General features: G+C 40.4%; 7 protein-coding genes and 2 long non-coding RNA genes across 20 annotated transcripts in view; 5 read left to right on the top strand and 4 right to left on the bottom strand.

Annotated features, from left to right (window-relative positions):
• Window positions 1-10,880: 10,880 nt before the first annotated feature.
• si:ch211-195b21.5 (transcriptional regulator ATRX homolog) lies at window positions 10,881-30,794 on the bottom strand. Of its 4 annotated transcripts, XM_037123372.1 has the most exons (10): window positions 30,738-30,794; window positions 30,585-30,653; window positions 30,301-30,393; window positions 18,506-18,651; window positions 17,813-18,401; window positions 15,848-16,502; window positions 13,975-14,042; window positions 13,772-13,868; window positions 13,546-13,664; window positions 10,881-11,942 (listed from the first exon to the last, which is right to left on the bottom strand). In XM_037123372.1, the coding sequence occupies exons 5-10, from the start codon at window positions 18,326-18,328 to the stop codon at window positions 11,415-11,417; spliced, it is 1,983 nt and encodes a 660-aa protein (XP_036979267.1). In that variant the 5' UTR covers window positions 18,329-18,401; window positions 18,506-18,651; window positions 30,301-30,393; window positions 30,585-30,653; window positions 30,738-30,794; the 3' UTR covers window positions 10,881-11,414. The 4 variants fall into 4 exon arrangements, with proteins under 4 accessions (XP_036979267.1, XP_036979266.1, XP_036979264.1 ...); XM_037123371.1 differs by lacking the exons at window positions 30,301-30,393; window positions 30,585-30,653; window positions 30,738-30,794 and adding exons at window positions 21,372-21,471; window positions 27,568-27,705 and having other exon boundaries at window positions 18,506-20,776; XM_037123369.1 differs by lacking the exons at window positions 30,301-30,393; window positions 30,585-30,653; window positions 30,738-30,794 and adding an exon at window positions 27,568-28,872.
• Window positions 30,795-32,273: 1,479 nt separating this feature from the next.
• Window positions 32,274-33,519, top strand: LOC119033372. The gene is made up of 2 exons (XR_005079232.1): window positions 32,274-32,331; window positions 32,506-33,519. It is a non-coding gene; the product is annotated as an uncharacterized LOC119033372 (long non-coding RNA).
• A 7,365-nt stretch (window positions 33,520-40,884) lies between these two features.
• Window positions 40,885-58,941, bottom strand: fam98a (family with sequence similarity 98 member A). 2 transcript variants are annotated; one of them, XM_037124167.1, is made up of 8 exons: window positions 58,768-58,941; window positions 57,955-58,103; window positions 56,024-56,158; window positions 50,343-50,524; window positions 49,879-49,959; window positions 47,594-47,710; window positions 45,395-45,562; window positions 40,885-42,097 (listed from the first exon to the last, which is right to left on the bottom strand). In XM_037124167.1, exons 1-8 carry the CDS (start codon window positions 58,803-58,805, stop codon window positions 41,435-41,437), a joined length of 1,533 nt encoding a protein of 510 aa, XP_036980062.1. In that variant the 5' UTR covers window positions 58,806-58,941; the 3' UTR covers window positions 40,885-41,434. The 2 variants fall into 2 exon arrangements, with proteins under 2 accessions (XP_036980062.1, XP_036980063.1); XM_037124168.1 differs by lacking the exons at window positions 56,024-56,158; window positions 57,955-58,103; window positions 58,768-58,941 and adding exons at window positions 51,345-51,467; window positions 51,707-51,858.
• LOC119033728 lies at window positions 52,036-55,699 on the top strand. The gene is made up of 2 exons (XR_005079360.1): window positions 52,036-54,212; window positions 55,495-55,699. It is a non-coding gene; the product is annotated as an uncharacterized LOC119033728 (long non-coding RNA).
• Window positions 56,130-100,564, top strand: edaradd (EDAR-associated death domain). 6 transcript variants are annotated; one of them, XM_037124169.1, is made up of 9 exons: window positions 56,130-56,195; window positions 60,219-60,379; window positions 67,491-67,598; window positions 87,017-87,075; window positions 87,442-87,484; window positions 89,338-89,411; window positions 96,816-96,864; window positions 97,961-98,116; window positions 99,134-100,564. In XM_037124169.1, the coding sequence occupies exons 1-9, from the start codon at window positions 56,182-56,184 to the stop codon at window positions 99,520-99,522; spliced, it is 1,053 nt and encodes a 350-aa protein (XP_036980064.1). In that variant the 5' UTR covers window positions 56,130-56,181; the 3' UTR covers window positions 99,523-100,564. The 6 variants fall into 6 exon arrangements, with proteins under 6 accessions (XP_036980064.1, XP_036980065.1, XP_036980066.1 ...); XM_037124170.1 differs by having other exon boundaries at window positions 56,132-56,195; window positions 89,341-89,411; XM_037124171.1 differs by lacking the exon at window positions 97,961-98,116 and having other exon boundaries at window positions 56,167-56,195.
• Window positions 100,565-101,179: 615 nt separating this feature from the next.
• si:ch211-125o16.4 (neuroblast differentiation-associated protein AHNAK) lies at window positions 101,180-107,255 on the bottom strand. The gene is made up of 5 exons (XM_037122761.1): window positions 107,140-107,255; window positions 105,690-105,767; window positions 105,400-105,520; window positions 105,100-105,272; window positions 101,180-104,601 (listed from the first exon to the last, which is right to left on the bottom strand). Exons 2-5 carry the CDS (start codon window positions 105,693-105,695, stop codon window positions 101,569-101,571), a joined length of 3,333 nt encoding a protein of 1,110 aa, XP_036978656.1. The 5' UTR covers window positions 105,696-105,767; window positions 107,140-107,255; the 3' UTR covers window positions 101,180-101,568.
• Window positions 107,256-119,122: 11,867 nt separating this feature from the next.
• Window positions 119,123-155,033, bottom strand: exo1 (exonuclease 1). 2 transcript variants are annotated; one of them, XM_037124809.1, is made up of 15 exons: window positions 154,878-155,033; window positions 152,444-152,640; window positions 152,038-152,157; window positions 145,651-145,774; window positions 139,563-139,700; window positions 139,092-139,304; window positions 137,043-137,230; window positions 136,392-136,494; window positions 136,095-136,308; window positions 127,684-127,870; window positions 125,531-126,077; window positions 125,300-125,389; window positions 122,412-122,608; window positions 121,825-121,864; window positions 119,123-119,349 (listed from the first exon to the last, which is right to left on the bottom strand). In XM_037124809.1, the coding sequence occupies exons 2-15, from the start codon at window positions 152,602-152,604 to the stop codon at window positions 119,323-119,325; spliced, it is 2,349 nt and encodes a 782-aa protein (XP_036980704.1). In that variant the 5' UTR covers window positions 152,605-152,640; window positions 154,878-155,033; the 3' UTR covers window positions 119,123-119,322. The 2 variants fall into 2 exon arrangements, with proteins under 2 accessions (XP_036980704.1, XP_036980705.1); XM_037124810.1 differs by lacking the exon at window positions 121,825-121,864.
• Window positions 155,034-156,033: 1,000 nt separating this feature from the next.
• yipf4 (Yip1 domain family, member 4) lies at window positions 156,034-168,362 on the top strand. 2 transcript variants are annotated; one of them, XM_037124353.1, is made up of 7 exons: window positions 156,034-156,339; window positions 160,400-160,553; window positions 163,206-163,377; window positions 165,578-165,655; window positions 165,776-165,889; window positions 165,991-166,015; window positions 167,504-168,362. In XM_037124353.1, exons 1-7 carry the CDS (start codon window positions 156,282-156,284, stop codon window positions 167,557-167,559), a joined length of 657 nt encoding a protein of 218 aa, XP_036980248.1. In that variant the 5' UTR covers window positions 156,034-156,281; the 3' UTR covers window positions 167,560-168,362. The 2 variants fall into 2 exon arrangements, with proteins under 2 accessions (XP_036980248.1, XP_036980247.1); XM_037124352.1 differs by lacking the exon at window positions 165,991-166,015 and having other exon boundaries at window positions 156,042-156,339.
• Window positions 168,363-180,395: 12,033 nt separating this feature from the next.
• Window positions 180,396-230,000, top strand: part of pdzd8 (PDZ domain containing 8) — an 86,929-nt gene continuing 37,324 nt past the window's right edge. Inside the window, exons 1-3 of the mRNA XM_037123634.1 lie at window positions 180,396-181,489; window positions 211,307-211,432; window positions 223,640-223,742. Of these exons, the coding sequence (XP_036979529.1) occupies window positions 180,606-181,489; window positions 211,307-211,432; window positions 223,640-223,742 (1,113 nt within the window). The 5' untranslated portion in view covers window positions 180,396-180,605. The remainder of the gene's footprint in view (window positions 181,490-211,306; window positions 211,433-223,639; window positions 223,743-230,000) is intronic.

The following is a 230,000-nucleotide window of genomic DNA, read 5'->3' on the forward strand; positions in this document are numbered from 1 at the left end:
TTCAGCTCTCAGTACTTTTGTAGCTGAATCCAGCTGAATCTCTTTAGTTGCTCTTGTCCTGTCTGTTCTTTCAGACATCTGCTGTGTTTTCATCATGCTTATTTTAGCTGTTTCAGGAGTTGTGTTTAGCTGAAGAAGTCACAGTAAATCAAACATGTTTGCACTGAATTAGCAGATCCACTTTGTTAGCAGTGATTCAACGTTAGTACTGCAGGGGTCAAGACAGGTGCGTCACTAGTTTATGACACACCTTCAAGCAGGTCACCCCATTGTGATGGAAATGCAAATCCCTGTTGCCGGGGCTGCTGTGAAAAGTCAACCTAAGAAGAGCAGGCCGGCAGAGATAATGGAAAAATGGCATAAGTGTACACTTGTGCCTTGTGGTCAATGGGATTAATATACCCAACTGTTGTCAACAGTGTTTTTTTCCTCATTGGTTGTGAGCTGTTCCTCAACAGCGCCCCACATGAATAGTTTAGCTGTTAAACCTAAAAACTGTTGTAGCTGTAAAACTGTTTATCAAATTGGTATCATTGTATATCTTTACATTACTTTACACTGCATCGCTTGTGTGTACAGTCATTGTTAAATGTGTGGATTTAGCACCACCTACTGGCAAGAAGAAATATGCCTTTTGTGACAATCACTCTTTGATTTAAATGAAACTAGTGCATTGCCCATAGGAAGCATGTATTCCTATTGAGAAGTGGGAGGTTAAGTAGCTTTTTCATGGATGGCCAAATGAGTTTGTTTTTAAAGGTGGGACATCAGGGATATAATTGGCTGTTTTGATTACTTTTGATTTTACCATTATATTTCACTTTAATAAGTACAACGAGTACAACGTACTCGTGACTTCTCCCTGTTTGAGTAAACATGCATCACATAGGGGAACTATAACCCCCCCCCCCCCCTTTTTTTTTTCTTTTTTTTTTTTTTAAAGGCAATTACGGGAAATCGCATTCACTGAGGGAAATAAACACGCGCGCCGCCGTCAAACCACTATACTAATCAAATCACGCAGGTGGCTCGCGGTATCACCTATTTCTCTCTTCACAGCGGACACACAGACACCTCTGGGTTGCAGAAGAAGGCCAGATCAACTCATGACCGCAGTGTCTGTTCACCGTGTCTGTACGGTGATGATTTATAACACAAATGATATTCTACAAAAGAATATGGTCTTTCTTGGTAAAAACCCTCTATAATGAAGTAAAATGAAATAAAATGCTTGAATTATGGAAAATAACTGAGTCTATCTTAGCTTTTGAGCGGATAAAGAGGAGGACATTTTTCATACATTTTGGTATTGTCCATTTGTTGCATCTTTTGGGCAGCAAGTGTCATTCCTACACATTTAAAGTGGCCTATTACATAATCTTACAGACACGAACATACATTAATCATGTTTTTGGTGCATAGACACTGTGGTCACAAACTGACCTGCCACCTTCTGTGTCCATAAGGTGTCTGTTCTTATGCTGAGATGCTATGCTGTCAGTCAAGCGGTAGTTAGTCTGGTGTAGTGGACTGGTTATCACACAACAGCCTGCTTTTTCCCTCACTGAGTCTAAGTTCGAGTCCCATGTTTTATTTTATTTTTTCTGTTTGGTTTAAAATGGTTCCATAGTTCTTCTATGTGAAGAATGTTTACTGAAATAGACAGCAAAGACGAGTACGTGCATTTCATAAAGGTTATGCTTATTTGTGTTATAAATCATCACCATACAGACACGGTGAACAGACACTGTGGACACAAGTTGATCTGGCCTTCTTCTGCAACCTAGAGGTGTCTGTGTGTCCGCTGTGAAGAGAGAAATAGGTGATACCGCAATACACCTGCGTATGTTGCTTAGCATAGTGGTTTGACGGCTGCGCTGGTGCTTTTTTTCCCTCAGTGAATGTGAGTTCAAGTCCTGTAACTGTTTTTACTTATTTATCTATTTTTACAAGGGTTATAGTTCCCCTGTGTGATTCAAGTCACGAGTACGTGTTTTTAATAAAGGTTTATTAGAGATAGAAACATTCACAGGAAGAGCAACTCTCCATTTTCCTGTTTACAACGTCCTCCGTAACAACCAGCAACTTTGATACAGTGACTGAGGGTCAGACACGTTTAATCAAACAGCAGCCTGAACACGTATCAGGTGTGTTTTGACCGGAGAAAACCTGAACAAAGAGGCAGATCTGAGGACAGCTACGTCTTCTCTTCCCGTTGTCAACATCTGTTGTAGCTGCGGTGACCACAGACGCATTCGGCTGACGGTCGCCAGTTAACATGGACCCGTGTTAATCCGAAACACCGGCGCGTCCGTCAATTAAGGAGGTGGGGCGTGGGGGTGGGCTAGCAGCTAGCTACACACGAACATCCACAGATTCCGATTCCACTTTGTTGTCCTCATGTGTCTGGTTCTCCTCGGACCCGAACGGACTCGGTCCGGTTCTGGTGCGCACGTGGCTATGGTGGCTACTGTTGACACAGTAGGCGTGTTCAAGTTGAACTCCAGCTGACTGCCTGCAGGGGCGGGGATACAAATGCTGCTAGGAAGTCGGACACTCTCTGCGTGATGGCAACAGAAAGGGCTAATAAGAGAGGATAGTACAGATAATACTTAAGTTGAACCTGTGTTGTCTGCATGCAAAACACAGCAGTTAACCACTTCTCTATCATCACCACAAGTAGGGTGACAGAACTGAGCAATTTATTGACGACATCATCATCACATAATTGTGACACTGTACATATTATCTATTTATTCTTACTTTTTAAATATACATACATTGCACTAATGCCTTGTACTTTTTTTCCTTGTTCTTCTTACTCTATGTTGTGTGAATAACCGGATGCTGCTAAAATTTCGTTGGACACTGTGCAATGACAATAAAAGGATTCTGATTCTGATTCTGATCTCTCAGGGTTGTTACGTTACATGAAGGATTTTATAGGTTCATTCATGTTGACTGTCCCATAGGTGCAGCCACACGGCTGCTACTTATCTGAAAGTTTGTGATATTAGAGTAGAAAAGAGGTGCTTGGGGATATGGAAATCGAGACGCACGTCAGCGTAGATAAGAGCCAACTAGGGGAAAGTCCTGACATTTATTGATGACTGCCAGTCTGGATTTATGAGTGGTAGAGGTATAAGTAATAATGTTCGTTTAATTCTTGATTTAATTGACTACCATGAGTTTATTGATGACAACAGCCTTATACTATTCATAGATTACTATAAAGCCTTTGATACCATAAAACATTCTTTCTTGTTTAATACCTTGGACTTTTTTGGTTTTGGCTCTGATTTTAAATCTGCAGTTCAGACATTATATAAAAGGTGCAGCAGTTCAGAGAAGTTGTTAAATGGAACCACCCATAGTTTCAATATATAGAGAGGGATTAAACAAGGAGAGCCTATTGCACCCTTTTTATTTCTATTAATCATGCAAACTATGGTACTTCACATTAATAAAAAATATTTTAGAGGCATTCAACTGGCAGAAAGTCAATTGACATGTTGCCAATTAGCAGATGACACTACTATTTTTTTAAAGAGTGAAAAGGAGGTAAAAAAAGACAATTGACTGTCTCGACGCATTCTCTCTGGTGTCAGGTTTGAAGGTTAATATTAAAAAACGTGAGTTTTTTGCTTTAAAAGACAGACCGAATAAGAAATATGAGGTATTTGTGTTAAAATGTGTGTTATATCATATCTGGGCATTAAGATATGCAAGAATCAAGACAAAAGGGTTGACTTGAATTTTAATCCACTGATTGAAAACATTTTGAAAAAGTATGATATGTGGCTATTAAGAGATTTGTGCATCAGTGGACGGATCTTGTTATTTCAAAGTGAAAATTTATCTTGGTTGGTCTATACAGCTATGGTATTGGATGTTCCACCAAAAAAAGTTAAACAGATTGACATGAAAATCTTCAACTTTATATGGAAAAATAAGCCCCATCAAAACAAACAGTGCTGTGCAAAACATACTGTCGAGGGGGTTTAAATGCACTGGACTTTATTTCATCTAACACAATTTTTGTTTTTTTTGTTGAACTTCCTGTCAATGTGGCAAGTTTTCAGAAACAAGCCTTACTTTCTTGGATGTTAGTCTACAAACATGATTTTTGACTACACAAGTGTCTGATCTGGAATAATCAAAATATTCGATATGAGAACAAATCTTTGTTTTACAAGAGATGGTTTGACCAAAATATATTGTTTGTGACGCAGTTATTGAATGAAAATGGACATTTGTACAACTACACTGAGTTCTTAAAAAAATGCAGTACCTATTATACCTAAAGAATTTGCCATTATATTTGACGCTATACCTGCGGAACTGTTGATGTTATTGCGAGGAGATAGTAGACCACAGCTAAATGTACACTTAGAGGCAGATTTAATGTTAGATGGTATACATTTAACAGACAAAAAATGCACCAATAGACATATAAGGACATTTTGTCAAGAAATTACAACCCCATCAGCTAAACTACTCGGGAACTCAAAATTTATAAGGTATAAACTGGAACTCAGTGTGGACTTCAAGTAGCCGATACTGTGTCACAAACAAGATCAGGGAAGTTTCTTTTAAGACTGTACATTCAATTTATCCTGTCAATCAGGTCATCTCCAGATATAAAGATGTTAATGTCAACTGTACTTTCTGTGAACGGGAGGAGGAAAATATTTGTCATCTTTTTTTTGAGTGTTGTTATACTTATTTGTTTTGGAAGGAACTGGAAAACATGTTTGTATCTTTGACAGGCATTAAGCTTAAACTTAAAAAAAAAGACATAATAAAAACTTAAAGGAAAGGAAGCGTTTTTGTTGAATCTTTTTATTTTACAAGGAAAATATTACATTCATAAATGCAAATGGTCATCCAAAAAAACACATTATTATGAATTTAAAATAGAAACCAGATATTACATGCATCTACTAAAAACATGAAAGACAGAAAAGCAATAAGAACCTTGGAATATTATGAATTATTAAAAACAACTATATGATTTGCTATTACCCCTATCTATGTTTATTTTATTTTTTTGTTTGTTGTGTTGGCTGTTTATTGTGTGTTTATTGCATATATGTATATAGGTTTATGTGTAAAAATGAAAAAAAAGAAGAAAAAAAAGAAAAAAGTGCCATAGAGAGAAAGAGTTGTGACACACTTTGATGTCGCTGCGGGGACAGTCACATGGTCCATGTAAGCCGCAATAGTTCCAAAACACAGGCTGGCTGTCATGTTCTTCTCTGGGACAGACAGCAGCGATTGCGTTATTGAAGGGTTAATATTTTTTAAAAAACACACACCCAAGTATTTTTTCAGCTGTTATTCCATTATTACATTTTTATTAATGTCAGTTTTGCATTTTGAGGCAGGGTGACAACAAAAAGCTGTGTATTACTTAGATAAGTTTTACATGTTTGGAGGGAAAAGCTTAGTGTTCATGTTTAACTTTTCTTTTCCATATCATTCATCTGATGATAGATGATGAATTTCATTTTAGCACATCTGGGCTGTATTATTGATTCCACTGATTTGGCTTATAAATTCCGATTTAGCCATTAGCTTACCTTTGTGGAAGCGCTAAAAGGTCTGCCATGGTCCGTTCAGCATTAGCATCTAGCAGCTAGTTCACTTCTTCTGATGAAAGTGGCCCCACAGGCCCACAACATGAAACATGATCATGTTAAGACTAAGAATATTACTAGAATATTTCAGATTAAGCCATACACATATTATCAAAACTATTACAGAGTAAAAACTAATGTATGCTTGTATGCTTGGGTCCATAGGTAAGTGCAGAGCTATTAAGATTTTTGTCTATGGCTCTGGGTTAGTGTACAGAGTAAGAGTAACGTTAGCTGTAACTCAACCCAAGTAACTTAAGCAATTAACTATTATAACAAAACACTTGATTCTTGTTACAGTTATTGAGACACCAATGTAAGGATGGCTGATACAAATGAAGGTTTTCAAATAAAGTATTTTTTATTAAGCAGTGACAGACAACAAGAATGTGTGCTTGTGTGTGTGAACAAGAAAAACAAAAAACAGGGGCAAGTGATCCATGACACCGCAACCATGAAGAACCAAACAAACAAACAAAAAAAAAACAACTCAGGAGAAGGACCAAATTAGCAGTAGCCTACATGGAAGAGATTAACCATGTTAAACTGAACATGGAACAGTTCAAAAAATTAAGTGCAGCCAACAACATGTCACATAATGTAAAGTTAGTATGTCCCAAAATTCAATGAAATATTAAATTAAATATTTATCATACACATAACCGATTAATGATGGCTGACACGGTCAGGTTCAGCAGATAAAAGCCAAAATAAATCAAACCCCTTGATAATGCATGTAAATCCTGCTTGTTAGTTAACCACGTTTGTATAAAAGTTGCTAGTGATTAATTACCGGACTCTTACATTACCTTCACAGCCGGCGAAGTCACGCTAGATAACTAGCTAGCAGGCAATGCTTGAAAATTGGTTGTAACAGCCAAGTTAAAATAAAGATAATTACACTGTGCATATACAAATGAAGACCAGTATAAGCATCACAAAGGGCCTCTGATACAATATAGACAGTTGACAGTGCAAAAGTGGTGGATATTTTAGAAACTTCAATGCGCAGCAATGTAAGTGAATGAGGTCCAGCGCCCAAATGACAGTGTTTAGAACTAATCCGAGCTCCATAACCTGGAAGTAGGTGGTAAAAAGCACTGCCATTTTTTTTTTTTTTTACAAAGGAGGTCTATGGGAGTGTCCCCACTCTGTTTACTCTATCACTCTGGGCTGACAGTGCTAGCGGAATGGGTACAGCATTTATTAAATAATTTACTAACAGTATCTTTGTAGTCCAAACTATTCCGACATTGCACACCCTTGAACCACGCTGCAGCCATGTAGAAAATCTCAGGCACACATACACAGACAGACAGAGATTCTTTGCTTTTATAGCGAGATGTTCATGGTGTGCTCTAGTCTTGATATACTTTGAATGAACATGTAGTTAGTGACTGTTGTGAGCCACACAGTGGCCAAAAGAAGTCACATTGACCCCTTTTGTGCAACGCCCAAAACACATGACATTTTGGAGGCGTTTGTTCAAACCTGGATTAGAGCATTTTGTTATGTTTGCCATTCAGTTTTACAAGACCTAATTACACTTATTTTAATGTGACTGGCTTTTTGAAATGAATATTACTGTCTCTTATTGAATTATTATATGTATTGTGTCACTGAGAGGGTACACATACCCGGTAAATTCTGATTCTCCACTGAGCCTGGTAAGAGCTGTTGGGATCGAGCAGTATTTTTCTCCCAATGTGAAAATGAAATAACTTCTACATACTATAGAATAGAATTCTGTCTAATACTGAGAAGGTAAAGACAGCCCTGAGACAAGGTCTGTCTGCTGTTTATCTCTGGAAAGCTGCCGACCACACCCTACACCTTAACCTCTCTTTATCCTTATTGTGTGTGTTTATCTGCTGGTCTATTGTGATGGTGATGTGGGCGTAGGTGTGGTTCCTCTTTAGAATTACAGTCCTTTTCATTAGGTCAACATAGGGAGCTAATCCACCTCCAAACCAGCAGGCATTACACTCATTTTAGAGCTCACAGCTGAACAGAATGGGCCGTCCTTTTTTTCAGTACACAACTACACACAAACACACATACGAATCAGGCAGACTGTGCTACATTCATTACACTCAGAGGTCTGCTTTAAAGAAACTAGTGGTTAGCTTGCATTAGTCATGAAGGAACAGTCATGCCCTTACTTAGAACTGTAATTGCAGGTAAATTCTCATTTTAAAATTCAGAGCATCCCAACTGTGTAGACGTATAAAACATGAATAACATTAATTTATCTCTTCCTGCAATTCAAATCCTCCATTTTAGGAGAGTGGCCACTGTACTTTAACTCTAGCTCCTAACAGCACTAAACTTAGCCTGATAATATGTTAGTGAAATACTTTATTACACATTTGTTACCTGCATATTAAACTAATCATCACAAAATACATACATGTTTACAGCAAATCTGAGGGAGCCAAATTAGAGCAAAGATGTAGGAGACCAAGGTTTGACGAGCTCACAACACCCAGAAGATGTTACCTGTGAAGGACGGCACATCTCCAGGTAGACGCACACACCTTGTACAGCAGCATATACAGTTTCAGTAACATATGGTGTGTAAGTGTCTGCGCTTCATTCAGTCACTGTGGCCTGTAACACCTATATGATTAGTCATATGGTGATGCCCTACACTTAAGGTTTCCTTATGTATCATTCTTCATCAGCAGTAATTCAGTCAGCAGCACTTTACTCACATTAAGAGCATGTACCTTGAAATTAATGTTTTAATCTAAATCCTGTGATTACAGTGAAAGTGGAATAGTTAATAATGCCAGCAGTGGGTTTCCTAATGTTAGCAGAACCTATATTGACATATTTTCTAAAGATTTTAAGGTTTTACAGTATGTTCACTATGTGATGCCTAGAACAAATACTAATAATTCAACTAAACAAAATGTATTTTTTAAAAAGGTGAAGAAGTTTTTTTCTGTTTGGGCAAACAGTGAATTTATAGCTGACCTATGGACACAGAGTTGTTCATAACAGCTCAGCTCTGCATGTGAGGTCTGCATATGACACAATGCCAGCGTACTACATCAGAAACTGCGCCTACGTTAACATGTTAATTGGGACCAATGTGATGTCTTCTCCCAAATGAGTAACAATCAAGAGCTCTTTTTATAAATAAACTCAAAATCTGTGTCGCTTCAATATGTGGAAGTCATTTTACTAGTTATAAATATGATTACAGAAATGGTTTTACAACACAACATGAATTGTGGTCTTCTTTTATTTCTGTTCATGATTTCCGATTTATTTCGGTTTTTGAATTAGACTATGTTATAATGCATCAACCTGATAATTAGGGACAGACTATTAAGTCTCACCTGTCTAAATGTAAGGCTCCCAGTCACAGTCACCTGGAGGTCAAACACAACACCTCTCATTCACAAGTGATCGTTAGCTTTCTGTGTTGGCTCTTTGATACTGACTGCCTGTTCACTGACGTCTTTGTTCTACGGCTCCTCCAAAGTTTGATTCTAAATTAAAGTAATTTCTTGTATATGAACCACAACAGTAGTGCACCCTAAACATTAGGGCAGAGGGTTAGTGACACACAGACTACTTCTGTTCTCCCTTCAGTCCATGAGAAGTGACCACTGAAGAATGGAAAAATGATCCATCTGAGAAAAAAACGGTATTATGGTGGTTGCCGGATGTGTAAGATGTGCAAGTTAAATTGCCCATAATTAAGCAAAATCAACCCTCCTTCATAGACAGTTATGGCTACTGATGAAAACTGATAAAACAAGACAAAACTGATCGATCATGCAGGAAGAAACACTTAGTATGATACTGTTTTCAGTGTGGTGTGTCAAACAAATGAGTGACAATCACAATGTCAAATTAGATTATTTCATAAGTATGTTGCATTATGCTATCTCAATAAATTAATTTCACTTTTACAACTCTTTGTTTCCATCAGTTATGTATTTGGTTAGCTTACTATTAGCCTGTTATTCTGGTTGCTCTTTTTACTGAAAAGGTGCCCGAAAAATAATGTAATAGTGACTGGAAGAAGTTGACGCCCGGTGCGGTCAGATGGACAGTGGGAGATGTAAGACGAGGATTGAAGATGAAGATATGCGTCTCAGTTGAATCTGGTGTCGTATACAATTCAAGGTATGACCATTACGCATTACATTCAATCATTTCTGTATTTATCATCTTAAATCATGCGTGTGGACTCCATGGAATTGTTTATGACGTGTGGTTTTTCGTTTTAAGGATGGCTGAAACCTACTCTGAATCTCATTGTGGCTGCTGATAAAAGCACACCAGTGAAAAGTGAAAATGTCAAATGCATGATGGAGGAAAGTTCATCCTGTACTGATGTATATGAAAAATTACATGTTCCTAACTGAATAAGTGGAGCTACTTTCTTAAAGTTGCTTCTTCGACGGTTCTGTTGGGATCGAGACAAGCGCCTCATTAAAGACACACCGTTGTGCTGGTATTCCAGTTGCACTGGTAATGCAAATGCCTGCCAAGGCGAGTCAAACCAAGTAGAGCCAGACTGGCAGATGTAAATAAAAAAAAAACTCTAGCAGTAATGTTAGCAACTCTTAACATGGGCAGGGCCAAAGTGTTTGGAACCTAGCTACAAAAGAAAAGCCACTCACCTTGGCAAAACCCAAACAACAGTCATTGTTGAGCTCCTTGGTGCTGAGGCTGTTGACCCAACCGGCAACAAAAAGGTTTTCCCAATCCTTTTGTATGCTTTCATTTGATGTCTGGAGGACAAGCTTGTTGCTTACATCTTCTGCCTTGAAAGCACAAGTCTTTCACTTCAGCAGCTCCTGTGAGGTACATAAAATTAGCCATTCTCACTGCAAAAGTTGTGACCCTTATCCAGGCAGCAGTTACAATTACAAATGTATATTATGTTTTGTAGAGCTCAGGAAAAAGCTCAACATTACTTTTAACAGCAGTTCACTTTGTAGCACACTAGATTTAAAGATTCTGCCCACCAGTCAAATTCTGACCATTTGTAATTGATTATGATAAATTATCATATAACTCTGCGTGGATTTGACTGATCACATGATCACTCAATTACAATAACATTTTCCTTTTCAAAAACACTTTTCATTATACTATAAATACACTTCTGGATTTTATTTTTATCTAGAGGGTCACAGGAGGTATTTCAGATTTTAAAAAATGCAGACAACTGAAAAGAAAAATTAACACATTCCATTTCTAACACTACAATGGTGATGGTGGTTGGAATATATGTACATGGTTGCAATGGAACTAAGACTAATGTGTAGAAAAAAAATAACTGGGCTTTTTATTTTTTCAAACATTTAATTAAAAGATGAATTTAGAAATTAAGGTTATACTTAAGACATGTCATACATCCACATATTATTTGTCATGTAAACATATCTTGGAAGCAAATTAACAAAAGCAATTTTCAATCTGCTTATAGTGGAGATCAGGCTGGGGTGTGTTTGACTTTGGTTGGCAAAAACACTGGGAGGAGTTTTATCGAGAGTGGAAACTTTCACCTCTACCTTTTCTATAAATCCTCTCTTTTGACAATGGTTGACAGCAACACGTGGGCTTCTTCTGATTACACCAACAAAAACCGTTAAGAAGCAAGACAAGAGAAAACAGCATGGTTCTCTGGTGTGTAAAGATAACACTCCAAGCTTACACTGTTGAAACCCGAGCAGCAGCAAGCTGCAAACATCATGTCATGGATACTCCAGTTTGGATATGGCCCTTAAAAACAGCACAGCACTATAATTAGGACTTATCCCTCTTCTTCTTTTTCTCCTTCTTCTTCTTTTTTTTAGCTGATTTTGATTTAGGTGTTTTTCCTTTGTTATCGTCACTACTATCACTGCTTTCATTTTTTCCCTTGCCTTTTTCTCTACTGCCCTTGGAAGATTTCCCCTTGGTGTCTTTATCTTCTACTTTGACTTTGCTATGGCTTCTATTGGCCTCCAGCTCCTTGTGCAGCTCCTCCTTGACCCTTACATCCGGATGGGGGGGCAGTCCACGGGACACAGTTATGAGCATCCTCTCCTTTTTCATCTCTTCTTTTAAGGTTATGTTTTCCTGCCCAGCTCTGTGACTTATGTGGTCGATGGTGCATTTGCTTTTGTGATCTCGCTCATCTCTCAAGTCTAGCTGGTAGTCTCTGTGCTTCCTGTGGTAACTGTAGTCCCTAGGATCTCTTCTGTCTGAAGGATGTGGGTGCTGGTTACTGCTGCTGCTAAAAGAGTGCAAGTGTAGCTTGCCATCTCCGGTGTGCTGGTCCATCTGCACTTCCTGTTAAAAACAAACAAACAAACAAACAATTTGTGTGAGGATAACGACACCAAAGAATCTATGTCCAACTTCACCAAACTTCATAACATGACAGTTGAGGGACCATCTGTAAAGTTACTTAGCTGTTAACATGGCATATAATGGATGTAGTCACACAGTTGTTTAGAGTACTGCAAAACACCAAACTGTTTTTATACAGACAAAAGAATTACCTAATGTTTTACATTTGCCAAATTTAGAAGAGGGGATAAATAATCATATTTAGTCATAGACAGTGCTTCAGTTTGATTTTCCCTCACTCACTAACTCACAAAATTCTGATTTTTAAGGGAGTCTATTATTACGTTGTGCTGGCAGTCGGCATTTTCTAATGATGGCTTTGAAAAGCTCTGTTATTTATTTATTTATCTATCTATCTATATAATTTCTCAGTGTCTGTTAAGTTGCCTTTTCTTTTTTTGGATCCTCCATTATGTGTGGCAAATTAGACATGATTAGCTCCACATTAGCAGGACAGTGGGAATTTTATTGGGTCTTTACTTTTCCAGCAGTTGTGAAATGACACACAGGAGATTTACTTTGGTCTTTAGAAGCTGTAGCCTGTGTTCCCTGCACTGTACATTTACTGTTGTTACAAATACTGCAAAAGTGTAGTAAAGACTAGGCTTAAGTTTTATCGGTGCAACGAATGTACAATACATTCTAAAGACTGGTCTAAGTCTGATTTAGCAGTTTAGGCCAGGCATAGTGAAGGCCAGTTGGACTACAAACTGTCCTTGTTAAGGGCTATGATAAGGATGAGGCTAAAATCTAAAGTTTTCTGTTTAAAATTATTCATCTTGAGAGTAGAAGAGAAGATGTGGGGCTTGATAAAAATCTAATAATTTATTACTGGTGTAAGATTTCAGTGCACAGGAGGGGGGTCTAAGGACAGCATGTTGTCACTGCACCTACTGTAAAGCCCACTGAGGCGATGTGATTGTGGCCTATATAAAAAAACGGATTTGATTTGAAATTGAAAGGCAGTGCCTATTAAACTACGTAACTCTGAGAAAAGAAAAAGATAAAAATCTTACATGTAAGAAGCAATAAAACCCTCTCTTGCTCTGTTCAGTACACTCCAGGTCTCACTACAGTCTTACTTGGTCCACTGTGAGCAGAGGCTCACGGTAGCTAATATTAGCTAATATAAGCCAACTTTAAAAGATATTTCTGTCTAACCAACTTTACGGAGTCAGTTTACAAACTTTAAGAGTTACACTACATTTTTGCTATAGTGGGCAATTTGTCAAAAGTTACATAGGCTCTCTTTAAATCAGGATTACACAGTGAACGTTTTGGCCTTACAACTAACAGTGTTACCAGCACTCACATGATTCTCTGGTGAGTATGTGAGGGAGCAGTAAGGTGTATGTGGGATGGGGTCAAACTAGTGTGTGTGTTCATGTTCAATAAAGTAACATGTTACCTTGTGCAACAGTGTAGCTCACTGATTATGTATTAAACTCTGATAAACACAATGCATTCAATGTTGGTTTCTTCTGTTGAAAGTAAAAAAATCAGCAGTCTTACCCACACAGAGGTATATTGGAAGTATACTTACACTGCTGGAGCCACTGTGATAGTGAATGGCAGCATGATTTTCAGCACTATTCAAGTCTCCAATGAATTCCTCACACTTCTGGCAGTAAAAACCAATTACTGGTGTCATAAAAGAAAATCCTGCAAAATGACAAGAATAGCAGTGAACGATATGCAGTTTTTTAGCATGTAGATGGCAGTAAAGAAGCAAGGAAGCACAGAGCTGTTAATAAAAAAAACTTTGTTACCATCGTGTTTCAACAATCCCTCTAGTTCTTTCATCAGGGATTCCATTTTAGTCATTCTAGCCTGTTTCTCTCTCTTTTTTTCCTCATTGTCACCTGCCTGGGACACACAAACCAAGATAAAAAAAAATCATTTAAAAAAATATTGAATATGAACTACAACCACTCATGTTGGATAGTCAATGATACAGCTTGGGAATATTTACCTTGTGTTTATCAGAAGATGTCTGAGATGTGCAACTACCATCTCTTCTTGCCCGCTTCTCCTTGGTTGCTTAAGAAGACAGAACAACAACATAACCCTGTTTTCTACATCAAAAGCACTGAGCGATAGAGACAGAAAATAAATCAGCAGGCCAGGTGGCAGCAGTTCCTGTGGACTGCTGGTAGCATCTCCCACTTTATAAAGAAACGACCATGGCGAGGACTTTCTCCTTTCGAACTGACATGAAGGTTAATTGATAATATTGTTACTTTAAAGTGCAGACCTGATGAAGCATTAATTGAGGTTTTTTACAAGGCGGCATTATGATGTTCTTATTTTGGCTTAGTTCTGATGCATTTCTTGCAGTTCAATCACAGGGAAATCTCTTTGTTCTTGTTGGTTCGCGGTTATTTTTATTTGCGCTACTTACGCGAGTAGACACAACTAAAAATGTAAACTTGTGCGAAATAATGCGACACAAATGTTTTCTTTACGCACAGCTTTACACACAAGGATTGTCTCACAAATATTCAAGGTGGAACACTCAGTAGTCTAAAAAATGTCATCTCCTTATGCCAATGGGGGGCGCTACGACTGCAACTTTCTATCTGTGTTTTGGGTTGCCTGAGAGGGGCAGGCTCTTAAAACCTGATTTAGCTCATGTCTGGCTGGCAGGAGCTGCTTGTCATCAATTCATAGTAACCTGGCTATGATGTAGCCAGGTAGCAAGGACATAATCCTTGAAGGGAGCCATTATGATTGGTGAGACAAGCGGCCAATCAGACTTAACGGCAGGTTTGTGCAGCGATAAGGGAGTGTAACTCCATGGTTTGTGTGACATATTGGGAACCCCTGCTGATCAGTTTGCTGAGAGGCAAAGCTGCTATGCTGTTATGCTACCAGCATACTTGCAGATCATTACTGTGTGTTTTAAACTGGGGCACAAAACCAAACTGAGTGATCAAAAGTGAAACGTCGCACTGCACCTATGTAGCATTTACCCATGCTAAATAACATGCCTGGCTACTGACCCGTTCTGCTCTGCTGTCATGTCTCTGCAACAGTAGGTTAAGCATGCCAGTCCTATATTAATCATTGGCATCCACAGATTTTTTAAACTGGTGTATAATGCCAAACCAAGTGATTACACATTATGTTACAATCCACTGTGTTTTCAGTCATTCATGCTACTAGGTTGAGTGACAGCTTATGTGACTGGCCACTGCAACATGACGTCGGGCTGCATTTTCCAAAAGTTGAGGAGGCTTCAACTTTGTTCCCACAGCTGGCTGTATTTTTTCCTGGAACCCCCAGAGCCCAGCACAGTGCACAGTGCCAAAACCGTCTACCCTCATTAAATAGAAAGGGAAAACCTGCACTTTCGACCCACCGCCTGATTTAAACTCCCTCCAGCCTTATGTTGAGTCTTTTATTTTTATCATTTTGTAAATGGAAAATTTAATTGATAAGCGATAGGCTGGGATGTTTACCAAATGTGAAGTTTGGTGCAGATTTGACCATGAACATGTATCTGGGCTAGAGCAACGAACTCAACAAAAACTCAAGCTTAACTTTTCTTGAATGTTCTTAAAGCTCTAGGAGCAGTTTGTTCTAATCATTATTTCCAAAAATGAGCACCAAATTCAAAATGGCTGACTTACTGTTGGGTTTAGGACATGGTGCCAGTAGGTTTTTTTTTTCTCCTAAAGACCTAGGTGTGATATACATGCGTACTAAATTTTACAAGTATAGGTAAAACTTCCCACAGAGGCTGCTTCAGAGGGTGACCACCAGCCCTAAAAATAACACAAACCCTATCTAATTAAACAAGTGGACTATCATGTCTAATCTTTCATTCATGACAAGATTCTCACCTTTGATCAGCGACTGTAGAGACTCCAGAGATTGCCGAACCTTTGGGTCACTCAGTGCTGGCAATGCTAAGCTTGCTGCTGTTGAGTCTGAACTGAGAAGTGCTGCAGAGAGCTGCTTTGCCTCCTGCTCCTGCATCTTCACCATTATCTCGCTGATGTCTGCTGTACCCAGACTCTTTAATATGTTCTTGATCTTCTCACACTCACTACTGTCCAGATTGGCAGAGGTTAAGCTTAAGGAATTTATTTGAAGGGGCTGCTTCAGATCAATCAAATCCTTGCAGCTACTGTTTATGAACTTGTTCTGGTGATGCTGTTGACTGCCAAGAACAAGACTTTCCATTTCCCTTGGTTTCTCACGTTCTCCAATCTGAGAGAATGCTGCAAAAAGTGTAGCAGATGAATTATCGGTTTGTTTTTTACCAATGTCTTCACTACCATACAGGAACGACTCTTCATCTTCAAGCTCATCAGCTTTCTGGACTGTGGGGTCCTCTCGACTTCGTGCCTGGAGCCAAGAGAAGTCACTGCCTACGCGGTCGTGAGGGAGGAGCATATTGTCATTTTCCAACGATGTTGAACTGTCCAGACTGTAATGCTGCTGATGTCTGGGCTCATCAGGCACACACTCAACTTTTTTTTTTTCATCTGAGGCCTGTACAGAAGAGATCACAAAAATGACATACAATTAAAAGGTCCCATATTGTAGAATGTGAGATTTCCATGTTTTGTTTTGTTTTTTTAAAGTTTTCTTTAGCAAGTATAAGTGCTTTTTAAACACTGTAAAAGTATCAACATGCTTGATTATACAGTCACTGCCCTCAGTCATTCATTGTATTTCAAAGTGTGGAACTTTTACCAATGTAAGAATTATTCAACCACTGGTTGTCACCAGGTTTATTACATTTAGTGTCCATTCTTCACCAAAAGACAGAAGATCCTTTGCTGAGTGTTGTTGAGGACAGGACACGATTGGCTACCTGGGCAAGTTATACAGGCTCAAAGTGAACAAAATAGCCTGTTAATGTACAAACATTTGTGTTGCACATTAATGTGCAATCACAGTTGTTTTCAAAATATAGGGTTCTTTATGCCTCCATGCATACACACATATATAGCCATATTCGTTATGTGACAATAAATAAATAAATGCACAAGTATTGCTTCCATAGATATATAATTATCTATTTAGCATCTAAAATGGCTGCATGCAAGAAGTTTGACTCAACACAGACTAACTTGTGGTGATGAGCCAGCAGTGATCTGCAGAGCAGGTGATAGCTAACTGTTCAATAATAAATCCCAGATATAAAAAGTTACAATTTTGGTGGGCGTTTTAAAATAGAGAGGTGTTTATAAGATGATTAGTGTCTACAAGCACTTACCTAATACAACACCACTGGCATGATTTTTGTATGATGAAATGAATATATTAGAAAAGCAAATATGTAAGTCAGTGATACTCAGTGAACTGAAATGTGTTAGAAGGATCATTATAAAATCTGGTTTCAGTTCACTACCTCGCCATCTACCTTGCCAGTGTCTGTCTCCGAAATGTTATGTATGGGTCAGAGTTTCTACTGCGCCATCTGGTTCAGCTTTACTCACCAGTTTAAAAAAAATATACCAGGGTTCTCTCCAGACTGTAGAATAACAGTGCTGCACCGCTATACTGCTAGCTCAGCTGCACTATACTCATTTTCAAATAAAGGGTGTTTATTTCTGTTTTCATTTGATGAATAAGATGTCTCTGTAAGTGGTATATTTAGAGAAGACTGAAGGCTGAAGCTGCAGGAAATGGCCTCCATTAGCACTTAAAACAGTCAACATGCTAGAGCTTCCTCCTCGGACCAATCCCCCCCCCGGCGTTTGGATTGAGTACGTTTTATGAAAGAACCCTTCTTATGATCTTGGTAAATTAAAAACATGACTAACCACAATTCTCGTTGGGAATGATGTGCCTACCTGAATAGTGAGGATGGCATCTTTGAGGGTGGGCAACCGCTCTTCCAGTTCTTTGCTGTTCATGACCAGCTTCAGGCCTTCTAACAGACTATGCCCCGTCAGATGATTACTGCTGCCGTAGCTGTAGCTGGGGCTCCTCTTTCTTTTTTTGTCTTTGCCATGGCTCTTTTCTCCACTACTACTTCGTGTCCTAGACCTCCTGACTTGACTCTTGCTCCGTAAGTGACTCTTCCTGCTTCGGCTCCGGCTCCGACCCAAACTGCTGGTCCTGCTTTTGCTTCTTGCTCGACTCTTACAGCGAGCATGACTTTTGGCCCTTCCTCTGCTTCGGCTCCGCACTCTGCTTTTGCTTCGTGCACGGCTCTTGGCTCGGGATCTACCCCGACTTTTGCTGCGACTTTGGCTTCGACTACGGCTTTTGCTCCTGGTGACACGCTTTCGGAACTCAGGGTCCAATCTGACAGCTTCTTTCAGGAAACTGGCTGACTGAAATGCGTCAGCCAAGTTGTATGCCATGTTCCCTTTGAGATAGTCTGGGAGAGGTTTGTTTGCTGCAATGCATCTCAAGAATTCCTCACCAGCTTGGTCACTGAAAATCAACAATTTATGTGTTTCAAACAGCAATCACAAAAAATACAAAAGTGTAACTGTTCCAGCTTGGACTTAGACTAAACAAGACAGACACACGTATACCTGCTGTCTGGAAGATGATGTTTCACAGGAATAGGATTCCACTGTGGGACCTGAGTTTGCCGTGGTTCTGCAGGAGGGCTGATCTGCTGCCTGCCTTCCAAAGCAATCACTGTACTATGGTCTGTGGAGAAGCTGCTACAGTGGGGCTGAGAGTATTCAAAATTCATGTTATAGTGTTGTACAAGACAGAGCGGCCATGGCATATTTAAAATGATATTTTATATTTTTCCTAAATGTAATGCACTCAGAGGTCTTGCTTTTTAAATATTTGACTATAAAGTATACTCAATATAGAATTGACATTTGATCTGTGGTTATAACACAGACAATGTACAGTATGTGGGGCTGGGAAACAACAATACATATGTCACAATATATACAAAACACAAAGACAGGTTTTTCTATCTTATTTGAAAATATAAAGCTGAATATAGTCTATAGTACTGGAAAAAAGTAAGACATGTTAAAGCTGCTGTAAGTGTTCTAATCATTGTAGCTAACTTCCTGTCTGTTTTGCAGTGAGCAATCCCCTCCCTCCTCTCTAAGTCACCATGTAAACAGAGACATAGTAGTAAACAGAAGGATCCTGCCCATTCACGAGCAGACAGCACTGCCTCTCTACTAAGTTCTGTGTCCTGATGGGATAAAGTGGGCAGGGACACCAGAACATGTCTTTTCTCTTTTACTGAATGTGTTGGGGGAGGAGAGACATGGTTTGCTGATCAAACAGTCTATAGCTCCTCTCACACTGCCTTTTCAAGGCGGGAATCTTGCGCCAGTATTCTGCCTCTCTACCGGTTTGACAGTTATCTCTGTGTGAATGGAGAAGCCAGAGGCGCGGATGGTGTTCTGATGGTGATCACAGTCTGACAGCTAAACAGATCCTTCACTCATCAAATAAAATATTAGCCACTTCATGGCAGTGATTATGTGGTGCGATTTAGAGCACAAACATTAATTCATAATGTCTCCATCATCTTCAACTGTTGTGCTGTTGTAGTTACTGTTATGCCAAATTTGAAAAGGAAAAGTCACTGAGACTGTAAGCCTTCCCTACCGAGCCCTCAGTGAACTTCCCACCTAAACACATCATCATTCTCTGGAGTGATAGCCAGGCAGGGTCCTCTATTTACTGATGGTGATTATGTAATTATGTCATTTAGAGCAAAAAATGTTGAAATAATTAAACAAAATACTGAAGTAATGGTGAAAATTTTGAGTTTTTGATATTCATTTTGGGTCAATTATATATCATTAATAACACATTCAAAAAATAGTCTTTATAATAATGGATAACGTAACCAATCATTAGGTGTAGCCCTAGCTTACTTTATGCCTACAGCCATGTCATTGCTGATTATACTGAACAATGTGCTTTCAAGTTTTATTGTTAATGTTTTGATAAGTCTATACAATTAGCTTGGAGTGTGAAGTATTTTGGATGAGCAGCTCTCAGGAAAGCTGCAAGCAGCAACACACGAGGCCACAGAGGAAAGCAGTGGTACAATGAGCAGCATGCCAGTGCTGAGACCAGGGACAACAGTCAACGGATCGGCTTAAAAAATGACAGTAAACAGGTTTTCTTTTATATTTCTGATATATCAAGTAGTTACATTGATTAATGCTCTTTGTGGGAGGAAACAAAAGGAAAAGCAAGACTATATCATAGGTTACTTACTACACGTTAAACAAAACAAATGAGCCAGTGTATCACATGTGTAACATGACATGCTCGAGTGGAACATTTTACAGTACAGTTTTTTAGTCATGCTGCAAAAATGCTGTACTCGACTACTGATTATTTTTGATGTTGATTAATCTGCCAATTATTTTTAATAATTCATCAACTAGAATCAGTGTATCCTAAGATGAAGACCACAAATGTCTTGTTTTGTCGACAACCAGAAAATATTCAGTTTACTGTGAGAGAGTAAAGAAACCAGAAGATATTTAAGGAGCCATAATCAGGGAATTGACTCTTGAAGTTACTCAAACTGATTAATTGATGTCATCATATACTTAAAAAATAGTTGGCAGTTAATAGTTGACAACTGTTGCTGCTCTATATCAAACTTATTGGTTCACTCACTGTAAACTTGATATTTTTACTAAACATCCATGTCTGAAGTTGAAATAACCAAATAGCTCTGAAAATCAGGAGGCAACTTTCTTCTGCGGAATTTCTTCCAGCTACAGAGGATTGCTGCGAAACACCTTTCTGTGTGGTCGAATAGACGAATCTGCAAATCCTTCATTCCATTTTGTGTTTTACTGCAAAACATGAGAAGCAATCAAGAATACATTGCCTGTTTAACACCCAGACCAGAAATTGGAAAAACAAACAAAAAGACATGGCTGTATCGTAATTTTTTCTAAAAATGTCACTTAAAGTAGAAGCAGTAACTTAACTTTACAATAGTAGTGGTGAAATAGTATAAACCTCTGATAAAATTATTTTAAGTTGCATACAAATTTAAATCTATGCAACATGTGACATGGAAAAAGCATAGCACACAATCAACATAGCACATTTTCTTTAAAAAGAGCATAAATAAGATTACTGTCAATAAAGTGGGTAGTCTGTAGACAGTAACTGCATGGTAGCCAGGATGCATCTATGAAGTCATAGGCATGTTAAATGGTAAAACAGGACCAAAATTCAATTATTGCTGTAAACATTCAAGCAGGGGCTGTGGGTAATGTAGGCTTTCCCAATGTACTGCTTCAGTCTATTAATAATATGTAAATAATAATGTGCTGATAATCTATATCAGTTGGCCTGGTCATAAAAATTAACATTCTGACAATTGGAATGCAGTTGAGTGATATAATGCTTCTTAAATGAGGAAAATCTTTAGTACATTACCTGTTGCAATCTCCAAGCAAGGAAACAATGTGGTCCACTGTGCTCAAATTACGCACGAGGCCCATAAAACAGCCTGGTGACTCCCAAGTTCCATCAGAATCTAAATATATTGATATTATGACAGTTTAGTTATGTATATAATAACAGAGTCCTCCATGGTTGTTAAAACGAGTATGACCGTTAGTCAAATATTAGTTTCTTCCATCCTCAGCTTCACCTGCCGCCAATGCATTCTTGCTTTGTAGCCAGTTTAACATGTCTTATATATTTTAAGTTACTTACATCCCACCACTGACAGCAACCTTCATCACAGTCAGTAACTCAGGTAATTATTAATCCTCCATCACTGTTACACAGGGTCCTTTTCACAACTGTCCAAACGCTGTTTCTGAGGAAGCACTTTTCATTAAGCAGTTCTAGCTTATTACAATTATTAGAACCTTTAATGGTCATGGTCACATTGATAAAAAAAAATGTGTAGGCAATTCATCAAAAGGGCCTTGGTAGAAACCAGTTTGTAGAAAAATTTGAGTTCTAATGTGCAAATTTTTGCGCTGATGCATTGTATTTATCATTCTTCTTCTTCTCATCATTATCATCCTCATTTGAGCTGGAGCAAATCGCTTTAAGACCGCTACTATGTAGAATGTGCACCACAGTGTGGCCTAGAAGAAGAAGACAGTTCTGCAGAAGAAGAAGCAGAAGCAGCAGCAGCAGCAGCAGCAGCAGAAGAAGAATACGAATGATGGCGCAACACATTGAGGAAAGCGATACCGAAGACGTCCAAAGTGTGGAAACATTTTGAAAATAAAACTGCAAATTATGTGATGTGCAAACTGTGTCAAACACAGCTGTCATTTCATGGCAGCACTACAGCTAGGCATAAGCATCTGAAACGTTAGCACCCTGGAGCTATGGCATGTATGCCAGACGAGTAAGTTCACGAGTTGAACTGATAAAAGTCAGTCATCTGTTTTGTAGTGGTTTGGAGCATATCATCGCTGTCGGGCGGAAACCTCCTATCTTATGTATGAGATTAAATTTACATGTGACTCTATAGGAGAGCTTAGATCGGTCCCAAAAAAATCAAGCCTGACTCCACCGAGCACATTCAGTCCTAGCCCGCCGCCCTGCCAGACACATTAGCTGTAATTATGAGCTGACCACTTTAACTAGTAATCTAACGCATCAATGTTTCCAAACCAGTAATCATATTAAAGTTACTTATTCAAGTCACTGTGTGTTACTATTATTTTTGTCATTTTCCTTATTTAAAAGAAAGATTTTTGCTTTCTTCTTGTGTCTCGGGGAGTGATGTCACATGTGCGACAAGTCACGTGCAACACCACGCAGTGACACAAACAACAATGGAGGGAGAAGAGAGATTCGCGTTTTCTAGCTGGAAACACAGTCATTATTTTGAGTTATTAAAAAAATAAATAAATAATAAAAAAAACAGGCTGGGGCAGAGAATCTAAGCTCAGGGTGTCACGATTTCGATTTTAATCTGAAATTGACGAAAAGTAAGTCACAATCTCGAACTTCGAATTAAAAAATGGGATTGTCGATGCTGCCACACCGCATGTCACGTCCAGTCGGCTTGCCGAGCGGGAAAAAAAAAAACACACGTGTTGAAGTGCTGCGAGTCAACCTCCTTTAACTTAGCTACTAGCTAAGCCAGTAGCTATTAGCTACAGCCAGCCAAACGACAGCATGGTGTTACACCATTCCTGTTCAGCTCCTGGACCGTGGTCAGGAAGCACAGGGGAGATGATTTCCTCCAGGGCCGAAGTTTATGTTTACCTTCGGGCTGAACCACTTTCACGTGTTAAGCTGGTTGGGAAATAATACCAGAGAGCTTTGCTGTGTCTAGAGGAGCTGTCGCCTTTATTCACAGCCAAACTGCAGACTATATTGCACACTCGCTACTACTGCTACTCCTTTAGCTTCTCCCTCAGCTTCTCTTTCCTCTCCCATTCATTCACTGTCCGCACACAGGCTTCCTCACTCTCACTCGCCCACTCACACCTTACGCACACACACCTCACGCACCGCCCTGTTCCTGAAAGGTGCTACACCACTCTCACAACAATGGCAACTTCAGATGCAGGAAACTCATAGACAGAACTTGAACCCCCTCCTCTTTCACTGACGTTATTGTTACATTATGTTGTTAATAAAAAATTAATAATGTAATGTGGTACATTGCGAACAAGGGTCAGATATTATATTGCATAAAAGTCTAGTCTGAAAATGGCATAGCAGCCTGTGCTTTAAAAAAAAAATGTAAAAATGGAGAATTTAATCAAACCATGATCTTGGAATTAAAGATGTAATTGAATCGAGGATTTGGAGAATTGTGACACCCCTAGTAGTAGCCTACAAACCTACAAGCAAATCAAACTGAAACAGATTTGCAATTTTTAGACATATTCATCCATTAGTGTGATTTAGCCAGTAAAATCGATTATGAAAAAGTAAGTCAAATTTGCAAATAAATAAGTCAAATAAGAGATTTTTGTCTGACAGAAACAATGTCAGTAATAATTCTTGTGTAGGATATTAAATCAATACAAAACAATAATAATAGAAATTGGATAAAACACTGAATAGTAAACCTCCACATAATGTAATGACTTTAATGAATTATAATAATAACTCATTTGTAAGACTAGTGCATTGCCCATAGGAAGCATGTATTCCTATAGAAAAGTGGGAGGTTAAGTAGCTTTTTCATGGATGGCCAAATGAGTTTGTGTTTGAAGGTGGGACATCAGGGATATGATTGGCTGTTTTTGACAACTTTTGATTTTACCATTATATTTCATCTTAAAAACTATTTACCTTGCCTTGTTTAGTGTCATTATTTTTAGCACAACCTCACATGTGTGACTGTACAGTTATTTTTTTCATTTTGACATACTAACTATATTAACACTATGTACTTAAAATCACAAAATAATAAGTTAGATTTCTTACTGTGAAAACCACAAATATGTTTAATGAACCAAATGTATTAGTTATAATGCAAATATAAATTGTTGTTTGCTAAATTTGTGCTAAAAAGTTTTTGAAATTTACAAAGTTATATGAAACTTTCTGCCTGTTCCACATTCAGCAGTCTCCTCATTGTTTTGACACAAAAAAACCGACTACACTACACTGAACACTATATAACACACTAAATATACACTCCAAACTAGGGCTGAACGATATGAACAAAATTTCATATCTGGATATTCATGCCAGATATCTCGATATCTGACTCTCACGCGGCAGAGTACGAAACAGAGCGGCCTCCAGAGCCCAAGTTATGTTTGGAACTTGGTGATGCTTCAGGTGAAAATGTTCATTTGGCTAACATTAGTTAATGTGGCAAAGTGCCTAGCCTTGTGTTAGCTAGCTTACGGAGTCCAAAATGAGCACCATTCACTGACCAGATGTTTCCTGTATTTGTCAACCTGCCTATAGATAATGTTATCTTCTGGTTGAAATCAACCTGTGATTGTCTTTGAATTGACTCTAATACTAAATAAGTATAAATGAATGAATAGTTTATTCGTGTGTCTGTACATGGCCCATCCTACATGGGATCATCATCAGACAGACACCACTTCATTCAGTAACAATATTCCAGAGTGTGTAATAGGCCTGCATGAAATGAGGAAAAACTGCTATGTGCGATAACACTTATTGCATGACAGTTTTGTGTTGTGATTGCAGCTTGTCGTTTTAACTTGCATTTCGGTGTTTACTCTCACCTTATGACTTATGACTTGATTCTCCTGGATGTGTGGATGGTAGTCGTTACTCTGATCCTTGTTTTTTTTTACTTAATGTATAACCTCACGTAACGGTCAGCATTCTTGGCCAGGTCACCACTGATAAAGAGATTTCAATCTCAGTTGTTTTCATCTGGTTGATTAAAGGTTAAATAACGATAATAAAAAACATTTTGTTTAGTTATCCTTGTCGGTCTGTCTGTCTGTATCAATTTTCAATTACATTTTTTTTATCTCTCTCTCTCAAAAGCAGCTGGAGACTTTTATCTTCATGGCTGCTCAACCAGTTGTTTTGAAGATCTATGTTGTTTATATTGTTGCTTTTTCAATATTAATATCTTGAATGTTCATATCTAGATATATATACGATAACAATATATCGTTCAGCCCTACTCCAAACAAGCTATATGTCACAAATCTCTCAACTCTTAAAACTCATCTCCATTGCTGTCTGTATCACCACCGGTGTCCCTCCCACAACTTCCCGTCTGATCCTGATCTGCAGAGATATTTGAGGCACACACATACACACACAGATACACAGACACACAGCGATTCCTTGCTTTTATAGAGAGATATGTGATCAATTAAAAACTTAATAATTAGTAATAATTAGTTCAATTGATGTTAAAAATCCAGTTGTGTTTCAAAATATTATGTTTTCAAATGCACGTTTCATGGGTTTTTAATTTGCTCTGAGAATATGAGGTAAAAACCAAAATCAAAAAAGATGCTGCCAAAATAATCGTGACTAAGTGACTAATTGATAAAATAATCAACAGAATAGTCAACTGCCAAAATAATTGTTAGTTGCAGCCCTATTTTAGAGTAAGCTACTCACAAGAAATGCACTGTTGATTTTAGTGTATGCTGCTATTCTTCATCAGCAATGCATCTGCAGAGCAAAACAGTGGCCATTTGGATGAACTGAACTCAACACATGTCAGAACAGTTTTATTTAGCATGTGGGAGTAATGAAGTGGCTGTTTGATGAGCTGCAGGCGACACATTGCACACCTCCAGCTTCTCATAAAAGGTACCAAACACCTATTTCCTCTGAACTTATAAAAGTCTCACTCTCTCTAAAAACATTCAATCCAAAATACTGACAAATAGTCACTCTTGCATTTTGCTTTTCCAACAAAGCCTCCGCCATCTGCTTGTCGACTCTCTTTACTCTGCTTTGATCAGTCAAATGTGCAGAAGATACAAATAGGTGGTAACTGTGGACTGAACAGCAAAAGTATTGATTTAAAAAGAAAATATGTTGCCAGTTATCACCGTTTGTGCTAGTTTACTGTTTAAACTGCAGCTGTATTTTGCAAATGTGTTTTTAGGATTTCTTGTCCCGGTGTTGAATAAAGGAGGAAACGTCTTGATTCTTACTGTTGTACTGAACTCTGATGGAGAAACTAGGTGACAAAACCCTTCACAATTTACCCAAGCATTATTTTTTGCATTATGGTCAGTAAAGAAAATCTGATATCTACACATATCAAACAACATGTTAACCGATTCCAATATATCTGTGATACTGGGCCAAAGTTGGCCGATAAAATTGTCTAACCGATAAATGCCGGGGCCATACCTCATACAAAGTATAGAAATCTCTACTAATACCTTGAAATTGGGTCACAAAGCAGAAACCTCACCATGACTCTTGGGTCTCCTGTGTTTATTTTTATGTTTGACTGATTGTTCACACAGTTGAAATGTCATAGCCTCCATGTTCTAAGGCTTCAATGTGATCAGAATTAGGCTGGTAAAATGAATCAAGGAAATAATCAATAAGTTAATTCCTTAAATGCTCAATTAATGAATTAACTAAATGTTCAATTAATTCATCACTGATTTAACGGACTGACTGACTGACTGACTGAATTCATTTGCAATTGCATATTACCTTCATAAGTCGGTGTTTTTATTAAGGCTTAGGGCTGATACACTGCATTACCGCAATATCTGGTATATACGGGCACCATAAAGTTTTACCGAGGTTTTCGGAGTGGAGATGGGCTTGACCGCAGTCTCATCAATCCATGTTTGCTTGCATTTGTAGAATGGAGGAGATACATTGAGGTAGCGCATCACATTCAAAACAAGCTGTAACACATTTAAACATGACAGGAGCTAGCTACATTCAAACCAGCACCGCTAATCGACGTTTAGGAAACCGTGAATAAAAGAAAGATATAAAGTGATAGAACTTTGTTCTAGTTCGGCAGCAGGCTCGCTTTGACAAAACAAAAAAAAAAACAAAAAAAAAAACAAAAACAAAAACAAAACAAACAAAACAAAACAACCCGCGTGCCCTTTCTGTTTACAATGTGTTATGGCAAACCACGACACACCGATCATGCAGGGATGCTAACTCATACAGCTAAGCTTGCTCTAGTAGCTTGTTGGGTACGTACCCTGACGAAATGCCCTCTAGATGGCTTGTTCAGTAGAAAATGGCTTTCCGATGCTACGGTCGAGAATGGTACAGGGGATAACAGTCCAGGAGGAGGAACACTACAGGCTCCTCCGAATCTGAAAGGAGGGCGATGGGGTGGTGGTGATCCGAACGGTGTCGGTCGGTGTGCAGGGTTGCCTGGCCGGTACATGTTCATGTTCAAGACGACTGATGATATCGCCGTAAACTAGAGAGAAACTAGATCGAAGGAGATGATAGCTCTCCAGCAAATGTGCTGTTTTTTCCACCACACACTTAATCTTCTTTTGGTTCCACTGTGATGTCGGATACAGGGTGCTACGTTACGAATGTGACAGGAAACTAAGATCCTCTTCTTCTTCTGCTTCTTGGCAAACAAGGAATTGGTGCATTACCGCCACCAGCTGGTACAGATACTGAATGGAAAAGTGTAGTATTTACAGTGTTCCCAAAACAACAACAACAACAACAACAACAACAACAACAACAACAACAACAACAACAACAACAGACAACCAAAGAAAACACATCAAAACTGCATCCTGTCAATCAAATAGTCCCAGTCTCAACTTCCAGGTGTCATCCTGCCTGCTCCTGACCAGACTGGACAGGCTGTTGAAGTGGGGCCAGTACTCTTGATTTGAGTTGTAGTTTTTCCTAATCTTGTAAAAAGCCCACCTTTGTCGCAGCACTTTTTTTTTTTTTTATAACATAATAGTTTCCTCAGTAAATATGAGGAGGACTGTTAATGCAGTGATCGTATCTGTTTCATTGACACGTGGTTTAAACAGGATTGCAGCATGGGGACTGATAGAAATACGATAATCAGTGTAGACAGAGAAAAGATTAAGTCAGAGAAATCCACTGGGAGTGGCCTCTGTATGCTGTTTGACAAAAAGCAGGCAACACATTTCATTAGACTTGGTAGATTTGAGAATTAAACTGATACGCAGCAACAATGCCTTCTGTCTGATGGGAACACGCGCTTCCGAGTTTACCCTGAAGATAATGGCCGCCTCACTGTTTGTCAAAAAGGTCAGCGTTTCCCTGGCTGTCAGGCTGGGTCACGTGGCGGTCCTGATGAAAGGAAATGCCCTCTACCCCCTCTCACGCGTTACTGTGAAAACCTACTCCAGCCCTGAGAATTCCAGGATATGTAACCAGGAGAATCTCTTTCTGGGCGCTATACCTAAATACGTGATTCTGGGCATGTTTCACCACGACGCCTTTACAGGCAGGAGGGACCTGTCACCCTTTAATTTCAAACACAACGACGTGGAGTACCTGGCACTCTGTCAGGACGGTCGACAGGTTCCCGCTAAAGCCTTTCAGCCTCTTTGATTTCCTGCTGGGGTGTTCCTCATTCTGTTGCTATAGCAACCATAGCACTGTTTGTTGTGGTTTACAATAATCTGATGGTGGTTTTTCTCTGTTATTTCAAAGTGTAAATATTTTACATTTTGTATTCATGACTGATTTTCATCTGAATAAACAAAGTGACTTTACATTGCACTTATCCATATCTTTGATGAGACTGAGAAATTCAGTTAAGTTATGACATATAATAATGATACATTTACTTAAAAAAGAGGAACAAACAAAAGGCTCCGTGCACACAGCGGGGGACACCGAGAGACCCAATCCCAGCGATGAAGCCTTGGGTGAAGTGACAGCAGAGGACAAGGTGCTCCTGCACTGAACACCTGAAGACCCCACCAGCAACGGCAGAGCAGCGACTATCCAACACCACTGGGAGCCGGGGAGAGTCCGTCGGTTTGAAAGTTAGCGCTGCTAGGCTAACAGCTGATAAGCGGAGAAAGGAAAGTCAACTGTTGCCACGGATTGAGAAGCGGTGGTATTCCCGCCAGTGTCCTCTCGCATCCGGGTTGCCATGAAAACTCATGACTCAAACTCATGTTATGTTGTCTAGTTTTGTAAGTGATCCCTCCCAACCATAAAACTATGAAAATCGAAATGGATGTATGTTACCAGGTAGCCTACCCACTGGCAGAATTTAGGCTTGACTTCTGTGATGGTCCAAATCTACATAAACACTTCAAAATCATGGTTGGTGTAACATTAGACTCAAACAAAATGTCTTAAGATTGACTCACCAATAACAGGCGGTAGGCCAATAGGGGTGGTGAAAAAAATTGAGAATAGATTAATTGCGATTATAATATTGACGATTATGAATCGATTATTACATTTCCAAAAATCAATTGAAAAAAATATTTATTTATTTATATTTTTATTGTAACACAAACCAGAGTCGTCCTCTTACTGGCTTCTGCTACATGGTTCACAGTCTTGAGCCAAGACATGTTAAACCATCCCGGAGCTTTTCCAAATCTTTACAAGGAGACAAAGCTTTCCGTGCAAGAGTCCCTCAACACTTCTCACAGGGCAGCAATAACCTGCGATGCCTGGACATCCAGAGCTACAGTCTCATGCATGACCGTTACAGCTCATTATGTCAGCAGTTAATGGAAGCTAATGTCCTTCGAACCTCAGATGCGAGCTATGGATGATAGCCACACAAGTGCAAATATGTGTGAGTTTTTCAAAGCAATGGCAGATGAGTGGGGAATAGAGAAACACGACCTGGCTCTCGTCACCGACAATGCTTATTAACCACCCCTATTGTGCATGTGCTGTGACTGTACAACATGTTCATACATGCATCAACATTTAAATGTTAATAAAAGCTGACCTGAGAAAAGACTGTTCTTTAAAATAAGGGTTGTGATCTTTTGACTGAACACTCTTGAAGGAGTCACTGGATGCAGAGGATTCCCCACTTGTCCTACGAGAAAAGAGAAACAGCAGGAGGGAAAGTCAGTTTTTAGCCATCCAGCCACAGCAATCACTGGATTCACAGAAACTACAAAGTAGACACCAGAAAAAAGTTCAGCTTTTCACTTTAACATGAATAATAAGATGTGTTTCAACAAGTATTTGTAAGAATGTAAAATGAGGTTAATAGATTCGACTCACAGACTATATTCATCATCATCAGATGCAGTGTACTCCTCCTCCTTCTCCTCTGAAGACATTAAGTCTGACCTTCAGCAAGTTATCAGCAGTGTTAATGGGGACATATTATGCAAAACTCACTTTTTCGTTGCTTCACTATGTATATGTGCATACCTGGAGTGCCTCCCGACCCCTTAAGAGTGATTTACCACCACTAAGTCAATGTTTTGTAAACTGGCTGAGTCAGGAAATGTGTCTCTAAACGAGCCATTTGGATTTCGTAGCAGTGCGGGTGATTTGAATACTCCCACCCTCAGGCTGGATATCTCCTCCCATATTACTCCGGCTACCTGAAGGAGGATCCGCCATTTTCTCGCTTCACTTGTATGCGACAGCATGACCGCAACCGTGTACAACCCGAAAGCCAAGCACTCCTGCTCTGTCGTTGGATGCACGGATACTCATATTTCCCTACATCGCCTCCATACCAAAGAGGATATCAGAGCGAAGTGACGAAATTTTATTTTTCAGGCAAACGTCCCAGCTTCACTGAGCAAAAGCTTGTCTGTGCCAATCACTTCACACCGGACTGTTTCAGCAACCAGGGTCAGTATCAGACTGGACTGGCAACGAGATTGTTCCTCAAAGATGGATCAATACCCACTGTCCGTGTCAACGCCACAGAAGAAGAAACTGTAAGTATTTTTGAAAACAGTGTTGTTTGTGTTACTTTGGCTGTTTAGCACATGAGCTAACGCTAACCGGTGATGTAAATATGAGGCTGAGCTAACGTTACAACATTGGGCTTACTGGTCAATGGTCAGCACTCTTTTAAAACATGACAGTGAATTGAGAAAATGAATTAGGATATCGAGATTTGATCGCTTCTAATCGGCCGGTGAACCACTAAGAAGCTGTCCGCGGACGACGAGCTAGCTAGCGCTGCTCGGCCGTGAACAGCGCTAGCTAGCCATCGTCATGTTCACGGCCGAACAGCGCTAGCTAGCTCGTCGTCCGCGGACAACTTCTCAGTTGTTGCACCTACTGTTCCGACGTGAACACGCATGGGAAACCGTCTCCTCCACATGCTCACTGCCGATCAGACGGTGTGAAATTGTCTCAGTTGTTCGCGGACGGAGAGCTAATGTTCCGCCGTGAACACGCAGAGAGGATGGTACGAAATGCTCTGTTATTCACGACCAGTGAGCTACGTTACGTCAATTAGCATATTGTGCTAAAGGACAGTGTGTTAGATGCCCAGGAGCACCTTGGCAGTTGAACGACTTATTTTGTGTTCATTTACACGTAACTACGTGTGTAATGTTAGCTGCTGGTACGAGAGACCCGATCTGACAGTACCAAAACTTAATCTGCAGTCAAGCAATCATTACTTTGTTTTGGAGCCTGAGACAGGGGTTACCTGTCTGCTGTGCTACGATTAGCGTTAGTTATATGCAGGCATGGACACAATATGTATTACTCACTTACTAAATCTAATGTGAAATGAGGAATTTGCATGGGTTTGCGCGGATTATGATTTGCCTTATCAAATGGATTGTTTTAATCATCACTTCTGTCTACATAGCTTTGTTTTATGTAACATGAGAAACAGACACATAACATATTCCTTCCTTTTGTGTTTAGCCAAGCACATCTGTACAGCAGTCTGTAGTGCATCATGTTGCCTGCCAGACAGACCAACCAGTGAAATGCACGGTTGGCACACAGCTTTCCATGAGAACTCTCCGGCCTCACTTCAGAAGCACAGGTTTGTTGAACGAAAGCATATGATGTAATGTTAGTCACTATGTTACTCTAATATGTAATTTTGTTTTACTCTGTTATGAATATGGATTGGTGAACATAAAACATCACTATCTGTTTAGTTGATTATAGTTTAGTGTGTATACTATGATTTTTAAAGTACTGTTTTTCCACCCAGGACTCTACCTGGCTGCCCTGCATTACAATGAAAATACTGACTGACCACAGGCAACATCTACAGGTGGAGAGCTGCTATACAGTCAACTTCCCCAAATCTAAGCATGGAGAATGAACCGCAAAGCCTGTGAAAGCAGAGCCAACATTCCATAAGTTTTACAATCTTTTATTTGAAACCCACAAATAAAAAAAATAAAGATGGACACACAGGCAATAACACAAAAGGTTGAAAATAAACACAAATAAAATCTGAACGATTTTTTTGATGGTTTTCAAATTAATAAATAAGGAGGATGTATAAATTAGGAGAAATACGAAGAGACATTTGACAACACTGCAGCACAAGGCTTTTTGGTTCTAGTGTATTTTTCTTGTAAACATTATTTTTTGTTTACTGCACTGCAGACTACGTTGATGCACTGTTGGACCTGATCTTCAAGAAGGTTTTCCAGGACCCTGGCCCATATGTGAACGAGGTGCTGAAACTTACAATCCCTGAAGTCCTCTCGGCTCAGTATGAAAGACCCAACAAGCTGGACGTTATAGCCAGTTACATGCCAAGGTTCAATCAAGGACAGGTCTGAACCTAACATACTGTCCTTCTGTGTCAGGGAACTCTGCATGAATCCTCAGCACCACACAGGCAGGCAGCACAGCTCTCACTCTCCGCCCCAGAAAGCACCAGCACCAGCTTACAAAGCTTCTGTAGGCTAGGTATCTATACTGGCTGGACACAATTCAGTAGAAAGTCAGCATTGACTGTTCACATCCATGGCAACTGGCAAGTTTAACTGTTCCACTTTAGATATTTATTTTGTATGTCTACAATTGTTTCTTGCAATAAAACATCTCTCCCAACTGTTCTGTGTGTTTTCATTGTTTGATATGTAGTTTTCATGTTACCAAGTAAAAGATAGTAACGATAAACTATAAGCAATGTAAGACAGAGAAAGCAGTTATGTACTTTATAACACTTTTGCAATAAATTAATATTTATGGGCCTAAAAAGCTTAGAGAGCTGACGGGAGGCAACTGTGGCTTATTGAAAACTACAGTTGTTGGACATTGCTAGCTAATTACAGGTCGTCCCTGCAGATAAGCAGGTTCTCAATTGACTTACCTGGCCACATAAAGGTAAATAATAATACGGGGTTATGCTTTTCTCTTGTAACGGCAATTGCCAAATTGCATCCGTGTTACTGCAACTGAAGAGTAAACGCCAGTCGAGGTTTGTCCGGCGACCATTTCCCCGGTAACTCAGCCGTTGCCATGGTCACACAATGCTGCCCTCACGTCTTCTGCAGGTAGGGAGAGGTGGGTGGCGCAAATACATCTTTGGACGGTGCACGTAGTAGCTCAGTAGCATTTAAAGGGAGAGGCACTGAAACCAGCCAGCTGGAGCAGGGCTGTGAAACTGGTGTTTCAACAACCTTGCTGTGCTCAATCCTTAAGCTTTTTCGACCAAAGCATGTTACTAACATTCCATTTAGACATCAGGGAACCATGTCAGGAAGCAGAAATGAGCATAATATGTCACCTTTAATAGGAAAAGCATGTAAATATATTGGATAGTTGCTTGTAATTACTGTCAATTCTTGTTTAAATGAAGTAAACCCCAGACATTAATGGGAAAAGCATCCAAATATATTGAGTAGTTGCTTTAAATTACTGTCAGATAATGTTTACATACAGTAAACCATATGAAGTAATAGGAAAAGCCATTAAATATATTGGATAGTTGCTTGTAATTACTGTCAAATAATGTTTACATACAGTAAACCATATGAACTAATGGGAAAAGCCTTTCACTATATTGATAGTTGTGTTAAATTACTGCTAAATGATGTTTATAAAAAGTAAATTACTGTTTTCATTATTAATCAATAAGAAAAGCCTGCAAATATATTGGACTGTTGCTTAAAATTACTGACGAGTAAAGTTTTTATAAAGTAAACTATACAACTTAATACGAAATGCCTGTAAATGTATTGGATATTTGCTTGCTATTACAGTCAAATAATGTTTATATAAAGTTAACCCAATACATTAATAAGAAAAGCCTGTAAATACATTTGATCGTTACTTGTAATTACAGTCAGGTAATGTTTATATAATGTAAACCTTATTCCCAAAATACCAAGTTTCCTGTCTCTGGGTCCTTCCAGCTTGCCAGAAATTAATAAAATGCAAACAATGATGGTTAATGACAATAGGCCACGCCCACTTTCACCTATCACCATGGCACTCCTGAGATTAGTTAATACTTGCCCCTAGAGCATGCATACCAAATTTGGTGAAATTTTGTCCAATGGTCTGCATGTGTAGCATTTATAGTGCCCCCTATAGGTTGAGCTTAACATGCTTTGGTAGGCAGATTCACAGTCCTGTTTTGAACCTACCCACCAAGTTTTGTGATGGGCAAAGGATATGGGAGTTATGGCCAATCATTTCTAAGCCCCGCCCATTGCGAAAATACATTGGTCCGTGGCTGCCATGTTTTTTGACCAATCTGGCTCTTTTATAGAAATTTGTCTTTTCATACCCCTGAAGCCGTATACCAAATTTGGTGTTGATAGAGTCAATCTTTCAAAAGTTCCATTCATTTTACTGTTTTTCACATTATGATAATTGGCAAAAAATCTAAGTAGGTGGAGCTTTATGGTCCAAGAGGCTTTTTGTAGAGCACATGGAGCTAGAATTGTGTGTCAAATTTCAAGTCAATCAGACTTATGGTGTGAGGGCAGGGCCTTCCCAAAAACGCATTTTCAAGCCTTAGTTACAGTTCCACCATGTGGCTGACTGGGCTCATATTTTAATAAAAGTTGATGCATATCATTTGCAAGCAAAGGGCCAAGTTTTAAGTTTCTGGCCCATTCCAGCTCACAGGAATTTGAGCTCAAGCGGCAGACAACAAATGAAAATAATAAACTGGCACAATTTTAGAAGTATATTATTGCGAATGTGTTTGCAGGCTTTTTCGAGACCTAAAGGGCCTTGAAGGGGGGAATTATGAGGTTTTTGGACGGCAACACATTCTGGCCTTTAATTCAGCTCAGTTTAAATTGAACCTGTTTGAACCTGTTTGTCTGTCCGTGTGTGAGTTAGGGATTGCATATAAGGGGCTCACAGCTCCAAGTGACCTTGGAGTCAGCATTCAGCTGTGTGTGGGTGAAAGGTTAGCAGGAGACAAGGCCACTATAGGGACTAAAAACGGAGCCTGACTACTATCTAAACGTGTGCATCTCCAGAAAAGGATAGAGAGATCATTTTGAAAATTTTGGAGTAAAAGACTCAAGGAGTGACAGAAACAGATTTAGTCATTTATGGGAGATGAGCAGGGAGATAGACCACCTCCTTTTCTAGTCGACTGGATAGATGGACCCTCAACCCACCACAGTGACCAATTAGAAGTAGGCAGGTACAGCCCCAGGGGCTTTAAGAATGATCCCATGAGTAGAGACTTGGGGGTGGCATTTTGGTAGATCTCCTAAGATCGAGGGTTCGATAGGACTTCTGATAGAGCAGAGGGCGGCCGCACACTGTCTGGATGCTGGCTTGAAGAACTGTTTCAATAAAGATTGCTCTATCATTCCACCCAGCCTTGCCTCCACAGAATTCTTTTATCATCAAACGCACCGACACCTTTGAGGAAGAGAGCCCAGAAACTACACTCTTCTGAGACCATGACTTTGTAGAACATCGACTCGATGTCTGCCATCATGGCTGTGGGCTTGTCACGAAATCTTACCTATTTTGCTTGAGTTTGCTGGTTTCACTCCTGGAGGCCTTTGGTTTTCAGCTGAAATGTTTGTGGTAAAACTTCTTCCACGGATCTCTCTCTTCGCAGGAAGTCTGTTGTTATTATGTCCTCACCTCTGTTGGTTGGTGCATTATGGTTAAAATCTTGTGGAGCCACACTGTGCAGCATTTGTGGTTGTGTGTGAAAGTTCACACAACCTGGTTGAAGAGGCAAGCTGATTCTGTCTTGCTTCACCTTCCCACTGCGTAGCTTTTGTGCTCGTCTGCATCTACTCGAACCATCTTCTGAGTTTTCATATTCTTTGAGCACCTTTATTTTTGTTCTACTTTAAACTAATGCAGTCTCCAGCATAAGTTCTTCCCTTGCAACTTTAAGCCAGCACGTTCAAACAGGGTTCAAACAACTGCATGTTCAGCTTCTTGTTTAACGAGTGCTGATGAGACTCGTGTTGTGGATGACATGCAACTAACTTGAGATCCACATGGGCGGGCACGCCCAGCATCATTGACATCAACCTGAAAAACACTGTCACTTGGTTTAACAGTATGTTGGGGGTCAACGTCTTCATCCTTCTCCCTTTGCAGTACAGATTGTACATCTGCAATCCATTTCTTAGTTTCTGTCATAAGATTTGTGATGGATGCCATTTTGGATTCAGACCATTTTTCCTGATCATATATTTCTTCATCTTCAGCCAAAAGATTTGCAACGTCACTGTTGAGGCGTTTAAACTTCTGTAGATTAGGTGCCAAATCATTTCCCATCACTTCTTTCACTCTTTTTAAATTTTGAGCCTCATTCCTCATTGTCTCAACATCCCTTATTTTACTTGTCAGAGCTCCTAAGTTGTGTTTCCTCAGTGCTATGTGCCTTTGTAATTTCTCCTGTTGTGTTTTCTCTGTCGGCTTGTGTGACCTTCCCTGTTCCACTGTATCCTCGAAACATCTTGGGTCCTGTTCATTAGCCATCTTATATTGCAGAATAAAGTGGTATGCAAAAGTTTAAAAGTACCTTACTTCAAAGTCACTTTTCTTCATAAAAACGAGTGCAATACAACTTTGACTCAAGGCTTGCGATACAGTTTACATGGAGAAATCCGCAACTTGCATTTTATCTTTGCAATCGTGCTTTAATTTCTGCTCGAGCTCCGTAATTATCCACTTTACATGTGCTCATCTTAATGCACTTGGATATTATGAGGATCTGACAGTACCTTGTCCTGGGGAATATTTCAAACAATAGTTAGTTTCTGCATCAGCATCCTAGGGTGAGCTCTTTCCTTCTTTCCCTCCATGCAGCAGGCCCAGCTCCCACATGCACACGGAGCTGCTGCAGCTCCGCTGCTCCGCTCTTTAAGCTAGTCTTTTGACTAAATGTAGTGGCACTCCGTTAGCTCTTCTATCTTTACTGTACCACTTCCAGAGTCAGTCAAAAAAACTCTTTTTCCACACGACATGACAACTTTGTCTTTTAAGATGTTTATAAAAAAGAAAATATAAAGGAAATTACAAGGTCTGATGCACAGTCAAAAGACTGTGTTGCTTCCACCATGTTCTGACTCTAAAAATTAAAACTAAACTAAACTCTGTTACCACTATATGATGACATCACATCATAGAATTTAGAGCATAGAAACGTTTTTAACCTTTTCCACATTACTAATTATGTATTTTAAACTGACATACTCTAAGCATTGCATGAATTATAATGAAATTGTCATCATTCAGTTTTAACAGTTTTTAACTTAAATTATTATTGCTTAACTGGCCCTTATTGGCCCTTACAGTTTTCATAATCAGAACTCTTCACAGAGGCAACCATCCTCCGTTGCCTGTTGGACCGAGGTGGCCTCCATGTCTTCCATTGATTCCTGATAATGTACACCTCACCTGGCATTATCCCTGACATAAATTGGCTCAAGCGTTTTTTTTCTGCATTATAATCTCTAAAAAGAAAGACAACAAACAACATATACGTCAATACCGATAGGTCTGTGATAGGTCAATATTGGCCAACTGTCAGGCTCTAATTTATTTCCACGGTACAAGGTAAATTACTGTCATTTTTTAAACAAGGGTTTGAAAAAATCCAAAGAGTCCTTGCTGAGTCCTGCTTCATCTTGTGTTGAGGATGAGCTCAGGAGTCTCACAGCCTGAGGAGTGAAGCTGCTCTGTAGTCTGCTAATATGGTGGACACTTCCCAATCTTTTTCTAGATGGCAGCAGGGTGAACAGCCTGGGGCTGGATGTGAGTTGTCTTTCAGTATCTTTGGGTTCTGTGGAGACATCTCACTGCCAAGGCCGAGAGCACAAATAATTTGATGAAGCACCTGACCATGCACGGAATCAGTTTAAGAGCAGAAAGTTGCTTGTATTTGACTGCAAGAAGAGCAGACTGCAGCCATCCTCCCCTCAGCATTTAAGTCCGCCTGTGGACGTTACAGAGCCCGCATGGGCTGATTCAAAAACTCCACCAAGGACTCCAGTGCGTAATGCTAACTTAAGATACTAGTGCATTGCCCGTAGGAAGCATGTATTCCTATGGAAAAGTGGAAGGTTAAGTAGTTTTGTTATGGATGGCCAAATGAGGCTGTGTTTGAAGTGGGACGTCAGGGATATAATTGGCTGTTTTTGACTACTTTTGATTTTACCATTATATTTCACCTTAAAAACTATTTACCTTGCCTTGCTTAGTGTCATTATTTTCAGCATTTTCATTTTGACATACTATGTTAACACTATGGACCTAAAATCACAAAGTAACATAAAATCAGAGTAGGAAAAATTTTGATTTCTTTACTGTAAAAACCACAAATATGTTTAACAAACCAACTGTATTAGTTATAATGCAAATGTAAATTGTTTGCTAAATTTGTGCATAAATGTTTGAAATTTACAAAGTTATATGTAACTATTTACATTTAAATGCAGGCAATACCTCAGGCTCAGGGCTCCTCAGCTCATTCCTGCCTGTTCCACATTCAGCAGTCTCCTCCTTGTTTTGGCTCACAACACAAAAAAACGACTGCACTACACACTAAACACTATGTAACAAGTTATATGCTATATGTCACAAATCTCTCAACTCTCAAAACTCGCTATCTCTGTCGCTGTATGCATCACCGCCGGTGTCCCTCCCACAACTTCCTCTGTTCCTCAGCAACCAAACTTGCTGCTTGTGGACACTTTCGTGACAAAAGCCCGTTTTTACTGTTTCTTTCTGCACCAGACACAAAGCAAACGTGACGGCAATGTTCGCGAAAAAGCATGGAGGACATTATTTACTGTAAGTCCAGTTTTGGACGTGCTGGCGCGTGCGTCAGCTCAGGAGGTGGGGCATGGGGTGGGCTAGCAGCTAGCTACACACGAACATCCTCAGATTCCAATTCCACTTCCTTGCGTATCCGGATCTCCTCAGACCTGAACGGACTCGGTCCGGACTTGTTCAGTCTCATTAATCAACCACAGTCAGTTTAGATGCACAGGACGGGACCAAACCACTGGCAAAATCCCGGTCTAGCTTGCGCCACTGCAGGTATAAATCCGCTTGTTTCTTAAAAGGTGTTGTAGGAATGGGCTCTGCAGTGACTGGCTCTGGTGCGCAAATGACCATGGTGGCTATGGTTAACAATGCTAGCGGAATTCGTTCATTTCTGAAATCATTTATTAATGGTATCACTGCACTCCAAACAAATATGATGTTGCACACCCTTGAACCACGCAGCAGCCATGTTGAAAATCTCAGGTCAGTCAGATCCTGATCTGCAGGGATATTTGGGGCACACAGACAGACACACAGACAGACACACAGACAGACAGACAGACAGACAGACAGACAGACAGAGATTCCTTGCTTTTATAGAGAGATTAGTGTGTAACATTATTTTATGGCTATGTAGATAGCGAAATCAAAAGCTAACCAGAGATTGGTCGGCTGGTTGAACAGCTCACCTAACATTCACTGTTACGTTTATCTTCTCCTCACAGTAGACACCACCAGCCAGGAGTCGGCTTGTTTGTGTCCTGAGAAGGCAGACATGTTGATTTTTCTCAAGAAAAACTGCAACGTGAAAAGGTCCACAGTATGTAGCAGTGAGCATTAGACACTGACGTGTCACTTGTTTGCAAGTGTTCTTTTTCACTGGAAATTATTCAGTTTATTTTTTCTGTAACAAAACTGCTTAGAGTGGAAAAGTACCAAAGCTGAAAAGTAAGATCATGATTTGTACTGTATGTGTTATGTAATTTTCTGTTTGTTATAACTGATATTATAAAAATGGTATCGAAAAAAGTATTGTTCAGGAACCGGTATCGAAATGAAGGTATCGGTACTGGTACCAGTATCGAATTATTTAAACTGATACCCAGCCCTACTCATGTCTAACTGCAGCAGATTGTGGCATTACTTCAGGAGTGTGTAGTGTGTAGCCTGAGTTTGACCCCGTGCCTTTTAATATTTGTAAGATGGGAAGATACTGCCCCTTACCCATTCCTCCCCAATTCCCCCATCTATAATACTATTTGTTAATCATTATCAGTTGTGTTATTTTTTGTTTCTTGTGCCTTCTGTACAGTCCAAATGAGCTCCACCCAATTTCTGCACTGAATGAAAAGATCATAAATGTCATTTCATTTTTTATTGCTTTCAAATATTCATGCAAACTTTCCAGCATTCATATTTGTATGCACACAGTCTTCCATGAACAGTGCAACATGACATCTCTTAAATAAGTAACAAAGGAGATTCCAGTCAAATCTACTGAACCAAAATGTAGACTGGAAAGGTGAAGCCGTTTTCAAGTAAAGGTCAAATTCAATGAAACTATTAAAGATTTCATCAATCGACAAAAAAATCAAGTGTCAAAATGTGGACAAAACAGCAGAGTCCAACTTATCGACTAACCATTCTTAACAAAACTGTTGGGTTGATCATTTGAGGAGGCAGAGAAAACATTAACATGAGTATGAGAAAGCAAAGGACTACAAGGCCAGTCCTCTGTGGTAAAGCAATAATTCCAAAACAGCCTGCAGTGAGTATATCTACTATCTGTATTTTTGTATTGTAAGTCCTTATTTTACATTTTAGTCAACTGCTCACCATGCCAAAGAACTCAATGTTAAAGCATGTACCGTCTCTGAGTGGACTCTGCTGCGATGCCCCACAATCTGTCTTCAGCTAGTGTAGTGTCTGCCTTGATTAAAGCCAGCTTGGCTGTAGTGTTGCCCGCCATGTTGGAAGAACTGTTCAAACTGTCCGCCTTGGTTAAAAGTATGCCCCCCTCTCCCTCCCCAGCCTCCTCCTTGTCCTCCTCCTCCTCGACCACCTCTTCCCCTGCCACCCCGACCTCCTCGACCCCCTCCCCTCTCCTGATGCCAGCTCCCATCTTGGTGGTAACTGTCATGGTGACCTCCTCCTCCTCCATAGAAGCCAGGTTCCTGGAAAGCTCCTTCATTGTTCCCAGCTCCTCCGTACCCACCTCTCCCTCCTCCCCCCTGATGACCCCCTGCATCTGGAAAGTGGCTCTGATTGTAACCCCCTCTCCCTCCTCCACCACCTTCTCCCCAGCCTCCCTGCAGCTTGCCTCCTCTGGCACCTCCTCCTCTGCCTCCCCTGTCGCTGCGTCCTCCTCCAGATCCACCTCCTCTCTCATACCCTCCACGTCCACCTTGGGAGTAGTGATCGTAGCCCCCCCTACTGCCTCCATGCCCACTTCCACCGTAGTGTCCTCCGCTTTGGGGAGCGTCCTGACGCTTCTGCCAGGAGGGCATCTCTGGAGGAGGCGGCTCGATCTCACACGGTCGACCTCCTCTGTCTGGCACTCGGCCCATTAGAACCTTAGAAAAAGGACACATGTTAAAACAAGTTGCTGCAAAAGGAAGCCTGCTTGCCAAATTTGACCCACTATTTTGAAGGACTGCTCAGTTCGTAAGACTTTCAGTTCTTTGACAGTACATTTTGAACCTACTGTACTTTTTTCTAAAAATAAATATTTATTCGATTCATCCACATTTTTAACGGATAATTAAAGCTTTCACTGTAACACATTCACTTCAATTTTTTTGAATTATAGAAAAAAAATGTAAAAAATAACAACGCACAAAAATATTGTACATTAATCATGCTCTATGATGCCAGTTGACCAGCGGCTTTGTAAACATGATGGAGGAAGATGACTGAAGCTCCACTCCAGCCAGAGTTAAAACTGTTAACATTCTTTCTCAAACCAAGAATGGGATGTGTTTTCAATGTTTTAATTGACATTGTACCCATGACATAGCCTCTGCGTAGGCGCTTGCCCTATGCCATAGCCAGACGTGCTACTCCCCAGAAATGTAACTGCACATAGCAGCAACGTGGATCCTGTAGTTTCCGTAGTAAACAAACTACTATCATTGAGTGTTGCAGTCCCCCCTGACTGGCTGGCTACTGCACCTCTTGGATTATACTCCTCCTCTTGAGCCTCTCCTCATTGCCAGAGAGTTTCTGGGTGAGAGAGCGTGGACAGGCTGGATATCTGACAGGCAGCCCTGCCCTTCAAGGAGCAGCTTAGTAGCATCACTGGCTTGTTTAAACCAAGTTGTTTTCAGACCCCTCTAACGACTCTTTTTCAATAAAGCGACTCGTGACAAATCTAGCGACTTTTTCTGTTGTTACTGGAGACTTTTGAATTCTCTGATGTGAAAGCATCGTTCTTGCTCTTATCAACGAGCAGCAGATGCTGCCGTGGCCCCTCTCCCGTCCCAAAGCACTCACAGGCAACCCTGTCTTTGTGCAACAGTCCTTCCCAGCTACAGTCAGAGCAGGAGATGTTAACTTCCAGACTGCGAAACCACTGCTGGCTTATCTAAAATAAATAAAATAAATCACTGCACTAACAAGTTTAATTGTAGTTCTAAACATAATAAGGGTGTTTTTTTTTACTAATTTTTGTCCATCATCGATGTGTGATCATCGTAACATCATGATGTCCCCTCAGAACTGCTGTAGGGCAAGAGCTGCTGTTTGTGACATGTGGGGAGAGGAAATATAAAGGCGTTTGTTGCTAACATTATGTCACCATGTCCCGTTTATTATTTTCTTATTGAACCGGCTCTGTTAGGAGAACCCAAGACACTTGGTTAAGTTTTTTGGCTGCAGTGTTTCTTTTCAGTGGGCCGCTGTTTCTCCCAGTTGTGTTGTTGTTACACACAGCTTTCTAAGCTTAGCTTCCTTGGCTAGTCAGCCAACTTTGATTTAGGCATATGAGGCTCAACAAAGCTAAGTTACGGACATACAGTACAGAGAAGGGGACGCTTTTAAACCTGGCACAGGTATGTATATCTGTGGCAAGAGGAGACAGTTTCCTCTGCAGGGTGAGACAGCTGGAGATTCATGTCAGAGTGGGAAACAGCAACGGCTACAGTGGCGAGCTAATAAGCATCTGCGGCGTCAGGACAACACTGAGGGGACACACTGCCTCAAATTTATCCTCCTTGTTTTACTGTAGACATTGTCATGTGCCAGTTTGGCAGGCATTGCCCAACCCTTGCATGTAAATGTCACTTTTATAGCAACCATTTTTTATTCAGTAAAAACTAAGTCTCATAATTATTGTCTCAGAAGACATCACTCCCTTTTTGCTTTCATGTTGCCTTGTTATGGAGGCATGGCAAAGCTGCCAGCTGACGACTGAGTGACATCACACAGGCGACACTGGATATCCAATAAGCAGTGAGGACCAGAAATGTTACTCTAGCCAACTGTGCCGTAAGAGCTGCAAAGCATGCTCATGGTCAGAAAGTACCGGACTCTTTCATGACCCTACGAACACCAGACGAATGTGGCAGGGTATTCAAGTCATCACAGACTATAAAGCTACTCCTCCCGACGACATACCAGGACGGATGCCCAAGGAATGTGCTGACAAGCTGGCAGGGGTTCTCACAGACACCTTCAACACCTGTTGAAGCTATGTTTCACAACTGCTACATTTATACCAGTGCCTAAAAAACCCACAATCTCCTCCCTCACTGATATCCACACGGTAGCACTCACCCCCAACATGATGAAGTGCTTCGAGAGGCTGGTAAGGACCACACTGTCTCTCGACTCCACCCCCACCCAACATTTGACCTGTACCAGTTTGCTTACTGGCCTAAACGCTCCACAGAGGACGCCATCTCCTATGCACTCCACCCAAGCTTAGAACATCTGGAAGGGAGTGCTAATGCTGTTTTTGGACTTCAGCTTGGCATTCAATACCATCATCCCGCAGCATCTGGTGAGCAAACTGGCCCCCCTTGGCTTCAGCACTCCCCTGTGTAACTGGCTGCCTGACTTCCTCACCAACAGACACCAGTCTGTGTGGGTAGGCAACAACGCCAACAGTGTCTTCTCCCTGAGCACCGGCTCCCCTCAAGACTGCATCCTGAGTACACTGCTGTTCACCCTGATGACCCATGACTGCTGTGCCAGGTCCACTACTAACCACATTGTGAAGTTTGCAGATGACACAACAGTAGTGGGCCTCATCCTTGAGGACAGCGGCATGGCCTACAGAGAGGAGGTGAAACATCTGGTGGATTGGTGCAAAACCAACAACGTGGCCCTGAACATCAATAAAACCAAGGAGATCATTGTCATCTTCAGGAGGAGGAGCTAGCCCTGGTCCCATCACACCAGAGCTCTTGTTAAGAGAGGTTAAAAAAGGTTGCAATGCTAATACCATCATCAACTTTATTGTTTTTTGTAAATATAAACTTATTCTGAATTTGATGCCAGCAACACTTGTAAAATTAGTAGGTACAAGAGCAATAAAAAGACTAGGAAAGCCAGGATGGGACAAGGTTCACCACTCAGTGTGTTATTTTCAAGTGCTGCTAGAAAGACTAACACTAACTAATGTTTTTAGACAGAAGTAAAAATATTCACTTGCTCCAGACATTCTATGATCAAGTTTTTGTGTCACTGTACCTAAAAGTGCTAAGTAATGGAAATGCATATTTTGAAAAAATCACTTCAGCCTGCAAGTTATAGCACACCATGCACTTTGGTACATCCCTTATAAACAGAGAAACAGGATATAAAAAAGTGAATAGATAAATGAAAAGACAAACAGAATAAATGTTGTGTCTACACTGTGTTGAACCCACCTTATTGATGGCACAAGCAGTCTTCTCCCTTATCTTGCCACTGCTTGTACGTAAGATCTTGGAGAAGTCTTGTCGAGCAGCAAGAAGGTGGGCAACAGAGATTTTACTTTTGGTGATGAGGGCAGAACGTAGTGGCTGGTAAACTTTAGCCAACTTTTCAAAATGAGTCTGTATTAAGATAAACAAGAGGAAGTCTTATTCATTTTTGGAAAGCCATTAAGTTCAGCAGTCATTCATTTTACATACAGTCAAGGTTAAAAAGTTTGCATTCACTGGAGAAGAACATGTATATCATGGCAGTTTTAGCTTCTATTGATTTCTCCAACACTCATTTTTCTGTGATGAATGAAAAGAACACAAACTACTTTGTCACAGAAAACATTTGTGAAGTTTGGTTCAATAATGAATTTATTCCAGGTATTCTGAAAATGTGACCAAATCTGCTGGATCAGAAATACACATACAGCAACTTGAAGGAACAGTTTTGGTGATTATAGAAAGTTTTTGATTCAAATGGTCTTTGTAGCATGGCTACATCTTCTGACTGATAACAGCTGGTGACTTTTCTGGGCCCATTTTAATAGGGTGTGTTTGATACACCCACTAGACTCAGCCACAAGCACTAAAATGGGAAAGTCTAAGGAGCTCAGCGTTGATCTGAAAGAGCACATTACTGATTTGAACAAGTCAGGAAAGTAACCTGGAGCTATTTCAAAGCAGTTCCAAGATCAGCTGTACACACCACTGTTTATAGGTATAAGTGCATGGCACAGTTGTGTCACTGCCATGATCAATGCATGCTCTCACTGGGGTTCAAGTCAGGACTTGAAACCTCAATTCTAGCCTGATTTAGCAAGTCCTTTACCACTTCTGATGTGTGTTTGGGATCATTGTCCTGTCCACCCAACTGCATACAAGCCATTCATGTGTGGAAGGTATTTCATGGAGAAGAGAATTACTGCGTGGAAAAAAAATACCTCTGATGTAACGTTAGTCTCTTAGTCTACATTGAAAAAGGTGACATTAATTAAAGTCTGTCGCACATGTATGGCTGCTATATTTAGTTTACTTAAGATTAAAAGGGAAGAGGGAGATTAAGAGAATTTAGTTATTTTTAGCAAACGATGTATGACTCATTGTATCCTTCGTGTTAAATGGTGACAGTCCACGAGTGGTCGGTGGAGACTGCCCAGCCATCGGCAACTGATCAAGGACAGCTGACTGACAGAAAATGGTCCCCTCCCATCTAGGGAATTAAGGATCCATTCATAATGAAAATAATCATTAGTTTAAGCTTTCCATAGCAAGCAGTGACAGGAGGATCTGTTATCATGTATCAACCACCATTTTGTGTCTATCATTATCAATGATGCATTAGACGGTGTACTTGTCTGTGCCACAATACTAATGCTGTGCCCTTTGTTGTGTTAAACTGTGTAAAAATTTAAATGAGCATAGTAAACAGTAATTACATGTAACATGACAAATTTAGAAGCAACATTAGCCCTTTTTTTGATAGAAAAGGTGGCATATTTGCTGCAAGGTAAAGGCAGCAATGTGCCGCTTTGTCTGTCTAAAAGGGTGGTGTAATATTCCTCCTTTTCCAAAAGCCGCCACTGGGGTAGGTGTAAACATGTAACTACCAAAAAGCTACAAGAGACTGAGGAGACGCTGCATCTCCCAGATCTCAGTGGCTGTCCATTTGCTCATCTTGATGTCCGCAGATGAAGTGATAGACTGACTGCTGTGATCAGCTGTTTCCTGGTTTTAAAACTCCCCGGCTGTGGGTCGCACAACAGTGCAGGTCATTGACACCTCCGCCCATCTCATGCAATTGCTGGCGCATTGATGGCTCGGATTTAGATAGCAATGGAGGCGGAAATAAGTGTACCCTCCGAGGCGTCAAATCGGCAGACCAAAACAGAACCCCAATTTACCACCTTCTGTCTAAATCCACGGACCTAGCAGCAAAAAGGACAGCCAATTAGCGGCTTATTGCTCAGTATAAAAACGGCTATTGAATCCAGCTAACTTCCCTGATGGGGTATGGTTCCCCCACACCAAAATATCCCCAACACAGCTTTCTCTTTGCTGTCAAACAAAGAGAAGCCCAGATTCAAATATTGATTAAAATGTGTTTTTTGTATCGGTGCATTGAGCCACTTTCAGATTTTTGAAGAATCCCAAGTTTTCACATACCTTTGCTCTGTCAGACCAACCGAAAGACTGCACTGTGACATCGAGACGCTTCAACAGCATTTTTCTTCTTACTTCATATTCATTTGTAAGCGCTTGGTTTATTGCCTCAATTTTTTCCTGGAAAATAAGGAGATGATAAATAATGGAGGAGAAAAAAAGAAGAATTAGAGCATTCATTTTTTTGTCTTGATACTGTCCTTCACACTTCACAGCATACGTATGTTTTAAGACTCTGGGCATCTCTAGGTTCAGAGAAGATGTAACCCTAAGGTTATATATACAAGAGATCTGAGGTGAGGCCTTCAGTTTTACAGGTTGGACACATTGGATGTGTGTGCAGAACTGCTGTGTGGTGTAACCTCTCGCTTTCAATTTCAGAGTCCATGTTAAAATATTAGAGAGGCCCCACTGGATGCAGGAGTCATGTATCTCACATGCGGGTCATCAAGTGAGGCTGCAGCAATACTTCGTCAAGAGATTCATAATCCTGCCTATATTTACCACAATACACACAGCAAAAATCAAACTGAAAACGACCTGTAGACAGTCATATCGATGAAGAGAATACACACAACAGGGGAAGGGCAGTTTCAATTCACATAACTGTCATGATTTTTCACAATTCCTGACTTGATTTTACATAATGCTATGTTACTAGCCACCACCAGGTTTTGTGATGATAGGACAAAGGGTGTGGGAGTTATGGCCAATCATTTCTAAGCCCCGCCCATTGCAAAAATACATGGGTCACTGGCGGCCATGTTTTTTGACCAATCTGGCTCATTTATAGTAGAACATGGTGTTTTCATGACCTAAAGCTGTATAGCATGTTTGGTGTTGATAGAGTCAATCTTTCAAAAGTTCTATTCATTTTACTGTTTTTCACGTTATGCAAATTAGCAAAAAATCTGTAACAGCGGCTTTCTTGGTGCAAGAGCCTTTTCTGTAGAGGACTATCAGGAGGAAGCGTACGAAAAATTTCAAGTCAATAGCACTTATGGCTTGGCAGGGAGAGCCTTTCGAAGTTCACACCCTATGTTATAGCGCCCCCATGTGATGGATTGGAATCAAATTTTTGGAGCAGCATTTAGACATCATTTATTCTCAACATACCAAGTTTCGTGCCTCTGGGTCCGTCCAGCTCGCCATAAATTAATAAAATGCAAACAATGATGGTTAATGATGAATAGGCCACACCCACTTTCACCTATCAACATGGCACTCAAGATATAAATTAATACTCGCCCCGAGAGCATGCATACCAAATTTGGTGAAATTCCGTCTGATAGTCTTTGAGATACGCATGTGTAGCATTTATGGCACCCCCTATGGGTTGAGCTCAACATGCTTTGGTAGGCAGATTCCCAGTATAATTGTGAACCTACCCACCAAGTTTTGTGTTGATAGGGCAAAGGGTGTCGGAATTATGGCCAATCATTTCTAAGCCCCACCCATTGCAAAAATACATTGGTCTGTGGCGGCCATGTTTTTTGACCCATCTGGTTCATTTAGAGTAGAAATTTGTCGTTTCATCCCCCAAAGCCATATACCAAATGTGGTGTTTGATAGAGTCAATCTTTCAAAAGTTCTATTCATTCGTTTTTCACATCATGCTAATTAGCAAAAAATCTAAGTAGGCAGAGCTTCATGGTATTAAAGTATTCTGATTCTGACAATGTAAAAATAAAACTTGTACCCCTTCAAAATAAACCTTTGGAGTAGATCCATATAAAATACTTAACTAGGGGTTATGGCTTGTTCTGGTCTAAAGTGTCCCCATTTAATAGAAATGTGGTCAGTCAGCACTTAGGGAAGTTCATTATCATAATCATTTTCCCATCTGTCCTACTTCAGATATTTTTATCTTGATTCACATTGTTTAGTCCAGCAGGCAGCCGCCCAGAGAAAAGGCGCAGCACCCAGCATCTTCTTTTCTTGTCGGAAAGGCACCATTGCTCTTTTTCTTGTTTTTTTTGTCCTCGGAGATATTAACTGCATTAATGTCTCCTATGGATCATGACAATCATCCACATCCTCCTTACTATAAATTGAGCAAACCGCAAAGGGGTAGTGTCAACCACACAGCAGCAGTTGTCAAGACCAAATCTGGGAAAAATAGATTTGGTGTTTTGCCCAGGGACCTTTTCACGTGCCGCTGGAGCTGGCAGCCAAACCACTGACCCTCAGATTATTGGACAACCTGCTCTAACCCCTTAGCCACAGCCACCCACTTATGTAATCCTCCCTAATTATTTAGTATTTCCAGATTGTTTCTGAGTATTTACCAAGTGCACAGGTCCAAGGGCTTTCTTCATCAAAGGTTCTCCAATGTGATTTGGTGAGACTCTACTCATGGCTTCTTTCAGCTAAGAAAAATGGACAACATGCAGATATGTGTAGTATCAGTATATGAATGGACAATTGAAAACATTGATCATACAGCAGATACAATATATTACACAACATTGACAAAAGCAGAAATGTGTACAACCAGATTTCTTATCATACCATGACTGTGGCTGACACAACAGTATGTTTAGTCAACACCTGTTTAACTAATCCACATATTTAATGGTAGGGGAGACATAACAGTCTGATGCACTGTGGTCTATATGGTATGTTTCAACAACTGTTCTCAGGAATTGAACGAGAATGGCAAGCTTGAACATGTTTACCCCAGCTAAATTTAGGCCAATTTGATTTATCCTGTGAGTGCACACCATCTCTCTGTATCAACAGACCAACTGACCTTCTTTTCAATTCCACTGAAGAACTGGAACATGGTGATGTTTGCTGGAGGCTTGGACATGCCCAGTGCCATGCAGATCCCCTTTAGTTCTTGGAACACAGGGCTGCCTGACTCCAAGGCATTCTTCTCGGGCTTATTCACCAGGATCATCCTCGATGCCTCCAGTTCAGACACCAGAAAGGCTGAGATAAAAAAGGATTTAGTTGATTTCCAAATGCTGTTAGAGGATGCTTAGGTTTCAATGTTCTCTGAAAAAATGAAATATGAACAATTTATAGAAACTGAAATCAACATCTGGCTGAAAAGTTTGTCTCGTGACAAATAACTAATGAGAGAGGCAACTGGAATTTATTCAAGGGATTCAGGAAGAAGAAGAATTCAGCTGTGTTAACTCAAATTTACAGCAAATGGATGTCAAAGACCATTGACATATGTATGTGTGTGTATGCGTGTATGTATGTTTGTATGTATGTACGGTGGTTTATAAAAGTATTCACCCCCCTTGAACTTTTCCTCATCTTGTTATGTTACAACCACAAACGTAAATGTATTTTAATGGGATTTTATATGATAAACCAACACAAAGTGGTGCGTAATTGTGAAGTGGAAGGAAAATGATACATGATTTTCAAACATTTTTTAAAATAAAAGTGTGGTGTGCAAAAGTCTTCACCTCCTTTACTCTGATACGTTTAAGTAAAATCCAGTGCAACCAATTGCCTTCAGAAATCACCTAATTAGTAAATGGGGTCCACCTCTGTGTAATCTAATCTCAGTATAAATATAGCTGTTCCGTAAAGCCTCAGAGGTTTGTTAGAGAATATTAGTGAACAAGCAGCATCATGAAGCCCACGGAACACACCAGACAGGTCAGGGATAAAGTTGTGGAGAAGTTAAAAGCATGGTCAGGATATGATAAAATATCCCAAGCTTTGAACATCTCACAGAGCACTTTCAATCCATCACCTGGAAATAGAAAGTATGGCACAACTGCAAACCTACCAAGACATGGCCGTCCACCTGAACTGACAGGCTGGGCAAGGAGAGCATTGATCAGAGAAGCAGCCAAGAGGCCCATGGTAACTCTGGAGGAGCTGCCGAGATCCACAGCTCAGGTGGGAGAATCTGTCCATAAGACAACTATTAGTCAGGCACTCCAAAAACCAGGCCTTTATGGAAGAGTGGCAAGAAGAGAGCCTTTGTTGAAACAAAACCATGCAATTTGCCACAAGCCATGTGGGGGTCACAACAAATATGTGGAAGAAGGTGCTCTGGTCAGATGAGACCAAAATTGAAGTTTTTGGCCTAAACACTGTGTGGCAGAAAACTAACACTGCACATCACCCTCAACACACCATCCTCACCGTGAAACATGGTGGTGGCAGCATCATGCAGTGGGGAAGCTTTTTTTCAGCAGGGATTGGGAAGCTGGTCTGAGTTGATGGGAAGATGGATGGAGCCAAATTCAGGACACTCTTGGAAGAAAACCTGTTAGAGTCTGCAAAAAACTGGGGTGGAGTTTCACCTTCCAGCAGGACAATGACCATTAACATACAGCCAGAGCTACAATGGAATGTTTAGATCAAAGCATATTCATGTGTTAGAATGGCCTAGTCAAAGTCCAGACCTGCACTGAATTGAGAATCTCTGGCAAGACTTGAAAATTGCACAGACACTCTCCATCCAATCAGACTCAGCTTGAGCTATTTTGCAAAGAGGAATGGGCAAATATTTCTGTCCCTGTATGTGCATCGCTGGTAGAGGTTTACCCCGAAAGACTTGCAGCTATCTTTGCAGCAAAAGGTGGTTCTACAAAGTATTGACTCAGGGGGGTGAATACTTTCCCATACATAAATACAATGGTAAAGTTCAAGGGGGGTGAATACTTTTGCCAGCCACTGTATGTATGTATGTATGTATGTATGTATGTATGTATGTATGTATGTATGTATGTATGTATTTGTGTGTTTGTGTGTTTGTGCTTTGTTTTCTGCCCTCTTGTTTTAACTTCTCTTAGTTTGGCTTGAATGTTGAACATTTTCCTCTTTTATTATCCTCATGAGTGTCCTACTTTTGCTCTGCCTTTGTAAACTCTGCTTTCTACTCTGTGGCAGCACTCTGTGGCAACAGGTAAAACACAGGTGTAACTGCATACACCAATGATCACCATTTTATTCAAGCAATAATTATATAATACGAATCTAAAATAATTTTAAATTCTGGCAAAAATGCTGCCAGATCTGCTGTTATTTAACATCATGGGCGAGGGAACTAAAACAAGGCATTATAAAAAAACATAAATTTGTAAAAAAGTGGGAGACAGACAACATCAGTCTTCGCACCGATAGTGCTCAGCCCAAAATATATTGACCATGACCATTGACTCCATTTGTAAAAGCAGTAAAAGTGGAACATTTCTAAGGTGGTCAATCATTTTTAAAAAAAAATTTCACAGCACAGTTCTGTCACCATAATATGAATGTGCTAAAAGAAGGTCCGCTTTTTAAATCATACGTACATTTTTAAGGATGTTTTGAAGATCTGAACATGAAATGACATGAAATTTAGATTTCTGTTATGAGCCACGACAACCTTAAATAATCATAACCATATTTGCTTCCAGAGACGACAGACTCTCTGCAGCAGCAGAGAGGGTTTTCTGCAGACTGTGGAAATCTTAAATTTCCTCAGATGTCTGAGGTGATACAGGTGCTGTCTAGCCTTCTTCACTCGTGAGGTGATGTGGGTTGTCCATGTTAGGTCTGCAGAGGAATCTAATGAGGTGTCACAATAGATTGTACAAACTGAATTTTGTATGAATCCTTGCTGCAGATAACAGGATATAACCTCTCGCATTTTTGATGCACCCCCCAGCAGCTTTGTGGAGGCTTTTTTCACTATGCCGATCTAAAGTCAGGGGAAGTTTGCAGTCCACAATACATTTCTGGAGCTTCCAGTGTTGCAGAGTTCTACTTAACAACTGAAAAAAGTGACTGAAAAAAATACATGAATGGCTTCGTACAACTCTTCTTGCATATTCCAAGTCTCCGGAAACCCAGAAATCCCAAAGATCTCCAAAAATGTTTTGGGAAGATCATCAGATTTTCTATCGGCATCAGGGTAGAGAATGACTGAATCTTCACTTTTAGGTGCTTGTAGCCATCATTAATGTCATTACTTGCCCCTGTGTTTAACAAGTCATGATATCAGCCGCAAGAAAAGCCTACTGTACTACTCCTAACCAACACTGCTGAATTAAAGTATGCTAAAAGCCCTAGGAATGAAGTCAGTCAAGTCATACCAGCTTCAATGCTAAATCCTGTGTTGGATAAATATTCACAAAGCTGACATAACAAACCCAATCCAACCTAACAGCCTATATTGGTATTAAAACATAAACATAAACAATGCAATTCCTAAAAAGATGTTCTTTTGCCACTTTCCCTTGGATTACAATGTCAGTGTTATCCCAAGTGAAACACATGCAGGTGGTGTTTCATCACTATAGGCTGCCCCCAGACCCACCTAGCTGACTACTCCATGTCCTTGTGGAAAGCTCTGCTGCACCCATCATTATCCTGCTATAGGTGGGAAAAAACACTTTGGTTTGTTTGTATTTCTTTAACCCAATCACAGTTGTCAAGGGTGGGGTAAAGCACAGGATGTGATGATAGTGTCGGGGTGGCGGGGTCCTTGTCTTGGTGGAACACTTGCATAAGGGGAGGTGAGTCTCTTGCATTAAAATGGCCAAATCCCCACAAAAGAAACAATTACAAGTCCAGCAGTCATATCCGTCTTTTCCTGTATGAACACACTTAAATGCAGGTAGCAGAAGGGGAGATGAAGGCTTACAATCACAGTCTTCATCTGGTAAGTCTGACGAGCTTGATAAAGACAACATTGGTGACGTTAGATTTTAAGGTAAAGTAGCAAAGCCACCTCAACCTCCAAGCCTAGACAAAACAATTAAAGTCCGTGTAAAGCAGAAATGAATGTGTTATAAGTTTGTCACACCACAGAAACACGTGTCATTGAAAGATTTAAAAAAATCTAAGTATATAAAATTAGGTTTAGATCTCAAAATCGTGGAAAAACAAGCACTTCTCTCTCTGTGAAACGTTGGGTGTGTGTCAGTTAGAGGCGCTGGAACCACGCCCACGCGCAGGAGGGGAGCCGTCTCCATGTACTTACTTTCCATACTTCTTTCATACAGTTACTTTTCTGATTGTTACTTTATTACCACAAGCTCCCCAATGACTCCGTCTGCCCAATTTTTATCAGTGTGAGGGATAATACCAGCTGTGGAGTAGCTTTAGGCCCTCTCCGTCGAGGGCCGGTGGCGGGCACATAATGCCGGCTGTGGTGATAGTGGCACCCGCTGTCTGCGGGACAGGAGGATGCAAGCTGGGGATGGAGAGGGTCGGTTCGGCCCCACTGACCAGCATCAACAGACTCTTCAGAAATCTAGACTTTACCTGGTGATAGTTGCTGTAACTATCGGGGGTAAAGCGACACTGCAGAGACGGGTGTTGGTGGCGATTTTGATCTACAGTAGCTCCTCTTGACAAAACTGACAAATTGTTGTCTGTACAAAACTTAAATAAGCTAACGGCGCCATTACTCTGCACACTGTGGCATCCAGGAAAGATGCACGAGTGACGTGGAGGAGACATGACTGGTTAGCTGACTGATTGACTGGTTAGCTATCGTAAGAGGTGGTATCCAAGACTTGAGAGCGAGCAGAAAACCACCAACGCTAATGTGCACTGAACATATTTATACTGCTTCCGCAGCAGGGTGGGGTTTATGCTAATAATGGCGTTATGTAATGCGGCCATGATTTCTGACCCGCCCATTAAATCCTGAACACAGAAATTTTGAAACACAGTTTGTGAGTCTAGCTCCACAATTAAATTCTAAATGGTTGAAAGGCTTTTTACATGTTTTAAAGAAATACATTTATGACCTATTTCATGTGATTAGAAGAAAATGGCTGAATTTGCTTTACACGGACTTTAATCAAAAAAGCTGTAAGATCTCAAAAGTTCCTGCATGATTAAACCATTTGTCAAGGTTTTTAAGGGCATGTACAGTATGTTGAAGATCTACATCTCTCCCTCTCTCTCCTGCTACTCTCATTTTTTCTTGTCAGATAATTCCAACATAGTTTGATCCAACTTGAGCAGAACTTGACCCCAGAATAACTGAAAACACTTTTGTGGGTGTGCAGAGCCTTGAAGTTGAGCCTTGAACTAACTGCACAGGCTTGAAATGCTGCCATCTAGCAGTGGCTGCATGCAATGTCAACACTCTGTGGCACAAAGTATTCTACAATAAAGTTTGACATGCAACACTAACACACGTGGATGTGGTACAACATTGAACATAAAGTGCAACAGCTTTTAACAGTTCAGCTCACAGGTAAATATGGCAAGGCTTTTCTTCCATCTGGAGGGGCCCTGCTGTGGCACTGTGCTACGAGGCAGTCCCGTCATTCTGACGTCTCTCCATGAATACATATCACTGGGTTCTGTGTGCATGTGTGTGTATTTGGGCCATCCTGTGTGTGTGAATAAAACTTAACAATGGGGTGAAAATTTCTAATTTACCAAAGAGGAGAAACAAAGCAATTCTGCTCCTTAGAATATTAAGAGTTAAGTTGAAGTTGGCTGTCATCTTACTAAGGAGCAGCAGACAGTCTGTCCTGTTGAGGAGCCTCTGGGTGATGTCTCCGCTGGTGAGGACAGAGTAAGGACAGGCGAGCTCTGACAGCAGACCGCTCATCTCCAGCTGAAAGCTCTCTGCCTCATTTGGACCTGGGAGAGGTAGAAGAACAAACATGCCAACCACGAGGTAGCGTGACAAACAATTCCAATCTCGGCACAGTGATGTTGTTAGGTAGACGCCTTGTGTCTCCGACGTTCAGGGGAAACACCACATTATTTTTCTGATAAGACTACAACATAAAATCTGTGTTGAAATTATAATACACAAACAAACAAAAAAAACGTATCATGAACGAAGAGCAAAAAATTTGCTGGTCACCATTTCCCCCATCTGCACACTGAGTACATCCTCAATCGACACACAGATTTTATCTCAACAGTAAAAGCTATAAACTTGGTGATGGTAAATTAACAAACTAAACCAGTATCATGAATGGCCAACTCTAATTGATTCTATTTTCACGCTACTCATGACGGCGATGATGGATGAAGCTTTGCACTTCAGGATGATGTGATAGGGCTGTGCCTGACCAAAGATTTTGTCAGTCAAATTGGATTCAGCCATTTAACAATTAGATTAACAATTAGATTCAACTCTGTCTAAACTTCTTTATCAGCCTACATGAGTACGTTTTACCTGCAGCCTCAGACTTCTTTGCCTCTGTTATGTGAAAAACACCTACACAGTCTGACTCTACACAGTCAGGGAAAGTTAAAGCACTCTTAGTTCAGTTATAAAATCAAAGCGGACCACAAACAGCTCTCCTGCTGGGCTGCTGACAGGACTGTCAGATCAGGGCTGGCTCTGCACATTTTTGGGCCCTAGGCCAGATTGGAATTTGGTGCCCCCAAACTGCAGCTTCTCTCAGTTAACCACCAGGACATGTTGTAGTGCTGGGCGGTTCTACTGGTTGAGAGAGGAATTACTAGCCCCTTTTAGTTAGAAAAGGCGGCGCATTTGCTGCAAGGTATCTAAAAAGCTAACATTCAGTCAGAATCAGGTAATGCATCTAGAATTTCAAGCCGTTTCAGACACGTTATCCAAATCCAAGCACACTTGTGTTGAGAAGTGGAGAAAGAAGAGGCTGTAAAAACTGCAGTGTTGTTGAACAAGTGTCTAAACGAACTTATGAACATTCAGTGATAACCACATTCTCAATGAAGCTTTCAAAATAGAACTCCCCCAGTATATAGTTATATAAAAAACTTTATTATGAAGCAGAAAAAACAGGAAACATTGGGTTTTCACCAGTCAGTAACTTAATTTCTGAAACAGGTAAGAGTGACCATGAGTTACCAGCTATGAAGCGAGGCTGTAGTATAGGTGCTGGTTATATCTAACAAGGGGTCAGCTCACTTCAGTTTTAATGTGAACGTTTTACCAAACCCAGGGGATCAATGTAGATTGAGAAGTCGTTTGAATGAGCACTTCGCAGGAAAACTACAGTGACTAAAAGCAGTGACCACTTTGAATGACCACTGCACTGGTATTACATTAAGTGTGAATTTGATACTACAGTTTGTCAGAAAACAATCAATTTATTGAGAACCCACAAAAATAACTCACTTCATGGAAAAAATAATCAACATCACTGTCTGTAGATGTCAAAAAAACCCATCACTGTTGAATTTGCAAATTTGTATGTCCAAAAACAGATTTGATTTCCTCTTAAATCATCAGCTAAATGCTACATAATCTAAATGTGCTACCCACCAACCCAAACAACATGTGTATTTCTTTTATGTCTTTGCCATAGCCATCAACCTTTAGCTAGTAAGAAAAATAAATTATCAAAATAGAATCATTTAATATGATCACATTCAACTACATTATCTTGGTTCTGTAGCAGGAGCCACGTTGTTGGTAGTTATAAAATATGTCTTACAGTTTGTAGCCTGGACATTCTCCTCCAGCTTGCAGTAGAGCCTGAGCTCTGACACGATCCAGGCACAGAGCTTCGTGTATTCAGGTGAAGCTGCTCCTCTGCTCACAGCACAGTCCAAAGCTCCTTCCTCCAAAAGAGGGCCTTGGTACCTATAGTGACACACATAGCTCGTATTAAAAGCTGCATATGATCATATTCAGTCTGAGCCGCAACTCGTCTATGCCCAGTACAGCATGACACTGCTTTTATGCCGTACAGTTGGGTTTCAATGAGCAGAGCCAGGTTTGAGACTCAAGACTTGTTGCCATGTACCGATGATGTTCGCAAGTGAAACCGAACCACAGTCTAAAAATGGGCTCATTTTAGAAGGTGGTCATCAGAAACGTACGATCCAAACATAAACCAGCTCGGGACCTCCAAGTGATACTTGTGAGAATCTACTAGATATTTCGGCTTGTAATATATGTACGAATTAATACTGAAAAGATATAAACCGTGTATTTTTAGGACGACAATTAATAGCTGGACAGAAATGTGTTGATATGAATGATGACGGGGCAGCTTCTCCAGCTGGTGGCACGTTATAAATCAGTTGGTGGGTCTATTAATATCCTCTTTGCAAATACTTAGCTATAAAAATGCTCATAAAGAGCTATGGTTAAATCTATCACCATCAGACTAACGTTAGCTGCAACAGCAAGTGAGCCGCTTTGCTAAAACCAGCTAACGTTAGTGTAAGGGGCTGGTTGACAGAGGACAGGCAGGCAGGACTGCTTCATAAGCTTCAAACAGCGACATGTTTTATTAACTTACCCTAAATCCTCAAGAGAGACAACAATGTCATTCTCCATCCCCAATGCTAACGTTACACCGTTATCCTAAAATCACGTACTAACTACAAAGTAAGCTTTTCACATCAGCCAGCTCAGCTGATACACGTTTTACTTTGTCTACTTCTTTGGCTGTATTGGCGGTTGGAGAACCAGTCTATGGATACTTCACCGCCACCTACTGGAGTACAATGTGAAGTGTCTGCAGACGATCCCTGCTGAAAAACACTGCATGTGCATCTAGACACTGGTCTGAAATGATCTTAGCTTGTGTGTTGATGGTTTTAAGGTGCCAGAACACTGAAAATAGACAGTTGGCAGTGTCCGCCACATTACATTGGAACAATTTCATTCCAAGTCAAGCTATCTCAGTGATCAATAAAACTGTCAATCAGACAGATAAGCAGGCACAAATGTTACATTCAATTGTTTATTAAATAATAAGCTGTGCTCTCACTATTTTGCATATTGTATTATTCAGCTGTCAGTGCACACTTAATTCTAACATCCATAGATGATCATGCACCTTACTACCATAGCAATATCTGCCTGACTTGAACAAATGTACAGTGTACTACACTGTAGCATATTAACATAATTAAACAGTGTATACTAAGCAAATTGTGTAATATAGTTATAGTTTTTGTTAAGGTTCTCTAGTCTGTATTCTAGTTTAAGCATGAATGTTTATGTTATATTTGAGTCAGTCTATTGAGTTATTGTATATAATTCAGCCTTTAATTGTATTTGTTTCTTTTACCCCATCATTGTTTTTGTATTTTGATTTCTGTCAAGTGGCTGTAACACTTTAATTTCCCTTTTGGATCAATAAAGTACTCTATCCATCTACCAGTATCCCATATAACTGGCAGTTTTGAAAGTGGTATTAGTAGCTATATCTACATACATTTTAAGATAATAATTTTGATTAACCACCATACTTTGGTTTTGTAGAAATTGCATTTTTGCTTTACCATCTGCTGGTTAAAAATTACAAAAGTAATAATTCAGAGTAATGTAAACCTTTCAAATTTTTCTCTGTTCCCTCATTTCCCCACCCCTTACCTCCTATATGTAATGTTACTGTATTTGTTTATTATTGAAGTTTGTCTTCTGTACCCCCTATTCCCACCCACTCACCCCCCATGCTTAATTGAACTAATTTTCTGCCAACATACAGTGAAAATATTGTAGCTAGCTAGTGGTTAGCTGATGACAAGGTGCTAGGTGGTGTTTGCAGACTGCATTTGACATGTGATGGTTAGCTTGGTTGGCGATGGTTGTGTTAGCTTATTCTGGAATCACCTGAATGTGTGTTAAATTTGTGTTCAAGGTCTTGGACGTTGAGAGCAGCTTTTTCTTGAGGTTGCACAGCAAGCACCTGAACACGTCATTTTTCTCTGTTGTTTCATTCAAACTCATGTATTTCTGAAGGTACGGCCCAGCGACTCCCTTGGGAACAATTTGTCTCCGTCCTCCTCACCCTCTGCCAGCTTTCCATCAAGTAAAAACTCACTCAAGCTCACTCGTCTGTTGCTGTGTCTCAATTCAGGGTCTGCATCCTTCAAAGGACCCGGCTTTTGAGGACTTCGAAGGTGAGTCCCTTGGAGGGACCTTGTTAACCGCGTCAACCATTGTTAAAAGGGACGGTCTAGACTTTGAAGCATTTCCTGGTTGCGTCACCAGATGTTTTACCCTTATGTCTTTCTTTCCTCTTTGTGTTCAGGTGCTTTATGTCTTTCTTCTTTCTTCTTCTGCTGAGCAGTATGACCAAAATGGTCATACCGCCCAGCACTAGTTACGATTTCACAGTATAAAAGGCGGCACATTTGCTGCAAGGTAAAGGCTGCACTCTGCCGCCCTGTCTATCTAAAAGGGAGGTTTAATATTCCTTCTTTCCCTAAAAGCCGTCACTGGCATAAACATGTGATGTGACGTGAAGCACGAAGTTGGGCGTGAACAGTGACGTACAACATATGCATGGGAAGAAATGTGGCAACACTTGACAGATTTACTTAATTACAGACCTGTGGCCCACATTCTCGCCTCCTCAGTCAAACACATGCCGATGTTATATCCCCGCTATTAAAGGAATAGCGAGCAACAGACATCTAACAGGAAGCAGGTCGAATTTGTCTTCAAAATAAGAGCTTTACATTGCACCCTATTTGAGTTTAGAACAGGGTTCCTAGCGGGCAACAGAGACCGAGGAAAGCTAGCATCTCCCAGATATCAGCGGCTTTCCAGTTGCTCATCTTGACATCCACAGATGGAGTTATTAACTGACTATTAACTTGATGTCTATCCTAGCCATCTTCACTGTAACATAACACCAGAGCGCTACTGTTTACTCTCACCAAGCTTCGCAGTTGCACCATGCCTGTTTAGAAGCGCAACACTGAAAAGGGTCTGGTCTGAAACATTGTTGCGCGGTGCAGTGTAGGGTAGCGTTCTGAACATTGTGTAATCAAATACACCGGTATGGGGGTATATTAAAAATTCATATCATAACGAAAATATACACTGGTATTTGGTGTGAACTGGTATACTGCCCAGCACTACTAGTAACCCCTGCTACTTGTGGTGACGTTACTGGCAAACGTTGGTAGAATGATGCCTTACACTTAGACTCACCTCACTGTCATTCTTGCTGATTCCCCTAGCTTCCAAAATGTTTGTACACATGGCGCAAGGTTTCTGTTACATTACACAGATTTTAGTATTTAAGTGTGTATTCATTTATTGATAAATCCCAATTTATGCTTAGATAATGGCACACTTCAGGTCCTCTTTTGTGTGTATGCCATGTTTATAAATGAATTGATTTATCTATGGGATTTTGAGCATAACATGTATAATAGACCTCATATATGGGGTGGAATTAATACAAAGATTCAGTCTGTGAAACATGGTACTAACAAAGAGACTAACAAGGAGACAGTAAGGTCAATGTCTACCTGGAGAGATCTGACATGATCTAGGAAGGGTTGCCAGATTTTATTTAAATTTTATTTTGAGAACAAAGGGAATATCTATTTTTTTCCAATCTCATAAAATGAAGAGCATTCTTTAACTATTGAAATCAAGTTGGGGGGGCTCTTCCACTGCAACAGAATGGCATGTCTTGCTAGTAACGTGAGAAAGGCAACAAGCTCAGCAAAACAGGACCACAGTGAAATGCCAATGGGTAGGACACCAAGCAGGGCAAGTAATGGTGAGGGTTGGATATTGGCAGATGTGATGGCTGAGAGTGAGTCAAAAATGCATGTCCAGAAAGGAGCAAGGCTGAGGCAAGACCAGAACATGTGACTGAGATTGGCTGGTCCTTGGTGACATTTGTCACAGTTTGGATTCATGTCAGGATAGATACAAGCCAGCTTACTTTTAGACCAGTGAACTCTGTGAATCAATTTGCATTGTAAAACTCCATGGCGAGCACAGACAGATGGTAAGTGAAAGCTTGAGTTAACTGGTTGAAGGAAGCAAATATGCCAGTAATGTAAAGGTGTTTTATTGACACAATCCCCTGGTCTTTCCAGATCAAAAATAGCCTTGTTAACAACTGACAGAGTGAACAAATGGTCAGAATGTACTGGGGACAAGACAGGTATTAACTGTAACCTAAAGTGCCATCTGAACTGATTCCAGATCATAAGGCAGTTTTTCACTACAACACTGCTAGAGTGTGCAGTCAGTGATGGAGTGGTGAAGGGGGAGGCACAACAGAGACATCAGAGACGAGGGACTACATGAGGTTTCCTCAGTCTGAAGCCATGGTGGAGATAGGCTACTTGGTGTTGCACCAGTGCAATACTGTTCTAATGTTTTCAGACCAATAGTACAGCAAAAAGCTGGGTAGCGCTAAGCCACCCAACTCCTTAGGTTTTTGTGTTATCTTAGGGGTGCTTTTGTTACAAATAAATTATGAGGTTGAGCTATCAAGTGAATGGAAAAATGGTTTAGCGAGGAAGATAGGGATACATTGGAAAAGATATAAAAACTTGGCCCGTACATTCATTTTAATACAATTTATCCAACCAGTGAGAGACAAAGGTAAGAGAGACCACTGGTGGATGTCTTGGGACAGCCTGGCTAAAAGAGAGGAACAGTTAGATTTAAAAAGTTCTGAAAAGTTCTTAGTTCCACAATAACCCAAATATTTAAAGTGCTCCAGAGATGTTCTGAATGGCAACTTTGAGAGGGGACAGGCTGGCATAAGTTCGCTGTCATGGAGATTTAATTTCTAACCTGAGATTTGCCCAAATTCTTTCAACACGTTGTGTACTAGGGGGATAGATTTGTCTGGTGGGAAAGAATGACCAAGAGGTCATCGGCGTATAGGGATAGTATTTATGTTCTCTGCCACCTCTTGAGATGCCCAGCATCTGACTGGACCTGAGGACTACTGCTAGAAGTTCAATGGCAGTGGCAAACAGCAATGGAGAGAGTGGGCAGCCCTGTCAGGTACTACATTCAAGGGAGAAATAGAATAGTCAATAATTGTCGAGACACAAGCAATAGGTGATGTATATAAAAGCTTAATCCATGATGCAAATGTACTGCCCAAGCCAAAAGGTATCAATTTGGCGAGCTCAGCTTTTCTTGTTTTCCTCTGCCATACTCTCATTTCTAAAATCTACTTTTTTTTAAACAAAGTTGTTTAAGGCATTTTCAGTTAAAGGTTTTGTCATTTTCAGACAAAGGGGCAGACATATTATGTATTATAGTATATGCCTTGGAGATCAGACCCCTGTTCCATGGATTCAGATTGAATAAAGCATACACAGAATCTTTTTTTGGCAGCTTGGGGTAAGTAGGGAAATGTTTGGGGGTGAAACTGCGTGTTTAGAGATATCTGAAGAGGTGAGACCTTGGGATACTATGGTCTTTTTCTAGGGCTTCATAGGACAGGAAGGAGCTCTCATCAAACAAACCATCAAAGAAAACTAGTCCATGCCGATGCCAACCAGCAAAATTCTGGTCTGTCTGTGAGGGTGCGAAGAGATGGTTGAAAGAAAGAGGGGAGAGGCTGTTCATCTGATCAAGGTTTAAATGCTTATGAAATTGTACCCAAATTCTAATGGAATTAGACACCACAGGATTAGAAAAAGTCCTACCATTTGTCTGTGTTGCCAATGGAGCTGTTAGCAGCGAGATAGGGGATATCCATGCATGTGATGAAGGCTCCACCATCGCCCAGGCAAGCCCATTTTTGTCAGAGAAAGACGTCACCCAATATGCCAGTTTGGAAATATTTGATAATGGAGGAAGATGGGGAGACCCAATCCTCCTTCCGTCTTTCCGGACAGTTCTTCTTTATACGAGGCGTAGCGTGATTCCATATAAAAGATGAGACATACTTATCCAGTTTAATAAAGAAATGTTTTGGGAGCCAGATAGGGATTGCTACGAACAAATACAGGAATCTAGGCAATACTGTCATCTTGAGGCCATTGATGCAGTCCGCAAGCGAGACGGGGAAGCACAACCACCTCTCTAAATCTTTTTTGGTTTACTCTAATAAATTAACAAAGTTGGTCTTTTTGAGTGATTTAAATGAACTGCTTACATGTACTCATAAGTACTTAAAGGACTGATGTTCAGTTTTAAAGGGAAAAGTGTCATAGTCTAGTGTTTTGCTTATACTGGATCTTATACTTATTGGAAAAAATAGACTTTTTGATCAGTTTAATTTATAGCTAGAGAAACTCCCAAATTCCTGTAGTAACTGCAGGAGGTGAGGTATAGATTGGTCTGGGTTGGCGACAAAAAGGAGCAAGTCCTCTGCATAAAGCGCAGTCTTACAGGTTGTGTTTTCCTCTAGTGCTGCCCTTGATCCTCCCATCCTCCCTGATTGCAATGACCAGAGGTTGTATGGCTAAGTGACAGACAGCGGCCCTGACGCGTGCCTTTCTATGTATATATGTTTAGCCATTTGTTTTTCCAGCTGACATAGTGCTACTATATAAAATTTTGATCCAGTTTCTGAATGTTTCCCCGAATCCGTACTTCTTCATGACTGCATGTAAATACTCCCACTCTATCCAATCAAAAGCCTTTTCAGCATCGAGTGACAAAATTACCTCAGGATGCTGTGTGGAATGGGTGGAATACATTACATTAAAGAACTGCCTTAAGTTGAAAAAGGGCTGTCGGCCTTAAATAAATCAGGTCTGATCCTAATGTATGAGTGTTAGTATCACATTGTTCAATCAGTTAGCCAAGGTATTGGTCATGATTTTGTAATCACAACAGAGGAGACTGATGGGTCTGTAAGATGAGCACTCAAGTGGATTCTTATCCTTTTTTAATTGATATAGTTGCTTGGGTGAGAGTTGGTCATAAACAGCCAGACTCCAGAGTTTCGTCATACATTGATTTAAGTAAGGGGACTAAGCTTGAGGAGAATGTCTTAAAGTACTCAATTGGAAACCCATCAGGTCCTGGAGTCCCCCCGCTCAGCGTGGAGTTATTTACGGCTTGGATCTCATTGGTGGCGAGAGGTTGATCAAGGGAGGACTGGATGTCTGCATTGAGAGTGGGAGCATCTAGAGAGTCCAGATAGGATTGTATTTTAGCTGTATTTGTGTCCGCATCTGACAAATAAAAGTTTGAGTAATACTTTTTAAATTGGCTTTTCATAAGGTTTGGATCAGGTGTGGTTACGCCTGGACCAGTGTTAATCGCTGTAATTTGAGAATTGCTGGTTGACTGTCAGAGCTGAAGAGCAAGCATTTGACCTGCTTTCTCACCGTGCTCACAGAATTTGTGTTTAGTTTTAAGCAAATTGCTTACTACCTTTTAAGTAGAGAGATTATTATATTCCATTTGTAACAAGATGCACTCTTCGTGTAGTTCTGATGTGAAGTGTGTTGAGCATTTTTTATCGATGTCTGTGTTTATTGTGTTCTTTATTCTTATGTGGCGTCTATGAAATTATCTGACCTCTGATGTAGGCTTTATGTGATTCCCACAAGGTGCGACAACATATGTTTGGATAGTCACTAATTTCGAAAAGGAGGTCTATTTGTCCAGCAATAAACTTTTTAAGTTCGGAACATAGCAACAAATAGAGGTCAAGCTGCCATGTTCGCTGTGGTCAGATGTTATCTGGGAAGTGAATGGCTAATTGTACAGGGGAATGACCTGACACTACAATACTGTGGTATTGTGAGTTGGTAACATATGGGAGGAGGTTATTATTGATCAGAAAGTAATCTATCCTTGAGTAACTTTTGTGGACAGGTGAAAAAAAAGAGAATTGTTTCACATCAGGATTCAGTTTCCTCTATGGGTCTGCAAGATTGTAGGAGTGCATGAAAGAGTCAAGGACACCACCAGATTTGCACAGCTGGCTCCCCGGTTTGGGACTAGATCTGCCTAATTGCGGATGAATTTCAAGTCTCCAGCTATAATAAGCTGGTGGGTGTTGACATCAGTTAAGGACAAAATTATTTTAGTGAAAAACTGAGGATCATCCCAATTTCAGTTGTAGATATTGACGAGAATAATGAGACAGTTATATACGTAGCTTGCCAATTAATATGATAAATTTGGGGCACCATTTAGCTCAGTGGGTAGAGCAGGCATCCCATGTGCAGAGGCATTGTCCTCATGGCAGCGAGCCCAGGTTCAACTCTGGGGCCCTTTGCTGCGTGTCACTCCCCCTCTCTCTCGTCCTGTTTCCTGTCACCTCTTCAGCTTAACTGTCAAATAAAGCCATAAAAAGTATTATGAAAATATAAAAAACATGATAAATCTACCACTGGAGTCTTGCATTGTTTTAGTATGGGTGAAATAGACTCCCTTCCTAAAGAGAATCGCAACACCTCTTGAGTTGTGGTTAAAGCTGGAATGAGAGACCTGGCCCATCCAACTGTTTCTCAGCCTTGTGTGGGCTAAATGATCTCAAATGACAACATCTTGTGATGTTTAACTGTATTGCCCATGCCACAGAGCCAGGAGCCCTATGTATCGGTCTCTGTGATGTCATGTCACATTGGATTTGTAAAGATATATCATTTCCTCAAGCCCTTGGAAAAAATGGTTGGATCTAATAATACAAACATACAGCACAAACAAACACAAGAAAACTTATGAAGAGTTGAGAGCAGGTTGGCAAAATACTCTTGGTACTCTTCCTTAAAGGATATCAGCCCACCCACGTAGGTTGCTCCATCACCAATTGAGCATACCATCGAACAAGAACACTTGGTGTTAACTAAGCCCTACGAGAACTATGCATGAATAGAACAGATAAAGAGATAATGATCCTCTAAGATTAGGATTACTGACTTAGTTACGTTAAGTAGCTGCCATACATAAAATAATAATAAGAATAAAAAAAGTTTCATTTGAAATTGAAGATTATCCATCCACTCAATGTGAAGTCTGTGTAATGGTTCGTGAATTAACCTCAGAGGAAAGGTGAGAAAAAAATAGATAAAAGCTACCTGCACATTCTTGATTATTAATAATGGCCACTGTGCTCCAATTACAAATGAACCCCATGTAAATATTGACTTTGTTATTGCACCCTTTCAAAACTGCCATGAACGTTTACCGTTCAGATGAAAAGTAGTATAGATAGACTGTACATGACATTTTGAGGCATAACAGGTTGTATGTGAGTGTTGGGTTTACAGTCCTTCAGTTACCTATATCCTAGGTTTGCAAGCGACCGATAATGTATTGCTTATGTGACAGGTCGCCATCTGGGTGCTGCTGACCAGGCCCTCTTTATTTTTGATCATCTGGAAGGAGAAGCAAAGGAAGAGATCAAGTTTCGCTCTGCTGCGGAGCGAGGAGACGCCAGTAAGGTTTTCGCTATTTTAGAGGAGCTTCATGGCTGTGCCCAGCCTTATGTAACTTTGCAGCAGGCGTTCTTTTCTCGGCACCAACTTGAGGGGGAGACACTGCACAAGTTTTCTTTAGCCCATATGGCTTTAATAGCACAGGTCAAATAGTGCGCTCCTGATGGGGTACCAAATGCAGATGTTCTCCTTCAGGACCAATTCATTGAGCATGTGCTTGATTGTTCTCTTCATCGAGAGCCCAAACAATTTGTTCGTCGTCAACCAACTGTCACCCTGTTGGAGCTACATAGTGAGGCAATTCGCTGGGAGAAGGAGGGTCTTCCAGGAGGCGCTAGGGGGTGTAGTACCTCTTTGCCTGCAGCTTAGGGCCTGCAGTACAGAGTACAGGGCCACGCCCAGCCTGCCCCTAACATCACCCCTCCTGGCCCAGGATTCAGTGAACTGATGGATCTTTTGAAGCGCCAGCAGGAGCAGCTTGACCAGTTGACCCAGACTGATGCCTCCCTGCAGGCCCCTCGTCCCTAAGGTCAAATTTCTCGTAATGGCCTTTTGATCTGTAGAAAGTGTGAGCAGCCTGGCCATTTTGCTCGAGAGTGTGATGGCGCATGGGCTCCCCATAGACGCTGTGTTAATTCGGTGGCTGGCTTGAGCTCTAACGCCGCAGGGTTAACTCCTTCTCCTCACCCGTCGGAAAACTGAAAGCCACTGAGCTGCCTAAGCCACAGTTCAGTTGGGGAGTCCATAGGCTCCCAGGAAGGTGCAGCAGCTGACTTAATTGCCCCTTGTTCAAACATTGATGCATCCATTGGAGGGGTCTCTGTGTCTGTGTCTTCCTGGAGCAGTTTGCACCTTGGGGTCATGATCGCCTTCAATCTTGGCTACAGCTGCGAGCGGCTAACGGCCTAGCGATTCCATAGATCGGCTTTTTGGAACTTGATGTGGGGTTCTTATTGGCTCTAGTGACAACCTTCAATCAGCAGCAGTGAGCGAGCGACAAGTGTTCCGCTGCGCACAGACAGTAGATGTCTTTGATCGGGTTGTGATCTTGTAACACTATTAGCGGTAAAAAGCTACCGAGACAATTTCAAAGAAATCATTTAAAACCACAGGGAATTAACGTGAAATTAGATTTATTAAATTTTTTACTTGTTATCTTTTGTCAAGGCATTATTTTTCACTGGCCCCACTGGGCCAGTGCTTGGAGCGTTCTGGTGGCCCTGACAGTTTTAAAAGTACATTCGGGCCACCGGGCCATTTATATTGTCGACCTCTGGACTGTATGGTTTCAAAACTGATGTTATTGGGAAGTTAGTTTTTAGATGTATAAGAATGCTTGTTTTCATAGCTTTTGATTTGGTTGTGGAATTGCTTGTGTTTTCCTAGTCTTATGAAGATTCGCTCTCATGAAGGCCAAGCATCTAGGGGTTAGCATCCTACTTAATATCAACTTGCTAATATAGAGCTCTGATTTGGGGAACAAGAGGTTTGCCCACTGAGAAGACAGACCTATGTAGGACCAGTAGGAAACAGTAAGGATAATTTGTTAGCCCAGGGGTAAGACATCCCAAAACTTGGATGTATATTTCTCATTCTGTAACAATCTGATTTATTCTCATTATGTAATGATCGGATTTATTCTCGTTACACAACCTTGTATGTGAATTGTTGGTTAAAGTAAGAGAGTATGATGGAACTTTTTATTTTTGTTTTAGAGAGAGCTTTCAAGAGGAAAATGGGAAGTTGTTTCAGTAGAAGGTCTGAGAGAGATTTACTGGTCCTGCAAAGTACATGCATGATAATTATGGTGACGCTAATTGGGTTAAGTAAAATTCTAAGACTGGAAAATATGAGAGAGAAAGTAAGTGCTCTCCCAGATAAGATAAAAAATAAGCATTTCTCCTCCCTCAAAAATTAGATGGATAAAAGTAGCTGCTGTTATGCAGAATCTTAAATAGTTTCTCTTACAGATCAAAATTAAAAAGCTAAAAAAGAAGAAGAAGAAGAAGAAGAAGAAGAAGAAGAAGAAGAAGAAGAAGAAGAAGAAGAAGAAGAAGAAGAAGAAGAAGAAGAAGAAGAAGAAGAAGAAAACACAACGCAGACTAAGATTATGCCAGACAGTCAAACGGACATGTCCTATAGAAACACTAAACCAAATAAATACTATCGAAATAAAAAAGCCTTTATCCTGTAAGAGAGATAAAATAATCCAGTGTTGATAACACTGGTGATGACTGGAAGTCCATCTGATTACATGCAACATTTGTTTGTGAACAGTCTTCAACCAAAAATCTGGACAAAGTTACAATTGACAGTCGGGTGGTCAAGAAAACCAGTGACTGAATTGGTAGAAATAGCACAACACCATTGTAATTGGGATAACACAGAACAAATAATATGCAGAATGCATGAAAGGCTAATGGTTTCTCAAGTGTCTCACACCACACACGGAACAAACAGAGGAGAACGCAGTAGCAAAGGAAGCTCCCAAAAAGAGAAAGGGTGCCAAAGATGCTGGCCCTCGTACCATGAGCAAAGCCACAGGCCACCTTTCTCTAACCATGAGAATTGCTTCTTATGTGATGAGTCAGGTCATTGGGTAAGAAACTGCCCAAACAAAGTAGCTCTACGTACCCTGCCAAGGCACCTCCATTAAGTAACCAAAATAGAAGACCCATCAACGCAACAGTATAACCAGTAGCACTGTCAGGACAGTGACAACATTGAAACACGAGAAATTGTAACTCAAGCTCCACTAAATTAGCAAAAACTAAAAAATAACCTAATTAAATGATATATGTGAATTAACATAATTCTTGATAGACATAGATTCTCTTTTTCTCCAGTAAAACCATCATCACGTTTTAAAGTTTCTAAAGAAAACAGAGCTGTGGGGGTTGGAAGTATTCCTATTTGTCTACCTGTATTTAAGACTACTCTAGTATCCATGGATCCTTTCACCAAAAGCATGTCCAGATTCACTACTTTCCACTCCTTTCTTCTATCAGATACCACACCCGAGAATCTGTTAGGACGAGATTTGTTACGAACTAAATGGCACCATCTATTACAAACCTGATGGCATCTTTTTTAGAGACTAATGAACATAAAACAACTGTGTTAGCTGCTCTGATAAATCAAAATCAACCAATAGGTGAAGAGAAAGGGAAAGTCAATGATAGAGTTGTGTCTTGTGTGCCCCAGTCAATATTACTCTAATGACATTGGTTTGATTAAAACCAATGAGCCAGCATACATTTTGCTAAAACAGAATGCCCCCTGTCAAGGAACTCGCTGGATCCCCTCTCTCAAGAAAAGAGTGAAGGCATTTGTCCCATAATTCTATCTCTGTTAAACCAAGGGATAATAGTGTCATGGAACAGTGTCAGGTTGGGGGTTTAAAGGGGAAAACTATGGAAAGGGGAGGTGGACCCAAACACAGTTACACAGGAGGCAAGATAAGGGGAACAAAAGGTGAGCTTTTATTAAACAAAAGCTGAATGCAAAAAAACCCCAAAACAGACATAATGGGACAAAAGGCAAAGTAGCAAAACAAAACCAGCAAGACAAAGTAGCAACAAAAGAAAACAGCAAGACAGTACAAATCAAAAATCAAAGTTCAACTCAAACATGGAAAACTCAAAACCAAAACATACCAAACAGGGGACAGGTAGTCAAACAGGAGCATGGACATACAAAGACAAACCAAGACAGAATACAAACAGAAAACAGTGACCGGACAGGGAGTGAAGGGAACACAGAGACTAAATACACAGACACTGATTACCAAACGAGGAACAGGTGAGGAGAGAGAGGAGGGAGGAAGCCAGGTGTGATAACGAAGGGGAGGAGCACAGAGGAGCAGACCAGGAGGGAACAAGACTGACAGACAGAGGGAGACAGAGGGCTGACCACAGGAAAGACTTAAAGGACAAGAGACACAAGAGGGCATGGAAAAACAAAACATCACACAAGACATGGAAAAACAAAACATAGGACACAACAAGACATAATACAAAGACATGAGAAAATAAGACAAAAAAAACATAATCAGAGCATAACACCAGGACATGAATCTGGAGTCATGACAAACAGTCCATGTAGTACTCCTATACTTTAACTATACTAGATCTGCAAGCTATTAATGAAGTGGTACTCCCCTGTTTCCTTTAGTTCCAAATCCTACAACTGTATTATCTTCAATATCAGCCAGTTTGACTCATTATACTATCTCAACCTTTGCAGTGCATTTTTCTCTGTTCCTCTGCATAAAGATAGCCAGTATCTGTTTGCATTTGGCCTCTCCCTCTACTGCTGTTAGACTGACACAGTTTTCTTTCTCAAAGCTTTAGTGGTGAAGGGCCACAAAAGCCTCACTAAAGAAGGCTCAGTTGTGTCAGAAATACTTGGGATGAACATGAATTGGTTCTACAAGAGTCCTTCCTCAGTCCAGGATAAAAGCTATAGTGGAAATGCCAAAACCCACAAATGTGTCACAGACGAAGACATCTTTAGGAATGACAGGTCACTGTGGACAATGGATAATTGACTATGCCTCACTTGCTACAACACTTCAAATTTCATGTTCTTCTAAGCCTTAGTCCTGACCTTTCAGAAACTTTTTTCCAACTCTGACCTAGTTTTCTACACTGATGGTTTTGCTTGGAGTGCCATGTGCAGGGTATGCAATTTGTGATAATTTTTCAATAATTTATAGCACCACCCTGCCACCCTCAAGTTCTGCCCAAGTAGCTGAAGTCCACTTAAGAGACCATGTCATCTTGCAAAAGGTAAAATTGTCGCCATTTATACAGATTCCAAACATGCTTTTGGATGTTTACTTGATTTCCTTCATCTATTTGCTGTTGTTAATTCAATCATTGGGCCAAGTGTCAAGTTTCTGGCCCATTCCAGCTCACGGGAATTTGAGCTCAAGCGGTGGACAACAAATAGTAATAATAATAATAATCCGGCACAATTTTAGAAGGGTTCTACCCCTTCGGGGTTAGAACCCTAATAATTATAAACAGGCACAAACTCAATAGGGTTCTACCTCTTTGGGGTTAAAACACTAATAATAAACCGGCACAATTTCAGAGTGGTTCTACCCCTTCGGTGTTAGAACCCTAAAGATAAGGGAACATTTTCCATTCGCTGATAGGGTCACACTTCATTTCAGTGCTCCAGCCGTGATCAAGTCAGAAACATTCAGACTACTCACGTTGCTGTTCTGTCCCTTCAAAATAAAAGCACTCAACCGGAAATAGGTTACATTAACTCATCTGTTTTTTTCTGCCATTTTTTCGCAAGGTGAAGTGAAAGATTTAAAACTTTTTCTTTGCTGACAGGATTAATTCTTTCACATTCAAATTTTGAGCTCATGGTGTACTTGACAATTAAAATACATGTTAGTGAACTTTAATTTGCCAAGAGGCAAGGCATATTAACATGCTAGTTAAACAGGATCATTATTGTGCAGCTATGCTTTGGAAGGGTCATAAAAAAGGTTCTATGCAATGTACAGTTTCATCACAACTCAATGCCACAGATGACACTTTCTAAGGGAGTCTACAGTTGACATGACCGCAGCAGAAATGTCCAGTAGAGCCATTGCCATGATTTTATTCATTTATTTAATTTACTACTATAAACCGCTTCCAACGTGGTTTCCAGGAGTTTGGCGCTACATCCCCACAGACTACATTTAACCGTGCCAGCCCAGGACATGTTTGTCCAATGACGGCCTGTTCAGCCAATATCCAGCAGCTTCACACAGGCCACAATCAGCAACCTGATCAGTTATGTGAAGGAGATATGTGGAATGGTATTTGGCAAATTCTCAGAGAGACTTTGGAGATGATTTATGGTTGTGAGATGAACATTAAACTCAGGGACATCCCTGCAGTCAGGCTGTGGACATCACACTCCAACAAAACGTGTGACTTCTGTGGCATTGAGCTGTTTGACAAAAATTGCAAATTTCAGAATGAATTTTTTTGACATCAGCATCTAGTAGAGACACGGACATAACATACGCAGCACGTGATGGCTGCATCTCAGAACTGCTGCAGCTGCACACTCACACTGTTTTTCCACACAGACAGCCGTGCTGATGCCAATCATATCTTTCAATATGGAGTTTGCCTTGTATAATTATCAGTAAAGATGATGCCATGATTGCCTGTCACCTGCAGCAGTTGAGCTGTGCGGCCATTCATGCCCTACACACGCAGCTCGGAGTATCAGCGAGACCCACCTGTTGTCTAATCTTCATCACCCGTCGGTTGGACGGATTATCTTGAGAGAATTAATCACTTTTTAGATCAATTTTTACCTCCAAAGGCGAGAGAAATAAAGCCTTAAAAGAGTTAAGAAATAAACTCTAAATTTTTTCATTCTTTTACTTATATTTTGATATTTTCCTCACGCTTGATGTTACATAACCCACTTAAACTTATAACTTAATATAGCGTTTATCATAAGTAGTCACCTGTTAACGACTTCCGAAAGGACGTTATATAATTTACGAGGGGACCATGAAGGCAACATCAATCTGGTACATCTCCACGAACTGAGAGTTTCATTTGTGTGAGCCGCCGACCAAGCCGACAGCAGCCTCTACTCTGCCTTTAGCGTGAGGATTACTGCCTGTTTCTTAATCTGTTAACGTTAAAGGAAATTTATATCCCACCTTGATACATCTTCCTGGATGGGAGACGTCACAGTTTCCAAAATGAGCAGTTTGAGGGCGTGTAAGGAGCCATTCGGTAAGTGAAATAACTAAGTGTCTTCATAGACGCTGTGTGGATATCAGAGATACTGTGTTCAACTCTTCATTTGCTCCTGTATCACTAAAGCTACATTTATTTCGTCATGCCTTATTTTCTTTTGTTTTAACAACCAAAAATGTTATGTTATTGTTAGTACTATTCATATAAATATTATTATTATTATTTTTTATATATCGGAAGCTATTAAGTACATTCAGGAAATTCAACCTGGCTTGAAAGTCATTCACACGATGTTAGTTTGGGGAAACCAACACACATTTCCTGGTTAGCTGTTAGAAACCACAGCCAAGACAGTTTCCACAATTCAGAAATTCTCTTGTTCTACTGATGAAAAACCTGTTTTGCACCGTGATAATTGGTTCTTGTTGCTTATAAATGACTACGGTATATTTCCTTATCAGAATGTGGTTTCTCGTTTTGTATCTACGTGAATGCAGCGTGACACTTACAACTGGCCACCCGCATTTTTGGTCCCAGTTTATGTGTTGTAAATAATGTCTTTATTAATGGTCAATTAATTATTTACTGTTGCTTTATACAGACACTTCAAGCCATTAATAATGTCACCTAACTGTGAGGCTGCTGAGTAACCACCTACACTTTGACATTTAACCAACTAACTAGAGGTGCTCTCACACTTCGCTCCATGTCCAGTCCTCCTCAGTGCCCCGCTGGTCTGCACTCACACTCAGTACGTTTCCTTACACACTCAAGTTGAACTAAGGTTTTAGCTTGATTAGATCATTTAATTGGACTTCTGCCACTGAAGAAGTAAAACCCTAGAGAACTGAGACGTCATCAGCTTCAGCTGTTGGCCAACAATGATCTGTGTTCATAATCAGCCAGTAACACTCTAGACGTCCTTCCTGTATATAGTTGTGTTTGCTAATTGTACTGTATATGTATAAATTATAAAAGGTATACTATTCTTGAAGTGATATTATTTACATGTGTTCCGAAAGATTAAATATTTTCCAGACTTTATTCAAACAAGTTAGAGATAATGCAAAACCAGGAGTAAATACAGAACAACAGCTAAATCTGTCAGGCAGAGTTCAGCACTTGATGTGATTGTTCCAGATGTAGTCCTTATATTCTGGCCTGTAAAGCAACAGATGTGCGACATGATTAGTTATTTTTATGGATCAGAACTCGACTGTCCTCAGCATACTGTGAATCCCGACACCTTCAATTTATTTCATTTTATCAATTCATGCTTTCGACTTGGAGTACCAGCCCTTTATTGTCCCTTACATTTTTCTACTTGATGTGTTTATTATTATGCACCAAAACACAAATTCAAATGGTGAAAGACTACTTGGCTAAAAATGTGAATCTGATGAGGGCACTTGTGTGTCAACATACTGGTCAACATACTGTACAAACACAAGCAGTTTAGTTGTAGGTGGTGTTTATCAGTAAAAAAACAGCAGGAATATTCTACTGTAGATGCTGATCTGCTCATGTACAGTCCTTTGAGCTTGAAGATCTTTTACTCGATTTATGAACATCGCCTCCTTGACCTGTCGCCCTTGCACATCCACCGCTTCTGCCTCCACTTTCTTGGGTACTGAGAAATGCTGTGAATAAGTGGTTTTGTTTGAGCTAATCGATTTCAGGCCCATTTCTAATCGAGCTTTCCTCTGTTAACGTTTAGGGAAAATTGTTTTTGGTCAAATACTTGCTTGTCAAATGGACCATTTTCTGTCATATGTGAGACTCATATGTGAGATTTCATATGGTATCCCTAAAGGCAGCATTATTGGCCCTATCACCAGGTCAAGTACCATTATTATATTGATGATATACAGCTGGACCTTTTTCTTGTCAAATGATCCCAATGCATTGCACACATTTATCGCCTCTCTCACTGACAGTAATGTATGGATGGGTAAACTTTTTAACACTAAATGAGGGAAAAAAATATGATATTCTGCCCACACAGATTAAAACTTACTTCAAGAACTTTAAATATAAATTTGAATCCCCATTTTAACAAGATTAATAAAACCTTCCTTTCACCTTGTGAATATTCAAATGGCTGAGTCTTAGCTAAATCAAGGTAAATAAATTGTAATTCCTAACGGCTACTTAAATGCATTCATTTTGCTTTGTGAAGCACTTTTGCATGCAGTTTAAAAGTAGGAATATGTAGGAAAAGCTGATGTGTTATTAAAGAGGTAGTTACGCATTGATGCACCAACATATACACACAGAGATATATACAGAGACACACATAGCCCACTATCAGCAATGTTATACAAGTAGCAGTGAGATTGTACACCATGAGTGTAAAAAGCTACTGTCGGTTGTCTGGGTCAGGTATTGTTGGCGTGGCATTCATCTCCATACATGAGTGGAAACAAACTCATGATTAAGCACACAACTGCTTATACACTGTGCTGAATCCTTTCATAGTAGACATGGGTGGTAAAAATAGAGAAAAGCTGGGTTCACCTGCTTGGAATTATGGCTCTAAGCAATGCATTATAATGTGGTTATTTCATCTCTTGAACTTTATCCAGAGCGTGCAGTTACATGTCCATGCATTCCCGGAGAAGAAGAAACAACACTCTACTGGTTCGGGGTTCAACTTGCATTGGATGATTTGGTGGCTGGCTGTACATAGTTAATGCTCTATGTTTAAAGGGGAATACCACCTATATATTTGTTTACATCATATTTCCTGGTAATTTGTTTGAGCATGTTAACTAGAAATGTTGCAACACTGTGTAATATTGTAATGTCAGTAGAAACTTGGACAGTTTTTATTCATTCTATGACTTTGACCAGATTACCATTTTTCTACTGCAGTCAGGTTTGTGCCTTCGGTGTTATATGATAAGACAGTGAATTATGGGGACAGTTTATGAAACTGAATTTGAAACCAGGAATTAAAGTGGCAACTATTTTGACAAGAAACATTTCATGCAAAAATTCAGAATGTTTGAGTTTCTCAAATGACAAAATAAGCTGCTATACCTTGTCTCCCGTCACTTAATAAAGGAAAGTTTAGACTGATTAATTGATAATGAAATTACGTGTTAGTTGGAGCCCCATATTGGAGACCAGTAATTACAGTCACTGTTTTGTCCTGATTCATTTGAGGAAATGTGGGTTACTTGAGTCAGACATTCTGTTGTCAAGATAGTAAAAGCACCTCATGATTTCTATCTAATGAAAGAATTCACTAAGCTCTGATGTACTGTAGCATAGCCTTTATGAAGTGAGGTAGAAAGTAAAGATGTGGAGGTCACAATGGTTGGTCACACTGAAGAGAAAAGTTCATGTCTCGTTGCACAGTCCTGCTCTGTGCAGTTGTTGTTGCAAGAGATTCAAAATGTTGGCATTAGATGTAATTTGGTGTTTTTCAGAATTTTTGATTAGGGTTTTGAAGTTAGGACCCCTACCCATTTTCCAATAAAGGTATAACCAGAGGTACAAGAAAAGAAAATGACAGCTGATTCTGAGCTCTACAAATTTCACCTTCCACTGGGCACATTTCTGTTACCTCATGTGTACAAAACTATTTTGTTCCATCCTCCCAGTGATGGGCGGTATACCGGTTCACACCGAATACCGGTGTATATTTTCGTTAGATTATTAATTTCTAATATACCCCCATACCGGTGTATTTGATTACACAGCGTTCTGAACGCTACGTTGTGCCGTGCAACACTGTTTCAGACCAGACCCTTTTCAGTGTTGCGCTTCTAAACAGACATGGTGCAACTGCAAGGTGTGTGTAGATGGCTAGGATAGACATTGCAGTTAATGACTTCATCTGCGGATGTCAAGATGAGCAACTGGAAAGCCGCTGAGATCCGGGAGGTGCTAGCTCTCCTCGGTCTCTGTAGCTGTCTGCTTGTTAGCTGCTAACGCTCGCTACTTTCAAATTAAAAGCCCCCCGCTAGGAACCCAGTTCTAAACTCCAGTGGGGTGCAATGTAAACCTCTTATTTTGAAGACAAATTTGCTTCCTGTTAGCTGTCTGTTGCTTGAGGCAGCTAACGCGAGGCGCTCCACTGCACGCTTCCTTTAATAGCGGGGGTTTAACATTGGAGTGTGTTTGACTGAGGAGGCGAGAATATGGGCCAGGGGTCTATAATTAAGTAAATCTGTCAAGTGTCGCCACATTTCTTCTGATACATATATTGTACGTCACTGTTCATGCCCAACTTTGTGCTTCACATCACATCACATGTTTATGCCTAACCCGGTGGCGGCTTTTTGGGAAAGAAGGAATATTAAACTTCCCTTTTAGATAGACAGGGCGGCAGAATGCAGCCTTTACCTTGCAGCAAATGTGCCGCCTTTTATACCATGAAACCATTAGAATTTTGAAAAATACCATGATATACATTTTTGGTCAAACCACCCAGCACTACTCCATGCAGCTTCTCATCCCACTGGAAGTGTTTCAGTTGGGAAGCATCGTGCCTGGTTGATGATGTTGACTTGTGCAGACTGTGTTAATTTAATAATTTCTCTTTGATTTTTGTGCCTAATGTTGTTGAGTTGGCTATGTAGTGAAATCAGTCTATTATGGTTTGTTTTAAGAGTGTTTATTGTTAACATTACTGCATTTGTGGTGCTTTAGAGCCTGAATTGGCACAATGTGTTTTTAATTTTGAATCGGGATGCACTGGGCCGTTCTGCTGGCTGATTGACATGGCTGCTGTCCTCTGTCAGAAATAGACTCGGTGTGTTTCTTGGATCGCTTTAATACCCTGTTAGTGAATGCCCCAATTTTAAGGTTCTTTTTCCAAAATGACATACTGAAATTAAAAGCATGACAGCTCCCACATAGTTTGAGACTCAGTGATGTGCCATTGGAAAGGTAACACCCTCAAGTTTTTTTTTAGAAGTGCAAGTGTGATTCTATGACGTACCGACACAGAGTTACAGAGGTTGGAACACATGTTTTGGTTTCCGTCCAATTCAAATGTCAATAAACTGACTAAGATATAAGGGTTCAGGTATGTCTATGGCTACAGCAGACACAATTAGGCCATAGCCACAGGTCTCAACTTGCTACACTCTAAACCTGAAGTAAAAGACTGAAAAATTGATTTTTCACATTTTTTTTTCTAAAGGCATGTCTGTGCGTTTTGCTTGGGACTTTTGGTTTCCAAGAGCGCCTACTGAGATTCAAAGGCTCATAACTTGAGAACCCCTTTTACCTAGAAACATAATCTTGGTTTCAAATGAAAGTTAAGACCCTGGGGTTTCTTGCTTGTTTCTTGATTTGATGCTGCTCATTCTGGGATAGAATGACAGAGGCATAACCGTTGAAAACAACATTTTTACCATTCCGCCTACAGGATTTTAATTAGAAAAAAGCCAAAGTGAACTTGGAAAATGTTTTATATAAATATTAGAAAAATTGTAGAAAAACTTGGCAATACAAACAGAACATTCTTGCTTCTTGCGGTAGAGGGCTCTTTCTAATGTTGTGTCATGGTGAGTTTAGAAGGCTATTACATGGTCTGGAAATAACTTTTTTCCTTTGTGTTTGGGCTTAAAATAATCACGACAGTCTCAGCTTCCCAACAGTGTGTGGCATGAGTATATACTGTTAAGAACTGATGCTTAAAATTATTACCAAAGTTTTTACAAAGTTTTGGAGCACCCCCTCTTGGTGAAGGGTGTTCCTATGTTGGAATGGTGATCCTTAACAGGTTAATACCAACCATTAACAAATTAAGACAAGAGAAAATAAATACATCTAAGATTATTTTTATGATATGTTAGTAACGATAGTGGATACAGTTTCACTGAATGGACCAGAATGGTGTGGTGTGAGACATGTTGTCATGTGCATGGTTACAGACTTATATAGTATTCTTTATTTTAAAATTGTTAAACTATCAGTAATTCCCCTTTTTATTGAGAGTATCAATAATGTTATTCTTTTTTTAGCAACGTTACTAGAATACAGTTACCTTTGTATGTATTCTGATTATGTAATCCCATTCCATGTATTCCTTTACTTTCCAAGCCTGCTTATTTCACTCTCAAATACCTAATACCTAGTTGCTTTATATAGAAACAGAGAGACTGAGAGCATAACGGAAGCAAAGGGCAAAATGTCGAAATTTCCTAGTAGTCTTGCGTGGGTTGGTCTACAAAGGCTGTGGTAATGGGGATTCACCATTAATTTCCCCTTTACTGGAGTACATCGACTGTCAGCTCCTGTGGTTTTTTTAAGAGTGAACAAGTGATGAGATTTAATTCCATAATGAAAAATCCACCGTCACTACAAGGTGGGTGAAGTACACATACTAAATGCAGAGATGAAAAGCTGTGAGCAGCCAGGAAATGCAGCACCACACAGTGGAAATAACCACTTTGACCTTAACATTACACCTACACACCTTTCAGTTGAGGGAGGTGTGCCGATCAAATAGATTAATTTGAGTATATGAAAAATTAATTGAATAGATAAACAAGTTAACTTGATATGAATTTACATTGCCATTTCCAACAATCAGCATATCATTATCATCATTATGTATTTAAAATAAATGATAACATGCTGTAATATTATCATGGTATATTAAAACAGGTCAGGAGGCTTTCTATCGCCAACTGATAAAAGTTGGTCAGCAGTTGGTGTGTGAGGTGAGCGTGCTTTAGCAGCCTGAGAAAGTAAAGTCTCTGTTGGGCCTTCCCCACCTGATGAGAGATGTGTGTGGTCCAGGTGAGGTCAGCCAAGACGTGAACCCCAAGGAACTTGAAGCTTTCTATCCGCTCTACCTCCTCCCCTGTGCATTTGGATTTCTGGAAATCCTCAATCAGTTCCTTGGTTTTCGAGGTGTTTAAGTTCAGTACAAACACCATTCTGTCAGATGCTGAATCTCCTCCCTGTAGGTGACTCACTGTTGTTTGTTATGTTCATATGTATATAGAAGCTCTATTCTGTTTCTTAGTGCTGGGCCGTATACCGGTTCACACCAAATACCGGTGTGTATTTTCATTATGATATGAATTTCTAATATACCTCCATACTGGTGTATTTGATTACACAATATTCGGAACGCTACACTGCGCCACGCAACACTGTTTCAGACCGGACCCTTTTCAGTGTTGTGCTTCTAAACAGGCATGGTGCAACTGTGAGGTGTGGTGAGAGTAAACAGTAGTGCTCTGGTGTTATGTTACGGTGAAGATGGCTAGGATAGACATCAAGTTAATGACTTCATCCGTGGATGTCAAGATGAGCAACTGGAGATCTGGGAGGTGCTAGCTCTCCTCAGTCTCTGTAGCTGTCTGCTTGTTAGCTGCTAATGCTTGCTACTTTCAAATTAAAAGCCCCCCGCTAGGAACCTCGTTCTAAACTCCAATGGGAAGACAAATTCGACCTGCTTCCTAGCGGGGGTTCAGCATCGGCCTGTGTTTGACTGAGGAGGCGAGAATATGGGCCACGGGTCTATAATTAAGTAAATTTGTCAAGTGTTGCCACATTTGCATATGTTGTACGTCACTGTTCACGCCCAACTTCGTGCTTCATATCACATGTTCATGCCTACCCCAGTGGCGCCTATTTGGGAAAGAAGGAATATTAAACTTCCCTTTTAGATAGACAGGGCGGCAGAGTGCAGCCTTTACCTTGCAGCAAATGTGCTGCCTATTATACCGTGACACCCTTAGAATTTTGAAAAATATTGTTACATACATTTTTGGTCATACCGCCCAGCACTACTATTTTTTACCTTTTAATTATACTGTTTATTTCATTAATACTGTTACTGTTTAGACACTACTGTTCTTTGGCTGCTGTGGCAAACAAATTTCCCTGACAATAAAGGAATACTTATTCCAATTCAGTCCGACTATGGTGGTGTCATTAGCATGATAATCCTTCCAAGTCTTCCCCAATGTCCAAATTATATCTTACAGCTTCAGGAGGCAGTGCGTCCATACATGGTTATCTGTTTAATAACATAGCAAGGGGGGTGATGCAGAGTCTCTCTCCTCTAGCCAGAAGACTAAGAGGTAAAAATAGGTCAGAGACACTTCTACTCATAGAGATATATCCAAGGCCTCCTTATAAGGTTTACGCAAACAGTTAGCTTAACCTTGGCTCGATTCATCGGACATCTATTCTGTAGACATATCTACAGTAGCTTTGAGTATTTAGGTTGCAGAGACGATGAGAAGATTTCGTGTAGAGCAATCAACACTAACTTTATCCAGACTTTAATGACATGTATGACCTCCTATTTTTTGGAGACATAATGTCCTGGGAGAATGATATTTCTTCCCCAACAATGTTGTAGTGTATGATATTTAGAAAACAACCTGTCATGTCATCAGTCAGATGATGTTTGTCCACACTGCTAATGGCTGAGAGTTAGATAGCGTTTCAGCTGCCTTCATTTATTGTGTAAAGCATGTTGTGCTACTTGTTATTTGTATGAAAAGTTATATATAAAGTAAAGTAAGATTGATTGATATGAGGTTGACTTCCTGTGTCCAGTGGGTGGCGCTATGGATATGACACAGTGCTGATGTGTAGACGTATTCAGGGCGAAACCCTCAACATGTGTGACCAATTTGCTTTATGGCGAAATCAACCACACTGCCACGGCCACCAGGTATAATGGAGGCAAAAGATTTTGATAAACTTTCATCTTCATGATCTGAGGATGAAACTGACTGAATATGAAGTCTGTGGTGTTAAATCTGTAGGAGGAGTTTGTTAAAGTAACCTAATAATAACATTGCATTGATTGCAATGTTGAACTTCTTTCCCTTTCTTATTTCTGGGATAGCACTTTGGTATGGATAGTGCTTTGTCTGACTTTTCTGTTATTATTCTGTATATTTTGAAGAGATGTTTCTTGCAGAATGGATGTTAATTAACTCAGAGCTTGACTGAGGGAGATCTAGGTTGTATCTATGTGGTTTGACTTGATGATTTGAGTTGTATATATTCCAGGAATTGTTTGCTATTGTTGTCATACTCATGACCTGGATGGGGAAGTGAAACCAGCATGTTATCCTGAAAGATGTGCAGTGTGTGATTTCTTTCTCTGACCATGTGCGGAAATGAACTGGTTTCTTGTTGCTTAGAATATCAGGGTTGCTCCAGATGGGAGTTAATTGAGATGGTGCCAAAGTGGATTTTGTGAATCTCCACCCAGCTGTCAGAGTCGATATTGTTATTGTTGTGAAAGGATGGAGTTTAATTGATCGGCTGAGAAATGGTAAATCTGAGATTGGAATATTGTTTCAAACTGTATGTTCTACATAGGGGTGGGACGGTTCACAAAATCCACAGTTCAATTCATATTACAGTTTTGTGGTCATGGTTTTTGGTTCGGTATATGCTGATCGTTAGGAAAATCAATTAAGTCCTCTATTGTCAGGTTAAAACTTAAATAAACAAAACTCACCTCAAGCTGCAGGCTCGTTGTGGGGAAGCCCTGTCAATTGATTACTGAGTGCAGTAGAGTTCCGCAGCTCAGTGAATGTTATTACTGCGGGACTCTACTGCACTCGGTAATCGACTCACAGGGCAACAAGGAGGCTTCTCAGGTGGTGAGTTTTGTTTATCTTTTCTGACAAAGCCGGCAACGATATCAAATGTTTGATGCCTCAAAATATGTGCTGGAACCCTGTTTCTAATGATGCTAAATTTGGTGCTGTTCTGAGCATTATTTGTGACTTTTTGATGCCGATTTATACTTGGACCCATTTACTGCAATGTATTGTTGTTGTGCGGTTGTTTCTGAGGATGCTAAAACTACGTAAGCTAGCAGTCCGCAAACTTTATCTCTCGAGGGGGGGTCGTACTTGGTGTCAAGGTGTATTAGAACATGGATTAAACTTACACTGGAATATCCCTTTAAGTAGTGGTTTTAAGTTGAGACCAAACAACTCTGACAGTCTGGGGAAGATATGACCAGTGCGTGAAAGGATAGGTGGTGTGCAGGGTGCCAAATCCCAGCTATTACTTTGCAGGGGAAGGATGTAGGATTCATGACACATTAAGGAGTGATTAGAGACATTATGTTTCTGTGTATTTAATTGTTTCTTGTAGTGATGAGAAGAAGAGCAATATGCAATTCACAAAAAGACACATTTTATTGTGTGTTCAGTATACTGGGGCTATGGGCGAAGGGGGTTGCTGCTGGGATGACTGGGCATTCACCCACAGCCTGGGAGTCGGGTTGCTTGTGGCCAGAGATGATTTGAAGGCCTCTCCAACCTCTACTCCATTTTGCTGCAGATGATCCTCCATGTTCCTACTGTAGCTATTGCTCCATTCCTGATCTTCCTCCTCAGCTCCCTCTGCACAGCCTTCAGCTCCGCCTTATTTTCTGATTTAAAGGCCCTGTTTTGTCCTTGATGAGAGCCTTTGTATTAGGATTATTCCAGAGTTTGTTGTCGGGAAAATACTGTACACTTCTGGTCGGTAGACTTTTCTCTCTGATAGATAGCGTGTGAGACTGTTACTGTCCTCTGCATGAAGATCACAAAGTTTTTTCCACACATAACAGTCTTTCAGTGCCTCTTCAGTCTTGTTCTTTACACTGTGTGGGTGATAGCTGGTTGCGTATGTACCAGGTCGGGATTTACCCTGATCCCGACCCGATACTTAGCCTTAACTTATATTTATGGCTCTTTCTTATTCTGCATATACTATTGCAACATTGGCCTGTCACTTTCCTTTTTTTCGCAGGTGAGTTTGTGACGATGTACTGTGACAGCAGACCCTTGTGTAGAGCCAGCTGAAGTTTGTGCAACACGTTTGGCACCTCCATATAATCCATTGCTTTTTTCATATTCCTTACATTGTCACAAAAAATGATGTAGATGCATTGCTTGTCTATTTAATGTGTGTTCAGCATCTCCTCAATTGCCTGTTTTACATGCTTTGCTGTATGAGACCCATGAAACTAGTGCGCATACCAGCGCGTTGTGAATCGAATGTGGAGTCAATGTAATGTAATGCTGAGATGGTAGGTCATACTGGGGATTATTCCAGATAACACAGAAAACCCTGATCCTCTACCACGGAGACGAGCTGGTTATCCAGAGCGATTCATTCAGTTACCTTCTCTGTAATATTTTTGGCCATGTTGCTGTCTTGAGGATATTTCTCTTTCCTTTTGAGTGTTTGTTGCTTCGGTGCCTTTGCCGGTATTGCTTAAGTGAACTTTTTGTATTCTTTGAGTGTTTGCTTTTTTTATTCGCCGTATCAAATTTGTCTGCATTCTGCCACAAATTGTGCCCTGATGTTAAAAAAAAAGAAAAAAAAAGAAAAAAATCAGGCTTGGGTCCACGTTCAAAATTGCTAGTCCCGATCAGTGAAGCAATGCCCATATTGACCTTGATCCAAATCCTTCAGATCGGCTCCCGACATCCCTAGGACCAGGGCTTTGTACCCACGCAGATTAAGCAGGTTGTTTATTTATGTATGTATATAAATAACTATCTATGTTCTGTGTTTGTGCAGCATGATGGAGTTTAAGAGCTTTAAAGCATACACCAACAGCAGGAAACAGTAACTGTCGCACCTGGTAGTCTTTTTTGGCTGAGGTAATAAAGGATAAATTCATTATTGGTGTGAGTCGAATAGAATTTGTTGGCAATAAAAAATACCAAATTGCTGGTCTTATTCCTGTAAGGCACTCAGGGGAGTTAGGGTGGCCCTAGCAGGCCCTTAGGCCAGGGTTTTTAGAGTGGGTTTGATTCACATGAGTGGTACTCCGCACTACAGAACATTACTGAATCCAGGCATGAACAAAATTCTGAGAAGTCTGAAAAAGAGCAGTATTAACGTATGCAACGGGTCACATTATATGAAAATTCGGTTGACGTGAGGTTACAGTCTGTCTATGACCAACATACATGACTGCTGTGTCATCCTATCACTTAAACTTCATACTAGTTTTCCATGTAAATTACAGTCTCATCGTTATTGAATGTAACCCAAGAAAGGCCAAAGAAAATATGTTTTTGTACCTTTTGGATACAGTGGATTTACAGTGTAAGAGAATGATTAACTTTTGCTGTGAGGAAAGGAGGAAATGAAATGTTCTCAGTTTGCATAATCTGGTTAAAAATCATATACATTTTAAGCACTTGAAAATCCAATCATCCCTAATTTTTGCTTTGGTTAACATGCAAGAAAATGTTCCACCTTAAAAAAAAAAAAGCCACATAACCCTGTCTTGGTATTCAGCTCAAAAGCTACCTTCCTGCCCAGCTCATTTGTGAATGTGCCTGTCAGATTTCTCTTATCATTACTGGAGGCATTTAAAATGGGAGTTCATGTTGGTGCTCAACAGTATTTTCATTTTTTCTGAGATGCTTTAATTCATTTTTTCAAGCTGACATGGAGAATAAGCATACCTAAATTCATAATTCTGTTTTTGACTGATAATGCTGAATTATAAGGAAACATTCCTCCTGCCTTTCAAAATATTTGTTCACCTCATTGAAACGATCCTGATGTGTCAGGAAGTTTTACTGTCTTCATTAACTACATACTACAAAAAATGTGTTTTTTCTCTGCAAGTCTGCAGTTCATACTGTTGAAATGTAGGAAAGCATGAAATTAATAGGTGACAAAATTTATAACGATGTTAAAGCCTCTTCCTTTACCTTTTTAACAGAAAGAACCTGCTCTGAACCTGTGGAGGACACAGACACCACCAGCTTTGTGGCAGAATTTGTGAGCATCTTTTCATTATTCTTTCTTCCATTTGTGTGTTTGTTTATCCATCTCTTTGCCTTGACTTTACCTCTACTCAGTGTGTTTGTGATGATTGCTTATTTTTTCTTAGAAAGTAGTTTTGCAGTAATCTGCTAAGGATTTTTACACACTGTGCAGAACCTGTCCTTCAATGAGCCTGTGGGCCCACTGAAGGAGAGGTTGTAGCAGGCTGTAGCAGGCTTTTCCCAGTCATTTTGTTCTCCATTTACAGACTACATTTTGAATGTTGACTCTTACGAGCATGAAGAGGGTTAACAGAGCATACTGATCTTTCTTCTCAGGTACTTTTTAATATTATCTTGTCTTACCTTGTCTCTTCCACAGTCCTTGGAGGCCAATTATCCAGTGCAAGTGACAGATCCCCATGGTAAATATGGGACACAAAACAACATTGTTCATTTTACAAGGCATGCAGATGTATGACACATTCAAGGGAATGCCTACAAAAATCTGTATCTATCTGTCTGTCTGTCAGAGGTGGGGGACTTGAGTCACATGAGTTAGACCCAAGCACCAATTTTGAGGACTTTATTGAGACCTGCTTGACTAGCTAGAAAGACTCAATTGGATTTTGATTTGGTATTCAAAGAAACAAAGAACTTGACTTCATTATTAAGTTTTTGCTTTTGCTTGGTATTGGCAAGTTAAATATTGTTTTAGAAACATGACTGGGTGATTTCTAGTGCAATGCACACAAACCTGGTAACCTACTAGGACAAAGCAGACCAGCAGAGATAAAGGTATTAGGCAGCTATCATGGAGGTGTGAAGTCCAAAAAAATACAACTTGGATTCAAGGGTTAAGTTGTCCATAACAGTATTAAAAAGAGAATAGCAGAATACATCATTATGTATGGTCAAAAGTTAGTGACACAACAGTAACATTCATCCTTCATCCATCACTTTAAAATATACGAATACAGACGTGAATGCTAACTTATTGGCTGATCAAATATCAGCTAAGTCTTAGAAACATCTTAGTCATATATTAGACCTAGCTTCACCAAGCTTTTTATTGAAAAGACACATCATTAATGTAAAAGACAATAAGGCCATATAACTATGTGGCATGTTACTGGCTAAAACATGGTTAATGGTTAAAGGTGTAAGGTTAGTCTTCTCTTGACATGTATGTGTACCTGTTGCTCTGCTTTTTATACAACATCAATTTGAATTGTGTGACTAGCATGCTGCAGCGTAATAGTATTCAATGAAGTTTTCCAAGTTGGTGATGTAATCTTTTCTGCTAAACAAATCAAAGTGTTTGGCAGCAACAGTTTCTGTGATGTGGGTTACTACTGTATGTATCTGTGATTTGGACATATAATTCAGTTTGTTTGTTTATAGAAGTAGACTTGACTTGATTTGCTTGATTCTCAGCACTTTCTTTCTTTCTTTCTTTCTTTCTTTCTTTCTTTCTTTCTTTCTTTCTTTCTTTCTTTCTTTCTTTCTTTCTTTCTTTCTCCATTTCCTAAAACTCTGAACACAATTGTAAAAATGCACATTCATCTTCACAAACTTCAGACTCCCAGTCAAACTCTCTCCTCAAAATTGTGTTTAGATCAATTTAGATTACCGCCATAAAAACCTGTTACTACAATTAATGATTAAAGGTACCAGAACAACCTCTTTTTTCATATTGTGATGACACAACATGAACACACAACATGTATACATTTTAAAAATGTTTATTTCTTCAATGTGCTGTAGTAAAAAAAAAATGAATTGAGCGAAAACATGAATGGACTACAAAAATATGCAAATGATGAAAAAAATTGAAACCCAATTTCAATGTATTTATCAATATAAATCAATGAAAAAAAAACTATTTATAAAGAAAGAAATCCTATTTGTTCTTCATCAGCATTCTGTCTCTGCTCTGGGTCACACCTGAAATTCTCATTTACATCAAAGTAATGTTATCCCTAGCTAGCCAGTGGGGAAATACCCCTGAAGTGTGAATACATTTGACTCATAGTGTTTCCACATGGGGAATTGTTTGTCAATTAAATTGCAGCTGTAATGACTTGAGTTAATGATATTGAATGCCTGTGCTCTCTAACTGAGCAACTGGCTTTGCAGTTGAGGTTCATTGTGACCTGGCCACTATTTGAGAATTTAATTTTGTGAACTGAATTTGTAAATGCATACTGAAAACTGTGTTAGTACAGTTGTCAGTTATAAATGTATTCATACACTGATGGTAGTAATGTGTCTCCAGCAGATGCTGTGACACTCCATCTGAGCTCCATGCCATCCAGGTATCGACGCCCCTCCTCTGACAGAATAAGGCAGGTCAGTATCATCGCCTTTGTACACACAACCTGTGTTTGAAACATTATTCTCTTTGAAGCTTCTAAAGATACCAAAGTGTAATAGTGCAAAATGCAAAGTGTAATAGACTAGAATAGATCACAACTGAGAATGATGTCATTTTCATTTGCAAATAACATTTAGTTCACTGTTGTTCACACTCCCTCACTCACCCATGCCCTATGATCTTTCCTTAGACAATTGAGGTAGATCAGTTCTGCAGAACATTTAACCACAAACTGTTTCACCTGTGAGATCACAATGTAGAATTACAAGTACCATAAATAATTACATGAAAATGAATCGTGGTATGATGCATGGCAGAGCATACAACTGAAACCCTGCAAATACGGTGTCTCCCAGCCTCTGGTCTAATAAATAATTGAAATTATGAGTCCAAATTTGTTGCAAGGATTTGACAATCTACAAATAATACATTTGTGTTACTTTACACAAACTGTTAAAGCAGAGATACACACTTTGTACTTTATAATTCTTGCTGTGAACATACAGGATGTGGTTTAGTCCCACTGAACTAGAAGATGCGATGCCACAGATAACACTACAAGAGTGTTATGGCTGCAAGCACAACAACTACTGCTGCTTTCCCGTTTGTCATAAGCTTTGTCGATAGGAACCAAACACAAGGTACAAACAAGAGAATCGCCAAATGCAATGTTTGGGAAATGAATATAATAGATGCAGGACTGACCACATCAGTGTTATCAGTTACATTATGGGGCACCTGAATAGGTCAGTCATTTGGTAATGATAATGATTTTATAATCTAATCCAAACACAGAGGCAAATGATGAGTGAATAATACAAATGCATTCTTCAAGTTGAAATGGTTCATATGCCTTTGAGCAGACACAGTACACAGTATAAATACAGACAAAATGTAGACCCACTCTCTCTTCTTTCTCCCTTCTGAGCCATTTACACACCAGCCTTTTGATGACTGATGCATCATGTAAACAACAAGATTTATTTTTAGGTCATAAAATGGCATTTTTCTGCAAAGGCACCTGGTTATTTCCTTATAAATGTGTCAAGTGTCCATTCTCAGTGATAAAGCCTATATGATGTGGAACCATTGTGTTATTAACAGGGACAGTCACAGATCATATACAGGCTAGTTTTTATATTAAATAATTTAAGAAAAATAAAGAGATAATTAATTGTGTTCAAACTCCTGTGGATTGTACCAACAGAGCTTTGGACGGCTTGAGGTAAAAAAAAAAAAATGCCCAAAACCAACACAACAACTTTAAACCTACTTTGGGCTGGACTGAGATAAGCATTTTAGGGTAATTTAACATAAATTCCCAGGACTAAGAACAGGTTAAGGACATGAGATACTTTTATTCAGCACCTTTCCACAAGCTCTACAGATATATTATATTAAACAATTATTTATCTATATTATTTTTTTCAATGATTTGTCTCCATAAAAATGTTATCAATATTACCCTTTAGAACATCTTATAGTACAGTGTGAAGAAAAAGCCGAGAGTTTGTTTCTGACTGGTGGGTACAGGTGGAAAGCGGGCGTGATGTCCAGACCGATCACTGCATGAAAAGTGGGATTTTTGGCAGCAAGCGGCACTGTAGATTGTCATGGAAGTCCAGGTTTACGACTGCATAGAATAAAGGTTTCACAGATCAGAAACAGTGTTATAATGAATGTTTAGCCTCTGCAGGATAATCTAATCCAGATTTGAGAAGTCTAGGCACAGTGGTTTTTGATCAGGACCAGGTCTAATGTGGTTTATATGCTGAGAAAACAGTGAAATCTGCCTTTATTGCATTTTTACAAATAGAATAAAGGTTTCACACATCAGAAACTGTGTTATAATGAATGTTTAGCCTCTGTAGGATAATCTAATCCAGATTTGAGAAGTCTGGACATAGTGATTTTTTGATCAGGACCTGGTTTTATGTGGTCTATATGCTGAGAAAACAGTGAAATCTGCCTTCATTACATTTTCACAAATAGAATGAAGGTTTCACAGATCAGGAAATGTGTAATAATGAATGTTTAGCCTCTTTAGGATAATTTAGGCCAGATTTGAGAAGTCTGGGTACAGTGGTTTTTGACCTGAACCAGGTCGAATGTGGTCTATATGATGAGAAAACAGTGAAATCTGACTCTGTTGCATTTTCATGAGTAGAATAAAGGTTTCACAAATCAGAAACTGTATCTGAATGAATCTTCAGGGCCTGTAGATTAATCTAGTCCAGATTTGAGAAGTCTAGGTACAGTGGTTTTTGGTCTGGACCTGGTCTAATGAGGTCTGTAGGTATCAAACAAAAATGGTGAAATCTCCCCTTTTGCATTTTCACAAATAAAATAAACGTTTCACAAATACAATGGCGGGTGTCAGGCAAAGTTAATGCTGTACCTAAAATGTCTAAAATGTTTTTACATCAAGAAGTGTCACGAAAAACAGACAGTGTGCAAACAGTTGTACTGTTAGTTAATTTCCTCTTAACTTTCCCCTTAAGTGCCGAATCGGAAGCTGGCGAAGGCTAGCTTCAGCATCGTCTTCAGAGAGCTGTAGGATATTTGGATTCTCGTGAGCTTCCCATTTGTTGTGTGGACAGATCTCCTTTGCTTTGTACATAGTTGTGTGTTTGCGTTTGTGCAAATATAGCAAAGTGCAAATTTTCCTTTCCTCAATAAATTCATTCATGTCCTTGATGAGGTAGATATAGAAGGGGAGAAAAGGTTGACAGGAGAAAAATGCAAACAGATGAGTGTTTTGTTTTAGGCGGCTGCCTATATGAAAGAAAAACACCCAACCCTGAAAACATTCTATGAAAAGGTTTCTCAGCTGTTTTTGTAGTATCGGGTGCCCTTAATAACAAACTAAATTGTTACCAAAGTTTGACCACTAGAAAGGTGTAATTTTCAAGATGGCATTCAATATGGGCAGGAAGCCCATATTGAATGGAATACATGATTTTGTGAGATCACTGTAAGGTTGTTTCTTTGTTTGGGGTGAACCAGAGATGTAAAAATGTAGCCATGACATGTAACTCCTACTAGAGACCATTTCCAATTAAGATGATTCCTCACTAAAGTATGGTCGAAATTGGAAATTGGCATTATCTCTGTTTTATCCCATTTAACCTTGAAGCCTGATAACTTACTACATTTTTCAAATAGACATTACATACATGGCATAGAATTTCAGGGGTCATGGAGATATCACAAAATGTCATCAGCATACAGCGCTATGCGATGTTCCTCCCTTCCAGTCGTAATACCTTTAATATGATCATGAGATCAGATCATTGCAGCTCATGGCTCAATAGCAATGGCAAACAATGCAGGGGACATCGGACACCCATGTCTGGTGCCCCTTGAGAGCAGAAATGGTTAAGAATAGTTGGTGTATGTCTTTACAAGAGCCATAGGAGCACTAAAAATAGTTAATGTCCAGTGCCGAAACTTAGGACCAAAATTAAACCTTCTAAGGACAAACATAAGATATTTCCATTCAACTCTGTCAAATGCTTTTTCATCATTGACAGAGAGAATAACATTATGATAATTTAATTCACTTGTATGGTAAAGAATATCAAAATACCTGCGTAAATTGTGAGTAGAGGTTCAACCATTAACAAACCCAGTTTGATCTAGATGAATAATACTAGGTTAAACACTTTCAAGCCGTAGTGCTAGAACCTTGGCAATGATTTTGTAATCTACATTAATAACTGAAATTGACCTATAAGGGGCAGAATGGAGCGGATCTTTATCTTTCTTTAAGAGAAGTGTTATAGATGCCAAACATATAGACTGAGGGAGACAGCCTTTCCTTAAACAGACATTTTTGATGATTGATTGATGATGATGATTTGCCTTTTTAAGTACTGCCATAGCAGATAGGAGAAATATTAGCCAAAAAGGATTCATGCTCATCTGGCTCAGATTGTGATGTAGAGGTATACAATTCAGTATAATATGATTTGAAGGCACCATTAATTTGAAGATGGTCCACTGTAATGGACCCATCTTGTTTTCTAATTTTAACAGTTGTTCTGTGTTCTGATTCCTTTTTTATCTGTCTAACTAGTAATTTGCCTGCAAATTCCCCTTGTTCTAATTGTTTCTAAATTGTTTTAATTTGTTCAATGTCAAATCACTAGCATATGTGTTAATGGAGTTATATTTCAATTTAAGATCATCTATCTGCATTAGTAAATTAGGGTCCTCGGTTAAGTAGTGTTGCCTTTCCAAATTAACTATATCTTGTTCAATGCATTTCATCTCATTTGTTGTTTTCTTTTTTAATGATGAGGAAAAGGCAATTACACATCCTCTAACAAAAACCTGCAGTGTGTCCCATATTATTAATGGGCATGTTGCACCGTTTTGGTGCACTACAGAAAAAGTTTATAAATGAGCCTTCATATAAGATATAAGAGTAACAATATGAAATCCCCAGGGTTTCTATTTCGAAACTCAATGCAGAATGATCTGAAAGAATCCTTGCGTGGTAAAAGCAGTTTGTAACTTTTGAGATAAAATGAACCGGAATAAAGAAAAAAATGATAAAATAATTATTTTTCACATAAATATGCTTGTAACCAATTGCTTTAACAAATGATTGTACTTATAATCACTTATCTATCATGCAAATATGCTAATTAGAACATTATGTGGCTAAAACATGTATCAGGCACTAGTGTTCCTGGTCTAGGAGGGATAAAAAGGAGTAATGGTCATTTCAAGGACCTGACAGCCGCCATTTTGAAAATGGGGCCTTTCTTGGAGTCAAACTTTGGTAAACTTTTAGTATGTTTTTAAGTACATCTGATACTACTGTAAACCACTGGGAAACCTTTTGTTAGATTTTTTTCAGGCTCAAACCATGTTTGCAGCTGACTATTTTCCAATTAGCTTCATGGATGAGAATGTATTAAATGCTTAGCTGAAATAACAGCATTCTAATGTAGCTGTTCTTATTCTCCAGGTGTGTGAAGACTGAGTGGATATGGCATCCTCTGTGGATCTGTTGGTTCTGAAAGCATACTGGTGAGGGACCAGGCTGGCAGGGATGATGTATTTGATGTGCTGGGGAAACAGTTGCTCAAAGCACTTCATCAAGATGGGGGTGGGAGCCACAGGGCAGTAGGAGGGTGTAGCCAGGATTTGAGAAATCAGAGGACATGTCCTAGTAGGTGGCAGTTCTGCTCCTCAAATTGAGCAGAGGAGCAAAACTGCTGCACCTGTTCTTTTTGGAGCTGGGAACAATAATGGAACCGTGAGCACTAAATGTGTTCAGCTCATCCATTAGTGTGGCTTCACACATGATTGGGTGCTCCAGGCTGGTTGGCTGGTTGGTTGGTTGGTTGGTTGGTTGGTTGGTTTGACAGCAGGATAACACAAAAACTTTGGGCTGAATGAGAGTCATGCTATGCAGGGTCGAGGTGAAGTCTGAACAAGTGAGTCTTAAGTGAATGATGGCGAGTGACTCTGTTGTCCTGACATTGGTCAGGACTTAGTTCCACCACTGAGGCACTAGAGCAGAGAAGAGACATGACTTCGCTGAACGACCTTTGTTTGCTCTCAGTGATGGCAGTAACAGCCAGCCAGCTGATGTAGTGGAGCGAAGTGCTCGCACTGGGGTGTGTGGTCTGACCACTGTTTGGAGGTAGATGGGTGCAGTTCTGTTGATGGCACTGAATGCCAATACATTTGTCTTGAATTGGATACAGGCTACAACAGGAAGCAAATGGAGGTCACAGAGGATGAGGATCACATGGGAGAATTTGGGTAGATTGAAAACAAGGCACATTGCAGTGTTCTGGACACACTGCAAGAGCGAGTTGCAGTCGTCCAGGTGGGAGATGACCAGCACTTGGACCAGGAGTTGCGATGCATTCGTGACGAATGACTGGATCCTGCAGATGTTGTTGAGGGGAAATCTGCAGGATCAGGCCACAGCAGGGATGTTGGGGATGCAGGATGGTCTGTTGTCAAGGATTAAGCCCAGGTTCCTCGCAGTTGATGAAGGTGATACTGTGACATCCTTGACAGTGACTGACAGGTCCATACAAGGGCAGTCTTTCCCTGGGATGGAGAGAAGTTCAGTTTTATAAAGGTTGAGCTTGAGGTGATGCTCAGTTGTCCAAGCAGAGATGTCTGCCAGACATTCCGAGATGCGCATTGCAACATGGGTGTCAGATGATGGGGGAAAAGAGAGAAACATTTGGGTGTCATCTGCATAACAGTGGTTAGAGAATCCATGTGCTGTGATTGCAGAGCCTAGTTATCTAGTGTATAGTGAAATCCATACTGCAAGGACCTTGATGAAATAAATCAGGCATATTTAGGTGGCTGGCATCTATGAGTGGGTACAATTTTATGTTGATTTTAAATCTGGTGAGCTAAAAATATGGTTAAGCAGTTGTGGGTGGGTTTTAGAAGTCAGAGTGATACTGGACTAATGAGGTTCATATTGAATTAGGCTTGATTTTATTAAAGGGGACTGGCTTTTATTTTGATCTCAAATACACACTTGGAATGTTTTATGACTGCAACTTTCATGGTTGTAATGCTGTTGTACTGATAGAAATGCCCACAGGCACGCAGGCAGGTTAATAAAAAAAATACCAGATATACTAGAGAAAGAAATGATTGATACTTATTTACAGGGATCTGCAACTTAATGTGGGCCAGGGGCATAAAGAAGGGGCTAATGGCCCCTTTCCTACTTCCTACTACTTCCACTAGTTCTGGCAATCTTGCTCAGACAACACAAGTTTTTTAATTCGGCTGTCATTTTGATCTCAACTACCTGTAAATTTTCATGACTACATCTTGTGTGGTTTTGTTGAAAAAAGAAAATTTCTTCGGACAGACATCGAGAAAGACACCACCTTGCAATTACTCAGAACCACTGATGTGTTTTATTTTTCCACTACAATAGGACCACATTTTGCCATGACGACACATGTACACACACACACTCAAAAGGTGAAAACATTACCAGCCGACACTGTCGTGACCAACAAAAAGGTTGCAGGTATTTTAGTGTTAGATGACACATATATGATATCGGGAACAAGCAAGTCAGCTGTGAAGTGTTGTCGAGCCTGAAAAATCCCAACAACTGGATGGCAGTATGATATTTCAGACTGCCCTAGCCTGCCCTAGAATTGCTATACATTTGGTGATGCCTGAACTTTAGCTCTAACACTGGCACAAGGATGTTATTGTGTTTTTAGTAACACACAGTTGGCTCAAGGTACCACTGTGCTTAAGTACAGCCTCAAAGAAACACAAGCCTGATTAGGCATTTTAACACAATTTTCCTGTACTATGGATGTGATGTTACTAACAGTAATCATCTGTATTTTTCTGTGTTGTAGCCAGTTGAAGATGTTGAAGAATGCACCTGCCCAGCATCTATTTCACAAGGTGTGTATATTCTTACTGCAGGAAATCATCATCATTCTGCATGAAATTTGCTTTCTTTGCTTTTTACTGTAAGTTAATATAACTTGTCATTCTTCTTCAACCACATGAGACAGTATGTTTTTTTTCTTGAATATGCATCATAAGCATATACAGGTCATGACATAATACACTGTGGAAGTCACATGTGACCCAAGGAGATGCAAGCAACCTGGTGAGGGGCCTGGCACCTAGCAGTCATGCAAAGGCTTTACATGCTGCGTGTCATCTCAGGATAGATGTTTTGGCCCCCACCCCAGCGAGACTTGGAGCATAGTGCCCAAGTGAACACAGCCAGGCAACAGTTAGCTGACTAACATCTAGGCACTTTGCCTTAACCAGCACCCTTTGTCAGACAGCCAACATTCATGGTCCCTTCAGAGCCGTACAACCCTCCTTCTAGCAGGGTCCCCTCCAACAGACCCCACCACAGCCTGCCTTTCCAACACAAAGGGATTGAGAAGGGGCTCATTCCAACCAACCCCTCGAACCACCCAAGGGTCTCATATTTTTGGTTATCATTGAGCCTGACTACCAAAGTCTGGACACCTGCTGTTTCATAGCAAAATCTCAACCGCTGGGAAGCTTGATTTCCAACCCTTTGATGTTGTCTGAGTATATACTTCAGGTGTGGCCTGACAAAGTTAGACAAACAAATTAGAAAGACAGTGGTCAATGACCCTCTGAAGTCTCAGGTGGGACATTTTGGTGATTCTAAAGAAAGGCATCATCAAATTTATAGAAAGTTTGGTAAATCTTCAAGGTTCTATTCAACATATTTTCATTTTCCAATGAAGGACAACTGCTTGTCTGATCCTTGATATGGGAGAGACACTGGTTTACTGGCATTGATTTGACCGACCATTATTTCCATGTGCCACTGAAACCCCATTACAGCCATTTGTTCCACTTTGCCTTCGAGGGACCAGCATACCAGTTTCTATACTTCCTAGTCAGCACATCATTTTCATTAATGTTGCCTTTGATTTAGTATTGATGAGGGCCTCTCCCTGCCTCTAGAGGATGGTCTACATTCTGAGCCCTCTCCCTTGTTTTTCAGAAAGGCACAAGGCTAACACACAGACAAATCCCTCAGTTGCTGAGCAGACTAATAGCAGCAACAGCAGTCATCCCTCTGGGGCTCCTGTCATTGCACCCCATGGAGGTCTGTGTCAACAGTTTGGGCCTCGATCCCGAGAGGCACCTAAACAGGATGGTGAGGGTCTTGGACCAGTTCCTTAGTTCTTTAGAACACTGGAGAAACAAGTCTTATCTCTATGTGTCCCGGCATTGCCTTTGGCTCTCTTACCTCCACCCAAGCAATAATGGTGACAGATTGCTCCCACTCAAGGGTGGTTACCTGTGTGGAACCATGGGGCAGTCAGCGGAATGTGCATTATTTAGCAGGGGCTCACCATGGGTGCAGTACACTTGTCCCTCAAATATTCTCTTCCTTTTTTGTTTAGACAACAGTTTGGTTTGGTTATATACTGTGTAATGTCTCTGGCAGTCATACAGAATTCATTGAACCTTAGTCAGTGTCACAAGCATTAATGGGGGCATTAATGCATGATGAAACTATAAGCTGTGCATCAACTGCAACATGGTGTTTTTTTATGATACAACACTCTTCAAATTTTAAGAGGAATATTCATTCGATCAATGACAGTAGAGACAGGCATGATATTGATGAGTTTGCTGTGATGATGTTCCTGAAACATCATAAGGTTGTGCCAGGGAAATCATTGCAACTGACCAATCACGTATTTGTAATGTCACAGCTTTGCAACTTGGGCAAAAGATCTGAAAAAAATAAGCTTGTGGGAGAAGTCATATTTTTAACAATTACTAACGTGAACATGCACAGTATTTTTGAACCCAGTCATCTTTTCTATCCTATCATGATATAATCACCTGTTTCCAGTAAACCTTTTTACCTGTGGAATGTTCCAAAGTGTATTGAAGTATTTCACAATGTTCCCAGTCTTTTGTTGCCCCATCCTAACATGTTTTAAACGTGTTGCTTACATCCAATTCAGAACACGCATATATTTCTAAAAACTAATTAAGGTGATGAGATAAAACATTCAAAATATTGTATTTGCACTGTTCTCAATCTGTATTCTTTATGTTTTACAAAGCATCCCAACTCTTTTGAAATAAGAGTTGTACATAATATACACGTTACACATCTTGAGCTTACCCCATCTTCCTTTTTTATCTCTGATCTCAGACTTCCCCAAGGAGCTGCAGTTAATAAAGAGCCCCTGTCAAAAGTGTTGCTGCCCAGCACCTCCTCCCAAGATCAGTGATCTCATGAATGACAAAGATCTCCTGGACTTACTGCGGCTCAAACTGGATCCAAACCACTGCACCATCAAAAATTGGAAGAACTTTGCAAGTCGATGGGGAATGAGCTACGATGAACTGACTTTGCTGGAGCACCGGACACAGGGCTCCTTGTCCCACAGCCCCACTCAGGAGTTCCTGCTGCGCTACAACCAGAAGACAGTCACTGAGCTCACCGAACTTTGCCGCATTTACCAGCGCATTGATGTACTTCGACTGCTGCAGAGCTGGATAGAAAAGGACTGGCCATCACGCTGGCAACAGACTCTTTGACAAGTTTGACTCTCCCTTTATTTATCCCATCTCTCTTATTTCTTCAGTCAGGATTGTTCTTGTTAGGGTTTCTTCTTCATAACCTTGTGTACATTTTACCATAGTTGTTTTTTTTGTGCAGATCACTTGCTAAAGTTATTTATGATACAATGACCAACAAGTGAATAATGAAAAACTTCAATTAGTGAAGGTCAGCATCACTCTGTGCCTCAGGGGAGGATATTACAGACCATAAAGCACAAACATGACTCACTACTGGTGAACGTTGGATTGTAATGTCACCTTGACTGACAGCCATTATGATGACAACATTTGTGGTTTTGAGTGAAATGTCTCAACAACGGATTGCTGAGATGGATTGTCGAGAAATATCTTATCTGGTTGAAAATGTAAAGTATTCAATACTTTGGTTATACTTCATGTTTGGGGCTCATTACCAAATATTAACACACTAGCAAATGCTGATTTAAGGTGTTGAATAATATAAACAGTATAAGTGCTAAACATCAGCATTTTAGGATTGTCATCATGGGCATATTTTCAGTTAGCATTGAGTACAGCATCACAGACCTGCTCACATGGCGGTGGACTTGGGTTGATGTCTGGATAACAGCACAAATAATGTCATAATATTCTATATATTACTTTTTTTTTTTTTACTCACAAATAACACTTACTTTATACTCATACATGCCATGTTAGCAGGATGTGTGTCACAACCTTTAAGTCAATCACACAGGCTGTCTCTCATTGACTGTTACTATTTTGGTCTGGAATTGAGCTTTTGGTAAATATCATAGCAAGTGATGAAAAAAACGTATCAAAGTAACACAATTATTCCATAGATATCTCTTAATTTGGTCTGGAAATATAAACAAAAACTAATATTCTACAAATCATCTAATGTCTTAAATATTCAAACATTAATTCTCACATAGATGTTTTTGCCTATCATTTTGTATTGCTTTAGAAGAAACAACTGGAATTTATGTTTTTACTGCACTTGATTTCTAAGTATGAAATAAACGCATGTAAACTTGTGTAAAGCTATCGTTATTTTAAAAGGAGAAATAAGGATCAGTATCAACCTCGAAGGCACCCATCTGTGAAATACATACACGGTTACAGCAGGATTCTGATATTGTGATTTGTATTCATCTTCTTAATTGGTCAGACTTTGTATTCTCGCTCTTTAATTTACAAATTGTTTTCAGGAGGGTTCCTGGAAAGAACCAATTCATTTGGTACCAAGACAGAGACAGTGTTCAGTTGGCGAATCTACAGCTGATTAATTTCAGTTAATTGCTATTGCATGCTACCAAGCCTTTTATTCAGCACACAGTGGGATACTTTCATTTAAAAGATAAGCAAATTGTTAAGGCAGGAGCATAATTCAACTTTTATAAAGGATAGTTTCCATAACATATTACTAGTTATTCTGGTTTTATTTGAAGGACATTTTCTTTCCAGGGAGCTTCTTATCAACTTATTAGATACTTATGGATCTGTAAAATAAAGCTTATTAAAGCCTAATTTATTTTTTTTATAGATCCATCACTTTGGATACAAACACACCTTGGACACACCTAATGATCAGTTTTCCTCTTTAGCTTTTTTCTTTTTATATTAGTAAAGAATTACAAGCATATTGATTATATTGAGTTATTTATTGAACAAAAAATAACAAATACATTCTCATATTTAATGATGTTCATGGTAAAGTAATGCTCTTCTCAACAACCTAAACAGTTCAATGTGCCCATGTGCTGTACTGAGACAGTTATTTGGTAAGTAGCATAAATTCAAATCAACAATGTTTAGATAAAAAAGCTTATATAAATAACAGGGATATACAAATTATAAAAACAATCTCTTCATTAGACTACAGCAAATTATTACAAAAGAAGGGTATCGTAGCTGGCATTTTCTGCCGAAAACTGGCAAGTGTTAATTAAACAGTTAACTTCTCCCAAGGCATTGAATTTGTTTAGTTACATGTAATTACAATGTTTCTGGACTGAGCTTTTCAGGTTGGCCTAGCAGGTATCAGTCAGTATCTGAATCCTTGATACTGAGGCCTAGCATATTGGACAGGCCCAGTGACAATTTGTCATTTTCATCTGATGATGAAATTCCATGGGCTACCAGACCCAGTCCAGACTCTGGCTTTTCTGGGGCATCAAGCTTCAAATCAATATCAGTCTTCGCTTCAGTTGGTGAGACGTTAGCTGATGTTGCTTTATCTTTAGCCATTTTTAATCTCTCCATTATGTTAATATTTTCTCCCATTTTTGATGTTGCATTCACTATTGGTAGGCGGATCCCTTTGCTGACAATATAATCCTTTTCTTCTGTATCAAGTTTTGATAAGCCCAAAGTATCAGAAATTCCCCCAATGCCATCAAAACTGTTGCGGGGCAGTCTGTGGAATTTGAATACAGGAACCTCTACCTCTGTGTTGGACACATCTGTTTCAGAGTCAACACCACTTCCCTCTTCATCAGTACCTGAACCAGACTTTAATCCCAATTTGAACGGCCATCTCAGCTTACTTTTCTGAGAACCTTTAACTTCAGCATCAGCGTCAGCTGTGATATCCAGTTCAGGTGTGCTGAGGCTCGTCTTTACTTCAGGGGCAGAGGCACTTACATGAGGTGAACTGAATTCTCCATCAGTGGAAGCTTTAATCAAATCAGGTGAGACCTCAAGATTTTTACTGATGTCAACCTTGGGGGCTTTTGTATTAGACCCCAAAAAGTCAAACTTTGGAAGCTTGAAATGTGGCATTTTGGACTTCTCAAGATCAACATCTACATTTGGAGCTTTTACATCTATGTCAGGGCCTTTGACATCTCCCTGTGCCTTTGGTACACCCAAGTCTGCTGCAGGAACAGAGATATTGCCATCTTCTACAGGGGTGCTTATGTTGACCTTTGGTACCTCTATTCCAGACTCAACTGAAAGATGACCACTGGGACTTTCTCCAAGGCCAGCTCGGATATCTGCCTCTGGAGCTTGAAGATCTACATCAGTGTTTTTGAGATCTATGCTTGGTAAATTAATGTCAGGAGCTGGTGCATCCCAACTTTCTATCTGGGGTGCAGGCAAGGAGAGATCTGTTGCTTTTAGGTCTACATTGGGATTGACATCAATGTTCAATTTTGGTTGTTTAATTTGAGGTAAATTAAGCTTGCCATCAAATGAGCCAAGGTCCAGATCTGGACCACTATGATCTACATCAGCATTAGGTATGCTGACACTGAGCCCCTGTGAGTCTGGAGCCTCAATCACACCCCCTGAAAGATTAACATCTGGTGCACTCAAATTCACATCAGGTCCCTTGAGGTCTACATCTGGTACCTTAACATTAGCATCAATTTCATCCTTTTGACCCCTCAGTGTGCCATGTTTGGGTATCTTAAAGTTGAACCATTTGAATTTTCCAGGGACATCTGTACTATTGGTCTCTATTAAAGGGCCATTCGGTAAATTAAGATTTGCATCCTTTGCACTTATCTCAATGTCAGTTTTTGGAGCAGAGGGGCTCAAGTCAAGTGCTGAAACATCAGTATCGAGATCAACACCTGGACTTTCAGCCTTGGGACCTGATGCTGACCACTTTGGCTTTTTAAGGGTGGGCCATTTGAACTTCTCAGATGGAGGCCCACTGTCTACATTTGTTAATCTAACCTCAGGTTTGGTTAAATTCAGGTCAACATCTGGGCCATCAAGTGAAGCTTCAGGAGAGAGACTGAGGTCAGGAAGTTTTGTTTCAGCATCAAGATCAACTTCTGGTGATTTCACCTTCGCTCCAGTAAGCTGGAATTTGGGCTTTTTGAATGTTGGCATCCTGAATTTACCAGAAGGGGCCTCGATGTCAGCATCTGTGCTAATCTCACCATCAATTTTCGGAACAGAAACGTCAACATCTGGTGTGCTCAAATCTGCATTTAGTTTTGCATCAGTTTTGGGGCCATGGATTTTGTTTTTCTTCCACTTCAGATGAGGCCAGTGTTTATCTGATGAAGCGTCAATGTCACAGTCCGGGGCCTGAACATCTACGTCAGGGCAATTGAGGTCAGCCTTTGGAAGACTTAACTCTGTATCATGTACTTTAATGTCACCATCAATCTCCTGATTTGGGAGATTTAAGTCTGACTTTGGACCTTTGGGCTTCTTCCATTTCAGGTGAGGCCACTGGATATTACCAGATGGAGCCACCACTTCGGTATCTGTTTTTATCATGTCTAGATTGGGGCCTTTAATGTCAGGATTTGGCAAATGTATCTCCGCATCAGGGGCATTTATTCCACCCTCCACTTTTGGAACAGTGAGATCAACATCTGGTTTGTTCAGGTTTGAATCCAAGTCCAGATCAGCCTTTGGGCCAGTAGGTTTGGGTTTCTTCCATTTGAAATGAGGCCAGTTTATTTTACTAGGGGTCTCACTGTTAAGATTTGGGGTTTGAATATGTAGATCAGGGCCGTTGATGTCAGTTTTGGGAACATTACAGTCAACATCCAGTGTACTGAAATCCCCACTAATCCTTGGTGAGGACAGGCTGGTCTCAAGTGCAGGTAAGTCAGCATCTGGTCTTTTAACTTTGGGACCTTTCCATTTTAGATGGGGCCACTGGATTTTGCCTGAAGGTGCCCTGATATCAGCGTTCATGGCTTTCAAATTTACATCAGGATCATTCAGATCGAAATCTGGAGGTTTAAGATCTGGTGCTGACTGATTGAAATTTGGCATTTGAAACACTGGGGGCTTGTATTTCAAGCCGCCTGTTTTCATTTCAGGTTTCTTGATATCAAGTGAAGAACTGGGAGTGATGACCTGTGGAGTTGCAACACTGACTTCAGGTGCTTTGACGTTGCCACCTAGATCTCCTTTAATATTTGGTCCAGTCAGTCCTGGGGGCATATTCAGACTAAGACTGGGAAGGTCTCCATTGAGGGTAGGACCACTTATTTCACCCCCCAATCCCTGCACTGTATTGAGTTCTCTACTCTGGTCAAGAGAGACAACTGGTGCTTCAGTTGATGCGTCCAGTGACAGATCTTTCTTTAGGTTGAGAATCTGTTGGGAGTGAAGTGATACACAAAGTAGTAGTAAGGTTAGAATTGATTCAAGTAAATCTTGGGCATTAATCAGTTTTATGAAGTTCATACTGTGCACTTGTTTTTTACGCTGTATCAGAGAGTTCCCAGAACAACTTATAGTAAGATTTCCGACAATTAAATATATTAGAAAAAAAAGGTTCAAAGAAAGGATTTGTTTTAAGGACTTTTTAAGTGGCCTTGAAGAAACCAACAATGTATGAGTGTTATATGGCATTATGTCAGTTGACCCAAAGTATAAAAAAACTGGAAACTAGTTTTGAATGAAGAAATTTCCTATGTGAAAGCTATTCCCAGCTGTTGTTTTCAATGCTACCAGCACCACAAGCTCAGTCCCCTTCAACTCTGTTGCAGTGGAGTGGAGGCAGGAATTTGGTTAAAGAAAACTACAGCTACCTGTTAAGATGGATGGGCTTGAGTTTTTTTATTTGGCTGAACCAACCCTAGTGATGTTTACCTCTACAGGGTCTTTGAGACCAAATCCCAAGGAGCCAAGGTCAGCACTGGTCAGCTCCTTCTTTGTCAGAACCTTCATGTTGTTATCATATGGCTCCAAGACCTTCAGGATGTTCATCACTTCATGTTTATTGAGATGGTCTAGGTGTATAGTGGCTGCAACAATCTCATCCCCTGGAACAAGTGGGGGAAAAAAAATCAAAACCAGCAGATTTCTCACTTTTGCTCAGATCATTCACCTATAGATACTGCTTAGAATTTCAAAGAATGCTGCAGGAATAACACAGGTTTCGCTGTTCACCTGCTTGCAGGCCAGTCTCTGCAGCAATTGTGTCATCTGTGATTCCTGTAATGATGACTCCTTTCTCAGTGTCATCTAGGACCAGGCTTTCTGAAAAACTTCTACTCTTGCTGTCACCGCTCTGTGTTTAAAAATGATTTACAATGCAAAAAATTAGACAGGTGTGAACCATTTTCACATTTGCACCAGGCCTTTTGTTACACTCCATCTTTTCAAATTGAAGCTTACAGATACAGATATGTTCATGATTGCTATCACATATATTTAGTATTTTCATTGTTGATACTTACCATCATTTACATCCACATATTATGGGATTTATCCAAAAAACAAGAAACCATGTAAACACCAACCCACAGCAAAGTTTTCTGTAAAATAGAGAAAAGCAAGTTTTGCTGTTATGATTACATGTCTTAACTCAGTGACATAACTATACTGTCTACCTTTTGGGAAATGAAGATGCAGAAAAACAAAGCAGAACTTTAACAAATCATCATTGCTTTAGCCTTTGAAACATGTTAGAAACCAAAAGTGATATCTGTATATACAGACTCAGATGATTGTAAGTTGCTCATCAAATGCATTCTCCTGTCTTATTTCATCCACATCCAAAATACTGCCAGCAACATGGTTTTCATATTAAATGCATCTTACAGAACGTCTATGCCAACTGATATTTGACCATGGATGATCAAATTGAACATAGAAGCTGACCTTAAAATGTAAAAGAAGATTTCAGATGTACTTATCAGTAGTCATATTGTGAGTACACCTCTAATAGAAGATCTTAGCAGCTCTCTTAATTTTCTGTCTCTGACTGACAGGGAACCGCCACCCACACACATTATAATAACCTCACACATGAAGAATTCAAAGCCTCTGCCACGTTTGTTTGAGGAATGTATCCAAACCTGTTGGTTTGGATGCATCATGACTGACATGCCACACCACTCAGCACATGAACACTTGCAAAGCACTTCCTACAACCACACCCTAACTGCAAATGGAAATGCTGATGTAATTTACTTGCAGCCTTGTCGCATAAGTAGAGACAGAGCAGGCTTTAAGTCTAAAGATGCTGGGCTGCAAAATTGGTCCTCAAGAATATGCAATCAACAATGTTTTCCTCCACTTAGATCTAAACTGTACATCAATAGATGAGAGAGAGAGAGCGAGAGAGAGAGAGAGAGAGAGAGAGAGAGAGAGAGAGAGAGAGAGTGTAAGTGCAAAATACACACCCATCACCACTTTATAGGCAACTTTGATTTCCAAAGAAATAATACATGGAAATAATGACAACTGCATGGTGGCTCCAGGTTCTATGCATAACTCCCAGAACTAGAAATTATTATATAAATATTCCCAATAATAAAAAAGAAGGGCGATTCTGACTGAATTCTGAACAGATTTGGAGGATGATAAAAGGCGATATGTGAGTCCATGTACAGAATATGGATCCACCTCAATTATTTTAAGCCCTGTGTGTATCTGTGCACTAGTCCTCATTTTCAGGTCATAAAATGATTTTCACTTATCAGCTTTATAGCCATATTTTTAAAAAGCACCTGTCTACTTATAAAACATATAATCCAATATTCATACTGTATCTCAGTTATTTAACTATTTTAACTTCAGTTAACTCTACAGTTTTTAAAGATACATTTTTAAATCAATAAAATTTTTCCTCCAAATGATCTCAACATCAAGAGAGACCACAGACTACATATTTGATGGACTCACGTTATGTTGTTTCCAGAAACGCCACCTTAGGATGCAAGATGTCTCCTCAGTGTTTCACTGCTGCTCTGTCAGGCAGGATGGGATGGATCTGCCAGTTAAATACCAATAAGCTTTAACTGAGCCAGGAGAACAGGTTAGTCTGCATCAGTACCGCCTCTCATAGTGCCCCCTTTTCCCCATACAACACACACACACACACACACACACACACACACACACACACACACACACACACACACACACACACACACACACACACACCTTGACTTCAAACTATGTTGCAAAGAGTGACTCACAGGCCTTTTGGCAACCGAAACTTAGACGAGACGAGAGAGAAGATACCACTCCTTAACAGGACTAACAAGGTTTACAAAGCAACAAACACATAGCAACACTGTTTCAACCCACATTTCACCATTCTGACAAATGACATTTGATGCGGAGCACATGTTTTTTACAATCTGTTTTGCCAGGCCATGACAATCAAATTTTGTGACTGTGAATTATTTTGTCAATAAGCTGAGTAGTTAAAGGATTGTAACACTGTTCTGAATGTTGTTGTTGTTGTTGTTGTTTTAAACCAGTTTAGTTAAGTTAGTTTTTCTTTACATCCCTGAAAACACGAACATTTTTCCAGAGTGGTAATAAATATTTTCATTATTTCAGAACAGATTGATTTCTACTCAGGTACATTATGAAAACCAAGTGGTTGTGTAGACTTGTGAAACAAATATATCAGCACTTATTACCGCAAAACTAAATGTCACAACAAAACAAGAAGACATTATAATCATGTTTCATCAATCAGAATTTCACACCATAATGAAATTAATATTATCAGGGTTCGGTGGGTTGCTTTAGTAATGTGTTCAGTTAAGATATAGTAACTCATTACCTGTTACATAATGTAGTCAGTAGCTAATCACGGTATTATAATAGTGAAGTAATGTCAGTCAATTCCTTTCCATTACTTTTGGAGTACTTTAGTACTATATGCTCAAATACAGACAAGAGAAATGACTTGCACTGTATTGTGATATTTGCATGTTCTCTGCTTTAAATACAAAATAATGGTGAAAGTCTCACCCAGTGAAAGTATTTTATCTCCAGAGGCCATGATAATGAATTGGCAGTTGAAAAATTAGCTCTGGTTTCACTCGAGAACAGACAGGTGTTGTGAGAATTGAAGTGAGGTGATGTAATATGCGCATGTGTACTTGTTCTTATGTAAAAATGTATTGTAATCAGTGTTGCCAAATTTTACATTTACTTTGGACTGAGATTTAGTATTGGTGAAGTTGTGCATTTCATGAGTAGGCATTCTGCGACATTACCCACTTCAGGGGTCAAGGTCATAATAATTGTGTCAGTTTAGTAATCATGGCTGAATGTGTTTCATTGATCAGCATATCTGCAAACTTCCCAACATCATGGCCTAAATCAGGAGACAAAAGCTACTCTGTCAGAAGATTGGGTCTTGGGTGCAGCTGGGTGTACCAACAGAACAATGATCCCAAACACACATCAGAGGTGGTAAAGGAATGAGGAATTGAGGTTTTGGAATGGCCTTCACAAAGTCTTGACTTGAACCCCATCGAGAACACGTGGACTGTGCTAAAAAAACAAGTCTGTACCAGGAAGCCAACAAATTAGTTGAACTTCATCAATTTTGTCAAGAGGAGCTGTTAAAGATTCAGCCAGAGGATGACCAGAAGCTTGTGGATGGTTATCAAAAGCACCTAATGAGGTGAAAATGGCCAAGAGATATTTAACCAAATATTACTATTGCTACGAAACAAATGATACTGAACTCCCTAGACTAACTAATGATTGAGCAGGTAGCCTTTAATTAGTCTTTTGAGTAATTACTTCACTTCACACTATAGATACACAAAAATGGTAACAAATGATTCAGTAGGGGTGGCCAGGGTAAGATAAGCCCCTTTTTCTATATGAGTATTCTACTGCAAAACGGAAGTGTATTTGTTTTAAATAATAGTTACTCTATCTATCTATCTATCTATCTATCTATCTATCTATCTATCTATCTATCTATCTATATATATATATATATATATATATATATAGCCCTGTGATAGACTGGCGACCTGTCCAGGGTGTCCCCTGCCTTCGCCCTAAGTCAGCTGGGATAGGCTCCAGCCCCCCCGCGACCCTGCAGAGGATTAAGCGGCGTACATATAATGTCCAGATAATGGATGGATGGATGGATGGAGATATATATATATATATATATATATATATATATATATATATATATATATATATATATATATATATATATATATATATATATATATATATATATATATATATATATATATATATATAGAGAGAGAGAGAGAGAGAGAGAGAGAGAGAGAGATAGTGAGTGGATGTTCCAAAAGTGGTATTTAGTGTTCAATGTTCAAGTTTAAACACCTTTTTGTCAGTCTCACACAATAGAACTACGCATCCTTTGCATCATAACAGAAAATGGTAAGTAAATAGTTGTGTGCCTGTCTGCTCAGCAGTGTTTTAGCCACAATGTGTAGAAAAAGAGGAGTTTGCAGTTCCAGGATTTAACCTGTTTCAACACGTTCGAGCGCACAACCAGCTGAGCTGACGGTGTGCTCAGTGGAGGGGCTTGTTGTTGGAATGCACAACCACACTGGAGCCAGCAGAGAAGGGGTATGTGTAACCTCCTGGCACTCATCAGCAGTGAAATGAACTTTGCAATTTTTCCAACCATTGCTGCCATTTTCATCACTCTTTTAAAGAAATCTTTAAAATGACTCTTCCATGTTGTTCTGAAATTGTTTTGTATTTTAACTATTAAAATAATTTAGCTTCTGTGACCTTGTTAATTTGAACATTGCCATATGTTAATTACCACTGCTCTGACATCTTTCTTTTCCCTGCAGTACATTTAATCATTTTTTTGTTTATTTAATTTAATGCAAATTTATTATTTTCTGCCCACCTAACAACATGTTTGAAGTCGTTTCATCCAATATCTAAGCTAAAGATTCAGTTGAACACTGTATAGAATAATAGTCATAGCGTCAGCTCATAGCATAGCCGTCAGATGCTGAATCTCCTCCCTGTATGCTGACGCACTGATGTTTGTTATCAGTCCTGCTATGGTTGTGTCATCAGCAAATTTAGCGATGTTGTTTGTGGGGTGTATGGGGAAGCAGTCGTAGGTGAAGAGGGAGTAGAGGAGGGGCAGAGAACACACCCCTGTGGTGTGCCAGTGTTCAGGATGAGAGTGAATGATGTGCAGCCTCCCATCCTGATGTTTTGTGGTCTGAGAAAGTCCAGTATCCATGTGCACAGTGAACTGCCAATGCCCAGGTTGCTCAGTTTGTGGATTAGTTTGTGGGGGATGACCATGTTAAATGCTGAACTGAAGTCCACAAACAGCACTCTTACATACATGTTGGGCTGATCCAGGTGTTTAAGGCAGTGTGGAGTGTTGTTATGACAGCATCCTCTGCACTCTGGTGTTTGCCTGTTGAGAGTGGATGAGTCTCTCATTTGGTGATTATAGGGTTATGAGCAACTGGGCGATAGTCATTAAGGCAGTTCACTGTATCTGTCTTTGGGACTGGGATGATGGTTGGCAGGTGGGGACTGCAGATTGTTGTAGCGAGAGGTTGAAGGTGGTGAAAACCTCTGCTAGCTGGTCTGCGCAGGCCTTGAGAATCCTGCCTACTCCGTCTGGACCAGCTGCTTTCCTCGCACTGGTGGATCTGACCTGCTGTTGGTCCAGCTGAATGGCGTTGACCATCCCTGGTCAAGCCGGATGTGTGTCAGCAGCAATCTGGCAGTCAACGCAGGAAAATAAGTGTTTGAGGGAGTCTGGCAGTGTGTGGTTTGTGGGGTTAGTTGCTGTGTAGCTGTTGTTATATCCAGTCAGAGTCTTTATCCCCTGCCATATGCTGCTGTTGAAATGCTCCTCTATGAGCAGTGAAGTTTATGTATGAAAGGACAGCTGATGTGTGTCCCTCCAGGTCTGTCACCTCAGCAAACACATGCCAGTCTGTGTCCTCGAACCAGTCCTGCAGGGCTGAGGTAGCTTTCTCAGTCCATACTTTGACTGTCTTTACAGTTGGTCTTTGAGAGTTTTGTATGCTGGGATCAGAGACAGAGACAGATGGTCCCAGATGTGTCAGACGGCTGACTTTATATGCTTTGGAAATGTTGCAGTAGACCTGATCCAGAGTGTTAATTTCTCTTATTGGGAGGTTTACATATTTGTGGAATTTCAGCAGGGCAGATTTCAAGTTGGCATGAGTCCTCTGCCACTACCATAATGCTGTCTGGGTGGGGCGACTGGTGATGCTAATAGGTAGGTGTTGCTTCTCCAAGGCTAAACTTGCATTAGCTTGAAAGTGGCCGAACTCCCTGGGCAAGTAGAAAGCACTGCACCAGTGACTATGGTGATTGTACAACAGGACATTAACGTAGATACAAACAAAAACAAAGTATTCTTCAAAACTCAAAGAAAACCGGACTGCTGCATCTTGGACAACTGAGGTGCACAAAATTTGGCAGGCAGTTAGAATACCTCCAGTCTTAAAAAAACAGTCCCCTCAAACAAATATGTTCCTCCCCAGACAACTTAACAACCATTTACACCTGGGCTCAGATAGCATCAGCAACCCACATGAAGGCTGGGTGGATCAACGACTCACAAGTGGCCCTAACAACTCTGAAACTCAGAGTTCACACTTGTAGATAGGCAACTCGCACTCAGAGTTTAAAAGCCATGCCAACACCTCTCCAGTTAACCATATGGCTTATCTGGTTATTATTTTCTTCAGAGAGTTATCGTAGTGGAGTTATCAGAGGAAGAGGAACCACTGCTGGGTTTTTGTAACAATATGGGACAAAAGCCAGAGCTGCAGCCTGGGGGCAAGGGGGTGCAATAAAAGGTGGAAATATAATGATTCTTAGTGACTACTGTTCATTTTGTGAATTTTGTCAGTTGTTCAGGAATACTGTTTAACCAAGTATGGTGGCCTTAAAATGCACTCAACTTTACTTCTGTGTTGCTGAAGTGCTTTTGGATTGGTAAGACACTCATCAAAGTTTCTCAAAGAAATGTACATCTGGAAAGAATTAGCTTATCTAGCATCAAATGTGACAAAAGACTGCTTTCTAAAAGAATCAAACTTTCTAAAACAGGACTGTGACTTTCAGCATGATTGTTTACATTAGTGACAGTCTTGAGTTTTGTGAAATAATTACCGTCAACTCACCAAAAAGTTACAGCACATTCAGAGTGAGGAGTTGGTGTTGGTTTTGTCAGTACATGTCTGTTAGCTTTCTCGAGTCAGAGATAGAGAAAGAGAAACATGAGTGCTCGATTCATGTTTCATTCACTGTCTCCACTTCAGGTCTAAACTTGTGCCTTTAATGAATACCCGTGGAACAGTGCCGAGCAGGCTGGGCTCTGTAAAACAAAGATCCACACACAAAGACAGACACACACACCTTCTCTGCTGTTGCAACAACACAAATGTTATGTTTGCATCAGTAAACTTAACTACTATGCTGTAGGCTTTGCAGCAGAGGATTTTGTTGAGCAGCCAGTCAACAGCATTCCCTTCATAGCTGGCCTTCTTCTATATTCTTTGTAAAATTCTTAAAATTCTTCATTTACAGCCTTTTGTTAGCAACTTGCAGTGGGGGATGGTGTTTTATCTCTTTCTGTGATTGTTTAGACATTGTCATTATGGTTACGGTGAAGCAGTGTTATCTGCTAAGTGTAGTAAGGAAAGGTATGACGAGCATGCAGAGGAAAGTGAGCTTATTATAATCATATACATTGTTTCAAGTGAGCATCGAAATAAGCTTGATTATTTAATCCTGAGTGTGCTGTGGGTTACATACCTGGTGTTTGGTTCATTAGAGGTTTGCTCTGAACCAAGTGAGCAAAGAGAGTCATCGCATTCATCACCTCAATAAACTGTCCTGTCATGCACATAGAACATCTGGGATATTATTCAGTGTGTCAACTTTACTCTACTTAAGTAAATGCTGAGGAAGTAAAAGTCCCATTTCTCATTTTTCCGCAAAGCAATAACAAGTGAACATGTTGTCCTCAAATTTAATTTGTTGTAAATAAATATTCTGCTGGGAAGCCTTGGGTCCCGGATGTTTCCCTTGCTAATTCCAGAGTACAGGGCATTACAGTAATCTAGTCTTGAAGAGATAAAAGCATGGACAACCTTCTCCAGGTCGGTGGAAGAGAGGAAAGAATGGATTCTTGTTAGCTGTCTCAGCTGCCCAAAACAGGATTGCACTACCTTGGTTACCTGTGAATCAAAAGATAGTTCTGAGTAAAACAAGACACCAGGTTGCAAGCTTCTTTCTGGAAACCAAGGGAAGAGGGGAGACTGTCGGGAATGCAGGTGCAGGAGCTAGACTGAGGAAAAGGATAACCTCTGTTTTTGAATCATTTAGCTGGAGAAAGTTGTTGGACATCCATGTTTTTATATCTGCCAGGCATGAGAGAATGTGGGAAACCAGGTTTCAATGGTACACAACTGGGTGTCATCTGCATATAAATGAAAATTAATGTTGTGCCTTTGAATGATTCTCCCCAGGGGTATCATGTAAATGGAAAAAAGGAGGGGCCCCAGAAAAGGGAGAAGGACTTCAACCACTCGAGCACCACACCACTGATGCCAATAAAGTGTTAGACGGCTAATTGGGCTATCATGGTCCACCATATCAAAGGCTGAGCTGAGATCAAGTACAATTAAAATTGAACAGAGCCCCGAGTCAGCCGCCAGCAACAAGTCATTTGTGACCTTGATAAGAGAAGTCTCAATACTGTGCCAGGAGCAAAAGCCTGATTGGAACTTCTCAAACAAGTCATTGTTGTCTAAAAAGGCAATCAGCTGAGTAGAGACGACCTTTTCTAAAAAGCAACCTGGAGATCGATCTAAAATAATTCAAAACTGAGGCATCTAAAGTGGGGGTTTTTAAAAGTGCCAGAGGACAGAGAGAGGTTAAGAATGGCTAAAACATCAGGACCAACCGTCTGATACACAGTTTTTAAAAACCAAGTGGGCAAGCAATCTGAGAGGCAGGTGGAAGATTTTGATGCTGCAACTATGTGCTACAGGGAGGACAGGGAAATTTAGTTAAAATCAGTTAAGGGAAATTGGAGGTGTGAGTCTGTGTCAGCTTCTCTAAGAACTGTGCCAAACTGCTGTCGGATCTGCACGATCTTATTTACAAAAATTAAGAAGAATTTCTTCACGTTTCTCTGGAGAGGGGTCAGGAGACCTTTAAGGGTCTTTTCGTATCTTACAGGAGCAATAGAGACTAATATAGTAGTGCAGAGGTTATTGAAATCACTAACCAATTCCATACTGACCAGTTTTGATGATTGCCTAGACATGACATCATTTGTGCCAGTGTGAGCAGGGGTGAAAGACAGGGTTGTTTCCAGTGGAGGGGATGCTGAGCCTGAAAGTGAGGAGACACTGGACCAGTCGACCTGCTCTACCCGCTGAGCTACAGCTGCCCCAACACACACATAAACCGGTTGACATTATTTTGGGGTGGAGTGATTTTTGCCACTCAACCTGTTGGTCTCCTTTTTCCTCTGCTTCTCCCTTGTCCACTGAACCGCTTTCCAACTTTTCAGCTCTTTCTGCCATCCCTCCTGTTTACTTTAGTTGTCAAGAAAGTCTTTAACAGAGACACACCACTTCTCTGCCACCACATTGTCCCTATGATTGTGCTATTTATCTCCTCCTAGTGACTTCACCACAGGGGCATCCTTACCCTCTCTTACCCTCGCTCCAGAAAGGGAGGCTATGGCAATTTCATCCAGAGCTGAGACCCTGAGTCTGTGTGAATCATAATCCAACTAACATCAATTTAGCCATGTAGCAAATCAATAACCTGACCTGAGATCACAATAACACCCAAACAGTGAACAAACACATAGCCCCCATGTGCCTGTATGCACTCCCGACAATGTCTGGGCAAGCTCCTCATGAGTCGTAGATGCTGCTCCTGGGGTATCTCCTCACTGACCAGGGTCAAGGCATCAGTGAGCCGCCGGACAGTCCATGGTGGTACTTGATGGTGCCAGATGCACAATACATGATGTCTTATAGGTGCCCAATCAGATTTAGGTCACAGAAACGAGAGGGCCAGTCACTGGCTGTCTTCCATGGACGTAGGAGTGGGTACAGATGCTAGTGACATATCATAACCAATATCGCAAAAATGACTGACTTTGTGTTTTCTTGCTGATGTGTGCTGGCTCATGAAAGTGGGCTGGCGGTAGTAATTAGCTACATCTTGGTTGAATTTATTTGCACCAAAGCTTGTCCAAGCAGGAAATAACCGGCATGGAGAAGGAGTTGCAAACAGTTCACATGTGTTTGCCGCACATTTACCAGTCTGACAACTCTTAAACTGGTAAGTTGTGTGGAGGAGGACAACATGTACATGCGAACACAAAATTCAAACCAAGTGCGTTAAGGGACCAGTTAACAGACCCAAACAAGTACTGTTTCCTGTTTCCAAGCTTTTTTGGATATATATATATATATATATATATATATATATATATATATATATATATATATATATATATATATGCAGTTGTTCCCATACATTTTTTTTTAAAAACTGCTTGTGGTCAGCTGTAGTAATGATAATTAAACATACTCCACCTGTAACCTTAACCAAGACCATCTCTGGTTCAAGACAGACTGTGTGAACAATCTGACCCCCACATAGGAAGTTCGACACAACACATTTGAATATTTGGGAAAGTTGTTGATGGGAGTAGAACCAATACACTTGGACATTTTAGCAGATTTAGAATACAAATGTTGCACATGCAAAATAGGATGAAATGAAAGGAAGAATGTGTTTCATACAGCTAAAGAAGAAGCCTGCATTAGTATTAGAGCATACTACTACCAGCCAGTGCACCTTACAGATTTGTATGATAGTGCTCAAACGGTAGGTAGGTGTGCAGAGCAGCAAGAGTAAAATATTCCATGAATGTACTTTACATGGTATCAGTCCTCCATGTATCAATAAACTAAATGTTTCATCACTATGAGTTTGTACGACAAGTTAATTATTGGTTTGGAAGACTAGAGAGAGTAGAGTCCCTTAACACCACCGAAAAGTTATATTTACTAATCTTCTCATGTACAATGTTATCACTTTTTAATGCATGAGATCCTGTTCGAACACCTTCAGAGAGCCAATTCCTTTGCAAGCACACAAAAAATAAACTTCTCAGATTCCAACAGCTCTGTGTTTCTTGAACTGAGTCATGTACTTTTTAGCAAACACTTCAACCTATACAATGATCATGTGACTAAAAAGTCTCCCTTGGATGAAAGTATGTGTAGCTTGTTGTTTATAAATGGTGTGCTCCTTGGTGTATGGTGGATTGTTTGCTGGGATGTTACTTTAACAACAAAGTGTTAGACAAGTTTTGATACAGTCTCTGAGCATTGTAATGAATTCAGGAGGGAATGTTGTGAGACTGCATTCTTACTGCACTGTTGTGCCGAATAGAAACAGCAGACTTCAGGACTGTTGGATACACGTAACCTCTATAGTGCAGTGACTAGTTTTGTGTGATGAAGAAACTGTCTACTCTACTAATGTAATTGTACATTTGTCATTCCATGTACTGGTCATTGCACAACCTGGGAAAAATTCCGGTTGGCTGCTGTGTCTGTGGGCCAGTTGATTGCATTTCTCAGATTGTTTCTGCCAGTCCTCTTGAGATTAAGTATGGCTCTGTATATCTTATAGTGAGAGAGTGTACCAGTTTTATTATATTATTCTTTACACATCTATGGAGAGAGGGGGATCTTATTTGTATCAGCAGAATGTGCTATTCAGTTGTATCCGGAAAAAAAATAGGTGATTGTGGAATGGTGTGTTGGTTGGCCTGGATAGTGGTCAAGGGCTGAATTGTTGTTCCATAACATCCCATAAGTAACTGGATAATCGAAAATCTATCTTCATCACATCAGCACAAGCATGAGGCAGGGAATGACAAGAGAAGTAATCCTGGAACATGAAATAATTACTAATAATGTAATTGGTCTACATATCCTGTGTAATAATATCTATTTACAGTAAAACATAATTGTAGAACTCTGACTGGAATACTTGTGCACTGAATCATGAATGCTCCCATTTGAATTTTATACCTGCAGTACACCTGTGACTGCAGCATTTCATTGACTATTAGTATTTAGGTAAGATTTTTCTTTATCTGTTCTAATATGGATTGTATAACCCGTGGAAAGGGATAAGCGGTTACGGATAATGACATGTCATGTCATGTCATGTCATGTCATTATCCATAACCGCTTATCCCTTTCCACGGGGTCACGGGGTGTTGCTGCTGGAGCCAATTCCAGCCTTGTCTCAGGGCGAGGGCAGGGTACTCCCTGGGTAAGTCGCCAGCTCATCGCAGGGCCCTCACTAGTGAGCAATGTGGGGTTCAGTATCTCGCTCAAGGACACATGCAGCTCAGCCCTGCCCGGAGCTGGGATTTGAACCAGCAACCTTCCGATCAGTAGTCGACCTGCTCTACCCGCTGAGCTACAGCCACCCCTTGTATAACTCAGTCGTCATGGAGATTGTTTTCTGTCCTCATGATTAACATTGCTCATACTTGTGGCATCCTGCTTTGATATACAAATGTTTTTCACGTTGTTGAGAACACATTTTTCAAGCAGCAAACAAAATCATGAACGAAAATGTCACAGTAGATATAGGGAATTAAAAACAAATCATCCCAAATATGCCTCATCAACTGTGCTCAAGGACCATGTTGTACAATGAGTCCTTCCCAGGAAACATGAGTCAAGGTTAACAAAGTCAGTAAGGCCACAGATCCTTGTGCAATAAATCAAGCTGGTTGAAGAGTGACTGAAGTATGCCTGGTATCTGGACTAGCTCAGTTATTCTGCCCTACAGCAATACTGTGGAATGACTCATATTTTTCACTTTGTACTCATCCATCTTCTTCGACAACACTTCTACACTACGGCCATCATCACTAACATTAGAGATGGAGCTCATATAGAGAGAAGTTTCTCCTTACTGAAGGCCTACTACTCAGCTATCACTCCTCTCGTGTACAGGGCCACAATGTTTTTATAAAAGGAGTTACTGACAGTCATCAGCAGACACTGTGGCACATTTGGCAAACACAGGATGATTTTAAATGCTTAAGTAGCAAGAGTAAAGAAGAGTCACAATGTCAAACCTACTCAGTAATGTCAGTGACACAGCATTATCTATTGCAGTCCTATCTAAGGCCCTAATTACTGGAGCAGTGAACGTTTCAATCACACAAGAACCTTATGTAGTGATTGTCTCAGGAATTAGTCAAACTCTCAGGTGTTGAGTTGCTTGTGAAAAACGTTATAATTTGATTACAAAACACACAAAAATATACCACAATCCATAATTGGGAATTGATAGACTTTTAGGAGGCAACCATGTCGTCCATTAATTCCTGATAATGCACAGCTCGTCAGACATCAACCTTACTGAATCCTAGTGTAAACAGTTTGAGTTGATGCTTGCTTACAATGCTACAAAATACCACTCAGTTAGGTAGAGGAAGACATACTGTACATAACCAACTGTAAGTGGGATTACAAAAAATAGACCTGGCACCGTATCCTGTCAACATGACACGACTAAAGAAATAACTAATTCTGTTCTGTAAACTAAATCACTTGGACACTAACCAGTGTTGAATGTTACTCAACACTGTTCTAAAAACGTAGGAAGACACGTTGCCACATTCCTCAGCTTGCATGGGGGCAGGGCATATTAGCAATTAACAATGCATTGTGCATTTTTGATACATTCTTTGACTGATTTTAAAGTTTCATGCTACTTTACTTCATACAACTTGTGGACAGTAAATTAACTCAACACCAAACACAAGATATGCTGGGATCAGAAGGCAATGTTTTATTTAAAACTATACATTAAGAAATACAAATTGATGAGAAATCATAAACATACATGTTTAAAAGTCTCACTCCCACAATTCAAAGCATTCATCAGAAGCTGGTGGTTGAGTTTGTGTCGGTTTGAGACGAGCTAGCCGGCAGGTATTCTCAGACTGGAGACATGGGCACTTGGTCCTCACAGGGAGTAATCTTCCTTGCATCTCTTAAAAAAACAAAAAAAAAAAACACAAGATGGTTGGTTTTAGAGCAATTCCATTAGAAACTACTCCAACTCTTTGGTTAGCTATCACAGTGCCAGTTTGCTTCCATCATTTTTCGATGCAAGTTGGAGTGTGACTACTTTCACAGTGTTTTTTTAAACAATGAGAACGACCTGGTTTCTACTTAAGTTTACCACTAAAATGTACTCTGATGAATAAGTTGAGCAAGGCACAGAAATTTGGCTCCTGTCTACTGAGCCATGAAAATAAATTCCTTGCTATTAAATCATGTAAAAGAATTCATACTCTGTGACCAGCTGGGTGGTAAAACCTGGTGTTCACCCAACTGTGTGTAATTACATTTTATAAATCCCAAATAAACTTGGAAATGGTCAATGGACATTGCCTTACAAATGTTAATGCCTAGAAATAAGCCCTCTGATGGACGGTTCCCTTTCTAACAATTCACTCAGTACAAAAGCTACTGGACGGGATATCACACCCTCATGTGGTCTGACTGAAGACACCTCTATTCATACCTTTAAGGCAGATAACCTGTGGTGACATACACTACCGTTAAAAAATTTGGGGGTCGCTTAGAAATGTCCTTATTTAAAAAAAAAAGAAAACTACTGTTTTTTTCAATGAAGATAACATTAAATTAATCAGAAATACAGTCTAGATGCTGATAATGTGGCGAATGACTATTCTAGCTGTAAATGGCTGATTTTGAATGGAATAACTACACTACTGAACTACATTCAGAATGCTGCTGCTCGAGTCCTAACAAGAACCAAAAAAAAAGAATAGATCACATCACTCCAGTTCTTAGATCTTTACACTAGCTTCCTGTCATCAAAGAATAGACTGCAAAATCCTGCTGTTGGTTTACAAAGTCCTAAATGGTTTGGGGCCAAAATGCATTTCTGATCTGCTGCCATGTGATGAACCATCCAGACCTCTGAGATCGTCAGGTACCGGTCTGCTTTCAGCCCCCAGAGTCAGAACTAAACATGCAGCAGCAGCAGCATTCAGTTACTATGCACCACATATCTGGAACAAACTTAGGTCTGTTCCAACTCTCACCTCTTTTAAATCAAGACAAAAACATTTATTTTTGCCAATGCTTTTAACTGAAGCAATTCAAGTCTTTGAACTGCATTGTGACTTTTATTCTACAGTGTTGTTTCTTTTACAGCTGTTCTATTTTTCTGTTTCTAATTTTAGTTTTAAAGTTTATTTCTTAATGTTTACTTATTTTTAAATGCAATTTTTAATGTCTCTGAAATGAAATTTTTATGTCTTTTAATGTAATTTGTATGTGCCTGTAAAGCACTTTGAGTTGCCTTGTGTCTGAATTGTGCTATCCAAATAAACTTGCCTTGCCGAGGTGTACAGAGGCCCATTTCCACCAACCATCACTCCTGTGTTCTAATGGTACAATGTCTTAGCTAATCTTGTTAAAAAGCTAATTGATGATTACAAAACCCTTGTGCAATGATGTTAGCACAGCTGAAAACTGTTGTGCTGATTGGAGAAGCTATAAAACTGGCCTTCCTTCGAGCTAGTTGAGTATATGGAGCATCAGGATTTGTGAGTTTGATTATACTCAAAATGGCCAGAAAAAGAGGACTTTCTTCTGAAACTCGACAGTCTATTCTTGTTCTGAGAAATTAAGGCTAATTCATGTGAGAAATTGCCAAGACACTGAAGATTTCCAACAACAACAGTGTGTACTACTCCCTTCAGAGAATAGCACAAATGGGCCCTAACTAGACTAGAAAGAGAAGTGGGAGGCCCCGGAGCAAGACTAAGCAAGAGGACATTAGAGTATCTAGTTTGAGAAATAGACACCTCACAAATCCTCAACTGGCAGCTTCATTTAATGGTACCCACAAAATGCCAGACTCAACGTCCACAATGAAGAGGCGACTCTGGGATGCTGGCCTTCTATGCAGAGTAGTAAAGGAAAAGCCATATCTGAGACTGGCCAATAAAAGGAAAAGATTACGATGGGCAAAAGAATACAGACATTGGACAGAGGAAGACCGGAAAAAAGTGTTATGGACAGACAAAAATTTTGAGGTGTCTGGATCACACAGAAGAACATTTGTGAGAAGCAGAAGAAGTGAAAAGATGCTGGAGGAGTGCCTGACGCCATATGTCAAGCATGGTGGAGGTAATGTGATGGTCTGAGGCTGCTCTGATGCTGGTAAAGTGGGAGATTTGTAAAAGGTAAAAGGGATTTAGAATAATGAAGGCTATCTGAGGCTATCTGTCAGCCTGCTGGTGTGGGGAAGAAGCATTCAGCTGGTATTCTGTCTGTAATGGAGTGGCCAGCGCAGTCACCAGATCTCAACCCTACTGAGCTGTTGTGGGAGCAGCTTGACTGTATGGTACATAAGAAGTGCTCATCAAGCCAATCCAACCTGTGAGAGGTGCTTTAGGAAGCGTGGGTTGAAATTTCTTCAAATTACCTCAAAAAACTGACAGCTAGAATGCCAAAGGTCTGCAAGGCTGTAAATGGAGAATTCTTTCATGAAAGCAAAGTTTGAAGGACAAAATTATTTCAAATAAAAATCATTATTTCTAACCTCATCAATGTCTTGACTATATTTTCTATTCATTTCGCAACTCATTTGATGAATGAAAGAAAAATACTCATTAGTATCAATTAATGAATCATCCAACATTAATAAGGTAATTATTTACCCCTTTTAGACCATTAACAAAGGAAATCAAAAATGGTTTTCAAAAACAGATTTCTAAGATGCCTTTAGTCGCGAGTAAGCAAGCCTGACTCAAATACATAAAATTCCAGAAACCCTTGTTAGGGTGAAACAAAACTCCTTGCCAGTACACACGGTATAACATGCAATAGGAATTCATGCTCATGAGAGGTTTGCAGCTCAATAGGCTGTCACAAGCCTCATTGTCTGTCTAATGATGAGGAAACTCTGTAGACAAAAAAATCTGTAATACCACCATGAATGGTCTCCTCAAGCCTGATAAAAAATATTAATGAACTACATATATTTATTTAAAGTGAAACTTTAAATATTACTTTTTGAAGCTGAAGTTCTTCCAGAGGCTGCTGATGGTGGCCTGGACACCAGGCTTATTCTCGTTATTGGGGGAGGAGGTTTTCCTCCCACAACCCACAAGCCTTTTCCTCAGTCCGCTGGCCCTGGCAGGGCCCAACGTTTGCACCTTTGCTGACTGATGCTGACTGCTGCATTTAAGCTTCGACAGACCTGAGACCTGTAGAGAGAAAGACGACGTATATGAGACGAAATTAAAATACCAAGGAAAATCGACACAATTCTAAATTGAATACAAAAACAAATACAAAAGACAGATTTAATACCAATCCATATCCCTGTGTACATAACTAGAATGAGAATGGCAAGCATAAATACTGAAAGTACAGGGAAACGGCTCTGATCAAAGTATAAATATATACAGATTAATTTGCTATTAAAGCTGTAGTCTGTAACAATTTTTTTGGTTATATTTTCTAAAATTGTTATTATGATCTGACAGTAGAATAAGATACAGGTCAGATGTGTAATAATCCACTGTCTGTGGCTCCACTCAGTGGCTGGAATTGGATTTGCAAGAATCTACCACTCCCAATAGAATACAACCAATCAGAGCCAAGGAGAGTGTCTGAGAAGTGTCAATCACTCTTGTGAATACACTGCTGGGGCAGTGCCCCTCCCCCGCGCAGGCAAAGTGCCTGCACTCACCTGGTCAGATACTTTCAAGCCCAAACTGTAAACAATGGTGGAGAACTGAGGAAGACTGATGAAGAAAAGTAGTGTAAAAAGAAAGAACTGGACCAAGCCAGAGAAAAAACAAGGATAACTAGAACTGCAAGCAGTTATGAACGGGGGCCAAGCCCCCCTGCACGATGCAGACCCCATACACCGCAGAGCCCACGGAAGTTGGGCCCAAAAGATGATGGGCTCGGGGCAAAAGTGAGGACACAGGCCAACGTCTGAGCCGTGGGAATTGCACTGGAAGTGCAAAAGGCTGAATGTGTGCCAATTTGGATTTGTTGTACTAAGCCACGCCCACATTGACCAGTCATGACCTTCAAGATATGGCATCAGGATTGGCCCTACATCATACCTACCAAATATCGTAAAAATCGACGTAGCCATTCAAGAGATATAAAGTTCCCATGTTTTTAGCACCCCCTAGTGGCCAAAATTCGCCAAATTCGGCTCATCCCTTCCCAGTGTCATGGCAACAGAGGATCTCAAATTTGGTGTTAATAGCATTTAGTGTGACTGAGATATCAAACAGTTTACATTTTTATAGCTGGCTACAGAAACATTTTTTTGACCAAGCAAAATTCTTTTGATAAATAACTAAAGATCAGGTCCAGCTGAAGGGTGTACCTGTCAAGTTTCACACAGATCGGACAAAATCCCAAGGAGAGGTCCGAAAAAGTAGGTTTTCCGAAAAAAACTTTCCAGGCGGAAGTGGGCATTGCCAGTTGCAAAGTGATTCAGCTCCATTCAGCGAATGTGGGGATACAAGGTTTGTGAATGTGCAACATACGGTGTGGGAGTTATAGGCAAAAATGTGTTGGCCTAGGTTATAGTGCCCCTGCAGGCGGATATATGTAGTTTTTTGTCTCCGAGTTCCCTTTGTTCCCTCGGTCCCTCGGGCTTGGCCACCTAAAACTCCTTACAATTACAATAGGGTTCCTTGCACCACTGGTCATAGGAAACGCGAATGCTTGCATACGTGTTCTCTCGGCCCCTCGGGCTTGGCCCCCTAAATATCGGAGCATCATTTCAGAGGTGGAGGGAGCTACGGGATTTGTAAGGACTCAAGAGCAACGCAGAGTTAATGGCTTTTCTGCTGGACAAGTAAGGACCTCTGCTATATGTATGTTTCATTCTATGTTGAGCGACGGTTACAGTAATACATTAGCGAATATGGCTGTACAATATTGCAGCCGAGTTATGTAGCTTTTTGCTGAATCTAGCTTGTTAGCTTGTATGCTAACTCCAGTGTTTAGCTTTGTGTTTATGGTACTTGTTTTCCTGCAAGCATTTTCACACACACACACGCACACTTTTATGCTTCATCTACATACTGTAGTGGTCGTGTTGCTACTTTAAACATCTGAGCTGTTGCACCATTTACTACAATCTGATACTGTTGATACGGTCTATTACTTGGTTCGCAATTTATTGCCATTTTATGATATTTACTATTTGACTTTTACCTTGTTCTCATTTTAATTGTCACTCATCTTGTTGTACTTGTGCACTGACAAAGATGTTGTAGCCAATAGTGCTATCACTGAATGTGACTTACACCCCCCACATACATTTCAATGTACTCATCTCTGTCTGATTGGATCACCTCGATACTGGATTCCTAGTGGAGCCCTATACAGTTAACAGTTACAGTTAACTTAAATCACTCCACAGCTGGAAGAATTTAGAGGAAAAACCAGAAGACATTCACTCACAAAGCTATGAATTTGTGTTTTTGTGCTCATTTTGAAGTGTAATTTATTAGTCGCTGAATTTTACATGAAAACTTTCGTTGTAAGACATAAAGTTGATTATATCACAAAATTAAGGATTCATTAGTTTTAACATACATTGATTGATGCCTGTTTTATGACCTAATGTACCAGTGAGGTATTTTTAATTCATGCAAATAAATGTCTAAGTGAACATAATCTAGGCAACGATTCAATGCTCCATGAAAATGTGCTAACATAATTGCACAATGATTATGAAAACAGCTCAGTACTATACAAATGTAATCACTAGGAGATAACATGATTATCACCAATGCATACGTCACAGAATAAGAGTATTTGCGCTGCATCTTCAAGATGGCTCTGCCACAGTGTAAATAAAATTAATTAATTCACTAATTCAGCCCAGATGGCTGTATAGAAGAATGGCACAAACCCACCTTTGATCTTAGCATGCCAGGATTCTTAGCTGCATCTGCTGAATGCGAGGGACTCTGCTCTGGCTCAGAATCTTTGCTTGAATTCATATCCTGAGAAAGCACAGGAAAGACAAGTGTAAGAACACAAAGCAGTGCTACAAAAACAGCTTTCTGCACACTCACTCAATGAGGTATGAAACTGTGATGATGAGGGATATGTTAAGGCTTGTAAGGAGATTTGTATGAACGTACAGATCTAGCATCCTCCTGGTAGGATGGGGGGGGGCTGAAGGTGGAGTCTCCCTCGTTGTAGCAGGAAGCAAGGCTAGGCTGGGACTGGGAGAAGAAGGCACTGTCCTGAGATGGAGGGGAATCTGGGAGGTTGTCCTTGTCCTCTAGGTTTCTGTCAGTGGAGGATGGACATGGGGCTGACGCTTCCCCAGGGGATATGTGGGTTTTTGTCGAAAAGGAAGAAATGTCCTTCTTGTATTGAAACTGCTGCAGGGCAACCAGGCCTGTAGCAGAGCCAGGCTTGCTTGATTGCTCGTCCGAGGTGGTGCTCCCTGACCAGTGAAACAGCCTTGGGCCCTGACTGGCTGATCCAGGAGACATGGTGCTTGGTGATGGATGTGGGCTGGGGGTATCCACAGATGAAACATCAGGACCATCACTGTCAATAGTCTGAGTGTTGAGAGAGTTGATCTGAGTGGGACTTAAATGGCAAGGCTCACACTGCTGAGGTAAATCCTCCCACGCAGACTCCTTAGTGCTTAATCTGACTCCTGATCTACTGAAAAATCTGTGTGGGTATAAACACAACTACATCAGTGCCATCAATTCCTTTTGCATTAAAACATACTTCAGTGTGTTAAAAATAAGTAACAATTTCAGTCAGAAGGGATAATGCTCATTTTTAATTATTTCCTTCAATGGAAGATTGTCAGATATTTTGCAGCCAACATCACATGGCAGTGTTAAAGTGGGTAAAAAACCTAGCCTATGGAAGCATGCTGCTGCCACTAAAGGAAAACAAAACAGAGCAATTTTCTGTGACCTCCACATGCAAAACCACTCCCTTTTTGGTGGTGGCCTTGCTTTTGCCTCTGTATTGCACCTGCTGTCACTTTCATTAGCACCAAAGCAGGTGAAACTGATCACTTGTGCTTAAAAGAAATTGCTCTTTTAAATGCCTGATTCAGATCTGTATTCTTAATCAAATTTGTGAATCTCGACATTTATTTGTCTTTCTGAACTGCATTTTCAAATGGATTTTTAAAATTCCATCATTTACACAATAATTAATGTATTTTTAAATGATATACGTATTGACTTAAATGTTTTTTGTAAATTCCTTTTTAATTTGAACATTTTATTGATAGACTAGTATTTCATCCTAGATTCTATCTATAATTACTCTTTTTTAATACTGATTCAAACAATAATAATAATGAATCACTTTGTAATTTAGTCCATGTATTAATGTCTATTTTATTGTACAATGAATAAATTAATTAGTAAACTAATGTATTAATACTTACATTTATTGCACAATTGGTTAAATTTTTTTTTTTTTACTATTTCTGTGAAACTTGTGGTCCTCTATACATTATAACTTGATGTTTTTTTCATCCCTTGTGTGGCAGCAATACACTTGCGTATAAACAGATTATCATGAGAAACAGTTATTATGAAAGTTATACTTTCTATACCATGTATCATTGATTTGAAAAGTTTTAATATGATTTTTTTAATTCATTAACGTGATCCCATATGACATTTTGACTGGACTCTTCATATGTCTCTAAATTAAAACATTGTTTGTAAATAAGATTAAATGTTTGCCTGACAGACGGGTGACATGTGAGCAGTCTAAAATGAGGGAGGGGGCTGGGGTTTTTTATAAGACACTGTGCACAGTGGAGAACTGTGATCTGGCCGGCCGGCCAAGACTGGTATGTGGTGGTGTTGGAGTGCCTTCATGTAGGGGAGCTACCACTGAGCTGTCGGAGGGCAGTCCTTACTCTGGTACCTAGGAAGGGGGATCTCAGCAACTTGAAGAACTGGCGGCCGGTGCCACTGCTCTGTGCTGACATTAAAATCTTTTCCAAGAGTCTAGCAAACCGGCTGAAAGGACAGTTGGAGAAAATAATACACCACGCTCAGACTTACTGTGTACCGGGGAGGTCAATACACGACAACCTGCATCTCTTTCGTGACATGATGGACTTGGCAAAACGTTGTTCTGTAATGTGCTGTACAACATGTGTTTGTTCAATGTCATCGTTTGCCATCTTACCAATCAAGATATCTCAGTGATTATCATTGAGATGTAATGTTCTTAGACTGATTGGCCAATAATAGGCCTAATAGGGAAATGATCATTTGATGAGTGATTGTGATGTCACCTGCTACATGTGGCCTGGCCATCTTCCTCAGCCTCCTGGTTCCTCCTCTGTAGCAAAGTAGGGAGGCAGCTACGTGGCCAGGGCTGCCTGGTAAATGTTGGCTTGTGTGGCTGCTGAGCTGACCTGGATCGCTTCTGACTTGAGGCAGAGTACTGCTGCAGCATATCCTGGTCTGATATACTGGAATCTATGGGGGACAAAAGACAGATTTCACAATAGGTTGCTTTTAGTTTTGTTTCATTATTTCCATTCAGATCCTGCCAAATAAGTTTCTTTGTTGCCAAAGTGATTCAGTGTCCTCAAAAGAACCAGTGATTCCCCCTTTCAGATTGTACACAAAGAATCCACCTCAATTCAATTTTCAATTTATTTAGGATGACCCCTTGAGATGCAGCATCTTGTTTTCGAGGGGGTCCCAACACAAATACAAAGATAACACAAAACATGCATTACAATTACATTACAATAATACACAACAGCCCCACCCACCCCATCACACACATACCCATTTAAACACATACATACATACATACATACATGCATATATACATATATGCATACATACATATATGTACACATATACATGTAACCACATTACAATAGAGTGCAACATCAGGCAACAGAATACCACAGTAAGTTATGAAAAGAATAGTAAAACAAAGAAAAACAAAAACAATATCAAAAACAAACAGCTTGTTCTTAAATGGGAAAATAAATTTGATCTGAAGATGAAAAAGGAGGTAATGGACTTTAAAGTGGAAGGAAGCTTATTACAATCAGATGGGGCTTTGAATTTGAATGACTTGCAACCTATTTCTTTATGAATTTTAGGGACTATGAAAAATGGATTAGTCTTATGTCTAAAAGGGTATGGAGATGTATACTGGACCAGGAGCTGTTTTAAGTATGGTGGAACAGTTAAGTGGATACATTTAAAAAGAAACAAGACCCAGTGAAACTGACGCCTGGGTTTTGGATGAAGCTAATTGAGGGCCTCGTACATACGGCAGTGGTGAGTTCTGAATGGACATCTCAAAGCAAATCTGCATAAGGAGTTATGTAAAATATTAAGAGGTTTGAGGATGGAGTCAGTGGTGTTTTGATAAACAACATCAGCATAATCGAGTATGGTAAGTAGAGTTGTGAAATGATTCTTTTCCTGAGTTGAAATGAAAAACAGTTGATTGAATGGTAGAGAGAACCCAGACAGCCATAAATTCTTTTACAAATAAAAACAATATGTGGTTTAAAAGTAAGCTCAGGGTCCATCCAAAGACCAAGGTATTTAAATACATTTACTCTCTCTAGTGGAGTTCCATCACTAAAATTAATAAACAACTCAGGTAAGTGTGATAAGCCATATTTTGTGCCAAACACCATGCAACATGATTTTTTCATATTAAGAACAAGTCTATTGTTTTTAAACCAGTGCAGGACAATATTAAAATCTAGTTGCAAATTGTACTGAATTTGTCATATGTCAGGATTGGAATAGTAAATAACAGTGCCGTCAGCATGAAGATGAACATGACAGATAGTGCACAATTGGGGTAAATCATAAAAATGGAAAAGAGAAGTGGACCTAATATCGAACCTTGTGGACCACCCGTATCAAATAACATTTGACTGGATTGACAACCATTAACATAAACAAACACACATAAACATATTGATGCCTATTGTGGGGATAAGAATTGAACCAAAGGACTGCATTCTGATTCAGTCCAGGCACATAATGCCGGTGGCCGTGATGGTGGCACCCGCCGTCTGTGGGACGGGAGGGTTGGTTCGGCCCCACTGACCACCGTCATCGGACTCTTCAGAAATCCAGACTTTACCTCCGATAGTTACAGTAGCTATCACCAGGTAGAGTGGACACTGCAGAGACGGTTATTGGTGGTGATTCTGAACGCTCCACAGTAGCTCCACTTGACAAAATTGATTCACCGTTTCCTTATTTTGTAGTCCGTACGAAACTTAAATAAAAATACTCTGCACACTGTGGCATCCAGGAAAGATGCACAAGCAATTTGGAGGAGACATGACTGGTCAGCTGACTGGCTAGCTAGATGCAAGCTATCATAAGAGATGCTATGCGAGACTGGAGAGCGAGCAGAAAACCAGTGATGCTAATGTGCGTTGAACGTATTTATACCGCTTCGGCAGCAGGATGGGGTTTATGCTAATGATGGCCACGTTACGTAATGCTGCCCTGATTACTGACCCGCCCATTAAATCCTGAACAGAGAAATTTTAAAACACAGTTTGTGAGCCTAGCTCCACAATTTTTTTTTTTTTTTTTACATGTTTTAAAGAAATAGATTTATGACCTATTTAATGTGTTTAGAAGAAAATGGCTGAATTTGCTTTACACTTTAATACTTTTGCATCTTTTACACCTTCTGGATGTAGTCTGATGAGGTGCATCTGCCATTCATTTTCAGACACATTTGTGATGACAATTGTGATGCACAAGAAATGACAAATTAACAAAGAAACAAACAAAGAAACAAAGAAACAAAAAATATGCAAAGTAAAACGTGTTTCATGGCAATGAGAAAGGAGTCAATAATGTATTTCTAGTGTGTTTACTTGTATTTTTAAAAAACTGCATATAAAAGAGGACATTTTACATAAAAAATACTGAGTTGGGTCAGCTCATAATGCACTAAATTTGTTACATGCCTGTATCAGTACAAAGTAGAACTGCAGTTCAGTTTGTATCATGTCTTGCTCATTTTAACATTTTCCCTGCCTCAAGCTAATAAACTTTAGGTAGTCTCCTCAGAAATAATGTTTTAAGGGTTTCATTGCAAATAACCATACATTAGCATAAAAAAGGTTATGATGATGATGATGATGATGATGATGATGATGATGATGATGATGATGATGATGATGATGATAATAATAATAATAATAATAATAATAATAATAATAATAATAAAGCATTTTATTTGAAGGCACCTTACACAGCACTCAAGGACAACGCACATAACAACAACAACAGCAGTACATAAAAGAAAAATGAATAAATAAATAAAATATCAGTAAACATTTTAGTGCAGTTTAGGAAAGATAAGTAAATAAATAAATAGGAAGATGCAAATTACGTAGTGCAATAATAGAATAGGTGAGAGTTGATTGTATGATTAGTCAGATGTCGAGTAAGCCACTCAGAATAGGTGTATTTTCAGGTGGGATTTAAAGGTGGCGACAGTGTCAGAAGTGTGAATGTCAGGTCGGAGAGAGTTCCAAAGGCCGGGGGCAATTCGGCTGAAAGCTCTTGACCCCATGGTGGTTAGGTTGGCAGATGGGGCACAAAGCTGGATGGTAGAAGAGATCTGAGAGTGCAGGAGGGTGTGTGGATATGGATGAGTTCAGCAAGGTATGAAGGTGCCAGGTTGTGGAAAATCTTGAGGAGTAGAATCTTGAACGCGGGATTTGATGGGGAGCAAATGGAGTTGCTGCAGGGCCGGAGTGATGTGTTCAGTAGAGGGAGTTCTGGTGAGGATACAAGCAGCCGCTTTCTGGACCAGTTGGAGTTTATAGAGTGATTTCCACGGAAGACCATGGAGGAAGGAATTACAGTAGTCCAGACGGGATGTAATCAGGGTGCTTACAAGAATGGCCGTGCAGGTTGGTGTAAGTGAGGGACGAAGGTGGTTGATGTTGCGGAGATGGAAGTATGCAGATCGGGTGACATTATTGACGTGGGCTTCGTAGGTTAAGGTGCCATCCAGGATGACACCCATGCTCCTTACCTAGGGTGAAGGTAGAACAGTGGAATTGTCGATGGACAAGGACAAGGGGTTGTGTTTTGCTAAGGTGGATCTGGTACCCATGAGGAGGACCTACTTCCTTTTCCTCTACTTTCTCTCACACACACCTATGTTCTCCTCTCACACACACATATTCTTCTTTTACATATTTTCTTCATATATATATATATATATATATATATATATATATATATATATATATATATATATATATATATATATATATATATATATATATATATATATACACACTATATTACCAAAAGTATTCGCTCACCCATTCAAATGATCAGAATCAGGTGTTCTAATCACTTGGCCTGGCCCCAGGTGTATAAATTCAAGCACTCAGGCATGCAGACTGTGAAACAAGACATTTGTGAAAGAATGGGCCGCTCTCAGGAGCTCAGTGAATTCCAGCGTGGAACTGTCATAGGATGCCACTTGTGCAACAAATCCAGTCGTGAAATTTCCTCGCTCCTAAATATTCCACAGTCAACTGTCAGCTCTATTATAACAAAATGGAAGCGTTTGGGAACAACAGCAACTCAGCCACGAAGTGGTAGGCCACGTAAAGTGACGGAGAGGGGTCAGCGGATGCTGAAGCGCATAGTGCAAAGAGGTCGCCGACTTTCTGCACAGTCAATTGCTAGAGAGCTACAAACTTCATGTGACCTTCAGATTAGCCCAAGTACAGTACGCAGAGAGCTTCATGGAATGGGTTTCCATGGCCGAGCAGCTGCAGCCAAGCCACACATCACCAAGTGCAATGCAAGGCGTCGGATGCAATGGTGTAAAGCACGCCGTCACTGGCCTCTAGAGCAGTGGAGACGCGTTCTCTGGAGTGATGAATCACGCTTTTCCATCTGGCAATCTGATGGACGAGTCTGGGTTTGGAGGTTGCCAGGAGAACGGTACATTTCAGATTGCATTGTGCCAACTGTGAAATTTGGTGGAGGAATTATGGTATGGGGTTGTTTTTCAGGAGCTGGGCTTGGCCCCTTAGTTCCAGTGAAAGGAACATTGAATGCTTCAGGATACCAAAACATTTTGGACAATTCCATGCTCCCAACCTTGTGGCAACAGTTTGGAGCGGGCCCCTTCCTCTTCCAACATGACTGTGCACCAGTGCACAAAGCAAGGTCCATAAAGACGTGGATGACAGAGTCTGGTGTGGATGAACTTGACTGGCCTGCACAGAGTCCTGACCTGAACCCGATAGAACACCTTTGGGATGAATTAGAGCGGAGACTGAGAGCCAGGCCTTCTCGACCAACATCAGTGTGTGACCTCACCAATGCGCTTTTGGAAGAATGGTCAAAAATTCCTATAAACACTCTCCTCAACCTTGTGGACAGTCTTCCCAGAAGAGTTGAAGCTGTAATAGCTGCAAAAGGTGGACCGACATCATATTGAATTCTATGAGTTAGGAATGGGATGGCACTTCAGTTCATAGAATGAGTAAAGGCAGGTGAGCGAATACTTTTGGTAATATAGTGTATATATATATATATATATATATATATATATAAATATATATATATATATATATATATATATATATATATATATATATATATATATATATATATATATATATATATATATATATATATATATATATATATATATAAAGACAAAGTGTGTGTGAAAGGAGAATGTATGTGCATGACAGTGAAAATATATATGTGAAAGGAGAATGTACAGTGGGGCAAATAAGTATTTAGTCAACCACCAATTGTGCAAGTTCTCCTACTTGAAAAGATTAGAGAGGCCTGTAATTGTCAACATGGGTAAACCTCAACCATGAGAGACAGAATGTGGAAAAAAAAAACAGAAAATCACATTGTTTGATTTTTAAAGAATTTATTTCCAAATTAGAGTGGAAAATAAGTATTTGGTCAGCTACAAAGAAGCAAGATTTCTGGCTGTCAAAGAGGTCTAACTTCTTCTAATGAGGTCTAACGAGGCTCCACTCGTTACCTGTATTAATGGCACCTGTTTTAACTCATTATCGGTATAAAAGACACCTGTCCACAACCTCAGTCAGTCACACTCCAAACTCCACTATGGCCAAGACCAAAGAGCTGTCGAAGGACACCAGAGACAAAATTGTAGACCTGCACCAGGCTGGGAAGACTGAATCTGCAATAGGTAAAATGCTTGGTGTAAAGAAATCAACTGTGGGAGCAATTATTAGAAAATGGAAGACATACAAGACCACCGATAATCTCCCTCGATCTGGGGCTCCATGCAAGATCTCACCCCGTGGCGTCAAAATGATAGCAAGAACGGTGAGCAAAAATCCCAGAACCACACGGGGGGACCTAGTGAATGACCTACAGAGAGCTGGGACCACAGTAACAAAGGCTACTATCAGTAACACAATGCGCCGCCAGGGACTCAAATCCTGCACTGCCAGACGTGTCCCCCTGCTGAAGCCAGTACACGTCCAGGCCCGTCTGCGGTTCGCTAGAGAGCATTTGGATGATCCAGAAGAGGACTGGGAGAATGTGTTATGGTCAGATGAAACCAAAATAGAACTTTCTGGTAGAAACACAGGTTCTCGTGTTTGGAGGAGAAAGAATACTGAATTGCATCCGAAGTACACCATACCCACTGTGAAGCATGGGGGTGGAAACATCATGCTTTGGGGCTGTTTTTCTGCAAAGGGACCAGGACGACTGATCTGTGTAAAGGAAAGAATGAATGGGGCCATGTATCGAGAGATTTTGAGTGAAAATCTCCTTCCATCAGCAAGGGCATTGAAGATGAGACGTGGCTGAGTCTTTCAGCATGACAATGATCCCAAACACACAGCCAGGGCAACAAAGGAGTGGCTTCGTCAGAAGCATTTCAAGGTCCCGGAGTGGCCTAGCCAGTCTCCAGATCTCAACCCCATAGAAAATCTGTGGAGGGAGTTGAAAGTCCGTGTTGCCCAACGACAGCCCCAAAACATCACTGCTCTAGAGGAGATCTGCATGGAGGAATGGGCCAAAATACCAGCAACAGTGTGTGAAAAGCTTGTGAAGAGTTACAGAAAACATTTGGCCTCCGTTATTGCCAACAAAGGGTACATAACAAAGTATTGAGATGAACTTTTGGTATTGACCAAATACTTATTTTCCACCATGATTTGCAAATAAATTCTTTAAAAATCAAACAATGTGATTTTCTGTTTTTTTTTTCCACATTCTGTCTCTCATGGTTGAGGTTTACCCATGTTGACAATTACAGGCCTCTCTAATCTTTTCAAGTGGGAGAAACTGCACAATTAGTGGTTGACTAAATACTTATTTGCCCCACTGTATATGTGTATGAGAGAAAATGTATGTATGTTAGAGGAGAATGTGTGTGTGTGAGCAGGCCAGGATGAATTATGTCTTGTACAACCCTCTCATACATTCCTGTAGGAAGGCCTTATTCGGCTTGGGTGGTCGATAGTGTGGGTAGAGTATGGCTTGGTTAGAATAGTAGGGGCTTTGGTCAGTAGAAATTGTACAGGAATGTTTACAGGTTCTGTGTAATAAAACTATTTCATTGGCTAGCACCTCCCTTTCCATTATCCAGGTCTGTTACTGCCCTGCATGAAATAAAATGTATGCCAATTTTCTTTACTGCATGTTGATTAATAATCAATTCATTATTATTTTCATTATTATTTTCATTATTATTATTATTATTATTATTATTATTATTATTATTATTATTATTATTATTATTATTATTATTATTATCGTTATCGTTATTGTCATTATTATTATTATTATTATTATTATTATTATTATTTTCCATTGATCAAATTATTTATTAAATTAAACGATTAAGTATATCTTTAGAAAGCATTAAAAAGCATGTCATGAATGCAACATTTTTTAATTGGTTTACCTGTACAGTTGGAAAATCAATATCATTAGATTCCCAGTGAGGCATTTTCATCCCACTCATGATCTCATACCTGCCCTACAGAGATGTCTTAAATGTGAATGGGTAGAGCATAGCTCTGTTTGATGTGTTCTCTATGCTTGACTCAAACTGTAATTTCACACAGTAGCTCTCATAATGTCTGTTTTTTCAGCGGTTATAAGCTGTAGCCTAGTTGTGTATGGTGTGCAAACAACAGCCAGTGGTGGAGCTGATGTAATGGACTGTTAGCCCTAAAAACTGACAGTATAGAGCGGCCCCAGAGGATGAGTGACCCTCAAAGGAACAGCCGAAGACCAAGGGACAGGCCGAAGTGGTCTGTGTGTTTTATTGCAACACTATAGCTTTTAAACTACCGAAAACCAGAGTTACTGTGTGTGATTCTAAACACCAAACAATAAGTGAAGCTGTACTGCAGAAAGCTGACAACTGAGGTAATGAGTTGTTTTGCTATGAAAAGACTCACTGTCTCATCTCATCACATTGGTGTAAATAGGTATGCTTTAAATTGTTGCAGACCACATTCAAGTGGAAACAAGTCTTAACATGTCCTGTCATGAATTTCTGGCCTAAATTTGCCACAGGCTAACTTGCCATGATTATCGCATACCATCACTCAATCAGATTCTGGGGATGAAATGGTATAATTGGTGCATTTGTTTTAAAAAGGCACGCAAAAGTCTAAAAGGATGCATAATAACAGCTTACCTTCTCGTGGTCTCTTCACCTGCAGTTCTCGGCAAGGCAGTCTCAGACTGTCCAGGTTGATGACTCTCTCCTTCCCCCTGGTGGCGAGAGGCCTGTCTAGGAGGACAGCATTCTGGGACGGGGCACCATTTGCTTGCTTGAAGTCTTTACTCCAGATACTGGGCCCAGTGGGAGCTGGTGAGTCATTCCAGCTATGACTGCGGGGTTTAGAAGGCTGAAAAGACAAAGCTGTTCTGAATTAAATGCGATACCTTATTCTGATCATCAGGAATCCATTCAATGATTGCAATCTAATACCTGAAGAATGGGTTTGTCCGGGCAAAAGTCATCGATCTTCTTCATGGTGTTGATGTCAAGGTTTCCCATGGCCATTTGCAAGCCTGTGTCATCTCCAAGACGACTGGATTCAACGTAATGAAGGATTAATGGTCCCAAATTGAAATGGAGATTTCTGTGTCCTTTTTGATTATACAACAGGTCTACATGCTATGTGATCACTGCTAAACTATGAAAATGCTCAATTCACAGAGAAATGCTCAGGTTGCTTTCAGAAACCCTATTCAAACAAGCAGTCAAAATCTCTGTATGGTTGTGATGTCATCTCTATATATCATCATCATCATCATCAAGTCATGGCTGTGCTGGCAGAGAGGAATCAAAAATACAGTGATCAGTGCCTGCTATGGTCTGTGAGAGTCGACTTTTTTTTGGGTACTGGACCGTAAAAAAGATGGGCACTAAAAAAAGGACACACAGGCTAAAGAGTGTACTTGAACATTGCTGCAGCAATGGCCAGTGTGAGAAAATTATTCTTATATCTGGCATTAAATACTATGCAAGTGATGGAGAAGAACATACAATTTCCCAACAGTAACATACAATAACAGTGACTACTTCCATTATTTTCAAAAGTTAACATGTCAGATGTGATTCACAATGGGAGGATACAGTCCAGCATAGCTGAGACTGGCTGGGTCAATGTCCTCTGGGTATGGGTTGAGGGGCACAGTCTTCCTCTTGACAGGATCAAACACCAGCTGGTATAGAAAGGTGTTATTGGCTTTGATGAATCCCTCGATGTACTCTTCTGGAACAACTAGGTTCATCTTTAGGTATTGGCTCATCTTTCTGATCACCTGACAGGGCAACAAGAGCTTTGTGAACAAAAGTATACACTAGAGGTGTGAAAATGTCTTGATTATAAGATGCATCGCAATGCGGACTAGGGATTCTGCATTGATACAAAGACAGAGCATAATCAAGATTCTGCAGTATATGCTGATTGTTGATCAGGCCACAGCTGAACAATAGAATTACGCTGTGATGTTGCTCCCATGCTTTGAACTGTGGGTGGACATCTGTTAACAGCTGATTCGTAATCGAATCTTGAGGCCAGTGAAGATTCACACCTCTGACATACAAAAATGAAGGGAACACTTTAATCACACTTCAGATCTTGATAGATGAATTATTCAAGTTGAAAATCTTTATTGATGAGCACTGTATGACTTGTTGAGAACAAAATGATGTGACAATGGTCAGTGTTAACCAAAAAAATCAACTCACTGAGGGCTGGATTCAAAATCAAAAATCTGTGCAAAACATTTAAAACACAGGCTGTGTGAATTTTATCACAGCAACTCATGATGTGAGTCGGTGTGTATGGCCCCTGTATGCACTCCCAACAACATCTGGGCACGCTCCTGATGAGCCGATGGACTGTGTCCTGGGGGATTTCCTCTCAGACCTGGACCAGGGTACCAGTGGGCTCATGTACAATCTGTGTCCGTGCATAACTTCCCATAGTTGCACAGTTGGATTTCTGATGTTAGTCAATGTCATGTTATCAATTGAATTCATAATTGCAAAATGTCTCTTCATAAACTCAGCCTACCAAACATCAATTAAACTAAAAATTAACTCCACCAATTTCACACATTAAAGCATGTTTACAGGTCTTGGGAAGCACTACTACTGCCCTTGCATTAACCATAATGGAATTTAGCCTGTAGCACTTTTTAGATAGAAAAGGTGGCACATTTGCCCCAAGGTAAGGGCGGCAATGTGTGGAGGCAAAACGGAGGAGTAATATTCCTCCTTTTCCAAAAGCCACCAGTGAGGTAGGCGTAAACATGTGACGTGCGTGAAGCACGGAGTTGGGCAGTGAACAATGACAACGGATTTGTATTCAAGATAAGAGCTTTACATTGCCCCCCATTGGCGTTTAGAACTGGGTTCTTAGCATGGGGGCTTTTAATTTGAAAGTAGCGACCATTCATAGCTTGCCTCTACAACAACAAGCAGAAGTGAAGACAGCTACAGAGACAGAGGAGGACACTAGCATCTCCCGGATCTCAGCGGCTGTCCAGTTGCTCATCTAGATGTCCGCGGATGAATTGATGAAGTGACTGCTGTGATTAGCTGTTTCCTGGTTATAAAACTCCCCGGCTGTGGGTCGCACAACAGTGCAGGTCTTCGAAATCTCCACCCATCTCACGCAGTGGCCAGCACATTGACGCCTTGTTTTTAGATAGCAATGGTGGCGCAAATAAGTGTACCCTCCGAGGCGGCAATTGGCGGCCCTAAACAGACCCCCAATTTGCCACACTGTCTAAAACCATGGACCAAGCCGCAAAAAAGACAGCCAAATTGGCAGCTTACTGCCCAGTATAAAAACAGCTACTGAGTGCCATCACAGGAGGCAACTGCAGCTTCCTCTGCAGTAGTAGCAGAACTTCTCTAAACACACTATAAAGTGTATAATTGATGGAGTTGCCATTTAAATATGTGCCCTCTCCTCCCACTTCAATGATAGCCTGTCAGAGCTTCCTGCAATTGGTCCTAAAGTCCAAACAATCAAAGAAAATGTTTTTACACTAGAGTACATCCAACCATGGTAGGTGGGTAGGTGCGAAAGGGAACTAAGTTGCCATGTTCTTTCTTTAAAGGGAGTCATCTTTGGAATCCCAACATCACTTTCTCATCATCTGGACTCACCTTCAGTATATCAGGGTCTTTGGCCAGCCGTAAGACCTTGCAGGCCTTGCTCAGGCCAATACCATGCAAGGAGGGCAGATAATCACAGCCAGACAGGATGCACATGTAGCGAAACTTCTCCTCTGTTAAAACATTACCCAGGGAACGACAGCGGCCCAGGTTACTTTGGTCTATCTCCAAGCCATTTCCTTGCTTGTCCATTTTGAGGATAACCTGCAAAATTGTGAAATACAATTGATTATCAAATTGGTCGTAATGTCTGAACAGAGGTTCTTGTGGCTTTCTCTTAAATGCTATGGTTTGCTCTAAATATGATGAACACTGAAGGATGCGATCATGTTGGACATTGTTGTTCTTAGCATTGTACACACAGTCAGCAACAGGGCCTTTTCCAAGAATGCAAAATGTTATCTGGTTTGAATGCTAATGCCTTAAAACTTGATCCATCCCCCTAGGTCTAGTGTGTGATACCTTTTTGCAGCCAAATGCCAGCAGGTCAGAGTCTTCTGTGATGACAGCGTGGGCCAAACCAGATTTAGTGAGGTAAGCTAACTGGGCATCAGCTTCATACGGAGCCACAATGCAATCCACCCCTCTTGCTCTCGCAGCCTGGTTTTAAAAAAGACAGGACATAAAAATGCAGCATAATTTTCTTAACATACAGTATTGCTACATATAGCCACAGAGAATAAAGCAAACATGAGAGCAACATATGCACTGACTGCAGCAAAAAGAAAAATGTAGTGACTCAACTGACAAAATGCATGTCAACTTGAGGTTTTCTAATCCAGTGTTTCCCCTATACGCATCTAGCAGTGGCACACTTTGCTGCTAAAATATGGTCGATGAAAATCTACTAATTTATTTAGTAAAAGGCAGATAAGAGAGGAGAGGGTTGTGTTTTTATCTGTAATGGTAGGCCTTATTTTGTACTACATATGCTTCATATCTAGGTCAATTAACAGACCCGCAATAATAGTCAGGCATGAAAACAGGTCAGGGGTGAAAAAGGTGAGAGGGACACAACCCCTCTTGGGGTCCCAGGGAAGAAAATGTTGAATGCTTCATATTTCAAAGCATCAATCTGATGCATTTTGAAAGAAAAATCAAGCAGAATTACAAGAGAATATAAATGTATAATAAAGTATCTATCTATACATGGTCACATTATTAAGGGTGTCACGATTTCGATTTTAAACTGAAATTGACCGAAATTAAGTCACATTCTCAAACTACTAATTTAAAAAATGGGATCATCGATGCTGCCACACCCCCATGTCACGTCCGGTTAGCTTGCCAAGCAGAAAAAAAAACACACACGGTAAGTGTTAAAGTGCTGCGAGTCAACCTCCTCCAACTTAGCTACTAGCTAAGCCAGTAGCTATTAGCCACAGCCAGCCAAACGATAGCATGGTGTTACAGTATTCCTGTTCGTCTCCCGGACCGTGGTCGAGAAGCACAGGGGAGATGATTTCCTCCAGGGCGAAGTTTGTGTTTACCGTTGGGGTGAACCCCCTTTCACATGTTAAGCTGGTCAGGAAATAATACCAGGGAGCTTTACTTTATCTGGAGGAGCTGTCGCCTTTATTCTCAGCTGAACTGCAGTCTATATTGTACACTTTATTGCCCTTGCTACTACTGCTACTCCTTTCGCTTCTTTGTTCTCTCCCATTCATTCACTGTACGCACGCACGCACGCTCCCTCACTCTTGCTCGCTACGCAACTCTTACAACAATGGCAACTGGAGAACCATAGCCAGAGCATGAACCCCCTCCGCTTACACTGAAGTCGCAGGTGTGGAAGTAGTGTGGATTTCCAGTCAGTTATGTTCACAATGTTCGCGTTGTCGACAAAAAAGCCACAGTTTGCAAGCTCTGCAGAAACTAGATGGCAGGTTATTTTGTTTAAGTTTCTAACTAACCGAAGAGATAAGATACTGTTACATTACACGGTTCTCCCCAGACAACGGAACGGTAGCGCAGCGCCGCTATACTGTTAGCTCAGCGCCACTATACTAATTTTCAATGTTAGCTGCTTTGTAGGGGGTGAGGGTGACAAGCGAACGTCCGTCCGTCCATCCGCCAAACCCCAGTCGGACGATTGCGACCGTCTCTGAAAAAGTTGCTGTCTCTCTGCTTGGTCCGACGATAGTGGGTGAGGGTGACGAGCGAGCGTCCGCCAGTCCGCCCGACAATAGCGACCGTCTCTGTCCGCCCCGTCCAATGATTGCGACCGTCTCTGAAAAAGTTGCTGTCTCTCTGCTTGGAGGAAAGGTGCTGGCTACGTTGTGTGTTAATGCTATGACCTTCACCTTCTTCTTGTGCACTTCTGTTTGACAGTGTGCCTGCAGTCCATGGCTGCCTTTGTTTGCATAGTTAACAGCCGTTTTTATAATAGGCAGCAAGCCACCAATTTGGCTGTCCTTTTTCTGTGGATTATCTCTGTTATACCTCCATGTCCCATCCATAGCCCCCCCAAAATATTTTCTCATCGGATCTACACGTTTTCGACAAAAGGTGAGTGATTTTCATGCCTAACAGTATCTGTCTTATAACTGTTGGGCCTCACCCCACATATCACAAACAAAGGAGAGGCCTGTAAGGAATATCAAAAGCCTAACTACCAGGGCCTTTTCAGGAGAATTTTTAGAGCAAAGGAACTGAGTAGTCTTGCCACCGTGTGTGACCACAGTACGTCATAGGGTGGTGCTCCCTGATTAATGAATAGCAGCAACCTACATTTAATTAACTAATAATAACAATTTCACTTCTCCTTGAACCGGCACCTTATCGTGGTGGAGGAGTTTGAGCACCTGAATGATCCTAGGAGCTATGTTGTCCGGGGCTTAATGCCCCTGGTAGGGTCTCCCAAGGCAAACAGGTCCTAGGTGAAAGGTCAGACTAAGATCGGTTCAAAAGCCCCCAATGATAGTGATTAAAACGAGGACGCGTACGTCGCCCGGATCGGCGTCACCGGGGCCCCACCCTGGAGCCAGGCCTGGGGTTGGGGCTCGCAGGCGAGCCCCTGGTGGCCGGGTCTTAGCCCACCGGACCCGGCCGGCCCAGCCTGAAGGAGCGACGTGGGCCCGCCCTCCTGTGGGCTCACCACTCGCAGGAGGGTTCAGAAGGGGCAGGTGCCGTGTGATTTGGGTGGCGGTCGAGTGCGGGGGCCCCGGCGACCCAATCCCCGGATGGTGACTCTAGCCATGGGGACATGGAATGTCACCTCACTGGGGGGGGAAAGAGCCTGAGCTGGTGCGAGAGGTTGAGCGGTACCGACTAGAGATAGTCGGGCTCTCCTCTACGCACAGTCTGGGCTCTGGAACTGAACTCCTTGAGAGAGGCTGGACTCTCTTCTACTCTGGAGTTGCCCACGGTGAGAGGCGGCGAGCTGGTGTGGGCTTGCTTATAGCTCCTCGGCTCAGCCACCATGTGTTGGAGTTTACCCCAGTGAACGAGAGGGTCGTTTCCCTGTGCCTTCGGGTCGGGGATAGGTCTCTCACTGTTGTTTCGGCTTATGGGCCGAACAGCAGTGCAGAGTACCCGGCCTTCTTGGAGTCCCTGGGAGGGGTACTGGAGAGTGCACCAACCGGGGACTCCATCGTTCTTCTGGGGGACTTCAACGCTCACGTGGGCAGCGACAGTGTTACCTGGAGGGGTGTGATTGGGAGGAACGGCCTCCCCGATCTGAACCAGAGTGGTGTTTTGTTATTGGACTTCTGTGCTAGTCACGGTTTGTCCATAACGAACACCATGTTCAAGCATAAGGATGTCCATATGTGCACATGGCACCAGGACACCCCAGGCCGGAGGTCAATGATCGACTTTGTGGTCATGTCATCTGGCCTCCGGCCGTATGTCTTGGACACTCGGGTGAAGAGAGGGGCTGAGCTGTCAACTGATCACCACCTGGTGGTGAGTCGGATCCGTTGGCAGGGGAGGAAGCTGGACAGACCTGGCAGACCCAAACGTATTGTGAGGGTCTGCTGGGAACGTCTGGCAGAACCCTCTTTCAAAGAGGTCTTTAACTCCCACCTCCGGGAGAGCTTGGACCTGATCCCGAGGGAGGCTGGGGACATTGAGTCCGAATGGACCATGTTCTCCACTTCTATTGTTGATGCGGCTGTCCGGAGCTGTGGCCGTAGGGTCTCCGGTGCCTGTCGTGGCGGCAATCCCCGAACCCGATGGTGGACTCCGGAAGTAAGGGATGCTGTCAAGCTGAAGAAGGAGTCCTACCGGGCCTGGTTGGCCCGGGGGACTCCTGAAGCAGCTGACGAGTACCAGCGGGCCAGGCGAGCGGCAGCACGGGCAGTCGCGGAAGCAAAAACTCGGGTCTGGGAAAAGTTTGGAGAGGCCATGGAGGAGGACTATCGGTCAGCCTCGAGGAAATTCTGGCAAACCATCCGGCGCCTCAGGAGGGGGAAGCAGTTCTCCACCAACACTCTTTACGGTGGGGCTGGGGATCTGTTGACCTCGACTGGGGATATTGTCGGGCGGTGGAAGGAATACTTCGAGGATCTCCTCAATCCCACTGACATGTCTTCCATAGAGGAAGCAGGGGCTGAGGACTCAGAGGTTGACTCATTCATCACCCAAGCTGAAGTCACTAAGGTAGTTGGGAAGCTCCTCAGTGGCAAAGCACCAGGGGTGGATGAGATCCGCCCTGAGTACCTCAAGTCTCTGGATGTTGTAGGGCTGTCTTGGTTGACACGTCTCTGCAACATTGCATGGCAGTCGGGGACAGTGCCTCTGGACTGGCAGACCGGGGTGGTGGTCCCCCTATTTAAAAAGGGGGACCGGAGGGTGTGTTCCAACTATCGGGGGATCACACTCCTCAGCCTCCCTGGGAAAGTCTATTCCAGGGTACTGGAGAGGAGAATTTGGCCGATAGTCGAACCTCGGATCCAGGAGGAACAATGCGGTTTTCGTCCGGGCAGCGGAACACTGGACCAGCTCCATACCCTCCGCAGGGTGCTCGAGGGTTCATGGGAGTTTGCCCAACCAGTCCACATGTGTTTTGTGGACTTGGAGAAGGCATTCGACCGTGTCCCTCGTGGCATTCTGTGGGAGGTGCTCCGAGAGTACGGGGTCGGGGGCCCTCTGTTAAGGGCCGTACGGTCCCTGTACGAGCGGAGCAGGAGCTTGGTTCGCATTGCCGGCAGTAAGTCAGACCTGTTCCCGGTGCATGTTGGACTCCGGTAGGGCTGCCCTTTGTCACCGGTTCTGTTCATTATTTTCATGGACAGAATTTCTAGGCGCAGCCACGGGCCGGAGGGGATCTGGTTCGGGAGCCACAGGATTTCATCTCTGCTTTTTGCGGATGATGTGGTCTTGTTGGCTCCTTCGGGCCGGGACCTCCAGCATGTCCTGGGGCGGTTTGCAGCCGAGTGTGAAGCGGCTGGGATGAGAATCAGCACCTCCAAATCCGAGGCCATGGTTCTCGACCGGAAAAAGGTGGCTTGTCCTCTCCGGGTTGGGGGAGAGCTACTGCCTCAGGTGGAGGAGTTTAAGTATCTTGGGGTCTTGTTCACGAGTGAGGGAAGGATGAAGCGTGAGATTGACAGGCGGATCGGTGCGGCGGCCGCAGTAATGCGGTCGTTATACCGGTCTGTCGTGGTGAAGAGAGAGCTGAGTCGAAAGGCGAAGCTCTCGATTTACCAGTCAATCTACGTTCCTACCCTCACCTATGGTCATGAACTTTGGGTCATGACCGAAAGAATAAGATCCCGGATACAAGCGGCTGAAATGAGTTTCCTCCGCAGGGTGGCAGGGCGCTCCCTTAGAGATAGGGTGAGGAGCTCTGTCACCCGGGAGGAGCTCGGAGTAGAGCCGTTGCTCCTCCACATCGAGAGGAGCCAGTTGAGGTGGCTCAGGCATCTGTTTCGGATGCCCCCGGGACGCCTCCCTCGGGAGGTGTTCCTGGCATGTCCCGCTGGGAGGAGACCCCAGGGAAGACCCAGGACACGCTGGAGCGACTATGTCGCCCAGCTGGCCTGGGAACGCCTTGGGATCCTCCCAGAAGAGCTGGAGGAAGTGTCCGGGGTGAGGGAAGTCTGGGTGTCCCTTCTCAGACAGCTGCCCCCGCGACCCGGTACCGGATAAAGCGGAAGACGATGGATGGATGGATGGATAACAATTTCATTAATATTCAATAATTAATTAATATTCACATCGATTTTCAACCTAACTAATTAACCAACATAACATTAACTAACTAACTAACATTAGTACTCTCTGTTTCCATGCTTTACTGAAGTATGGAAACAGAGAGTACTCTGACTTATACCTTTCAAAAATAAAGTTGTACGTTTTCTCACTACTGATGCTTTATATCCAGACCAATTCACAAAAATGAATAAAGTATTATAAGCACATAAATACGGAACTAACGCTTACCTGATTATGTCAGCCTGACAATTAATACAAAAGCTTTGGGTAGATGTCACCACTGAAGTAAAGATAAGGACCTCCGCTGCTTCAACTCAACCGCAGGGGAAACAATGTAATCAATCACCACATTGTGAACTTTGGGAAGTAGCCCCAGATATGAAGACTTTACCTTAATAAGATTGTGTGCCATGGCTGGGGTGATGTTAACACAGCGGGTAAAACAGTCTCTGGCCTCAGACACTTTGCCTTCACGTAGTAGCTGTCGGCCTTTCTGAAGGTTGGCTTCTCTGCGTCTGAGAGGTGCATAAATGAAAAAGAATGAAACACTTACAATTTTAACCATCACAAGAAATTTGTATCTAATTGAGAATTTAAACTGAAGGCTACATTTCTGGACAATGGTTTAAAACATTAATAGTCCAATGTCTTTTAAGTATGCAACAGTACACAGAAGTCTGGGTTTGGTTTGTACCTCGGTAAAGGGATCATGTTTCGGTACAATTTTTGAAGAAACAGGAAAGTGACAAAAAAATAACTACTGCATTTGGCTAGGTTTCTTTTAATTATTTTTCAACTGACATACGTGCAATTACAGTTTGTTCCACCTAGTAAAGATAAAGAAATGTTCAAAACTGCATTTAAAATGATGATAAGAACAGCATGGCTTGGCCAGACAGGATTTCTTTAGATACTTACAGCTGCTAAACCACACTGATAAAATAATTACTAAAGATGATTTGGAATAATCAGGATCTGGGATTGGTATACTAAGAGTTTTTATTTCAGCATATAGAGCTGAGTCATACCAAAACTATTTCAAAGCTGTATAAGGGTCTTCAAGAATTCAACAGGGTGAGCACATCCAACATTAGAGAAAAATGGGAAAGCAAGGGAAACTTTGTATTATCAAAGGAGGAATGTGAAAAACAGTGGAAATCAACCAACTCTCTGTCTAGCCTTGGAAGAGTTTAACTGGAAAAATATGATCAGATACTTTATAACACCGGTTCAACAATCCAGGATGAGGCAGAAAGCATGCTGGAGAGGCTGCGGGGCTCAGAAAGTGAATCATCGATTTTAAATCGAAATCGTAACACCTAATATTAAATATGGATGTCCCGATCAGGTTTTTTTTTTACCTCCATACGGAGTCCCGATCCAAAACTTAGCCTTGATATTTTCCTAGATAATAAAGCTGCATTAAGAAAAAAGTACTGGCATCGAAGCTGTTCCTTAATAGATTTGTATTTTTCATTTTGTTGAAACAAAGTACCACATATACTTTCATATGGCTCTTTCTTATTGTGCATTTGCTTTTGCAACATTGGCTTACCACCTTCCTTGTGTTAGAAAATCTGTGACGCTGCACTGTGACAGCAGACCAGCTGAAATGTGTGTCAGCCCATGTTTGGTACCTCCTAATTATCCATTGCTTTTTTCATATTCTTTACATTGTCACGTAAAATGACGTGGACACATTGCTTTAAGCAATATTACCCGAGAAGGTGTGCTTTAACGTCATTTATACCATGGTGTGGGGGAATACTCGATTCTGATTGGCTGCAGGGTGTCCATTAACCCCTGATATATGGACACCTACTAAGTAGTTCCAGTCAAATTGACTGTTCACTGCTGTAAATCAATGCGCTAACTGGCGTATCAAATCTGAATATTTTATTTCCAATTATCCTCTGAACACCACAGGGTGGCGACTGTAACACGCAAGCTGCAGAAAGCACACTTCCCCTCTAAACGTACTGAAATGCGAATAAGCTCACATCCCGTTTGCTGTTCAGCTCTCTACTTAAGGCTGCGGCCACAGTAATGTTACACACGGTCAATCATTTGTTTGTGAAAATCATGATATTGATTTGGGGACAATGACATGACTGGTTAGCTAGCTGGTCTTGTTAGGTAGCATGCTGTCAAATTATATTTACTGTTTGTCAACCGTACGCAATGTTATTGACTTTGAATCTTGCTAGCATAGCGTTAGCTTTCTGGCTCATTGCTCAGCAGACTAGAATAGCTCCCGTTGCCAAGTTGTATCTATGGTCCGTCCTATTTATGGAGGAGTGAACACCACTTCCGTGGCATAAGAACCTTATGGGAGGGAAATGATTGTTCCAGGTTTTAGTCAAACCCTCAGCATTACCAGGGAAACTTAGTTATGGCTCGTGAAAAACGCATGGAAATATAAATTAATGGTCTTAATTTATTTTCTTTGGCAATTGACCATGGTATAAGCGGGATAATGCCCTTCGAGGTGTCCATAAACAGGAGTTAATGGACGATGCAGAGGCCTAAGAACCGTCCGTCAGGCATTACTTACACTACCCTTACTTGAGCACGACAGTGATGCCGCCACAAATTGACCACACACATACGCACGTTCTTTCATGGGCAGTAATTTTGATAGCTCCTCTTTTGCAGTCATATCTGTAAACACCATCCAAATTAAAATGCACATCTGGGCTGTATCGCTAGTGTCTGTAAACTTGTCTAACTGCAGTGAGAAACACTCACAGTCTGTGATGTCTCTCCGAAGCTGCTGTGCCAAATCCTCGGCCATTACTTCACAGCGCTGTGTAACTGTACCATGACCATCCAACATCGCCTCGAGCCAGGGGAGAACACAGCAGCAGAGGAGAGCGACAAAGGAGCCAGCTGGTGAATAACCCTGAGGCTGTGTTGCAGGGAGGACCGACGGAGCAATGATGGACAACCCACTGTGTAGTGAGTACGTTGGTTTGAAAGTTAGCGTTGCTAGTCTAACAGCTGATCGGTGGGGCTAACAGATAATCAGCGGAGAGTCAGTGTTGTACATTTTAACAGTTCAAGAGTGCCTCAGCGTTCCCCTTCTTCGGAATGGCGATGGTAGTTTCACAAATGCACATTTTTGTATATCTCTTCTTTTGTTGATACCAATTGAAGCCCCATGTATCCCTGACTGCAGTCAGGCAGACCTCAATGTGAGCGAAGTTAAACGTTTAACACCGCCCACTCTCTTTTTATAATATTGTTCATTTAATTTTAGGTGTATCGTTAGGTTATATGAATTAGCTGCACATGAGCTAATGTTATATTAAAACTAATGTAATACCAATATCAGAGTGCATTCTGTGGTATATGCACTGTACTGAGTACAAGAAAAAAAAATTAATGCATAGTCCAGTCCTTCCAGAAAAAAAAGAGTTTTTTTGTGACTGTTGCTGGCAAAAATCCTTGATTATGCGGCACGTTTTCTTAAAAGAAATGCGATGGAATATGCAGGATATTTATGCAATGAAATTGCAGGGGCTTGCAAAAATTGTGGGAACTTGCAAAAACTGAGGTTTGATGAAAAAGTCGAAAAAAAAAAAAAGAGATTCCCCCAACACCTGTTCTCACTAGGCTACTACCTTAATGTAAAGAGTCATTTCTTATTACTTCTTATGATAATCAAGCATACTACATCACAGAGAGTGCTGGGAATATTTAAGTTCTCATCTTGTTTTATTTCAGACCTTAATAAACATATGGCTTACAAAACATTGATGAGTCAAACAAGGTCTGTAGCTTTACAAAAGGAATATGCTACAACTTCTTTAAAAATGAATAAATAAAATATTAAAAAAAATAAAATGTGTGCTTTCTGTTTCACAGAGGTAGCTATACAAAACAGACATCTTCTGTTAAAATAAGTGCTTCCAATGCACAAAATGCAATCTCTTACTACATACTACTAATATACTTACAACTGTAAGGTTTTTGAAACTGACTGACTGATTTGTGGGCTTCATCATGGCTTCATCACAGGGTTTGCTGCTTTTTGATGATGTTCACGTTGCGTAATTACGTCACCTCATAATGTTCCCCATGGGGGAAAATGGCTGCTTTTGTGTGAAGTAATATTTCGTGTGGAAATCGGCAATTTATGCTTCGAAAGTGCGGCGTATTTGAAAAAATGCAGCCCCCACATAAATATGGCCACATTGAATTATGTGATCGCATTATCGTGTTTTTCTGGAGGGACTGCCAGTAAAAAAATTACACATATGAAGTGGCTGTGATTTAACTGCAGTTATGACTGCATGTTGGATTTATTCTGGATTTCAACTTGGGTCTTGTAAACGGAATCAGCACGCAGTCCTCAGTGACATTCATAGAGCAATGAGCTGGATCAACAGTCACCAGCATTTACTCCATGGGCAGGAGCCTGCGGTTCTCCAAATGGACCCTGCCAATCAGATGAAGGCACTTGTGGACGTCATAGAAGGACAAGTGGATAATGAAAAGGATGAATTTCTCATAACCTTTCAGCACCAGGATTATGGAAACTTTCTTCAAACTAAGTGTAGATGAAGAAAACTTGAACATCAATGCCATGTTCCTCTAAGAGTGATATAATATGATCCGTACCTCAGACTCTTCTTCTCCTTCCTCTTCTCCTTCTTCTTGGTATTATTAGTATCATCATTATTATTAATATCGTTTTAGTATTTCATTAACATTTTTACTGTTTGCCTGCTTGTTTTATGTTAATGTTTGTTTGTTGTTTGTTGTTAAATAAGTTGCTGGTCAGCAAAAATTTTAAAAAAGTTATCCCTTTAATTTTGATAACATTAAGAAAGTATCTCAGGTTACGTTTGATTATGATAAATACACATTAAAATATATTACTTTTTTCATCATTTAATGAATAATTATGGTACATTATGGTTTCCTGTCCCTCTTCGGGCACCGTACAAAATGAGTTGGGCAGTTAAACATTTAACTCCGCCCACAATGAGGTCTGCAGGTCTGCAGTCATTGAAGCCGCTAGCCACAACACTTAGCTCACATGTGCTTTGCAGTAGCTAGTGCATTTGCTCATGCATGGTGACCCCTGACACGTGACCCTACAAGAAGAGATCTCACTGGCCGTCCTGTACGTCAGTCAGGCGGCATAGACTCGATCTGTTTTAGAGTGTCCTCTGGTGGACGCCAACACTCATAACATGGTTGGAGGGTGTTTCGTCTGTTTTTATATTATTTTTCAAATATTCATTTACCAGCCATTATAAATGCAGATACCAATAGTTTCAGTAGGGCTCTAATTTGGACTCACTAATGGATTTGTTTTTATGCATAAATGTTTAAAAGTTTGCCGGTCTATAATAGAGTTGGTTATTGTTCAGATAATTTGAATGTGTTATTTAGCATTAGCCTCACTAGCTTAGTTGCTGTGCTTCTATTTGTATTTACTTGTGTAACTAGACACAAAGGTGTTGTAAATTGGAACAGTGATGATACATTAAAGAGAAAAAATAAAGCAAATCAAATGTGTGTGCATGTGTCAATAATGCGTTTGGCACAATACATAAGTGCTTCAGAGAAATTGAGGATGAAAGCATACATTGTTTTGTTTGTTGTTTTTTTTTTCTTCATAAAGTATTTTTCTGTTTGAATTAAGATGCAGTTCCAATCTGCTATATCTCCTTTTGCCAACTTTTGCCTCAGTATTTGTTGGGAAATACCCTTTTTGGACCTTCAACATCTTCACATTTCTGAGGTAGGTGTGGCAACTAACAACTATATTTGATTTTATTTGTTGATTATTTTTTCAAATTGTTATCCTTTAATGGCTTAGGGTAGGGTTGCATTTCTTTCAATTAATTTTTGTCCCATTGGTCTGGCTGGCTGCATGGGAGATGCCACTTCTCATTTGCCTTGTTTTTAGTTTCCTTGCTGAAGTGGAAGTCATTCCCGTCCATCTTGCAGGCCGTCTAAAATCATATATTTTGTTATATTTATGTTATTTGTGTTCTGAAGAGTGACCATCAAGGACAGAGGAGAGCAGCCTTCAAGGAAAACTTTTCACTGGCTTACACACCCTCTTAGCAGATAACAGTTATTAATTGGATGCTGAAGCTGTTAGTGTCTCCATAGATTAGTCTTCCAAAAAAAAGTGATCATCCAGCAAAAGCTGTCCACTACAGACATATTTGCAGAAACATTTTTAAACTTTGCAATCATAAAGGGAATTTAACTGCCTGTATTAAATGAGAAAAAAGTAGCCATGTTCATTAAAATAGACAATTAAGAATGTCATACATTGAGACGCATCAAGAAGTGTTGTGAATGCCAATCGTTGACGAGTGAACTGATATCAAAAAGGACTGGGAAGCCAGTGAAGATTCACCAGTATACTGGAAGGTGATGGATTGTTTTCACAGAACCTGGTGAGGGATAAAGGTGTTTGAAGATAAGATGGCTCACACCTTTACTGTGTGTTTATGTGTTTCATGAAATGTGCAATGTGCGATCCTTTGGTTATTACTTTGACATGTTTATAGCATTTCAGGTTGCAACACAGTGACAGCTGATAGAGGTGCAGTTTGATGCCATTTGGATAGAAAATGTCTGAAGAACAAACTCCTTCAAATGTATTACAAGAAAATAAACAAATTACACAGTTTTCCAATGGAATCTAATCTAATCTAATTTTGAGCTTTGAGATCATATCATAGGCTGTCCAAGATGTACCATGTGATATGCATCTATACACTCATATACAATCAATGTAAATACTCACTCTCTGCGGGACTTTTCCACAGCTTGTTTTGAAGGCAGATTTCGTCCATCAAACACCAGAATAGGTTTGACTCTTAAGGTCAACAGCAAGTCCACAAATTTCATGCAGTACCGTACATACCTAGGATTGGAAGAATTAAAATGGTAGTATTAGTTCTGGACATTTAATTATAATTGTCATTGTAAGAAGATTACAAAGTAGGGGTGCACAGATATGAACATTTTATTTTGGCTAATATCGATACTGTAAAATACCTTAAATACTACAAACAAAGACATTCTCTTTATAATAAAATCGATACCAGTGTTAGACTGATAAATGTGGGCATCCCTGTTACAAAGTAAAAATTAACATATTTCTGAAAACATTTTAATTTTCATTCTGCAAGAATAAAAAACAAACTTACTGATCTGTTGGTTCTCCTTTTGCGAGCTTCTCAGCACATGAAAATGCTCCTTTATGCAGCCAACAATATGTGTCCACAGCCACGGACTGGCCTTTGTATTTTTTCACATTGATGGGCTCTGCTGCATCTTTGATGAACTGCAGCAATCCGGATATTCCCATTTTCAGCTGCCAAGTTGAACTACACTGATTCTGAAACTGAAAGAAATAGCAAAATACTGACAAACACAACTCAGGCAGGAAATGTATATCCACCACACAGAAAGCTGACTGATAAGAACATATAACCATTAACCCATTCTTCAGACTACCCAACTGCTTCATTTAAAAAAAGGTATGAAAAAAGCTGCATGAGCCAACATCAAGAACTGCAAATCCATCCATCCATCATCTGTACACATTATATGTACGCCGCTTAATCCTCTGCAGGGTCGCGGGGGGGCTGGAGCCTATCCCAGCTGACTTAGGGCGAAGGCAGGGGACACCCTGGACAGGTCGCCAGTCTATCGCAGGGCTAGTAGCTGTCATTATTTCTCTAATTTTCATCACATTTTCAACTCTTTAAGGGCTTTGGATTATGTTCATGTTCATCATCTGCTTAAGTTGAAAAGGTGCACTATGCAGTTTTGGAGAAGAAATTCAGACCCAGAAATTTACAGAATTTACAGTATTAAAGTGAAACACTCACCAAAAAGCAACCCAGGCACTTTTAAGATTTACCGTAGTTTTGTTTTCAGGCAAGCTAATTTTCAGGAGGTCCACCATTACTTAGCTGTTAGGTCGCACTTGGGGATCAACACGTTTTGTCTGCCATGATGGCAGCATGCTGGAGATGCAGCAGCAACCGTGAGTCAAAAACTTTCTTTTTAGTAAATTCTGTGTACACAAACAATCTTCTCAAAGCTCGTGTTCATGTGTAGAGACCCTGGTGATACTACGAGCAAAGTTTCATGTTGTGTTGAGCCTTCTTAGTGTTTTAAAAATAGCAATTCTGATGCTAGCATAAGAGTGCCCCAGCACGCCACTGAAAATTAGCTTGCCCGAAAACTAAACTATGGTAAATATTAAAAGTGTCTCTTTCCTTGTAATTATGTTTTTACACAAAGGTTTGATCCATACATTCACAAATTAAGCTTTTTGGTGAGAGTGTCACTTTAAGGTAAAAATACCAACTGAGAAATATTATTTTTTACATAAGTGAATAAACTAGCTGTTCTCAGAGAAAAATAAGGTCCCAGAACTCCGATTGAAGCTAGAAAGGTGGCAGGGTCCGCCATATATAAGTAAAAAGTAAGTTAAACAGTATAAATTGTGTTCTCCTTTAATGTCAGTTAGTTTATGCAGTCATGAAAACAGAGTTTGATAATTTAATTTGTTTGGGCAAAACAAAAACAAACAAAAAATTTGCCAATAAGCATGTTTCTCTGCTCATTAACATTCATTCTCCCAAACTACAGAGTGCTCCTTTAACACAATTAAGATCCTGTTATGAAATAAACTATGTTCAGCTATTGAATCCTCACATTCAGAGGCACAATCTGTAGCCCAAGTACAGAACCAGAACCTGTCATCACCCCTCCATTATTCACAGAGACCAGAACTCAACTACATATCAATGTTTAAATCACTTCTTGATTTTTTTTTTTGTTTTGTTTCTGTTTTAATGACAATGTCAATGACTGTTTAGAAGTTAGAAAGTTATAAATGTGAGAGCTGTCTCCTTAAGTTTGGAATTGTGTCAGACTTTGCAATGAATTACATGAAGAAATCTAAGTGTGCATTACACATGTTCTTCATGACGTTCAAACTAAGTATTTCTCATTTGCAAACACAATGAAATTAACTTAAATGCAGCAACAAGCTCGGCGACAGACAGCGACAGGGGGCAAAAACGATTTACCGTCCGGGCAGAAACACCTGCCCGCACAAAAGTCGGTTCCAACTAAAAACATTCGGTGCTAATAATTGCAATAGTGATATGAAGCCCGGCTACATAATTAACATTATAGCAACACGACTATGGCTCCAACACTAGGTTTAATTCAGGTTAAACGTTTTAAACATTAGTTAGTTGGCGCCTGGGGGTTAACTGCCAGCACAAAAGAGAAGGGAAAAGCTAGTGAACACTTAATTCAATTTCCATAGCTAGGCGAGTTAACAAACCAGAATTTAACACACAACCTAAAATTATCACGAATGTTGTGGGGTTTGTTGTGTGTCCTGTATGTGTGTTTGAATAAGCATGTCAACATGAAATCATACATTTTTAATAAAGTTATCTTACGTATGGTACAGTTAACGTTTACGTTACATAGAAACTGGACGACAGTTTGTGGCTACAACCGATGTCCGTGTAGATGAGACACTCTGACAGAGACAACACGATAAATGACATAGTGTTAAAGTCAGTGCATGCTATTCAAATTAAAACTTACTTTATTTCTGTTCCCTTTATCCACACAAACAGGAGGCAGCTCGGCGCGTCCAGAAGCCTAAGTGAGTTTAGTTTTAGCGGCAAAAAGAAGTGATTCAGTATGATCTGATTCTATTCGTCAGACTGACGGAAAGGGCGGGGTTGACGGAATGATAGACATGTCACGGCCCTTCGGTTAAAGTCACCATGGGACCTTGCGCTTGACGTATTTCGGGAAAAATATGAATGGAGACAGAGACATTTTGATACCGTTTGCATTTTTCAAGTTGAGATTTGTCACAAAACCTTATAAACTCTTCAAAAATCTTTGTGAAATACAATCAAATGATGCTTTTTGGCTGCATTTATGTAATCTACATAGAATTTGGCCAAGATAATCAATAGACTTATGACAAATGCGTTTTCTTTCGATTTTTTCTCATAGTTAAAGAATCCAAATATAAAATGTTAAACAACATCTTAAAAATTAAACAATGCAAAATCTTTGCACAAGGTGTCAATAATAAATTCGACAACATCTAGCTATATTTTAGTACTCTATGCTAGTTCTAGCAATGCCAAAAAAAAGATGGGGCATGGTTTCAGGTTGAGCTGTGCGAAAAACTACAGTTCTTATCTATATATTATCCTTACATGTATTGAGAAAAGAAAAACACGTTTTTCAATTATCCCCCACATTTTGAAGTAAATAAGTAAATCTTATAAAGAGACAAAACCCTAATACAGACTTACATTTTCACAAACTAAGTCTATTGAAACTAGAAGCATTGATAATTGAAAATTGGTAATTGAAAATGCCTTTAAATAGCTGAGAAATTCATCAGGGTCGCACAACTACAGAAGTATTTCAGTATATTTACAGTATATGTATTATTTATGTCATCTACATCCTCATTAACACAAATGTTTTGCAATTAACATTTTCTTTCAGTGTATCCCTTTCAGCTCTGAAGGACTAATTAAGCCTGCCTCAGCTTTGCCAGCATATGCCAGTTTAGCAGCTCTTATGTCCCAGCTTTATGCCATCTATTGAACGCATCTTAAGACGTGTCTCATTTGCTAAACGCAATGTTTTTACCAGAGTGGCGAGGTGATGGCCCGCCAAACTCTGCCTCTGATTGGTCAGAAGTCGTTGCCTTCCTTTGAGTATGATTGGTCACGATTGCGGTTAGGGTGGGAACATCAGAGGAAGCCAATCAACCGCTTTCACAGCTACGTCTGCACTTCCCTGCTTTTCAGAGCAGACGTGACAGACTGGACGAAAACAAAATGCGATAGTTTAAATCTACTGGTTAGGTGTAATCAATTTCAGCGTTATTAACGCTTCCACGCACATTTAACTGATCGGTTATTTAAATGCCATTTCTCTATAGCTAAGGCGTGTGGTAGGAATATAAAATAAACGATGCAGTTCTCTCCCACCAACGGAGATTTCACATTCGTCTCCTCGACAGAAGCTGAAGGTAGGCTGATGCCAGCAGACCTCCCCGGCTAGCAGGCCTTAAAAGACTGTCGTATTAACGTGCTGTACTTAAGTTAATAACGAGTGACAGTTAACGCAGTCACCCAGGTACAAATGCATTCAGTCGAAGAATACATTTGACCGTGCTATTTTAAATATGCTATCGTTATTACACGATCAAGCTATCTTTTGCTAGCGTTAGTTAACTAACTGCCGTACTGATAACTACCGTTGACAAACGTAGTTAATTAAAATAATGGGAAAAATTGGAGACTTCTTTGGTCTTGCTTATTGTAAGGTTACAAAACCATTTAAATGAGACTTCATAGGGCTGCTCTTAAAGTTTTTAACGTAGCACTGTCACGCAGCACAGCAGGAAGTTCAGCTATCTTAGCCTAACTGAAGCTAACACACAACAATGCAAAGCCTCCCACTACGCCCTGTAGTATCATTACCTAACACTTTGTGGAAGTGTCTTATGGGAACTGATTGTTTTTAAACTCTTAATAGCTGTGTGTTTAGTTAAATATACATTAATAATTGTTTCGTTAACCAGGTATTTGACAATACATTTGTTGGTGACGGTTTCAGCTGTAGTGGCGATGAGTTTTCAGTCAGTTAAATGATGCTTACATGATACTGAGATATTTCTGTACTAAGAACACTACAAGGAGCCTTCCAGTGAAGTTGAGGGGTTTATGAGTGATTTTGATACAACTATCTACTACTCTCCTCTAGCGTTTCCAAGTTTATTGCTTCATTTTTTTCCCTCAGAGTCCCAAATGACAATGACACAGGACATGAGTTTATCTGATTATTTAGACTATAAAATAATGGATTTCCTCTTAACCTTCCTTTTCCCTGGTGACCATGTGTCTGGTGGCAGACAAAATTGTTAAGTGATAGCAAAGTTTAAATAGAACTAGTGTACTCTGATGGTTACATTATTCTATTGTCATTACATTTTGCTATCAACATTTACTTCACAATGATACGGTGAAGCAGAAAAGTTGTCTATTGCTTGTTTAATCTGTAAATTGGTGAAATTTCCCTTTTTAAATTTGGTGCCTTCAACCAAAGACAGGGAAATGGAGAGCTTCCCTAGGGTGCATAGAGAGTAAGAATTGATGCATTAAAGCAGTCCATCAGGTTTTTGATGGGAATGCCTCTTTTAGTTCACAGTGTGGGTGTTTCCCACCCATAGATTTTACTTGGGCGGTCTGCCCAGGTATATTAACAGATGGCCAATATATTTGGTGACTTGTTTTGCCATTTTAGACAAAACATTTTTAAAAAAAGAGCATCTTTACTCGTTTCATTCACACATGCTCTTGAGAGAGAGAGAGAGAGAGAGAGAGAGAGAGAGAGAGAGAGAGAGAAAGAGAGATAAGAAGTAGTAGTAGTAGTAGATTAGTAGCAGAGCCCAGTAAACCCCTCCAAGCAACCTTTATAGATGGAGTAGTAATGGTAAGGACGACTACCAGAGAGCCATCGGTCATCCAGCAATCCAAACTCAATTAGACCATTTTATCACCACCTCATATCCCCACAGTAACGACGGCCTGAACCAGGCTGTCCGGGATATTAACTCCATATTTGACAGCACAGCATTTCTATCCAATCTGAAAAAAATTGAGTATCACAGTTCAAACTCAGCTAATGAAAAGTGGTTTGACTCTGACTGAAAAAAATTATCCAAGAAAAACACCAACAACCTGACTATCCTGAGCTCCGCCTCCAGTACTGAGAAACACTGAAATCATATAGAAAAACACTGAGAGCTAAAAAGGAGCAGCATGAACAGCGTCAAGTTGAAGAGATTAATGAGTCCATTGACTCAAACAATTTTTGGAAAAAATGGCATTCAGTCAACAAATCAAACAAGGAAGAATTGGCTTTTCAAAACGGGGAAATATGGAAGAAACATTTTGAAAATCTCTGAAAATCCTTGAATCAATCATTAAAGACAACCAAAATCCTTTAGATTATGAGATTAGTGAAGGGGAACTGCTGGCTAAGATCCAGACACTGAAGCCAAGGAAAGCAAGTGGCCCTGATGGCATCTTAAATGAAATGCTTCAGTTTAGCAGCCAGAAAATCAAGACTGCCATATTGAATTTATTCACTCTGATACTAAACATTGGAAATTTTCCTGACACCTGGAACCAAGGGCTTATCACTCCAATCTTCAAAAGTGGAGACAAATATGATCCAAACAATTACAGAGGCATATGTGTCAGCGGCAACCTGGGGAAGTTATTCTGCAGCATCTTAAACAGCCGACTGCAAAACTTCCTCAGTGAGCACAATGTCCTGAGCAAGAGTCAGATTGGTTTTACACCACAACACAGAGCCACTGACCACATCTACACCCTCCACACCCTCATCCAGAAACACGTCCATCAGAACAACATCATAATCTTCTCTTGTTTTGTAGATTTCAAGAAAGCATTCAACTCAATTTGGCATCATGGTCTGTAATTTCAGATTAAGTCTGAAATTACAAGAAAAAGGTATTGGAGAAAAAATCTACGATATTATAAAGACAGTGTATATAAATAATAAATGTGCTGTCAAAATTGGAACTGGGGAAACATACTTCTTCCCCCAAAGTAGAGAAGTGAAGCAGGGCTGCAGTCTGAGCCCCACCCTGTTCAACATTTATATAGATGAACTGGCCAAATCCCTGGAAGAGTCAGAGATCCCTGGTCTCACCCTCTCTGACACAGAAGTCAAATGTTTACTGTTGGCAGATGATCTAATACTGCTCGCTCCGACAAAGGAGGCGCTACAAAAGCAACTAGATCACCTGTAAAAGTTCTGTCTGACCTGGGCCCTGACTGTTAACCTGGAAAAGACAAAAGTCATGGTCTTCCAGAAACGACGCAAGAGTCAGAAAAATCCCCATAGGTTCCACCTGGACTCTAAGGACTTATTTAGGACTAAATATCACATCAACGGGAAATTTCAATCTGGCCATTAAGGATCTCAGAGGAAAAGGCAGAAGAGCTTTCTGGATTATAAAAGAAGTCTTCAAACATAGACATACCTGTCAAAATTTGGATAAAAATATTTCAATCAATAATTGAACCAACTGTATTGTATGGGGCCCTCTTATCAACCAAGACTTCGACAAATGGGACAAACACCCAATCGAAAGCCTGCACACTGAGATCTGCAAAAGCATCCTCAAAGTTCACAAGAACACCCCCAATAACGGATGCAGAGCTGAACTGGGCCAATTTCCCCTTTTAATTCGGATCCAAAAAAGAGCAATAAAGTTCTACCAACACCTCACAACCAGCGAGCCCAGCTCCTACCGCTACAAAGCCCTACAATGCCAAGAGGAGAGCAAAGAAGGGAGTCCCCTCAGCCAGCTGGTCCACAGGCTGAGCTCCAACAGCACCGGGCACTAAGACCGCCCTCACACCATCCAGCCTAACCAAATTATAGCAAAAGAAAAAGACAATTACATCAACTATTGGACATCAACAACCAAAACCTAAAGCAAACTCCAATGCTATTTGGCCCTAAACAGACAATACTCCATGGCAGATTATCTGAGCTCTGTAACTGACCCAAGACTGAGGAAAGCATTGACTATGTACAGACTCAGCGACCACAGCCTGGCCTTAGAGAGCAGCAGACACAGACAGACCCGGCTGCCTAGAGAGGTCCAGCTGTGTTGGTTCTGTCCACACAGACAGGTGGAGACAGAAACGAGCTGCACAACACCTGACATGATTTCCTACACATGAACCAGCTTATTATTATTATTATTATTATTATTATTATTATTATTATTATTATTATTATTATCAAAATGTTTTGCTCTGTAATCCTGTCTGCTTTGGCAATATTATGAACAACAGTCATGCCAATAAAGCTTGTTGAGAGAGAGAGAGAGAGGGGGGGGGGGGGTTGGTTTTGATTGGCTTCAAAACTAACAGCAAGCTTCCTTCACATGAGGCTCAGTTGCTGTTATGACAACCAAATCACTGGTGGAAAAAAAATTGTAAACTTGAGGTGTGACTCTTTGGATTTCCTGTGCCACACCACAGAGTTCAGCGGAACTATCAGTGCCCCAGACATCAAACTAAGCATGGCCACTGAGAGCAGTAAAGACCCATACGCCACCACCTTCCTGAGGCAGCGAGGCTATGGCTGGCTGCTGGAGGTAGAGGAGGATGACAATGAAGAGAGCAAACCTCTTCTGTGAGTACAGGTGTATTGTTTGTACTTTATGCTATTGATTTAGCAGATCTTTATCTTTTGAACTGCAACCAGCAGTTCTATAGCTTGTTGTCAGTTGATTTGTCCAGAAAAAAATGTTTGTGTGTGTGTGTGTGTGTGTGTGTGTGTGTGTGTGTGTGTGTGTGTGTGTGTGTGTGTGTGTGTGTGTGTGTGTTCATTCCAATTCAGTGGTGTAGTAATGAGTCATTAATCCCAGAAATAAGACAGTATTTTTGCACCTCTAGTTCCCTCATCTCAAAGTCAATGTGTTCTGAGTTAAATGTATGAAATAATATGTGCTGTTATCACAGTCTGAACATATTAGCATGTTGGGGACATTAAACGTCATCACAGCCAACACGGAGACTCATCTACTCACTAGTCCATCTTTACAGGCCCAATTTAGTTACAAATTATTGTAACTCTGACTTTACAACTTTTACACTGATCAGTGTATGGAAAACCTGTATAGTGATTGTGTGATTGAGATAAGAGTGAGATTTAATTGTTTAGATTTAAGTTATGCTTCAGAAATCACAAAATGGCATTCATCTGTGAAAAAAATTCTGTTCAGAAATCCCACAGTTCTTTTTGGGTGCCTTGTATAATTTAAGTTTATAGTCAGTACTGGAACATCTTAGTTTTGGTGCAACATAATTAAACGTAAGCTATATGTAATAGCTATAAGCTATAACGTAAACTAACGTCAATCAACTTAGCATGTTTTATTCGTTCATTCCTTCAGACCGGTTGTCACATAAGTAGGGATATAACGGTATAAAAATCTCACACCACGGTAATAGTGTCCAAGATTAACACGGTTATCAGTATACTGCGTATTTTTAAAATGTCTTCTATGTCACCAATATTTATATTTAAATAGATTTATTATATATTAAAAAAGTCCCATATCCAAAACCTTAACTAAACACTGCAAAATCAACATTAAATAAGTATAAAAGAATGTATCAAAACTGTGCAAAATAGGTCATTGGCTTTTTGTGATGAGGCAGCCTGTTCTTGAAACATGTCCTTTAATGTCTGCGTTACAGAGGGAGAATGAGATGTAGTGGCAGCAGCACTCGATTGGCCAGCAGACCCTCTGTGAGAAAAAATAATATAGAAAACCTACAGATTACAAAACTCACAATTTAGATCATATCACTTTTGTGAGAAACAGGTTGGATCATTTTTTAGATCAAGGATCAAAGGATTATTGTTAAATGAATTATGTATACTCTATTTTGGCTGTTATCTCCATCTAGACACTTGTTATATTCACCATTTTATATTATTCTTTATATAATGTCTATTCTACAAATAATCCACAAGTGATATATATTTCCGATATTACTGGCTGGATATATATTGCCTGTCTGTCTCTCTGCCTGCCTGCTCATCTGTTGTCAATGGACTCGGTCAATCTGATTGGTCAGATGGCTGCTGAGCCACAGGTAGATGCTGCTCAGGTGAACAGAGCTGAGATGAAAGTCAGTCATCTCTGTCAGTTTGTATTCACTAACTCAGTCCACCCAGTACATGTTTGTCTCAAATCCTCCTCACTGCATCTCTGCATCAATATTTGGGGAATTATTATGTCGACTTTTAAAAGTGAAATCTACAATTAATAAGCGCTTCAGATAACGTGCCAAATCACACATCAACTTCGTTCAGTTATACCACTATCTGGTCAGTTTACATTAGTGACAACAGCAAATTAGACATGCACATACATCATGCACACAAGCTTAAGGTTAACTGACCTTGCATTCACTGAACAGTTGAAGGTGATGGTCGTAAAGTGAAAGTGATTAAATTGGATGTGTTGCTGCCCCTCGCAACAACTTTCTTTTCGCAGCTTCTGCAGACAGGGCTGCCATCCTCAACCAGCTGTCCCTGAGTATTCTTATAATAACCAGAATATGCCCAGACTTCAGATTTGCTTCTCTTTGAAAGCAGAAAAATCCCTTGAGGGCTGCTACTGTCACGTCCTCCCTCCGTCATGTCTTCCTCACTACATAACAAGCGCACGTTGCACGCTGCGCATGCGCCGTGAGTTTTCCACACCGTGGATATCGACTGCGGTGGTTACCATGGTAATTAAAACTTAAAAGGTAACCGTCACCGTCGGGAATTTTACCATGGTTTACCGTGACACCGGTAACCGTTACATCCCTACACATAAGTCACCTGAAAGTACAACAAATAAACCTAACCCTATAGGCTACACAACAGTGATTAATCATGACTTCTATAATGCAATAAATAAATAGTGATAAATAGATAAAATAGTTATACTTATAGTACAGCTACGGTGGTGGCTACAGACAGAAAGAGGTGGCTACATATGTTTCAGTAGCATATATTTAAGTCTGTTTCTCAAAACCGTGATGCGAACCATCCTATGAGTTTTTTGTGATTCGTTGCACCAATAGTTACAGAGGTAAATCGACAAATCCGTATGATGTTGATTTTTGATTTACCACTAGTATGTTTCACTGAAACTGATTGATGGTATGTCTTTTGTTATAGTGGCTATGTAAAGATCCTACTGCTCAGATTTAATCTTTTGCCTTTCCTAGTCATTCTCCATGCAAAGCTTCTGTCATCACAATGTCTTGTCTGTGTGAGCAGGGAGGAGCTGGACATTGACCTGAAAGACATCTATTACAAGATCCGATGTGTGTTGATGCCAATTCAATCACTGGGTTACAACCGACAGGTGGTCAGAGACAACCCGGACTTCTGGGGCCCTTTAGCTGTGGTGCTGCTCTTCTCCATGATCTCCATCTATGGACAATTCCGGGTGAACAGGACACAATAATCACATAAACCATGATTCACACTATTTTCACACTATTCCAGGATTGTCTATTAGCCCTTTCCAAATGAAGGGACTTAACTACCTGTAACCCTGAACTTTGTGAGGCTTTGGTAGAAGGGTCTTCGTCAAATTCTTTGTGCTGTTTGGTTGCCTGAAAGGCAATAGCAGAATAAGTGGAGATGATATTATTTATTTTCTTTCATGTTTGCTCACTTATTTTAAAGTCCTTGTCCTTACAGAAGCAGTAGTACAATAGGTCATACTGTTGTGTTTGTTGTAGGTGTCCTTGTGATTAAATAGAACATTTGCTTCACGAGTTACAACTGACAGTTTTGCCCCCATCCCCTAACTTGGAACTAACTTCTCTAGTAGTATCACCCTCTAAACAGTACCCAGATTTAGTTGAGGAACGTATCCCCAAAGCGTGCAGAGAATTGTAGAAATAAGGGTAGAATCTGTGATCATGGATACACATGATGTTACATTCGTTAAGTTCCTGCAGTGGGAAAAGATTATATTTCTCTCAGGGGTCTTTGCATCACTCTGGTGAAAAATACAGGAGAATTCAATAAATGCTAAACTGTTACAATTTAGTTACGTTCAAAGTCAGCTCCTTCAATTTTTGAACACATCAGATTTAATTCAAAGACATTTATTTGTGGAGCTGTACTTTAGTAGATGTGGTTATGGTAAATAGGATGCAGTCTATTTTGGGAGCTCTCCCGTCAGTAAAAAAAGTTTTTAATCACAGCCGATTAATCTGAATGCACCAGTAGCTACTGATTTATAAACACGTTCATATGTCCAAAACTATTCAATTTATTTTTGTTTGGAACAATCAAAACACTCATTACATCTTAAACACGTTCATACATGGTATTCCAAAACTATTCAATTTATTTTTATTTGGAACAATCAAAACACTCATTACATCTTAAACAGTGCCTATAGATTTTTCTTAACTGAACCCCAAATGAATGAACTCATAACAGTAAGTTAGGCTAACAGTTTCCATGAAACAACAATAGGGTACATTTACATAGTTGATAGTGTGGCTGTATGCTTACCTGAATGGCCATAAATTCTCTGTCAGAGCTGTCGCTGCGCATAAAGTTTGTGCCCGAGTCGCTGCATGGCACACTAAAGAACACTGTTCATGGAGTCTGTGTCAACCTCGGTCCCAGAGTTAAACAGAGCACCAGCTTCTGTTCCATCTGGTTGGTTTGAAATGGAGGTCTTCTGAAATGCCCACATAACAACATCTACCCAACTCTCTTTGATCCAGCTGCACACAGTGGCCATAATGGTCTCCTCAGAATCCCATGAGGTGTAAAGGAAAAATCACCTGAAAGCTAGTCAACATATTAAGGCTTGTTCACTCCGAAGAGCAGAGGCTACAAAATCCTGGTCATCGCTGTGGGTTTATGCCACATCTAGGACTACACTGAAATGAGATCGCCTCTGTCCAGATGTTTACGGCACTGTTTTTTCTCCTCTTTTATTAGCAGTGCTTTCAGGTGGCATGTCAAAGCACATGGGAACCTCATCCATGTTCCTTATCTGTCCAGGTTTATATGAATTCTTCTTCACCCGTGTTAATTATGAAGCGCTGTAATGCCTTACTTTTCTCTTCATAGTACCTTGGCATCATTTGTGAAATGTGAGTGCACCTGCAAAGTGACAGTCCCTCCTTTCTCATAAACCTGTCAAACAAGATAGTGCAGCCACTGGAATCAAAACCCTCCTCCCTTTGCCACAAACATTTTCTCTATTAGCTCTTCTTTGTTTGTTCATGGCCTCAAGCTGAGCTTTGCCTCGCCACCAGTCATGAACAAACCTCTCCTAACATTAAAATGTCTTCCTGCGTGGCAAGTCAACAGTGTGAAGATGCCATTCAGCTGTATACCTCCTCTTTAAAGTTTTCTCCGTTGCCATGTCCAGTTTGTAGGATCACACAAAATAAAATAATGCTAGCTCTAGCTCTAATCCACTGCGGCACAAGCAGAAGCTCAAGCTTCAGCTTTCCATCTACTAAGTGTACGTTGGATCCACGTGATAGACCTGTAATAAAGCCATATTTAATATATCTGTATTATTATTATTTACTAGTTTTTACCTTAATTATGTGGATGTTCTTTGTGGTGGTAAACTCTTAGTTGACACTAAGCTTTTTCTTTGACAGGTTGTGTCCTGGATCATTACCATCTGGATATTTGGATCACTAATGATTTTCCTGCTGGCTCGTGTTCTTGGTGGTGAGGTTAGTGCAGCGAACACCTAGTCATCTTCTGCTGCCTGTCAGTTTAGTCACACATGAGCCTCACTTGTTGTTGTTAAACATTGACATTTTCTTATAGTGTTCTGTGGTTCTTTTGAGCAGGTGTCCTTCGGTCAGGTTCTGGGGGTGATCGGATATTCCCTTCTTCCTCTGATCGTTATAGCTCCTCTGCTCTTAGTGATTGGAGGGTTCGATGTGGTTTCTACGCTGATCAAAGTGAGTCAGAGACCACACATTAATAAAAAGTATCATATTTTAAGTGTAAAAAACCTGTAAGTTTACAAGCTTAAAATAGTGTGTCTGATTATACTCGATAGGATGGAGAATTGAATCCCAGCGCCTGTAAGTGATTCACTTTTAAAGGCGGTGTAGGCAGCAATATGTGATGTGCATGAAAATACCCGCCGCTGTTGATTTCTGTGTAAAATCATATATACCTGTGGCTTTGACAGTAATTCTGCAGAAAAGCATTTATTACATTGACTCCCTGGATTGACATGTTAGCTACTCTGCTTTGACTACTATGAGAGTCCCTGATCATATGTTTATTAATGATTACTTGTTGTTTATAAATACCATTTGTTTCAGAATGTTTTTTTCGACTTCATCTAACACATTTATCTTACGTACCTGCCGTATCCCAACATTCAGTCTCCGTACTGTTTACCGTTTCCTGTTGTTTAGACAACCAAAGATTTGGTTTGAGGTTTTACCATATATCCCCATTTCTTACACATTTTTCCTTGAAACTCGTATGAAATAAAGATTTGTTTCTTTATGGAGGTGCATATACATTTATCAATCAAACTGGTTTAATTTCTAATCTCTCCTTAGCTACAATTTACCTTCCTTCTAAATCTTTGATTTTCTCTTCGTAATTGAACTGGGTTGTGATTGATACTAATGTAATTCCTCTTTTGCGCCTTTCTTAGTATAAGCTGTAATGTTATTTCCTATAGCAAAACCTTTTCAATTTCAGATATAAGGGTCTCTTTTGGGAATGTGACCTTTTTTAATTTTGTCATCACCTGTTCTCTTTCCATCTGTTCATTTTAAACCATCACATTTAGCGATATTATCTTGATGTTCTTAGTCAAAATTATTGTTTGCTACTCCCTCAAAGTGTGCTCCAAAACAGTTAAGTAGATAATTATGAAGATTGATTAACTGAACACAAACCAAAAGTCTTGAGGCCTTCCAGAAATTGGGTATTTGTTCATTCCAGAGATTCCCTGTTATAGGGTGGAGAAGAAATCCTCAGCTGAAGTCCTGTAACTACACCCCACTTGTGAGGTTCCACAGCATCTATACAGTAAATACAATTAAAATTTAAATTAAATAACTTGGCCTCTTACGGTTAATGTTTAATATATAATAATGCCAATGTGGACCCTTACTTCTTTTTCATGGCCATGTTATTATGGTGTTTATCCATACCTGTTATTCCCCCGATCCAAAGTGTTTCCCGTTTCCTCAAGCATCAGCAGATGTGAAATACTGTTGAGCCAAAAAAAAAAAAGTTTCTTGCTGAATGATGAAAATTAAAAGACAATGGATGGTTGAGGGAATGTTTCAGAACCATCACCTTTTCACCTCACTACATGGAATACTTGCAAGGGTCAGAGATCCACTGTAAATAACTGGATTAAAGAGCAGTGAGGAGCCTGTACACTAGTCTTAATAAAACCCAGTGGACATCACCTGCTGTTTCTAGTGTTAAAAAATGTTACATTACTTAACAAGTCAGCAAGAGCAACATAAAGATCTCTCATGGAAACTTGTCACACTGAATAAATGTAATGATGTTTTTTGTCTGTTCTGATATTTCAGCTGTTTGGTGTGTTCTGGGCTGCTTACAGTGCTGCTTCACTGCTCGTCGGAGATGAATTTAAAACGAAGAAGCCCCTTCTCATATATCCCATTTTCCTTTTGTATATCTACTTCCTATCGCTATATACTGGTGTGTGACTTGATGAGTTGAAACTCTGGACCTTTGCATCACCAGTGACCCTGGAGTTGGGGGAAACTGTCAAACTATGGAACCAGGATATTTTGAAAATGTGGTTGTTTTTTTTTTTTGTTTTTTTTAAACTAAATTCTAGACAGTGGGGATGTTGGGAACAATTATTAATGTACAAAGTTTTGTCTCTTATGTCTTTGGTCAATAAAAAGCATATGGTTTTACAGATTAAAATTCTAAATGCAGACTTCTCGGTCACCAGTGCCATACAGTCCCTATAGTCCTGCATTGACTTGTACTTCATGACACAGGAAATAGTCACATGGTTGAAATGTGATTGAATAGTTGTTTGTACTTTAATCCCACCGAAGATTGTTGTGCCAAATATTTGTGTGTACATGTAAAATGAAGACTTTGAGAAAAGAGACAGCAGCACACAGAAAGAAAGATTGCTGAGCAACATATTCTTCATTGCGATGCACTGCATGCACTGAATGTACTGAGAAGTGTCCATTTATGCTTTTCACTTACTGCAGACTTGTTTTCGTAATTTAGGGATTTCAGCGGTAGTAGTGAGTCAACTGGGGCATTTAAAGTGATATGAACCATTGTCTGCTACTGAATGCAGGGCCTTGTTTTTCCTGGGCAACAGTCCTGTTTTCTAACTGTTTAAAATAGTAATGTAATCATTTGGTCAATAATTACAGTAAATTAATATTTTTTACTTCAGCATCTGGTGTTTACTGACTGACATTAGTTAGCACAGCTGGTCACACTGATCTATCAATCCATGTCATATTTTGCAGAAACCTTAATAGTCTCAACAGGTTGGATTCACTCAAAACATTTCAGTCAATGTAATTGGACAGTGAAAATATCTATAGCAGATTCCCTAATCAATCCGAATCCTACAGGTGAACATAATACAGTGTTGTCTCATTGCAAAATTAACAATATTAGGCATATACAGGTACACCAAACAAGACTCTGGAGTCCACAGCCTGCAGCCATACATCTCTGTGCTCTACATAGACACAGCTACCTTTTAGCAAAATGCTAACATGCTAATAGTAAAGCAAGGATAGTAATCATCATATTTGCTAAAACTTTCTTGTTAGCACTTAACATAGAGTACTATATCGTGTAAGGTTATCGCATGTTGATCTGCATGTTGATCCACAAACACAAAGTGGTTGTTCCAAAAAAGTCCCAGCCTGAAGACATCTGCATACCAATATTCATTAATAATCAAAGCATAACCTACTGGAAATGGGAAAATGACATATTGTATACCTTGATGTGTGTGACCTTAAATTTGGTCAGAAATACCACGAGATCTTGATAATGTGTGACAGTTTTTTGTTTTGATGGAACAGCATAACTTGAGTGTACCTGATCAAATCTACCTCGAACAAAGGGGTATCATGTCATAGTACCACTGCACTATGGAAGGCCAGGCAATTAAAAAAAAACTTGAATTTGAGCATGTTAACAGTGGCCAAACAACATCATGTTGATGCATCAAATCTGAACAAGTTAATGAGTGTCATCTTAGGTAACAGTTTCCTGTAGTTTTGAGCCCTTTGAATATACAAGTTTGAACCCACCTGAAATTGGGGAGATGTGTATGGGAGGGTTTGGGGCGGGGCCAGGGGCTGTCAGTAATGGAACAATAATTGATTGGAGTTTGAAATGGCCTGTTGGCTTAATGGTAATAAAGAGCCTAAGGCAGTAAATAGTAAGGCATTACTATTTTTGAGAGTAATGTGTAATATATTACTTTTTTGTAGTGAGCCCCAACACTGGTTATGACGAGTTTTAAAGCTTCATCCTTCACTCGTTACCTGTAAGGAGTAGAACGATATTGAACATGCGCTATATATTTTCTAACTTAAACTGATATTTGGGAGTTTCACTGAGAGCAATGCTCTCTTTTTCAGGAACGCCCTGATAACATTCACACAGTTACCCATTCACACCTGGAAGCTGCTCAGTACAACTACAGTCTGATCTGCAGGCCACTGGAGCAGTCAGGGTTAAGGGCCTTGCTCATGGACAGCTCAGTTCTGGTAATGAGGGAGTGGCAAGTGCTGCCAGTCTGTGGATTAGACTCCCACTACCCCAAATATGACCTTAGCTACTTGCTTGTCTAGGGTGTGTGGTTGAGATAAAAATGAGGTTAGGTCAAACTGGAGAGCATCTTTCAGTGGGATCACACCTGCTGTGATGTGAATAGTTCAGTGGAATAGATGACATCAGAGAAGTGAGTTTGGTGTAACAGGTGAACTAAACCAGGTTTAATGTGGTACATTCCTTGTTCTGCTGTGACACGTCACAAGATGGTCTCTAGTTTTTTTTTTGTCAAAGATTTGCAGGATTTGAAAGGAATCTAAATCTCTCCTGAACTGGCCCTCTTCCTCCTGAAGTATATGATCAGGAACATTTATCACCTAAGCTTTCTCAACAAAAGAACTATTACTGTGCAAACAAATCTGTTACTGTCGCTGTAGGCTTACATGTAACAAATAAGAACAGTGAGCTACCATTTTATGATGGCTCCATCTTTGATTGACCAGTTATTGGTGCCCTGTAGACACCTTTACAGACATCTCTTGTATAATGCTGGTCTATGGGGAAAATGCTTTTTTGGGCCACAGGGGAATTTTTTTGGGGCAAGGTCACCATTACAGATTGGAAGCAAGGCAGAGTGGCACCATCTGGGGCCTGCTTAAACCAAGGACATTTACTCAAACCCAACAGGGAGTTGGCCATTATGACTTTAATTCTCATTTTTGGTGATGAAACAAAGTTAATATAACTCCACCATACATGGTTGATCTGCCCCAAACTGCATATGTTTGATAACTGTCTCACCCTGAAGTCACTGATATTCTGTCAATAGTCTGTTACAATCAATTTTCAATATCCTGTCACAGTCATGGTGCCAACTAGTTACAACAGGAAATTACAAAGTAGCCCTGTGGCTACTTTGATATACATGTATAAAATTCAGTACACATTCATGTTGCATATAGACCTACAAAAAACTTTCTTGGTACCATAACCTAAACCCAACAGGAAGACAACCATTTTGAACTCAGTGCTATTTCTTGCGGTGGGGTTGCAAGTGTAATTACAAACACCTCCTACGTCTTTAACCCAATTGATAATGTGGCCATTTGTGGGGCAGTGAATCGATGTTTTGCCAGCAAAGAGAAGGTTGCTGTCAGTGGGTTCACCACTTATTTACTGTACATTGTCCAATCTTCCCTGAATATGACGTTTGATCACAGCCCCATGTAGTTACTCGTCTACATGTTACAGGTAGTAAGCTTTTCTGACATTATTTCACTTACATGAAGTTTTCATGTTGTGGTCTATCCTTGACCTGCTTGAACCACGTAATTACTTTTCTCTTATGCCACACAATGGACACAGGAAGTTACATCCACCCAGTGACAAAACACATGGAGCTTGAGTGAGATTTAGCTGTTCCGAGGAGAAAAGGAAGACAACAAAAGGAGTTTGGTTGTGGATCGTAATATAAGGTTGAAAATAAAAGCCTTCTGTACAGGGTTACTCCTTGGGTCTCCCCAGGTGCTTCCATTTATCATTTTTATTTGTTTTTTTTTTTCACTATCACAGATGAAAGGAACCCAAATATTGTGAAAAAGTGACTGTTTACCCCTGATAGTGTAGGTCATTTTTCTGAGAGGCACAGTCATAGACAGTTCATAAATCCATTACCTTTACTGGCCATGCCAATATTTTTCAATGATAGAGTAATCACTCTTTTGGCCAGACCTTTCTAAATAAAACCTTTTTCCATTCCAGATTTTACACATGAATCAAATGTAGCACTGTTGTATTAACCAAGCTTTTCTGGGGTTAAATATGTTTGAACTGACCAATACTGCAATATTTGTGTTGGCTGTTCTACTGGTACAAGCCCTCTCCAAGTCCTTGATTGTGATGTCCTCAAGTAGGTCCTCTCTGCATGCCTCTAGCATCTTTATGGTCAACTTTTAGGACTCATCCACCAGTGTGTCATATTGTTGATACCCCTTCCTCAAGACCTACATGACCAAATTATGCTTTCCATTGTTGACAAGGAACAGAAAGATGGTGGCAGATTTTGTTGTCTTCTGATTCAGTTCCCTAAATAAAATTCCATACTGTGTTTCCACTGCTACCTGGCATTGAGGCAGAGTTACACATGAGCATATAATATACAAGGTACAAAGTGTTCAAATATGACAGAAAAGTGGACAGTAAAATGGCAAATGCAACTAAAAGGGTGAGAAAGAAAGGTATAAAATGAAGAGGAAGAGACAGAACAAATGAACACAACAAAAAATGAAGGGTATCAAGGCAGGGAGGAGCTTTAGCTGTAAGCCTTTTTTTTATTACTAACTTTACCTTTTAACTTTTACTGGAGTGACACCATTACACGAGTTGATAATTCAGTCAGGTTATGAAATGTATTGAAGAATGAGCAGCACTGGGCACCACCATCATTAAGTCACTGTCAGTGAGTAAATGCGTCACATTGACTTGAATTAATTTATGTATGTTATTTGCTGTTTGATATGTTTGCAATTATATATTTGGCCAGAAACAGTCTATATATCAGGGAACTGTGCCACAAATCTATTATAAATCAATAACATTATTATACTTTTATCCTTTTAAATATGTGTCTTGATTAAAATGTACCCAAGAGTCAATGCACCCGAATTCAAGAAATTACTTCTACTCAGTGTGATATCAATATTTTGTAAAGATTCACACAATAGATGCTAGTCAGCTGTATAGGGTGAACATAAGCAATGCCAGTCAGTGTAAATATAATTATAAAACATAGCTCTTCATTGGTTTCATTTTTTCAAACTAGCTTGCAGAGGAAAAAAGGTTGGAGAGCCCTGGTATAGTTTCTTAGAGTATATGTAGCAGGTTCCTGGCTGCAGTACCTGTACACAGTGAACACACTGTAATCGTCTAAAATGCAGTCTCAGCATAATATACAAATTATGCTTCAAATTCACTTCATTGTGAGAAATTCCAGTTTTCCACAATACAGATGGTAATTGCGCTTGGCTGGTGTCCTTGATCCATATCCAACAACTCTCAATATTCTATTCTGGCGCTGATATAGGACAGCTCCTAGGCCTTGGTCTGATGTGTCAATATTTAGTGTGAAAGGCAAATCAAAGTCAGGATACTCCAAGACATGTAGATTTGCTAGGAGGTTGACCAGTCATTCAAGGGCTTCCTGATATTCAGTAGTCCAGTCAACAGCCTCTCAGGAGGACAACTGTGGATGTTTGGCATTTCAGGAAAAATCCTGAATGTATAAGCAATAATAGCCCAGAAAGTCAGTTTCCTCAGTTAACCAACTGTTTGTGGTGTCTTGCTTGTCAGGGTTTGTAAAGATTTAAGGTCTCATGGGTCTATTTTAAGTCCTTCAGCTGGAGGCTACCCACACACCTGACTTTTGTCTGAAAAGCTTGCATTTCTCAGGCCTCAGTTTTACTCCATAGCACTTGAGAGCCTGGAGGACTTTGCAGAGGACCTTGACATGTTCATCAAATGGTTTTGCATAATAGAATAGATGTTTATTGTCATTGTTTCAAAAACTATGAAACATGGATAGCTGCTCTTAGTTGACAAATATCAAATATAAACATCCAATATGAACGAGTATAAAAAAAATTGTTAAGAATAGCAAAAATATATACAGCAAGACTAACAGACACAAGATTCTGTACACAAGTGAGTCTGTAAATGAGGTGTGTGAGGGGTGGTAATAGTGGGGGGTTTATTGCACTGGTGTAAAAATCTTTAGAAGGGAGGGAGGTGTCTGTTGGTTGCAGATTTGATATATCCATATCTCTTCCCAGGGGGCAGGGGGGAGATATCAGGGCACGTCATCTCTGAGGGGGCCAAACATCCCAGTCTTGCTCCACAGGAATGCTGCAGGGGCATTTGAGAGTCCAAATGAGATGTGAACCCATTCATAGGGACCCTGTGGAGTAATGAAGGCGATAAAGTGTCTCAAACCTTCAGTGATGAAGCCCTAATGGTAGTCTTTCTCTTGATCCATGATACTAAATCAGGCATAGCCACCAGGGGTGTCTGTCAGGCCCTGTATCCTGGGCAGCAGATCTCTATAAGGAACAGTCTTCTTTTTCAGGAGGCGATAATTGATGCACATCTTTCTTCCTGATGCACACAACTGGAGCTGCATATGGGGACTTGGATTTTTACCTTACCATCCTCTCAACAGCAGTTTTTGTATGTCATTGCCCACCTACTTAAACAGTGGCTTTTGGACTGAGGAGTAAGCTCTCTGGGGATCTGGTTCTGGAGGATGATAGACATTTGCAGGATCTTTATGCATCCAATATCATTGTTGTCACGTGCGAAAGCTCCAGCTTCTTCACAAAGTATTTTGTCAACTTTTTTCCATTTTTCATTATTAAGGTGAATGAGGTTGATGGTGGGTTGCCATTTACGTGGACTGGTGTTGGCAGATGTTGAAACGGCACTATTCACGATCACTGTGGTTCTTGGTGTTTCAGGTGAGTCTGTTGGGATCACTTTCAGCACAGTGGATGCTGCCAAGGGCTGTTTTTCTTGGTAGGGTGATTGCATGTTTTGTATTGTTCCCCACAGATACAGCTACATAGGGCATCCTTTGGTTTATATCTCCAAACAGAGCTTCACCAATGTCCACTTCAGCCACTTGCACATTGTTGTTATCAGGCTCGAACAGGAAGACTGACACTATACACTAGACACTAGACTATACACTTGACCCAGGCCACCTGGCCTTCTGGAATGGCAGTGCCTTGTTTGCCTATCCGTAAGTTCCCACAGAGGGTTTGCTAGTCTGGACAAAGTTTACAAGGATCTCTGCTTTTTCTGCTGGTACCAACATGGCATTACAGAGTAGGCAAGTGAGGATTGGACTTTTCAGGTTGCTCTAGTATCATCTCTTCCAGCATGTTAAAACCCAGCAGTGGTCTCTCCAGAGCAAGACTGCCAACAAGAAAAGGCACATTGATTGACAGGTTAGGATTTTCATTCCCCATGAAACTGACTGTAAAAGCAACTTTGCCATCAAATGGGAGGTTTTCACCATTGACTGCATAGATTTTTATCTCTTGTTCGAAATCAAAAATTTTACTGAGTGGCCTAACAGTGGTGTCAGGGGGGTACTTTTTTTTCCAGTGTCAGTCAATCATGCTCACTTAGGTTCCCATGTCCAACAAAGCACTGACTGCTAAGACATTTAAATAACACCGGGTAAGAACTTTTCTCCCAATGAGCTTGGTGTTCATTTTTGCTGATGGTGCACTGGATGTATGCTTTGTTCATCTCTGTCCTTTGGTTCTCTGTTACTTTATCTTGTGTTTTGGTGTAAGCCTTCACCACACTTTGCTTGTCAGACTCTCCCGTATGACATGTGTCAGGTTGGTACAGTAGGGGCCCGGTCACTGTTAGTCCCATGGAAGGAACCAGCTCCACTTTCCCTGGTGTGCTGGTTTCTTCAGACAGCCAACTGCACGGTAGCTTTCTTCACCACAATGGAAACAGTGAGTACAATCAGGATGGTTCTGTTCAACACACTTGACACAATCATATGTTTTTTTTCTCATACGGTCTGCTTTGGCTCTCCATGAGTGACTGACCGGTCCCACATTTTGTGTCTGTGTTGACTGCTGCATGAGCTCAACAAGGTTTGTAAGCTATTCAACTCTCTCTGTTAGCTGCTGGATCATACACTGTCTGGCTCAAAAAAAAAGTCATCACCAAAAAAAAAAGGTCACAAACTCTAATATTTTTTTGGATCGCCTTTAGCTTTGATTACAGCACACATTTGCTGTGGCATTGTTTCGATAAGCTTCTGCAATGTCACACGATTTATTTCCGTCTAGTGTTGCATTAATTTTTCACCAAGATCTTGTATTGATGATTGGAGAGTTGGGCCACTGTGCAAAGCCTTTGCCAGCACACTGGTCTGGGCTCTGTGGTGGCCAATCCATGTGTTAAAATTGTCTAATGCTCCCTGAAAAAAATCCATTGGTGGAAGAATATGGTCATTCAATATATTCAGGTAGTCAGTTGACCTCATTCTTTGGGCACACAATGTTATGTTGCTGAACCTAGACCTGACCAACTGCAGCCACCCCAGATCATAGCACTGCCCCCACAGGCTTGTACAGTAGGCACTAGGCATGATGGGTGCATCACTTCATCTGCCTCTCTTCTTACCCTGATACACCCACCACTCTGGAACAGGAGATAAATCTGGACTCATCAGATCACATGACCTTCTTCCATTGCTCCAGAGTCCAATCTATATGCTCCCTTGCAAACTGAAGCCTTTTTTCTGATTAGCCTCACTGATTAGTGGTTTTCTTAAGGCTACACACCTGTTCAGTCCCAATCCCTTGAGTTCCCTTCACAGTGTGCATGTGGAAATGCTCTTACTTTCACTTTAAAACATACCCCTGAGTTCTACTGTTGTTTTTCTACGATTTGATTTTACCAAGTGTTTAAGTGATCGCCGATCACGATCAATCAGGATTTTTTTTCCAACCACATTTCTTCCTCGAAGACAATGGTTCCCCACTATCCTTCCAGTTTTTAGTAATGCTTTGGACAGTTCTTAACCCAGTTTTAGTAGTTTCTGCGATCTCCTTAGATTTTTTTCTCACTTGATGCATGCCAATGATTTAACCCTTCTCAAACAGACTAACACCTTTTCCATGACCATGGGATGTGTCTTTCGACATGGTTGTTTAAAAAATGAGAAGCTACTCATTGCATCAGTTGGGGTTAAATAACTTGTTACAAGCTGAAAGATAATTACCCATGCAATAATTATCCAATAGGAGGCTCTTACCTATTTGCTTAGTTAAGGCCAGGTGGCGACTTTTTTTTGGCAAGGCAGTGTATCTGCTATCGGTTTCAACACCAACTTTTCTTCCTTAACACTGGGGGATTGATCAGCACAAATTGTTTTTTGCTGAATTCAAGCTGAACACTGTGCACACTTGTGAGTCTTTTGCAGCTGGCTGGACCTAAACACTGCTGTCTTTTACTTTCATCACTCATTATTCTGTTTTTTTAGGATTGCCTCATCAGCCACACTGGTGTTCACCAGCAATGGTTTGAGCTCTCTGTGGACATCATCATGCTTGTGTCCTTGGCCCTGATACACAGTGTGGAGAAACACATCCAAGACCATACTGGTGCTGTACGTAACATCTGTGTTGGCATGTTTTTTCTCATAAATATTCATAGCTTGATACATGACAAGCAATTGAACACAGACACATCTATACAATTTTCTCCCTCCCCTACACCTACCCCATCTTCAAGCCAGGATTTAGTATTGCACGGAGCTTCATCACCTGGAACAATTCAGTGAGGTGCTGGAAATCCGGTTTAATGATTTAGAAAGAGAGATTATTTAGTCAATAAATAAATAGACTAAAAAACAAAAAACAAAGCTGTTCAGAGAATCTACAGACTTATAAAGACAGTGTTACTGACTGAGATCAGAGGTCTCTTTATACTGCTGATGTACTCAAAACAAGCATCCTCATCACTTGACTTGACTTGGTCCATCCCTGGCACTGGACCCAGCAATTTAGCAACTCTTTCTCGATGGCCTACACCAAGTTTTTCCTCTCACCATGACTGCTTCTCTGTTCATCTCTCTTGGTCAAACAGTCCAGGAACCATATACAGTATCAATCCTTGATGGGTGGTGGTTTCTTTACAGCACAGTCTTTACTCTTTATCCATTACAGGTAAACAGGGACAGCTTCTTCAACAAATGCAGTAGTTGGTAGGGCTGAAACATGTTTCTTCATCAGTAGACAGGAACAACTGAAGTTGTTTATATATGCGTGTGTGTCAGTGAACATACTGCAATTGTTTAGAATGCAGTCTCAACATAACATAGGGGAGACTGAGGTAAGTTGAGCCACCCCTTGTTGCTAGGAAATGGTAAAAAACACTGGTCATGTGACCAAACATTTAGGAGGAAGGCATCATTTCACGGCTCAACTTACCCCGCTCCTACGCTTAACTTACGCCATAGACAGGGTAAGTTGAGCAACGAGGCCACTTTTTTGGACATGCTATATCAAAACAGTTATGTTTACACTCATTCTATTTGTTTAAAGGGATGCACAACATCCTGAAATGTATGCTGATATCTTTGATAGCGACAAAACTATGATTGCCTTGATGTAGTGATCCTAAATATGAAAAATGGCTCATCTTACCCAAGTCTCTACAAAGAATTTACATTTTTGACATGGCAAATAACTCAAAGAGCAAGTTAATAAATATTCCTATGTCATATAGTAGAGACATGCAAATCTTTGTCTGAGTCCTCCACAGATAGGAGCAGTTATGAGCAAAACCGTGGTACATTCACTCCTGACTACACTCCCCAAGGAAAGCCACTGTCTCACACTGCCCCCAACTGTCACAACCTGATATATCAACTGAAATCTTTTGGTCCAAGAAACCACATTGCTCATACAAAAATAACTCTTTTCAAGTAAGAAACAATACAGGCATAACATCTTATTAAAGCTGCAAGCAGCAATGATTGGGCTGTTGCGCTGTTGGAGGGTGCACACGTAAATGACTGCATATGTACATGTTTACTGGAGGTGGTTTGAATGGGTGAAATATCACTGTCTTTGTCCACTGTGTGGCACTAGAGATCACCCAACAATTATATGTCATGGTGTGGTGTAAGTGGAGAAAACAACCTGTAATTGTCTGCACTGCTAATGGCTGAGATTAAGATAGCTTCAGTTGCCCTCTTTCCAAATGTATGCATGTGTTATGTGTTAAGTGTGTGTGTGTGTGTGTGTGTGTGTGGCTTGTAGTTTTAATTCTGCTTTGTTTTGCTGGAACTTATTGTGTGAAGCACTTTGTGCCACATGTTATTTGTATGAAATAATATATAAATAAAGTCAGATTGACTGATATGAGGCTGACTTCCTGTGTCCAGTGGGTGGCGCTATAAATATGACATAGTATGGATGGGTAGACATGTTCAGGGCGAAACCCTCTACATGTGTGGCCAATCTGGTGTTGATGGGAAAGTGTATGTTGGAGTTATAGTTATAGTTATTATGGACTTCGTCTTTTATGGCAGAGCATTGAAATCAACCACACTGCCACGCCTACCAGGTATAACGCAGACAAAAGATTTTGATAGCTTTTCATCTTCATGTTCTGAGGATGATAATGATTGAATATGAAGTCTGTGGTGTTAAATCTGTAGCAGGAGTTTGTTAGAGTACGAGACAGGGAAATGGTACCAACTGGCAGCAAAACTTCAACTGTGAATCCCAAGAGGGTTTTTGTGTTTCTGGTCATGATTCATATGCATACTGAATGTTGTGCATGTATGTGCATGTAGGAGAAGGGGCTTCACGCTTGAAATCTTTTAGGTGAGGCTGAATGTGCAAACTTTGGCATATGTAGGACTTTGTATGTACAAAATGGAAAAAGCCAGTAGGGGTGCTACTCAGCTGTTGTGCCGCACCTGAGGGCAGTTGTGGTAACCTATGTGCCAAATTTGGTGAGTCTGTGAACATGCAAAAGTCCTCTAAACAGTAGCCCCATTCACACTGCAGTTTGACTGCAGGGATCCTGCACCAATTCTCCACCTCCCCCTCTGAGTAAAAGTTTCAGATGCGGCGAGGGGTAAAATTTTGCTCTGGCGCTGATCCGCCTGGTGCTGTATCAAGATGTGGTTGAAAATTGAAAAAAAGTCACATTACACATACATGATGAGTTCTTTTTGCTTTTTGAATTTCCAATTTAAACAATTGGAATTTCCAATTTAAAAAATTTAAAATTTAAAAAATTGGAGATTCTGCAGTGAAGTCTGCAACCCAAAGGGACTCTTTGAGTCTGAGTCTCTTAGAGTCTGCAGAAAGTGTTCTTTAAGGCCCTAGCTGACTGGATTCATTGTTTCGGACAGCCCTTTGCAGAGCCTATGAGTCTGTAAGATTGGTAAAGTCTGTACATTTAAATGCAGTCAGAGAAGAAAAGGGTTGAATCCCAATGTCAATACTCAGACTCAAATACTTTGAGGCACATTCCCAGTAAGTCTACAAAGCCTTAGGGTCATCCCACTGTTAAATCGTAAAGTGCATGAGGGAACAAGGATTTCTGTAAATCTGGGAATTACTCACAGTTCATACTTTAACGTTCAACACATTAAACATGAAAACAACATTGATAATCCAGATGATGGCACCCTTGATTATCTGATTGATTTCATCAAACCAAATTCCACATAGTTGACTCACAAACAGAACTTTCCTAAACCACTAACTATTACCTCATTCTCTCCTAGAGGTGATTTTTTTTTACTTAAATTACTTATTTATTAATCAACAGAAAATGTGAACAATCTGGAACTATTTGTCCTGAATAAATGTGCTGTATTTGTGTACGTTTGCACTTCTGTTTTTTGTTTTATATCATCAGCTCTATATATTCAAACGTGAAATAAAAGACCCATAAGGTCAAACGAAATGTCGAGACGTGTCCAAGATGTGCCCCATTCCTCTTTAAAACATTTGCTCTTGCAGCCTCTCTCACTCTTACTAGAACTCAGTCGACGTCACGACTGAGTTCATGAGGATTCAGGGGTTCAGGACCAGGAATCCACCTTCGGGGAATATTGGTAGTGGGCCGAGGTTTTCCTACTCGGAAGTGAAAAAACCGACATCCATTGAACGCATTCTACCTCCGTCATCACGCACAGAAACGTAAGCCAATCAGGTGAAGAGCCTGCGTTCAGGGAAGAAGCAGATGATATGGCAGCTTTGAGACCGTCCAGGTGGAACTTGCTTTGTTAACACGACTAAACCCTTAAACTATGAGAAGACTGTAGGTCAGAGGCGGCAGCTGCTCAAGATGATTTATCTAATATTGATCTCTGCGTTCGCCGGAGCAGTCGTTACGTTGGTATTACAGTTCCTGCTGATATACCGGAGAAACACCGAGCCCATCGCCAGGGCAGTGCAGTATGTCAAAGTAGTGCCTGATCACGCATTGAAGGATTACTTTAATACCCAACATGCCGATCCAGGCCAGCAGCAGCAGGACACCGCAGCATTTACTGCCTCTAAACAGCAAGAGTCGGTCCCAGCCAGGCAGCCGGAAGCGGCAGTCAGCGGCGGCAGCCCCAAACAACAGCCGCCACCGACCACACAGAGCGAGCCCGCGGATGCGACCAAAGCCGAGACGTGCAATTTCCTAAACGCTATATTTCTGTTCCTGTTCAGAGAGCTCAGAGACACTCCCGTCGTGAGACACTGGCTCACCAAGAAGATCAAGGTGGAGTTTGAGGAGCTGCTGCAGACCAAGACAGCAGGACGGCTCCTGGAGGGACTCAGTCTCAGGGATATTTCCCTGGGCAATTCTCTGCCCATCTTTAAAACGGCAAAACTTATAAAGCCGGTGCATTTAAACGAAGACGGCATGCCCGAGGAACTCAACTTTGAGGTAGACATCGAGTACAATGGCGGTTTTCACCTCGCCATCGACGTCGAACTGGTGTTTGGGAAGTCTGCCTACCTGTTCGTGAAGATGAAACGCGTTGTGGGCAGGCTGAGGCTCCAGTTCACGCGCATGCCCTTCTCCCATTGGTCGTTCTCCTTCCTCGAGGACCCGCTGATTGACTTTGAGGCGAAGTCCCAGTTTGAAGGGAGGCCGCTGCCTCAGCTCACCTCGATTATAGTGAACCAGCTGAAACGGGTCATCAAGAAGAAGCACACCTTACCAAACTACAAGATCAGGTAGGCTCAAGATCCACCTTTCACCTTCTGACACCACAACACTGTGTGCTAAAGAGACATAGCTGTTAAACACCACCTTGTTCATCTCACGTCAAAAACAAACTTATTGAGGAATCACAATAAATGAATAGTGTTCCCCAACTGACAGAATGATGAGAAGAGCTGCTAAATGTAGCACTCCAGTAGGCTACAGGTGCTTAGATGTTTATTAATGTTTAAGGGTTGTGTGGTTTGGCCTTAAATAACATTGTAGTATTTCTAAGCCATATAGAGATATATTAGACTGATTCACCATAGGCGAGTGAAGAAGAGTTATCACAGGTCCAGGTGAGTGAAGAAGAGGTATCACAGGTTCAGGTGAGTGCAGGAGAGGTATCACAAGTCCAGGTGAGTGAAGGAGAGGTATCACAAGTCCTGGTGTGTGAAGGAGAGGTATCACAGGTCGAATTGTGTGAAGGAGAGGTATCACAGGTCCAAGTGAGTGAAGGAGAGGCATCGCAGGTCCAGGTGTGTGAAGGAGAGATATCACAGGTCCGAGTGTGTGAAGGAGAGGTATCACAGGTCCGGGTGTGTGAAGTAGAGGTGTCACAGGTCCAAGTGTTTGAAGGAGAGGTATCACAGGTCCAAGTGTGTGAAGGAGAGGTATCACAGGTCCAAGTGTGTGAAGGAGAGGTATCACAGGTCCAGGTGTGTGAAGGAGAGGTATCACAGGTCCGAGTGTGTGAAGTAGAGGTGTCACAGGTCCGAGTGTGTGAAGGAGAGGTATCACAGGTCCGAGTGTGTGAAGGAGAGGTATCACAGGTCCGAGTGTGTGAAGGAGAGGTATCACAGGTCCGAGTGTGTGAAGGAGAGGTATCACAGGTCCGAGTGTGTGAAGGAGAGGTATCACAGGTCCAAGTATGTGAAGGAGAGGTATCACAGGTCCAGGTGTGTGAAGGAGAGGTATCACAGGTCCGAGTGTGTGAAGGAGAGGTGTCACAGGTCCAGGTGTGTGAAGGAGAGGTATCACAGGTCCAGGTGTGTGAAGGAGAGGTATCACAGGTCCAGGTGTGTGAAGGAGAGGTATCACAGGTCCGAGTGTGTGAAGCAGAGGTATCACAGGTCCGAGTGTGTGAAGGAGAGGTGTCACAAGTCCTTCCTTCCTGCTGCTGTCAGACTTTATAATCAGCTCTGGTTGGTCTTAGTAGACCTCACTTTACAATACAACTCTATACATAACTATCATTTCTAATTTTTGGTTTGCACAGTGTATAAGTCTATTCAACTTTTTACTTTTTCATTATATTGTTTATTTTTTACTGTTATTACTGTTCTAATATTGCTGTCCTTTGCCTGCTGTGACAGAAATTTCCCTGTTTTGTGGGACTAATAAAGGAATTCTGATAATTAATGGCATAATGATATCCAAATCACTATAATAATATATTTATTACCCAGCTCTAGCACATAGCCTGCAACTGCAAAAACCACACATTTGCCCTGTTCACATTAGGTATCAATGTCCATCATATGGAGAGACATATGTCTAAATACTAAATGCACAAACCATAATTCACAAACAGTCCACGATTGACAGGTGAGTTCTGCTATCCTCAAACAATAAAGTTGACTTCCGATTCGAAGCTTTTTGTTCAGCAGTTAAGGGAATAGTTGAGGGAGATATATCTTACGATGCTGAATGACCAGACCAGGTCTTTTTGCAGCCCTTCCTTCATGTGTGTGACCTTAGTATACAGCCTGATCACTGTCTGAGAGTCACTTTCAAATTTGTAAAACCTTCATTTTTTTTGTGAAAATACAGAGAGAGAGATTTCACAGCTTTTTCCACATCTCAACCACGGTAGCAGGGGTGTGATTATTCTGGATAAATCCGGAAATCCGGCTTTTCCGACCAGAAAATGAGGCTCTCATAAATCATGCAAATCATTTTTTTGTTGTTGGGTTTTTTTTAGCGTGGGGACAGGTTGTGCAAGGCACGGGTCATAATTACCGCTCACTGATGCCAACCTGCCCTGATTCATGTCTTCATGTCACTCCGCAAGTAGTCCATTCATATGTCACGACAGAACTTCATTCAAAGCAGAGCTCCACCAAAGAGCCTGCAATCGAAGGTTATGACGTGTCAGTGTTTTCCCCATATGCATTCTGCTGCTGGATTTTCAGCGCCATCCATCCATCCATTCATCCATCCATCCATTTTCTTCCGCTTATCTGGGACCGGGTCATGGGGGCAGCTGTCTGAGCAGGGACGCCCAGACTTCCCTCTCCCTGGACACTTCCTATAGCTCCTCTGGGAGGATCCCAAGGCGTTGCCAGGCCAGCCGAGTGACATAGACATTCCAGTATGTCCTGGAGAGGATTTTCAGCGCCACCGCTGCAAAAAAAAAAGAAAGGTAGATTGATAGAAAAAAGTATATGATTTTTGTCGGTGTAATATCACAGGCGAATGGTGAATTTAAGTTGCACACAGTGAAAGTACCACACCCTAAGTTATCTTGATATCGATTATTATTTTAATTACTGCTATTTGTATACTAAGTCATCATTAGGGGTGAGTGACTGAAATCCTCGTCATCATATTCAAAAGCTGCAACAGGCAACTCATCGAACCGGGATGAAGTCAGTTTCAGGTTGGATGTTCAGCGGATATTCACTCAGGTCCAGCCGCGACTTTACTGAGGTTCGACCAGTGTTAGCAGCAGGAGGACAGTTAGCTCACCTCCCAGAGCCTCGCGCTGACTGGGTCCGTCATGAAATTACTTAGCATAAATATATTAATACAAATTTATTGCAGTTTTTTCAATATCTTCCATGACTGGTGGCCCAGTGACTCCAAACCAGCAGCAGATTGTATTAGTAAACTAGATGAATGAGACCATTGTTATTGTATTTTAGTGCTTCCTCTATTTTATATGAATATCAATAGCTATCATGTTATGTGGCCCACTGACTACTGAAACAGATTATGTTTCCATAAAAAAATATTATAATAAAGAAAATAAGGGTAAAAAAGTTCTCAAATGTTCAAGCGGTTAACATTTTTTCAAGCAGCAATGTCAGCTTCTACACTATTTTGTCTCATGTCTTAGATTCCGATTCTGAAATTCTGCAAATTAATTTTTTAGTCGCCATGTAGTGTAATGTAGTCACCATTTAAAGGGTTATTTTTCAAAATTTTCTTCTGGGGGGGGCAAACAAATTTAAAGAGAGACATAGTGGAGTTGTATATTTTCTGCTTTTTTGTCTTTTGCCAATCACTCGCGGTGTGAGAGGGCAGAATCATAACACAACTTCCAGTCCAGATCAGCCCTATGAGCTTGCCCCCTTTCATACAGAGATGCAGCATTAACACCACAGTGGTGGTTCACCAATTCTCTGCCGGTGATCGTTCACACAGAATGAAGCACCGTTGGAGTAAAGACAGACTGCTGTGTAATTCATACAGAAAGCTGGCACTGTGGCTCCTAAAGAGACATGACGTGACAAGGTGTTTTCCAGGTGTTTCCCTGTCAATCTAAACCCGCGGATAAATTATAATCATACAGATGATGTTTTAATGTGTCATGATTGAGATCCTGACCCACCAAACATCCTCGAAAGTGCCAGATACGTTTTTCGCTCTTAATTACATAATAACATAATCGCCATCAGTAAACAGGTTTCCGTCTGACACTCACTTGCGAGGACGGAGGCTGTTTTCTGGGGGAATGTTCATTGAAGTCTCGGGCTGACGGTTGCGGAGGGTTTTTTTCATCACAGACACTTTGTGAGTTAAATTTTTTGGCAGGTGACAGACGCTGTTCAGGGAGAAAGGTGATGAGGAGTCGATAGGACAGACGGGAGTATGGACGCTTCTCCATGTACAGCTGCGGTATTCTTTTCCTCATTGCCAAAGACAGTTACAGTTACTACGTTACCTTTGTTTGGTTCTGTAATATTGCTTTGTGGGACATTTCTCTTTATTTAGTTGAGTGAGGGACCTGTGCAGTTAACAGACCATCAGATAGACACGCCCTCCATACGCGCAGCCGGCTCATCCATTCACACTTCATTTTGCCAATGCTGCGCCTCTGATGCTATCCGACGAGTATCATATACCGAAGTTATTGCAATGTTACATAAATAAAATGTTAAATTTGAAAAAAAAGACAAGAGGATTGTATCAAACCGTGGGTCAAGAATCATGATACAAACCGAATAGAGAGTTTAGTGTATCGTTACAGCCCTACTGCTCAATTGTCTATGACAGAAGTGACATAATTCAGCAATTAGTGTGCTTGCTCTTTGATCTGTACTGTATACGAAGACATATTCATTTAAAGCTTTCCTTCAGTACTCCATCACAGTTAACATGGATTACCTGTCTACTAACATCTGCCATCATTTCAGACCCTGCTCCTCCTATCCTGCCCACCAGTTGTCCTTATTGTGTTCCTACCTTTGCTAGTCAGCTGGCCTCACACTTGCCCCCTGACATGGTGCTTATTACCAATTATCCAAAGAGTCTACACATTTAAGAGCCTAATAGTCATTTGTGACACTGTGCATTGTCACCTGGATGAAGCTTTGCAGCCCTCTTGCATGCCTTAACCCTTTACCTGTCATCTTGTCTCTGTAATGAATCCCTTAAAATTGGTACAGCTATGGTACCTAGCGAACATGTAATTAGATCCAAAGTAACATTTGTAACCTAAAGCTAATCGCAGTGTAGCAATCACTTCTCTTATGAAGGATCTCATTTTATTTTTAATTCCTGTTTCCCTGTCATGCAAGGAAAGCATTTTCAAATGATTTTTCAGGCATGAAAATCACTCACCTTTCTGCGAAATTTGCCGTTTTGAAACCAAAATAGGTGACCTACGTTAATCTTGTAGATCTGATGAGAAAATATTTTTGGGGGGTGGGGGGTATGGATGGGACATGGAGGTATACCAGAGAATGAACTGCGAATATGTGCACGCCTCATTTTCAATTACCAGGAAGATGTTCAGGAAGATCAGTAAGCACGTTGGATTCTTTGTCAGAAAGACAATGACTTTGTCTTCAAAGTAAGAGCTTTACATTGCACCCCATTGGCGTTTAGAACTGGGTTCTTAGCGGGGGGCTTTTAATTTGAAAGTAGCAACCATTAGTAGCTTGCCGCAACAAGCGGACAACGAAGACAGCCACAGAGACCGAGGAGACGCTACATCTCCTGGATCTCAGCGGCTCATCTCTCATCTTGTCTGCAGGTGAAGTGATGGACTGGCTGCTGTGATCAGCTGTTTCCTGGTTTTAAAACTCCCCGGCTGTGAGTCACACAGCATTGCAAGTCATCGACACCTCCGCCCATCTCACGCAGTGGCCGGCACGTCGACGGCTCGGATTTAGATAACGTTAGCAATAGAGGTGGAAATAAGTGTACCGAGACTGCAAATTTGCGGACCAAAACAGACCCTCAAATTTAACGCCCTCTGTCTAAATCTGCGGACCTAGCCGCAAAAAGGACGGCCAAATTGGCGCCTTGCTGTCCAGTTTAAAAACTGCTATTAACTATGCAAACAAGGGCAGCCATGCACTGCAGGCACACTGTCAAATAAAAGTGTACAAGAAGAAGGTGCAGGTCATAGCATCAACATAGTGTAGCCAGCATCTTTCTTCCAAGAAGAGGGACAGCAACTTCTTCAAAACCCATATTGATCTTGTCAAAACACACTCTTTAAGGGTTTGCTTTTTTCATTCTGTGGCAGATTGCACTGTTAAAGTTGTGCTGTTGTGCATTTCATGAGACAAGTTGTCAGTCTCATTTCTTGTATAGCATAATGTGACCATGTTTATTATACATTCATACTGTCTTGTAATTTTGCTTGATTTTTCTCTCAAAATGCATCAGATTGATGCTTTTAAATATGAAATATTCAAAATTTTCTTCCGGGGAGCATGCCCCGGGACCCCCCAAGAGAGGTCAAATTCTTCTCACCTTTTTCACCCCTGACCCGTTTTCATGCCTGATTTTTAATAACTAACGCAGGAACACCGCATGATTCACTTTGTCCAACCACGCTTCAGTCAGGTTCACTAAAATCCCTGGATGCACTCAAGTCATCGTGGCACAGCCAGAGAACAACACTGCCAGAGGGCATTTTTTGTTTGAGTTTTGACCCTTGAGGCTGCTGTAGCTGCTCATTATGGTGGCCTGTTGAAGCTGCAGTGTAGCTGCAGTTAACAATATTGAGTTAACAATATGAAGTGAGCTGCTAATAGTTCATTTTCACAGAACATATAAAATACTGTATGTGCCTTAGAGTCTTCAAAATGCCCTCGAGCAAACACTACTCCAGATGTCATGTGAGATGTTTTCAAAAATGACTTTCATTTTGCTTCTTTTCCATAAAGTTACAAATGGTGCACTTGGACAACAGTTGGTATGCACACTTTCTCCTATTTCAGCTAAGGATCCCTGTAGCTCCTCAAAGCACTAGGCTACTTGTTGGCTTGCCGTATTAGAACTCTTCTTACATGGGCAATCTCCTTGAGGAAAGCCTTCCACTGCAATTTTACAGCTGTTCTATAGTCTTTCTATACCTTTTATGTTTGACCACAGTGTACCAAATTGTTCATGGGGAATTGGCTTGTTGGTACACTAGTATGGGTTATTAGAAGTTTGTAATACCAAGGAGGTGGATGAAAATATTGATTCATCAGTGCATTGCAATATATTTTTACCCAATTCAATATCGATTCAGAAAATCCTCTGAATTGATTCAGGCAAGTAGCAGCCCCCGACCACCCGCTGTCCTTCACAGGATGCCTCTCGGACCCTGCCTCCAGCAGCTGGAAGCGCCTCGCCTGAGACCTCGCTCGAGGGTCGGAGGATGATGCTCCATGGAAGCACCGCACTTTCAGAGACTGGAAACTCCCAGTGCAGCCGGTCTCACCCTGGCCGATGCATCGTCCATCCCCAGAACACCAGAGAGCTGAATGAAGCGCCCTTAAATATGGCAGCCTGCTAAGCCCAATTGGGGCAAAGCATTAACAAGGGGGACCACCAAAACCATAATGCCATTATGCCCCCCAATATTATACACATAAATACCCCTCAGAATAAACAATACCAAAATCCCCTTGTGACACAGACAATATTTCACCTGACAAACCAAATCCCTGCATAAGGATCATGCAAACTAATATACAATAGTGAAAAAAACACCCCTGAGTGACATGCCTTGATAAAGATGACCCAGAGGAGGAAGGAGAAGGAAAAGTCTCTACCAAGCAGGTAATATTTTAAAGTATCCAGTGCCCACTTCCCAGGCATTCCAGCTCAACTGCTGCATACCTGGTCTCCTGGGGAAACAGTTTGCGGCTAATATAAGCCACAGGCTTCTTGTTGTCCACCTCACCTTGGAGTAGCACTGCTCCAAGACCAACACCAGAGGCATCAGTCTGGACAGTGAAGTGCTGTCCAAAATCAGGACTCTGGAGCACTGAGTCCTTGCAGAGCGCCCCCTTCAAGTCCAAGAACGCCTGCTCTTGTTCCTGCCCGATTTCCGGGTCAAGTCTGACAAAGGTGCGCCGCAAACCAGCGGTACCAACCCACCAGTCCCAGGAACAACCGGACATCATTCTTGGTCCTGGGCCGTTGACAGTCCAGCTCACACCCAGCCAAATCATCCTCTATGTTCGCCTCACCACCTCATCAGTTTATGCTCCCTGCACCATATAATGGGACCACACCTTATCCTCCAGTTCAGCCCCCTCAGCCACTTTCTTACCCTGCTCCTGTCTACACAGGTTCAAGACCCCCAGTACTACCAAGAGCAGCCCCTCCCCCCATGGTCACCAGGGCAATACCCAGCTCTCCCCCCACTAGTCACCCTCTTCAGGCTCTTGTTCAGGAGCTAGTGTACAGAGGCCCCAAACCTAATCCTCAAGTTTATCCAGCCAAACCCCAGTGAGTTCGCTGGACTTCGCCTTGCCTTTGAGAATTTACTCCCACCAAATCCTACAGAACTCATCAGGTGCCAGATCCTTATTGATAATTTGAAGTTGGAAGAAGCTAAGCTAATAGCCGACGCTTATCTAAATCCCCCCACCCCCTACACCGACACAATGAAAATTCTGTACGACAGATTTGGCCAGCCTCATCAACTAGCTTTAAAGAAGATAGCTAGTGTCCTAGAAGCCCCTGAAATCAGACATGGTGACTTGGCAGCATTTCAGAGGTTCTCTCTTCAGATCCAATCCTTAGTGGGTTTATTCAAGACCTAAAGAGGGAGAGATTGAACTCAATTATGGTTCCCATGTAGCTTGTCTCCTGACCAAGCTGCCAGCAGAACAAAGAGCTGACTTCCGTCACCATCAGTTCAAGCAATCTGGGAGTTCACACACCCTGCACGATCTGTCAGAATGGCTCAGTTACGAGTCCTGGTGCCTGAGCTTTGACAGTCAAGTCAGCACTTTACACGTGTGTCGGCCAGTCAACCAGTTCCTGAAGAAGTGTTACTCGCCATGCTCCTGGAAGTGGAGGCTGTCCTCAACTCAAAACCATTGGGCTATGTATCTGCTGACATTGCTGATGTAGATCTTGTGACACCAAACAGTCTGCTCATGGGGCAGCCTGATGGCTCACTCCCCCAAGTGGTGCATCCAGAGACTGAGCTCTTGAGCCACAGGTGCTGGCGACATTCACAGGTCCTAGCGGACCACTTCCGGTCTCGGTTCATAAGGGATTACCTGCCTGGTCTTCAGACCTCCTGATCTACGAGATAAAGCAGTCATCATGTTGGGGGAATCCCAGCTGCCATGGGCCCAGTGGCCGATTGGGCATGTGGTCAAGGTCCATCACAGTGATGATGGTTGTGTCGGATCAGCTGATGTCAACATTAAAGGACGCAACATTATGTTACAGTTGCTGCTGTAGCAGATTGCAGCACTGGTCATTTATTTGACTTATAAAAAAAATCTTATTTCGGGTTGAAGGGATATTTTGGGATTTGTGAAGTGGGGTTGTATGAGGGACTACACAGAAGATGGTGGTCAACACACACAATACAGAGAAGCAGACAGGCTACCAGCACACGACTTTAGGCTTTAACATTGCTGTCGATGGGGTCAGCAGCTAAATGTATTTAAGCCACCTCAGAGAGGCAAACTTAATAAAATCAGTGTCAGTTTAAGTGTAAGCCATATAAAGAATTTTCATTGCTTTATCTTGCCGTCAAGACAGCCCATTCTGTCAAGAAACTGAAGTTATATCGCTTGTTAATTCACTGTCTCCAGCGGACCAGCAATTTTACCGTGCAGCACATAGACCAGCAACTCACGTGTGTTGTGAGGTAAACAATGAGCAGTGTAACTTTGTTTGCCTTTTGGAAAGCTAGCTAAAATGGTACACATATTCTTAATATAGTGTATGTTTTAACTGACCTTTATTTTATTATGTTTGTCTTTTTGTAGGTGGCTAAAATACGCGTTGCTACTGACCGCCGTCTGTGTGATACATTGACTAACGTTATGTATAAGTACCTCATAAAACCCCGTCTAAAAAAATCACTTAACAAGTATGAATAAGGTAGTAAACTCGCAGCGGACCCAACAGATTACTGTTTGCGATATAACGTTAGCAGTGAGTTTACAGCCTCATTGATTTAACTACACAGCGAATAAAAATTACTTAGCCAATAAACGTCAGTTTACATTCAAAACTTACCATACTTTGTGCAACTTCAAATGTTGAACAAAGTTGGAAGTTGTTGCGTCTCCATCAGTAATCTTTGACCCGCATGTTTTGCATACTGCAATTAGTTTTTTTGGACCACCTTCTAGTTTTTATACCTGAACGAAACTATCTTTGGTATCATTTATTCAAACTAACGCGTTGTTTGACAGCGCCTCTTCATTGGGTTGTCCTGCAGTTTGATTGGATGGATGCTGTCGGATGAAAACAACGTGGATCTAATTTGATTGGATTTTGTGCTGACAGCACATACACACAGACACACACAAACACAATGAAAGATACAGAGCACTTCTAAATAACTTTTTAATCTTTGGGTTTTGGGGAAAGTAGCAAGTCTTGTTAAGTCAAAAGGCTCAAGTCCGAGTGAAGTCATGAGTCATTGATGTTAAAGTCTAAGTCGAGTTGCAAGTCTCTTTACACTTTGTCAAGTTGAGTCTAAAGTCATCAAATTCATGACTCAAGTCTGACTCGAGTCCAAATCATGTGACTCGAGTCCACCCCTCTGCTACAGAGTGCAAGAAATAACTTTGTAGCCCGTATAATGTTGAAGCCTGCTAACACACTCATATTAGCTGCACAAGTCTCAACATTAGCTTGCATTATTATGGGTAACGTTGCATAGTTATATGTAAAAACACACAGGTGAGGAAGTACACATCTTTTATAAGGTTTGCAGTGTGGAAGATTAAATAAGTTCCATTTGCACTGGCACCAACTTTGCTCAAAGACATAACGTTACCTGTCATAACATGCAGCATTTTTCCACCTGCACATTTGGCCATGCCGAGTCAAACCAAGCCACACTGTTTTTCTTTTCCATCACCAGTTTTACTACACCAAGTTGAGCTGAGCCATGTTCATGACTAGGGATCTATACCGTGGACCGGTACTTTTTGGTACCGCCTCCTAATTGGGTTGGTACCAGGTTACCTTTAAGATTCTGGATAAATGGTACTGTTATCAGTACTTTTCTTTTAAACTTGATTAACTTTAATGATTTTAACCGATTTTTGACATGGATGGTTTTTGAATGTCTACCCAACCGTTATGACTATAAACTTAACAACAAACGTGACTTGACTTCGCAGAAACTAAACCGGGTGCCGCTGCAGTCTTTAGCGTTAGCCGGGCTGCTAACTTTACTGGCGTTGTTACAGCAATCAAACACACTGCACTCCTTTAGCTTCATGCTATGCACGCGCTCCAAGTGTTTGGTGATGTTGCTTACCCCAAATTTCCCATTGAAATTATGTCTATGGAATTTCCACTGGATACTGTCCGCTGCATTACAGTTCCGATCCGGCTTTGCTCCGCCGTCTGCTAAACCCCACCGGTTGGTTTTGATACCGCAGTAACGTTACGGCAGACAGCTGCTGTCGAGGCCAAGGAGTTTCCGTGATAATCACATAATCACTCGTGACCACAGTTATAGGTATGTGTTTTAAAAACAACAACAGGAAGTGTTCCTGACTGAAGGACATTAGAAGAACTTGTGTTTGTCTCTTTTTTGAGATTTGTGTGCTGGTGTCAACACGGAGTGTTTTATTTTGAAAAGTAACTGGATGTTATATGGTTATTTCTGTGCTTGACTTCCTGTCTGCTCGTTGCTAAATTCAGCTGACTTGCTGCATCGTGCTCCGGCATCCGCCAGATTTTTATATATGGTCCTGGTCCTGGTTATGTATTCGGGAGTATTTGTAATTGCATAATAAAAAGAAGGCTGAGTCTTTATTTTTTTTTTTAACTTAAATTGATCGATAAAATCCTAATGATATCCATCCCTATTCATGACGAACCTGCTCTGGAGGAGGCTGGAGCCGCCCGTCTCAAAGCAGACCACGTTGACATATCTTTACTGGGGCCAACCTGTAACAAGCACAACAAGTGTGTGTTGCCACTCATTTTTTTGATTTTAAAAAGTTGATGTTGTGTTCAGCTCTTCATGTTAATTTTCTTTAGTGTCTCTCGTCCTGTTTGCTCTTCCAAACATCTGCTGTGTTATAGTTTCACTTTCAGCTGTTTTAGGAGTCACGTTTAGATACTGCTAGTTTAAACTCAACTTTTTTCTGTGATGCTGCTTCATAATTAAAGCTTTTGAATTACTAAACAATGGGGGGATTTTATTGTGAAGAACTTATAAGAAACATGTTTGTAACTGAATTAGTGGAGCCAGTTTGTTAGCGATGATTATAGTTCTGCAGGGATCGAGACAAGCTCATCACTAGCCACAATAACATTTCCCTGTCAAGGTGGGAATCTTGTGCCCATATGCCGCCTTGCCATTTGTGTGAAAGTTACAAAGCAAAATGGAGGGAGAGTTGCATTTGCATTTGAAACTTTGTTGAACTTTCCCCAGAAAACAGCATCCCTCCCCACAAGTGAGAGTCAGACAGGCTCCTCTGTTTACTGATGGTGATAATGTAATTATGTCATTAGAGTCACTTTCCAGGATGCATGGTCAGTCAGGATGTCAGTCACAACACATTATAACTCAATCTATACGGTTATAAATAGTCGGTGATGTTTAGATTAACAGGAGGACACCAAGGGAAACACGTCGAAAAAACAGACGCACCTCAACATCATGATGTGCACTGTTACACCTCTTTTGTTGCTGCAACGCTAGCACGATGTATGAGATGAACACTGGAGTGGCTTTAAGCTGTTGCTGCTTGGTTTAGTGTGAACAAACAAGGCGGTGTAAAGGCGAGCCTTTGTTGCAGCGATGATCAGAGTCTCTGTGTGAGAAAAATAACTTTTGGTTTAAGATACACTTTCAAGCAGGTAGCCCAGTTGTAGTGGAGTTCAGCTGAGTAGAGCCAGACTGGCAGATGGAGAAATAACCTGGCATAACTTTAAACTCTATTATCTCATTATAGTTAACACTACAGGCTATTGTTACCGCTTGTTATCACTGTAACAAAGTTGATTATTCAGGCATTTTCAGTGGTGTAACTGAGAAACTACATGCTTTTCATCATGGAAGTATATCACAAGATAGTGGTGTTTTTGCAACTTCAGTCAAAGGAATGTGATGGTTGAATAACAACCTGGAAAAACTCAGTGGGTGGAACATTAAGTAAGAACAGACTGGGTAAGGCAGACCAAAGAGGCAGCTGCAACAGAGCCCAAGTAGAGCATTTAAAGAGTGATTTATTTTATCAGTAATTGGGAAAATGAAATGCATGTTAATCAGTTGATGCCTGATCTCCATGTTCTTTTTGTTATATGCTTATGAAACCTGCCCAGTGAAACAAACATAAAGTACTCTGTTGTTGTATAATGTTTAAGTCCTCAGAGGTGGAGCACCACAGAGTGTCAGTTATGTGGTAGAGAGATTAAGACCCTTGTAAACCTAGTACAAGTTGATGGTGCTTGATCTGCCTCCCTTCACTGGTGACGGTAGACAGTTGGGGTGAGACAGTTAATTGAGATGGCTGGAAATTGCTGTCGGAACGCAGTGGGAAACAAAAAAATCCTACAGCAAGCACTAGGAGAGACTGAAAACCTTTTTCTATTACTCTGTAGAAAGCTCAAATTCCAAGAAGTTGGAGGGCACAAGACCATTAGATACCCTTTAGGAAGGCTGGTATTTAAGGTGCTAAGGTGTTTGTTCAACCCTTAAGTGCAAGGGTTAAACACTTAGTATTAGTATTAGTACAGTATTTTTGACTTGTTTGGGAGAGCACCACAACAAATCTACAATCATACAGACTCTGGTGAGCGTTATGAGATAATGTAATGAAGAGCAGCCTCAAAGAATGAAAGCTGGACCTTGGGATTTAGTGAATGGCACAGATGGTAGTTCTGTAGAGGGGAGGGCTGACTGAAGCCCACTGGCAGTAATCCGAGCATAACAGCAACCACGTAGAGTCACAGCTCCAGCTATGGGGAATGCTGCGTTTACAACTGAATCAGTTTTGGTTTTATGTTGCCCCAGTCCTTATTCCAGCTACTTGATTGTATATTGTACCACCTGGAAATACCAGTGGTACTGCCTCACACATAGACATTACTTGGTTGGCCACCCAGTTACGTTATGGCTTCCCAAGTATATTTTGCAAGCCACTTTATAATTTTGCCTTTTAAAGTTAGGCATAATAAGGGAACGGGTGCGACTGCACTGAGTGACACATGGCTAGCCACAAACTGTCTGCTCAGATTCGCCTCAGCTAATTGCAGTAACTTGATCTCTTTTTCATTTGTGGTGTTATGTATTGGACATATAATATATGTACATCATATATCTGGAGGAGTCAAGGAGAGCACAGTAAGGTTTCTAAACTTTTTGGGATTAAAACCAGATTTATCTTCACTCTTGCCCTCCATAGGCAAGAGTGATATGGTAATAATCAAGGTTTTATGTCGATGAAAATGTCTCTGAAAATTACAACAAATGAATCCCAAATCTGAAAACGAAACAGTTTTAAAGGTACAGTATTATGTAAACAGGATAAAGAATAGAAGCTGACAAAAATACACAGTGATATCTCAATCAGGAATTATACTATGGGCAGTAGTTGCAATAGTTAGCAGTTTTCACATCAGGGATGATGAAGAAAGGTGTTAACGCGAGTCTGTGGCTGCATGTATAACATACTGATGTAGGCTGATAGCTTTATCACAGCATGGTGATGAACACTAAAAAAATAGTGGTTTATTTTTGTTGTTTCAACACAGCACGTCTTCTGAACGATAAAGCATCATTCTTCATCATCATCATGAGAGAATATAGAATCATACAGGGCTGATTATTCTTGGCAGTTAGTATTCACCAATACCAAAATCATACCTTTGTTAAAATCTGTATGTCGAGAATTGGTCTTGTTGCAGCAGAAAGTATCATGTCATGATAACCCTAACCCATTGAGATATGTTCACAGAGTGCAGATGGTCAGCAAGGGATTTTCTTTCTGTCTTGATAACGAGATTCCTTTTATAATTATTCAACTATGATTGTGGTGATTTGTTTTGCACAGTGTAGCTTTATCAGGGATGTCGTCTGGGTGCATGTATAGTGAGTAGGGATCGACCGATTATCGGTCGGGCCGATTATCTGCGCCGATATCCGGCATTTTGACGCGTATCGGCATCGGCCTTTTTTTTAATCCAACAGCCGATAACAGATCAATTTAAAACTGGGTTATTTTGGCTATCATGCAGCCGAGTCTCTCTGTCTGCTGCCCCTACTCTGTTTCCAGCATTGTCCTACAGCACCATCTGATTGGTTACAGGCAGAGCGTGTAAAAGCTGTGCATGCACAGTGCTCACACACCCGAAATTGTAATAAACATCCCAGTCCTCTACAGCTCACAACTACTAGTGACATTACTGTGAGCCCGTTAACGTTACATAAACATAATCGGCAGCTCTGCTCAATTACAGTCCCTCCAGACGAGCCTGTTAATCACTCGCTAATGTCAATATGGAAATAGTCCGTGTGTGTGAGTGAGAGTAAAAACCTAATAAACTCAATTCAGTCCATTTTTATTGCAGGGAAGCACGTTGAGGTGAAGGCTGATTAGCTTTTAGCGTAACGTTAGCCCACCGGTCCACTTTCTCCTTCTCTGGCTGTAGACGCTCAGCAGACTGTAGAAACTGTACAATTCTCGACTACTAACATTACTGTGAGGCCCAATACGTCAGTGGCAGCTGTCTGTTCCAGTAGACGGCTTTCTTGTGTACAAACAACACTAGGTGCGCGCGCAACCAGGGGGCAAAAGACTGCTTCAGAGTGACCTGATATCAGTGTAGATGCCGTATTGCTCTCGCTCACTCACTTGCAATAAAATGTTATTTCATAGAAAGAGCTCTTTGTCTTTTATTGCATCACAGATAAGAAAAACATTTGCTGAAATGTATATGAATTTCACTCAACTTACCAGGTTGTGACGGCTGTTTTGGATGTCGTCAATATCAGGAGCATGGTGGCCACCCTAGTGACCGCTAACAAAGTAAAAAATCAAGTAAAAATATTTATGACGAGGCTACTTTATGGCCTGCTAACATTTAGAAAAAAATAAAATAAAATAACCGCCAAACGTCTCTGTAAATATATAGCCTACACTAAAAGGCTAGTAACTCGTTAGCTAGGTCTGGGACAGAGATGGCTCAGACCAATTATATCAACAGCCTAAGCAGCTCAGACTGCACCGATTAGCTGAAGAAACTGGTTCTTAGTAATGGTGAGAAATTAACAGACCCATATAATATTTCAAGTGAGGAATGGATTTCAGATATGTCCAAATGGCCAGCTATCATATGGCCCGATATATACAGCTATCTCATAGAGAAGCCCAGTGTGTACACAAAGGAAAATTTGCGTGCATATAAATCTTTAGACGCCTACAATTATGTACTTTGTGGTCATGTGCAAAACGTAAAGTTTTATGACACGGGTTCAGGGTTTTGCGCTTAGAGGACCCAGCCAGAGACAGGGACTAAAGACAAAACCTTACGATACCTGGGTGTACGTACGTGCACAGGGACCTTGGGTATATCCTAACCGCTAACTGCACATGCATGGCAGGGTAAGTCTCACACAGCAGATATTGTGAGCTCGTGCTTTCACTTACCCTACTTTTGCTAATAGAGCTATCCATCGCACCAGTCTCGCTTCTTGTTGCAGTCATGCTGCAGCCATCATGTGCCAAGTTGAACTGTCAGGGCGCAGATGCACTGAGGAGGAGGTCGTCTGCACGTCCCAACCAAATCGTTGGAAAGACATGTCCCGAAAAAAGGTTGAGCCACAAAAGTTGAAAAACATCAACTTCAGCCACCAAAGTGACACCTGACAGAGTTGCCTCAAGTCCATCACACACCAACCCCCCAAAATATACCAGGTAGCCTACATTTGGGTGAAGTGATGTGTAACGCGCTGACATGTAGGTTATTATTAGGGACAGGGCGGCCTAAGTTGCCAGGACCCTAGTGTTATTTCAAAATTACTCACTCTCACAATCCTTACATCTATACATTTTGTCCCTCACTCAGCAATTACAACGGAAGATCTCCAGGCACTCCAAAACACATGTCCAGACGTTGTTTTATTTACATCAGTCAACACAGCTGCAGAGTCAGACACAGACACAGCATCAGAATCTGGATCAGAACTACCTGAGCCCCTGACAGTTATGTATGACCCATCAGCTAGGGACCTGACGACAGCTGACCTTCAGGAGAAGTGCAAAACCAGCTATGGAAAAATGAGAGGGCAATGCACAATTAACAGACTGGAACTTCTACAGGAAGTGACTAAAGAGCAGGCTAAGTGCACAACATGGGAACTCCACAGAGTGGGACGTGGAACAGGCAGTACCTTTCACAGGGTTGTTAACTGCAAAGACACCTCAGTTCAAAGTGGTGTGAAACAGATCATGCAATATGCAGCCACAGATCTCACTGTTCCAGCTGTCATGTGGGGAAGGCAAGTGGAAGACACTGCATGTAGAAAATATGAAACTGAAATGAAGAAAACACACATGGCTTTTAATGTAAAAGCAGTGGGTCTAACAGTGAGAGCAGATGAGGCATACCTGGCTGCTTTTCCTGATGGGGTATTCTCCTGTGAGTGGTGTGGAACAGGCCTGCTAGAGATAAAGTGTCCATACAAGTACAGGGAAGGACTAGAGGGGTCTGAGTCTGATGCATCCTTTTGCCTTGATGGAAACTATGATTTGCGACCCACCCACCCATATTACTCACAGATTCAGTTACAAATGTATGTTTGTCAAATGGATATATGTGATTTCATAGTGTGGACAAAGACAAGCATCATCATTTGCTGGCTACGGAGAGATGAGCCCTTTCTACAAGAAACTCTTCCCAAGGCTGAATCATTCTTCATGGACCACCTCCTCCCAGAACTTGTCATAGCAAAGACCCTGACCTGGCTGACGAGATGAAATGTCTGTACTGCAAAAAGCCAAGCTTTGGCAAAATGATAACATGCACAGAATGCTGCCAACACTTTGACTATGCGTGTGTGAAGATCACCAGGTACTCAAAAAAATGGGAATGTGGATGCAAATAGATACATCCAATGATGATGAATACTGGATGCTGGACAGCAGCTTATGAGGAAAAACTGATGTAATGAGCAAAGATGAACAGGTACACCTGACAAAATCTAACTGACTTCATTACAGTTAACACAACAACAAGACTTACATTACACAGCATTTACATAAAATCACAAATCACAAACAGCACTATATATATATATATATATATATATATATATATATATATATATATATATATATATATATATATATATATATATATATATATATATATATATATATATAAAGCAAGAAAAAAAATACAGGGAATTCAAATTCATATAGTATTAATTATTTACACATGTCATTGTTGAAAACACCTTTGGTTACATATATACATTTCATTTTGATTCCATTACATTGCCTTCAGTATATTGCATTTATTGCAGTTTTTCCTAAATGGTCCCTCAACCTTGGTCCTAAAATGGCCATTATCATAAATAAAATAGCTCTGTGGTGTGGTCCTCAACCTTTTTGTACTCTCAATGATCCTGATCAAATTGTTATTCATAACTGTTAATTAATTAATTTTAGACTGTAATTAATTTTACAGTCAGGCTATACAGAGAAAGTGATAAGTAAGTGAATGAGAGACAGAGAGAGCAAATACTGAGTGACCATTGCCCTCATTAGCCCTTAAAAGCCTGACACAATCATGGAAAGTAATGTACATCTTTACGCTACTACTCTACTACTACTCAACTCTAAACACAGTTATCGCCAGGCCACCACAGTCCTCCTAAGGTTCATAAGACCAGCACATATGGTCAAAATGTCATCTAGCATATTGACTTGGCTGATGGGTATGACAGTGTTCAGTATCTGAAAGGTTTTAGGTTAACCTATAACTCGTTCCACATGTATACTGAGATTTCCCATTCGTGAAACTTGGAATTCTTAATGTTGCTCCTACACTGGCCAATTCCTCTCTAACAAGGAAACCTCTATCTGCAAGAATTTCATCACCATGCTCAAGTGTATCCAAAAAGCCATAATCTAAAGTTATTACCTTGTCAGAGGCATGGCCTCCCCGCCCACTAGACCTAGCCCACACTTGCTTTAAGATTGTATGTTCTTTCTAAGTACAGTCTATAATACAATGGCAATTCCTAAATTTGGGTTTAAACCACTTTGCCATGTTTGCTCTCACTGCATCCTTACTAGGCCACATTATCAAAGGTTTTAATATTGAGGACGACATGGGTATCCAGTCTCTTAATATTTTGATACAGTTGAGAACGGAAGCTCAAATCTGTAGGCAAGGTCTCTGTTGGTGAGTCCAAGACTTACTTTCATTAGAACCAAAAGGAGGTGGTTCTCCCAACTTAACCCACCCTTAAGCACAAGTGTGCTTTTTTTTTTTACAATATTCAGCAGCCACATAAACACATGTAATGACTGTAAACCAGTGAAAAAAATAAGCTTAGCATTTGTTCCTTTTATGGAATCAAACCCAAATTTGGACTGCTTAAGTTGCTCCTTCAGATGTTTATTTTCTTCCTGTGTGGCATACAGTTCACTTTTCAGAGCTGTTTATCATGACTTTGCTGGTTGTACTGCAGGTTGAGTTGGTGCATCTCTTTTCTGGGCACAAACTGACAATCATCTACAACACAAACAGGAGATAAATTAACTCTTCATGTGCAACACATCAGCTTTCAAACATACACAGACACGCACACAGCACAGAGACTGTCTGTTTCTCTATCACTCTACTCACCTGACCACCACAAACACACACTGAATAGTATGACTTTCGCATACCTTCAGATGAATCTAGAGGATCTGCCTCAGGCTCGCTTGTCGGGCAGGTAGCAGGGGCCTTATCTTCATCTCGTTTTCTCTTTCTTTCATATATAGCACAAACAATAGAGTACAGTTAAGTTAAAAACCCAAAATAATCAATAATCAATGCAAAAACATAATACAGAAGGTGATACAAATAGATCTTATTTGCTCAGAGAGTTAACAAGGTACCCAGAAAGTAGAATTACAAATATAATGCAATTACAAATACATGACACTGATCTTGCCACCTTTCTTGAGGTGTCTCTGGTGCTGCTGTGTGGAAAAAATGGATGGAACAAAATCTGGACTATCACAATCCATGGACAGTGCTCCTGATAAGAGGAAGAAATAAGATTAGATCTGCTTATTGTTTGTTTTAACCTTTTTTTAACCAACATATTGGCTATTTTACGAGCTCATTCATAATAAGCTCCAATAGCAGTTAAAGAAAATTGTACACTACATGTAACATTAGCTGTTTGAAGACACTTTCACATATGATTTTTAGCCTGAACGAGGAAACCTAAACCAGCCATGCAGCTAACGCTAACGTTAGTAGGCTAACGTTACTTAACAACGAAAGCTAAACTTAACGTTACAACAGAGAGCCAACGTTAAACTTTACAAATGCTAAGTAGAAGACAGACACATTTGTTGGCCAGTTAGTTAGGCTATGACCTACTAAATCAAACTAATACTGTTTCATTAGCTATGGTAAAAATCATACGCAGTCCTGACTTACTCATTATCCAGCTCATGTTAGCAAACACAAACATACCAGACACAAAGTCTGCGCTGCACAGACTCTCGCCGCCTTGATCTTTTTCTGTGTTGACTGAGAGATTCCATGCAGCAGAAAATGACATATTGTTATGTTGTGTGTCCTGAAGCTGTCTTTGACAGTTTCTTGTAGAGAGGAGGAGAAAATTGCTATTCAAGACTTTAGTCATCATGCAACTGCATCATAAAGCCTACATGAACTGCATGGTGTTCAGGAATGAATAGTCTCCATCGTTATTGTACTATTTTTTCAGCTATAGTTACGTTCATCATTAGTAAAGTAGCAGGCTAGTTTTGAATGACAGTGTCCCCGCTATCACATGTTGGTAAAATAAAACATTTACATAATAAAATCAACTACAGGCTTCCCAAATGCTGTAGTAAATTAAGCATGATGAGTTGAGCATATGTCAGCATGTGGCCCCACTTTTAACTCTCTCTCTTTTTTTCAAACCCTTATTGCAGATGGATAGACTTAAATCTATGTGTAAAACACTCAAAGTTAAGTCTTGTAGTTTGTATTATTCAAAATGTTGACGCCATTATTTCCCCTTTTACTGCAAATGAATATCGGCTCTAAATATCGGTTATCAGCCTCCTTGACTACTAATAATCGGTATTGGTATCGGCCCTGGAAAAAAACATATTGGCCTATCTCTAATAGTGAGTTCACTGCATTCTTGTGGATTTTAATGCATCAGATGCGTACATAGCAACATCACTTCAGAGAGCTTGTTAGTGTTCGCTAGCATGGTTGCTTCCAGCTACTGGGCTTGTTTAACTACCCAGGCACTCTTCAGCTCCCATTCCTCCTTTTTGCCCATTTTTTGATTAACTGGGAGTTATCTGGAGTCAGATACTGCCAAGGCTGGGTACACAAAACCTATGGGTGTTGTAACAGTGGCTCTGTCCACTATCTTTACAGTCATTGGTTGTGACACTATCGTCTCAAGAGAAGACTATGTCACTGTGTCTTCAATTTTACAAATGCTGCAGCTTTTGCACAGTATGATATTGGAATTGTCAGAGGAAAACTTTGCTCAGTTGTACTGCAAATATACCTCTGACTAAATCCAGGAATCTATGCAAGCTGCAACTTTCCTCAATCCATGATTTCTGGGCAACACATTGAGTCTGACATGCCTGCAGAAACATAAGCCAGTCTTCAGGAGTAGATGGAAAGGCTGAAAAGATACTTTCATCCATAGCAATGTTTTCGCAGGATACAATGGTGATATTACATATTTGATATTGCCGATGCTTACTGGTCATATTATTTCACATTTGAAGGATTGTATATTGTATCATATTGTGACTATGCCTACTGGTTACATTCATCACATCACTGAAACTAAACTAAATCACATAAATTAAAATACATAGTTGAATATGTACTCTTTTTGTTTGCCTTCAGACATTGTGTCCATCACTTCAGTCATGCATTCTTTTATTATTTCTGCATCTGAGAATGGCTTCTTGTGCTTGCCCAAAATCCATGCCACTCTAAGTGAACTTTTGTTGAGTAAGCTTGTTGTTGTTGTGCCATAGATGTGACACAAATCCTGCTTGTAGCTTGATATGACGATTTCAGTGCAATTATTTTTGTCTTTCTTGCCTCTGAATTTTGAGGAAGTGTCTCTGCTTCTCATAGGAAGCCTGTGCTTTGTTTCATAATGCCGTTTCAAATTGGAAAGCTTCATCAGAGCTATAGTTTCATGTCACAGCTATAGTCTCATGAGCTTGACATGCCAATTAAGCACATAGGTCTTGTGCTGGTTGGAGGGAGAGTGAATGCAAAATTTTCAGTCCATACTTATTTGAATTGTCAATTTTAACTGTTCACTTTTCTTTTAGCAGTGAACTTGGAACATGCCATTTTCGTGCAATATTGGCTCCTACAACCAGCAAATTGTTAAATATGCGAACTGCTCCAAAAACGAAAGTGAAAGTTAAAAATTAGGCTCACAGCAGCGAGTGACCCAGCTGTCTGTGCATCGTTGGCATGGAGACAAGTCGCGGTATACATGCGCTGACCCAACCAAAACACATAGTCAGTACTGGTTCACCCAATATGGATACTACGCACGTTGTGTAGGGCCCCGCAAACTAATAGAGGCCTCGTGAATAAAACAAACAAACAAACAAACAAAAAAACTGTGACGACATGACCATCCATTATACTTTAATAGGGTGGTGAGCCCTGGGTGAACCCCGTGCTCCATGTGTGTCTTGCTGGCTTCTATAATTTACTGCACATATACAAAGTGGAAAGTAATGGATAAATATTGACTAAGATTGAATTTTGTTTGCTTGGATAGCCCACAGGCAAATATAGATGCAGTTATCTTAGTGAATAAATAAAACTTGTGAAGCATTATGACAATGGTGATAAATAAATAATAATTATATGATAAATGATAATATAAATAATTACCTACATTTGAAGTATGTGAAAACAAAACAAGTGCAGCCAATTTAATGGAGCTGAATTAACATTAGCCCTAGCTATATTTTACAGGTGCTATGCTTAAGTTTCTCACCACAAGCAGCACAGACTCCAGTCAGTCAGCCAGTGGAGGGACAGAGCCAGCTTAATCTAGGACAGGCACAGATGAGCCAGCTTCATCATCCAGTGCAGGCATAGGCACAGATGAGCCATTTACACCTTCATCCGGCACAGATGAGTCATATACAGCCACCTCAGGCAGTACAAGCAGCACAGGTCCAGTACAGCCACTGTTAACAAGTACAGACACAGGGGAAGAACAGGAAGCCTCAGCCACTATTAACACAACCATGTGTGCACAGCAAGCCTCAGAAGCTAGCTTAGACCCTTAAGCAACCATCTTTGCTCCACCAAATGATCCAGCAGACTGGCCTCCAGTCTTAATGGACTGTGTGCAGACAGAGTTAGTGTGCAGAGGTCCATTCAAGCCAGGAGTAGGAATGGATATCATCAGGATTTTATCAATACTGATACCGATACTCCTTATCGGTACCAATACTTATCGATACTCTTATCGATACTACAACATGTAATTTGAGTTAAAAAAATAAAGACTTTACAAGATGTCAAAAGATTCAGCCTTCTTTTTATTACCACAAGGTAATAATAAAGCTTCAACAGAACAGAAACTATGCAATTACAAATACTCCTGAATACATAACCAGAACCATATATAAAAATCTGCCGGATGCCGGAGCACGATGCAGCAAGTCAGCTGAATTTAGCAACGAGTAGACAGGAAGTCAAGCACAGAAAAAAACATATAACATCCAGTTACTTTTCAAAATAAAACACATCCGTGTTGACACCACCACACAAATCTCAAAAAAGAGACAAACACAAGTTCTTCTGATGTCCTTCGGTTGGGAACACTTCCTGTTGCAAAAACATTTGACCACATAGAAATGACAGCTTTGGAGGCTGAAAGAAAGAGCGAGATGTCCTTACACACCTCATAAGTATCACACAGTCTCTGGCTGAAAGAAACCTAGCATTCAGAGGTTCATCAGATAAGCTCTTCCATCCAGATAATGGAAACTTTCTAAAAGAGGTTGAATTATCAGCTAAATTTGACCCTGTTTTGGAAAATCATTTCAGCAGAATTAAAGATGGAGAGACACATGCTCATTACCTAGTAAGGACATACAGAATGAGCTGATACAGCTTGTGAGTGACAGGATTCTCACAGCTATTATGACTCAAGTAAGAGACTCAAAATACTTTTCCATTATCTTAGACTGTACACCTGACTTTAGTCACCAGGAGCAGATGTCCATTACCTCGTAAGTGTGGCTTTAAAGGGACAACCAGAGATAAAGGAGCACTTCCTCTGCTTTGTTAATGTTGAGGCTACAACTGTCTTAAATCTGTCTACAGTCATCTTGGATAAGCTGACTGATCTGAAAATTCCATTTGAGAATTGCAGAGGGCAAGCCTATGACAATGGGGCCAATATGAACAGTAGACACCAAGGAGTACAAGCCAGACTGTTGAGAATTAATCCCAGAGCTGTGTTTGTCCCATGTGGTGCACACATATTAAACCTTGTCATTGCAGATGCTGCCAAATCCTCCAAAGATGCTGTTGGTTTTTTCGGCTATGTACAAAAGCTGTTCACCTTTTTTTCCTGCTGGCACAAAAAGACGGAATATCTTGAAGCAATATGTGAATATAACTGTGAAGTCATTGAGTGACACAAGATGGGTGAGCAGGCTCCAAAGTGTCCATGCAGTCAGGTATCAGGCCTCTGAGAAGCCTTACTGGAAGCCACACAGAAGGTTAATGATCCTGTGGCCAAAGTGGAGTCACAATCATTTGCAGAGGAAGTTGGTTCTTATTGCTTCTTGATTTTCTGTGTAGTGTGATGTGAGATACTGTCAAAAACAAGCTCCTCCAATCTGCTTCAGTGCAGCTTGACATAGCTGTGCAGTTAATCTCAAATGCAAAGGCCTCTCACTCTATACTGGGACACTGGATTCTCAGATGCCCAGACAACAGCCAGAAGCATTTGTGGGGAAATTAATGCAGAAGCTGTTTTGAAGGACAAGAGGTTGAGAACCAGCAAGAGGCATTTTAGCTACTAAGCACCTGATGAGCCAGTGACTGCACTGCAGAATCTTGAAGTGAAGCAGACACCATACAACACAGCACTGTAGCGTATATGACTCAAAATGAATATGAATATAAAATGAATGTTGTGGGATTCACAATGGAAGATAAACTGTTTGACAAGCTGAGTGGACCAGAGAACTGGGCAACATGGAAATTTCAGATGGAGCACTTGCTTAAAACAAAAGGACTGGGGTATGGTAATGGAAATGGCTGTGTTAGCAGCAGATGCTAATGCTAATTCACGAGAACAAGCTGTCAGACTCCAAAAGAGGCGTGGGATACGCATTTTTAGAGAGACTCTTGCAAATAAACTGTTCCTAAAGAAGTAATACTTAAGATGTGAAATGAAGGAAGGAGAAAGTTTAACTGAACATTTAAAATAAATGAAGGAATTGACTGGCCAGCTTGGAGCAATAGGTCCTGTAATTGAAAAGAAAGTCCAGATTGCAACTCTCCTGAGTAGTTTGCAATCAAGTTACGCTACAACTGTCACTGCATAAGAACCAAAAATGGACGACTTGACACTGCAGTTTGTTCAGCAAGCATTAATAAATGAAAAAAAAAAGCAAGTGCAAACGGATGATAATTCTGGTGCTGCTGCATCTGGTGGTGCATCAGCTGTGTTAACACAAGTTTGTGGAGATATGCAGCCTAATTCTAAGGCAGTGGGAGCTGACAGATTCAGCTCATGGAGATGTTACAAATGTGGACAAGAAGGCCATATAAAATGTGACTGTCCAAGAAGAAAAGGGAAAAATAAAATCCACAAGGCCAAAAGCATGATGTGTGAAGATACCGAAAACTCATCTGAGAGTGCTTTTGTGGTTAAAGAGACTAATCAGAATGAGATGTGACAACAGGCTCAGTGGTTGATTGATGATTGAATGCAAGATGTGCTGTATATTCCCAAGTTATTGGGGAATCTTTTCTCAGTGGGAGCTGCTACCAGAAAAGGAAATACAATGCAGTTCAAGAAGTCTCTCTGCTACATTCGTGGAATAGATGGAGCTCTTCAAGGAATGGGAACACAAAGATCTGATGGGCTATATCAGCTGGATGTTGAGGGGAGTTTGCCTGTGTGTCATGGTGCATCAAGTGCATCAGTAGCAGCCAGTCTGTGGCATCAGTGCCTGGGTCACACCAGCAAGTTGAAGGAACTCAACTCATTTAATCTGGTAAATGGAGTGGATTTTACTGCAGAGAACAAAGTTATCTTCTGTGAAGCCTGTGTGGAGGGCAAGCTGTCTAGAAAACCACACAAGAGATTTGCTCCAAACGTAAGTTGCAGTTGATCCATTGTGAATAAGGGTGTCACGATTTCGATTTTAAATCGAAATTGACCAAAATTAAGAAACGGTCTCGAACTTTGAATTAAAAATGGAATTGTTGATGCTACCACACCCGGTCAGCTTGCCAAGCGCAAAAAAAACCACACGTGTTGAAGTGCTGAGTCAACCTCCTCTAACTTAGCGACTAGCTAAGCCAGTAGCTATTAACTACAGCCAGCCAAATGACAGCATGGTGTTACACCATTCCTGAAAAAAAGGAGGATTCCCATTCGTCGGGATGTCGTGTTCAATGAATCAGGCTTTGGTGTGAAACAGGAAGTGGAAATATCCTGTTCAGAGAATGAAATATCCATCAATACCGATGAACGAAGAACATCAGCTGACGAGGCCACTGTCAGTGAATCTGCTAGAGAAAGCAGCAGAATCAGAAAGCCTCCAGAGAGATATGGATATGATGAGTTTGCTGACGCAGTAACTGTTGATCATTTTGACAATGTGTGTTGTGTTACAGAGCCAAGCACACTAAAAGAAGCATTAATGAGTCCTAATGCAAAGGAATGGCAAAGCCATAGGATCAAGATGGGTGTTCAAAATCAAGCATCACAGTGACGGATGAGTGGGAAGACATAAGTGTAGACTCGTTGCTAAACTCACAGATGTATGGTGCTGACTATGATGAAACTTTTTCACCTGTCGTATGATTCAACTGAAATTGTACATTACTGTCATTTGCTGTCCAGAGTAATTTACATGTGCATCAGATGGGTATAGTAACTGCATTCCTAAATGGACACCTGGAGGAAGAAATCTACATGACCAGAGGGATGCATCACACCAGGGCAGGAACATCTAGTGTGCAAACTGAAGAAGTCAATGGGTTGAAACAGTCTCCTCGCTGCTGGAGCAATGCTTTCACAGAGTTTATTGAAGTCATTGGTTTTAAACAGAGCACATCAGACCTGTGTGTGTTTGTAAGATCTCGACAGGAGATAGAGATACTAGCTGTGTATGTTGATGATCTGATTTTGATTACAGAATCAACAGAAAGCATGGATGAGTTGAAAGAAGCTCTCAAGAAGCGCTACATGATGAAAGACATGGGGGAGCTGTCCTATATCCTGGGCCTCTCTGTTGTCCAAGACAACGCAACAAACTTGTGTCTTCCTTCATCAAAAGCATTACATTGAAACCATTCTTCAGAAGTATGTAATGAACAATGCTAATCCCATTGCAACCCCTGCTGATGCAAACGTAAAGTTGAGAAAAGATGATGGTATCAGTAAACCTGTGAACCCAAGCACTTATCAGTCCATGGTAGGTAGTTTACTGTGCGCTGCAATGGCCACACAACCAGACATAGCACATTCTGACATTATTTGTGAGGTCAAGCACTGATCTTAGTTATGGGAATTGCTTAAAGGGATAGTTTGTGTTTTTTGAAGTGAGGTCATATAAAGCACATATATATAGTCGATCTGTTCCCTACTGTAATCACTGATCAGTGCAGCCTCAGTTTGGAGAAGTAGAGAGCTGCTCCAGCCCAGATGCTCAGCTTTGTACTGCCGTGAACAGAGTCCAGAGAAAAAGCTAAATTTAACCATTAAACAAGGCTCACTTGAAAAAAAACAACAAAAAAAACAGTTCAAGTGTACGTTGTACAGAGAAAATTCACACCGCTTTACATTGCTGTCAGACCGCCCTTGCTTTTGGCACTAAATTTTCTCAACTGTATCCCTACGCGTTAGCGCAACTGGGCAACAGGTGATCTGCGAACAGCAAAATACAGTGCGAGGCCCACTTGCTGGACGTGAGGTTAACTTTCAATAAAAACGAAACTTAACAGACGGTAGAACCTCCGTGTCCCTACGCATTAGCACAACTACGTGGGGATACGGAGGTTCTACGGTTGACAAAAATGTAGTGCCAAAAGAAAGGGTGGTCTGACGGCAATGTAAAGTGGTGTGAATTTTCCCCATACAATGCACACCTGAACTGTTATAGCTGTTTTAGGTGAGCCATGTTTTAGGGTGGTTAAATTTCTGCCTTTTCTCTAGACCCCGTTCACTGCAGCACAAAGCTGAGCGTCTGGGCTGGAGCGGCTCTCTACTTCTCCAAACTGAGGCTGCACTGATCGGTGATTACGGTAGAGAACAGATCGACTATAGATACAGTATGTTCTTTGGATGACCCCACTTAAAAAACACAAACTATCCCTTTCAGTGCTCAAATGCCAGTTAGGTCTGCATGATAAATTGAATTTTAATCGTCATCACGATTTGAACATGTGCGATAAACACATCGCAAAAGACTGCCTGAAACGCGATGAATAAGAGAAATAATTTTATTTACGCGAGCCATGCGCGCTGTGGACTGCGGCACCGGAAGCGGCAGGATGAAGCGAGACAACATGGAGAGACTCAGCTTAGTGTTTAACGGAGGCCCGCAGCAGGGGGAGGTTCACCTGGGCGTTCAGAACAGACAGACGGAACATCTCGGTCTTGCTACCAGGCTTGGCCAGTGTTAGTGTTTCAAAGTAATCAAGTACTTATCGGTGACAGGAGTCTTCAACAACGTAACGTTGAATGGTGATATATTCCATTTGTTCTCTGATGTGAAAGTGCAGTTACTGTCGGCTCTGTCACACTGGGAAAACACCACTAGCATCATTAACGTTAGCAGCATGCTCACATGCTTCGTTGTAAAGAGTGTTAGTCACTGCGACGGTGCAACAGCTGATTTAATCAAAAGGTCCGTTTATAAACTTTTCATAATGACATGATCCGTTCAGCAGAGGAGGGGGATGTCTACTCACTCATCATTTTTCTAGTTGGTGTGTCAGAGGAACTGGGAAGGTAAACAACAAGTGTATCAAGTTATGGGAAGTGATTAGGGTGAAAAGGGGTAATGTGATTAAATTGCATTCATCGAAATGTTTAAGGTTAAGGTTTTCAAATTGATCGCCAGAATTATAACACATTTATATTGACAGCCGTTGAATATTTAATTACTGCACTAGTCAAAAAGTGCAGTAAAATATATGTATTTATTCTTAATAATTTTAAGTAGGCCTAGGGGCCTACAGAGGATTATAGAGTTATAAATAGACCTACATTTTCCATTTCAGACACGAAATTTGGTAAGTTTGGCTAAAAGCTTAATATCAAGCTGATATGCACACTTCAATATTTGTTTATTTATTGCAACTTATATTGTCATCGCAATGTTTAACAGTATTATCGCACATCACAGATTTTCCTCCTATCGTGCAGCCCTAATGCCAGTGTACAAATAGTGGGAGTGTTGTAAAAACAGTCATTTCACACAGTGTTGAGAAGGCATTGTACCACCACCTAGTGACTGCTTTTGAAAAGTGTTTTCTGTTCTGAATAAAGATGTGTGAAATAATGACAAGTTTGTGTGCTCTCCCTGTGCTTGTGTGGTTTCTCTCTGGGTGTTGTTTTATTTTAAGAGATAATTTCCAATTCCACAGTCAGGGGGTTTACATCAGTGCTTACATGAATATCCTGAATTAAGAATGTTTGCTGTGTCTCTCTCCAGATACAAGCCCTTCTTCCCGTTCCAAGTGCAGGGTCCGTTGGGTTCAACTTGTGATTTGGACCTGTCAGTCCAGGACAGCAGACTAGTGGAAGGCCGACTCAAAGTCACCCTCATTGAATGTAGCAGGTAAGACTCTTTCTGTACTTTCTGTACTTACCCAAACACAAGGCAAAATTATGCAACCATTTTATGTTAGAATAACTTATTCAAAATAATTTTGATAGTTCACTGGCTTTTAATAGGAAGAATGGTGGCTCTGGCACCTGTTAAAGTGAAACTCTCACCAAAAAGCAACCTAGGCTTCATTTGTGATTGAATATGAGCCAAACCTTTGTGTAAAAGCACAATCACGACGAAAGATGCACTTTTAAGATTTACTGTAGTTTTGTTTTCGGGCAAGCTAATTGGCAATGGAGTGCAGGGGCTATTGGCACGCTAGCATAAAAATCGCTAAGAAGGCGACCTAACAGGACGGCTTGAGGAGCAATCCACCATTACTCTTCTGCCTGTTAGGTCGCACTCGGGGATCGACTCTCTTTGTCTGCCGTAACGGCGGTGCACCGGAGATCCAGCTTCTACGGTGAGTAGCTCAGAAACCTTCTTTTTAGTAAACTCTTAGTACACAAACACTGTTGTCAATGCTCGTGTTCATGTATAGAGACCCTGGTGATACCACGAGCAAAGTTTCATGTTGTGTTGAGCCTTCTTAGTGTTTTAAAAATAGCAATTCTGATGCTAGTGTGCCAGTGCCCCTGCACTCCTTTAAAAATTAGCTTAACCAAAAAAGAAACTACGGTAAATCTCAAAAGTGCCACTTTCGTTGTAATTATGCTTTCACATGACGGTTTGACTGATGTTCAATCGCAAAGCCTGGGTTGCTATTTGGTGAGAGTTTCACTTTAAAGGTTTGCTCTGAGAATGAGGTAAAACAAAAGTCAAAACAGATGCTGCCAAAATAATCATGACTAATCAACCAATCGAAAAAATAATTGATAGATTAGTCGACAACCAAAATAATCATTCGTTGCAACCCTAATTTTAAGCATTGCCTTTTAAAGTGGCTGAACAGGCTAAACACTGTAAGAAAATCACAGTCACTCTCAATACGATCTAAACACCATAGGTACTCTGAAATGTCTAATAGAGATGATATAATTTTTAGTGTCGTAAATGGTCGAATTAATGATTACAGTGCATTACAGTGGATTTCTGCTGCTGTGGCTCAGTAGCCATAGTTAAGATAAATCTGCTGCTTTATTCCAAAAGTTTAAAAACAAGCTTTGTGCTATTCTTGACTGCAACGCTAATATGGTCGCCTGTCAATCCAAAACGCTGCCATCTGTCCGTCTGTTCCAATCTTATTCCAACTACCTACACACAGAGACATACTGTTTGTCTGATATATGCATAAAAAAACAACATCGAAAACATGGAAAAGAGGTCAAGATCAGTGATTGGAATTAGCGGAGGTGAAAACTTATTGTCATATGTAGGTGTATAGTTGAGCTCAATATAATTCAGCCTGGAGACTACCAGCTAAGCCATGCTCGGGAAAGACGCATAGTCAATTGCTCCGCTCCAGTCGGCATTGGAAAACAACTTCCCAACTCGAAAACCTCTACAGCAAAACTTCAAGAGGCAAGAAATGATGTGGGGGATGAGGGGGTGGGGGTCACAGAGAGGACCTATATCTGAGAGGGTGCATAACTAAACAATTACAGCCTGTCAAAAAACAAATTGAGCCGACAGACGAAGATAATGGCTACCCGCTAGCTAGCGAAGTTGTTCAATCTAAAGACAAACTGCTCCAAGAAATATTGAATATTTCTAAAAACATCCGCGACTTAAAGAACGACATACATTCAGGAGCTCTGTCTGGGTGAGCAAGTATGTCCCTGCAGATTCACTCACAGAGCTTTGACACCGAAGCGAGGACCTGATGCTACACCTCGGTCAGGCTCTATCAACTGTGCTGAAGTTGGCTTGAAACAAGAAAATCCAGTTAAACAACAAACAGATTGTCTTCAACCATGACAATGCTTATGAGGTGATGGAGAAACGCAGAGCCTACAGGCGAATTAAAAAACCTTTGAAGAAAAGGACATCTGTTCACGAGGACTGAATCCACTGGCAACAAGCAGCCAACAGAGGGAGACGAATGGAGATGCAAGTGAAAGGAGTTAAGGAGATCACCACAGAGCTGAAAGACTAGAAACTGTGCAGGTCAACAAGTGAGCGGACTGGAATTTAAGGGAGGTAGTCTGGTCTTTTTTCTCCTCTCTCTTTATTTTAAATTATGATATTGATTTGTTGGAACTATTATAAATCACTGACTGAGCAAAACAACCGAGTTGAACATATTAGTGGACATGGAGTGCAGCTGCAGGCCAATCACTCCACAACAAGGGAGGGCCCCAGCCAGCAAGGGGGGTGCTCTTCCCTCTACCCACCAACAGGGACCTTAGAGGGACAAGTATTCCTCTGCTATAGGAAGTCTTTACCTCTGTAATTATTAGGGGTGTCGCGATTCTCCAAATCCTCGATTCGATGTGATATTCGATTTTAGGGTCACGATTCGATTCGATTCGATTCAATTCTCGATTTTTTTTCTTTTTCTTACAGCACAGAGGCCTATGCCATTTTCAGACTATTCTAGTCTAGGATCATTGGTTTTATTCAAATTTTGTACAGTAAATCTTATTTCAAAAGATGGGCTACATATAAGTGATGCAATTTCCATAATGTATCACATTAGGCACTAATAGCCAAATTTAAATAATTTATTTACAATATGAAGGTAACAATCTTGTTCTCAGTCAAGTGCAAAACAACAAAGACAAACATAACAATAATAATAACAAAAATGGGAGGTCACAGAGGGTGCCGGGCAACAAATGTGCTACAAAAATAAATAAATAAATAAAAAGTATAACAGTCATGTCCAGAGTCATGGAACAATGAGAGCCTTAACAAACTATATCCTAACAGTTGAACATAAAAAATAAGTAGTTTGGACTTTTTTGTCCCCTGAGAATGACAACTGTCATTTTTACATTCTTCTTTCAAGTTTTTTTTCTTTAACAAAGATATGTTGTTATCTTTATCTTAAATGTTTAAATCCATTCCACCTGAATAAGGCTGCAGGTCTGCTGCTATAAATAGCCCTATAGCGTTAGTTATAGCTTTTGCGCGAGCTGAGGTCTGTGGAAGTTTTATTGCAAACGAGGATGGAATAGTTGGCTGGACCAGTGATGGTGTTTTCCCAGTTGTCAAATCTACATCCTTGTGATGCCGGTGAATGTGTCCTGCCATGTTTGTAGGTTTCCCGTGGCGTGGTATGGTACACGCACATAGCATATCTTACACACGGTGGTCTTCTTGTCGAAAACGCGAACATTGTCGACATAACACACCGGGAACGCAAAATACTTTCATACTGGTGATTTAAGAGAAGCAGGAGCTGCTTCAAGCTCCGGTGCCATTGCTCCTTTATCTGCACTTGCCATGATGTCATAATCTGCAGGTTAGCTAACTAGCGGCGTCGGCTACAATGTGCGTAATTTGCGTAGCGTACGTGCGTAGCTTTGCACACCTCCCTGGGGGGTGATCGTCGATCCTCTCTTTGACTTCGATGCTCGAGACCATGATGTAATTTCGATCGATTTCAATAAAAAATCGAAATCGTGACACCCCTAGTAATTATCGTTATGAAGAATGTGAATGTTTGTTCATGTTTTAAGTTCAAAATAGGGGAGATCTAGTTTGTCTTTTTGCTTTTTTTCAGGAATGGGAAATTTAGCACCTGCTGAGGTTATGGCCTAACACAATTAACGATCAAAATGTGGGTACACAAGGACCAAACGGTTAATGTAATTTCTGTAAATGTGAATGGACTTCACAGCCCAGTTAAACAGAACAAAATCCTTGTTAAACTAAAAAGAGAGAACATAGACATTGCATTTCTGCAAGAAACTCACTTGGTGGAAAGTAAACATAAAAAACTTAAAAGACAAGGATTTAAATATGTTTTCTCCTTTTCAAACAAATCAAATCATACTAGAGAGGAGGTTATACTAATTTCAGGAAAGCTGACATATGAACACATACCGACTGTAAAGGACAAGGAACAGAGATTCATACTGACACATTATATATAATATAATTTATTATAATATTTATATAATGTATGCATTCTTCCTGGTTCAGAGCCACATTTCTATGTCCAAGTAATTGATAGGATTGCAACCAAATCACAAGGGACTCTAGTGTGTGGAGGTGATTTTAATACCATTCTTAATCCAAAACTTGACTCATCTGGGACAAGATTATCTGGCCCCCCCCCAAAAAAATGACAAGGAAAATTAACTCATTGTTATCAGAAATAGGACTGATTGGCATCTGGAGACATATAAATCCATCCATCAAAGACTATACTTTCTATTCATCTCCACATCTAACATATTCCAGGATTTAGTATGTTTTACTATTTGGAACAGACAGTAGTAAGGTACAACAATGCCACATTGGAACGATTTATCTTTCTGACCATTGCCCACTGTATTTGTCCTTAGATGTGACCCATAGATGGAAGCTTACAGTCTGGAAATTAAATCCTAGAATATTAAATAAAAATAGGACAGAACAGTTTGCAAAAGAAATCCAAGACTACTTAGAACATAATGATAATGGCGAGGTGTCTCTGCCCGTGCTCTGGGATGCCTGCAAAGCAGTAATGAGAGGGAAGGTGAATGCAGCAACACCCTTTCTCAAGAGACAAAGAGAAGAAAGACTCGAGACTCTCCAGGCTGAACTCAAAAACCTAGAATCTGGACATAAAGGAACCAGTAGAGCCAAAGGTTAAGATGGAAATAAAAAGGAACAGAAATCAGATTGAAGCATTATATACACAAGAAATTCACAAGAAACTATCATACACTAAACAAAAATACTATGAAGGGGGCAGCAAATATTCAAAATTATTAGCGTACAAACTAAGAAGAAAACAGGCAGATAATACAATACTAGTGCATTACTCGTAGGAAGTATGTATTCCTATAGAAAATTGGGAGGTTAAGTAACTTTTTCATGGATGGCCAAATGAGGCTGTGTTTGAAGGTGGGACGTCAGGGATATAATTGGCTGTTTTTGACTGCTTTTGATTATACCATTATATTTCACCTTGAAAACTATTTCTCTTGCCTTGTTTGGTGTAATTATTTTCAGCACAACCTCACATGTGACTGTACAATTATTTTTTTCATTTTGACATACTATATTAATACTATGGACCTAAAATCACAAAATAACAAAATCAGAGTAGGAAAAACATTTTTTACTGCGAAAACCACTAATATTTTTAATGAACCAATTGCATAAGTTATAGTGCAAATATAAATTGTTGTTTGCTAAATTTGTGCATAAGATTTTAAAATTTACAGAGTTATGTGTAACTATTTACATTTAAATACAGGCAATACCTCAGGCTCAGGGCTCCTCAGCTCATTCCTTGCTGTTCCACATTCAGCAGTCTCCTCCTTGTTTTGACTCAAAAAAACAACTACACTACACACTGAACACACTACACCAAACACTACATTACACACTAACTATACACTCCAAACATGCATTATGTCACAAATCTCTCACCTTTCAAAACTCGCTATCTCTGTCTGTATCCCGCCGGCGTCCCTCACACAACTTCCCCTGTTCCTCAGCAATCAAACGTGCTGCTTGCGGACACTTTGGTGAGAAAAGCCTGTTTTTACCATTTCTTCCTGCACCAGACACAAAGCAAACGTGACGGCGAATAAGCGTGGCGGATATTATTTACCCTATGTCCGGTTTTGGACGTGCCGGTGCGTCCAGTCCGTCGATTCGGGAGGCTGGCCGTGTGGGGGTGGGCTAGCAGCTAGCTACACACGAACATGCAGAGATTCTGATTCCACTTTGTTGTCCTCGTGTATCCGGATCTCCTCAGACAGGAACATACTCGGTCCGGACTCATTTAGTCTCATTAATCCACAACAGTCAGTTTAGATGCACAGAACGGGACCGAACCACCGGCAAATTCCCAGTACAGCTTGCGACGCTGCAGGTATAAATCCGCTTGTTTCTTAAGGTATGTTGTGGAAGTGAGCTCTGCAGTGATTGGCTATGGTGTGCAATGATAATTCATAAAGCATTTATGAAATAATTTATTAACAGTGTCATTGTAGTCCAAACAAATGCAACGTTGCACACCCCTGAACCACGCAGCAGCCATGTTGAAACTCTCAAATCAGTCTGATCCTGATCTGCAGAGATATTTGAGGCACACAGACAGACAGACACAGACACAGACACACACACACACACACACACACACACACACACACACACACACACACACACACACACACACACACACACAGATAGAGATTGCATGCTTAGAGATACAAAATAGGAGACCCTAAGACCAAGAGCATGGAGAGTAAAGATTGTTTTAGAGAATACCATGACAAATTATACTCCTTAATACTGACGAGAAAATTGAGATACTATTCAAATCTTTAAATCCACCAAAACTTACAGAAGCAGACAATAAAGCACTAACCTCACAAATAATAAAAGAAGAAATTCACTCAGCTATTGCCAGACTGAAAGCTAATAAATGCCCAGGCACATTTCTATTCAGGGGAATGGAGAAATTTGGTTTAGTAATAGTAATAAGACATTAGAAGCCCTATAAAATAAACCATCAGCAAGATTAAAATTCAACGGGGAGTTCCCAGACTCCTTTCTGCTGGAGAGATCCACAAGACAGTGCTGTCCTATAATTTTTCACTTTTTATTTGCAACAGAGACAGAACACAGAGATCAAAGGTATAAAAATGCCAGCAGGTGAACAGAAGCTGGTCCTGTTTGCAGATGACGGATAGCGAATGGGCTTATGGCGTACTGTACACTCCTAGATCAGGATACTGTTCTGAGCTTCCAGGACCGTAAGGATAAATTTGGCCTACAAAATCGAGATCGCTTTAGGTATTTACAAATCAGAGACTTTATGAACAAAAGATTCCCAGCGAATGCTATCTCAGGTAGGGAAGACATTCTGAAAATGTTTCAAAGAGCTTACAAGAATGCTACCTTCCACAAAATGATATCTAAACTTGTGGAGCAAGATGTTGGAGATCTTTTATCAGTCTGTGGTGACCAGTGTACTTTTCTTTGCTGTGGTTTGTTGGGGGAGCAGCATTGGAGCCAGCGACACCAACAGACTCAATAAACTCATTAGGAAGGCTAGGCTCTGTGATTGGCTACAAACAGGACACTCTGGAGGCTGTGGTGGAGAGGAGGACACTGAAAAAACTGTTGTCCATCTTGGATAATCCTCTCCACCCTCTCCACCTCACACTGGTCAGACATCAGAGCACCCTTTCCAAAAGGCTGCTTCAGCTTCGCTGTCGTAACAACAGATACAGGAAATCTTTCCTGCCACAAGTCATCACTTCATACAACAACTCTCTCACCTCTGCCTGATCTCTGATCTCTCTACTGCTCTTACTCTGTTTTTTATCCTATTAACATCTGCATGTTCTAGGTTCTTTTAAGTCTATTTGTATATTTATATTACCTGTGGTTCTATTAGTGCACACTCATATATGTACATTTTGGTTCTGTTATTGTACATTCGTAAGTAGGGTGTCATGAATCTTCAAATCCTTGATTCGATTACATTTTTGATTCAAAGGTCACAGTTCGATTGAATTCTCAATTTTTTTTAAAGCACAGATTGCTATGCCATTTTTAGACTAGACTTTTATGCAATATAATATCTGACCTTTCTTCGCAATGTATCACACTACATTGTCAAATTTAAAACATTTATTAACAACACAATTTAACAATAACTTATATCTTCAGTCAATTGGATCTGTAGTTGTCATTGTTGCGTAGCCCCTTTCAGGAATAGGGCAGTGCGTGAGGTGTGTGTATGTAAGGTGCGTAAGGTGTGAGTGGGCGAGTGAGAGTGAGGGTGCGTGCATACGTGTGGACAGTGAATGAATGGGAGAGGAAGGAGAAGCGAAAGGAGTAGCAGTAGTAGCGACAGCAATAAAGTGTACAATATAGGCTGCGGTTTGGTGACGGCTCCTCTAGACACAGCAAAGCTCCCTGGTAGTATTTCCCGACCAGCTAAACATATGAAAGTGGTTACCCTGAAGATAAACACAAACTTTTGCCCTGGAGAAAATCATCTCCCCTGTGCTTTCAGACCACGGTCCAGGAGCCGACCAGGAATGGCGTAATATCGTGCTATCATTTTGCTGGCTGTAGCTAATAGATACTGGCTTAGCTAGTAGCTATGTTAGAGGAGGTTGACTCGTAGCACGTATGTGTTTTTTTTCCACTTGGCAAGCCGACTGGACATGACATGGGGGTGTAGTAGCATCGATGATCCCATTTTTTAATTCGAAGTTCGAGATTGTGACTTAATTTTGGTCGATTTTGATTCAAAATTGAAATCGTTACACCCTTATAAGTATATGTTGGTTCTGTTATTGCACATTCATTGGAATTATTTATTTCTTGTATAGTTGTACAGACTATTATTGTTTATAGTATAGTTTACACTGTGTATATGCATTGTATATATCTTGCTTTCTATTTATGCTACGTACAGAGTGTTTTTCTTTCTTTTTTTGTGGACCCACTGCTGCTATGACAAAATGATTTCCCAGTCTGGGATCAATAAAGTAATTCTATTCTAAGCCATTCCAGCTTGGTCATGATCTGCAATCTTGGGTCAGCTGCCCTCGTACCCAGTCTGGGGACCTATGGATACTTTGAAACCCAACACCTGACTAACAAAGAAACAACTTCTGGCTCATAGTGTCATAATCTATGCTATGGCAAGGGGAAGCAAGACAACAGGTTGTCTTGCTTCCCCTTGCCATAGCATGTTTATTGAACCTCATTAATCTCTAGTTGAAATAGCCATTTCTGATTGTGGATTATGACACTATGAGCCAGAAGTTGTTTCTTTGTTAGTCAGGTGTTGGGTTTCAAAGTATCCATAGGTCCCATATCCATTGTACGTAACCCCTTTCAGTGGGGTTACTCGTGAAGTAGCAATCCAAAAATATGTTGAAAGCATAACATTGGCAAACTCAAGCCCAACAAGCAACAACAGGATGGGCATATTGACCAGAATGTTACATTCCTTAGTAATACTAATACAATGTAGTGTCCAAATTTACACTTATAAAGTTAACTAAGCAATGTTAATCAGCCTGCAAGCTGTAGCCACCCATTCAGTTATCGCTGTTGAAAGTTTGTCTCATGTAGAGTTACACAGACTATACAGCGTGGTCTGCCTTCGGTGAGGGGGAGGAGGCATCAATTGTGTGCTTGGCCAGCAAGTGGTATTTGGGACTGGACACACTCTGGTGGTAACTCAGCTCACATTGTCACTAAATGCAAATAACTTTGTTCTTGTCGAGAGAACCATCTGGCAGGGCTTTGAAGCTGAACATTTCTGCTCAAGGATGTCTTTATGCTGCCATACACAAAATTACAGCTGCATCGCTTCGTGATTTCCTAAAATACTGGGCATGCTGAGAGTTATTAAATATATGCGTTAACTTGGGTCAAAAAATTAATGCCGTTAAGCGGAAATTACACTAAGCCGTTATTATCGTGTTTACTATGAACACACACACACACACACACACACACACACATTATACCTACAAGATTCCTCGCACAATTGGTTACACTTTGATTCACTGTTTTAGGTATGTCTTTTCCATTTATGTAGCTACATGACCTGCAAGCTTACCCCTCCGTCAGGCACTGGTTAGGTGTGGCGTGACATTTGTTTCGTGTCTGAAGAAGGGAATTTTGTTTGTAAAATTATTGTTTGTGGGAAACACCACCTACACATTTAATCTTTTACAGGTCCTGAATTCCAGGAATACCATATCTATGACACTCAACGTATGAGTGCCGCTGCCTCATAACTGAGCAGCATGTCCGTTAACAAGGGTGTATATCCTCTGTTGAGTGCCCCGCAGGCAAGTTTTGCAGATTAGTTCCTTTACCTCTCCGGCTACAGACAGCTCAACTTGATCAGGAATCAAGAAAGGAATCAAGATACATTTTGACCAAAATCAGAATCAATAGTGGCATATTCATCAATACATTTTTACTGATTCCCATTCCTGTTCTAGCACATTAAGCAGAATCTTCCAAAGGAAACATTTGAGTCTTGAGGAGTGCCAATATCATGATGATCATTCAAGTCACATCATTTCTGAAGTACTACAGTTTCAGTAGATGTACATAATTCAGGCTGGGAAGTCAGGGAATTACTTTTAATGAACATCTTATGCAATAATCTCCTCAGCACAGCAGGGGGCAGCAGTAGCCAAAACATATGTTGCTGTGAGCTTATCTTTTCTTTCTAGTACTACAGTCAGGTATTGTACATTAAACATGTGCTGGTGAACAGCTTTAGCTTTTGCAATTCCATGAGGCAGTGAATTGGTGAAGAGCCACTGGGAGTGGACAATATATGAGAGCCATAAAATCTGGCATGTTCCAGATTCTCAAATGTAAATAATTCCTGCTTTTTCTTTATCTTTCATTATAGTACATTTTATATTGCATTGTATGTATTGTATGTCTTTTCCAATAAAGAATAATTCTGAATATTTCATCATGTTCTCTGGGAGCTTGGACAGTGATTTCCTGCATTTTTTTTTTACCATACATGTAACCAAATCAGTTGAAAAAGAATTCAAATAATGACGACAATTCTAAGTTGAAGCCAACAAAACATAGGCTGAATAGCACTACCTAGTAAATGGATGTTTATGAAAGACTGAGGAAATAGAATTTAAACTGTAAAAGTATTATTTATTTATTATTTATTTATATCATGTTGTTGAGTTGTTGTGTGATGAAAAGTGGCCTTTAAACATCATAAAAATTCGAAGTGTAATAAAATTCAAATTTGGTCTTCTTTTTGAGCATAACAATGTATCCTCTACCAATAACTAAGATATTGTAAAATTCAATCGAAGATTCAACTTTTCACTTATTGTTAGGCTTATATTGTCCTTTGTGATGAAAGAGAATAGTATGAAAGAATAGTATTACATTTGAAATAAATGCAAAGTATATTTGTTATTTTTGATACACATTCTACTCTGAATAGTGTTTTTTTTTTAAACAAGGAATATTAGTTTCGGTGAGGGTAAGAGTATTGATATTATCATTCCTCTCAATATTGCAATGTTTTTATTATCAACCAGGCTCATTACATTAGTTTAAATAATATTCCTGAGTAAATGACAGCAGAAAGCAGATGTTGAAAATGAATGTTGTTCAAAGGCAACTAGAAAAATCAATAGCATAAATATAAAAATAAAAAGTTATAAAAAAAATATTCTTCAGTTTTCAGTGTGTTTTGCGGCAACTTCTCTGTTACTCCACGGTCAATAAACCCAATGACAAAAACACTACACATTTTTCTACGGGGAATCAACTGGCCAAATATATCAGACCATTAGCCTGACCAGTAAAGTTCAGTACAGTTACTTACAACTAATGAGACAAAGTCTCCGAGTTATTTCATTTTTTAAAAAGAACATGTTGTCATTTTTATTGTAGCAATATCATCAGTTCATCTGCACATTCTAGGTTCTAGGTTCGTTTAAGTCTATTTATCAGCTGTGGTTCTATTATTGCTCACTTATTTGTACATTTTGGTGCTGTTGCACATTCATAAGTATATGTTGGTTCTGTTATTGCACATTCATAGAAATCATTTATTTCTTGTACAATTGTATAGATTAGTATTATTTGTAGTATAGTTTGCACTGTGCATATACATTGTATATATCTTGCTTTCAATTTATGTTTTGTACAGAGTGTTTTCCTTTTTCTTTCTTTTATTCTTGTGGATGCACTGCTGCTGTAACAAAATAATTTCCCAGTCTGGGATCAATAAAGTAATTGTCTATTCTAATTGTATGAGTATTACAGACAAGGCAAAGAATGCGCATAGATGCCTCCTGTATATATAATGCACATGACGTATAGTCCTATACTCCTATATTTTCTCTTTTCTCTCTTATTCAAATCTTTTTTCCTATTTTAAGTCCTGTACTTATTGTATGTCTGTCTACCTGCTATTGTGACAAGTGAATTTCCCTGATGTAGGATAAATAAAAGTCTAAAGTCAAAAGTAAAAGTCTATTTGACTTTATTAGTGCTTCTAAATGTTGTAGTGGTAGATTCTCACAGTTGGTTAAATTTTCTAATCATATGTCTTGTTTCCCATCTCTACAGACTGTTTGTCCTCGGCTCCTATGACAGAGAAACCCATGTTCATTGCACCCTGGAGCTGAGCAGTTACCAGTGGAAGGAGAAGACTCGCAGCTCCATCAAACGGGTAAGTTCTCCTCCCTAGTGATATCTGACTTTGCCTCTCTTTCCCTTTTTCTTCTCATTCCCCTGGTTTAAGATTGCAACTAATTATACTTCAGTCATACTTTTATATCTACTGTAAACAGAGGTATACATTTTGAAAACGAAGAAGAATCTTTATTAATTGAATACAGTCATACAATGTGCATTATATCTAAACAGGTTGTCTGCATTTTACCTGAGGCAGCAATAGGCAGCCAACACATGGCTCCCAATGTAAAATTTACAAAAGTTAATTCTTGATTTACTCAAACTCTTGACTTCTGAGATGACGGGGTTCTCTGTTTCAAAATAAATGGACATAATAGAGAGGAAGTTGAGCCCTACCCTTCATAACCTCGGGTTATTAATGCAAAGGGAATCTTGTTGCTCAGTATAAAATAGCAGAGGAATCCCATAGCCTCAACTGAGAGTACAACACAACAGCTTAACCCGTTCTACCCAAGACGCTAGATTAAAGAGTTGTTCGAACACTGATGGAGTATTAACATGACATTAGTGATGAATGTGTCCTCTCTCACTTCGTGTATTTCAGTCATATCTGTCAGTCAGTCAACAGTCAAATATGTGCTTGTAACAAATATAAGTGCCACTGCCAGTTAACAAAATCCACAAATGATTTAGAACATTTAATCTGTTTCTGAGTACTACCAGTTTCCAATGATTTTTTTTTTTAAACTGAGCTTTTCAAACATTTCACTGAGTAACACAAACACATGCTATGTATTATACCCCTTGCCTTACTGCCACATTAATACAAGCTTATTTCCATGTTTGCACTGATGAGATTGTCCAATTGTTGACATTTCAAGTGGCAAAGACAATTTGCAGGGCCCTCTGGGAAACCTTCTCTGAAAGCAATTAAGAAATATTACAGTTATAACATCAGGCTTGTTTGGAGGTGACTAATGACCATTTTAGAGTGAAATGTCAGCCATAATTACCGGCTCTGGCTTCAGCAAAGCATGATGTTGCTGTCCTTGAAACACACTGAATGACATTTGAAGCAGCTCAAAGATTGTTTTTGTTACATTGCACAGTAATAGTCAAATAATATGCGTTAAAAGTTGAATCCTCATCCAGCAGAGGGCACTCAGAATCAGGTTTTCCTCTCAGACTTAACCACATTATCTTCCTCGTCTTTTCTCTCCTTCACAGTTCATTGTAAATTTATAGATAAAAAAGCGCTCAGAAACTGGATTATTTAGTATTTCTATGTTTGTTTTTTAAATTATTTATCAAATAATCACATTATGACATTGTGTGCCTTACACATCTGAAAACGCATATATAAAACTGACCCCCTGGTTAGTTAAAGGTGCCAGCAAGCAATCCAATAAAGTAATTATTATATGAACCATACCACATCAACACTCAACCAATACAGCCATCAGCATATCCATCTCCAAGTGGACCTACTTCAAAGCACTCGTATCCTTTTTTGTTAATGTAAGCATAGAAATGCAGATTGACTGTGGCATTCAGCCTGATTTATCAGACTTCTCTAGTCTGAATGTCCCCAGCAGGACTCTGTAGTAAGGATTAAAGGCTATACCATCTGGAAAAGGTCAATGCGCCATCTTCCTCTCACTCTCCCTTCATCCCCTGATGATTGCCAGATTGGATTTTCCCTTATGAACACAGACGCTTGTCTCATGTATGTTTATGATTTTCATGCCATTTGAATATTCCCTCATTTTAACTAGCTTGAGCCTCTCACTCCTGCTTCTCGGTGCACCATGTGTCTGTCTTCACAGCACTTTCATCCGTAAGGACCTTTGGACTGTGTTCAACATGCTTTTCAGGGCTGGTTTAAAATCTCTATCTTCCAGGTAGATATCACTGTTTAGTTTCTGGTTCCATTTACTGTATAGCAGAAATCACAATAGCAGTTTTGAATTAGGCCGAAAGAGAGAGTCACATTTGTAATGAGCTATTCAGCTTACAGACCTTGTGTTTGCTCAGTGTTGTTTTGCTGGACATTGTTCAGCCACCTCGTTTATTTCAGTTATCTGGTGCTGATATGTTTGATATTTGCTTGGTACATCTGTTTTCCATTCTTCGCTGTCCTTCTCAATACTTTATGTTGTAAACAGTAGCTCTTTTTTGAGACACCAACATGCATGTCCTAAATATGTGTGTGAATGTTTCTTTATTTGTTGTGGGGTTGTGGTAGCTGAGACAATGTGATCACTCAAAGAGGACAACAGTTTTATGTGTCACACAAGCTGGACGTTGCTATTTGAATACCTAGTTAGAAAATATTAGCTTACTATGTACCAGGAGATAAACGCATTGTAGAAAATAGGGAACAGTTTATTGTTTAACAAAAATGAATGTTTGGTAGCTTAACAGTTTTGACTGGGCCATTAATTCATCCTACGGGTCTGAAATATGTTGTTTATTCTCTTCATTTACATTTTTTCTCACTAACACTTCCTCTTAAGCTACCCTCAAGACAACAACAGCAAGGTCATTAAATGTCACTAGACCCATTCACACTGCCCATTAAGTGTGGGGATCCTACAACAATTTTTAGCATCCTCCTCTGTAATAAAGTTTTAGATGCCCAGTGCGGTGGGCGGAGTAGATATCCCGAATAACAAACAATATTCCTCACATCACGGTAGACAGAGTAACCAGGTAATCATTACACGGTGCAACATTTTTTCTCTGAAGCATGAGTGACGTTATTTCTCTAAACCAATTCAACCACTTCAAAGCGTATTAAACACAATTAACATTATAACTGCCCGGTCACATTTGCTAACCAGTAGCCATAAAGACAATGCTAGACACCGGAGATAACATACAAGCTAACAAGCTAGATTTAGCAACAAGCTACGTAGCTCGACTGCAGCATCGTACGGCCATATGTGCTATTGCGAGTATTATATTAGTAGTATATTCAATCAGTAAAAATACCAAACCTTTGTTGTTTCCAGCTTCTAGTACTTAAAATAGGATTTGTTCACTTGTTGCTTATCCATATCACTTTAACACCTATTGGCGTGTTGAGACTTATTAAGACAGAACAAGCAATATGATCAATAACTTTGAGTTTTGATTGATTTACATGTTTTTATTTTTTTCAAACATAAAAAGACTTAAACAAATGATCACCTAGTAGTTCCTTAGGCATGGACCACACAGGGTGTTCAGCCAGGGTTCGTCATTTCACTGGCAGTTGACACTGTGACATCTTTGACATGATTGATGTGAATATTTAAGTGTTTTTAAGTTACCTAAGAACAACAATGCTCAAATAGTCTGATATTTATTAATATTTCTTTATTATTTTTTTTATAGTCATTTAATTATTTATCTGATATATCCAGGGAAACAAATGACTGTTGACATTCATCCTGTCTGTAATTTCTGCTAATTTAGTGTAAGGTTGACAATGGTTTCAACAAGGTGCACAAGTCCTGGCATCCATTTTGTGTACCATTCATAATTGTTGAGGACCACATAATATATAATGCAACATCATAATAATCTTTAAATAACATAAATAAAATGTTAGACAATAATTTATTCAGGAAACTTGTACCCTAAATGAATCAAATGACATCACTCACAAATCTTATACATTTCAGTAGAATACCTTTTGTAATTCTGTTTGTTTATGCTTCAGATTACATTCAGCATTTCATTTCTGTGGTGTAAAATGTCCCCAGTAGGTGACATTGCAGGGTGTTCCTAATGCAATAGATATTCCCAATGTCCACTGAACAGGTAGTAGGGAGTGCGATTGGTGCACACTAGTTTCAGACCTGAAAATGTCAACCTTTCATAAATTTGTTTGAGGCACAGAAATACCCTAAATGCATTATTTAATATCTAAAATAAGCCATTTTCTCGTTGTTTTTTTATTGTACTATGGGCATATGTTTTTAAGAATAATTATTTGTATTAATAGCTATTTAAATTTTATATAGAATATTATCAATCACACCTTTAATTTCTAGGCTTTACATCAAGCTTGTGGGCTCTGAGCTGTCAGCATGCAAGTAGCTCTGAATGGATTCTCCTTCAAGCTTTTTATTCAGTGAAAGAGGTCCCTTTATCTCCGGTGCCTCCCATTGGTCAACGTTTACTTCATTGTGCTGTGTGTTTGCATCTGCACAACATGGACCACCTGTGAACTGGGTAAATGAAGCCCTTTTTCATTATCAAGTTGGATGGGTGTGTGTGTTTTTTTATTAGTCATTTATGGTGTGTTGAGGGTCGGGGGGCGGGAACTCAGGAGTGTTTGCACATCTGCCCTGTCTATCCCATCATCGGCTCTGAGTACTGACGCCTACTGACAGCTTGACTGGAGAGATATACGAAGTGTGTGCGCACACCACATCTGAGCAACTTCTTTTGTAACATTGGTTGTATTTGAAGGGTGGCTTTGTGTTATATGAAAATAGCTTTTGACTGAGTCTAAAATCATGTAGTTTCCCAGACACCCTAACTACCAAAACAAAAGTCAGCATGTATGTGTGTGTGTGTGTGTGTGTGTGTGTATATATATATATATATATATATATATATATATATATATATATATATTAACAAGTGATATTGCGTCTTATTGTGTATTATCATTGACTTTGTATAATCCATATTATTAGAAGTGCTAGTTGATAGATAAATTGACTAATTGAAATATAAATGTTAGATTCATTAATGAGAAAGTAATTGATAGATGCAGCCCGACTGTTGTTCATGGTTTTGTTGTTTAGTCATAGCTTGAACATCTGCAAGAGTGTTGTCCACAGCTGTCACTCAAGAACCGCGCATCAGCCATAGCATTATATTTCTTATCCTCTCCCAGTTTCTATTTCTAAGCCTCTCATGCTGTAGTCAATATACACTTCAAACAGACAGACATTATGACACATACACACACAGCACCAGTCGGGCCAGAGAGGGAGAACGGGCAGGTGATTTTAGCATCTCTGACGCACACCCCCACAAACTCTGTCTCTTTCTCTGTCTCTCTGTCTCTCTGTCTCTCTGTCTGTCTGTCTGTCTCTCTCTCTCTCTCTCTCTCTCTCTCTCTCTCTCTCTCTCTCTCTCTCTCTCTCTCTCACGCACACACGCACACACACCTCGTTATCTGAGTGGTTGTTTGATGTTCCACTCAGGGTGTCTTTGTTTCTTTAATCTGCACCGTACAACCGATGAAAGACAGTCGGATGATGAGGGGGCTCACACACCCCCCACAAAAATGAATCATCTGCTGCTTGAAGCATCAGACTGATCACAAGCTCAAATTCCATTCAAGAGTAGAAGTGGGAGCAGGCAATGTGGATGAAATCATCAATCACAGTATAGTCTATTTTTTATCGACATATTATCCCTATGTTTTTGGCCAATCCTGCAAATTAGATAACTATGTATTATTCCATGTAGTTATACTTATTTTACTTTTAGGCCGACAAAAAAAATAAAAATAAAAAATGTAGTAAAGAAACAGGGCTGGTTATTGATATTGGTGTCCATATAGTATCTCAGTACAAAGCTCTGTAAAGGTCTTTATACTCAAAAGCTGATTCTGCCTTATATCTCCTTTAAAAAGAAAAGGGGCTGCTCAAGCATTGTTTATCATGTACACATCCAGAGAATAATAAGCCTGTAACCTTTGTCATTTTACATTACGCACACATTGACTTGTGGTGGGTCCAGCTATTTCCGCCTTGCCAGACCAATTAAATTTCCTGTTCATTGTCCGTTTGACAATGGCTAACCATGAAGCGAAAAGTATATTAAAGACATGAGAGGTTTATCCCACAAGCTGTTTGTTTCTAATCACTTCTTCCAAAGATCAATTCACCATAGAGGAAACTCAATAGCTCAGCCGCTATGTGCATGACAGACAGAGCTACAGCTATATTACAGCTTTCTTGCCATTTTCATTTGTGAGGGTTTTTTTTTCTGATCCTACAGGCATGGGCCCTCTTTAGAAAATAAATTACCAGAGTGTCAACAGTTATGCTCATAAATCCAAATAATGCCTACACTGTAACAGTAGTGTTTCTTATTAGAAATGTTGTGTAATGTAAGTGTTAATAATATTTTAAGACAAATATTCTGTTTTAATGTAGTCACTAGTTGAACAGCAGCTTAAATTAAATACATTTGGGCAACACTTGATGTTACAGGTCTTTAAATAAATAAATGCTGCACTAATATTATCCCTTGAATCTTTCTTGATTCATGTAATTTGGTC

The sequence above is a fragment of the Acanthopagrus latus genome, chromosome 15 (assembly GCF_904848185.1).
Source record: "Acanthopagrus latus isolate v.2019 chromosome 15, fAcaLat1.1, whole genome shotgun sequence".
NCBI lineage: Eukaryota > Metazoa > Chordata > Actinopteri > Spariformes > Sparidae > Acanthopagrus > Acanthopagrus latus.

Bases quoted from the DNA above. Each gene is read 5' to 3' on its own strand.
- fam98a (XM_037124167.1), bottom strand. From the start codon at position 58,805: ATGGAGAATGACATTGTTGTCTCTCTTGAGGATTTAGG. The intron at 45,563-47,593 runs GTATGTGAAAAC...ATCTTAATACAG, and splicing joins GTTGGTCTGACAGAGCAAAG to ACTCATTTTGAAAAGTTGGC. The intron at 42,098-45,394 runs GTGGGTTCAACA...CCTTTTTCTAAG, and splicing joins CTGCTTGTGCCATCAATAAG to GTTCTAATGGGCCGAGTGCC.
- si:ch211-195b21.5 (XM_037123369.1), bottom strand. From the start codon at position 27,765: ATGAACATGTACCGGCCAGGCAACCCTGCACACCGACCGACACCGTTC. The intron at 16,503-17,812 runs GTAGGCACATCA...TCTTCTGTACAG, and splicing joins ATGCCATCCTCACTATTCAG to GCCTCAGATGAAAAAAAAAA. The intron at 13,869-13,974 runs GTAAATATTCCC...TGTGTGTCCCAG, and splicing joins CATCTTCTGATAAACACAAG to GCAGGTGACAATGAGGAAAA.
- edaradd (XM_037124169.1), top strand. The intron at 87,485-89,337 runs GTAAATATGGGA...ATGTGTCTCCAG, and splicing joins GCAAGTGACAGATCCCCATG to CAGATGCTGTGACACTCCAT. The intron at 89,412-96,815 runs GTCAGTATCATC...TCTGTGTTGTAG, and splicing joins CCTCTGACAGAATAAGGCAG to CCAGTTGAAGATGTTGAAGA.
- exo1 (XM_037124809.1), bottom strand. From the start codon at position 152,604: ATGGGAATATCCGGATTGCTGCAGTTCATCAAAGATGCAGCAGAGCCC. The intron at 139,305-139,562 runs GTATCACACACT...ACAATTTTGCAG, and splicing joins TGGCATTTGGCTGCAAAAAG to GTTATCCTCAAAATGGACAA. The intron at 137,231-139,091 runs GTGAGTCCAGAT...TTGCCCTGTCAG, and splicing joins AAGACCCTGATATACTGAAG to GTGATCAGAAAGATGAGCCA.
- yipf4 (XM_037124352.1), top strand. From the start codon at position 156,282: ATGCAGTTCTCTCCCACCAACGGAGATTTCACATTCGTCTCCTCGACA. The intron at 156,340-160,399 runs GTAGGCTGATGC...GCCACACCACAG, and splicing joins CTCCTCGACAGAAGCTGAAG to AGTTCAGCGGAACTATCAGT. The intron at 165,656-165,775 runs GTTAGTGCAGCG...TCTTTTGAGCAG, and splicing joins CTCGTGTTCTTGGTGGTGAG to GTGTCCTTCGGTCAGGTTCT.
- si:ch211-125o16.4 (XM_037122761.1), bottom strand. The intron at 105,273-105,399 runs GTGAACAGCGAA...CACTTGTTCCAG, and splicing joins AGAGACTGGCCTGCAAGCAG to GGGATGAGATTGTTGCAGCC. The intron at 104,602-105,099 runs GTAAACATCACT...CACTCCCAACAG, and splicing joins GTCTCAAAGACCCTGTAGAG to ATTCTCAACCTAAAGAAAGA.